The 237565-nt window shown below is 33.4% G+C and overlaps 2 protein-coding genes across 8 annotated transcripts; one reads left to right on the top strand and one right to left on the bottom strand.

Annotated features, from left to right (window-relative positions):
* Nucleotides 1–1616: 1616 nt before the first annotated feature.
* LOC118199135 (natural resistance-associated macrophage protein 2-like) lies at nucleotides 1617–109637 on the top strand. Of its 2 annotated transcripts, none has more exons than XM_085811324.1 (15): nucleotides 1617–1723; nucleotides 40698–40781; nucleotides 46440–46582; nucleotides 52404–52753; nucleotides 57473–57611; nucleotides 60030–60185; nucleotides 68496–68654; nucleotides 72689–72736; nucleotides 76536–76574; nucleotides 80545–80664; nucleotides 83542–83765; nucleotides 84481–84640; nucleotides 92202–92252; nucleotides 100118–100271; nucleotides 109249–109637. In XM_085811324.1, the coding sequence occupies exons 2-15, from the start codon at nucleotides 40745–40747 to the stop codon at nucleotides 109266–109268; spliced, it is 1800 nt and encodes a 599-aa protein (XP_085667450.1). In that variant the 5' UTR covers nucleotides 1617–1723; nucleotides 40698–40744; the 3' UTR covers nucleotides 109269–109637. The 2 variants fall into 2 exon arrangements, with proteins under 2 accessions (XP_085667450.1, XP_085667451.1); XM_085811325.1 differs by lacking the exon at nucleotides 1617–1723 and adding an exon at nucleotides 10722–10823.
* Nucleotides 84295–236145, bottom strand: Mvl (solute carrier family member malvolio). Of its 6 annotated transcripts, XM_085811318.1 has the most exons (15): nucleotides 200082–200140; nucleotides 194369–194487; nucleotides 192840–193189; nucleotides 184602–184740; nucleotides 182341–182496; nucleotides 180982–181140; nucleotides 173416–173463; nucleotides 164293–164331; nucleotides 163991–164110; nucleotides 135399–135622; nucleotides 132278–132437; nucleotides 129818–129868; nucleotides 117729–117799; nucleotides 87102–87168; nucleotides 84295–84637 (listed from the first exon to the last, which is right to left on the bottom strand). In XM_085811318.1, the coding sequence occupies exons 1-14, from the start codon at nucleotides 200122–200124 to the stop codon at nucleotides 87123–87125; spliced, it is 1725 nt and encodes a 574-aa protein (XP_085667444.1). In that variant the 5' UTR covers nucleotides 200125–200140; the 3' UTR covers nucleotides 84295–84637; nucleotides 87102–87122. The 6 variants fall into 6 exon arrangements, with proteins under 6 accessions (XP_085667444.1, XP_085667445.1, XP_085667447.1 ...); XM_085811319.1 differs by lacking the exons at nucleotides 84295–84637; nucleotides 87102–87168 and adding an exon at nucleotides 235895–236145 and having other exon boundaries at nucleotides 116171–117799; XM_085811321.1 differs by lacking the exons at nucleotides 84295–84637; nucleotides 87102–87168 and adding an exon at nucleotides 210006–210165 and having other exon boundaries at nucleotides 116171–117799.
* Between the last annotated feature and the right edge of the window lie 1420 nt (nucleotides 236146–237565).

The following is a 237565-nucleotide window of genomic DNA, read 5'->3' as shown; positions in this document are numbered from 1 at the left end:
CACCTGACTGCCACTGGTTCCGACATAGCAATGAATACTCTACATCTAAAATTTTAAACACCATTCCAGAATTTTGAAAATGTATTTAATAGAATTCTAATCATATAGTTGCAAATTATATACCATAAACACAGTAACAAAAATTGAACTGAATCTGCACAACGAGAATAAGCCCAGCATAACTTTCTGAACTCGAGACAACTTTAGGAGGTTAAATACCGCAAACTCAAACATAAGGCTTTTATCCTTTCAAACGCAGCTAATTTTCTAAATATACTTTACTAATATTCGCAGCGGGCAGTGGATTCCATTTCATTCACCCAAACTCAATTTTATAACGCAATCGTCTCCCCGAGATGAAATTGGCTCCATTGCAAACACATCTCGGCAATGTTATTCGCTGTTGCCATTCAAGCGCTGCAAAATTTTCCACCTGCAGTTGCTTCCAGACTTATTCTCGCTGTATGTGAGAGGTACGACAATTAGGTCACATATATTTAAAATAATAATTTAATAAGTGAATAAAGCAATAATTTTAAATATATGTGAAAATGCATATATTTAAAATTACTGCGCATAAAATAATAAAAATTTTCGATACGTAGAAATCCTTGAAATATAATTCAGATATTCATCATTATCAGTTTCGAAGATAACTAGAGAATGATAACGAGGAAAGCAACAGCGCCATATATTCAGATTATTCCAGTGAATGATTAAGTATGATAAGTTCACTGAAAGGTGAAACGGAAATGTTTCATTTGCTTTTCGAATTACTTCCTTTCTTTTAAATCTCAGAAATATTACCCGACAACATAATTATAAAGTACAGCAAAACCAATAGTTTTTTAGAATATTAGACGATTTAAAATGAAATTCTGTGAACTTGATCCCAAATTAAAATATCGATAGAAGAATTCGAGTTCACTTTTAACCACGCATAAAAGTTATAGTGCGATTATTTTGACGATGATTAATAATTCACTAACTGACAGATGTCAAAATTAAGGAATCTAATATATAAGAAGTTTCAGCACATAACATTTCATGGTTTACAAATAAGAAGTGCCTTTCGTTTTATTAGCAAGAAAATGTATAGAAAATAACTTCAGTTAGGCTTACTGAACTTTTCGCGTTAGATCTTTAACTTATTGAGAAAAGATAAAATTTATTTTGAAAACATTTTACGTGTGTAAAATATTCGATTCGATTTAACGAAAATTTCGGATTAAAATGTTCGAATCATCGAATTCATATGTAAATAAACAAATTCAAAGCAAAATTAAATGCGATAAAGTTCATATTATTTCTTATAATTTCAAAATATTGCTTATTCTAAAAATTGGGGAAAACTTTTAATGTCATTTTATCTAAAGAGTTGCAATTTGTTCCAGTTTTTATCTACAAAGATAAAGTTACGGGTAACTCCGTTTTTATTTCATCCGACGTCTTTATTGCACGATATTATTATCAATTCTACCTTGATAACATAGAATTTTAAAAATGTTTTATGATAGACAAATCTAAAATCTAACCTCTATTGTCTCATTCTAAGATTGCTCTGTTTTTTGGTTTGCTGATAGTAGATAAATCTCTAATACCTTTGAGCATGTACCAGGTTTCACTTTCGTGTTTGAGATATATGGAATATATTTAAAGCAAAATGGCTAAATGAAAGAAGAGATAGCTTGCGTGAAGTTTTATATCCAGATGGTAGAAAACGGTATGTGTAAATTACTTTTGGAGAAATAATTCCAGCAATCATTTTAAATTGAAAGAAATGATGATTTGACCTATAAGTTGCAACTTTAGACTAAAAATTAATTGTTAAATTCAATTTCTAATAATCTAAATTTAACTGAGCAATACGTTGTAAATAATGTATTTAATTTTAAGAACTGATACGTTTGAATTTTCAAAGTACTGAATTATTTAGGTTTAGGTAAATAATAAAGGAGCTAATATTTAACTCGCCTTTAATACTTTTGATAAAAATTTCCTATTAGTTTATAATTTTACTAAAGAAATTAAGGTTATTTAACATTAGTATTTTTGATACTTTTTGTGTAATGTATCACTTCTAATTATTTAGGAAAGAATAATCCTTAAAATTATTCTGTAATCTATCAAATCATAAATTATTATATACATTATAAATCTGAAAAACGCAGGCGTTTCTTTTAAACCTAATAAAAATGTTTACATATTATTATACTGTAACAAAAATAATTAACATATGAAAGTTAAGATAATTTATTTCTCATTTTTTTAGTATTTATTTTTGTTTTATTTTTCAATAAGAACATCCCATGGCTTCATTCATATTCAAAAGATCTAATTTAGAATTTCCCAACCATATTCACAGCTTAGAAATTCAGTAGGTCATGATTTAAGGAAAGCTACTTCATAATTTTGGATATTCAGACTCTGTGTTATTATGAATTAATTTGTAAAGTTCTGCTTCACCTAAATTTATTTAACTAAAACAGTTAACAAATATGAGTGAATCCATAAGCTCTAAAAGCAATTATTTTGGAGTTAATTTATTTGAATTTTATTTTAATTCCTGGTTGTTTAAAATTATACATACGGCTTACGAATTTAAGAAACGGTTGACACATACAAAAGTAATAAACTCTGAAATCTTTATCATCGTTAGTGTGTGAAATCAATCCCAATACTTAGTGAAAGATTTCACTGAGAAAGAGTTAAACTACAGAGGAGAAACGAATCTAAAATTCTTCCGAATCCGAGTCCTAAAACATCTATCGAATCCTTCTTACAAAAATAGAAAGAAAAAGAAACTGAAAGGGTTCAGATTTTAATGGTTTTCCAAAAGGTTCTTTAAAAGTTAAGAGAGATTATAAATAAAACCAGATGGAATAGCGAAACATTTTGAGAATGTTAGATAATTATATATTTAGACGAACATGAGAATGTTACATATCTTTTATGTATCTGAGAAGTGAAAAAATATAACGCAATTCTATAAAATATTTATCATTTTTAAGTAGTTAGATCATGAATTAAATGATTTTTTAATTTGAATCAATCAAATTACAGAATAAAAATTTCTGATGTGGCCAGCAAATGATCTCCCGCCCGTACGTAAGGACAGATATATATATATAGCCCTCTTTTACTCTGTCACTTCTTTTATTCTTGTATGTTGGTAAATTGCACATTTTTTTGCTTTAAAAATGATTGAATTATGCTATTCTTATCTTTCGGTTACGTTTTGTATGCCTTTAATTAATCTGTATGCAATAATTGTAGAATTATCAATAATTTAAATGTTGTTTAAGTGCGAATAAGCCTAATTTTCTTCCGTAGCAGGCATATTTGCTTAAATTTGAAACTTAGTAAAATAGTGCATTAAGTCTTTCTGCCGAGTGATCCTTTTGGTCCTGCCTTCTTGCCCGCTGGCCAAACTCCTTGTTTTTGCGTAGAAACTCTAATTTTAATTGAAATTTTTTTTAAATTGTTTTAACTGTATTTGGTGTTTTATGTTTTTCTATATCTTTCAATTCTTATAGAAGATATTTTGAGTTCTTATGTATTTTTGCCTTGCCGCGATGTGAGAACTGAATTAACTGAATGAGAAATATATCTCTAGTGAAATTCGAGGAAATAAGTTTAAATGAAATGCAGGGACAATTGCGTATAATTTAATATTACGCACAAGAAAGTTATGGGGTGTGCACACCAGATTTTTATTATTTTGTTTCTCCATATAAGGGACAATTATAATTATACGTATTCATGTGCACACATACCATTTCAGCTGTGATTTGAATATATCGAATTGGTCCTAGCACGTCCTTTGGTCATAACAGGGTTTCTCTTTTACAAATCAATCTCAACAATCACAGAATTTCTAAATGCAGAGTATATTTAGAATTTCTGATAGAGTGTTAAATGTTTCCACATATTTCTTTTTTTATTCGGTTTATTATTTATATTTGCTATATTATTTATATTTGGTATTATTTATTTTAAAATAAGATGTAGCGATTACATTTGGTAGATCCATCCTTTTATTTGAACAGTGTTTCCACGCGAACATGTGAAACGAACACAAAATTTTGGATTGAGGCTAATACATTTAATTGTTTTATAACGAGAGCTTTTCTTTATAATGAACTTATTCTAGTTGCATTCAGCATAATTTCAAGAATGCATTGAATGTTTATAAATGTACATTGCTCGACATTGAAAATGCAACACCAAGAAGGAGTGGTTAGAAAATGATGAAATTTGAAAAAAAAAAAAAAAAAAAAAAAAACAGAGACAGCAAACAGCAATAAGTGAGCTTTATTTCAAAATGATAGTCAGAATACAGAGCGAGAACGGCGTCGGCTCAGTATGATGTAGGACCACCGCGGACAGCGATGCACGAAGAAACACGTCTAGGCATAGAGTCAATAAGAGTGCGGATGGTGTCCTGAGGAATGGCTCTCCATTTCCTTTCAACCATTTGCCACAGTTTGTCTTTAGAACGAGGCAGGGGCAGAGTCTGCAAACGGCGTCCAGTCACATCCCACACATGTTCGATTGGTGACAGGTCAGGAGAGTACGGTGGCCAGGTAAGTATCTGTATGCCTTGCAGAGAATGTTGGCAGATGCGAGCACTGTGTGGTCGGGTGTTATCCTGCTGAAAAATTATATTATACATCCCCTGAAGGTGGGCGATTGCCACCGGCCGCAGTACATTATCCAAGTATCGTTGTGCCGTCTTAGTGCCCTGAATATGAACTAGAGGTGACCTGGAATCGTAGGCAATAGCGCCCCAAACCATTATGCCATGTTGTCGCGCGGTGGGGCGTTCCACAGTTACTGCCGGATTAGATCTGTCTCCACGTCGACGCCACACACGTATGCGGCGATTGTCACTGGATAAACAGAAGCGTGAGTCATCTGAGAACACAACGTTTCGCCATTCTGTCATCCACATCGCTCCAGTCCGGCACCATTCTAAACGTTGGCATCTATGCTATGGGGTCAATGGCAGTCTTCTTAACGGATGCCGTGATTGCAAGCGACGTTCAACCAATCGACGGGAAATAGTTCTCGTCAACACGGGAACATCCAGGGTATCTTGCACATGCTGCAGAATCGCGGTACAAATGACTTGCGGGACCGCCACAGCTTGTCGGCAGATGCGTCGATCCACGCGTGCTGACGTCACTCTGGCTGCACTTGCACCCCTCCTTCTTCCCACATTTCCTTGTTCCAACCATGTTCGCCATAGCGATGCACCGTGCTCGCATCCATGTGGATATGAGCTGCGATTTGACGTAAGGACCAACCCGCCCTTCTCAGTCCGATCCTGCTCGTAAAATCGTCTATCTGCTGGAAGTGCCTTTGTCGACGGCGGCCTGGCATTCTCTCCTATTACACGTATCGTATCCTCCGGGACAAAAACCAACTTTCTTCGATAATTCGTCTGGCAGAAATAACGACACGAATATTGCCCATTCTGCACGTTCCTTCCCTTATATCTTACTTCACGTGCGCTGGAAAGCTGCGCATTTCACATCATTCGCATAACTCAGTGACGTGCGTCTACTCTAAAATTTGTATAAATTTCTGACCGCTCCTTCTTGGAGTTTCATTTTCAATGTCGAGCAGTGTATATTTTGTCTCAATCGTATATATTTTAAACATCATATCTGAGAAATTTTGGATTACCTTATAACATAATTTTTATGCCCAGAGCTTCAAGTAATATATAATACAGTTTATAATTTAGCCAAAATCTAATATGTGCTTCCCATTGATACAGAAGTCTTAAATAATAAAATTAAAAAGTTTTGGTTTATATTTTAATGTAGGTTTTCAATAAAAACAGTTACGGGCTTCAGGTAAACTACCGCTTCTGGTTGTCCATTAAAGACTGTTATAAGGTTACTGTAAAATACCACTTCGAGTTGGCCAAATTTTCCAAAATCCAATAAACGTTTTATATAAATTTAGAAAGGTTAAGTACCGAAAATAGGAATAGTTTCATATAACAGTTATCGTGGACCGAAAAGAACGTCACGTATGCACAGAGACACAAATAGGCAGACCTCTTCATTTTTTATTAGTCAAAAGGGGCAATTTGCCCAGAAGGAATATTAATTTCGTTTTGGCATTTTGCGTTGATTCAATACAAGCGTTGTATCACTTTTCAAATTGTTGCCAGAAAATATTATCGCCCTATATTATATTTAAAGAAATTAAATAATGAATAATCTGCATAAATGTATATGTATGTTTCTCGCGTTGTTATAAAACAACAGTACCTAGAGCCATCGAATTTTGAATAACGTATTCTTTCACCGAATATGGGCATCTGGTATCCCTAATTTGGAATTTGGATTTTTTTTATTATCAATTTCATATTTTGTAAAACTTTAACGAATTTTTCATTAACAAACTCAAGGATTTCAAAACAAGCCATGGCAACGCTGTACAGAAAAAAACATTTTAATCTCCAGCGCGCGAGACTGTGTATCCGAAAGATATGCTCCTTTTAAAATTATTTTGTGATATTGCCGCTGAACTGAATTTTATGGTTTAAGTGCGACGAACACGATATTTAATAAAGAAAGGTAACACGCAAAATGTTAAAAAAATACCCCTTTGGGCGTAATTTAAAATCTGAAAGGTTTCAGATTTTTTTATTTTTATTATTTTTTTATTTGCATTGCAAAGGCAAATACAAAAGTACAAACAATCAATGAAATGTGTACATAAAAGTAACTGAAGCCCTTGGTCTCAAAAGTTCTCTAGCACGCCAGTAAAGAGTCGTTTCAGAGTCACCAAGAAGTGAAGCAGACATCCATTGTAAAAAGTAGTAAGAAGATGTTGGGGATTTCTTAATTCATGCTTACTCACCATAAACTCACTACCGAATTTTTAGACCGAAAACATTAATTCCCTTACATAGGTATATAGGTTGGGGGGAGGTGAAAATGGTGATTGCTCTTCTTACTTTTTTGCATGACGTGAAGAAAGTTCTGTAATCGGAGAAAAATTCCGGTATCATAATTAATATAATAAGAAAATATATATTTTTTGACGGTTCTTGAATCCATTTGAACGATGTTTTTGCGTGACATCTGTACGTACGGATAGAATTAAGGACTCTTTTTTTCAAAATGGATTTAAAATGCATCCAGAGGAGATTTCTTCATGACTTATATATGCATCTCGTATAACTCAAAAACAAGTTACCAAAGCACGTTGAAATTCTGTACGAGAGGACTGCTATAACAGCTAGTTGTTCATCTTCCTTTTTCATTGCAATCGGTGACACCAAACATGTATAAAGATATATATATATATGTATTTTATATTCCCATTCCGTTATGCGGCTCGGTACGCTCAATTTTTTGCACTCTTATATGTTAGTAAGTTGTGCATTTTTTGCTTGAAAAGTGTTTGAATTATGTTATTCTTATGTTACGGTTAAGGTTTTTATGCCTCATGCAACATTTGTAGATGTATCAACAATTTACACGTTTAACTTGCGCTAGGCCTAAAGAGGCCACCACTTGTTTACATTTGAAAGTTTTAGTAAAATAGCGTATTAAGTCAGTTGGTGCACGAACTTCAGTGTCGTTTTGGACAGTGGGACCAAAAGGTAACTTCAATTTTGTGCACCGAAAATTTTGTCTTCCTACCGGCTGGCTCATCGTTTGTTTTGGCACAGATGACGCAGAAACTGTAATTTTAATTGTAAAATTTTTTAACTGTTTTTAATTTTATTTGGTGTTTTATGTTTTTCTGTATTTAAAAATTTTTAATGAAGATGTTTTCAGTTTTTATACATTTTTGCCTTGCCGCAAAGTGACAGCTGAATTAATTGAATGAGAATTATATCTCTAGTGAAATTTGAGAAAATAAGTTTAAATGAAATGCAGCAAAAAATGTATATAATTTAATAGGCCGTACAAGGAAGTCATGTGGTGTCCATATCAGATTTTTTTCTTTCACTAAACTAAAAATTTTAATTTTGACCCTTTAAAAGAGCATTTTTCTAGTTTTCTGTTGTCGGTTGTTTATTGCCCTCTTTAAGTAATTAAATTTTTTAGAAGTGGTGTTAGTTTAATTTAGTATCTCAGAAATGTTTTTTTTTGACAGTTATGTATCGTTTTTGACAAGGATAGATTATCAGCAGTGATATGACGGTTTTGCATCGTACTATGATTTGCATGTAACTCAGACAACGTTTCATTATTCAGGGAGTTATTTTTCTGCGACTAAAATTAATATTCATAGTTATGATCGTTTCTTATAGCTACTATTATAATGACAAATGTATTAAGTCCCACTGATGAAAGTACATTAAAGCCATGATATATAAACTTCTCGTTATACCTTTTTTTTTTTTTTTTTTTGGAATAAAGCCGTTACAAGAAAAATCAGCTGAAAATAAAAATATAATATTTTCATTCCTAATTCAAGTGTAATTCAAGAACGAGTCATTCCGATTCGCAATTATCAGCACTAATTGGTGTGGCGATGGAATGACAGGTTTTGCTTCCGACAACTAAACTGCAGTTTTCCTTTTTCTATTTGAGTTTAATGTAAATGCGAGTAATTTATTTGGATATAAAGTGCAAATTTCCTTAAAACGATCATTCACAATTTCGGATAATTCGGACCTTCTCGTTTTAAAGTTTATCAAATATTTCTATGACGTATAGAAACGTCACGTATTTTTGAAATATTTTATTGCAACCAAAGAATTATTAAGGATATAAATATTATTTATTTAAATTCTCGCTTCGGTAACTGCGGTTCCAGCGGTTCGGTAACCAGCGGTTCTTAAACTTTTGACTAACACCTACCATGTAAACAAAAATTGAAAAACTCTAGAACTACCACTGAATTTTACAATGATTATTTTTTAATTTCTCAATAGAAACATTAAAAAATATATATTTTGCCATTTGCACAATTTTGAACATTTGCATTAAATACGCACAAATGAAAAAATATTAGATTAAAAATTGGTTAACGTTTTAATTATCAATATTTAAGTTATAATATTTTAATTCTGAAATTTAGCGTGAAATTTGAGCGTGCTAAAGAGAAATTATTTTCTTTTTTTTATGCCTGGTCTTATTTCACTTGGTTTTAACCGTATATTAGGATCGACTTACAATTTTTTTCTGAATTTATTTCTCGAATGCAACAAGGATCAAAAATCCTTGTTCAGAGAAATAGGTTGCGCAAAAAGGTAATAAAAATTTAATAGCTTTGTTTGAAATGCCTTTAAATTTTTTTTGCGATTCAGCCAAAAGTTCACAAGTGCATTATTTTTGAAATCATCAGTTAGAGTTCGCTCACAGGAAATTTTTATCGATTGTTCTTTTTTTTCACGAGATAAAATTTCAGATACCTTTCCTTTCAACAAAATATATTTCTAATCCAATTTTTTCCCATAATCCTCGGGGAAATATATGTTGAAAGTATTTATGAATGGAAAACAATGACTTTTAAAGTCAGATGCTCATTCTTCTTTTATTTTAAAATTATTTTCGGTAAAAAAACTTTCTGAAAGCGTAAAAAGCTTAAAATATTATTATCTAATTCTTTGATTATTAATTTGAGCTTTTTTTTATCATTGCATTTATTTTATCTGTAATGGTAAACAAATTAACATTTTGCCCTTGTAATCCTAAATTTAATTCATTTAACTTTTCAAAATTATCAGCTAAATATGTTAAACGTGCCAACATAATTCACTAAACGAATATTTTTGCAATTCCAATTTTGAATCAAAGCGAAAAATGTGAATTTCTGTTCGAAGTATAAAAAGACGATTTAAAACTTACCCTCTGGATAACCATCTTATTTCAGAATGTAACGAAAGCGTTTCATGTTCACTGCCCATTTCTTGAATTTAGAGCTCGGCCTTTCATAAAATTGACAGTTTTCGCAGCTTGATTCAAAACGATTTTCAGGTTTTCGGGGATTGATTTGGCTATTAAACTTTACTATAAATGGAGCAGTGAGTAAATTTAGTTTTAGGTGCGAATTTTTTTTATTTTAGAAATAACGTAGAAGAAAGAAACTATTTAGAAATAACTGTTTTCCGTAGCCTGTCAATGGCCTATGGTACGATTATAATATAATCGATTATAATTAATAGTAAAAGGGTGTACACCTAAATGAAATCTTTTAACCGAATTTCATTGCCAAAAGTATGTCATTATCTTTAAAAAGCTATCACGGGAGCCCACGCTTTTATTATTCGCGATATAAAATTGTAGATGAATCAAATGAATTTGAAATTTTCAAAGAGAATTAGCTAATCTTTTGTTCCCCATTAAACTATATAATACTTTTTTATTTCAGTTCATTAATTATTTTATGAGTTTTAAATAAAAACTTATTTTGTGAAAACGTTTTTCTTTTTTTACTTAAAATTCGTAATGATTTTTAGGATACATACAAAATTGTTCGATTTTCAATCTTAAAAATCTAAATACGCTGTGATAATCAATGTGTACTGATTATTTTTGTTTAAATTCTTGATTTCTGATCAGGTGCTGGTGCTAATATAAAAAACATACAACCGCAAATGCGAATCACGCGCCTGTGACGAGTGGGGACAGCAGCTTCCGGTGAATACACAACGCGCTGTTAAAGTGAAACTACGTTTCTGAGCATTTCCTCTTCAATTGTACGCGCGAGGTGAAAATTTTTATGGAATAGAAAGAATAACATTTATATTCTCATGACTCGTTAATGCTCGTGAAACGCACCAAGTTTAGAAGCGAATTATGGAAACGCACACTTTTCCTATGGAAATTATTTTAAATCAGGTAATTTTTTTTAAAACTGAATGTTGCTTTTTGTGTTCTAAAGACGTTTACGCCATCTTATAAAAACACTAAATTTATTTGTAAGAACTCGTATAACTTTTCAATTTTTTTCTTTGTTGAAAACGTTAAAAATGAATAGATCAAGACGATTTCAGGCGTTTTCTATATTTCCTCTAATTACAAATTAATTCTTATAAAATTTTTAACTATTTAAATGTGAAATAGTTAATGTAACAACGTCAAAATCAACCATTATTACTTGCAAGCTATATCTCTTTAACCGTAATTTTAATCGTACTCCGTATCATTACAAATCGTGTATAGATGTTATAAGTAATACAAATGCATCTTTTTAACAATATAGTATTTATTGCAAATTTTTCCGAATATATCATTTCAAGATAATGATCGTGGTATTTTGAAGTCACATAATAAAACCATTCTCAAATTTATGAATTTTTAATTAATATTAACGAAAGTCTTACTTGCGATTTTTTCTGCTTTAATGAAATATGATTTGAATTTTTTTAATTTAAATATTATTCTATTGTTCTCTATTACGTTTCTTAAGCTAGTAAAGAATAAGGGAAATTTGTACTGTTATTTATTTTAATTTAGCATATAATTTTGCAGTTTTAAAATATGAGAAATTTTACAAGAATAGATTTATTTGTAGGCAAGTATTTTGAAAATTATTTCATTTCGTTAAACCTAAAAACAAGATCTACGAAAAACGCTACCTGCAGGATTTATCCCCTTTAAATCAGGGGTAACACTGTGACCGCGAAGAAATTTTAAAATGTCCGCTGTTCGAATATCAAAATTCTAAATTTTATACAGTTTGTAGAGACATTTGTTCTCTATTACGTTTTTTTTTTGGAACAAGAGAGATTGAAAAATTAGGAACCGCCTTCGCCGGGAATCGAACCATGGACCCCTAGAATACCGGCCCAGCGTGCAGAACTATTACACCACGAAGGCACGCTAGGAAAGCGGGAGAAATACCTTATACGTTCCCCCTTTTAAAGGACGACTGAGGTTTTTTGGGGGACCCAATAGCCAAATTTTAGGTGGTGAGAATCCTCATCCAACACTCTTTTAGTTCGGACGCCACTATCGAAACATTAGGACTTTCTGGAACAAGAGAGATTGAAAAATTAAAAACCGCCTTCGCCGGGAATCGAACCATGGACCTCTGGAATACCGGCCCAGCGTGCAGAACCATTACACAACGAAGGCATGCTAGGAAGGCAAGAGAAATACCTTATAAGTTAGACAAAAAAAAAAAAAAAAAAAAAAAAAAAAAAAAAAAAAAACACTCGCAATTGTAATAAATAATTTCAGTAAAACATTTTCTTTTATATTCGTTATTATAACAATAGTATGGATTGTACAATTAAACATTTGCCAAAAACTGAATCTTAGCAATATCTAGACAGCATTATTTAATTAACAAAATAAATTTTCGATTGCTAGAATCATCTGATTCTTCTAGTGAACTGTTTTCTGCTCCCGTAATCTTCGTATAGTGTGTCCAAACATGGTGTCCTTTGTTTTGCATTTGTAAAATCCTAGGCTCCTACGTTCGTACAGAATTCCAAAATTCGTTCGTAAAAAATTTATCATTTCATGAATTTTTATTTCTATTTATATACAAGGAACGCATTCTTCTCTATAAATAAAAAAATAACGAAAAGATGCAGACAATAATAGTCTGGAAATACTTGGTAATAACAACAACAAAAAAAAAAGTCCGACAGATTTCAGATTTTGACGGTCTCCCAAAAAGGTTTGTTCAGGTTTTTTACGCTCTCCATGAGTTACCAATCTAACATTCTGCTGTTACACTCACTCGCACTAACTTTTTTTTTTTTTTTTTTTGTCTTTTTAATTTTATTATCAAGCATTCTTTTCTTCGCACTTACGCCATATACAATTCAACAGCAAAATTACAAAAATTTTAAAAGCAGCGCAGCAGTATAAGTTTAGAATTCTCCATGCAGCGATAAGTGCTGGTATGCTTTCTTTTGTTCTTTTAGTCTTTTTTCAGTTTATCATATCACAGTTTTCTTACTAAGACAGCTTTGCAAAACTTTATTTTGTTTTTATTATTATTAACTTTTGTGTGTTTATTTTATTTATTAAATATCGCGTTCTTAGTACTTACTCCACATAAAACTCGATTCAAAAACAAAATCACAAAGTATTTAAAAACAGCATAACTTTAGAATTTTAAACAGACAGTCTCAAGCGCTGGAGATAAAAATATTTTTCCCGTACAGTGTTGTCACTGTTCTCTCTGAAATCGTTGATCAAAAATTCATTAAAGTTTTAAAAATATGGAATTGATAATAAAACAATTTCGAAATTCAAAATTCGGGTTTCCATTTGTTATGGAGGACTACGTTATTTAGAATTTGATGGTTGTATTACCGTCGCTTATTCACAACGCGAGAAACATACATACATTCATGCAGATTCTTCATTATTTAATTTTTTTAATGTAATACCAGGGCAATAATATTTGGTGGTAACAATTGGGAAAGTGTTGTTCTGTTTATAGTGATTTAACGCAAAATACCATTTGAAAATGACAAGCCTAATACTCCATTCAGGACTGACATCCCTTTTGGGCTAAAACATTCATTTCAGGCCATTGTCTTTTAGCAATTTATATTAGCTGCACAACAAAAACAATTCGCAGTTTTCTTGTTTAGCTGCGAAGACTTATAAACAAATTTCTGCAGCATTATCTTTTCATAAACATTTCCGCAATAACAAAATAAATTGTTAGGACATTACAACTTTCATAATTCACTTAAATAATACTTATTTTGATACAAATATGCATTATTTTGCTTTTATTATACATTTATTTTCGTTATCCCAAACTATTAAAGCGTTAGCGCTGAAGGACTATTAATTTCATTTGCGTCGATTCACTGTAAATGTCCGTATCACTTTTCAAACTGTTGCCACCAAATATTAGAGCCCTGCATTATAGTTAAAGAAACTGAATAATGAAGAACCTGCATGAATGTATGTATGTTTCTCGAACTGTGAAAAAACGGCGGTACCTATAAAGATATAAAATTTTGAATAACCTAGTCCTTCACTCTAATACGGACATCTGGAAGTCCAGATTTCGAATTTGGATTTTGTTTCATTATCTATTTCATATTTTGTAAAACTTTGAGGATTTGAGGAATTTTGGATTAATGAATTCAGTAATTTCAAATCGAGAATGACAACACTGTACAGAAAAAAAAAAAAAAAAAAAAAAAAAAAAAAAACACTTTTATCTCCAACGCGCCAGGGTGTGTATCGGAAATTCTAAAGATATGCTCTTTTTAATTATTTTGCGATATTGCTGTTGAATTTAATTTTTATGGTTTAAATGCGAAGAACGTGATATTTAGTAAATAAAGGTAACACACAAAATGCTAAAAAAACGCTCCCTCTTGGGCGTAATATAAAATCTGAAAGATTTCATATTTTAATTTTTTATATTTATTTTTATTGTTGTTATGGCTGTCCCATGGTGGTTGCCGCATTCCTGCATTTCTGAAATACGCCCTCCTACTAAAAAGGTTTGCCAACCCTGCCTTAAGTATTTTTGTTAGAGGTACATGTGTAGTTGCGTTCTCAAAAGAAAGTTGCGAAAATTTTGAAACTTTTATCAAAATATATTCAGTATCAGGGAGGTATAAGCGTTCACAAATTATTTCTCTCGCCTTCTTAGCATGTCTTCGTAGTGCGGTGGTCTGCAAGCTGGGTATTCCAGAGGTCCGTGGTTCGATTTCCGGCGAAGGCGTTGCTCATTTTTAATCTTTCCTGCTTCGAAAAAATTCTAATGTCTCTACAATGTTTCATAAATTAAATGTAAAACATACCATGCCTTTACATACGAAATCTTCAGAAATATTAGCAATAGTTTCTCGAAGGGAAATACAAAATTAATAACCGTTGCTATGTTTTACTCAGCAGGTAATCTTTAACATATTAACTACCATAGCAAAATAAGGGTAAAATAATGTGGGGGTGGGTGTTTCTTTTTTTTTTTTTTTTTTTAATTTCAATTTTTTTTTATCCCATTTATCTCAAAATTCAGTTCCGTTTCTACTTTACTTAACATAAATAATAATTATTTGAAAGTTACTGCAGCAAAATACAGTGGATGGACAAAAATATGGAAACACCTTGTGAAATGCATGTTTGAAAAGAAAGATTGATTTTAATGAAATATGTAGGTGGCGCTGGCGTTTTTGACTACTGACGCCACCTACACAACTTCGTAAATGTGCTAAACAGTTCAGTTGATGTCGGAGTACTGTTATGTGAGGTTGTCATTGCATTATGTCAGAGTTAACAGACTTCGAACGTGGGCAAATTGTTGGAGCACGTATGGTAGGTGCTTCCGTAAGCAAGGTAGCCGAGGTGTTTAGTGTTTCAAGAGGTACTGTATCGAAGATTTATTCCGCGTATTTGAAAAGCGTAAAAACATCATCTGCTAAATCACAGCGCGGACGAAAGTGTGTCCTGAGTGAACGTGACAGACGATCATTAAGGGCGATTGTGACGAAAAATAAGAAGACCACAGCTGCAAAAGTTACTGCTGAAATGAATGTTGTGTTATCGAACCCTGTGAGTACCAAAACAATTAGATGGGAGCTTCATAAACAGAGAATTGCTGGCCCTGCTGCAATTGAGAAGCCACTCATCAGTGATGCTAATGCCCGTAACAGGAAAAGGTGGTGTTTAAGTCATAAAGCCTGGACTATAGAACAGTGGAAGCGAGTAATATGGTCTGACGAGTCTTCTTTCACATTGTTTCCCACTTCTGGCCGAGTTTACGTCTGGAGAACGCCATCTCAAGCCTATAATACATACTGCTTGTTGCCAAGAGTGAAACATGGCCGGGGGTTCTGTTATGGTTTGGGCAGCTATATCGTGGTTCTCTGCTAGCCCCATGATAACTGTGTCAGGGCACATGACTGCCAAGACTTATGTGAACATTTTGGCCGATCAAGTTCATCCCATGGTACAAACTTTGTTCCCCGATGGTGATGGTGTCTTCCAAGACGACAAAGCCCCTGTTCACACAGCTCCCATTGTCCAGGACTGGTTTTCTGAGCACGAGGATGAGTTGCCCCATCTCCCCTGGCCACCACAGTCACCAGACCTGAATATTATCGAACCTTTGTGGTCTACATTGGAACGGAAATTGCGTTCTCGTTATCCACCGCCAACATCGTTATCTGAACTTTCCACTGTTTTGCAGGAAGAATGGTATAATATTCCCTTGGCAAACATACAGGAACTGTATTTATCCATTTCGAGAAGACTGCAAGCTGTTTTGGATGCCAACGGGTTTCCTACACCATATTAAGCAAAGAAACATGTTTTTTTAAAGGTGTTTCCATATTTTTGTCCAACCCCTGTATATATTATAATAATAGAACAGTTTATGGAAAAAAAAGCTTTCGAAAGTCGAAAACCAAGAATACAAAGTAAATTTCTGAGGCTATAGAAATAATTTTAATCGTATAATTATGTGTGTTTGTGAAGCACCCGGTGATTCACACGGCTTAAGACAATGCAAAACCTGTGAATTACGTTCAAAAGCGCACGGCTCCGAAAATTCAGTCCGCTGTGAATCATCGGCGATGCACATGGCAGTCAAGGTGTTAACTGCCGAAAGGGGTAAAATTCCGTTTTTAGTTTCTCCCTAAATCTGATGAAATAAGTTTGAGAAATTTTAACAATAAGCACTAACTTTTTATCGGTAAACTCGTTTTTGAATATCTGCGCGAATTTTTCACGTTGAATGTAAGGAATATTTTTGTTTAGTTCATTAAAGTATTGCGGTTGTTTTATAAATCGACCTCTGGAGCTGAACGGACCACATAAATTTTGTATTTTGTATCGCAAAAAGTTCAATACATTATTTTGAGAAACCCTGTTATTAAGGGTACTCGTCCAGGTTTAATATTTGTAGATACAAAGCCTACTGCCAGTTTTCCGAACACAAAGTATGGAAATAATTATTTCTAGAAGAAAAAATTTCAATTCCAAAAGATTACGAAATTTAAGCTTAAAAGAATTTAATCAAATTTAACAATTCTTTTTTAAATTATCAACCATTTTGCACCAAGAAACCAATATGTAGAAAAGAAATTAGTTATGAAATCCAGATTTAAAAAAAAAAATAGCAAAATTTCAGCTACTTTGTATAACTGTACAACGAAATCATTTTCTTGATTCCCATTGTAGCATAATTATTCATTTGTCACCTCAAAATACTCTGTTATCTGAATAGCAAGAGAAATTCTTAGCATTAGATTTACGGGACCCGTCATGTTGACGGATTTCATGAGCAAAATTTCAAAAACTATTATTTTATAGTTTTCTAATTTATACTGACAATTATCTATGCAATAAGACTAACACATACCCAAATTTATTTCCCCTTGACGAGAAATTCGTTCAAAATCAAAACAAAATTTCAATCAAAGAGTATCCATAGTATGGAGGATTTTATATCCTTTAATTAAATATTAAATAAATATATATATGTAAGATAAAAAATATGCAAATCAATTTCATAATTTAATTTAGTAATAGCCTCTTCATTTTTCATTTTTAATTTGGGTATTTCCTCTCTGTATTCTGAAAGCAGTAATGACTTTTCCGAACTGTTCTTTTCCCAGGTTGACCTATGTCACATGGCTTGCGTCATACTGATGACGTAACTCGGAACTTGAATTGAGAATTTTGAGATTTGGATCCTTTCTAACCTAAACCAAAACCTTTTCTTGGTAAACATCCGTATTTGATATTTGCACTTTTTACCTTCTGCGATCTTTTGGCAACATCAATAAATATTTCTCAACACCCTTTAGCTGTTTAATTTCAGAATTATGTTTACCTAACTCTATGAAAACCCATCAAAAGGACGGGTAAGCTGGTTTCATAATTAATCATAATAAACCTTTTTTTACGAAATAATTTTTCTAGTGACAAATCTAAAGATAGTTAGAATGTAGATTCTAAAGAAAACCATAAGTCAAAGGAAATATCTTTCGGTAATTTCGAACCCAATATCAACGCACTGCGGTTCACCGACGTAAAGGATATATCAAGTGTGACTGTATGCCAATCGCATGTGCCTAAAGCGTAAACATTAGGCTCAAGACTAAGGCACGATCTGCCGCCGTTGAGTTCCAGTCATTGTATCAAGATGTTTTAGAAAAGCTTCAGTTAGAGCGAGTAAAGACGGTAGAGAAGAAAGTATAAGATTTTTATGAGTACTAGCAATATGGTTACAGAATTATAGGAAAGTATAAGTTTTACTTTTATCCTGGCAAAATACCTTTCTCTAGTCATCATGAATGGTTGAAGAAGAGATAAAGAATTTCTACAGAGAATAGTTAGCGTAGATTTCTCCGGGAAGTCTGTTAACACTAAATCTACTGTAACTTTCTTTACAGCGATAAAAAACAGCTACAAATTCGTCGAATCGGCCGTTATTGGTAGTTCTAGTGCTAAGTTGTAAGTGTTTTTTTTAAATTAACTTAATCATGGGTTCGTATTCCAGTCAATCTGACAGAAATACTCGTAGTAAAAAATCTGATGTCTACACCACATGACTTCCTTGTACGGAATACTAAATTATACGCTTTTTTTTTTTTTTTTTTTCATTTCATTTAAACTTACTGGATTGAATTAAATCTACTTCGCCGACAGCGCATAAACCACAACAGAATAAATGCATTTTTTAAAATTCACTCTAGTATTTGTTTACCATAGCGACACTCTGGTGCTAGATTCACTTAACAGTATTATATTTCGTTCATATTATAACTCATAATACACAAAATTTACTATATCATTTAAAGAATAGAATTATCTAATCGTTGCCACATGTTCTATTCAAATACTATAATAAATCTAGAATGATGTATAAAAGAAATTAAGCAAACAAAACAAAAAAGAAACGGTTTTTCACAGACGATTGAGTATTTCTCATTCAATTAATTCAGTTCTCACTTCGCGAGAAGGCAAAAATACATAAAAACTCAAAATATCTTATTAAAAATTACGAAGTAAATCTTAAACACTTATTTCCTCGAAAAAATTCCAGAAAGGATTAAGCATGATTTAATTGGCAATAATAAATGAAGGCGTTATCTTTGTTGTTGCGAAGCTAAGTTTCTTTAGATTCGCAACAAATCCACTAGTCTCCTGTTTCAAATGTAAACAATCAATGGCCGCCATAATAAAAAAGGCTTAGCAGCACTCAATCAACTTTAAAATTGTTGATAATTCTAAAAATATTGCATACAGATTTACTAAAGGCATAAAAACCTTAACCGGAAGATAAAAACAACATAATTCAATCATTTTTAAAGCAAAAAATGTACAATTTACAAACATATACGAGTAAAGAAACTGAGATCACTGAGCCGGGTAACAGAGTAGATATATTTATATACGTTTGGTGCGGCCGATTGCAACCAAAATACGAGGTGCACATCTACATGTTATAGCAGTCCTATATACAAAATTTCAACGTTTTGAGGCTACTCGTTTTTCAGTTATGCGAGGTACGTACATACGTTCGTACAGACGCCACGAAAAATTCTCTTCAGAATTAATTTTAAAGCAGTTTTATAATTTTTTGGGAGAAACAAGTCTTTTATTCTGTCCTTACGTACAGATATCACGCAAAAACATCGTTAAATTGCATTCGATAGCGGTCAAAATGGATATTTTCGTTGAAATATGCTGCCTGAAACTTTTCGCGATTACAATACTTCCTTTTTACTTCGTACAAGGAAATAAAAAGGTCGTGATAAAAGACTTATGTAAAATATGTTCATTTCTTAAAAATAGAAGCGTTATTCTGAAAAATAATGATAGATTGCTATTAAAAATCTTTTGCTCAAAATGCCTAAAACAATTACTGACATGATATTGGAACACTGTAACAAACTTGTTTTCTCTGCTTGGATGACCTGGAACAATAACATCTACCAGACAAAGGGCATTCAGAAAAAAAAAAAAAATCATAGATTTCAAAACAATGGCCTTTTTAATACGTTTTTGCCTTTTCTTGGCAGGGCTCAGAAAGGTGGATGTATAGTTCAATATCATTGCTTGTAACGTTTCTGTATTTAATTGAAATTTCGTTCAATATTCTATCACCTTTCTCTGTGTCCAATAGCCAAATGAGTTGAAAAAGTACGCGAAGTAACTCAGTGTCTGTGACGTAATACTGTATGGTACTGACACCTTCTTTAGCAGGATAAATTAGCTTAATTTTATTTTCTACAAACATCAGATTATTGGAATTTAGCAACCGTAGTGTTCGTAAACATAGTAAGATACTCATCTATTATCGGAGCCAGATTAACAAATGTATGTTTGTATGCACATGTTTATGAATCTATGTGCATATATATGTGCGCGTGTGTATACACACATACAAACATACTTATATACATTCATACACGAATCCACACTACATACATACATACATACATTTCTGACTCCGGTCCCGATAACAGAACAGTACCTATAGTAATGTTCGTAAACCTAGTGTTAAGGTCAATATAATGTGTGTATATTAAGAAAACTCTATACATTCCTCTCAGTTCATGTCTCTGACAAACCCCGTTCCAGCAATTGTCAACCCATCGTGGAAAAGAGACAAGTTATAAAGTACTAACGTAAGCTTTCGTCAATTAGAGGACTCGTCTTAGTTATTTTTAAACAAAAATTATAAGATTAAAATTTTTTACTCGATCAAATTCTTTTGTATGTTATACACACATAGACTGGGAGATGGTACACACATATACCGGTGGATGGTAGATATACACCTAAGGTGGATGGTAGATATACCCATATTAGGTTCTTTTAGATTATCTATTAAAAAACACTGTGGGGATTATACGTTGAGCGTCTGATCGCAAGATACGTTGAGCGTCGCAAGATACGTTGGATAAACAGCAGTAACAGTTTGCATGAACAGTTTTTTTTTCCTTCGATAAGAACATAAAAATACCGTTACCGAGAGCTAATACGTATGTTACTATCAAAAATAACATATAAACCGTTACCGCTGTTTACCATAAATGGGATTTCTGAAGCGCACAAACAAACAAACAAAGAAGAAAGATTACTTTTCTAAACAGACATCGTTGCTTTGCCCGACAAGTACGAGTTATGAAACAGCTGTAAACTTCTTACACTAGAAGCAGACTGCTAGACATTGAGGTATAATACAATGTTTTAAAAGATGGAACACCACCGAAAAATGAATATCATAACTCAGATGGTATGAAAGATTTAAAGTTCAAAAGTCTTACTTATATAACTAATTTGAAGACAATGTTACTTTTTTTTTAACAAGAGAGTCTTTAATATTGCTCTGCTCGAATACACGTTTTTAAAGCAATATTGACTCATGAACAACAGTGAATTCGTTGATTACCATCTTGCCCGCATCAAACACCAGCAAAAAAAGTAAGCTTTTCTTTTCTTTTTTTTTTTTTACATTTTAGAATGATTTTTTTATCAGAAATGATTTTCATTTTTGTGCTATTGGCATGCAGAAAACTGGCCGACAATGTATGAAACGATTAAATATTTCATTAGCTGTTAAATATTTCATTGATTAAATGTTCATTGTCTAGACTTTCTATAGAAAGGCAAATGGCAAACCCTTAAGATATGAAAAAATACACATGCGATTCTTTTCGAATACCATAAACTACTTACCAGAAAATAATAAATGTAAAAAGATCCAAAATGACTACTAAAAGGAACTACAAGACAATTGGTTGCTAAATCGCTATGATGTGATGTTTCTGGAAAACAAAATTAAATTCATTTATCCTGTTAGAAAAGGCATCAGTATTTTATAGTATTACGTCACGGACACTGAGTTATTTCACATACTTCATGAAACTCATTTGGCTGTTGGATGCGGAGGACGGGATAAAATATTAAAATAACTTTTCAACCAAATACAAAACGTTACACACAATGATATTGAATTGTACATCCACTTTGTGGACCCTGCCAGAAAAACAAAAAGGTATTAAAAAGGGCATTATTTTAAAATCTATTCCTTTTTTTCCTGAATGCCCGTTGTCATATAGATGTTATTGTTCCAATCTCAGCCAGGCTGAGAAAACATGTTTATTAAGGTGTGTTAAGATCATTTGAGTAATGTTTTTACGCATTTTGAACAAAGTTTTTTAATGGTAATCTTTCGTTATTTTTTAAGAATAACGCTCGTATTTTTAAGAAAGGAACATCTTTTAAATTACACCCTTATCATGACTTCGCCTAAAGAGCATTTGTCATTCTATAAAATGCTTAGGTAAAGTACATAATAATTTTCCTATTTCATACTTGGCCTAGTAATGCTATGCATTCCATACAATGCCTGGGTATTCTATTGCCGATAACATTTGTATTGCTTATTTCTGTCTTCGCTTTCCAAATCTGCTAGCTTATCTGATTACATTTAAAGTATACATAATACTTTAAAAAGTAAAGTGCATCATAATTCTCATATTTGATACTTTGCCTAATAATGCCGTGCATTCCGTACAGTGCCTAGGTATTCTATTGCAGATAACATTTGTATTGCTTAATTCTGTCTTCGCTTTCCAAATCTGATAGCTTGATCTGATTATATTTAAAACACGTAATACTTAAAAAAGTAAAGTATATAATAATTTTCATATTTCATACTTTGCCTAATTCGGCCTGTAATAATAATAATAATAATAATATAATGCCTATAATAATAATAATAATTTCGAGAAGCAGAAAGTACTAGAAATATCTCGGTGGCCGGTTGGAAACTATATAAGGCCAGAGAGAGCATCTGCTCTCAGTTGTTGTTTATTGTTGTGAGTTGTTATCTCTGCGTGAACTGAGATATCCCCGGGTTAGCTTTCTCTTTAGATGCACTTTACATTGCGTTTTGTTTAACGTTGTTAGTAGCTTGAAGTGTGACCACTTATTGTACTCTGTAATACTGTGAACACCTGTGCGAGTATTTCTATGAGGAAAATTCCAGAACTTTGAAGTGTTTCTTTTCATAAAATAAATTTTATTAACCTATCCTCGAACCTCTGTGCATTCAATCTATTACGAACCCGTACACATTCAACAGTATAAAATCAGGGTCGTAAGGTAAATTTTAAAGGTCCTAAGGTAAATTTTAAAGGTCCTAAGGTAAATTTCAAAGGTCCTAAGGTAAATGCAAAAACTCCTAAAATAAACTCAATTAAAGTGTAAATCCATACGGCAAAGTCGTAACGTAAACTTAAGTTATTAAAGTATAAATTTACCCAGCAAAGTCCTGAGGTAAACATAAGAAATTAAAGGGCGAAATCACACGGCAAAGTCCTAAGGTAAGCTTAAGCAATTAAAGCATAAATTCACGTGGCAAAGTCTTACTACTAGTTTTTTCCTGGGAACCTCAAATCAAGTAAGCAAACGCTGCTAACAAAGGCTAAAGCCCATTCAAGTAAAGCTAAAACAAGTAAAAGGAATGAATTTGGAGACGATCATAGGTCGTTGCCAAGCTCTCTTTTAATTTCAAGAAATGTTTTCTTATATATGTTAACCAATGTTCATTCCGGTAGGAGCTAGAGATATTTAATTGCGAAAAATTTTGGGTGTCATATTTCAATGAAAATATCACCTTTGACCGTTCTTGCCTCGATTTGAACGATTTTTTTGGCATGATATTTGTACATAAGAGCAGAAAAAGACTCTTTTTTTCTCGAAACGGATTGTAAAATAAATTCAGAAGGGAATGTTTCATGGTATCTGTAAGTGCGTAGGTACGTATGTATCATATATAACTCAAAAACGATTAGCCATAGTACGTGGGACTATAATAACATCTAGTTGTGCACCTCCCTTCTTTAAAGCAATCTGCCTCACTATAGGTATACATATATATGAAAAGGGTGGATGTATATATATATATATATATATATATATATACACACCCACTCACTCCCAGCTCGGTGAGATCTGTTTTTTTATTTTTATATATTGGTAAATTGTGCATTTTTTGTTTTAAAAATGATTAGGTTGTTCTTATGTTCCTGTTCAGTTTTTATACCTTTAGTTAATCTGCACTCAATGACTGTAGAATTATCAACAATTAAAAGTATAAATGGTGGATAGGCTTAACGTGGCAGCTATTTGTTTACATTTGAAACTCTGATTAGTATAGTGAATTAATTCACTTTCTGCACCACCAACTTGAATGTCTTTTTTCACAGTGGAACCATAAGTTAACTTTGTGCAACTTTGTTAACTACATTTTTGTGCACAGAAAATTTTGTCTTCCAGCCCGTTACCAAATTGCTTGTTCTTGCTTAGAAACCCTAATTGCAAAAATTGTTTTTTAAACTTTTTTAAACTGTAGTTGGTGCTTTAAGTTTTTCTCTATTTTACTATTTTTAATGAAGATGTTTTAAGTTTTTGTATATTTTTGCCTTGCTGTGAAGTGAAAACTGAATTGATTGAATGCAAAATATATCTCTAATGAAATTCCAAGAAATAAGTTTAAATAAAGCGCAACAAAAAGGCCGTTCAAAGAATTTATTTGTGTACACATCAGATTTTTTTGAATAGTGTTGCCACTGCTCGATTTCAAATCGTTGAATTTACTAATAAAAAATTCATTAGAATGTTACAAAATATGAAATAAATTGTAGTGTTCCTCTATCTTATTCTACTAAACTAAGTGTTGAGGAACTTAGTGAACTACTAAGCGAATAATCGCTTTAGTCCAAGAACAGAAACGTTAACTCAGGAAGCGTTAATTACCGTTTATTGCTCAAAATAAAGATTCACACGGATGACCCCTTTCTCAGGGCGTACAACAAAGCCTCCACTTGGGCTTAAACACAAAAATGTAAGAAATAAGAACTAACTGATGACTAACTAAGGAGATTTAGCCGAAGCTAACACAAATTCTAAACTAGTTGGCCCGTAATATTAAATTAGTTAGCGAAGCTATCCAAAGGCACGTAATACGGCCGAGCGTAGTAACAGTTAGAGAAACGTAGCCAAGAGGCAAACGCGCGCTATTCAGGAATCCTAATTCGCTCTCTTGAAGTCAGTGGAACTTCGACTTAAATACTACTCTACTTCTAATTTGCATTTAACGCGATTCTAAACACTCATTCTGATAAGGAATTCTAAGCTGAAGCTAGATGAGACAGGAAAGGTGTATAAACTAAAAATAACTCTTATAAAATTAGGATATACCTTACAAAATAATAAAATAAATCGGAAATTCAAAATTCAGGCTTCTAGGCGCACATGTACGTTATTTTTATTTGTGACCACTTATATAAAATTTGAATAGTTTTCGTGTCAGTAAATTTTGAGATGCTCCCTTCATAAAATTTTGATAGTTTTCGTGTCAATAAATTTGGAGATATTCCCTTTATACAATACTTTTAAACTGGCAATGCAAGTTTCAGTTTCTGAGAATGCAACACACAATTCAAAGAAAAGAGAAATGAAACAGAAAATAGTGATCACAATTGCTTCGTATTATTTATTATGTGTTGATGAAATCACTTGAAAGCAGAAAGAGAATCTTTAAAATCATTTGTCGGCACGAAATAAATTTGTTTTATTTCTGAAGCTGCATTGTTTTTTCTGTCAAAATCTCGAAACAGCTTTCGACAAAGTGAAATTCATGGCCGCTTTTTTGTTTGCGTTTCACTCAACAGATGTTCTTGAGAGGTTCATTCTTAACAGTCGTTTTAAGTTGAGGGAGAGGCAAATGAAAGACCATTACACGCTTTGCAAATGTTATCTTCATGGTAAGTTTGATTATCTCGAATTCAGATAGTAATGTAACTGAACGGAGAATTAAACTTTTCAACAATCTGAAAGAAAATATTAATAAACTAGTTCTATTAAAAACTAATCGCTTCTAATATTACAAATGGGAAAGAAATATGTGTAAATAGTTTCGAATTTGTTTAACTTGAAAACAGAGTGGTTAAAATAAAAGAATTAAAAGAAGAGATACGTATTTTTCAGTTCAATCGAAAGACACGCATTTTGCAATTAAACTGAAACGCAAGTATTTTTGGATTATAATATTTTATTTTACTACAACTTCCCAACAGTTTTAATATAATATCATAGGGAAAATATTCTCTGAGTAAAAAATTCAAAGCAGTAGTTTTATTTTAAGAAGTAGTTTTAGAAGAAGAAGTTTTATTTTAAGTAGTTTTATTTTGAGCTCCTCCAAAATCAGTTATTTATGAGAGCAAAAATGGTAGCTTGCGAAGCGAAGTTTGTCATCTAACTGAGGCGATTTTATTTTATTTCCTAAGATTAAAATTCCAATCAAAACTGTTTATTTTGTTCAAAGAAGTTTGTATATTATTCGAAAGTTAAAGTAAACGAAGAATGTATAATATTTCATAGTTACTATGTAACAGAAAATAGCAATTTAAGTTCTGATTTTCGGTTCAAATATTTAACAGTTTAAAAATTCTTCTTCCCCCCAAAAAAGTAAAAATCTTATAAACAAGTAATATAATTTTTTTTAAAAGTCAATTCCTATTTAGGTCAAGAAAGAAAAGTTTTATTTTAGTTACGTTTTATTAAAATTATTAACATTTTTTTTGTTCCTAATTTATGAAGCTGATGGTGGTCTATAATTTCTCATTCTATCCATCTCATGTAATGCTTCATTATAGCAAGGAAGCTTTCCAGTGAGTTTTGAGCAGTCTAATTCTTCAATTAATATTCCAGCTAATAATTTCACACGGTTCAAGGCGACATATGCTTGCCTCTGCTGCTGTTTTTCTTTCTCTAGTCGTCGCTTGCGTTGTGTTGTAGTTTCTTTTCGCATTCTCCGTTTGTGAAGTAAGGGACATTTGAAAAGGTTATATTTTAAACATATGTTATTATAACGTTTAGGAATATGGGTAGAATTTTCGCCACATAATGGGACATTACATACGCTTCACCCAACTCGATAAAACTACAATTCTTTAAATCCATACACTTTAAAATTCTTTAGAACGCGGTCTTGCTGTCGCCACTTATTTTTGTTAAATATTACAATCTCATTTATCACAGTCATGTCCTATTATTTATAAGTTGTCATAGAATTAATTTTTACAGCACGTGAGTCATTATTAGTCCTAATAAACCTAATAATCATCCTAATAAACGGTCATTATTTGTAAGTCTTATAATATATTTAATAAAAACAGCATACCTTTAGTTCCGATAAACATGAATAAATAAATAAGAATCGACTTTAAAATGTGAAAAAAACCGTATTAACATCAAGTGTCATTCACTACAAGTTAAAAAAATGTATTTGAACTTGATGAATAAAAAGTATTTTATTAACGACTCAAAAATTGAACAAGATACAGGGAGATTGTGAGTTAATAGTAGGACTTTAGAAACAGTGGCAAAAATCGTCTCACTTTTATTCCCTTTTATTAATTAAGAAATACCGTATTGTCAACAAAATAGAAAATTATAAATTATTTTCTTTCCTCTTATCAGAATGTTTCAGTCACTAGAGCCTCTATTTTAGATTTCACTTCTCAGGTTTTAACAATCTTTGTTATGTGAATCTTATGTCATAAAAGAAGATAAATTGTTAAATCTTAAACATTAGTCTAATCACTGAAGATCTCTTTACCAATCTTTCACTAAAATTTGTAAAAAATGGTGATGAATTGGATTTGCTTGAAATCTTTCACGTACCGAAAACTATCAATGAAATTATTTCTTGAAATCAAAATGTTTAACAGATTCATTAATTTGTCCAGACTTTCGGTTTTATTTATTTATTTTTTTTTGGATAGGTAACACTATAATAATTGTCGGTTTATTTATTTTAAATCATCTGTTTAACTGTCGTACTTACTTTAGAATGGCTCTGAATATATATTCTCTCTTCCCCCCCCAAAAAAAAGTGTATTTTAATTTAACATTCTGTAAAGTCATTAGGTTCATTTGAAGCAAGAGATATGAAAAATGAGCAATGCCATCGCCTCTCTCGAATACACGCCGAGTGTGCTACCATTACACCACGATGGCATGCAGAAAAGAGGGGGGGAAATACCTTATAACTTCATTGCTTTCAAAGTGTCTGAGATGCGTGCCTTATTCGTTGTTTTCTTGTTTGTCTTTTGTTTTGAAAATTCAATGTTTCTTCTTTTCTTTTCAAGTAAATTTTAAAATGCATATATTTTATTAAATGCAAACGGTACTTTTTCCCTCTCTCAGATTACTGTGATAGTATTAAAGTTCGGGAGAAGCTCGAGGTGAATTCAACCATCCAGTAGTCCCCCTTGCGGTCTACTAAACCTTGCCACTTCATTTAGATGAAATATAGAATTTTAGCAAATGGCACAGTAACACGTATTAAGCATTAAGTTATCACCTGAAGAAAGTGTGTCGATTTCTTGCCTATAAAATAAGACTCTTCCGTTATCTCCATAATGTAAATCATTAGACTATCTGTCTTCTATAAATGATGTTTTTGGAGCCCATCTAACTCTCTGGATGCATTTATATGTTTGCCATTCTTTCAGTTGACCTCCATTTTGCACAATCGCTTTTCTCTTAAGTATTCACAGTATCCAAAATTTACTGTCATAAATTCAGAATATATGTACGACAGTGGCTATAAATATACTGCTGTGTAGATGTACTATGCACTCGACTAACGCACTTCTAACTATACATATCTAAAGTATAATATAATCTGTACAAGTATAATCCCTTGTGCAGATCATTTCAAATGAAGCATTTTAGTAAAGTTTACTTTTTTTTCTTGTTCTTTATTTTAGGTTTTAGCCCAAATGAGCGTTAGCCTAGAAGGCCTATGTATCTCGAAACGGGACTTTGCGTCGAATCGCTATGAACGGCTGTATCACTTTGTAGAAATTATTTTTTTATTTTAAAAGTGGCAGCTAAGCCTAACGTGGCAGCTATTTGTTTACGTGAGAAACTCTTAGTAGGATGGTGAATTAAGTCAGTTGGTGCACCACCTTCAGTTTTTTTTTGCTTCAGTGTTCCAATAGTTATTTTGAAGTGTGTGTTTTAAGTGGTATCTTCAGTGTTCCAATAGTTACCTTAAATGTTCTAATACTTATTTTTAATTTTTAAACTCTTTGCTTTAAATTCTTGTTTTCCACTATTACTCCCTGCCAGAATGAGATTTCAGTATCGCGTTTTATCTAAACGAAGTAGAACCAGTATGTAATGGGAAGTTCAGTCACTTTCGCGGAAGAGCTCAGAATTCCCAATAAAACGTGTTCTGCCTTCAAGCCACGTTGAAGTCTATCTTATAAGTCTATCTTAATACGTTCAGCTGTAGTCCTATAGGCCTCTTAGTATTCGCTGGTGAGGTTTAATTACGGGCCAACTCGGTTAGTTATTTTTGTACAGCTTTAGCTAAAATTTCGCTAGTTAGAATTAGTTTAGCTCCTTATTTTCTACTTAAGTTAAATCCCAAATAAAAGCTTTCCTGTAAGTCCGAGAGGGGCCGTCTGTAGTATTTCCTTCAGAGAGAAAAAGGGTATTTTAAACCATCTTTGGACTTATATTTTATAGTTGCAAGAAGCCCAGCGAATAGTCGCTAGACACGACACTTCATAAAATTCTAGTAACCAAAAACACACGTAAATTAAGTAGAACTTTATAATTTTTCAAATTGTTGCCACCGAATATGATCGCCCTGTATTATATTCAAGGAAACTAAATAATAAAGAATCTACATGAATGTATGTATTTTTCTCGTATTGTGAAAAAACAGGGGTATCTAGAGCCATCGAAATTTGAATAACATAGTCCTGCACTCGAACATGGGCACCTGGAAACCCGAATTTAGAATTTTTAATTTGTTATATTGTCTATTTCATATTTTGTAAAACTTTAACTAATGTTTAGTTAAAAAACTCAGCAATTTCAAAGCTAGAAATGGCAGCACTGTAAGGGAATAAAACATGTTATCTCAAGCGAGCGAGAATATCTGTCAGAAATTATAAAGATGTGTTTTTTTTTAAATATTTTTTAGCCTTAAGTGGTGTTAGCCCAAATGCTGTCGGAACGTGTCTGTGTCTGTAAATGAAAAAAAAAAAAAAAAAATGCCTGTTTGGGCGTAATATAAAATTTGAAAACTCTCAGTTTTTTCCTTTCCTTTTTGCTTTTTTTTTTTTTTTTTTTTTTTTTTTTTTTTTTTTTTTTAATTATCTTTCAATTTCTCATTCTCGCATGTTTTTGTTTCATTAAGGGGGTGTTCCAGTTATCAGAAATTTTGTTTTATACCTTATAAGTTTTGTTATTCAAAAAGGCATAAAGGTTGTACATAGCATTTTTATCAAGTTTTAAAGGCATTCGTTTAAACTAGTTATACATTAAAGAAGAGTGAAATAAACATAAAGTAACTGTTTTTAAAGTTTTCAATGTCTGCTTTTATTTTCCTTTCTGGCCAGTATAAATTTATGTGATGAGATGAATTTTAGTGTTTTCTTTTATATACGAAACGTTTGAATCCGCTCATTCTTATAATATATATTAGCTTAAACTTGGAAAAGCCTTCCGAATATTTTAATGAACGAACAATAATAAAGGACTTGCCATCAGCTTGAATGTGACTTTTATTTAAGTGGCAAAATCTTTCGCTTTGTTAACGTGTTGCCTCTATATAACTAACTTTGCATGAAATTTCTGCTTCAGATGGAAAACGAAACACATTAGAATCAAGTCAAAAATAATATAACGTGATGAGAACTTCTCATCTTACGAACCTAATAAAAAATATGCATGTGCTCGCTTTTTTCATTAGCGAGTCTGGCTGAAAAGCATTCAAAACAAAAAGCATCACGAAATTATTGTGAATTGAACTGATCATTAGGAACATTATAATTTTCATTTGAAATTTTTTTTAATGTTTATATCGATTTTATTGTTGCAGTTTGAATTATCATTAACGTAATTGTAGAAACTTTCAAGTTATTTATTCACTGTAGCTTTCCAATTTGTTGTCTGATTGTTGATGGCCCGGAGGCTAGAAACAAGTATTTTTGAAACGGCATTTTTTGTCAGATGTTCGAAAGTACATCGTTGTTGTGCTTAACCCTTTGAAGGGTAGGAAAAGGCAATTAACTTTTTCAGCAAAACTCTTGTTTTATTTATTGTATCAGGTGTTACAGTGGAATTATTTGCAGCAATTACACATATTTTGTCCACGACGCGTGAAAAGAATGACCACTTCTGGCGGTTAGTGTCAGTGACCACCGCCCACAGATCATATCCCTACAAATCAGTCTCTATAGTACTCATGGAAACAGCTTTCCTTTTTCAAGCAGAGTGCAACTTTGCATGTGCTGCATTCTCACACTGTTCTTACAGGCTCTTTCTTGGTGCTGCAAAGTGCACATCGTCATGATGTTGTCTTCGATGGCTGATGCTTATTTTCTTGAAAACGAATTGCTGCATCAACTACTGGCTTATGTTTCTTGATTGCTATCTAGTGAGCTACAAGGGAACTTAAGAAACGATCAGTCTTGAAAACCACTCGTACGAGTGAGTAAGACGTTCAATAGAAAAGGTGGTTACTGTAGGTAAACACCGACATTTAAAGAGTTAAGGTTGAAGAAGGACTATGAAAACGGTGATAGGTATTGAGGCATTCGACGTGTATGCTTATCAAAAATATTAGAAGTTGGTCACTTTTGGTGAATTCGACTTATATACTTATCAACAATTGTAGAAGTTGAAGATTGTCACTTTTGGTGAAGTGGCTCATCGGGCAGCTGATTATAAATGAATGACAAGTGTATTCGAGCCCGCACATGTACTTCGGAATTTGTTTTTGATATGAAACATTACAGAAGTCACCCTTCTCATGTGCTGCTCATCAACATTGCCATTAACATGCTCAACATGCTCATCAACAACATGACTGGACTTGTCAACATCATGACTGGACCAACCAAAAATGGACAGATTTCACATCACGTGAATGGCCATGCCAGAGTTCGCCGTCTTTTAGGCAACTAGTCGATCAAAATGTGTACCGAAGGACGTAAGCAAATTGTTGGTGGAAATACTACGGAGAAACATACTCATTATTGATTCCTATTCACAGTGGATTTTGTAGAACATAGCAGGACAGCTGCAGACTTTCTGAACATCAATGCTGGTCAGTTTCACCATTTCTTGGTTTTTATCTTCCCCAAAAGAAACAGACTCTGTTTCCATGGGATAATTCTTTTTGTCATTAAAGCCAGAATTACGCTTCAGAGGTCTGAAAAACATGCTTTTGTAGTCCAATTGAGTTACTGATCTTTTACATCAACAAATTTTTTAAGCCTATTAAGTATATTTGGAATGTTATGGAGCTTAAGCTCAGTGTTTACCAACCACCTTCTCATAATCTACGGAAATTCACTTTCCGTCTCCAAATCATCTAATACAATCTTCCACCGACAGTTACCTAGATTCTAAGAATAAATGCCCCTAGGGGTTGCAGTTATTTTGCATCGAACGATGAAGCAACGTATTATTAGAATACTGGTCGTGATGTTTTGGCTGATCAGTGTAATTTTCCTGAAGTCGTATTGTCTAATCTGCAGAAGATAACGTGGTATTTAGAAAATTTTATTTATGCATTGAGAAAGTGAAATAAAGTGAAACACTTCTTGAATTTAGGATAATTGATTCATTGCTTTTAAATGTATTTGGAAACTGTTCAGGAGACAGAAAATAATAAAAGAGCATAAATATTGGCTGGCGTATATTTTATATCTTGTTTTGATTCTTACTTTCTTATAAATCTTAAACTTGCATAAAGTTTTACTGTTGTTTAAAGTAAATTTTATTTAACGTTTCCAACAGAAAATTTCTCGTATCAAATTTTCGAATAACAATAGACTGATCTAAAACAGTAGCTTTAATTTAGGGTAGATTTTGAATAAACTCTATCGATCTCAAGGGCGAACAGACACTCTTCTCTTCTGAATGAGAGGAAAAAATGTATTTTAATGAAAATTTTCTCTATTAAACGTGAGCATATTTTACTCTCAACGCTTTCTGCAAGAGTCAATGGTGGTGGAATAAATGCGGCGTACATTCTGTAATGCACTCCGATTCCTTTAACATTATTTCTTGGCGGACATGATCAGTAATAATGATGAATGAAACAAAATCAATATTGATTACGAGAGAACAAAGGCATACTCTAGCGTAATTATTTCCCAGAATAATTGATCGTTACTCTTTCTGGCATTCTTGAAGTCATTCTTTAAGATTCATATGTTTGGTCATTGTTTCCTCTGCCTAATTTTTCATTTGAAATTTTTGTAAAATGTTTGTATCGATTTTATTGTTACAGTTTGCATCATCATTAAAATAATTGTAGAAACTTTCAAATTACTTATTCACTGCGGCTTTTCAATTTATTCAAGCTCAATTTCAGGCATTTCTAAATTTTTAACATTGGAAATATTAAAATAATGGAAGAGAAATTATGTACTCCCTTGTTGCAATGTCCCCCCCCCCAAACATTCGGAACAAATTAGAAACTTACCTTAGAAGCTTATAGAAACTTATTAGAAAACTTATTATAGCTTAACTTATATAACTTATAGAAGCTTATTGTAGAAACTTATCCAAATATTAGAAGAAGTTAGAAAATTCGTCTATCAGATTACTCCCTGATCCATAGAAAATGATGACACAAGGTTTCATTCATGCATATTTCAAAATTTTCCTTTGTCACACCTCGAAATTTTTTATGGTATTCAGATTCAAAGTGTTAGTTTAAAGATCCAAAACACAGCTACTACTGAAAGGTTTTCAAAGAAGTTATGTGCAGTAAATCTTCCATAAATCCCTCTAAAAACAATCACTATTTCAGAGAACTTGGATAAAAAAAAAAAAAAAAGACACTTAATGTCATTTCTTTAAGTGACCACCTCGACGGGAGGCCAAAATCATGAAGAACAGAGGGTTATTGTCTTAGAGAGGAGGATCCTCTGTATTTAAAATGTTTTGACGAGAGCTAGAAGAAATTTCTTTGAACCACAAAATTTTTCTTATCTTATCATTTTAATCGAACTTTTTTTTAATCTTTTACATGCCTTCTTATTAAGGATTATAAGGATTGAGGTTTAGAATCCTTAAAGGTACCTACCTATATTCCCCAATCGGTATAGTGGTTAACGTCGCTAACTGCCTTGTCGAAGGGCCCGGGTTCGAATCCTGGAGACGGCATAGATGTTTGTAAGCGTATAGTGTCCGTACGGCATGGCGGCACTCTAAATATGCGGCGAGCCGAAAGTCCTCTCATGTGGTTTGGTGGAAGGGGAGAGAGGGAGACCCTCGGACCCACCCACTCCCCTCGGGGTGAAACTGAGCTAAATCGGAGTGTCACCTAAATAGCGATTAAGAATGTTGTCAACTGCAGGCGTAATCTAGCCCTCCTTGCCACGTGGAATTTCGTGGGCTTGGGCTGATGACGTCAGGCAAGTGAGCATAAGCAGCAACAGCAACAAAGGTACCTAGAGTTACTATATTTTCGCTAAAATATTTATTCTTTTTATTATTATTCTGGCATGTTAAAACGATGAAATATTTTTATACGATTCTTTAGTTTATAAGGTATATCTTCCACTTTCCTAGTGTGCCTTCGTAGTGTTGTGGTTCTGCACCTTGGGCCGGTATTCCAGAGGTCCGTGGTTCGATTCCCGGCAAAGATGATTGCATATTTTTCATCTCTCTTGCTTTCAAAAACATCTTATCTGCAGTGGCGCCCGAACTAAAAGGATGTCGGATGAGCATTCTCCACACTCAGGATTTGGCGACTGGGTCCCCTAAAAACCCAGTCGCCCTTTAAAAAGGGGAGTATATAAGGTATATCTCCCGCTTTCTTAGCGTTCCTTCGTGGTATAGTGGTTCTGCACCCTGGGCCGTTATTCCAGAGGTCCGTGGTTCGATTTCTGGCAAAGGCGATTGCATATTTTTCATCTCTCTTGCTTTCAAAAAAATCCTAATGTCTCTATACGCTGATAAGAACGAAAGAGTTTATATGAACGTTTTATAAAAATCCATATCGAAGATGACGTAGTAGTACATATTTATATCTCCAGAATTAAAATTATTGTATGCAAATTTAATTTTCTGAAATTATACCTATAAATTTTTAAATGTGACATCCTTTTCACATGAAATATTAACAGTTTTCTCTGTCAGCTCTTTGAAATGCGATACCGTACGTCTTTTTTAAAAGAGATTTTAACTCGAAAGACCGGTTAGAGAGAATTACAACGCATATAATATAGTTCACGGGGTACTTCTTGTTTTTATTCATAACCTTGTTAATTGAACGTCTCTGAATACGCAATAGGGGAAAAATGGAGAAAACAACAATAACCTGAAATATCTCATTTCTGGAAAGCAAATTTATTATCTTATCTTGAGTGTGAGGCGTCAGAGAAAGTATGGGTAAAATTTATTATCTTTACTTTTAATGTGAAATAGACTGTTGCCAAAAGTAGAAGAGAAAAAAGTTTTAAATAAAGCTTTTTTTCATTGTTTCTATTTTCGGTAAGCAGATATGCTACGATTATAATATTAAAAATGACACTGCATACATTCATTATTAGCATTCCCATTAACACTGGAAATTGAATCTTTGCCTTATTACTCGAAATAATGTTAGTAGGTTTTCGACTCGAGTAAAGCGATTTAATATTTTCCCTGGAAATGAGAGCATTCTTTCACTTTCTGCAAACTTGCTTTTAATGTTAGCTATTCTACGGTAAAATTTTATATTTCTTCGAAGCACTGAAAATTCTAATTTGTTGATTTGTTTCTGATTTGTGACTCTTGTTTTGTGATTTCTTAAATTTACCAATTAACTGTACTGTCTTAAGTAAGAGAATATAATTACAACTGTGTTGTTAAATTATAATAAACAATATTACTTTTTTAAAAGCTGAAATTCGCTTATTAAAATACATCCTTAAAAACCTATTTAACATTTCAACTTATTAATCGGGATAGAAGATAGTATAAAAGTTGTCAGTAAAGTCACAGTAATAAGAATGTTTCCATTTATATTATCGAAATCAACAGATTTAAATGATAAGAGGATTTTTTAAACTATTAGACGTTTATCACGAGGTACTAGTGAAATTAATCAATGAGATTAGATGTCTCTAGTATTTGAAGGAACAATCGAAATTATGTGGTATCATACGAATTAATAATATTCACTATTGTTTAGAGATGATTAAAATAACTTGATTAGTAGGTAGAAGATATTAATGGGACATGATGTTGTCAATAAATTTTAAGGTTTAATTTTTGTAAATGTATAATTAGTAAATAGTTAAAATTGCTTTGCATTATGAGGATAAAGTACTTCACAGTTTGCTACTGAACTGGCAAACTTTTAATTAAACTGCAACTGAAGCTCGATCTTATGTTATTATCAAATGTCTAAGATATTTTATTAGTGAAAAACAGAATTTTAAAGTCTTTAAGTATTTTACTTTTAGTGTATCATGAGCATGTTATAGATACTGTAGCTTCTTAAGCAATATTCTCAACCCTGTATTCGTGTTTCGCTAGATAAATATTATAAAGAAATATTCCCGTGCGCCTGTGCGTGTTCTGACGATATAACTGGTAGCACGTGTGGCTAGCGCTCGGTAGATCCGTGGTTCGAATCCCTGACAGTGTTTAGCTGGTTATTCATGTTTTTAGTTTCGAGACCCCTTGGTAAATTCTACAGTGACACTAGAGCTAAAATGACGTGGACAACAATTCGTCGGACATCGGGGTAGCAATCGAAGTTCAGTGGTTAGAACCCTAGCAAGTGCATAGCTCATTCTTAAGTCTTCTCATTTAAATTATCTCTCACCCTAATCGTTGTAGTGGCTAGCGCTGCTTAATAAGTTTAAGAAACTCGCCGTTTTAGAAGCTCGAAGAAAGCCTTATTGTTGATAAATTTACCGTGTCTGTATGACATGAGGTCACTTAAAACACTGTCCATCCGAAAGTCCTCTCGAGGGGTTTGGGGGTAAGGAAATAGGAATGGGAGTTCTCCAAATCCATCCCTATAGAATATTCTCCAAAAAAATTGTATGTAACTTCTGGCCGGTGTAAAATCTGTAACCCCTCGTGGTGCACCTTGAGGAACGTCTTCGGTAATGAGACAGCTAAATGACCCATACACATTGGCCTTTTCTTTGAATGCATTTATTTGAAGATATCCAGCCATTTGAAACATTAGCTCCGAGTGATCTAATAGCTCTACAAGATTATTTTTAGTTTTCACTTACTTCGCGGATTTTGTATATTGACAAATATTCCCACTCGAGGAAAATAGTTTTGCAAGTCTCGTGAAGTGATCCAGTGAAAGGAAAAGGACATAGCCACGTTTTGAATAATTAAATGTTATCAGTATTAAATGAACAGAGAAGTCTCCACGTAGCGTCAATTGACAATGAAAATAAGATCATTGTAGGTTTTTGCCTACCATTTGGCTTTGGAGTTTCTAAATCGAACAGTTTAAGATAATTTGCGATTTGAAGTGCCAATTTGAAAGAAATATTTGATTGAAAAAATTTCAATTTGCTTACGGGGAAAAAGGGGGTTATAGCTATTTTAAATAAAAGATGTTATGTTCATTATTTATAATCAGTAAAAAATAACTGTTGAATTAATCGTCGTAATTGCTTAGCTTAAAGTCGTTTCAAGAATTGGACTGAAATTTGTGTACCATCATTTAATTGCGGTTTCTTTTAAATCTTATTGTTTTTATACTTTTAATTTTTGTTTAGTTTTTTAAATTATAATGCAAAGGGAAATTTGATGTTTTCAGACCCTCCCCCACCTCCAGTTTCTTAAAAGACCTAACAGACGTTTTATAAATTTTTTATGCTAAGAAACATAAAAATTCTGCAATTTCCTTGCCGAGGTTCAAAGTTTAAAACTTTCCTGTACTTGCCGGATTTGCTTCCAAGCACATCACGAAGGCACATGGTGACGAAAGAGAAAATCTCTTATATTCTCCTCTTTTTAAAGGGCAGCTAGGGAAAGGGGTATCCAGTCGCCAAATTAAGGTAATGATGACACATCATCCGCCACATTTTAGATGGATGCCACTGTAGAAGTATTTGGAAAAAATAATGAAGAAAGACGTTTCCTCAAAATAATGAAAAATTAAGCAAACGTGAGTACTAATTAGATGAAGAAATCATATTACGCGAACGCGTAATATGATTCTTGTTCTTCTTCTTATTATTATTACTGCAGGGTTTGATTGATGAGCCGAATATTAAACTGATGAAACCATTCGGATTAACGAAGAAAACAAAAATAATAAATAATCTGAATAAAAATCCCAAAATTCAGAATAAAATATTTCGTTTATTGTGCCAGGAAGCATTAAAATAAAAAAATTAGAGTCGCACAATCGAAGACTTTGTAATTGTAGAATGCAATAGAGAACTACTCTTGCGACAAACATAATCATCTAAGCCAGGGTTTCTTAAACTGTGGGTCGCGACGCCCAAGGAAGTCGCGGGACCTGCAGCAGGGGGTCGCCAAAAATTTTTTAACAGTTTTGATATTTCTTTCACCTTATTATAGTAATTCTACAATTACCAAATATTTTTACACAATGTATCTGAAAATAGATAAAGATAAGACAATACAGATAAAGAGAAAAACGAAAATGTGTCAACGCATTCTTTTTATAATGTAAACGTTCATTTTCCTTGCTTTGCACGCGACGCTGTCAATTCGTCTGTTACTTATTTAAAATTTTCACATTGTTCTATGTCTTAAAATTAGAAATTAAAGTTAAGACCTAAAACTGCAATAGTATCTTACAGTACACGTGAAAAAATTGACAGTGTATGTCGGATTTGCGCAATACTTATGGGATCCCACAAAATTTTTGTAAATATTATGGGGTCCTGGGGGTTCGCGAAAAATTCTCAGGGATAAACGGGTTCGCGACTGAAAAACGTTTAAGAAACTCTGATCTAAGGTAAGAAATGACGCCATTTACATTGATGGCATGTGATAATATTGGTTCAGATTACCATGCGTTTGGAATGACTGAGAGTAATTCGAAACGCATGGTACGCATTCCAATTACCATTCGAAACGCATGGTAATTGGAATTACTGAGGATTCTAGTTATATCGCAGTGTACAGAGGCTTATTCGCACATTTTTCAGACGACTTTGCTTTGCTATAAAAAAACTCGTTTTCTTGGAAAGAATCTTTTTCACTACAACTATGGTTTTGAAAGTGTAAACTATCGTCTGCTACTTAACAATTTTCTTTTCATTCAAAATGCCGCTTTTAAAGAAACACTGGACGAAGGGCTATCTTTGTGCTCTTTCCGAAGAAAATTATTCGCATTTCGTTATTAACAAATGCTGTGAAAGCCATGATTTTTGCTGTATCTAAAGCAACGATAGATAGTATTCTCAATAAGAGAGGGGGAAAAAGTTTGCTTCAAGGAGAAAAATTGTTCAAAATACATATTCAGGGAAAAAAACGGAATGTTTCGAATGTTGCAAAGGTAAGAACTTTAATGTTAAAAGAAAATATTCGAATTCAAAGGACAGTTGTATAATAATTAAAATGCTCACTGTTATCTGTACGCAAAGTGATTAATGTTGATCTGAATTTTAAGGCGAAAAAACGTAATGTGCATCGTCTTTCTCCACGACATATCGCCGAAAGCAGAACGCGGCGCAGAATTATCTTAAACAATTAATCGGACAAAAATGGAAATATGTTCTCACAATAGATGACTCTTGGGTATATTTACATGGCCTCAATAAAATGAAATCCATTTATTATTATGAAAGAGAAGAAAAAAAATCTTAGAACATGGTTCAAAGAATTTAAAGAACGTTTTTCAAAGGGATTTAGAATTGTTGCTTTTTTTTTAATTTTTTTTTTTATGAAACGGTAAATAAAAATTAAAGAGAGTGCGGAAAATGTCTAGATCAATTCCGTATATTATCAGGAACATATTTTGTACACAATCTTTAAATCTGAAATACCTTCTCTTTACCCATAGTGCTATTAATCCGTAGAACTACTTCAAGACAAAGCAAGCAGCCTCAAGTCAAAATCTACTGTTAATTTCCTGTAAAAAATGGTACAAGAAAAGTGTATCAAGGCCGTAACCTTCACTCATATCCCTAGTCCTGATGTATCATCCACAGATTTTTGCGCGTTCGGGACTTATAAAAAGCGGATTGTCCAGGCATCGAATAACAACCTCCTTGGACTTGGAGAGCTGTTCAAAAGGAATGGGATAAAATACCTCTTCCGCTACTAAAAAAAAAAAAAAAAAAAAAAAAAAAAAAAAAATTATTGTCTTGGAAGTTAAGGTGTCGAAAGATGGTGAAAAATGAGAGTTATCAAATTTAAATAATTTTCGATCAAAAATTACTAAATTTAATCATTTAAAACACAACACTTTTAGGTAAAATATTTCTGTAAATGCAATAAAAATCGTCTAAAAAATTGCGAACAGCCTCTTTATTACAATTATTATCTTGAAACTTGAACAAAATGTCGTAGTTTGTCATTTGAAATAAAAAGCATCGGAAAAACATTTTAGTGAGAACTGTTGCAGAAGATTCTGTTGTAAATATTAAATGATCAGAAATTTTATACTGATTACTACAATTTGGTGATTATGTTGAACATGTGAAATGATTGACTGATGGCAGAGTATATCTAAATTTCAATTTGTAAATATTACTTCCTGTTACAACATAGAGATTCTCCTGAGCTTCTTGTAAAAGGATACCAGAAGTGGCATCAGAATGGCATCAAACCAAGGACACGATAAAAGAAACTCAGGTAAGAACTCATTCTGCAAAGTTAATTTTGTATTGAAATTCTTAGAAACACACTAGAGTCAATTATATATAAAATGCGATATATCATAATTTTGTAAGGTGTTAATTTTAACCAATCAGTTTTGTTTTATATACTTCCATTCTCTTTTATTCCTAGGTCAGAGTGATGCCATATATCTAGCAGAAAATTAGTTTATTAGTGTCAGTATCAAAATAGTGATAACCTTAGCTTACGTAGCTAAATTTTCGAATATGTTAGTGAAATATTCCGAATATGTTAGTGAAAAGTGATATATTGAATTCTTGTTGTGGAACTTACATCGAGGTCACAAGCTTTTTATTAAGTGATTTGAGCTGAAATTCTTTCAAGTAATAACGAACGTCTAAAATTGTATATTATTCTACAAACTGTATAATTTCATAAACTCTTTAATTTGATCTCCATTATTTTTGAAATCATCAATGTGTGAAATAAACTGCTAACAATGATAAAGTCCCGCTTCTTGCTCTTTGAGAATTACGAAAGATTAGAAGCTGCTCAGATTTTGTAAAATTATTAGCGGGCAAGACCTCCAGATGAGCGGGCTTCTGCCAAAGCAATATTTCGAAATTCTATGTGCTGAAAAGCTGAAAATAAAATGAATTACTAATTTAATGTAATGTCAACAAAGTTCCTACCTGCGACCAAAGCAAAATTTATGAGTTCTATGTACACTTGACAAGAAAGTGCATAAAAACATTTCATTGCGAATGAAATCCGATCATTCTTTCCAAGCAACAACCCATTCGTAAATACGTTTTTGTTGCCAAACCAGGAAACAAAAACTTTGGACACTTCAAGTTAATACGTATACGTATGATGTCATGATTTAAATTTAATGAAACATAACAACTTTTCCTCAATACCAATAAAATAATCAATGTGGCAATAACAAACCGTGCCAATTATCTTAATCTAAAACAAAAAAGTTCCCAACAGCAACTATTTACTTAAAATGCCGATATCAACGAAAACTTTTCTACATACAATGACGAACATAACCTTATATAATAATAATATATTTAATATTTTGTGAAACTTACAATTTTTTTTATTAGCAGACTCTACGATTTTAAAGGGAGCAGTGGTAACACTTTTCGAAATAAAGCATATTTTCGTTTCCAGCGTGGTAGACTGTTGCCACTCGAAAACATGAGTGCAAAACGGTTTTCAGAGTTTTTAATTAATATCTCGGCTGACGAAAGTCGTACGAATATGAGAATGGTCGAAATGGCTTCCCCCGAATTTTTGGGATCCGGGGCGGATACCTTTCTCGAAACTTAACTAACCGCCATTCCGGAGATGATGCCACAAACAAACAGACAGAATCGCATAGATTTTAATAGGATAGAAGACTGCATAAATAGAAGCCGTAACGCAGTTGAAGCTTCTAGAATATGATTGTCTGTAAAACTGCAAATAACCTTCTCCAAACTTATATCAAAATTAAACGTCCGGAGTTATAAATTTATAATAGATGAAATCAAAGTTTGCAGACGCCTGAAACAATCAATAAGAATCCAGAAAACGTACCAGAGCGAATCTCTCATATATTACATAATAGGTTTAAATCTTCGGATAATAATGCTTATAATATTGCCTAATTTTGGAAAATAAAATAATGGCAGTGTAAGAAGCTAGGAAAAAGACCTTAAACATAAAAAGCAAAAGAGAAGTTAGTAAACAACAACGTTGTGGCAACATCTTCCTCGGAATTCTTTTCTTCCTACACAAAGCTAATATTATGCAATTTGGAACTTAATCAGATTTCGTAAGTTATGTAAACATCTTTGACAACCCATATATCAAATGATATGCTATACTATTAATTTAATTGTCAAACAACTCTAGGAACAATAGGTTCATTGTTGTATTCTTAAATATTCAAGAACATTGAGAAGGTCACAGAGATTTGGAAAATCCGTCTTTTGAAAAAAGACTTTTGAAATACTTCTACACGACTCATAAATCATCTGGTGATTTTGATGGATTCCTTTCATCCTGGGATACAAAAGGGCACTGTTTATTAATTGAAATAGATTATTTGAATATAGTAAAGCACACTAGGACTATCTGTTTAAAGGGTGTCTTTGTGTATGACTTGATAACGGGAAACTGACTAGTAATCACGATACACAAGGCAAAAGTACCAAACTTCCCCATACTACTATCCCCTCCGCCAATAAATTAAATTTAGTATCAATTAGATACTTTCTTAAAAAGTAAAACTAAGACTTAATGTGGTACGAAATGCGTTCATTACATTTGAATCGCTAGGTTTATTAAGAAATTAAAAAATGTTAAGTTTGAAAATTATATTAATGTTATGTTCTCAGAGTGCTGCCATTCAGTTTAGGTTTCACGAAGTGGTAGCACTTTAAAAACAGGCTGCGGAGAGTTAGTAAAAGATAAATTAAAGACACGACATCCCGCGTCCTGGCAGCAGTTCTCACGATAACATTGTAGAGTCCTTACATTTTTTGAAGCAGGAGATGTGAAAATGTGCAATGCCTTCGCCGGGACACGAATTTAGATCCCTCGAATATGTGCTGAGTGTGCTACCGTTACACCACGAAGGCATGCGGGAAGGAGGGTGAAAATCCATTTTTGGTACTTATATACTCCACCTTTTTTAAGAGAAACTGTGGATTAGGGGTCCCAATCGCCAGCTCCTGGTGGTGACAAATTATCGACCACCATATTTTTAGTTCGGGTGCCACTGTAGAGTCATTAGGTGATTTGAAGCAGGAGACGTGAAAAATGGGCAATGCAATCGCCGGGACTTGAACCTGGATCTCTCGAATACGCGCCGAGCTTGCTACAGTTACACCACGAAGGCGTGCGGAAAAGATGAGAAGAATACTTTAACGTAACGTAACGTAAGGAAAGGATTAAACATTTTTGGAAAAATTTTACTCAAGTCGTTTCTAACGTCACTGAGCAAAAAGAATGCTATTTTATAAAGCTCATGCTAGCGTTATTCTAAATAGCCCTCTTATGTAGAGATGCCAGTAATACAAAATTTTGTATAGTAGTACTATCACCGCCATATACATTTCATCTCCTGCTGAATAAATTAACAAGGAAAGCAAACACAATTTCCCTTTACTTGCACATAAAAAGTTTGACATTTTAATGTAGATTGTTTAGTTCAAATTAAAAACTTGTCAGGACTTGTGTTTCTTTTGATTTGCTTTGGAAACATGAAATGCCCTGAATAAGAACAGGGAGCTTACTCAAGCTATGCCCAAGATTTGTGTATAACAGACGACACAAGCAGGAAGGGTATACGAAACCCTTTATTTTCAATACTTTACAGACACTTCCGAACTTCGGAATGCAGAGACCAACCACTTGTTGTCTGAACGTAAGAATATAAAACTACTAACTAAAACTCTAACTAAAAGCTAACTTTGAATTAGTATACAAATGCCTAGCACTAAGACTGGCCTTTATTTAAAAAGGGTACGTATGTAGTACGCCGAGCTGCTGAAACTACACTACGTTTGCAAATATCAAGAGGGCTAAACCTCTGGCCTTAAAGGCAACCAGCAACCGAGTGAAAACTCGTAAAACTGCAGTGGCAAGCGGCTTGCTTCCTAAAACTCCTTCTCTCTCCCGCTTGGCAAAAAGCCACAACTTAAGTACTTGGGCGTTAGCAAGACAATTTGCACAAACAAGTTAAAGCATTTAATTCTAAGTAGTAAAGAAGTAGAAAATAAGAAGTGATAGTACAGTTTTAAAATAAAACAAACGTTAGTAAAACTTAGGATCCTTACAAACTGACTTATGTAAAAGTAGCACATAAGTCAGGCCACCGATATCATGGTTTTCCTCCGCGGTACAAGATGATTTATTATTTTAGGGGGCTCAATGACCCCCATTATTATTTTTAGCAAATGGAAGATACTTGGTTAAGATAAACTCGGCTGAATTTTGTCCCGAAAACCTAACGTCTGCATACTTAAAAGTGCTATGTCCAGTATGATATGCAATATTAAATCTTTTTTAATGCTTAATCCATTCAGATAATTACGATCTAAAAATATCCGTTTCACTGCATATCACGACATACCAGCACTATTTGATATTCCGAGAATATTCATAATTCTGATAAACTCTGACATATGAGTTCAGTTTCATGGAAAACATTCTTTAAAATTGTAACTTTCTAATAAATTATTCACAGGAAGGGCGAAAGTATTTGTTTTGTTTTCGTCATTAAAATTAATTGATGCTTTTATATAGAGATAAATTTTTCTCACAAACGCTATAGAATTAATTTAAAGGATATAGAGGCTGATCTCGCATTTTTAGACGATTTTACATGCAAAATGGCGGTTTTAAAGAAGCAAATGTTGGAAGGCTATGTATGTGTTTCTTTCCGAAGAAAATTATTGTTATCTGATTATAATAAAACACCGTGAAAGCCATCGTTTTTCGATATCTAAAGTACCGTAGGTAGGTAATATTGTCAACGAGAAAGGGAAAAAACGTCAAAATTTGGCTTCAAGTGGAAACGTTGTTCCAATATATATCCAAGGAAAAAACGGAATGTTTCGAATTTGGCAAAGGTAAGATCTTTAATGTTAAAAGAAATTCCGCCAACTCAAAGAACAGTAGCAAAACCATTAAAATGCTCACTGTCAATTGTAAACAAAATGATTAATGCTAACTTGAATCTTAAAAGGCGAAAAAACATAATGCATGTCGTCTTTCTGTAAGATATACCGCCGAACGCAGAACGCCCTGCTGAATTCTTTATGAGAAACATTTATCCAGACAAAAAACGGAAAATTGCTGTCGCACTAGATGAGTATTAGGTGTATTTAAATGACTGCAATAAAAAGAGATTCATTATTTTCATCAAAGCGGAGAAGAAAATTTTAAAAGATGGTTTAAAAAATCTAAAGGAAGAGTTTGAAATGGATTTAGGACTGTTTCTGGTTTTTCTTAGTAAGGCAAATTAAAAATAAAGAGAGTAGAAAAAAATGTTAAGATCAGTTCCGCATATTATCAGGAACATATTTGATATCCAATTTTCAAATATGATATACTTCTGTTTAGCCACAATGCCATTAATCAGTAAAACTGCATCAAGACAAAGCAAGCAACCCCACGTCAAAATCCACTGTTAATTTCCTGGAAAAAAACGGAACAACAAACGTGTACCAAGCCCTACCCTTAATTAATATCCCTACTATATTTTTGAGATATTCTGATGTATCACCTACTGCGCTTCTGGACTCTTAAAAAGCGGATTGTCCAAACTTCGGCCAACAAACCGTCTTAGACTTTGGAAAGCTGTTCAAGAAAAATGGGATAACATATCTCTTCCAATACTTCAAAAGGCTTTATTGTGCTTGAAATAACAATCTAGAAAGATAAAGAAGAATAAGGGTTATCAAGCAGAACATTTAAACACAAAAAGGTTAGGTAAATACAAGGAAGTTCATCTAAAAAATGGGCGAACAGTCATTGTATACGCAGGTCTGCTTCTGCAGTTCTTGTCATCTTACGAACTCCATATTCTAACAATAATTTCATTAAACAGGCAACAGTTTAAGAAATTTATGAACTTTTAATTTTGTTTTTATATTTGAATATTGTTTCACACAGGAACTGGAGATGGTAATCGTCTTCCCAACGCTGAAACGGGCGTTTCTCTGTTTTCAAATTTAGTTTTGGAAGCTGAAAAAGGAGCTTCCAATATCCGCGAAAATTGTTTAGATGACAGAATTGCAGTTCCTGAAGCCGAAAATGTAAGTTCTAAAATCTTTTTACGTATTTGTAATAACTGATAAACTTCAAATTTTTTTCTTGTTTAATTTTAAATTAAAAAGGCTTAATGTTAATATTCGATCCTCAAAAACGGCATGGCTTTAATAATAAATATTATTTTCCTGAAGCATTGCACCCACTTGCAAAAATTAACATATAAAAGCAATGAACATTTAAATCATAAAGACCGTTACGCTATCTACCTTTTTATTTTCAATAAATAATACGAACTATAAATTGGTACTGAAGCAGTGGATGCTGCCGCAAGATGGCTGACTGAAGATACATTGAACACACACCACAACCTCCAGATTCGCTTCTGCACATGATTTCCTGATACAATTTTCGGATTCGCAAGACATAGTGAATTAAAGTAGATATCTGATAGAAAATCAAGAACATGCTATACTTCTATGTTATATTAATGAATTCATAGAATATGTTGTAATATTGTGTTGAATGTACACTGCGAAAGAAAGGGGGAACAGTTTTATATCTTCCGTTCTACTGGGTTGACGAAATTTCCATGCGAAATTCAGGGGGGGGGGATAGTTATATATCCTCAGTTCTACTGGGCCAATTGACGAAATTCAACCTGCGTTTTTTATGTCTCGAAAGCGCGACTTAGGATATATATATGTATTATATATATAGCATTGTTCTAATTTAGGTATTTTGGCACAAAATCCGACTTTTTCTGAAATGAAATGCCAATTCTTTTTTTTTTTTTTTTCATATTTCGATTCTACGACTCCAAATTATGTCAAACTGCCAAGTTTTGTAAAAAATCACAAGAGTAGTTTTGAAAAAATTAGCTCTCAAAATTTTAGCTCCTCAGTGTTAATTCAATTGGGTATGTATATTTATTAATATCTCCTTCTTTCTTTCACAGTTCGAAATTAAGGTTCATTCCAAAGAAAATCCGCCCATTTTTTATGATTTATTTTTAAAATTTGTATTTTAAAAAAATTTTTATAAATTTTTCGAAAATGATTTTGAAATATAACCTATAAAATGTTTACCATCATCTTAAAGTATATGTATTTCTAGCGCACTTACAAAAATTAGAGCTTTTTACTCAAAATTTCTGAAGATAGACGTGAATTTATATGTTGGCACGTTTTGAAATTTGGTATATTTGTTGAAAGCGATAATGATGTCTAATGTGATTTACGCACCGTGTTAAAATTATTTGAAGGTAATAACCATGTGACTTTTTTTCCTCTCATGCACAATGTAAAAAGAAAAGGAAAATAGGCTGCCATACGTTAAGAAGTTCGTCAAGTGAATTATTCTTGGCGCAAACTGTAAAAAATTACCCCAAGATAATTTTTTGAATTTCTCCTTAAATTTCGCACGAAATTTTACAAAGTTTAATATTTAGGCAAAATTTGAGTCGTACAATGGAAATATGAAAAAATATTGCCATGTTATCTCATAAAAAGTCGGATTTCATCAATCGGCTCAGTAGAACGGAAGATATAGTGCTGTCTCATTTTTGTTTTTTGCGCAGTGTACACTGCGAGACATAAAATTGCTATCCCAGGAAGAAAAACAAATAATAAATCTTTAGTAAATATATAATACAATAGGAAGATGATATGAATAAATTGGCAAGTTTTGAAATCTACGTTTTGAAATACACAAAGTGCAGAATTCAGCACACAGAGCTGTCACCTCTGCAACAGCTGTAATCAGGCTCAGTAACGAGTAGAACTGAGCTTCGATGACAAATACGGGTACTTCATTCCATGCGGCTTCAGCTCTGTTATTCATTAATCGTAGTTGCTGGCGAGTGGGGACTTATCAGTCACTTGGCGATCAATGGGTGAAAAATCTGAAGAACATGCTGGCCAAAGCAACTGTCAAACACCTTCTATATCGAGGATCTTTAGGACTGCACGGGCAACATACGAGCATGAAAGCTAGGGCAGCGCCACAGGTCCTAATACAATTGACGTGAGACGGAGACACCATCATTCTAACGAGAGCTTAGGTGGTATTGTCTTGCGCCTCCATATCTAGCATTAGATGATACGTGAAATAACACTGTAAGCTATTGTAGCCGTTGTGTGTCAGTACATTCGATAATTTATATATTTATTACACTATTTAAGCTAGTCAAATTACTTTAAGCAGAACAAACAACAGTGCACATTACAAATGCACTTTACAAAGATAAGACTTTACAGACATTACAGAAATTTACAAACACGTATTGAGTGACATCTAAATACAGGAATAGTGTAGAGAGTAAAACTTCTGGAAACAATGTAAGTGAATATTAAATTCTTTCTCTAGGCTCTTTCCTGTCTCCCCCAAAGGGTTAAATAAATGTTTTTTTTTTAATTATATAAAGAGGCATAGGTCAGCTCCGAGTTTTGCAAGCTTGTCGATAATCTGGGCGATCCTTGCCACCAGATGGTATTGCTTTACAATAAGCTTACAGAAGACTTGCATATTAAAGACTTGCATATAAGGTGGTGTTACTCTGGTAAGTAGGTAGATGATACAATAATCGTCTGGCGTACCAATTTCTCCAAAGATAGATTGGTATTTCTGCGACGTGTCCATTAAAATATACGGAAAAAGGACAATGTCCTGTATTAAATCTTGTTAATTGGAGGAAAGTGATGTTGCGTTTGTCGTCTTGTGTGATGCAGTGTTATGTGTGGCGGCTTTGTTCGTATTTACCCAACTCTGTTTGCCATTTGATTTTTGCTTTGCATTTCAGTTGCTTCTTCAAGTATACGTGTGGCCGAAATGCTGGTGGGGAATAATGAATACTTTCTGATGCTGCTTCCTTCGCTAATCTGTTAGCAGTTTTGTTTTCACTCACTTCAGTAGGCGCTTTCACCCAGGAGATCGTAAGGTTATAATGTTATGCCATCTTAAGTCTTTATGGGTTTGCGAATCTGTAGGAGATGTATGGGGTGATAGTTAAGTGTTGACAGAAGTACTGACATTCTGTATGTATGGATGGAGATATCCTGTATGTTTCGTTGAGGGACGTACTGGGTAAAATGTACTGGTAGCTACTGCTTCTGCCTGAAACACGATATTATTATCTCTTAGTCTCTACTTCCATAGATGTAAAGTTCCTACTCCATGCTAAAGAACTAGTGCGCTGTCAGGTTCATTTTCCAAACGTGAGCCATTCGTGTATACAGCTGGAGTGTTATTGTTGGGGATGTTATGACGATGCTGTTGTATGTTTACACCTTGCCCTTTAATTGCTGGATGAACATGTAGCGTCGTAGCTGGCATTTCATAATTGTAGGGATAATGCTACTCATCGAACAAGCTTGTGGTAGGGCAAAGATGAAATACTGATTGAATTACTGCTTCTTGCTCAACAAGAATATGTAGTAGTGTTAGATCTGTGATGAGTTGCTGTTGGGCGAAAAGTCCTTGTGTTGTTTAGGACAAATGAACGCTGGACATTGAGAGGATGTTTTACTTTCCTCCTTTGCATCTGCCAGGCTCAGACTGCAGTAGCCTATGTAACAATTTTTTCTACGACGGTTGAGTAGAGAGGTTTTTGAATGTTCTAATTTAGTCCCCAATTGTTTCCTTGGAATTGAGTAAAAAAGCAATTTAATGCGGGTATATTTGTATAGAACACAATGGAGATCGAAGCTATACACATTTCGCAACAGAACAACGCATGTTCTGCATTCATACAGCGTGCGTGTATGCGGCATGCTACACGTGCGTGTAGGCGGCGCCAGAAGAAAAAGAGGCTTTATAGGCGCGTGGAGGGTAAGACGAATTGCATTCGTTAGGACACCTCGGCGAATTTCTTGGTGTTATCTTGCAGTAATCAGTTAAATTCGCATCGGAACAGTAAAAGTGAGTAACGACCAATGTTTAAATGATGGAATGAGGTGTCGAATTGTGGGGAGGCTAGAGGCAGGCCAATCGCAAGTCCAGATATGCAGAGAGTTTCTTTTAACGCCAGGCGTCGTGTGTAACCTATGGAAACAGTTGCAGGATACTGGATCCATCGAGAGAAAGCTTGGGCAAGGTCATCCAAGAGCCACGACGGCCAGAAGAGATCGCTATTTGTCCATTTTAGCGCAGCGTAACAGAGGAGCTATAGCTTCTCAGCTCTCTCGGGACCTGTATGCAGCCACAGGAACACTAACAAGGGTGACTGTTTCCAAAAGACTGAATGAGAAATGAGAGAGGGATGTTTGCCAGAAGACCGGCTGTTTGCGTCTCGTTCACGTCTACGGGCAGGATAGTCCGATTAGCATGGTGCAGGCAGCATAGTGATTGAAGTACAAAGCAATAGGCGACTGTTCTGTTCACCGATGAGTCCCGTTTTAGCCTAAACCCCGATTCTCGCCGTACTTTCATATGGAGAGAGCCAGGAACCCGCTACCTACCCTCCAATGTCCACGAATTTCAATAATTATGGCGGTGGCAGTGTAATGGTCTCGGCAGGCATCATGTTGGATGGCCGCACACCTCTCCTCGTCTTTGACAGAGGCTCTGTGGCTGGTGTGAGGCATAGAGATGAGGTCTTGGAGCCCTATATTCGCCTTTTCCGGGGTGCAGTGGGCTCTGAGCTCATCTTACAGGATGATGACGCGAGGTAGCATAGAGCTCTTCTGGTCGATGAATTTTTCGAGAGTGAGGATATTCGCCCTATGGATTGGCCAGCCAGGTCTCCAGACCTCAACCCTATAGAGCATGTCTGGGACACTCTGGGGAGGGCAATTGCAACTCACAACCCGCCTCTGAGAACCATCCAGGAACTGAAAACAGCGTTGCTGAATGAGTGGGACCATTTGTCACAGGTACTGATAAACTACTTTATTTTGAGTATGACATCACGCTGCAAGGCCTGTATGGGTGTAAAAGGCGACCATATCCCCTATTAACCCATTTCTTTTGTGTCTTCTGCAACAGCCGTTTTAGATCTTCAGACTCCCATGAGTGTTACACACGAACATGTGTGTCTATTATAACTGCTGAATATTTATTTTGTTTGTATTATATCAACCTATGCTCACACCAAATTTTATTAAAATCTGTCCAGTAGTTCTGGAGATCGTAGATCAGATATTAAATTCTCTTAATTTATTTCACCAGTGTAGAAATATAGTTTTTAGCTTTTTTATGTTCACTGAACGAGGAATCTTTCCTTGCAGAATTTAAGCGGTATTGAGGCTTTAAGCTGTATATTCTTCGCTACCTAAGATAATAGATATTAGAAACTTAAAAGTGATATATCGTTGCACGAAGTAAAAATAAATTTTAAAGTAGGAATAATTTTAAATTAACTACTATTTTGTTTTTTAAAAAAAAAGCATTAGAAAGTCAATGAAAGCAATGGATTTTATTTAACTTTATGGGTTTTTTGCAAAAAGGAATGTACAAAAGAATTTAAAATTAATAATAAACATTATAATAAAGATCTTGAATTCTACTATTTTAAATTCATTAAAACATTAGCAACCTCCCCCAAAAAATATTTGGAATAATGAGTGATGTTTTCTTAAATTTATCACGCAGTGCAAATTCAGTTTCAAGGAAATACGGGTAAACGTAATAACAAATATCTTGAATTCAACTTTTTGGAAATTTATTAGAGCAACTAAAAAAATATTTTGAATTTATGAGCAATACTTTCTTATATTTATCTTGCAGTACAAATTTGGTTTCAAGAAAATATGGATAAAAGATATAATAAATATCTTGAATTCTACTATTTTTTAAATTCATTAAAATATTAACTACCCCCAAAAAATACTTTAAATTGATGAGTAATATTTTCTTACATTTATTTTATAGTACAACTTCAGTTTCAAGAAATTATGGATGTTCAGTGGTCCTGGATTTCTCATGAGTATCGCCTATTTGGATCCAGGCAATATCGAAGCTGATCTCAAGGGAGGTACATTGGCCAAATACGCTCTATTATGGATTTTCATGTGGGCAACTATTGTTGGGCTTTTCATTCAGCGTTTGGCGGCAAGGCTGGGAGCCGTTACTGGACAGGACATGGCCGAAACATGTAGGAGAAGGTTTGCACCCCTTCCTCGTTATATCTTATGGATTATGCTAGAGATTACAATCATCGGAGCTGACATGCAAGAAGTCATCGGAACAGCTATAGCTTTCTACCTACTCTCTGACAGACGGTAAGTAATTCCTGAGAAAAGAATGATCTTCGCTGTAATATCAATAATTATAAACGTATTGTAGAGACATTAGGTTATTTTGAAGCAAGAAACACGAAAAGTGAGCAATGACCTCGCCGTAACTCGAATGCGCACTGAGTGTGGTAATCGTTATACCACGAAGACATGCCGGAATGAGGAAGAAAATACCTTATATACTTCCCCATTTAAAGGGAGACTGAGGATTAGGGGACCCAATCGCCAAATCCTGGTGGTGAAGAATTGTCATCCATCACCTTTTAGTTCGGGTTCCACTGTAGAAAAATTAGGTTATTTATTTTCGATGTCAGGAAGCTGAAAAAATATGCTGCGCCTTCACCGGGACTCGAACCTGCACCTCTCGAATACGGGCCAAGTGTGCTACCGTTACACCACGCAGGCATGTAGAAAGGTGGGAAAAAGTACACTGCGAAAAAAAAAGAGGCAGTTCTAATATCTCCCGTTCTACTGGGCCGATTGACGAAATTCAACTTGCGTTTTTCATGTCTCTAAAGCGCGACTTAGGATATGTATTAGATTTATATATATTATCGTTCTAATATAGGTATTTTGACACAAAATCGGACTTTTTCTGAAATAGCATGCCAATTTTTGGTACTTACGTATTAACGCAACCAGGCAAAAATTCGCATAAATCGCCAAATTTGGCGACCCTACTTACGGCAACCTTACGTTAATTTATTAAAGCGAGGTGTGCGTAGTTCGTAGATTCGTTCGTTGCCTACATTGTGCCATTCGTAGATGTTTTTTTTAAGTTAAAACATGTCGCTGTGTACATGGATTCTTGTCTATATTTCAAACTTTAAGCCTAAAATGTCTCCAAAAACGCGGTTTTCGCACATGCAAAAACTACGTTTTGAACACACGATTTAAGCTAAAAATCCGAAACAAAAACAAAAAATTTAGATAGCAAAAACGTAAAGTTTCTAACCAAAAATATTTGACAAGAATCAATGTACACAGCGACATGTTTTAACTAAAAAACATCTACGAATGGCACAATGTAGGCAACGAAAGAATCTACGAACTACGCACACGTCGCTTTAATAAATTAACATAAGGTTGCCGTAAGTAGGGTAAACAAAATAATATAAAAAACTGTATTAAAAATTATCTGTAATTAATAAATGTACATTTTCTTTCTATTCATACTTTTTTACTCAAACTTACAAATAGCGCCAACCTGGTTGCGATAATACGTAAGTACCCAATTTTTTTCCATATTTCAATTCTACGACTCAAATTACTAAGTTTTGTAAAACTACTAAAACTACTAAGTTTTGTAAAAATCACACGAGTAGTTTTTAAAATTTAAAATTTAGCTCTCAAAATTTTAGCTTCTCAATGTTAATTAAGTTTGGTATATTTTTATTAATCTCTCTGTTTTTATTAAACTAATTTAATTCTTCCTTTCACATTTCGAAATTTAGGTTCATTCCAAATAAAATTCATCCATTTTTATGATTTATTTTTAAAATTTGTATTTTTAAATAATTTTCATAAATTTTTCAAAAAAATTTTTGAATTATAATCTATAAAAAGTTTACCACCATCTTAAAGCAGACGTATTTGTAAGCATACATGCAAAACATTTCAGTTTTTTATTCAAAATTTCCGAAGATATACAGGAATTTATATATTGGCCCGCTTTGACCTATGCAGTACCGCTATCTGTTTTGTCTTCATTTGGTGAATTTATCTTTTATTTAGCAACAATTTACCTTCGGTTTAAAAACTGCATTCTATGTGAAATTTGAAATGTTTCTTCTAATAAAATAAATTTTATTAACCTGTCATCGGACTTGTGTGCATTCAGTCTATTACGAACCCGTACCGCACGCAACAATATTTTTTGCAGTGTTTAGATTTCAGGCAGTAATAAATCAAGAATATTTGATGAAGGCTGATTTATTTCTGTACCGTTTTGGTTATAGAAAAGGTGATTTTTCAGCAAATATTTTTCCTTTCACATTTCTGCCTGTAAAAATTTAAGTTACGTATATTGTTTTTATACTATGGTATGGTCAAAATTACTGTAATTCAGTTCTTAAACTGGAATCCTTTCCCTGTTTATTTAATTCCTTCTTTTTAATTGGAAAGATGGATTAACGGCTATACATTCAAGAGATATATATAGCAAAATAACGTGTGTACTAACTTAAAGTATTTTAACACTAGAATTATCAGGTTTTCTTTATGCCTAGAATTGCTAATTACCATGCTTAGACTTAATCATGCCTAGATTTGGCTCACTGGCTTCGGTAGCCTTATTTTCACGTGTGTAGGATACAAACCTGTAATCAAAGTTATTCTGAAGAAGGAAATTGATTTTATGGAATATCGTGCGTTACGAAGTAAAGGGTATTTGATATCATTTTCTATTGATAATTAATCAAATTTTAGATTATTTGCTAAAGCTCAAGCAAAATTAAACGTGTATTACGTTCAAATTTGCTATAAAAAATATGCATTAAGGAATTATCATTTTAAATTTAGTTATGACATATAAATCAGAAATAGCTTAGTTATAGAATATTTAAACACAGAGGCGAGGCTGTTCGCACATTTTTAGGCGATCTTCATTCTATTTTTAGAAATATTTCGGGATACAGAGACCAGCACTTATGGTCTAAAACGTAGAAAATAAGAAATAAACTAACATAACTATATAAGAATTAAACTTAGATGCTTTACAGAGACTTATAATGCAAAGATTGGCCATTTGGCACTACGTATGTACTGAGCGAAATGCAAAAACTACTATACGTCTTCAAATATCAGCGGGAACTAAGTTTTGACCTCAAGGCAGACAGAAACTGACTGAAAAACACGCGCGTGGTAAGGCAGCAAGAAGTCTCTCTCTTCTCTTGGCTAAAAGACACATCTTAAATACCTATGCAGTTTGTAACCTCATTAGCATAAACAATTTTACTCGCACTTTTTTCTGGCCGGAAACAGAAAATAAGAAAGGATAGCAAAGTTTTAAAATAAAATAAACGTTCATAAAACTTAAAATTCTTACAAGCATTTATAGCTCCAAAATGTAAATTACTGAAAGAAAGAAAAAATTTGCATTGAACAATGCTGTGATATAAAATTCCTGCAGTATTTTCATATCCATTTAGTCCATAGCGTAAATGCAAAAGCTAAATTTAGTGAAACTATAAAAATGTACTACTTCAGGTATATCCTTACTAATATGATAAATTTATACTGAAGAATTCAATGTGCTAATGAGAAATATTTTCTTTTCTTCTACTGACATTGACACAATGGAAGAGCAGCTAAGATAATTAATATTTTTATCATTTTATATTTATTTGGATGGCGTTTCTGTGCTTTTTAAAAATTTATAAAATTCCTAATATCTCCTGGTGAATTCTGATCACAAGATTCATTTTCTAAAAGTTTATTTAGAAGTTTCGCAACCTTCTCATGTGAGAAACGATTTCTTTACATTTGTCAAAATGAAATGACATTTATCAATCCTACTTCACAGTTTTCTATTAACTATTGACACAAATGCACTTTATAGCGTTCCGTTTCTATCTATAACATTCTAGAACTTTCGAAATAAAAGCTCGATTAATAGTGTTGTAGCCAAATGCCCAGCTGCCGCGATATAGCTTCACCGCAAAGCGGGGTTAGGATTGCCAGAAAGTATCAAAAAAAGGTAGGACTGCCAAATTTGGGGCGAAGTCGCTTTTTGGAGATATTTGGCGACAAGATTGGCGATGTGCCATAGACAGAACGAGAACATTCTAGAACGCATTCTTAGCAGTTTTCCTTGGGAATTTTCTCACAGACAGGTTAAAGGCTATATATACCCTGCCTGTACGGAGCGAAAGAAGTAGTGTCTTGAGTTCAGAGATTAGCTTGAGAAGGTCGACCGAGTCGGAAGCTGTACTTTAGTGCTTTTCTGTGAAGCTGTCCTCATCGTTATAGCCTGAAGGCTGTGTTGTTGATTGTTTCAGTGTGTTTGTCGTAGTTTTTCGAGGAGTGTAAACTTGTCTTTGGAACTGTGTTGTGTAATAATGCTTACTGGCGAATAAATTGTGTTTTGATTCTTCATCAAATGTTTTCATCAATTACTCTAAATCCAAGAACCCGCAGAACCACGAATTCGAACAATAATATCATAATAAATAATTAATTTAATGTACAATGGCTTGATGCTGCAGAATAAAATTTGAAATGCATATCTTTCAAATCCTTTTGAAACCATCTTCTTTTCTCTTCTTGCAAAATACCCGCAATAACGTACATTTCGTAACATTATGCCCGAAATTCTCAACAATGAGGGGTTGAGAGCAACATGAAAAATAAGATAATGGTCCTTTTCAGCTTAAGGTAAGAGAGGACCCGCACAGTTAATTCTAGGTATAACATTTCTTGGAAAATAAAGTTATAATTCAATTTTACTAAAAGGATTTTAAGTTTTAATTACCGTTTGAGTAATGATTCTGAATGCGCACGAAAGTCAAAAATTACAGAATTTTATTTTGAAAAGTCAAGAAAATACAAGAATTGAAACTTATTTTGGGCCATGAATGTCACACCTTCGTATTTCTGGTGTTAAACAAATAAAATATACTTGTGTGCAGATAGTTTATTGTCATCTGTAAAATATGTCTTAATAGATTTATTGGATCTCTTTTTTTCATTCATTTTTTTATCTAGGATTCCTTTATATGGTGGAGCCCTATTAACTATATTCGACACATTCACATTTTTATTCTTGGATAAATACGGACTTCGAAAACTGGAAGCATTCTTTGCTTTTCTGATTGCTGTTATGGCAATTACTTTCGGTTATGAGGTAAGTTTTCGAAATCTCATAATCAAACGTGTATTTAGTGTGCAAACTTATGACGTATTTTATGCTCTTCTAGTCTCCAATCAACTTGACAGATAGAGATATCCGATAATTTCTTGAAAGAAAGTTTATCCAAGTACCTCATATGTTATCATCGTGCTAACATTTGGAGCGCAAATAGTTTGAGCCAGCAGAATCAGTCGAATATCCGAACGCGCATGTCTGACAGATCGAAAGCATAATCCTAAGACACTGGTGTCTTAGAAGTAGTAACCTGTTTACAAAACAGATTAATTAATAAAATCAAAAGTACAGAGAAAACGGTAGTCTGAAAACAGTGTAACCTAGAAGCATCTCAAATGTTATAATTGTATTCGGTATAAATTTTTATGCCACCAACGCATCAGAAGAAGACTTCAAATGATTTACGGATACCACATTATGAGCATCATTGCACAGATGTCTAACAAATCCCTCCATTTCTCAAGCTGACACTACAATCACTATTGGAAGTGATTCCGAAGACTCTGCCCAGTATATGCCTTTGCTGTTATGTCCCTGAACACGGAGGCAATGAGAGAAATGTATGTGTTAACAATGCAACAAATACTGAAGATTTTGAGAAAACGTTTTGTTCATCAGATACGATAGTTATAATAATTTTATTGTCTTTAACTTCATAAACTTGTAATATCCTACCTAAACTAGAGTTCGTTGGAAGCAAGAATACTGAAGTACTGTATAGCGACTATTCGCTGAATTCTTGTATGGCAAGTAACAACTCCGGAGAAGGATTAAATTATCCTTTATTCCAACTCAAAATCAATTAATCGATGGCTCCTCTAGGGCGTATAATAAGCCTCCACTTAGGCTTTCATAAAAAACTAAACTAATGCTAAATAAAACTAATAAGCCGAAGCTGCACAGAATCATTTCGCGGAGTTGGCCCTTATTTAAATATGCCCGGCGTATACTAGCAGGCACGCATAAATACGGCCGTAGAATAGTAAGCTTGAACTAATAAGGTGTCCTAAAGGCAGAACACGCTCTCTTACTGAAGTGACCCAGACTGCAGCTTAAATACCCATTTCTACCTCATTTGCATAAATCGTAACCCTGAAAACTCATTATGGCGGGGAAGCGTATATGGGAAATTAGAATGTATAAGGAGAGGTTTGTTCCAAAATAAAAATAACTATTAGAAATTTAAAGTAAAACACTGCAAAGATATATATATATGTCTTTTATAACGGAAAACCATCTATAACCATGATTACGCCAAAGAGATGCATTACAGAACTAGTATACATCTAATGATCTACTGACGTATAATAAAGAACCACTTAGCATTAGTGTTAGCATTGCACTATCACTGAGCATTAGTGCCCTATGAGTTTAGTATTAGTGCATTCTTACTAGTATCAGCTTAGTACATTATCACTAATGTTAGCATTAGTGCATTATCACTGAGCATTAGTGCTCTATGTGTTTACTAATTTGAATTAGAAATAGTCTAGATACAGATCAGTAAACATATAGTGCTGAACTACTTTATAACTGATCATTCTTTTTAAAAGTCTCGCATTAACCTCTTGCGCTATGACTAAACTTCACAGTTGCGGTGCCGTGCGCTACAATATAACAAGCGGTAAAGTGTCTCATTTACGCCGCTCCGCGTCTGCGAGTGCAATCCAGAGCTGTAGCTCGAGAAATAAACAATCTCGTTGTTAGGCGTCGTGTGCACCACATTATTTTCATTTTTGCGATAAATGCCTATCGACGTGGTGTTCACGTCGCTCGCGGTTTGAGACAAAAGCATCTCGACGTGCGTGGCACGTCCTTTTAGCGCAAGTGGTTAAAAAATTTTTGGCTCGTAAAATCTTCAATTTTTTTTAGATAATGAAGCTGTATGTAAGCTGACCTTCGCTGTCTTTTAAAATAAGACTAACCAAAATCAATTAATCAGACGATTTTCTACAATTTTTTTAATGTAATTTGACAGTTTCAAACGTTGTCGATAAAAGTTTTTTCCTGCATCAAGGGACATTTTGCTTGGAAGCAATGCGGAGTCACCTATTTCCTTACTTGGTAACGGGTGATTTTTCTTCCTCTTTCACTAACGATTTTCTTATTCCCCCTCCCTTCTATTTTGATCTTCCCATTACTTTATGTACTTTCTGGGAATAGTTTTATTTTCGTCTTTGTGAAGATTACATTGCTAGTTCATAAATTAAATGATTACTTGCGTACTTTCTTTTGGACTCTGTATACAGACAGTGGCATAACAGCCAATATTTTTCTACTGATTATTGAATTACACAGACTTACCGTAAATGAAGGGATATGAAAGTTGATGAAATAATAGTTCAATGCAATTTAGTTACAAACGACAACATATTTATGTACTCTATTTCGTTTCAGTATGGGGTTGCTAAACCTGATCAGATCGAAGTCGTCAAAGGCCTTTTCATACCCGGATGTGCGGACTGCACCAGCCAAATTTTGTTACAAGCTGTCGGTATTGTGGGAGCCATGATCACACCCCACAATCTTTATTTACATTCCTCTTTAGTTAAGGTAAGTACTTAATCATTCAAATTATTGTTATTATACTTTTAAATTTTGGGAAACTTAAATTAGATAATTTCTTTAATCTAAGCAACATACATAGCAAAAAAGAAGAAAATTCAATATCGTTATACAGTTGTTTTGATTTTTGAAGGTTCTTGAGATTGAAAAGCAGTAATTTAAAACATGGTCCCCTACCAAAGGACCATTGCACAATTGCTGTAAGCTGGAAACGTAAGTTTTATTGGGTGCTTTCCTAGAGTTTAAGAAAACAGATGAATCATATCATGTCAGACTATGATACGTTAGTAAAACCATATGGTGAATAACAGATGAATGTACCTGACTGGTACAGCATGAGTTGAGTCTACTTAAGAGTTCATTTATTCAGGTACTTGGCGGAGTAGTAAATTATCTGGGATAACTATACTAGATTCCTGTTTCAATCTTGTCTTCCATAGCTGTATTCCAATGCGGGTTTCCATGCCATGCCTTGAAATCACCACACTACAGAATAATTCACGGCTGTTGACCACGTCGATAAAGCATATCTGGAGGGCACACAGACAAAGCATATCTGGAGGACCACATGGGGAAGAAACACAGTTTTCACCTACACTTGGAAAGACTTCACATACTTCTTGAGGGCACACAATCTTCACCACCATCGCTTGTGGATTCTGCTGTTGGATTAAATATTTTACCTTTTTCTGCTCGGCGCAGCCGCAGAGGTGGAATGCAAATTTCCCAACATATACACTTTCAAGGAATTTAATAACTGATTGTTGTGTAATTTGACCTGTATGTAATGAATAGAATCATATGAACTGTTCAGTATGTAAATGGGAAAATAGTAACGCACAGAAATGCTGGGGGTATAAATATGTAAATCGTGGGGTTAGTTTGTACGCCAGAAATGTGCAGACAGTCAAAGTACACATGGGGTACCGTCTGCACCATTGGGTACTTTCAACTCAATGTAGAACGGATTTTTTAAGTATGCATTTTCCCAAGGTGGGTAAATGACCTGAGCAGTGAAAGGGAAAAAAGGGATAAATCCAAGACTATCGCCTTATACTTTGCATGCAGCAGTAGGTTCGGAAGGAGAAGCTCATGACGATTATGCAGGATTTAAATTTTTAGCGCAAAGGGCATTAGCTGTTGATTTCGTTTTGGCATTTTGCGTCGCTTCACTATAAATGGAGTTTTCACTTTTCAAACTGTTGCCACCAAATATTATCGCCCTGTATTATGTTTAAAGAAATTAAATAATGAAGAATCTGGATAAATGTATGTATGTTTCTCGCATTGTGATAAAACAACGGTACCTAGAACCATCACATTCTGAATAACGTACGTCTCCACCCGAATATGGGCAACTGGAAGCCCAAATTTGGAATTTATTTTATTATATATTTCATATTTTGCAAAGCATTTATGAGCTTTTGATTAACAAACTCAGCGATTTCAAATGACAAAACTGTACGGGAAAAAAAAGTAACATTTTTATTTTCAGCGCGCGAGGACTGTATCGGAAATTCTAAAAATACGCTCTTTTTAAATTATTTTGCGATATTGTTGTTCAATTGGATTTTATGGTATAAGTGCGAAGAACATGATATATAATAAATAAAGGTAACACACAAAACGTTATAAAAAAAAAAAAAAAAAAAAGGCTATTTGGTCACAGCATATAGCGGAAGAACAGAAAAGAATTTTCAAATTAAATTTCTCGAGAATATTTTAATAGAGTGAAAGAAAAAAAATTCCTTAAATATTTACTAAAATATCATTCTGAGTAACAAAACATAAAAAAATTTTGCATATATATATAAGTTAATATAATTTTGAGGTAACTTTAAGTATTTGTTAGAACTAAAATTACTATATTTACTTCTCAAACTAAATCACACCTGAATTTTTTGGGTATAATATTTTTGCTTTAAGCAATAGCGCAATGAAAGATGATATAAAAATCGCATAACTAAAAAGATATACATTACATCAATGTCGTTTCTTAAAAAATGCCTCAAAATATTTATATTATAAACGAGAAAAAAAAGTGAAAATATAGTGTAAGAACTATTACTAGAAATAAAATCGAAACACTTTACATAAAAAATTTCTTTTTACAATAAAATAAACAATCACAAAATACGATTTCAAAATTATATGACAAATTATTGATTAAATTACATAGCTGTATTCTCCCTAAATCAATTTTTTTTTATTGTGGCAATCACATTAACTCTGGTAAAGAGATGTGAACTTTCCAAAACATCATATTTAGATTAATATATTATGACAAAGCAACTACAGTTGTTTGCCTGAGAGAAGGGTTATCTTAGTGGAAAGCTTTCGAAGAGGAATGGGCTCCTATTCACGTTTGTTCACGAAAACGTTTATACGGCCAGCCCTTTCGCCGGAATTCAAACTTAATTCGAATTACCAGCTATTAGCATAGATTCCGTCAATATGGTCTCCAGAATATCATGAATAATTATGATATATTTTGATGCAGACTAAATTACTTAAAGCAGATGAATGATTAGTAAACCATATGTCAATAAAGCACCGAATGAAGACAATATGAAACTGCGATTGAGTTGGAACAAACTGAGACCTGTAAACATCAGACGATCATCCCAAAGAAACGACTTTAGAAGAGCAGTCGTTTGTGATTTTGGATTGTTGAATATTTCTTCCTCATATACTAATTTCAAAGTCTTTCTCATTTGTATAGTCTTTTCAGACACCGAAGAAGCACTCAAAGTTATGAACAAAATTCCGAGGACGCAGTTTGGTGTAAGAATTAAAAGGCGTGCATAGAAAGTTTCTTTATAAACTTTTGATAATATGAGACTCGCGAGAGTACCGAACATTGTACCGAAGTAGAAAGTAACTGACAGAAACAGGATGGCTGAAAAGCACTGAATCATGAATTCGTGGCACTTTCGAATACGTTTATACAAGTGGCACTTAATGATAAGTTCAGAGTTCGAATGCTTATTCGTGAGTGTTGCATTAAAATGAGTTATTACCTTCCCCAGGCATCGACAAAATATGCAAAAGATTAAGGTCTGAATACCAGTTAAAGATACCGAAGAAAAATAAAAATATGTGTCCAAGAAAAAAAGGAGGAAAGAATGTGCGACTTCATTTAATTCAAAGTTTGATATCGCATACGAATAGGTTCGATTTGTGTTTTTGTTGTAACTGAGAAGTAAACCATTTACCAAAGCTAAGGCAATTATTAAAACGCAACAACTTACGTAAATGTACAAGCGTTTATATCCAGCACAATGCATGATAACCATAAGTTCTTGGATATCCTTGCTTAGAATTTTCAGTTCTTTGACTTTCGATTTCAACAAATATAAACTTATTAACGGCAGGATTAGTGACAAACATACAGACGCTGCTGTTAGAGGTTTGAAAGGGGTTCGGAAGAACATGCATGTGATTAGAATCCACAACACAGTTACGTGATGGAATAAGCAAAAAAACAAATTCAGCAACTCCTTGCTACAGATTATTCCTTTTGGCTTTGTACATACACATTTAAGGATTTGAGTAACTAAGCTTAGTTCGGTATTCTGGGCAAAAGGATTTTCTTCTGCCGGTCTATCCTCCAAAGATACAATTGTCGTAACAGGCATAGTTCTCTGCTTTCTGTTTTTAAATATGGGATTAATTTTTAGAATATAAAATTAGGAGTTCTAACTTCCTACTTACACTGTAGAAGAAAACGCTTATTTCTGAACGAGATACGACACAGAAATTCTGAGTTATTGCCACCGACTGTTAATAAATTTTCACGATTGTAGTTGGCGATAGAAACATTTTCTCAATCTCTTCTGGGATGAATAAATACGGAATAATACGGAATAGTGTGGTTTATCAATGACTTTTAAGGTACTTCATCCAAATTTTACCTGCAAACGTTCGAAGAAGTATAACGCAATTTTCTTCGTTTTTCAGTACCACTTATACGATCGAATATGCTCCTCATATCATCATAAAAAGATATGGTAGGTTTAATAGATTCATCAAGGAAATTTCAGATGTTTTATACACATGATTACTTAAAACAATATTATTTAATTTCATTAACTTTAACAGTCATTCTCATTAAAAATAAGATAAAGGTTCGAATTTGCTATTTGCGAAGCAAATGGTATCGAAGTTATGATCACTTCACTTCAAAACCCATATGTTTCTGTTTGGAATACGTTGTCATAGAAATCTTCCGGCAAATAAACAATGCATACACTATTTCGATTTGTACATTTACAAAATGACATTTAATTATTTAAGATTGAATTATTACTGTAAATTATTTTTATTCTGTTTTCCCCCCTTTAAAGATATAGAATATTTTAGAAGCATTAGCGAAATTAAAAAAAAATCAATGCTTTTCTCTTAGAAGCTTCTCAAACTCAAGTCTATACGGTTAAAAAAAAAAGACATTCGCTTTTCATATGAAAAGGAAAGGAATTTTTTTTTTTTTCTTTAGAGAGAATCATGGAAGAACTTAATTTCGAAATCGATGCAGAATTTGTCGATATTGGGTAAAATTGAATAGATGTTGTTGAACTTCTGTATTCCTAAAATCTTATGTTCCAGAGCTACGATTTTAGAATCAGAGCTTTCTAAAGTAATTGAGGAATCTGAATTTTATTTTATAAAAAAAAACAATAATAAAACCCCTTTCTCAACATTAAGCGGAAATTTAAATCTCACGAAAATTGGAATGAATTCATTATTTGAATTAGCAGCGCGTATAAAAATCAAAAAAATAATTTCAAAAACAAATGTTCTCGTCTGTTGCGAGGAGACATCAATACAAAATAAAATTTCATCGCTCGACTTTTCGCCACTCTAATCGTAATAAGAGTCCATCAGCAGCCGAGCGGTAAAATTCCTGAACGCTGGTAGTTCGGTCCGAGGTTCGAATCCCACGAATGGGCTGGCAGCATAGGCGCTTTCGTTGTTTTCCACGTGTGTAACGTGTTAGTACGAGCCAGTTTGCCTTCGCGAAGACACCCTTCCCTTCCGTATAGTGCCTTAGGGCGGAATACGTAAATAATAATAAGATGACTTGATCTTTATCATTATGATAAAACCTGTGCCCATTTGTCAGCATTAGTCATCTTGAGATCACATACATTTCTCATTAATTTTTATTCACGTTAAGGGGTATCAGAAACCCCTATACCGACAATGTTAAATTGGCCATTTTCGATGTACCTTTTCTCAAAATCTGCTGTAGATACAAGCTTGAAATTTTTTCTGTAATTAAAGTATGTACCTATCTGATTATACTGAAATGAGCTTTTGAAACATTTTGAATCTTAGAGTAAATTACAGGATATTTTGTTAGACATAGTAAAATTTAGCACTTTTCTCACACAAAAAATTTTTAAATTTTTTTTTCTAAGTTTATTACAAAAAGCTCATTTCAGTAAATATTAGGGAACCTAATAAATAAGCCATAGAAAGTTTATATAACTGTGAGCAGTAGTTCCTGAGAAAAGGTACATCGAGTATAAAAAAATCACGTTTGGAGAAAAACGCGTTTTTATGTAAAAATCCTCTTTGATCAAAGCAGTAGATGACAAATTAAAACTAGATTTTTTTACAGTCATTTTCATACAGATTAAAGAATGGTATTTTTAGAAAGATAAAAGTGTAGAGAATTTGAAAATGCAAAAATCTGAAATCACAATTTTTTGAAGATTTTGGAGTTCCAACTCCCCTTAAGCTTTTTTTTAATTGCATGAATATTGTTAAGCTACTATTTCATTTAATTTTTTGCCTAAAGGAGCGTTAATCCAGAAGGGCTATTACTCTCGAAACGGCATTTTACATCGAATCACTATAAACGGCTGTATCACTTTTCAAATTGTTGCCACCCAGTATTATCGCCCTATATCATATTTGAAGAAACTAAATAATGAAGAATCTGCGTAAATATATGTATGTTTATCGCATTGTGAAAAAATGAAGACACCTAAAGTCATCAAATTTTGAATAACGTACGTAGTTTTCTACCCGAAAATGAGCATTTTGAATTTCGAATTTGTTTTATAATCTATTTCATATTTTGTAAACCTTTAACGAATTTTTGAATAAAAAACTCAACGATTTCAAAGGAAACAATGGCAACACTGTACAGAATAAAACATTTTTATCTCCTTCGCGCGAGACTGTCCGTTGGAAATTCTAAAGAAATGAAGTTTTTAAATATTTATAGCCCAAAAGGGCATTTGCTCTAATGCTCTCGAAACGTGTATGTGTATGTTAATGAAAAAAACGCCCTTTTGGGCGCAATCTAAAATCTAAAAGCTTTCAGATATTTTAAGCCCGAAAGGTACGTAGCTCCAATGGGATATTAGTCTCGAAACGGCATTTTGCAAGGAAACAATGAAATGTGTTGTTTTACTTTTCGAACTATATTTTATTAGATTATTAATTTTCAGTCAAAAACGTTTTATCTGCACCTTCGGTGGCAGATAGGTCTATTACTGAAACATCATAATTTTTATAACATAATTGCTAGAATTATTTAGGATTATCTATGCCTGATCTAAATAATCAACTCCTTTTATTTTTTTATATTTATTAGCCCAAAAGTGCGTTAAAAGCATTTCGAGGGCTATTGGTCTCGAAATGAAATTTTGTTTCGTCCCCTAAAACGGCGAATCTCTTTTCAAATCGCTGCCACCAAATGTTATCACCTCATACTATTTTTAAAGAAATTAAATGATGGAGAAACTGTATATATATATATACGTTCCTCGCATTTTTAAAAAAACGACGGCAATTAGGGCCATCAGATTTTGAATAACGCAGTCCTTCACCTGAGCATGTGCACGAATTTAAATTCCGAGTCCTATATTTCATATTTTGTGAAATTTTAAAGATTTTTTTTATTAAGGGACTCAACGATGTGAAAGCGAGCAGTGACAATACTGTAAGGGAAAAAAAAAACATTTTTTTATATCCGGTGCGAGAGATCGTATATCGGAAATTCCACTAAAGATATGCTGTTTTTAAATATTTTGTGATTTTGCTGTAGAATTGAATTTTACGTGACGTAAGTGCGGAGAACATCATATTCAATATATAATGCTATCTCACAAAAGGTTAATAATAAAAAGAGAGAAAAATGCTTTATAAGCCATCATACTAAGAAAATTGAGCATGGACATGATGAACTCAGAAAAGACTTAAATAGAAAAATGTTATGCCAACACTCATCACTGCATTGGAAATTCTAAACATATGCTGCTTTTAAAATTTTTGTAATTTTGCTGTTGAATTATGTATGGCGTAAGTGCGAAGAAAAGTATGCTTAATAATAAAACTAAAAAGAAAAAAGAAATGGGTTAGCAGGAGTGAGTGCAAATGCAGACTGGTACACTGCGAGCTCAGCGAGAGCGTAGAAAACCTCAACAAACCCTTTTGGGGGACCATTAAAATCTAAACTCTTTCAAATATTTCTTTCTTTTTTTTTTTTTTTTTTAATTTCCACATTTATTAGCCCAAAGGGGCGGTAGCCCAAAAGGACTATTAGTCTCAAAACGGCATTTTGTGGCGTTTTACCATAAATAGCGAATCACTTTTTAAATTGTTGCCACCAAATATTATCAATATTATCACTGTATTATATTTAAAGAAAGTAAATAATGAAGAATCTGCATGAATGTATGCATCTTTCTTTCATTGTTAAGAAAACAACAGTACTGAATGTCATCAAATTCTGAGTGACGTAGTCCTCCTCCCGAACATGGGCACCTAGAGGCCCGAATTAGGAAATTGAGATTTGTTTTATTGTCTATTTCATATTTTGTCAAGCTTTAACGAATTTTTCGTTAACAAATTCAACGTTTTCAAAGCAAGCAGTGGCCACACTTTAGGGAAAAACATTTTTATCTCCAGCGTGCATGACTGTCTATTGGAAATTCTAAAGATGTGCTATTTTTAAAAATTTTTTAGCCCAAGGTAGCGTTACCCCAAATGCTCTCGAAATATGTATATGTCTGTAAATTTTTTAAATATATGTCTGTAAATTTTTTTAAATGTCCGTTTCGGCGTAATATAAAATCTGAAAGCTTTCAGATTTTCTTTTTATTATTATTATTATTATTATTATTATTTTTTAATTTTCATTGTTAAGAGTAAAAAATCAAACACCCAATGCTCTGCTTAACATTGGTTACTTGGTAAAATTTGCTTTGACCACAATCGGGTGGTCTAAATCACAATTTAATTTATTGTATTACTGTATTTAATTTAATGAATATTTCTTTTCAGAGCAGAAATATCAACAGGAAGAACAAAGAGGAAGTAAAGGATGCTAACCGATATTATTTCATCGAATCTGCCATCGCACTTTTTGTGTCACTCATCATCAATATATTCGTAGTGTCAGTTTTCGCACGAGGATTGAGTGGAAAAACCAATAGTGAAGTGGTAAATTATTTTCTTTTCTCTCTCTTCTTGTTGTTATTATTACTCCTCTTCATTTCTCTTGTTGCTGTTATTATCTATTATTAGTACTGACGATTAAATTGCTACTGCTGTTGCTTATACTCTGTTGGAAACATAATTATTCTATTATTAATGGCTTTAGGTAATCATGTTATGCTATTTCTCTTAACCCATTTTTTTCCTGTTTATACGCTTTTTAAAAACAAAAATAATATAATCATATCTCTTACTAGAGATGAACAAAACCCCTCCTTTAAGGAATCATATCGGAACCATTCGCTCACTGAAGTGAATCAGCTCTTTTTAACGGTTCACTGCTTACTAACAATGACTTGATGAATGAATGCGCTTGGAATAGGCGTGGATCAGAAGCGGTGTGCAAAGATCGAGGAAAAAGCAGAAAGAATCGAACAACTCAGCCAAACAACTCAGGATTGCTGGAATCAACTCGCCAAACCGCGCACTCCCTGGGCTGATTTCTTTCGAATGTACTTTTGAGATTCCATAAAAAAAAAAAAAAAAAAAAAAAAAAACTTTCTACATAGAACAACAATAAAATTCTGGAATAAAAAATGCTAAAAGTTAAAAAATAATGAAATCTAAACTCACTTTTGTTAAAGATTATTTTATTTCATTACTATAATTGATATTTTGTTGCTACTACAAAGCACATTGTAAAAATTAATTTTTAAGTTGGAGGCAGGCTCCAAAGAACAGGAAATTGTCTGCTGACAATGCTGGCATTTTCCTTTTCTTTAAATCTAATTTGACAAAATAATACCAAATATCGATCGACGTTCTTTTATGCGGTAAGTCCGCATTTGATCTGCAACCTTGAAAAAATACATTCGATGGAAAAATTTAAGTTTATAAATATATGCTAATTCTAAAGAAGATTAAAGAGAAATTCACAACTCTTGATTACAAGACGTTAGAAAAATAAGTAAATAAATAAAAATATAATTTATATTTTAGATAAATATTACAGTAATATTGCATAAAGAAAACGTAATACCCAGGAACAGCTCCGAGGAAGCGAAAAGAACAAATAATCAAGATTCTTCAGGAGCCAGATTTGCAGCTAGAGCAGGAGCGATGAAAGAGAAAATAATCACTACCTCCGAAGGACACAGATCTGCGACTAGCGACGGAGCGCTGACAACTGGAATCCGAGGAACTAGTTCCATAACCTACGTACTTTAAAGAGATTCCTCGCTGTGCCAGATGGGAAAAAAGACTCCATCCATTTGCAAACATGGGGTGGTCGGTTTTGCTGAGATGCGTCGGTTTATTTATTGTTTTGTTTTTTTCAATACTAGATGGAACAGAATCAAACCAAAAGCGCGCATATTTATATACATAACACACATACATATAGCGCGCAATATCGCCTTCTCTGTCGGTAGTGGTGATAGTAATTCTCGCGGTTTTGAAATTCGAGGATCATGCGTGGTATTTCTGTTTGTTGCATTAGTGTGCAAAGTTTCTTTTTTCCCGAATCGTAATGCCGCGTATGCATTTTTTCATAAATATCATTGCATTTTTTCCGAAATATGGCATTTTCTTACTTGTGCAGAATGTAGGAATGCTCATTCGATGAAGTTAATTTATGCCATTCTCTAAATTTTTTTAAGTTCAGACAGGTAGATGTTGTGTCAAGACTTGTGTTTCTCTTTATTTGCTTTGGAAACATGAATGGTCCTGAATCGGAACAGGGAGCTTACTCAAGCTATGTTCAAGAAGGTGTGAAGTAGACAACACAAGCAGGAAGGGTATACGAAACCCTTTATTTTCAATCTTTTACAGGATCTTCCGAGCTTCGGAATACAAAGACCAACCACTTGTGGTCTGAACGTAAGAATATAAAAACTACTAACTAAAACTCTAACTAAAAACTAACTTTGAATTAGTATACAAATGCCTAGCACTAAGATTGGCCTTTATTTAAAAAAGGTACGTATGTAGTACGCCGAGGTGCTAAAACTACGATACGTCTGCAATTATCAAGTGGGCTAAACCTCTGGCCTTAAAGGCAACCAGCAACAGAGTGAAAATTCGTAAAACTACAGTGGCAAGCGGCTTGCTTTCTATAACTCCTTCCTCTTTTCTCTCTTGGCAAAAAGCCACAACTTAAGTACTTCGCGTTAGCAAGACAATTTGCATAAACAAGTTAAATCACTTAGTTCTGGCCGGAAGTAGAAAATAAGAAGTGATAGTACAGTTTTAAAATAAAATAAACGTTAGTAAAACTTAGGATCCTTACAGTTGTACATGGAGAGCAATGTCAGTTTGCTCTACAATGCCGAAAATTGTACAGTTCTCTGATTTTTTTAAGTTAAAACAGATCGCTGTTTTGTCTTGTTAGGGCGTAGCCCGGTCCACCTTGCAAAACAAAGTTTGCCCTATGACCCTATACGGGCTACGCCAGTACAAAAGTCACCACACAACTATACAAACACACGAATCACACAATGACAATGGCTCCTTTATTGTTGTTAATAATCTTCATAATCTTATACGCTATTCCTCTTGCCTTAAGTAAACCATTTTTCATAAAATCTATGTTCGCTCCATCAATGCATCTGGTTAACTTACATTCTGTAATAAAGTGGACATTGTATCCTACTTTTGTACATACTTTACATAAATCATTATCTTGAACATAGAATCTTTTCAGATAAAAGGGAAATCTCCCATGAACTGTAATTAACTGATTCAAGCCAATGCCATTGTTAATATTCATATTTTCCTTAGGAATAAAAATCTTCATGAAAATATTATTTTTAGCAGAGTTTTTCCATTGAGTCCGCCATTTCTCTACAATGTCACACTTCATAATGCTAATGCATCTTCTCCTGGAGACTTGTACATCGACAGTTTCAATATCATTACTCATTGTTGCCTCCTCTGCAAATGAAAAATACGCCCATTTGGACGTAATATAAAATTTGTATGCTTTCAGATTTTTTTTTTCACTTGTTAGGTTGGTGGAAAAGTAGTTATCAACAACTGACGACTTTGCAGGAGGGTTGGGTGGATAACGTGAAAGTATCAACGTAAATTCTAACTCAAAAATCAGTAAATTTCCAACAGCCATTAATATATGAGACGAATGATGTTGTTTTACGTTTTTCGCCATTTTTCAAATTTCAGTTGTTAATTTTATAGTGAGGATTCTTACAATTTCTTGTAAATAATCATCGGAGATCATTGATCGTAAAATGCTTTTATTGAAATTCATGATCCAAATGTTTGTTCACATATGTACGTTGATTAAAAAAAGCGAATATTTCTTGAAAATATTGTCGAACTTGTCCGAATTAATAATCTAATATTTGCAGATTTATTTGAGACACTGATTTCAAAGGAATTTCCCTTAAGATGCTCTTCTCTTAGTATCACATCGTATAATCTCAAGTTGTGGGTCACTTTTCTTTTCTTTCGGTGCACTGTCGTTTCTAATTGGCAACGATTCACGAACTATCATCGAGATTGTTTCAGCTTTTCCAAAATCGCCAGATCTTGGTAATTAAATATTTTCTATGAAGAAAAATTTACGATCTATAAAATTGTTTTGATTTAACAAAACTAGAAGTTACAGATTAAATCTCAAGCTGACAAATTAAAAGTGTATTATAAATTCAAACTTATTTTTGTTAAACTCGCATCAAAAGACATGAAAAAAAAAAAGAAGTAAATTAGTCTAAGAAATATGTTTACTCTCGGTTCATAGAAAAATGCGCTGAGCGCCGAAGTTTATTTTTCCGAGCTTTATTTTAAATAATTAGATTAATATACATTGCTAGAAAACATCTTTCTTAATACTTAGAAAACATCTTTCTTAATTCCAAATTAGCATTTGGCATGATACTATATTAATTTTGTAATTTATAAATGCAAACAATTTCCAGATTTTGTAATTTATCAATGCAAAATTGTTTAAACTCTCATTTTGACAGTTACTTATACGAGCTCTATTTTCTAAAGTAAGTTCTTTAATTCTTTTTCCCTTTCAGCTGGATTTGTGTATAAATGAAGGTTTGAATGTAACAGACGTCTTCCAAGTAAGATATGTTTCTACTTTGACAGACTTACCTTATTAATAAAAAAACATATTTAATTCAAACTTAGTTTATAACTCGCTTCAACTGAAGATTACAATCGCCTGTTGCCTAAAATTGATAGATTCTTTGGTTATGTGGATTGATTAAAATCGACGGCATAGAATAATTAATTTTTTCCCTTTGTTTTGCTTTCAACGATAACCATGTTTTTTGTTTTAGTTATTGTTCATTTTGCAATACTCTTCGGCTTCATAATGCATATTTTCTGATTTTATTATTAATGCGTTTTTTTTAAATATGAGCAATTTAAGCCATTATGATTCTGTTATTTTTCTTCTGCATACTTTTATCTTTCTTTAAATGTTTTTAATATTTGTATTAAGCTCCTAGATGATGGCTAATCTTAATGTTTAATATTATATGTACATAATTCATTACGAGCAAACAATCCATATTTTTTGTATAATATTAGAACAAACAGAAGAAGACAGAAAGAAATATAATCACACGTACGAAAGCGCCCTATCGAAATTTCAGAGTAAAAATTAAATTATCAAAAATTAAAGGATAATTATTAAAATTAAACTAAACTTTTATCCCAAGCCGAAAGAACACATAGATATTAATATATAGACAAATATAAAGACGCATCCTCTTATTTGAAGTTAAATAAATCCGAAACTGCTTGCATCTAAAACTGCAAAAATATTTTAAAACAGGAAATTGCCTTTACTATTTGCTTGTAACTGTAATTATTTAGTAGTATAGTATGCCATCTCATCCGCCCAGCGATTCCCCAACTTAAAGCATCTTATTTTAGCGTGTTCAAAAGAATTTATGTCAAGTGAGTTGGTGGCTAATACCTTCGAAAAATATTTTCCAGACTGAAGATATTCGGCCACTATCAGAGCTCAATGAGTATTACCATCCATGGACAAAGAAATTAGGGTAAAACAAGTCGTACCACCGGCTTAAGTCGTATTTTTCAAAAATTAGGCATAATATCACGCCAACTGCGCTTTTCCAGGCAAAACGAGTCACCCCTTAGTAAACTATATTGTTTCACATCGTGTTCGTCTCCCTCTAATATTTGTAAGGAAGACCGCGAAGATTCGGTGCCTAAAATGCAAGAGATAAGTACACGACTTATGGGCTGGAGTTGTCAGGAAAATGAAACTATACCTTTAGGATCACTGTTGTAATTAAGTGTATAAATAAATTACTGGTGGAAAAGAAAGATTTATTATAACTGTTCAATTTTAAACGTAGTACGACTTAAGCTATAGGTGGTACGACTTAGAATACTGGTTGTTTAAGTCGTACTGGGTTTGTGTTCATAAATTTTATTAACTTTATCCAAGAGTGTAGGGAATTTTATTATGTTAAATATCAGCGACGACAGCACAAAATATTATTACCACACATTAACTTTGTTTTTTTTCATAGATCCTACGATTTATATTTTTTTTCTATATGATCTGGTACTATCTTCATTAATTTTCATTCCCTCAAAATGGCGGGTTCTCAGTCTAGTAATGGTCTTTGTTATTTCTTTGTTTGCATCAATCTCACATATCTGATGGTCTTTCTTAATAGATTTCTCTTTGAATCTATATCTGACAATGACATTAGCATCTGCAAGAGTGACAGGGAAGCCTGGAACTCCTAGAGAGTCCAAATCCCCAAGCTGGCGGATATGGGAATGCCTCCTTCGGTGGTAGAAGAGAAATGAAGTATTTTCCGCGGACCAACAGGCAGAAGTCCAACCTCTTGAGGCAATGGCAACAATTTTTCCATGCGAGATCATTTTATGGAGGTCAACCTCTACGCTGTTGCAGAGCCTCTGTCTTGATATAGGATACCATGTGGCCAATATTCATGATCCCTCGCCACAAGTAAACCGCCATCAGTGATAGATTGGCTTATAACATATACTATGAAAGTTTACATAGTCTGTACTTTCGTTGAAGGCACGGCCGGAATCTGTATTTAAACTGGAATCCTCCGTTAAAAATACTTGGTTGCACTTATGATGCAGACGATACCATCTTAACCTTCTGCCTTATTCGGCCGAGGTAGCTTGAGAAAGCCACCACGCAGTGATTCGCCCGAGTATACTCGGCGTATTAAAATGCTTAATATATAAATACCCCGAGGGCTAGTAGTAAATATCTCCAGTTTTCCTGCAAAGTATATTTTCCTTACCTTCATCAAAGCGACTTTTAGCAGCGCTACAAAAGAAGTTCTTCAGTAGAACTTCAGAGAGTTCTACTGAAGAACAAAACTGCCCCTCTCTTCGGATATTTGAGATGCTTTAGAAATTATTTGAGTGTCGACAACGCAGAGTGGCGTTTTAACACAATAGACTCTCTACTTCAAAGATAGGAGAATGTAGTTCCAGGTAGGGAAACGGACTATATTTAATGCAGAGGACAAAATTTTTCAGACCGGTTTTTTACTGTGATTGCTTACCACTGCAATGCGAATTTCATTTCGTTGAGCTACCATTTAAAGGGTTAAATGCTCTCTTCTGAATGATGCTAAAAGCGAAATACAACTAAGTAGTTTTCTTGCATAAAGACCATGTTCATGAAGCTTTCGATAAACAATATGCTTATGCGAGTACCAGTAGCGGCTGAGAAGTTGCAAGTAAGTTGACTAGTGATTGAAAAATGGTTTCTTCTTGCCAGCAATAACAAATAGCATATTTTAAAGCTGCAGTTACTCTCGAATGGTTTGGACCAAAAAGACAACTGTTTCCATGCTTAAACGGTTCCGGATCATAAGATTATACTTTGGATAATATTCAGCTTTCTGGAAATGTCCACTAAAGGATGTCTTGAAACATATGATTAATATTTGGCTACAGTTAGATTTACAGATTTACATCCTTACATTCAGTTCAGATATCTGCAAGATATCGATTATGATTCGTTCCATGATTTTCTCGCATTCACCTTATTTGCATGTTTGGTACTCAAATACCTACTCATCAGCAGGATTTTGTGTTCATTAGCTTAAAACTACCATAAATAATCATTATAAGGGTATTTTAATGTTTTTGTATAGCATTAAAATCACTTTTAAATTTAATTTCCAGCATAGAAATTTTACTTAAAACCTCAAACACCTTTCTGTAATGTAATCTACCTCCTACTAAATGATTCTCTTGAGTATGGCATGCATTTTCCGCATCTGCAAAAATCAGACGACAGTCAGTGCTGTAAAACGAATTGATTTTGCCAAGAACTATTCTTTTTATCGTAATTTTATGCAATTAATGCTACACTTTAAAATCTGTATAACATTTTGACTTCTTCATGAGATCCTTTTTGAAACAATGACTATTTTTGAAGTTTGAAATTAGCTTCATTTACAAAAATAGGTTTAAAGCTAAATTTACATCAAATGCTGAAAAATTTTTATTCTGCCCTGTATATTTTACTGCGCAGTAAATGTCGAGTGTTGTCATAAAAACATTAAAAAAACTGTGTTTTTAATTTTTTAATTAAGTATTCTGCATAATGTTTCCTATTTAACTACTTAAATGCAAATTACACGCATAATTTTTTAAATACATAACGCACAGTTTCCTTGATAACCGAATCCTGAGCTATAAAGAATACTACAGTATGCCATATATCGCATTTAGACAAAGACGTGCCCAGTGAATTCGAACAGTTTGATATTCGTAATTTCAATAACTATTCATTTTGAAAAGTTGTTTAAAAATGTCACTTCATGGCGGCTGAAAAGTGAAGCACTTTGTAAGATTTGCTTTTCTATCTTTTCATTTCAGAACAACAACGAGACCGTCGAAGGCGATATTTACAAAGGAGTAAGTAACAGCTTTCTATCCTTAACAACAAATTTTATGACATAGAATAAAGTATTTCTCTAGATCAGCGGGTCTCAGCCTTTTGACTAACACGTAACCATCTAAACAAAAATCGAAAAACTTTAGTACCTCCATTTTACAATGATTTTTTTATTTTTCAATAGAAATATTATAAGGTATTAGTTCCGCCCTCCTATCGTGACTTCGTGGTGTAGGGTTCAGCACACTTTCAGAGGTCTGTGGTTCGATTCCCGGCGATGGGGTTGTAAATTTTTCATCTTTCCTGTTTCCAGAAAATACCTAATGTCTCTACAATATTAAAAAAATATATATTCTACCATTTTAGCAACCTATTGGCTATTTGTATTAAATATGCATGCACAAAAATACTAGATTAAAAATTAGTTATCATTTTAATTATCAAAATTTAAGTTATAATACTTTAATTCTAAAATTTAGTATAAATCGTGGGCTTGTTTAAGAGAGATCAGTTTCTTTATGTCGGGTATTATTTCACTTAGCTTTAAATTAGAATCTGCTTTTAATTTTGTTCTGTATTTATTTCTCTAATGTAACATGGATGAAAAATCCTTGTTCACGCAAATAGGTTGCGCAAAAAGGCAATAAAAATTTAATAGCTTTATTTGAAATGCCTTTAAATTCTTTTTACCTTTTTCAGTTCAGCCAAAAATTAACAAGTGTGTTGTTTTTGAAATCTTCAGTTAATTGTTGGATCACAGGAAATTTCTATCAAATGTTCATTTTCTTCACGAGATTTTTTAATTTAATAGTTAAAAATACTTCGTTTTCTTTGCATATCACCTACTTTTCTCGTGAATATCACCAGTGGTACGCGTACCACCGGTAGAGAATCGCTGCTCTAGATGAAATGATGTTTATATAACTATTTTTGAAATGTTCATGCGTTGTTAGACATAAAAATTTGCATTATGCCTGCGCTTTTACACGTTATCCCTGCACGAATTCAGGAATTATTTGAAATTTCTAATGAAACTGAACCTGTAACATTTAAATTAGTTTTTTTTTTTTTTTTTTTTTTTTTTTTTTTTTTTTCCTATTTCTTTCGAAAATACCATCCTAAAAACATATTAAAACTCAATGAGATAAGTATTTATTTCTCTTGATAAGTAGTTTTATATTAAAATATTGAGCAACATGAATGTGTTTCAAATGAATGAGTGACAAGCGTATTCTGTATAGACTCATCACTATTATTATGATATAAGTTATGATATAAGTTCTCTAAATATGGAACTAAAGAGTGGCAGCCAATAGTCAATTATCAGCATAGTAAGGGTTTAATAACCACTGAAAGACTTAACAGTTTTTTTTTTTTTTTTCTTTTGACAAAAGATTTTGTTGCTACTAAGAATAGCTTTGTTAACAAAAATTATACAATTAAAAAAACCAAAGTATTTTAATTTTCGTTGCGTAAACTCCAAAACATATTCATTTCAACTAAACGGAATGATGAAATTATTTTGTAACACCAAATCAAAACCAATTTCTAGTTAAATAAATTTAAGCAATCCAACTAATTTTCATTTATGTGAGCTCTAGCACTAAATTTAAACAGAAAAATGAGTTTGTGTGAAGCATAACCTACTCATATTCAAGTAAAATTTATCCAAAATACGGTTTTATTGATGTGAAATTCCACAAAAGAACCTCATCATAAAATTACTATTAAGATGAAATTAATAATATAATGTTTCTTTTTAAAAATATGAGTACTTCTTACGGCTATGAAATGATTCACGCTATGAAAAAGAAAAGTAAGCTTACATGCAATAATAATGCAATTATTTTCCTACTAATAAGCTACATGTTTGCCATCTGATACGAGGTGACATGTTTTTGATTTAAATGACACGAATATGTACAAAATACAATAATGTACAATAAATTATTTTGTCTTATACGCCCATACATATTCATTTAAAAATTTAATAGCTTCTTTAAAATGATAAAATGTACTACTTTATCTTTACCTCTTATTAAAATAAACGAAAAAAATAAAAGCACGAAAATAAATTGATAAAAATCTTAATTTCCAATGACTTCAGATGAATAACAGCAGATCTTAGAGATAACTAGAGTTATTAATTATCAAATAATTCCTTAGATCTTTAGAAAAGAAATACTTTAAATTATTAAGAGGCGCGCTTATTTCTTGTAAATCATTCAGCTACAGACCGATTAAATTTGTAATATAAATTAAGATATTACGTCTTGCTGAATGGCGGGTATGAGAGAACTTTCGTGCAACGTAACATAACTGTGTCTGCCGAAAACATCGCGGCAAATTCATTGCGAACGAAAATGTCGCGGAGAAAGCATCGCAAGGGGAAAACGCCGTCGTACGAAACATCGTGAGAGAAATCAAAGCTAGGAGAAAACATAGTAGTATAAAGTATCATCATCAAAAATAAAGCGGTTAAAAAACTTCGCCATTTAAAAATATCGTCGTCGAAAATATCGTGGTAAGAAATAAAGCACCTTCAAATCATCGCATGACGATAATAATGGCATGTGTCTTTTTTTCAGGCTTTCAAAGTTGTAAATGCATATTCGCATAATGATTTGTGAGCGCAAGAAAGAATGAGGAATATTTGTACTTTTATATTTCATATAATTGAATTAACTAATAAATTTTTGTTCATAAATTAAGAAGGAAATTCAAAAACTGAAAATGAGTAGAAAAATAATGCCAGGTACGGCAAGTAATAGAATTTTAAACTTATAAAGATAACTAATAAATGTCATTAATTAATTAATCTCTTTCATAAAGTTTTAGAGGTAAGTTTTCAAGTAAAATATAGTCTAAAAAGGAATTAGAAAAAGTAACATGAGTAATTACGCGTGGTCACCTCTATTAAAATTATTTAATTAATCATCAAATTATAAAATTCTGTTAATTGATATAAGTAGCATTGGTTTTCTACTCATTTCCAATTTCTGAAGGCTTAAGTTTCCTTCTTAATATCTCAGAAAAAATTTATTAGTTTATTCAAAAAATATAAAAATAAAACTATTTCTCATTTCTTCTTGCACTCACAAATGTTTATGAGAATATGCATTTACAACATTGAAAGCCTGTGTTCACTTCTACGTCTATCGAATTAATTTCCACTTTTCGTTGCCCTGCGTTGGCAACACGCTTTTGAGATTTGTCGTTCATAAAATTCGGTCGCTAAAAGCGTAGCTGACCTGTAATTGTTGTAATTCTTATTTTAAAGCTTATCTGTATTGCTGAATTATTACTAAATGTTTACGTGTGAATGTTTTATTATTAAATGTATGCAGTTTGGTTTAAGTAGACCGAGAGTGGTTGAATTGGGATTATTAAGGATATTTAAAATCAAAATTACATCATCTATTTTCGTGCCATTCTAATAATACGAGGAATTTAAACAGCCTGAAAAAAAAATACATATGGGATGTTAACGTCATGCGATGATTTATAGGTGCTTTATTTTTTACCATGATATTTTCGACGACGATGATTTTACACTGCGAAGTTTTTTAATAGCTTTATTTTCGGTGGCATTGTTTTGTACTACGTTTTAGAACTGCGATGTTTTCTCCTTGCTTTATTTTCTTCCACGATGTTCTGTATGACGACGTTTTCGACTTGCGTTGTTTTCTCCCCGATGTTTTCGTCCGAGATGTTTTGGCCTGCGACCCATAACACAGCAATCCAAATTTTATAAAAGTCCGAAAATATATTTTTATTTCATAAAATTATGGTGAGAAGAAAAGCTCAAAAATTCGTAAACGAAAAAAACCTTCTGCGTAATTTTTAAAAATCATATACGACGTTAAACCATAATACTTCTAATTTAGAATTTAACTGTATGAACAATTAAAAGTGTGTTAGCTAATATTTTTAAGTATGGGGACTTTCTGATATATATTTTTCGATTCTTTTCAATTGCTTTTTACGCAGGGAGTCTTCCTTGGTTGTCGGTATGGACTGCCATGCATGTACATATGGGCTGTTGGTCTTCTGGCAGCTGGTCAAAGCTCTACTATGACTGGAACATACACAGGACAGTTCGTTATGGAGGTAAGATAATCATTTCTTGACTCACTTCTGACTTTTCTTGACATCATAAACTCGAAATATATCATCTATCTATATAAGGTTTCAGCAACCTATGATTTGCGGGTCACCAAATTACCCATTTCATAGTTTCAAGTGACCCATTTGACTTTCGAAAATAAAGCATAATATATAAAAATAAATTATAAAAGATAATTCTTACTATCCCCAAAATCAGTGATATATATGTAACTGACAGGCTGTTACACTTTGCAGCTAAAGTACAAAAATTTTAAACCAAAAACTTTATTGTTGAATGCTTCAGTTGCTAAAATATTGGGCATGCATCTGATAACTGTAGACTGCAACTTTGCTGCGTGAAATGTGCCAAATCTCGTATCCCAAATCAATGTGAGCGAAAACATACTGAAGCATCAATCTGCTGTAACTGCTCTGGAAATCACCCAAGTTCCTATCGTGGATGTGAACATTTCAGAAAATTTAGTAAAAACACGAATATCCGAACTAGTTTATGTCCCGGTGGTTAAATCTGCACATGTTACTTCAGACTCCAAACAAAATGGTAATATCTGAAAAAACATACAAATGCCCCCAATTAAAGTAAAACTGAAACAAAAAACTTATCACTAAAGATGTTAAAATTAATTCAGGTCTTCTAAATGGTTTTCAAAATATTCGAGAAATTTTTAGCGACAAAAGTATTCAAAATTTATTAAATCAGAAAAAATGCTGATCTTAACACTGGAAAATGTATGATCGATCATATTTAGCTTGCTTGAACAGACTCATAACTAAAATTTCGAATAATTAAATCGATTCCGGACAAAACTGTTTTTGCATCTGCTTTATGACTCTGAAAACGACCCCTTTTTGCTATATAAGAAGATGTGAAACTTTCAGTACTTTAGTCTCCTGCTCCAAGCTTGATCTAAATCTGAGATCATTATTTCATGAACTATGTTATTTAACACTATGTTAGCACTTTGTCAATCTGGGATAAGGCCCAGGAACCCAGTTCTCACGGCCTGAGGCCACCTAAGTATTCATTAAATTTCTGCGTCTATAATTACAATCTGAGCTATCATTTTGTAGAGACATTAGGATATTTTTTTGGAAGCAGGAAAGATGAAAAATTAACAGCGCCTTCGCCGGGAATCGAACCACGGACCTCTGGAATCGGCCCAGCGTGCAGAACCACTACACCACGAAGGATGTTTGGAAAGCGGGAGAAATACCTTATAATTCTACCTCATTAATCATTTGAAAATCGTATTCTCGGTGCATGGACCGTCTGGAGAAAAATTTAAGTAAAACACATGTATAATATTTGCTTTATTTTCCCTTTAAACTATAAAACTTGCAACACAGTAAGACAGAATTGCTTCGTAAGTGGCTATCAAATAGTTAGCTCTCCGTCCGTGTTATCAGCATCACTTTTTAATGTTTTATGGTCGCAAATTGCAATAACTTTATATCTATTAATTTTCAAGATTTTCAAGGTTAGCTTTTAGTTCGAGTCGAATGTGGAGAAAGAAGATGAAGAACGCACAAATCAAGAAAAAAGATTAAAGCGGTTTTCTACGCGCTTAAATGGAATTAACGCAGATCATGAAAACACCCAAAGTCTCGAAGAAATTATGAATAACTTTCTATTCAGGCAAAATTTGGCTGAGAAAGGGGGAGAAAATAGTGTACTCTTTTTTGTTAGAAAGCAGTTTTTTCATGGAATTGAAAGCAATAAATATTATTTATTAAAAAATGTTACTTATTTATAATATGAAATACTTCTCGGATTAATTGCTGTAAGATCTTATCTTCTTTGCTATTATACAAAGTGTCTAGATCTCAAAATCATTCCAGGCGACTTCTCGCACAGGCATGAAGAATAACAGCACAGAAAGAAGGGTGTAGAAGGGTATCCCTTTTATTCTCAAACTCTTTAACAAAAACGTACACGTACTTCGTGCTCGCAATAACAGACTACTTGCAGTGAGAAGGATAATTTAACAATAAATCTAAAAAGGTAAATAAATAGTAGTGCTAGACTATACAATTTACTTAAAGCTGACAGGCTGACTTAGCAACTTACATCGGCAATAGACTATAACTAAACAGCCGGAATGCGTTGGCGCTACTAAGTTAACAGCTGGAAGATAAAACAGCAAACGTGCGCTACACCAGGGAAATCACGCTCTGTCTAACCTTCTCCTTTCGTCTGTTTAAATCACTTAACTTAATTTGCATCCTGGCAAGGAAATGTAAGGCGAAATAAGAAGTTCAGAAAAGATAGCAAGATTAAAATAATTGGTGATTAAAACTAAGGGAAACCCTACATTGTTTCCCCGCATTCGTTGTTTTTTCCTTTTACTCTATTGAAAAACAACAGACCGAAGTTTCACTGTATTAATTTAATAAAAGATGAAGTGAAATTAAATCAGTAATAAAAAACGTAATATGTTAAATTCCCAATTAATTTAAATGCTAATTTAAAGAATACATAAATTTCTTATCTAACATAATTTATCTATTTTGGATAAAAACCGCGAATTCTAATTCTAACGAATTCGGCAACAGTAAAATATACATTAAAGCAAAAAGACTAAATGCAGTTAATATTGTCTCATTTAGTCTTCAGTCCGTTAAACATGTTCTTTTTTTTTTTTTTTTTTTAATTCACTCTTGTGCTTGAAGAGTGTATAAATTCTGGCATGGTGTTTGAGAAAATTCTATAAAACATATCGCAGACGTATGCATTTCATTATTACTATTTGGCATTAGTCATTTACACTTTGTCAGCCGTCTAATTCGATTCAATTAAACTGATGTAATTAAAAATTGATAGCTAATTGAAATACAATTAAATTAATTTTATTCCTTTAGGGTTTTCTTACACTGAAGTGGACTCGATGGAAGCGAGTGTTGTTAACCAGATCAATAGCTATTTTTCCAACTATTTTGGTGGCCGTGTACAAGGATGTCAATCACGTGAGTGGTATGAATGACTTCCTTAACGCCCTAATGTCGATGCAACTGCCTTACGCGCTCATGACAACTTACATCTTCACGTCTTCAAAGATAGTGATGGGGGACTTCGTCAATGATATGTAAGTTATGAAAAGCAAAATTGAGTTTCTTTATAAATTATTGCCCATTCTATTCATTTAGTTTTTAGAACAGGCGGAGAAATTACTTCTCCGCCTGTTGGTAGTCTGTGGTAGTCAAATGAAATCGTTAGAGATTTCCACAATTAGAAGTTTAATGAGAGGAAGCTGCGTTAGATATAATTAAAAAGGTGATGCGTTGTTTTAAATATCCCTTACTTTGTATGGGCATTAGGTATTTTTGGAAGCAGGCAAGATGAAAAATGAGCAACGCCTTCGCCGGGAATAGAACCGCGGACCTCTGGAATACGCACCCAGCGTACAGGCACCACACCACGAAGGCATGCCAAGAAGGCGGGAGACATACCTTATATACTCCCCCTTTTAAAGGGCTACTGGGGTTTTTTAGGGAACCCAATCGCAATGAACGATATTTTTCAGAATTATATTCTTTAGTCCTACTTAAGAAAAAAGAATGAAAAATCGGATTGAAAAATTGCCATAAAAAGAAATATATGGATAAATAAAAATCTCCGAAATAAATCTAAAAATTTATTACTACTTAATAAAAATTTATTTTGATAAATAACTGTTCTAAAGTAACATATAAAACTCGAAAAATTAGCTAATACATAAAAAAATTCAACAAATTATTTGTTTTCGTATAAAACGAGTGAGTATTTGATTAAAATTCATCACTAATCCTTTTATCTCTCAGGAAGAACAAAATCTTCATGGGCGTGTCTACGGCATTCCTTATTGGACTCAATCTTTACTTCGTGAATGACTTTGTCTCGTCCAACTTCGCTCATAACTGGATCGTTCGCTTGAGTTTAAGTATTTTCCTCATCTTTTATCTATTATTACTGGTGTATCTGGTGAGTATAATAAATATATTATTTTTTTTACTTATTTTTATGCCTTTCATCTAATAATCAAAAAATAATTAAAATGACATATTATATAGTACATATATTATCGTTTCGTGATGTTTATCATAACATTAAATTTCAAAAATGACTACTTACAGTTTTTAGGCAAAGTATGAAATATGAGAATTCTTATATACTTTATCACGGCATTGTATATAACGACTAGGCATTCTATAGAATGAAAAATGCTCTTTAGACAAAGTATTGTTGCGTGCGTACGGCCTCGTAAAGATTGAATACACACAGCTCCGATGATAGGTTGATAAAATTTATTTTATCAGATGAAAGAGTTCAGAGTTCTGCAACTTTTCACAAAAGTATTTGTCCAGCTCTTCACAATATCGCAGAATACAATCGGCAGTTACACTTAAAACTACCAAGAACGTTAAACACACGCAATGCAAAGCTCATCTAAAGAGGGAAGCTAACTCGGAGATATCTCAGTAGTCAGTCTCACACTGAGCTAACAACTCTCAACAACAACAGCTAAGAGCAGATGATCTCTCCGACTTTTTATATAGTTTTCACCCACCCTCCACATATTTCTAGTACTTTCTGCTTCTCGAAATTACTGGAAGGCAATATGAATGTCGAATTACGGTTGCAGCTAACATAATGACCAATTAACATTTTATTCAATTGTAATACCTATTACGGAGATACAGAGATCGAATCAAAATGGTCGCCAAGTTTGGCAAGTTTTGGCTATTCCTCGCCAAATTTGCGAGACAGCCATATACTCAAGGTTAAATAGACTTGCCCTGTATTCTTACTTTTCCGAAAACCTTCGCTTCTTCAGATTTTCATATTACATTATGCAAAAGAAATACAACAATTTTATATATAATTTCACTAAAATTCTCCGTACAAGTACAAAATTTGTAACAGTACTAATAAAAGATCACGATTGCGCTATTATATAAAAGGCTTTCATTCCTCATCATTACATATGTTATTTTGAAAAAGTAATGAAAGAATGCCACTAACAAATTTAAAAGGAAAGTTGTACGAAAGACAGCAAACTTTTTATATAAAAGATTATAAATTAAAATTAACGTATTCCCTGCAATAAGGTAGGCTAAAATGACACTTTGAATTTACTTCATTAGACGTTTCATATTTTGACACTTTGTTTTACATGTACACTTGTCGAATCCTTGGCCTCTTCCACTGGACTGAGCAATTACAACTGACCAGAGAGGAATTTCGTGGTCAGGAATATCTACAATTCTAATCGTTTTCTTGTTATTAATTTTAATCATTTTGTCTTCTAAGTAAATTCTTAGAACACAAAATGAAACGTGATCTCGCATATAGTTGTTTTAAAATTCTTTTAGAAGTTCCGGTAGAAACTATCCTCTATCACATTCTTTACACCTGCCAGTATATTATTATACATGAATTATTACATACTTTCCATAGGCATTGTATATAATATGGATATGTGTTTCACTTGCCGGTTTGTCATTTGGCATTCTACAAAATGTCTAGGCAATGTGAAAAATTTTTAATCGTTTCATACACTGCCCGCCAGTTTTCGGCCTAGGTATTCTATAGCACGCCGGGGTTTCATACTTTGCCGGTAACATATACAGGGAGTTTCAGCAAATCGGCTACAAACTTTCAGGAGAGATAGAGTACACCTAGAGGATGGAAAAACACACAGCAATGCATGATCCAAACGGCTTTCCAGGCGTAGTAGTGACAACACAAAACACAAAAAAGGAAGAACATGAATTGGGTGAGGAAACACGTTCATTGTGCTTATTACAACAGAAAATCAAGAAATAAGAGCAAAGACAGTAATGATCGTCATCAAAGGTATTCGAAATTACGACCCCGAACCCTGATGCAGGCCACATATCTCCGAGACACGGAAGATACGTTCTGAAAAATACCGGGCATCTCCCGGACTTCCCCAGCAGCCGCCACGATGTTCACGATGTGCCGCCGCCATCAAGTTCCACAGCACTTCTAACGGTGGTTTCGTACCTAGTGACTTGACGTACTGCCAGAGGAAGTGGTCACTGCAAATGAGGTCTAGCGATCGTGTTGGCCAGTGCACCGGACCACACCTGGATCCCATGTGGAGGATACATTTCGAATGTAATTTCGAACACTTTCTTTGATGACGATCGTCTGTTTTTGTTTTTGTTTTTATTTCTTGGCCTCCGCTGCACTAAGCATAATATACGCATATTCTAACTCTGTTCATTTCCTTCCTTTCTTGTGTTTTGTGTCGTCACTACCGCGCCAGGAAAGAGTTTCCTTCCATGCATTAATATGTATTTTTCCATCGTCTTGGTTTGCTCTATCTCTCCCGAAAGTTTGTAAGCGATTTGCTCAAACATTTTGTATATTTCTTAAATGTGCAAACTAAGATTTCTTCAAGAGATGTTCAACTTACCTTTCAGTAGTAAACCATCTTTTACGAAGCTGCCTGATCGTCACTGTCTGTTATAAGGGATTCAGTTCTAAAGCAGCCAAAAAAGAAGAAAGAAAAGAATATAAGTTTCACAACATTACAAAACAGAAGCTTACTTTTCAACAACATTTATGTAGTATATTTAAGAAAATTTTGAACAGAAAACAAGAGATATAAAGCTAAATAATTCATTATAATGTTAATTGTTATGTGTATACCATATAATTTACAATAATATTACGCAATGATTGCCACACACAATACGCTAACATCAGCAACTAAGTAACTGATAGCCAAAAGATTAATACATATTTAAAAAGTAAAAACCCTCGAAGAAGCAGCCAAAAGTTAAATTGCTTTTATTCGCATCAGAAATATAGTAAACATGTATATAACAAAAGATAATAAAAAGAAAAATCAAATTATGTTAGTAGAAATTCATAAACAGCAGAATAAAATTCAAAACAACTAAACAAACTGAATGCTTAAGTTAAGCCATTTTATGTTTTGCATACATTCCATATTTATATCTATTGTTTTAGTTTTCAGATAATTCAAGAAAATAAATATATGTTACATAAAATTAGCAAAGCGACAGCCTTGTGTTTGGCGTAGATTTAGTCAAGAATTCAATTCGTTTCGAGGGCAGACAGGTAGAGGTCCTCCTTCATCAGAAGCAAAGAAATTTGCAAGACTGTTTGCCCTCGAAATCATTTGATTTCTTGACTAAATTTATGCCAGACACAAGGTTGTTGCTCTGCTCCTTTTCTGTTTCACTTTGGTGTGTTTCTCTTCTGTTTGGAAATAATGTCATTTTTTCGTCATTTATTCCCCCAGTTCATTCCTTCTTTATTTCTTCTCCCCCTTTTTATTCGTAACTTTTTATTTTCGCATAGAACACTGTAAAAAGAGATGAACTTTCCATAAGTAAATTTCAAGAAAAAAGCCTTAAGTGATATCACGAATAGGTGAATCTTTACATTATGGTAACTTAACGATTTTTTGGCGAAAATCTGGCGACCAACCCTGCTACAGCAACTTGCTAGTTTTGTTTTGGACGCCATTTTGTTTTCACGAAGTAAAGGCATGTTTCTTTCTTTCTTTCCTTTTTTTCCTTTTTTTTTTTTTACTCAACATTTTCCCCAACAATCTGCTAGCCGAATTACGCTTATACAAGAACTTTTATGGAACAAAAATGCTTAACCATGACGAAGATTAGGTGCGAAATTGGGAGAAAGTGCAGAATCGCAAACTGCTTGCCGCGTTTTTAAGAATTGCACATACACAGTATCAATGTACACGTCGACCTATTTTCACTTAAAAAAACATGTCAGAATTGCACAAAAATGGCATTGCGCACACTCTTGATTTTATCTATGTACACATCGACCTATTTTCAATTAAAAATCCAATTCTTCTTACTGTTGTAAAAAGCGCCAAACAAATAAGTGGGCGATTCGGCACTTTAGCAGCGAAATTGTTTCTAAGTGCAGCTAAAATCACGATCGGAATTTTCCGGAAAATGTCACATTACATGTCTCATGATCGCTCATTTCTCTGAGACAAAATAATCTGTGATTCAAACTGTGTATTTCTCAGATTATTGCTAAAGTCCTAGCTAGTAACGTTTATCGCCTTACCAAAATGTCGCCAAACTACTTGTTACCATATTCTAAAGATTAGCCCACAATTCTAATCAGCAATAAATTTGACTGATTCTCGGTAGCGAACAGTATCCTTAAAAAATTCAGAAAATTATCGGCACTGATATATTTGTTTTCATTTAAATACCTGAAAGAGTACGAAAGTTATTTTTCATTTGAATAATTTCCTATCAAATAGCGTTTTATTGTTTTCTGTTGAAAAAGCATGATTAACAGATAAAATAAATTAACAAATAAATGTAGTAATAAAATCTAACAATTGTTCTGTACCAAAGAAGTTAATATATATGTCATACGAAACATCTTTTATTGATTGAAATAATATTGCAAATGTTATTAAAATTTATCAGTTAACTTCATTATAAATTGAATCAATTAAATGTATTATAAGTTATATCAATTTGATATAATCTCTATTATTAAAAAATGAAGATCGCGAATTAGTCGTCTTGTGGAAAGACGGTGGTATCTAAAGCCCCCAAATTTTGAACACACGTAATCTTGTACCCAAATATATGCATCTGGAAGTACACGAAAAAAGTATTAGCCTTCTAACTATTAAATTTATGCATTATCTGCTTATAAGAATGTATGGATTTTAGCTTAAAACAATAGCATTTCACCCAGCATTACAAATATCAGCACACACTATGGAGATTAGTATAGATGGAATAAGCATGACGTCACTAAAGTGAAGAAAAGAAACGTTATCAAAGTGACGTCACGACTTATCATGGCCACCGTACAACGTACGAATAATATTACGAAACATATTGTTAAATAAAACTAGACTGTCTTCAGGCTCAGCAAAATGTCCTTAAACATAATTTGCATAAAATACCATTGAAACTTTCAGTGGTTTTCTAGGTTTTACCATCTATACATTTGTCTTATAATTACGGTTCACACATTTTCATGTATCTAGATTTTATTAAATTTGAAAGTTATTTCCAATCCTTGTGATTTTTCTATGCGCTATGTAGAAAATTATTTGTGTTAAGAATTACTATTAGAACAGGAAACGTTCAATAACGAATAGCTGACATATAAACAGCACTGATTAGAATGTAAACAAAACCAACCAGAAGTCCGCCTAGTCGGAGATGATAAGTCGTTACGTCATACCGTGACGTTTGGTTTGGTAATGGATTTCCTGCCGCAAAACCTTTACGGTTATATGCGCCGAAAACATGTCAGAATTACCCCAATTAAAAGGCCATAAGTACAACATACAATCAAGAACAAGTGTAAAACAAGAGCACACTTATAAAATCGAATGAAAAGAAAAAAATAGTGACTTCTGAAATAAACTAATGCATAAAATTGACATGCTTTTCCAATATGAAGCATGATTAAAAATCAAAAAGTATGACATATACCTCTGTCTTTCAGGCATTCAAACAGATTCAGGCATTCAAACATTCAAACAGACAACTATTACAGCTTGAACGCACGGACAGAACAATATTACATTTTGAACAAATATGTTCACTCTCGGCCTTTAAAAGGTAACTATGTGTAACTCCAGAGTGACCATTCCTTAAAACATCTTAATAAGACTTCCTCCCGTTCCTGGTGGTCTTCCAGTCCACTATTTTATGTTTGACCCTTCTCAATTTATTTAGTAAAATTTGACTATACCAAAAGTGACTGCCATTTATTTAACATTCTTTGTCTGCTTGATGACTGTTTTAATATCAGTGTAGCTGGTTTGATAAAAAAAAAGTAGTAGATTTAGCTGTTATATCTGCCACCTCGTTTCCTTTTACACCAACATGGCCAGACACCCAGCAGTAATGAATCTCATACCTATGGCTTCTTAATTTTTGATGTAATCCTAAAATGTCCGCTAGCAAAGAATTCCGGTAGTCAGAGAAACTAGCTAACGCTTTTAGAGCACTTAATGAGTCAGAGCATATTATAAATTTTTTCTGCAGTTGCTTCGAGATGAATGTTAAATCAGAATACAGAGCAGTCAATTCAGCGCTAAATACAGAACAGGCATCGTGCAATCGTTTACCCGTCAGTATGGTCTCTTATTACGAACGACGCACCTATATAATCAGCTGATTTTGACTCGCCTGTTATCGGAATAAAAGCACTGTACTCATCTCTATGTTCGAAAAAAAGTTGTCTGTATATTATCTCAAAAGTGTATATTATCTCAAAAGTATTATATCACTTATCCAGATGCTAAAACATATCCAGAAGCTCAATTTGTGGGAAACCCCATGTCCCAGAAATGCTCAATTTGTGGGACATTTCTAGCTGCTTTACAGGTTGGACCTTCGCATCAGGTAAGCAGTAATTTTACAATGATTCACATCTTTCGAAAAACGAGAGAATGTTAAGAAGCCGCGCAGGAAATAGAAGTTTGTAACAGTTATTAAGCTTAGAGATTGGGAAAAATCCGCCTAACCAGTATAGTGATTAGTGTCGCTGACTGCCGTGCCGAAGGGCCTGTGTTTGAATCTCGGAGAAAGCATGGATGTTTGTAAATGTATAGTGGCGGCACTTTAAATATGCGGCGAGCCGAAAGTCCTCTCGTGTGATTTAGTGGAAGGGGAGAAGGGTGGAAGACCCTCGGACTCCTTCCCCTCGGGGTGCTCTCCATTAAAATTGGGTGCGGAACTGAGCAAAACTGCATTATCACCTGAGGTGCTCAAGGCTGTTGCCAACGAAAGTCATAAAACTAGCGCTCTTTGCCACGAGGTATTTCGTGGGCTTCGGCTAATGTTACGGTCAGACAAGTGAGCAGAAGAAACAACAACAGAGATTTGAAGAGCATGGCTTGGTTGTGAATTAATAATGGAATACTGATGAAGAGACAATAGTTCACGCCTTAACTGAAGTGATGGTTCATAACAAAACACGTACAGGCTCTGTATAAGAGATGTTCTAAATGCACCAGAAGAAATTCTCAGAACCTGATGATGAGTAGGATGTAGTTTTAGTAAAACAGGAGGCCGGGCTAATATGTAAAATGCTGAGCCATAATCTATTCTTAAGCGAACTAGCGCTCTGTAAACGTGAAGCAATGAGATACGCTCTGCCGCCCCAGGAGGTGTTCGCCAGGACTCTTAAAAAAGATTAAGCATTTTGAAACATTTTTCCCTCAAGTACATAACATGTAGAAAGAAGGTTAGTTTGGGATCGAATAATCACTCTTAGAAATTTTACTTCCCCTACAACTGGAATCAAAACCGTGACGTTTCATGGCTTCGTTTTCATTGCATGATTTCATTTATTCTAACCTTCTTGAAAACAAACCACTAGTTTATACTTTACGCTTTACGCAAGTATGTTGTTTACATATTTTTCACCATATAAGTATTTCCAACATGTGTATCAAATTGTGGTTGAATTACTCCCGCTTTCCTTTACAGTATTTGTTACATGTCATTTTTCTACTTTACAGGCTCTTTGTCTTTTCGTAGTACTGGGAATAGGACGGCTAACAAGATTACCAGTAAGTGTTTTAAAATGTGCCTAATAAATATTTTTTGTCTTGAGACTGAATTAAACATTAATTACAAAATTTAACTCTCACCACTGTGATATCGAAAGGGCAATACAACAGACAAAATGCTGTTTCGTCACTAAACCTACTAACCTAAAGGGGCGTTAGCCCAGAAGAGCTATTAGTCTCGGAACGGCATTTTGGTCGTTTCACAGTAAATGTCCATTACATTTTTTTAAATTGTTGCCACCAAATATTACCACCCTGTATTATATTTAAAGAAATTAAATAATGAAGAATCTCAGGGTTCGTACACATTTCTGCACACGGAAATTAAGTACTTTTAAGGACTTTTAAGAACCATTAATGAAAAAAATTAAGGACCTATGAGCAAATGGGAACTGAATAAATTCAATTAAAATATTATTCTATGCTTGAATTTCACTTTTGTAATACCATCCTAAAAATAAAATAGATTTCTAAGTAGTATGCATTATTACTAAATATGAATTTATTAACATAATTATTAAAAAGTTTGGAAATAAAATAAACTTAACGCAGTTTATCAAGTAGCAATAAATATTTTACACGTATAATAGGTTGGACATATTTGAAAGAAGATAAGTGACATTTACGTTTTACTAATAGTTGGCTTTATGTTGATTTTTTTATGTCTCATTTTGTCACATACTTGGTCAGTCTAGATCAGAGTTTCTCAACCGGTGGTACGCAAGAAAAAAATAAGTGGTACACAAAGAAGCAAAATATTTTTAACTGTTTGTTTCAAAAATTAAAACACCAACATCCTGATTGAGTTTTTTCTCTCTAACACTAATAAATTTATGCGATCTGAGCTTTGTTCAAGAGTGGTGGTGGAACTAAAGGTTTTCAATTTTTGTTTAGATGGTATACGTTAGTCAAAAGGTTGAGAACCGCTGGTCTAGAAGTTTAGTAAATATCAGGTAGATTTTATGTCAAACGGCATAGGTTAAAATGAGAAGTAAGATCATAATTAGCACGATTCATAACAAAAGACTGAATGTTATCACCGCTGCTACTTGTCTAGAGAGAGACCTGCTGATTAGAACAAACCTGGAAGGCCTGGAACGCAACCTTAGGCACGGTTGGCAAGTGTTGAAAGTTAGTCAGGCTCTGTTTGATGCAGTTAGTGTCTTAGCTTTGTGTAGAGCTCCAGAGGTTGTAACTCAGTTAATATACTTTCAGGTTCCAATAAGCTATTAAAGTATCAGAGGTGATAAGTTGTTTTGTACTATTTTAAGTCTCACTAGATGCATAGAATAAGTTTTACTTGAATTTCTACATTTTTGTGTGTTGACTTGTGACCATAGTGAGTATTAATGAAAGGCAATAACTCGCTTTAATATGTAGGGATAATTTTTAAGGGTAAGCAGTTAGTTACAAATAATTAAATTAGGTGAACAAGTAACCTTAGTCATCATGGACTTGCATGGCCACTATTAAATTCTATTTTTTAACAATATTTGTTAAAAAAGCCCTATTACATTCAAAATCTAATAAAATTTCACAGTTTAAAATACATGCAATTTATGACATAGATTCTTAAACGATATTAGAATAATTGCACATTAAAAGCTACAAAACATTTATGTTTTGTAACAACACTCAAAATATTTATCCGTCATTTTAATTTCAAGCTTTCCCAAACATTTTGGCTAGTGTATATCGATTTCCTTCTGTTTAAGCATCTTTTCTAACAATAATTAGATATTTTCCTCAATATGCAAACCAATGTTCTCGCTAGTTTCTGCGTGCTTTATCTCCTAACTTGTCAACCTCTCCACAATGTACCTATAAAGGTTTACTTGATCTGGTAAAAGTTAAATAGTCCAAAACCCCCGACAGACGTGAAACAAATTACCACTGTCTGAAAGTAACTACAGTATCAGACAAAGGTTTAAATAAGCCTCTTATTTAAAAAGAATTTACAACTAGCATAAAGGCATGTCCTGATGCTAACAAAGTCAATTACATCTCATGGTGACGTAATTAAACAAGAACAGTCAAATTCGAAATAAAAAAATGTGCACTAGTGGTAAAAAATTATACAATTTAATTTTAATTTAATCTGGCTCAGTAACTCTATCATATGAGGAAACAGAAATGGAAATAGAAAAGGCTGAAATCATAAACAATTGGGTAATTTACATAAAAATACCTGCACATATCTTTGAAGAATAATTTTCTTTATGTATTCAATTTCTTTTTCCAGCACATTTCCTTTTAATTTTAGAATTTTTGAATTTAATCAAGGATTTCTGTTTTCCTAAGAAAACACTAAATGCATTTAGAATGTATAGAAAAAGTGACTAATTTAATTTCTTTACTAATATGAAATTCAGAAGAAATATGAAATATATATGATAAAGCCCGGTTACAGAGCTGGTGTGGCAGAATTTTTAGAATTTAGTAACACACTAAACAACAAAATCTAGAAATGGCAAAACTTTTAGAATTTAGAGCAGGCATAGGAAGCAGAATTTAGAAAGGCACTATAAAGTCGAATTCAAGATTCACAGAGATTGCATCAGATGGGAAAATGCCTAGTGCCAGCTCTGTGTATGATGCATTAAGACATATTAGATGGATCTTTTAAATTGTAAGTTTTCAATTTCTTTATTAATAAAAAAATCCCTTTCTATAATGCCTGCCCAAGTGATAATATTAGAAGTATTTTTGATATTTTCCATGCTTGGGTCTGGTGAAGAGCAGAGAAAATAAAGGGAAGACAAACATGTTAAGAAAAATATTCTAGTATCAGGAGTAAAACATTCAAATATTATGCCTTCATTGTTCTTCCAGACGTTCTCCAAAAAGTAAGAAATTTCTCAAATCTTCTAGAATCGTACGTCTATAAATCTTGTCTTCAAATCCTTCTAAATTTTCCAAGCTGCAATGTCAAAAGTAATAAAGAAAAATTATCCCAACCAATTCTGTAACAGCAAAAGGCTAGAAATATTTTGGGAAAAAAAAAGGGAGGCAAAAAATGTAAAATTAATTTTATAGAGAAAACTGATGCATATTCTGAGACAATTACATGGGAAAAACGCTTACTATGAAAAAATTAAAAAGAAGACATTTTTAATTAATTACATAGCTAATTTTGCTTTTGCTAAGAGCTGTTTCGTAAATTATGCTTTATAGCATAATACCTTGTTTATTTTTCAGATTCAAAATATTGTATAATAAGTTGCCAAAATGAATTACTTTAATGTTATTTTTTAAGTAAAATTCCAATATATTACCATTATTTTAATTAAATTTATCAATGTTATAATGTTTTAAAAAAATCGTCGAAAAATTCTCAGATTTCGGAATTAAAAATTTTCTATATAAAGTGATCTCAAAATCGCCAAAATATTGACAAGTCGCCAAATTTAGAACAATTTAATAAAAGAATTCACATCCCCAAAAGCGAAAATTGTTTAAGAGCTCTTTACTACAAAAAATTAATTTTTAAATGCTTATGTTTCACTTCTTGCTTAGAAACTCGAGTATCCCATCATTTATATTAGAAATAGAAACAAATTTTAACCCATGAACCCATTCAAAAGATAACCATATACGTCAATGAATCGCCAAAAATATTTCTCCAAAATGCTAATTCACACTCAAAATGGCAGTCGTAAAAACAGACAGAAATTTCAGATGATTAAAATTAAGGACCTTCTACTGATTTTGGTTAAAATTAAGGACTTTTAAGGACCAAAAATCGATTCCAAAAAATTTAAGGACTTTTAAGGACTCTTGAGGACCCGTACGAACCCTGGAATCTCCATGAATGTATGTGTCTCGTACTGTGAAAAAACAATCCTACCTAGAGCCATACAATTTTGAATAACGTAGTCCTCCATACGAATACGGGCACTGGAAGCCAAGCGAGAATTTGGAATTTGTTTTATTGTATATTTCACATTTTGTAAAACTTTAAACAAATTTTGAATTAAAAGAACTCAACGATTTTAAAGCCAGCAGTGGCAACACAGTACGGGATAAAACACTTTTTATCTCCAACGCACGAGACTGTCTATCGGAAATTCTAAAGGTAGGCTGTTTTTAAATATTTTAGCCCAAATTTTATATGTTGGTCCAAATGATCTCGAAACGTGCATGTGTAAATGAAAAAACGCCCATTTTGAAGTAATATAAAATCTCAAAACTTTCAGATTTTTTTAATATTAATATAATTAATTAGTGAATGTTTTACATTCACACCACTTGTTTACGTTCCTGTGTTACAATGGCGCCAAAATGGATGACCTAGTTTCGATTTTAAATATCCTTAATAAATTCAACGACTCTCGGTCTATTTGAACCAAACTGAATACATTTAATAATAAAACATTCATACGTAAACATTTAGTAATAATTCATTAATACAGCTAAGCTATAAAATAAGAATTACAACCGTTACAGGCCAGCTACGCTTTTAGCGACCGAATTCTAGGAACGCCAAATCTCAAAAGCGTGTTGCCAACGCAGGGCAATGAAAAGGTGGAAATTAATTTGATAGGCGTGGAAGCGAACACCACTAATTGAAAATTATGTTACATAATTATCATACAGCTTGGCTCAAGTCCCTTATTTTTAACCGCTTGCTTAGTTTACAAAGATCTGTTTTCCGTATTTAAAAATATTATTCACCCTATAATATTTCAGAAAATAAATAACTAATTCAAACTTTTATATTTTTGCTACATTATTTGTCACTTATCTTTATAAAGTCAAACGTCGTTAATCCGGACTCGTCGGGACTTCGGCGATTCCGGATTATCGATTTTTCCGGATTATAAATCATCAATTTAAATCTGGTAAGATGGCATGCAGAAATTATAAAATTAAAAATATGAAACCGTAATTTATGAAATAAAGAACAATTATGATCTAAAGGGTATCAAAATTTACAAAAAAAGAAGCTTAATATTTATTTGTTTACTTTATTAAACATTTCTTTCAATGTAAGTTAAGTTGCTTCGTTTTTTATGTGATAATACATTCTCTTTAATTCTATAAACAGACATTTCTTGTTCAGTTACTTGATCAGTTAAGTTCTGCTGTTCAAGTCCTATAATTGCTGCGTCTACCGACTAATTTGTCAATCGAAATTTTTTCGTTTTCAATAACCTCTGTCACTTTCTTCGCTATCGGAAACGAATTATAATGACAAGGAATTTGATTTAAATCATATCAAAGACGGAGTACATCGAGATGAAATACTACATTTAGTAAGGAATTATAAGCCAAATAAAATAAAAACATCTGCCCTGAAGATAAGGATAGTGCTGACAGATCAACTTCCAATTGATTGCGCGCCGCGGCGTTAAAGATAAACAAAGTTTAGATAAACAAACGCTAAAGTTTAGATAAACAAAGTATATGCCTTTATCCATTTTTTGCAGCAATTGCACTTTTTGTTTAATGAACTTTGAAACATACTTTCGCTTTCTAGATCCTTTACATATTAATAAATATATATCAGAAATTCTATTTGACATAATCGAAAGTTCAAGCTTACTTTTATAAAATTGCTCTAACAGTCTGCAGAAAATAATAAGCCGGATCCAATTCGAAGATTAAGGAACAACGCAATCTGCAACATTAACTGAAATAGATAATTAGATAATTTTAGCTTAGCTTATGCCGTCCGTTATACATTAAACGCGCACTTGTAAACGTATTTTGCGCACGCGGACAAGCATATTCGCAGCCGTAAAGGTCTTACGCGCATGCGTCAACGCGACGCATGCGCAGAAAGTTTGTAGCTTTGCAGTCCGGATTATAGCTCATTCCGGATTATGGGTGTCCGAATTAACGACTTTTGACTGTAATTAATTCATAATTTTATTAACGTAACCGTATTAATGAACAAACGCACATCAATCGTATTTCACTATTTTTATTTAACAGACCTTAACAGCTTTGAATAGGGCAGCAGTTTGAATCCATTACAGAAAGTGAAACAAATACTTTTCTCAAGTCGCACTTCATTTTAATTTTGCCTGGACACAAAATCGGTGAGCTGGAAACAATGAAATGTTTAAAAAGTAAAACTCTTTGGTGAAACGTTACAAAAATTAACAGGAAAACGTACCTTACGGCCAGAAATGCTTACGACAAATTTTAACATCAATGCATCTGCTTGAAAAGGCATAGTACAATACTTAAACAGTTCAGCATGGATATAGATCATAATTAGGCATATAAAAATTTGCATTGGTAATGTTGTTCCAGTCAAATGTAATTTTTTTCAAATGTTCGAATGTTTAAAACTATTTCAAATGGATTTGATTTTAGAATTATCAAACACAGAATGACGAATAATGCAATAAATGAAAAGCAGTAAACTTTATTAAATTAATTAAAAGTTTATTTTAAAGTACTTTCTATGGCTTTCTTTTCATAGCGTCAACTGCATTCAGACAATATTCAGTTTCTTGCTCAACCTGCGCCAACATATCTTTTGTTAGTACCTCCACGGCAGTAACAATAGTGACTTTAAGATCAGGTAACTTTGAGGGCACATGTGCCACGAACACAGTATCTTAAAAGAAAGTCACATAACGTAAAATCCGACAATCTAGGAAACTATAGAACACTACGACACTCGGCTTTTAATCAAGCAACGAGCTCGATGGTATAGCTTATTTTCAACTAACAAAAGTTCTTCGCAAAGCAGGGATAATTCCATAATATCAAAGGTATTATGTGAATCAGATTACCGACTAAAATGTGGAAAAAAACAAAGAGCACAAAAAACTTTGTTGTGCAACTGTCTTTTTTTTTTTTTTTTTTTTTTTTCAATACTTAGATGTCATTCTGAAGGACAGGAAAATCTTTTTCAGTTTCATTTATGCCAAAATCACACACGAATAATATCTGTGGAATTAAGTTTACCTGAAAAAGGATCAATGTCTCTGAATAATTCCATATTTAAATTAGATTTAAAAAAAAGACAGAGAGAACGTCGTAAAACTTTGAAAAATCTATAAATTTCAATCAAAATCCATATGATTTGGTAATTTGTTACAGGATCAAGAAATTCTTTTCCGATTTGTCTTTTTAATTAATTGAGTCTTATTAATAAAGTATCATGAATTTATTCCAAACAAACATTTCACATTTCTGCAATTCCCTTAAAGTTTTCCTATCTTGTCCCCCATTTCTAGTTTTAAAATGTAAGCTCTATATAAATATTAGGTGTACTTCTATTAACGGGGTTTTTAAAAATAAGACTTTGGCTCATTTACTCGTAAAGTAATTGAATATAACGATAAAGTCCTTGGAATGATTAAGAATACGCTTATAATCTATTTCGACAAAATAAATAAATCTATTTCGACAAAATAAATAAACTCCTTTTCAGATTAAAATTAAAAGTTATGGAAATGTGACATATGTTTTGGTTAAAAGAAAGATTAAAAGTTATGGAAATGTAACATGTGTTTTGGTTAAAAGATTAGAAGGTGGAAGGAGCTGCAAGTGAACGACATTTTGGATGAAAGGATGACTGATAAAATTGCACATTTTAACAAGAGTAAGATGCTTGATAATCGTTTAATTCTTGATGGTTAAGAATGATTATCTGCATATGATAAGAATGATTATCTTCTTCCGAAAACGAAAATAATTTTCTTAACGGACGCGTTTTGGAAGGAGAGATTTATTCTTTAAATCCTTTCATCCTAAGCAGCTGAACAGCTTTCCTCCACCCTTCTCAAACCTGTCAAAGTTTCGATAATTTAACGTTTCAAAATATACTTCAGCTTTAGTAATTATTTTGCACAAATTGTAATCTTAAATTTGCATTTTTTTTTTTTTTTTTTTTTCATCATTAGTTTATTGGACGTTTCCTGGAGGAGAAATACGAATTTGATGAACTCTTATTAGACTCATCTAATGAAAAAATTGACTCATCGAATGATAATCGCATTGAACAAGGAGAGAAGAAATCCAAAGCGGTTTGGATCTGTGCCAATTATGAAAAAGAAGGTAAGAACATGAAATCTCGTTCTACGCGACGCAAACACAGCTGCGCTTACGTAACGCTGCATCTACAAAGCTTAGTAAAGCCACGTTATACTTTCCGTATGTATTACCGGAAGAAAGAGAAAAGAATGAAACGAATTTTTATAAGAAAAAAATCCTGAATAATGTTTTTGATTTTTATGTAGCAATTTATATTTAATATTTTAAAATATAGAATGCTACATAAATAAGAACATAGAAAAAATATTGAAATAATGGTAGCTGATCAAACATACGAGGGCTATCCAGAAAGTAGATTACATTTTGGAATAAAAAAATAAACAAAGTATAGGAAACAAATTTTATTATATACAGATGAAAGCCACACTCAAATACTACTTTTCTACATAGTCACCATACAAATTAAGGCATTTATCGTAGCGATGTACGAGCTTGGAAATTCCTTCGTCGAAAAATTCGGCCGCCTGCGCCTTCAACCACTTCGTTACCTCTTCTTGCAGCTGTGCGTCGTCATCAAAACGCTGCATAGCCAGCCACTTCTTCATTGCTGGGAATAGGTGGAAGTCGCTCGGTGCCAGGTCGGGACTGTACGGCGGATGAGGAAACAACTCCCACTTAAAAGATTCAAGAACTTTACGAGTGACATTTGCCGTGTGGGGCCGGGCGTTGTCGTGAATCAACAAGATCTTAGAGCTCAACATTCCTCTGCGCTTGTTTTGAATTGCTCTTCTGAGTTTTTGGAGAGTTTGGCAATACCTTTGAGAGTTTATTGTAGTGCCTCTTTCCAGGAAGTCCACCAAAATTACACCTTTTCTGTCCCAAAAAACAGTCGCCATCATCTTCCTTGCCGACATTGTTTGCATGCATTTCTTGGGTTTTTGGGCAGAACTTGTGTGCCCCCACTGCATTGATTGCAATTTCGTTTCACAGTTCACATGTTTCACCCATGTTTCGTCACCAGTAACGATGCGATCGAGTAAAGAGTCACCATCCTTATGGTAAGCGTCCAAAAAGTTCAACGCTGCAGCCATTCGCTGATTTTTGTGGTCCTCTGTCAAGATTTTTGGAATCCATCTTGCACAAAACTTGTGGTAACCAAGCTTTTCGCTGATGATTTCGTGCAACAAACTTCGCGAAATTTGTGGAAAACTCAAAGAAAGTTCCGTTATTGTGAAATTTCGATTTTCACGGACTTTAGCATCGACTTTTTCGAGAAGTTCGGCGGTCACTATGCTGGGTCTCCCACTTCGATCTTCGTCGTGAACATTGGTTCGGCCATTTTGAAATCTTATGACCCACTGACGCACTCCACCTTCAGTGATAATGTTGTCCCCATACACTTCACGAAGCTGCCGATAGATTTCTATCGGTTTACAGTTTTTTGCAGTCAGAAACCTTATTACTGAGCGCACCTCGCAGCTCGCGGGATTTTCAATTAACGCAGACATTTCAAACCGTCACAGTATCTGAACGGAGCACAGCACGAACCTCTCACTAGCACGGCTAGATGCAGACTGAGCTGCGCAACGCTCTGACCCCAAGATGGCCACGCTAGCCCCGCCCCTAGCGGACACAGACGGAAACGTAATCTACTTCCTGGATGGCCCTCGTATATTATAAGAATTTCGATTTAGATGCGTTTTTCTGTCATTTCTATAAGTTAAATACCTTATAAATTTCATTGGAGTTGCGTTTCTAGCAATTCCAGTGAATATTTAAAATGTATGCAATACACAGTTCAAAGTGAGGAGAATCCAATTATAATTTCAACCCTTTCGTTCCAATAGGCTGGCAAAATTTAAAAATTAACTTTAACTATATTTAATAGAGAAAATATCTCTTAAACTTTAATCTCTTTAAAGAATCGAAAATATCTCTTTTAATAGGCCGAAAGCACAGCAGTTCATTATGGTACCACAACTTCAGACTTCGTTGGAATATTTCAAAAACGTTTACGTTTTACACCAGCCTACCATTTTAGTTTTTGAAGATATTTGGTCATAGATGTTGACTGTGACTCGTATTACGACGCTTAATGAAATTCAACTTCTATTACAAGGGTAGGTAAAGAGGCGGGAGTTCTTTTTTCCAATAGGAAACCAAATTATTTTTTAATAATAAGTATGCTAGTTTTCCTATTTCTTTCACTCTTCCAAACTTTAGATTCCCTTCCATCAGCAAGTTTTCAAAGCTTTCTCTCCTCTTAACAACAGTAAATTAATACCTGTGACTTGTATGACTTATTATCTCATTTGTCTGACAGTAACAGCAAAACAAGGCCACGAAATTCATCGCAGCATGGGGTGCAAGATTGCGCCTGTCGTTGGCAAGAGCCTTTGTTACAATCCTTGTTACAATCATTCAAATACAGATATGATTCATCTACAGTCACAAAAGAGCTCCATTTTTCATGTGAAAAATTATTTTTGTAACGAATCTACAGCTGGTCTTATGCTCTGCCACGTGTCTCAGAAGATGACGATGAATAATGAATTTTTTGCATCTTTAAACTTTAAATCATTGTTTATTATTGTACCCTTATAAGAGGCAAGGAATTTTAGAAGCTGATGATAAATTCATCCCCCTTTTAGGAACAATGATGTAATTTGACTTGGTCTTTGAAGTACACACTTTTCTTTGGATGAATGTTCGACGTTCTGTTTCGTGTAGTATACAGCGATTTCCGTTTTCTTCTTTCGCGAAAAACCAATTTCTTCCTTCGCCAAGAACGATATTCTTAATTGTTCCTTTACGTAACTTGATTCTAAGCTAGGGAAGAAGCTATTTCTAAACTGAATATTTTGAGAGAAAGCGTGGTAAAATTCTCAACGCGCAGCAGTAATGTTACAATACTGGAACAAATATGTACCAAATTCTATGATCAAATTAAAAAGGTACAGCAGTGTAAAAGTTTTTAAGGTTGGTTTGGTTTATCTATCGCAAAGCACTTGACGGCTATCTGCTTAAGGAGAGGGGTGCCTTTGTGGAGATCTTTCTAAGAGAAACTGGTTCGTATACGTGTTTTACATGGGGAAAATTAAGAAAACGCCTATGCAGCCAGCTCTTTCACCGGGATTCAAAAACCCCGGACCGAACTACCAGTGTTTATCGAATTGACCGATCGGCCGCTTGTTGGCCCAAAAAAGTTGTAGGATTACAAACATATCTTTTTTTTTTTTTTTTTTCGGGGGGTATATGTACCACATTGACACCCGATTTCGAAGAATGCTAATGGCTCCATTCTTCGAAATCAAAAGACAGGCTATTTCGTTTTTTTTTTTTTTTTAAACCCAACAGACTCTACTAAAACCAATCTAAATAACAACATTACAGATAAATATTCTTAAAATTAAAATTAAAAATATGTACGTAATAATTGTATATTACGCAGGACACATTTTCAGTAATACGGAAAGGAGAGGGAGGGAAAGAGTGAAGAAAAAAATGTGTACTTTTGGGAAGAGAGAAAGGGAAAAGATGCGTATATCCTGTCAATATAAAATATTCTTACGTTAGTAATAAACAAAACTGCAATAAATTGTGTGACTTGCAAGAAAAAATTGTTGAAGAATGATTTAAAAAGTAAAAAAATATATTTTACTTTTAAGACAAAGAAAGTAAAAAATATTTTTAATTATAGCAAATAATAAATAATTTTCCCTAAATATTTTAGATGCAAGTACTTCACTCAGTTTTAGTATACACTGCTGGGCATTAATATAACTTCCGCATGAAGACTTGGTTTATTAGATTATGTCACATCTGAGGAGAGGAATGCCTTTGTTAAGAACTTTTTAAGGGACTTTGGCTCATATCCACACTCAGAGCTGGATTTAGACATGATAAAGCCCTAAGCTATTTGAGATATGGAGCCCTTTATAAGTCTGTCATATTATATTTTAATTTTTTGGCCAAAAGTAGATGCTTAACAGTTTTGTTACCAGGGTTGTTGTGCCACATAAAATTATTTGCTCTTAAAAAATAATTTCTCTCGAATACATCTGAATGTTGTTTTTTCGTGACATCTGTACATATATATTTTATTCTTGTATGTTGGTTGTGCATTTTTTGATTAAAAGTGATTGAATTATGTTGTTCTTATGTTCTGGTTAAGTTTTTTATGTCTTTAGTTAATCTACATACAATAGTTGTAGAATAATCAACAATTCAAAGTTTTAAGTGCTACTTAGCCTAACAAAGTCGTCATTTGTTTACATTTAAAATTCTTAGTAGAATAACGAATTAAGTCAGTTTCTGCACCAATGTTAGCGTCTTCTTGCCGAGTGGACACAAAGCAAACTTTTATGTTTTGCGCATCGAAAAATCCATTTTCCTGCCTGCTGACAGAGTTGCTTGTTTTTGTGTAGAAACTCTAATTGTAAAAATTGTTTTTTAACTGTTTTTATTTAATGAAGATGCTTTGAGTTCTTATGTATTTTTGCCTCACTTCAATGTGAGAATTGAATTGATTGAATTAGAAATATATCTCTAATGAAATTCAAGGAAGTAAATTTAAATGAAATGCAGCAAAAAATTTGTAATTTAATAGACCGTAAAAGGAAGTCCCATGGTGTACACACATCAGATTTTTTTTTCTTAAATTATTATTTGACGGTAGCTATTATTTAAAACTGCTACTTGCTAGTATTTCTTTTCCATCGCCTGTTGTTTAGATTCAATAAATCAGAGTTATTTCTGCTATTTTAATTGTAATTTGAATCTGTAACCCCACGGCTCAATGAGCGCCACCTAGCAGCTGCCAGAATAAACACCAGCCAAAAAAAAAGACTCTAGCCTTCAGTCGATGTACGAGAGTCATGAACTAAGCATGCTGTTTCCCCGCGATGTTGTTCCCCCGACATTTACTTTGTAATTTAAATGTGTAATTATCACGCCCTTAATTGTAATGCTTTATTTTAATTGTGCTTTGTTAATTAAAACTATTTATAAAAAGGTCAAGTGAGTCTTCTGTTTATGACACATTTTATAGTTTAGTTTTAGTTATAGTTGGCTATCCAAAGCATGGCTCAAATGATTTATCCAGTTGAGAAAAAACCATGTTTTAGTTTACGACTCCAGGACATCGACTCATAGTCTTTTCCAGGTTTTTGGTACTACTCCCACCAGCGAAGTCCTCACCCTAAGATTATTTTGGAAATTGTATAAAGCAGCAGTTTTATCTTCACCTGATGGTATTTTGTACATTGCATAGTTTTATCTTCACCCGAAGATAACAGATAAGCATTTAACTTAATAAGAAAGAGATTTGCACTTAATAAGCATTTAACTTAATAAAGAGATAACAGTTTCACTTGAAACAATATAAAATTCTAACTATAACATCGTTAATACTTTAATAATATAGAATAAAATGTGTGGTTGAAAACAAAACATAATCTTAATAATGTATATATAAGCTCTAGGTGTTTCCTTTTAGCTGTGTTGCACTTTAAGAATTTATATTGTTTTACATTGTTTAAATAATTGATTTTTATTTGAATTTCCTGTGTTTTAATTCTACATTCTAAATGAAGATTAATTTTGTTTTCATTAGTACACAAGTCAACACGAGTAAAATTTCGTTTCGGTTCTGAACGGAAAGTGTTTACGTAACAAAATATTATTTTTATTCTGATTGATAAATGTTTCCGGTTTGCATAATTCTGTTATTATTTTATAACTGTATTCTATCAATGAATTAGTTGTATGTTTTGTTTAATTTATGAATAATATTAACGGCTATTTTCTTATCCTCTTTGAGAATAGAAATGATTTAAAAGTGAAAAGGATTTTATCTAGTATGTTATTTAAACTGTGCCACTAAAGTTTTGTTTTTATGCAATAAGAATACTTCTTTTGAATTACTGTTTTATTTACCGTTATTCTGAAAAGGCATTCTAATATTTGCTACATTTTCGAATTGTGAATTTATAAAAATTTTAAATTATTATTTTGTAATATTTGAGAAGAACTTATATATCTAATTGTGTTTTCCAAAGAGAACTACAATTGAAAATTAATTTTGTAGAGCATTTAGAATTTTGTAGACATCACAGGCATTACTAATAGAAGATTTATCAAAATTAAATTCTACATTTGGAATTTTTATGTTTACTAAATTTATGCATTTTATTGTCTATTGGCAAGTGTACCAATCTTTGTAAAATGTTAGTTTCGTTTTCGAAGTTATCTCAAATTAATAATTTTATTCAGTGTTGTTTTTTAAATATTATGTAATTGTTAGAGGTAATTAAAGAAACTCATAAAATTTCTTAACATATAATTTTTCTTTGGAAGCACTTCCGCAGAGAACACGGTAAATGTAAACATCGCCAACTTTGGCGATAATAGTTCTAACTTGGTAACCCTTCAGATTTATCCCATTCGCTTGTTCGAAGTTTGCAACCATTCCTCTTGCGTTTATTTTGTTGAATTAAGACTGTCGTTGTTCGCATTTGCAGATTTATATTCTTCTTCTCTTATTTATTATTATTTTTTTTCTGAATTTTTTAACAACGAATAGATAGAAATATTTTCGTAGATAGATACCGGTTCTCGGTTCGGGATGAAAGGAAGAAAATACGGCGGGAGGGGTGAATGCCAATTTGTAACACGGCTGTTCACGTTGTGCTCTTAATTATTAACAGCTCTAAGAACCATGAGGTTTCCAACCTCTAAAATACTTTGTTTCCGTAGGCCGCAAAAATGTGCATGTGTATTTTAAATAATTAAGTAATGCTTTTATTTTTATTTATTATTGTCATATAAAATTATGAGAATAAATCAATTTTTATGGCGTAAAATTTTAACAAGATAATATATTGTTAATGCTTTTCTAACAATAACCTTTTAAAGGATGGTAGGTGTGACATAAATAGATGATTAAATTGAAATAAAAAATATTATTCATTATCTAAGATAACAGAATAGTTTGATGCATCACCATGGCCATTAAAATTAGCAAACCATTGCTGGTGTAAGGAATATATTGTTTTCTGTGTTAACTGGAATTTAAGACAAATTTTTTTCGTATATCACGTTTAACCGGTTAATTTCAGTATATTAATACTAATTTATATTTTTTAAATGAATTTTTATTTCCTTTATAAATGCTTATATATTGTCTTATGCTTAATAATATATTCTTTTCTGTGCTAACTTGAATTTAATACAAATTTATTTTCGTATATCACGTTTAACCCTTTAGTTTTACATCTACATGCATATTATCTGTGAAATTTACTACCATATGCTTAATATATTGTTTTATCTGCTAACTTGAATTTACATGCACTAAAAATCACGTTTACAAAATATCACGTTTACGGCTCGGCTCATCGTCGATGAACCGCGAGCTTGGCGAGTAAGAATGCAACGGCGCCAACGGGTTCTTTCCCGAAGCGCCAACGGGTTCTCTGCGGATGAAAACCCTCTTCTTTAAACAAACATTGAACTTTTCAACAGACATTTCAAGTACGATAACATGCATTTTCGGGACTAAACAGAAAAAAGATCTGCAAGTGTTAGCCACAGAACTGGGTTTGCCAATCTCAGATAATTCGAAAGTTATTCAATTCAAAGAGCTAATTACGCATGTAGACAAAAAATTCCATAAATTTCCAATTACGCTAAACTTTTGAAACATCCACTTTAGTGAATCTTCGAAGTGACGAAGGTAAACACCTACATACAAAACGCCGTACTCAACTAAATCGCTTATTGAAAAAATTCAAGAAAACTGCTTCAAACCAGGGGGAGATCCAACCTCATGTAGTGAATTTTTCTAGAATCATCCTGATTCTATACTGTTGAATGAATCATCTTGATTCAGTAAATTTGAAGAGAATCATCCTGATTCTGTGCTGTTGAATGAATCATCCTGATTCTGTATTGTTGAATGAATTATCCCGATTCAGTGAAGGTTTGAAGAGAATCATCCTGATTCTGTGCTGTTGAATGAATCATCCCGATTCAACGAAGTTTAAAAAGAGTCATCCTGATTCAGTGAAGTTTAGAGTGAATCATCCTGATTCAATGAAGATTAAAGAGAATCATCCTGATTCTACGGAGTTTATGAGTGAATCATCCCAATTCCATGAAGTATGAAGAGAAACATCCTGATTCTATGCTGTGTGATAAATCATCCCGATTCAATGAAAGTATGAAGAGAATCGTCCTGATTCTGTGTTGCGAGATGAATCATCCCGATTCAATAAAGTTTGAAACAGTGAGTCATTCTGATTCAAGAAGTTTAGAGTGAATCATCCCGATTCAATGAAATAGGAAGAGAATCATCCTGATTCAATGACATATGAAAAGAATCATCCTGACTCAATGAAGTATGGAGGGCATCATCTTGATTCTATGAAGTTCTGAATGAATCATCCAGATTCAGTGACGTTTGAAGAGTATGGAAAGCACAAAAATATATTATGGTAATCGACGTCTTACGAACCAGGTGATAGAGTATAGGAGATGAGGCAGACCAAACCAACATATTTCTGGCTCTTCACCGTGTGAGCCAGCGGAGGAGGAGTCTAACACCACGGCTCAACGAGCGCCACCTAGCGGCCGCTGGAATAAACACCAGCCAAATAAAAAGACTCTAGGCTTCAGTCGATCTACGGGAGTCACGAACTAAACGTGCAGATTCCCAGAGATTTACTTTGTAACTTAAATGTGTAATTATAACGCCCTTAATTTTAATGTTTTATCTTAATTGTGTTTTGTTAATTAAAAATATTTAAAAAGGCCAAGTGAGTCTTTTGTTTATGGTAGTTTTGGTTATAAATCAAAAATTATGGATGAAAATTTTCAAGTGCAAGAAACTGTTCCTTTGAACAAATTTAAACACGTATAAAGAAAATTACTAAATATTTTACATTACATTTGAATATAAATGAAATTTTTGGATGAATTTTCCTTCACATACACTGAATTGTTTTAAAATCTAAATCTAATTATTCTTTCTTATTTTTAGGTGAACAGAAAATTTACTAGGAAAGAAAAAGAATCTTATGAACGTAAAGAGATTTTTGTTATGGAGACCAAAGGTTGAATCTACAATAATATTATCAGAAGTTTTGCAAAGCATACTTAGCATAAATGAAACTTTTTTTTTTAGATTGAAAGATTTCTATTAATATGATGATTAAGAACCTTTTCAGCAAATAAGAAAACTGACATCTTTAACGAATTATAAAAGGAAAAAATGCATAAAAGATTTTTAAAAAATATTGGGGTAGGGGAACTTGTGTCTACAATTTATGCAATCTGTACTACATCAGAAACAAATACCCATGTTCAGCCTGTAAATAAGCAATATTTAGAAAACTGTTTGTCATTAATAAAATTAGTTTTTGGCTTTTCGTTTCAGTGTTGTTCAATTATACCTCAACATGAACACATATTCTAAAATTAACATATTTTATGACTACACAGAAACTTTAAAACGCAAGTTAAAGGACTTCTTTTTAATGAAGTATGATATCATAAAAACGTGCATACTTAAACTGCACAATGGTTATTATGGTATCTGAATTATTACTATAATTTAAGGTGCTAAAAATTACACTATTAAGAAGTTTTTTAAATAGTATAATTCACTAAGATATTTTACATCTCAGCTGATACAAAATGAAAATTTTAGACATATTTCTATCTCAGTTTGTCTTTTTTTATCCCAACAGTGTATAAGAAATGCAGGCTTAAATATGATATAAAGAAATGTACAGGGTTTTAAGAAAGTGTATTTTTGCTTCTACCCATAAACAAACTTTATTTACAATTTTGTTAAATTTCCCACCTTTTTTTGGGGGGGAGGGACAAATAATCTATGAAAGTTGCTAAAAATAATCCAAGTGTTACAGGCACCAATAAACAATGTAGCACTTTTCCCAGCCTATCTCATTGTAGAAGGTTTGGTTTTACTCAGATGAAAGCTCTTCAGTCATAAGGCTTTGTGGTTTAAAGCATAAAAGTCATTAAGTCCATCATTGACGCCCACTTAACACGGTTAAGCTGTGGCCACTCGGGAAAGTAAAATTGGCTTGTAATTCTTATGACCAAAAAACCATCATATGAACTAAGCCTACATTTTCTTTATACCAAGCTTGTCCAATATAAGGCTTGAAAGTCACAATCCAGCCCATGCAGTACATTAGGAATTTAAAAAAAATTTTAAAATTTAAAAATAAGGGAAGAGAATAGTTGAAAACTCACATGAAAAACTACCAACCAAAAATATAATTTCCCCATACAGCTATATGAACTTCCTATGCATTGTTTTCTCAACTAAAGAGGCGGAACTATAGATAGAGATTTGAGTTTTATCTCATTAAGCATTTAATTTTGAAATTCTGATTTGTATAGTAAGATATAATTTTGAAAGTTGAATTTAGCACAGTTGTTGTAGCTTAAATGGCTGCGAATAGCTGTTTTCAGGTGAATAGTGTTAACATTTAATTAGTTCCTTTATTAAAAACACATTCCGTCAAACATTAATTGTTAAATACTTGCTTTATTCTGAAACATTACCGTCAACATTACTGCTCAAAAACATTATAGTTCAAAATATTATCGTTCTGAAAAAAAACTGTTGTTGCCAATCGGGAAAATACATTTTAAAATAAAATTAATACGTTGCATTTACATTCGGGCATCCTGACTTAGTTACGACCTCGGAACATTAAGAACTTATATTTAAAAAAATTAAATCTGTAGTATTAATGTTATAGTTCGAAAGTCTTTAGCTGTCATATAGATTCACCGTCATTTTCTATTATTTTTCCGTGTCCTAGGTTTAGTAATATGTGGCGTGTTGTTATCGTTATCCCCAGTAACAGTAATGTCATCACCATCACCATCGTCTTCTTCTGATTCAGCTTGACACTGCCATGACTTTAATTGGCTCACATGAGCTGTTGTACTAAAGAAATGTCCTTTCACCTTCTCTTCTAATTGAGTCACTCTATAGGTATCACTTGGTAACTATTCTCTTCTTTAACTTCTTCCTTTTTAGATGCTCTCTTTTACCAGTAATTACTTTCTTAGGAGATCTGTCTATTCCCTCATTTATCTTAGATTGCTTTGCAGATGGATTTACATCTTCCCGAGGTTTATTTCCTTTTGCAATATCTTTCTCCGGTTGTCTTTTGTTTTGTTTCTCAACAAACATATTTCCTTTTAATTTTGTTTCTTCAACAGCAAAATTATCTATTACAGTTTCTTTTTGTAAACTTTTTTCTTTCCCTGTATTAAACTCTTTCTCAAGTGCTGTAATTTTACACTTATTACTATATTTCTTAAGCTTTTGATTATAATGCTTTTCTTGAATAGGCTTACATTCTTTAATATCATTGATGCCATCACTTCTAGCTTCTTCTTTAGGATACTTATTTTCTTCACTTGTATTCTGTTTAATGATTTTCTTTGAAGTCCCTTTCCTTTTCAGCGATTTTCTACCTTTGGAATTAGTGACTTTTACAGTATTTGTATTTTCAAACTTTCCATCATTGTCCAGAGTTGCTGCCTTTTCATCGTTGTAGTTAGTGACTGGTATCACTGTTTCTCCCTGTATTACTTTCAATAATGAGCCCAACTTATCTTCCGATCCACTTATTAAAACATAACCGTTATTTATTTCATCAGTTTTAACTTTCACGAAATTAATCGTATTACTTTCGATTTGAGTTTCTTGGGAAGCCTTCAGTTTAATTCGCGGAGTGTTGCTATCATTTTGCAACTGTGAAAATGGGCAGTCATTAGCATAGCGTATGTGTAAGGTATTACCTATCTTGGCGTATGCAATATGCGGTAAATCAATCCATGTTCGACCAACTACTAAGTCGCATGGTTGCGTTTCATCTCCTACAATTAGAACTGTAATGTCCTTTCCTTCCACATTATCAATCTCTAAGTCAACAGTTACTTTTCCCAATGTTCTAGCGGCTGGTTTATTCTGGTTCCCAAAGCCAAACAATTCCTCCACATCAGGTTTTATAATAAGATTCAGTCTCTTAGCCGCAGACTGTTTCAATAAACATGAACTAGAACCCGTATCTATGATTGCAGTAATTTCTTCTCCATTATTGATGCGAGCATACTTTAAATATACAGCTGGTGAAACACCTGAATTCTGGTCCACTGATAAATAATTTTTAACATTTGTCAAGTCTGGATTCTTAGACGTACACTTTTTAAAAGTATGACCCTTTTCATTACATTTCCTGCAAATAATTTCTTTTTAAGGCTGTGGACAATCCGTCGCTATATGTCCATAATCATTACAATTAAAGCATTTCGGCTCACCCTTTTCATTGCGGATGCCAGAATTATATTCCCTTTTCCTTTCGTCTGTTTTATAAAATTTATCTCTCAGATTGTATTTATTATCAAAACTGTTTTTAAAACCCACTTTGAAATTACCATCTGTTTGCATGGAATCTTTAACATTTCTTTGTCTTGAATACTGATTATAGGATCCTTCATAAAATTTAGAACCAGATTTGGGCTTAGAATTATGCCTAAAAGTTTTATTTTCTACTTGAAGTACTTTTATTCCTGCCCGAATATTTTCATATTCATCTAGTTTTTCAGCCAACTCTTCAGGATTAATGAATTTAGACCAATCATCAATGAAATGGTCTCGGATAGCAGCGGGGACCCTCTTCTTTAATTGATCAGTAATAATAAGTTGTTTTAAAGAGTCAAAATCTGTTACATTTAATCCAGCAAGTCACTCTTCAAAATAATTTTTTAATTCAAACGTGAAGTCCTTCCACATATTACGCAACGTTTTAATATGATCAACGAACTTTTGCCGAAACTGTTCAGGGCTTAACTTAAATTTTCTCAGTAGCAGTTGTTTAACGTGCTTATAGTCGTTAGCTTTCTCTTCTGATTCACGGGCAATTAATTGAGTTATTTCATAAGGCAATAGACCCAACAGCTAAGAAATCCAGTTTTGTTCTTCTAACCCAATACGTCGTGCCTGTCTCTCAAATAAAACTAAATAAAAACTTATATCACCTTCATTCAAATCATACTTATGCATGAATTTACTCATATCACAAATATTACTTCTACTAACATTAGAAGAAACAGAATCATTTACATTACTACTTCTGATTTCCGCTTCCATTTTTAATTTTTCAAGTTCAAAAGTTCTTTGCTTATCTCTTTCTATAATTTCCATTTCAAATGCTCTTTGCTTATCTTTTTCTATAATTTCCATTTCAAATGCTCTTTGCTTATCTTTTTCTAAAATTTCTAACTTTTCCCTGTCTAAATGATCATTTATAATTCTATCTAGCATTTGTTTAGTAAAGTCTTCGTTATAATTCTTACCATTCAAAATCATATCTCTTAAGCCTACAATTTTAATATCAGAAGGGACATCTATCTACATCCAAGTTCCAAAGCAAGTTCTTTTAAATCACATTTTTTGCCTCTTGCCAAATAAGCCATCTTAGACTTCAATTTTCAAATACTAATACAATAATTATACTTAAGTTCTTTCCGTTTAATACTTAGACATAACATAAACAGTTTATAAATTCACGTACCTTTCTACTTTCAGTTTTGGCAAGTTTCCACATTCAGTTTAGGCTTAGCGTACGTTAAGGCAATACGTTGTTAAATCTAGATAATAATTCTAGTTTATCCACTTCTGAAATGTTAACATTTAATTAGTTCCTTTATTAAAAACACATTCCGTCAAACATTAATTGTTAAATACTTGCTTTATTCAGAAACATTACCGTCAACATTACTGCTCAAAAACATTACAGTTCAAAATATTATCGTCCTGAAAAAAACTGTTGTTGCCAATCGGGAAAATACATTTTAAAATAAAATTAATACGTTGCGTTTACAATAGTTTTGACAGATGAACATTTTACTGTAACTTTGCACGTATATCCAGTTTACGGACAGACATTGACTAATTAAGTAAGCAAAACCAATCCCTGTCAATCAGACAGTATAGTGGTTAGGGAAGCCTACTGTGGTATCGAAGGCCCCAGGTTTGAATCCCAGGAGAAAACATGGATATTTGTAAATGTATAGTGTCTGTGTGGCATAGGGGCACTCTAACTATATGGAAAGCTGAAAGTCCTCTCTTGTGGTTTGGTGGAAGTGCAGAGAGGGGAAAGACCCCCTGGGATGCTCTCCCTTAAAATTGGGATGCAGAATATTAGTCCAACCTCTCTTTGGAGAAGGCTCTGGCAACCATTCCTCCATGTTATATGGGCAAAACAACAACAAAAGCAATCCTATTGTATGTGCACATATTCTCAAAGAAAATATCACAATTTGGTGCTTTTCCATTATGCATCCACCACGCATTTTGGCGCTTGTGAAAGAGAAGCCAAACACACAGCGAGACCCAATCATAATGCCATTTGGGGGCCACATCATTTGTGTATAACTGTGCGCTTAATTTAACACATTTAATTGTGTTTAAAATAATTTTTAGAGTATCAAATTGCAAACATTAAATTCATAAGTGAATCAACTTGGCCTCGTAAATTAGAAATAAAGCCAACTCTAAGATTTTCAGGATTAAATCTGTCCCTGCCCTTCAGATCCAGATAATTTTTTTATATTAAATTACTTTATATTTTACTTATTCCAAAACACGATACATTCAAAGGGGGGGATGCTTGTTTAACCCTTTCGCGCCGACTGTCACATATACGTGCCAGCAACGAACACACTTATCTACCAGCCGACACGCAGGCGTGCCAGAGCATTGTTGCATTCTCTACCGACTGTCACGTATTTGTGCCAGTACCTTGGAATGTTTTTCAAACTATAATTTCTGCCACAAGATGGCACTGTATGTCCATATGGTTTCAGATACATGTGCATTAGACCTTCTACTTGAAATGAGAGAAGCATGACTCGCATACACGTGTTTTTGATTATATAAACCAACGGGGAACTAAATGTTTCCGAATGGCGTGATTTACGACGTCTCTTTAAACCGCACTTTATTCGCACGTGGTAGTTGTTTATTGTAAGTAGAAGTTTTATATGTGCTAAAGCGTTGAGTATTTCCGTTTACAGTTCAGTTTTTAGAAAATAATTAGATCTTGTTAGACATGAATTCTTTCTGTTTTTACCGTTTCAATGTCGAAGCGTCGAAAATGTTTAACAGAGCACGAAATAGCAGAAATGATGCAAAATATTTCAGATGTTGATTCTGAAATTCTGATATTCTGATATTGATTCTGAAAGATTAACTGAAAGACATTTTCCAAAACTTTGTTCAGAAGAGACTGATAAGAAAATGAGACGACGATGCTTCGTTTGTTAACATTCCCGGAAAAATCCTCGAAAACGGCAAATGAGTTATTACGAATTCAAGGAATGTAATGTAGGACTGTGTGTAGATCCCTGTTTTAAAATTTTTCATACGAAAGAGAATTTTAAGTAATATATTTAGTTTTCAGATTATAATGTTAAAAAGTCATAAAATGGTGAGTAATTAAAATAAAATGTGTAAAATATGCATTTAAACAAGAAATAAGGTAATTAAAGTATATATATAAAAATATCTATAAAGCATAAGCCGTTTAAATACTCTATAGAGCATTATTAAACAATGCGTTGATACTTCGGAAATTTCATAGATTAGGCTTAGTAGCAAAAAAGCCCCCAGCCCTGGAGAGACGCTCGCGGAAGATACTGCCGGCCTCTGCGATAAGCGCGCATTTTCGCTACCCGGCTCGAAGGGGTTAATATTTTTCTGAATAAAATATAATTGACAATGATACACAAAAATAAAATGAATCTGAACTAATTTTTAAGTAATTTGTTGTATCATTCAAGAGTCTTATATGAATTATCCCAATTACAAAACTTCAAGATAAATAAAAAATAAATAGCTATTTTCTACATAAAATAAGAAAACTAAATTTATTGAATATTGAATAAAATCTTTAGGCAATGAAAAATTACATTTAAATAAAATTTTGAACATGATTTAAAATTATAAATTATAAGCATTAGTTATGTACATATATTACAATACAGAACACATTTGTTCGATTTATCAATCTCAGATCACAGCAAGAATTGATGAATACAGCATGAAGACTAAGGAAGACTTTAGAAGTAAATAATAACCAAAGAAATAATATTACACTACATTAATTAAAACAAAGTTTTCACTACCTGAATGTGAAGAATAATATAAAAGATATTTGGAGAACTAATATGCAATAGCATTAAATGTACCAAAGATTTAATCACTTAGTATTGTCATTTATACTCATCAATATAAACCCTTCCCTTTCATTTTTTTATCATTTAAAAATTTTTTACATATAAATTATAAATAAACTATTAAACAAATAAGATATGCTCCATAAACATATTTTAAGAATAAATCTATACATAATCATTCATGTTAAGAGAATAAAATACAAAATTTAAAGAAAACGATTTGTATTATCAATTAAATCCTGATCATTGACATAGCAACTTTATATTTACCTATCCTATATAGCAAGAATGCTTCCCGTGTTATAATTCTATGAACGTTAAGTTACATTTTAATTTCTTATTAATTCTCATGACATAAAATAAGAGCTTTATTATTATTTTTTTTAATATTTACATTATTTTTGGAGATAAATGATATTAGATAAATATATCTGTACTATATCTCTTTTGATAAATTGTAATAAAAATCAATACATTATTCAAAATTATTTAACATTAAAGTAATTTCATATTTTAAAGGCAGTGACTTCAAACATTGAAAACTGATACGACAAAAACAATGACAAATGGAAAATTTGCTTTCAACTTGAAATGTAAAAGTAGTTGGAAACTTTTAGTTTACTTTACAGTATCTCAGTCTTTGTCCCCACACACAAAAATATAAAGACAGTAAAAAAATAATTTTAAATACTTCAAATGTGTTTAACTACATATATTTATAATACTCATTGATAAAAATTAAATACTGATTTTGATTTATTAAAAAATTTTTAAGTTTAAAACATACAGTTATGCTTCCATAAATTAACTGGTAAAGATGCTTATTTAACATATGGTGAAAATTTAATAGCACTAAAATATCTTAAAACACCAAAAAATAACAAAGCAATGAATTTTCATTTCCATGCAAGAAAGGAAGAACTATGATAACAAGTTTCTAATCTTATACACATGCAAAAATGACACAGAACAATATAATTCTATTTAAGAAGGAAGGAAACATCACTGGAGAATTTCTTTTGCATTTTTAAAATTGTTTTAGAATTATATGTTCACAAGACAAAAAGCGCAACAGACTCATAAAAAAACTGTAAATATAGAGCTAAAATATAGCTTCATGCAGAGTCATGCAATGCTTATACAATCAAATTTTGTCATGCAAGTCACTGAACATCATGACGATAATGCATATTTATGGAAGATATTTCATTATTATCAGTTGATTTATACATTTCAGGGCCTGGGCTATCCAATGAAGTCAAGTGTAAATCATATGGTTCAATTACATATCGTCCAATCACCTTTAAAAAAAAAGAGAAAAATTTAATACTGATGGATAATACATTAAAATTAAGATACTTTACACTACAGCAGATTAATAACAAGCAATTAATTGTTTTTATAGCACTTAATAGTTTAAAATCATATTCACAGCTGACTATGCATTAAAAAAGAACAGTCACCTAAAATAATACTTTTAAAGAGTCCAATTAGCAATTAACAAATGTCGGTAAAGAACTACAGTTATTGCTTTTTAGTTGCTTGTTTCATCAGTTAGTTTGGCATATTTCTTTAAAATCACTGAGCTTTCTGATTAAAGTTGAAATAAATATATAATATTTTGCCAAGTAGCAATGTGTTGCATTTTAACCAATTAACATGCAAATAAAATAAGTGTCCGAAGAATACCATTTAATTTGGACACTCATGTACAAGCTTAAAACCAGAATATTTTATTTTGAAATTTGTTATATAACAATAATATACTGCATACTGCGCGGCGTCCATAGAAGACAGTTTTTGACGTCTCGGAGACATCAAAGTCTACAATGGCACATGAAATCAATGACATCCCATGGATGTCATTGTATGTCAAAGGGTTAATCATTACGTTTGTTAATCAAAATGTCATTAAATTTGTAGAAAATATGAAATAAATTTAAAAAAAATTAAATTCAAAATTCTGGTTTTGAAGTGCACATGTTGAGTCAACAACTATCGGTGCTTGAAATTTGATGGCTCTACGAGCTACCGTTTTTTTAAACAGCGTGAGGAAAATATGTACATACATATAAATTCTTCTAGAGATAATTGCTAAATTTTTATCTTAAAATTATGTTTTAAGTTCAGTTTAGGAATATGACGAAAAGTATATAATGCACTTATGCATCCATATTAGATCTGTGTAGGTCAGTGGTTCTTAACCTTTTTTTGCCCTATGCCCCCTTTTCTCTACTGCAAGATGATCATCCCCCCTCATTTCAAAACTTAAAAAAAAAAAAAAAAAAAAAAAAAATGCACATATATATATGTATTTAAATTATTTTTATAAAATAAACAAGTATAGAAAATGCTGATAAATACTAAAACTTGCATAAAAGTAGTTTTTTTTACATTCATAAACTAAAACTAAATATTTAACAGATAAGTAAAAGGCTAACCACATTCCCCTCTGAAACTCTAAAATCCTCCCTATGGCAGAATTCACTGCTAGTTAAGAACCCCTGTCTATGTGAATGATAGAATTATACTTCACCATAACCACTGCTTTACACAAAAAGTACTCAGGATTTCCAATGCATAATGAAAAGGTTTGGAATCAAGTGAGAATCCATTTACCATCTCTGTTATTTGAAATTCCGTGGAATCTACTAAACACAATTTAGCAAGCATTTTTTAAACTCTGGACTTCAGTTTTCTAAGTGCAGGGATAGTTAGCAAGATGACACCCACAAACTAGTGTAGGATTCCTCTTACCACGTAGCCACAAATCTGGTAATGTACTGTTATATATGGTAATGCAGTGATTCCCAAACTTTTCCGAGTCATGGTGTCATTTTCAATTAAAATATTTCCATGGCGCCCTTCCCTGAGTAAAAACGTGACTAATCATATGTAAGATATAAAAAATAAAGAAATAAACAAAACTCTTGTATCTTCATTATTTATTTTTTTTCACTTTACTAATATTAAATTAATAATCAGTGTGATAGGTGAGCCTGCAAATCACTGCACATTTTTTCAAATCGTGGAGATAAACTGGAGACATCCACCCACATTTCCATTTCCATGTTAATTTTTTATCTATACTTGCTTTTTATTATAGCAACTGTTGAAAACCAAGCTTTGCACAAATACGACGTTGAAAATGGGATTAAAATTTGCTGACCCTTATCACTTAGAAGGGGATATTCATCTGTTATAGAAATCCAAAATTCTGTCAATTTCATACTGCCAAATTTTGCTTTCAAACTGTTGTCATGAGATAACTTGATAAGATTCTCCTCCGCAAAAGTAAATTCAGATGGAGCACTAATGTTAACAGGATTCGTACACATTTCTGCACACGGAAATTAAAGACTTTTAAGGACCATTAATGAAAAAAATTGAGGACCTATAAGCAAATGGGAACTGAATAAATTCAATTAAAAATATTATCTATGCTGAAGTTCACTTTTTTAACACCATCCTAAAAATAAAATAGATCCATAAGTAGGATGCGTTATTATTAAACATAATTAACATAATTATTTGAGAATAAAATCAACTTTATGACATTTATCAAGTAGCATTAAATATTTTACACTCATAATAATTGGACATATTTGAAAGAAGATAAGTGACATTTTATTTAGGTTTGAAAGAAGATAAGTGACATTTTATTTAGGTTTTACTAATAGTTAGTTTTATGTTGATTTTTTTAATGTCTCATTTTGTCACATACTTGCTCAGTCTACGGGTTTAGTAGATAGTCAGTAGATTTTATGTCAAGGTTACAATGAGAAGTAAAACCACAATCAGCATGATTCAAAACAAAAGACTGGCAGTTGTCGCCACTCCTGCTTGCCTAGAGAGAGACCTGCTGATCAGAACAAACCTGGAAGGCCTGATATAAGCACGGTTCACAAGTTTTGAAAGTTAGCTGGGCTCTGTCTGATGCATTTAGTGTCATAGCTTCTTGTAGAGTTCCAGGGGTTGTACTCAGTTAACATACTTTATGGTTCTAATTATCCACTAAAGCACTAGAGGTAATAAGTTGTTTTGCATTTTAAGTCTCATTAGATGCGAAGAATAGGTTTTACATGAATTTTTACATTTTTGACCACAATAAGGATTAATGAAAGTCAATAACTTGCTTTAAAACGTAGAGATAATTTTTAACGGTAACCAGTTAGTTATAAGTAATTACATTAGATATCAGATAACCCTAGTCATTAGAATTACATGGGCACTATTAAATTTTATTTATTTTTTAACAATATTTGTTAAAAAAGCCCTATTAAAATCACAATCTAATAATATTTCACAGTTTAAAATACATGTAATTTATGACATAAATTTTTAAACGATATTAGGATAATTGCACATTAAAAGTTACAAAATATTTATGTTTTGTAAGCAACAACACTCAACAAAATATTTATGCATCTTTTTAATTTGAAGCCTTCCCAGACATTTTGGCAAATTTATATCAATTTCCTTCTCTTTAAGCAACTTTTCTAACAATTAGTTTTAAATCCTAACCTGTCAACCTCTCCAAAATGTACCTATGAGGGTTTACTTGATCAGGTAAAAGTTAAAACAGTCCAAACCCCCTCCGGACAGATGTGAAGCAAATTATCGCTATGTCTGAAAGTAACTACAAAGTCAGACAAAGGTTTAACTAAACTTCTTATTTAAAAAGAACTTAGAACATAAAGGCATGTTCTTATGCTAACAAAATCAGTTACAGTTCGTGGTGATGTAATTAAACAAGAAGAATCAAATTGAAACTAAAAATACGGACTATGGATTCAAACTAAAAATATGGAACAAAGACTATACAATTTAATTTCATCATAATTGTCAGAACAAATTCAAATGTCAGCAGCGGTAATGTAAAGATGAATAATTATAAATTATCAGAGCTGGCAGGAACTAATTCAAATAGCAAGTGGAAGTTGGAAACACACTCTTGTCTTACACTCCAAAAACCTCAGGTTAAAAACTGTGTAAGTGACTTGCATTCTGGTCAGAAAATAGAAATGGGAAATTATAGTACAGGCTGAAATTGTAAACAACTGGGTAGTTAACATAATAATATTTCTATCTATCTTTGAAGAACAATTTTCCTTTCTCTTAATGTATTCAGTTTCTTTCTTCCACGTTTCCTTTTCGTTTCAGAATTTTTAGATTTACTTAAAGATTTCTGTTATTCTAATAACACTAAATGTATTTAGAATGTATAGAGAAAGCTGCTAATTTTATTTTTTAGACTTTAGTGATACACTGAGAACAAAATCTAGAAATGTCAAAAACTTTTAGAATTAAGAACAGGCGTTGGAAGCAAAATTTAGAAAGGCACCAGGCAACAGAATTTAGGATCCACAGAGATTGCATCAGGTGGGAAAATGCCTAGCGCCATCCCTGTGTATGATGCATTAAGACATATTAGATGGACTGATTAAATTGCCAGTTTTCAATTTCTTTATTAATTAAAAAATTATTTTCTATACTGCCATGTCCATATGATAAGATAAGAAGCATTTTTGATATTTTCCATGCTTGCGTTTAATGAAAAGTAGAGAAAATAAAGGGAAGATAAAAATGTTAAGAAAAAGATTCTAGTATCAGAAGTAAAACATTCAACTATTATGTTTTCATTGTTCTTCCAGACGTTCTCTAAAAAGTAAGAAATTATGTATTTATACCATGGAGACATTTTTCATTTCGGCACATTTTTCTGGAATCTTCCAGAACCATGGGTCTATAAAGCTTGCCTTCAAATCTTTCTGAACTTTTCTAGCTGCAATGTCTAAAATCATACACAAAAATTACCCTTACCAATTCGGTAACAGCAAAAAGCCAGAAATATTTTGAAAAAAAATCGGAGGAAAAAAATGTAAAAATAATTTTATAGAGAAAACTGATACATATTCTGAGAATTCTGAATATTCTGAGACAATTACAGGAAAAACTCTTACCATGAAAAAACTAAAAACATTTTTAATTAATTACATAGCTATTTTGCTAAGAACTGTTTCGTAAATTATGCTTTAAGTGGCCAAAATGGAACTATAATATGACAGCAAAAAATAAAAATGCTTTACTTTAATGTTATTTTTTTAATATAATTACATTACCAATATTTTAATGAAATTTATCAATGTTACAATGTTCTAAAAAAATCGTCGAAAATTTCTCAGATCTCGGAATTAAAAATTTTCCATAAAAACTGATCTTAAAATCCTCAAAATGTTGATAAGTCGCCAAATTTAGAGCAATTTAATAAAAGAATTCACATCCCAAATGCGAAAAGTTGTTTAAAAGCTCTTCACTAGAAAAAATTAAATAATTTAAAAATGCTTATGTTTCTCTTCTTGCTCAGAAACTCTATCCGACCATTTATATTAGAAGTAGGAACAAATTATAACCCATATACGCATTCACCCATTCAAAAGATAATGAAATTTTGTCATCGAATTGCCAAAAGTATTCCTCCAAAATGCTAATTCATACTCAGAATTGCAGTCGTAAAAACAGCCAGAAATTTCAGATGATTAAAATTAAGGACCTTCTGCTGATTTTGGCTGAAATTAAGGACTTTTAAGGACAAAATATCCATTCCAAAAAACTTAAGGACTTTTAAGGACTCTTAAGGACCATACGAACCATGGTTAAATGGATTTTGAATCCATGCAAACCTATCAAAATTTTCATTTTGAAAGTATTTCTCAAACCAGATATTTAACTGCAGTAAGTGCCCTTCAAACATGGGTTTTAAATCTTAAGAAAGTTCAAGTTCATTTGAGCTCAAGATTTGCTCACTGTTAGAAAAAATCTTTCCCTGCATTTTCATTCAGTTTTGTTTTCCCATATAGTTTGAGTTTTTTCTTTTTTTCTTTTCTTTTCTTTTTTTTTTTCTTTTAATAAACGCCGATATTTTTCCAATTGACATAAAAAGCTGCCCGTTTTTCCCCTGCAATAAGAGAGTTTAAGAGAATTCAACATTTAAAAAATGTCACATAAATATGGCACTTTTATTAAAACATTGGCATCAGCAAAATCTTCTGCATCTTTGTATCCATACTCTTTTAAGAAAATTAAAAAAATTCTTGTTGCAATTTAAAGGTACATGATAAAACATTGCCATGGGAGAGCCATCATGCACTGCTATAATACAACAAAGATGAGTACTTGACTCCCAAATTCTCATACAGTTTTTTTAAAAACTTTACTTTCAATGGATGAGATTTTATAAAATTTACCACATTCACTTCACATTCTAATACCTGATTCAGTGCAGGACTCAGATGCCTTTTGATGAAAGTGCACCTCTGTGAATAATAAATACAATGGATTCACAAGTTGATAAATACAATGGATTCATAATGGGTACGTGTTGTTGTCTTGTCCATGTAATTAATGGAAGAATGGTTTCCAGAGCCTCAAGGAGGTTGGACTTCTACTTCCAACCCAGTTTTGAGGGAAAGCATCCTAGGGGGGGTCTGAGGGGTCTATGTATCCATGTCTTCTCCGGGATTCGAACCTGGGCCCTTCGATACTGCAGTCGGCTACCCTAACCACTATAGCGCCTGGACAGTAGTCCACAATGCCTCTGTTCGAATATTTTTCTATAATCATTCATAGCAGCCAAACATAAAGTGAGCTTCCATGAGTACAAATACCTATGCACTTCGGCCAATTCAAATTATTTTCAGATATGAATGTATCAAGAATCTCAAACAGATCCTGAGCCTTTGCTCCTGCAGTAACATTTTTACAGAATAGAAGGTCTTTAATATTATTACTATTATAAATTGTATGTAGCTTATTAAATGAACATCCATCATTATCTGTAGCCTCATCTAACTGTAATTCAAATTCCACTCCTTTAATTTTCCAAGTTGATTGTTCATTCATAGCCTCCATTATATGTTGTATTCTCCAACTAATTTTGTTATTGGACAAAGGCAGTTTTAAAACCAGCTTTCCAGCAGACTCATTAGACATCGTGCAGCAACACTGCTCTCAGTATTCCATGCTTCATTGAAGTCATGTTGGGTTGCTTCAGATTGAACTAAATGCTGTTTCACTGATCCTTATGAGCACCTTTTGCGTGCAACATCTACTTATTTTACAGGATCATGAACAGCCTCTTACCATAACCTGCATGTAACATATACCAATAAACACAAGAGGAATTTTTGAAATTGTACACGAAGTTGCTGATTTGGTCTTTTCATACAAGCATAAAAAATATTTGCTTCTTCTCTGTATGTTAATCATGAGTTTTAATAGATATTAATGATTTTGTAGTTACATTAATCATGTCATATGAGGCAGGGAAAGAAAATGATGCCTACAGTTATAATTTTATTAATGAATGAGATGAGAAATAATTTTTCATTAATTTCAAGAATAAATGCATTTCTTTTATTTATAGTTCAAAAAGTTCTGTTTGGGGAAAAAAAAAAAAAAAAAAAAAAAAAAACATAGAACAAACAACATTTTAAAACAATTCATAAAAAAATATTATAGTAACAGCACGCTAGGAAAATGTAAAGTGAAAGAATTGAAAAGCACATTTATTGTCCATGAATCAATGCTTGCCAAACCTGCAAATAAAATGAAAGTTGCTAGCTTTGCATCGCTCAAGGTTGCAGATATACTTGCAATTGGCAAAAAAAAAAAAAAAAAAAAAAAAAAAAAAAAAAAATTGAGGATGACAACATTAATTAAGACGCAATGCTTGGTGCATCAGAAATTTTATTTCAAGAAGCTACAAATAAGAATGAAATTATGTTAGCTATCCAAGATGGCCAACTTTCCACAAATTTTGTCACTCACAGAATAGAAGCCATGTCTAAAAATGTCAGAGGACATGTAAAAGATGGTTTACAAAAATGTGTTTTCTTTAGCTTACAGTGTGATGAATCAGCAGATATCTGCAATGAATTTCAAGTAAATAGTTTTATAAAGATGGTCTTTTTAACGATTGCCTAATGAAAAAAGATATATTGCCAGTTCTGCCATTAAAACACAACAATACAGGTGGAGCAGATATATACCAAGCTCTTAAAAACCATATAACTATAATTAATCTTCTGCTTCAAAAACCTGGGACCATAAGGGCATACCTGCCATGATTGATATTTGCTGTTGGTTTTAATCACATTATGTAAGAATGACTACTGCCTTTCTAAAGCATTTTAACCACTACTGCACCATCAGCAGTAGACATTATGGACAAAAGTTTTACATTACATGAAAGAAGTTGTTAGAAAATTTGTAAATTCTATTTGTGCCAGATTACTTTGGAATAAATTGTTCAGAGTACTCTACGATGAACTTGATGCTGAATATGGAACTTTAACGTTACATCCTGAAATTAGATGGCTTAGTAACACAAAAAAAAGCACAACAATTTTTAGAGGTTTTTCCACAAATAAAACAGAAACAAAACTTCTAAAGAACTTAGTAATCATAACTGGTTATTGGATTCAGGCTTTCTTACAGACATAACAAACAAAAATAAAATAAATCTTAAACTTCAGGGCAAGGAAAAGACTATTATTGAATTAACAGGAAGTATAAATGCATGCAAATCAAAATTAAATACCGTAAATATAATTCCCAAATGAAAGAAATGTAACTTGTACAGTTACAATTAATCTGGAAACTGAATTTAAGTCCTACAACCCTACTAGAATTATCACTATGTCCGAAACAATATGACAAAGACTTGTGAAGGTTTTAAATAATCTTTTTTATTTAATCTTTAACTTGTAACATAAAAGGCTTCTGAAACCTGCTTTAAAATAATTTTGAAATTAAAATTTCTGATTGTCACAAAATTCAGTCCATTGCTTCATACACTTTAAGTCCATTTGTACTAATACATCTGAATATCCGTACTAATATTTCTGAAATATCGCAACAGATAACAAATATGTTAAATAAAAATTCTGGAAAATGGAAGCACTTGATTTTTCAGTCTAATTTACAATTAAAAACAAGAATATTATAAACAGATATTTGGATGCTCATAGATGAAAAAAATATTAACTCTTAAAAAAAGTTTCAAGGACTTAAGTTCCTATTTTGGATCAACTTACCACTGCCAAAATGGTTTGATCAACTTACCACTGCAAAAAACTTGTTATGATCAAAGTTCAGATCTAGGATGACAAATGAATATCTGAATGACTGCATGAATTCAGCCATAACATCATATGCAACAAAGTACAGATAGTGTCAGGTTTCACATTAAAATATGCTTTTAATATATTTAATTTGTATCTTACTGAATTTTCAATATATGGCAACATGTTGTATTTTTTATAGTTTTATTCAGAAATCATCCATTTATATCAGGCCACTCGCCAAAAAAGAAAACATTAAATGCAAAATTACCTCACGAAAGTGTTGAAAACACTTCAATATTACAGCACTAAAATCTTCACAAAACCAAAAAATTAAGACATAAATTAAAGTCTTAAAAAATCCTCATTGGCAAAACTATTATGTGCTCAGGACATAAAAGCCTTGGCCATCCAGTACAGCTGGAGAAATCACCACTATGTTGCAACTTAGAATCTAGGTCTGGACAGACGAGCAAGTGCTGCTTATTCATAGCATCTGTTTTATAAATAGGGCATTGGCTTTCAGTGAATAAGCCTATTCTACTGAGATGTTCAGCTAAAGCAGTCGTGCCCGGTGCGCGGTGTGAAATTAGCCAATTGGAGGGTGTAAGATTACTGTGTCTGTGACAGTCTTAAATTCACACGTGCCCCCTGGATGGTGCTAAATAAGTAACAGTTAGAGGCTATGGCTGCTTGCTTTCAAAAGTTGCTTCGGCGACATAAATCATATAGTAAATATAAAGAGTACATAATTACACTTTTTCTTTAATAACATGTTATGCCACACATTTTTATAATTTATGTATTATACATATTTAAAATTGAAATATTAAAAGTGCTATATATAATTGTGGCTGGCCAAAATTTTCAAATTGGCATTCACCAAGTTAAAGGTTGGGCACCACTGTCTTAAATCTTTCCAGAGGTTATGTAAAATTAACCTGCAGTTCATGAAAGACGTCTATTGGTAATATTTTCCAGCTTATAAAAAAATCCAAAGTAAAAAAATTATTAGCAATTATTTTATGCAGGGAATGCAGTTATTTACTATTATTAATTTACATGCAGTTATTTACTATTACAGTCAAAAGTCTTTAATCCGGACGTCCATAATCCGGAATGATCTATAATCCGGATTTCAAAGCTACAAACTTTTTGCGCATGCGTAAATGCATAATGCGTTTATGCATGGGTATAATACCTTTAGGCTTGCACATATGCGTTTACGCATGCGCGTAATATGTTTATGTATGTGCGTTTAATGTATAACGGACGGTATAAGCTAAGCTAAAATTATCTAATTATCTATTTCAGTTAATGTTGCAGATTGTGTTCTTTTTTAATCTTCTAATTGGATCTGGCTTATTATTTTTTGCAGACTGTTAGAGCAATTTTATAAAAGCAAGCTTGAACTTTGGATTATGTCAAAAAGAATTTCCGATTCTAGAACTGCCAAAGGATCTACAAAGCAAAAGCATGTTTCGATGTCCATCAAACAAAAAGTGGAATTGCTGCAAAAAATGGATAAAGGCATATCCTTCGTTTCTCTAACCATTCCGAAATCTGTTTATCAATTTCATGCTACTCTGCGGGGGGAGGGGGGGCATCGCACAATGAACTGGAAGTTGATCTGTCAGCACTATCCTCATCTTCAGGGCAGATGTTTTTATTTTATTCAGCTTATAATTCCTTACTAAATGTAGTATTTCATCTCAATGTACTCCATCTTTGATATGATTTAAATCAAATTCCTCGTCATTATAAATATCACGAATACACATCAAATAGTTTTCTGGTCGCAATTTTCTAATTTCGACTATGTGTAATGTATGCTTTACGCATGCGCACATTGAAAGAAATGCTTAATAAAGTAAACAAATACATATTAAGCTTTTTTTTTGTGTGTATATTTTGATATCCTTTAGATTATAATTGCTCTTTATTTCATAAATTATGGTTTCATATTTTTAATTTTATAATTTCTGCATGTCATCTTACCAGATTTAAATTGATCATCTATAATCCAGAAAAAACAAATAATACGGAATCGCCGAAGTCCTGACGAGTCCAGATTAAAGACTTTTGACTGTATTAATTTTGAAAATTCATACAGATTTAGGGTAGCACGTGAAATATTTTTCATTACAAACAAAGAACTGTTTCCAGCTGGATAGAAAAAGATGACAATCTAAGTTAATCAAATAAATATATTATCATATTTCACATCAGCTAAATAATAAATCTCAAATTTTTTTAACAGCAGGGAAAAACTACACAAGGGAATTGCAGATATGACCCTGCTGGATTCTAGTCTCTGAAATGTGAACTTAACTGTACTATGCACCACCTCCAATCTTTCAGCTATGCTCATTTTCTTCTCAATTAATTATGAGTAACAAATATGTATATTATTACTATAGATTTGAATTTTGTATGTATCATGTCATTCTTATTTTCAGCAACTTTTTTAACACAGGACAGCTTACAAAAATAGCATTATGCAAATTAATATTAATTACTTGACATCATTTCAATGTATGAAAAGTTACACAGAAATTGTCTACTTGCATTAAATGGTCAAAATCTGCACTATATTGCTAATAAGAAAAACATTTTTAAAAAGGAAAAGAATTTTTCTATTAATGGGATGCCAGTTTCTAAATACGCACATACATGTTAGTATGGTAGTTTGTTTATATCATGTCATGAATAGCTGTGCAATGTAATAACTACATGCATGCTTTCAAAATGTTACAGGAATACAGTTGGAGAAAGAAAAAGAAACACAAGACTACATGTTAGAAAGGACAAAGCAGAAGAATATGTATGCATATTAGATGCTAGATTCAATATAGTGACGTTATGGTTTATTTCCATTTTTGGATTAAGAGCTTTACTTTCTATTGCTTTATCATTTTGATTGCATATATGACATTAGTTTCATTTTTTCCATTATATAAATCATAAATGCTATATAAAAAGCATATGAGCGGCATTAATTTTGAAATGTTGCAGTTCAGAAAGAATTATAAGAATATTACTATTTATAGGATAAAAAAATTAATTAAAAAGATTTAAGGAGTGTTACACAAACTAGACTCAGAATTTTATCTTACATAAATTTGTAACAAAAATAAGAAATATAGTGGAAATACAATTTGAAAATAATTATAATAAAATACTTTAATTACTTACAGGTACATGCGCAACTTGAGAAAGACCCAAAACATACATAAGACACATTGCCTAAAACAAAAATATTAAATATTTACACAACAGAAATAAATTACCTATATGGAAGTACATACTTAAACACTTATTAAATGGACATACATTATTAAAATAAAGAATGTACATGCAGTTATTTCTTACTTTTAGACAACTTTGATGTTTCTAAAAATATCTCAGCACATTATATAAATTTATGTTCAAAATTGAAAAAAAAAATGGATTTGCAGTATATATTTAATTTTTAAATTGCCTAAAAAGGAAACTGCATTTTTTGGTAAAATATATTTATATTCTTAATAATTAGGCCACCTACTCTGAGTTAGTTAGGAATTAATCTCTAAACTGAGGTGCTGTTGAATGCTCAGCAGTTTTGTAATGCAATATTCACGTTGTAGTCAAAGAGAATTGCAGTGCTATCTTTTGTTCTTCTTCAGCTATTTTTAACTGATATCATTCATTTGTAAAAATTATAATTTAAAGCTGGAATAAAAATTGAAGTTTTCCCTTCATCTAGCTTGCTTATTCTGGAGATTTCTTATAAACTGTTAAACACAAAAGAATTTTATTGTTCATACTTCATTTTGCTTTCAGTGATACAGAATGTTGATTTTTAGTACTAGAGTTTTTCACCAACTATACCATAAAATGCTTGGAATACAAAAGAAAGTTAACAATTAGAAATACAGTGAAAATTGTTTAACATGAAACTGAGGGGACTGAAATATTTTTTCGTGTTAAAGTATATTTAAAAAAAAAAAAGGTATTCAACAAAATTAAGTTTATTAAAGTACATTTTATTTACATAGATATGCATATATGCATATATTTAATAAAAATCAATGAAACAAAAAAACATCCACAAGACCTAAATTAAATTTAACGCAAATTTTTAAGGGTTTTTTTTTTTTTTTTTTTTTTTTTTTTTTTGAAAAACAAAACATGTATTGAGTTTTTGGAAAATAATCTGATATTTTTCTTTGCATTGTCTTTTTTAGCAACAAATTGTTAGCAAATTGTTCAATGTCGTCCATTTTGTTATTCATTTCCCCATTGGAATGTGCGTCTAAATAACAGCGCATACTTTTTATGATGTTCCTCACTTTCGATGACTTGGGAACAGGAGCTGCATTATTCATTTCAATGTCATCATCAGAATCTGCATTAATGATATTTTTTTAGCTTTGAACACAAGCTCCAAAATGTCTTTGTCTGCCATAAATTGGCTCTGTACATACATTATCATCAACTACTGCAGCAAATTCTTCCGATAATACAGTAGGACAGTCCATTAATACAGAATGCCTAAGCTCTTTTCCTTCTTTTTACAAGAAGGAAGCGCCACTAATGTTATGTTATGTTATTAATCCAGAAACTTTCTCAAACATTCCATTGTGTTGGCTCAGTTTCAGTATTGCTCTGTTTCTTTCGGGGCCAAAGAATCTGATATTTCTGAGAATTGTACATGACAAAAACAATTTTCATTCATTCTTGGAGTCACTGAATGCCATGCAGAGTGCAACATACGAACCAAACTCACTAATTTTTACTCACACTACGATGTACTCGTCACCGAATTCCAAAGCCAATTGATGAGAGATGAAATGTTTGTGTGGCATTTGCAGGAGTGAAAGGTGAAAGTAGCTTAGATAAGCAAAACTGGCTCGTGTCGCAGGCTATTCCAAGGGTATTTCAAAGACAAGTTAGTCTTTCTACAAAACATGTAAAATCGCCTCTCCTTCATTTCACACCCTGCTTAAATTTCGCCTGCGATGCTGGTGTTTTCCATATTTTGTCCATTCCCAGAAAGGATATATTTTCGTGTTAAGCGATTTTTATTTTGTTGTTAGGAGAAACAAAATGCATGAAAATACAATAGTGGTTTGTTGGAACCATTGTATTATTTCGTGTTAATTGATATTTTGTCTTGAGTGTTTTCGCGTTAAAACGTATTTCACAGTATAAAATAATCATGTAAATAAGAATTATATGCTTATTACAATCTAATTGCTTCCGAAAGATAATTAAAGCATAATAGTCAAAGAAGCTTGCTAATCTATCAATAAAAATATCCATCAGCTCGCTAATCTATCAATTAAAAATATCCATCAGGGTGCTAATGTCGACAGCATAAAACATTTTCATATTTTCTAATCATGAAATGAACATTATTCAGTAATTGTTAACACTGAATTATTGCATTCACTTTCACTATTATTTCAGTTCACTTAAAACTTTCCTTTAATACCAGTTAAAGTTAATTCCTTTAAAAATAGTGTAGTAGAATGCATTTAAGAAAAATCAAATTAAATACAGAGTTAATTTTTTTCTCTTACATGTGTCTATTAATAATAACAATATAATTTACACTTTTTCTACTTAAAAAAGTGTTGATACTAATTTTTAATTAGAAATAAATATACTTACCAAATATAATACAAAACATACGTAAAATAGTATATATAGAGCCAAGCCGAAGTACACAGCCCAGTGATCTGGCAGATTGTCACGAGCAAATGTATCAACAAAGTAAAGGTTAATCCCTATTACAAGTACTCCCAACAGACTGATAACAATTTTGCTCAAACTAAAGATAAAAAAGATACATTATGTTATTAATAATTAGAAAAACTTTTAACACACACACTAACCAACAAACCAGAAAAAAAAAAAAAAAAAAAAAAAGCTCTTGATACTGAAAGCATAACATAATTTAAATCTTAATCTCCTTTTGAAAGTAAATCCAAAAGCAAAGAACACATTCTAATATTTAAAACATGAATGCACTTTTTTTCTTTTCTTTTATTTTTTCCCTAATTGAAATTCTTGGCCGAAAAAGCATTTAAAAATTGTATAACATCTCCAAAAAATGAAATACATATACATTTTACATTTTTTCAGGTATACAATCAGAATTTACTAGCGAGATTTTAGACATAGCTTTGTTCCCATGTACAGGGTGTTTAAAAAAGAATCATCCGATTTAAAAAAATTATAACTATTCAGCTTTTAATCCATTTTAATCGAATAATGGTTAGGTAGAAAGAGGAAATTTCAAAATTCATGCATTTGGCAAAAGATAGCACTAACACTCTTCCTTGGACCCCACTTCAGTAACTGTCTAGAAGGCAAATGTGCAAGAGAAATAATTTTGCAAAATGAGAGGCTGGCAACAACTATTCAATGGGATTTTCGCCAACAGTCTCATAGTGTTGAACAACCAAACGCTCAAAGCATTATGTGATGGTATAAACAATTCCAAGACACCAGTTGTCTGTGTAAAAGGAAATCACCTGGCTGTCCCCACATTAGACAAAAATGTGGAGTGCATATGACAGAATTTTGCCTATAGTCCAAAGAAACCTTTAATTGAACATCTTCAATTTGATTTGTAAAAACAAATTATGATTAGTCATATAACATAAAATTAATCTTAAGTTTCTAGGTTAAATATTTTTCATAAAATGTACACTGAGCCAAAAAAAAGGGGGGGACAGTTCTATATCTCCCATTCTACTGGGCCGATTGACGAAATTCAACTTGCGTTTTTCATGTCTCAAAAGCGCGACTTAAGATATGTATTAGATTTATTTATAACATTGTTCTAATATAGATATTTTGACACAAAATCGGACTTTTCCTGAAATAACGTACCAATTTTTTTTCCATATTTCGATTCTACGACTCAAATTAAGCCAAATTATTAAGTTCTGTAAAAATTGTAGGAGTAGTTTTTAAAAAATTAGCTCTCAAAATTTTAGCTCCTCAATGTTAATTGAGTTTGGTATATATTTAGATGCACTAACTAACTAGTTTATTAAAAAAATATCTCTTTTTTTTATTAAACTTATTTGATTCTTCCTTTCACATTTTGAAATTCAGGTTCATTTCAAATAAAATTCACCCATTTTTTTTACGATTTATTTTTGAAATTTTTATTTTTAGATAATTTTTATAATTTTTTTAAACAAAATTTTGAATTATAATGTATAAAAATTTTACCATCATCTTAAAGACATATTTCTAAGCATACCTGCAATAAATTACAATTTTTCATTCAAAATTTCTGAAGATATATGTAAATTTACATATTGGCCCATTTTGAAATTTGGCATATTTGTTGAAAGCGATAAAACATCAAATGTGGTTTAGACACTTTACTTGGTTTATTAGATTATAGCAAAGCACTCGAGGGCTATCTGCCTTACGGGAGAGATGCCTTTGTGGAGGACTTTTTAAGGGAAACTGGCTCATATACACGTTACACATGGGGAAAAGCGCGAAAACACCCATGCAGCCAGCCCGTTTGTGGAATTCGAACCTCAGACCGAACTACTGGTGTTCAGCAACGTTGCCGCTCGGACACTGGTGGGCCCTAGACACTTTACTAAAATTATTTGGAAGTAGAAATGAAGTGACTTTTTTTTCCACTTATGCACAATGTAAAAAGGTAGGAATGAGGTGCCTTTTTTTCTCCTCCGGCATAATGGAAGGGAAAGGAAAATTGGTTGCCACATGAAAAGAAGTTCGCTAAGTGAATTATTCTTGTCGCAAACTGAAGAAATCCTGGAAGATAAATTTTCGAATTTCTCCATACATTTCGCTACAAAATTTAATATCTAGGCATAATTTGAGTCGTAGAATCGAAATATGGAAAAACATTCGTATGTTATTTCAGAAAAAGTCCAATTTTGTGTCAAAATACCTATGTTAGAACGATGCTATATATAAATCTAATACATATCCTAAGTCACGCTTTCGAGACATGAAAAATGCAAGTTGAATTTTGTCAATTGGCAAAGTAGAATGGGATATAGAACTGCCCTCCATTTTTTAACCCCCTATACTTTTTACAATTAGATATTAAACACATCTTAGGATTTATGGGATCTAGTAACTAAATATAAAGACGACTGTGATCATTTTACAATATTAATACTTGACATTAAATTTTTATTTTTGATGTAATTTGACAAAAATGGTTTAACTATATTCTTCAAAATTTAAATTAATAAAAATTGATTTAAAATCACAAACATATAAGTAAACTAAACTTGGTAGTGCAACAACCCTATTGGGCCATAGCCTGCCAGTGGCCCGAAATCTGCGCTTTCTTGACCTTGGGCCCCGGGGTGTGCCAGCATATTATGCCCTGGATAAGTGGTCAGCTTGTTGCAGGCCCCCCGGTGTTTAGTCCTTAAATGAACTTGGTACTCATTTTATCGACTCACTCAAGGGATGAAAGGCTGAGTCAACCTTGCCCGGCCAGCGGATCAAACCCTGGATCTGTGGTGCAGCTGTGCGATGCGTTAGCCACTGCGCCATTGGGCTTCACAAATATAAGCAGCTATACCTTTTACTTTGTCAAATATCTTTAAAACCTTGTTTTTCTATTATTTAGAAATCACTACAAAATTACAGTACGTGTACAGAAAACTATAGAATATAAAACATAAAAGATCAAATTATATTCACTAGGAAATATTATTGCTCTTAAAATTAATGACATATTAATAACTATATGGATAACAAATATAATGGAACATACATTCCATTTTGAAAGTCCCCCATCACACTTCTAGAAGATGTGAAAATTAAAGTAGGCAAAAGAGCAAATGGAAGTTGCATTGACATGAGGGCATTTAACAGATCATTCATCCCACTCAGATCTTGAATGTCTTTGTACACTGCAATGAAGAGGGTGGGGAAAATTGCAATTATCCGGGTCAACAAAACTCTCTTCCAACGAGACCATTTGAGATTCAGAAAACCCTAGGTGATATCAATAGAGAATTAGTAATTTCGTGTTATTAAAACTACAGTATCCTAAATACAAACTACTCTTCATTACATAACAGATGCTTAAGAAAATTAGGAAATTAATTTTGATTTATGACACACAACACTTAAATTTTAGTCACTGCATGAATTTTGTTTACATATTATATTTTGAAGTTAAATAAAATATAGATTCACTTAGCATTGAAACATAGCAGAGATCAAACTAAACACTCTGACTGCTGATAAACTTTATACCTGCTAAAGAATTTTAGCTTTAGATATGAAACAGCAAAATGCATGAGTATGCAGCAAATAAAATTTCAAATTAAATAATGCTTCAGGACATTTTTTACAGATGTCCGTATCTAGAACAGTGACAGCTATCAGTTCATTCAATCATTGTATCAGTACAGTACTGAAATATCAGAAATAATTTTCTAAAATATGTAACATTTGTAATAATGAAATAAAAATGCATATTAATTAGCATCTCTCCAAACAGTTGAAAACCCAAAGCCCATTTTCCATTAAGAATCAATAACTTCATGATCCTTAATGGAAAATTCAGTGCATGAGAGAATATTTATATTGACAAATTGATTTCCTAATTTCATTTATCAGCACAAGAAGGTATGAGAACGACTCCAAATTTATGAATCTAGAGGGGAAGAAAGAAAGGGGGAAAACAAGAGCTTTCCATACTTAAAAAAACGAAGAATTCTATATGAAGAAATAAAAACTTTTATAGAAAATGTCTTCATAAAGCTTTCATTTCCCTTTTTCACAAGAAATATTCCAGAGATAGTTTTGTTGCTTTCCTTACCAGTTCTACAATATTCTAAATTTAAAGAAATTAATTAAAGCAATGGATTGTTCTCCTGAATAGGAGTTTCATCTTTAGCAAGCTTCTGAACTGCAATTCAAGCTACAAATGACACAACACATATTCTGTGAAGATTCAAATTAGTCATTATATCAAAAATGATAACACATTGTTAGATCATGGATGACTTCCAGAAACAATGTAATAAAATGAAATGAAAGAAAATCTTCGATAGCAGCTACTTCTAGATGGCTACTCCATTGCCACACCATTTCTTCTATGGCCACTCCATATCTATCTTCTTCTATACTATTAAAATCTGTGCGCGTCTGTCTGTGTGTTTGTAACATCATCTCCTCGGGAACGGCCGGGTGCAGAACTTAGCGGAAGGTACCGTTGGATTCGGAATTCCCGTGGCTCGCCATATTGACCATCGGCATCTTCGTGCGACCTTAATTAGCCGAGATATTAATTAAAAACTGCTTTTTCCCTACGTTTCCCTACGTTTTGCACTTTCTTTCACGGGTTTTCCCTATTTTAGGGATTTGGCTGAGTGCCAAATTCGTTTTTCTGGAATATCTCGGGAACGGAGAGGAATTGGAATTCGAAACGCATATCACCGTATTCGAAAAAAATCAACAAATCCATCGATACCGGTCCCATCTTCGTACGACAAAAATTGGCAGAGTTATTAATTAAAAACTGCGAAAACTTTAATTCATTTTCCGGAGTGGCAACAGTCTCGGAATTAGCTGAGATAAAATTGCTTTTTCGGAAGCGATGGGGGGGGGAGAAACAGCTGGCATCCGCTCAAGCGTTGCGTTGCCGGAAAGGTCAAAGTTCACGGATTACCACGTGGAGAATTATTTAAAAATTAATATCTTTGCTTCTAATTAACTTATGGACTTGAAACAAGTATCAACATTTAAATTGTTGCGATATGTTTAATGATTTGCTTCCTATTTTTTTTAAGATCTATTCATTCGTGTTGTATGTTTCTGTTAATGTTCCTTTAAATATTACATTCACGGTTTATACAATTTCAATTTTGTGTGTGATAAAATAAAACAATAAATAGAAACTGTCTCTTCATTTAGTTGTTGCGAATTGATTGCAGGTTGGTTTATCCCATTGATAAGTGGATTAATCTGCAATAAATAAAAATAGCTATTCTTTTTCCAATATTTAAAATTTATTTTTGATTTTTTTTAGATTAAAAATTTTCTATGCAGATATTTAAACAAGAAGTTGAAATTACTATTTAGAATACTAGATTAAATTTTCACTAAAAATTTCTTTTCGTTCAGGGATTTAAATTGAATATGTTTTTCTTGGAGATGGTATATGAAAACTTTTCTTATTATAATTAATTATGAATTATTTATTGCATTAATGTATATATTGATACAGTTTTGTGTGTGATCATATTGAAGTTTATAAAATAAAAAGAATTTTAATAACGAATCTACTGTTTGAATAATAAATGCGAAAATTTACGCGGTTACACTTTCTACAACAGCCCATTTAGCGGCTGAACGGTAAAGTCACTGAACACTGGTAGTTAGGTCAAGTTTCAAATCCCGGCGAACGGCCTGGCTGCATGGGTGTTTTCGTGAATTTCCGGTTGTGTATATTGTATGCAGTATCTTCTGGATGCATACGTGAATAAAGCGGGCGCAGCCTGATCAAAACAGGTGAACACTGGTAGTTTGGTCCAACTTTGGAATACCGGCGAACACGGGCTGGGTGCATGAGTATTGTGATTTTCTGCATGTGTAACGTGTATGCAGTATCTTATGCATGCATATGTTAATAAAGCGGGCGCATCCCAGGTAAAATCGATGTACACTGGTAGGTCGGTCCAACTTTGGAATCCCGCTGAACGGCATACCTCCATAGATTTTTTCATGATTTTACTCATGTGTATTTTGTATGCGGTATCTCCTGTATGCATAAGCGAATAAAGCGGGCGCAGCCCGCCTAAAACCGCTGAACACTGGCAGTTCAGTCCAATTTTCGAATCCAGACGAACAGGCCGGCACCATAGGTGTTCACGTGATTTTACGCATGTGTAATGTGTATGCAGTACCTCATGGAAGCATTCATGAATAAGACAGACGCAGCCGCACAAAACCGTTGAACACTGGTAGTATGGTCAAACTTTCGAATACCAGCGAATGGGCTGCCTGTATGAATGTTTTCGTGATTTTCCGGATGTGTAACGTTTATGAAGTATCTTGTGGATGCATATGTGAATAAAGTGGGTGGAGAACACTGGTAGTTCGGATCAAATTTCTAATCCAATCGTATGGGCTGGCTCCATGGGTTTTTTCGTGATTTTGCGCATGTGTATCGAGTAAACAGTATCTTCTGAATGCATATGTAACCAAAGCGGGCGCAGCCCGAAAAAAACCGCTGAACACTGGTAGTTCGGTCCGACTTTCGAATTCCGGCGAGCGGGCTGGCTGCATGAGAGTTTTCGTGATTTTCCGCATGTGTATCGTCTATGCAGTGTCTTCAGGATGCATATGTGAATAAAGCGCGCGCAAGAAGCGCAAAACCGCTGAACACTGGTAGTTCGCTCCAAGTTTCGATCCTGGCGAACGGGTTGCCTCCATGTATGTTTTCATGATTTTCCGCATCTCTGGACAGAATGCTGGATCAAGAGTTTTCATTCCACGTGTTGAACTTTCACCTTCAGATTCAAACCTCCCCTTTCAGCTCAAGCGAAGACAGTTTCCTATCAGGCTTGCATTTTGTATGACTATTAATAAGTCACAGGGACAGACGCTTAAGAAAGTTGGAATTTATTTACCGCAACCGGTTTTCAGTCATGGAATGCTTTACGTAGCTTTTTCAAGATGTTCATCTATGAGGAATGTTTCTGTTTTAGTGAAAGACACCAAGAAGCAAGGCCGTTTGATACCTGGATGTTCTAAAGTATTCACAAGAAATATTGTTTACAGAGAGGTTCTGCAGTAAAAAAAAAAAAAAAAAAAAAAAAAATCCTCAACACTGTGAAGATGAAACATTGAGATTTTTGCACACAAATTGAAGTGAATCAAGCCAACGTAAAACAGAAAAAGTTTGAGATTTTTGGATGATTAGGATAAACTGAAGCAAGTCAAGATGAAGCTGAAACAGTTTGAGAATTATGCATTAGTCGGTTTTAGGTCTGTCATTACAAAGTAGAATTTGGAGTTGTATTATTTTTTCAATGTTGTAAATATTTTTTATAAATTTTCCTTTTCAGGTCTACATGCAACTGCGGTCATTAATTTTAAAAAGTTTTATGTATTTTCTTTTTTAGGTACTTATGAAACTGATTTCAATCACATAAAAATATTTTTTTCAGGTGTATATAGAAATGATTTGATTTAAATTAAAATGTTTTTATACGTTTCTTTTCAGATGTTCATAGGTATTTATGGAACTGATTTCAATCACATAAACATCCACACCAACTTGTAAATACTTCTTTTTCAGGTGTATATAGAAATGATTTCATTCAAATTAAAGTGTTTTTATACATTTCTTTTCAGGTGTACATAGAACATGTAAATTTTTCTTTTCAGATTACAAATTTCAAATGCTTTTTCTGATTCATTTCATGCATTTTTTTTAAAAACGCACACACGAATATATATCTATCCTAATCGTGTACGTGTGCGTATATATATAATTGCATGAATATATATATTTATATATATTGATGCAATTTTGTCTGTCATTGATGCGGATTGTAACGACAAAAAGGAAATGAATAATGTAGTTCTTGTGGATGTTTTAGTTTCATTGATTTTTTTTATTAATTACATGCCCATATGCATATCTATGTAAATAAAATGTACTCTAATAAACTTAATTTTGTTGAAAATATGTTTTTTTCTTTCAATATCCTTCAACACGAAAAAATATTTCAGTCCTTTCAGTTTCATGTTAAACAATTTTCATTGTACAGTACAAAGTCTTTAATCCATGCGTCCATAACGGCACAGCAATTACAGAACTTGAACAGCGGAACTTTGTAACTGAACAAGAAATTATGTATGTTTATAGAATTAAAGAGAAAGTATTAGCACATAAAACAAAGCAAATTAAACAACTTATATTGAAAGAAATATTTAATAAAGTAAAAAAATGAATATTAAGCATTTTTTTTTAAATTTTGATACCCTTTACATCATAATTTCTCTTTATTTCATATAAATTATGGTTTCATATTTTTAATTTCACAATTTCTGCATGCCATCTTACCAGATTTAAATTGATGATCTGTAATTCACAACAAACCCCTAAATCCGGAATCGCCAAAGTCCCGACAAGTCCGGATTACAGACTTTGTACTGTATGTATATTTTAAATAATCATAGATTTAAAATGATTCTTTTTTCCATTTAAATATAAAATATTTCACACAAACTATTTTAAACACCAGCAATGAATTGAGTGGGTGCAGCTCGCCCATTCGTAATACTTACTCGGTAGATTTTAAAAATGATTTTCTCTTATTTATTTTAAATGCAATATAAACAGGCGAAATTTGTTTCGCATGATATTTAATATACTCAAGGCATAGGCCTGTAATGAGTGTAATACGTCTTTCACAAAGTTCTGTCTCATAAACATAAGTAGATCATAGATTTAAAAATTATTTTTTGTTTTTCTTTTAAATACAAAATATTTTCGCAAATTTCACATACAAACTACTTTAGACACCACCAATGAATTGAGTGGTCGCAGCTCGCCCATCTGGCATACTTAAGTCTGTAGATTTAAAAAATTATTATCTGATTCACATAGAATTATTTTTTCAGGTGTACATGGAACCTATAATTTTTTCTTTTCAGATGCAAATACATTTTTCACTCATTGCAATCATTTTTGCACACACAAATATATATATCAAACTGCATTAATAATTTTGTGTACTGCAACTTTTCAATACTTTAATACTGCAACACCGCTTAACACTAACAGTGTGATTCTTTTGAAGTTTACCAAAAGGAATTTCAATAACAAATCTACTGTTGGAATATCGTACCCGAAAAATTTTGCGATTAGCGGCTGAGCTGTAAAATTGCCGAACACTGGTAGTTCGACTCAACTTTCGAAGATTTTAAAAATGATTTTCTCTTATTTATTTTAAATGCAATATAAACAGGCAAAATTTGTTTCGCACGATATTTAATATACTCAAGGCATAGGCCTGTAATGAGTGTAATACGTCTTTCACAAAGTTCTGTCTCATAAACATAAGTAGATCATAGATTTAAAAATTATTTTTTGTTTTTCTTTTAAATACAAAATATTTTCGCAAATTTCACATACAAACTACTTTAGACACCACCAATGAATTGAGTGGTCGCAGCTCGCCCATCTGGCATACTTAAGTCTGTAGATTTAAAAAATTATTATCTGATTCACATAGAATTATTTTTTCAGGTGTACATGGAACCTATAATTTTTTCTTTTCAGATGCAAATACATTTTTCACTCATTGCAATCATTTTTGCACACACAAATATATATATCAAACTGCATTAATAATTTTGTGTACTGCAACTTTTCAATACTTTAATACTGCAACACCGCTTAACACTAACAGTGTGATTCTTTTGAAGTTTACCAAAAGGAATTTCAATAACAAATCTACTGTTGGAATATCGTACCCGAAAAATTTTGCGATTAGCGGCTGAGCTGTAAAATTGCCGAACACTGGTAGTTCGACTCAACTTTCGAAGATTTTAAAAATGATTTTCTCTTATTTATTTTAAATGCAATATAAACAGGCGAAATTTGTTTCGCACGATATTTAATATACTCAAGGCATAGGCCTGTAATGAGTGTAATACGTCTTTCACAAAGTTCTGTCTCATAAACATAAGTAGATCATAGATTTAAAAATTATTTTTTGTTTTTCTTTTAAATACAAAATATTTTCGCAAATTTCACATACAAACTACTTTAGACACCACCAATGAATTGAGTGGTCGCAGCTCGCCCATCTGGCATACTTAAGTCTGTAGATTTAAAAAATTATTATCTGATTCACATAGAATTATTTTTTCAGGTGTACATGGAACCTATAATTTTTTCTTTTCAGATGCAAATACATTTTTCACTCATTGCAATCATTTTTGCACACACAAATATATATATCAAACTGCATTAATAATTTTGTGTACTGCAACTTTTCAATACTTTAATACTGCAACACCGCTTAACACTAACAGTGTGATTCTTTTGAAGTTTACCAAAAGGAATTTCAATAACAAATCTACTGTTGGAATATCGTACCCGAAAAATTTTGCGATTAGCGGCTGAGCTGTAAAATTGCCGAACACTGGTAGTTCGACTCAACTTTCGAAGATTTTAAAAATGATTTTCTCTTATTTATTTTAAATGCAATATAAACAGGCGAAATTTGTTTCGCACGATATTTAATATACTCAAGGCATAGGCCTGTAATGAGTGTAATACGTCTTTCACAAAGTTCTGTCTCATAAACATAAGTAGATCATAGATTTAAAAATTATTTTTTGTTTTTCTTTTAAATACAAAATATTTTCGCAAATTTCACATACAAACTACTTTAGACACCACCAATGAATTGAGTGGTCGCAGCTCGCCCATCTGGCATACTTAAGTCTGTAGATTTAAAAAATTATTATCTGATTCACATAGAATTATTTTTTCAGGTGTACATGGAACCTATAATTTTTTCTTTTCAGATGCAAATACATTTTTCACTCATTGCAATCATTTTTGCACACACAAATATATATATCAAACTGCATTAATAATTTTGTGTACTGCAACTTTTCAATACTTTAATACTGCAACACCGCTTAACACTAACAGTGTGATTCTTTTGAAGTTTACCAAAAGGAATTTCAATAACAAATCTACTGTTGGAATATCGTACCCGAAAAATTTTGCGATTAGCGGCTGAGCTGTAAAATTGCCGAACACTGGTAGTTCGACTCAACTTTCGAAGATTTTAAAAATGATTTTCTCTTATTTATTTTAAATGCAATATAAACAGGCGAAATTTGTTTCGCACGATATTTAATATACTCAAGGCATAGGCCTGTAATGAGTGTAATACGTCTTTCACAAAGTTCTGTCTCATAAACATAAGTAGATCATAGATTTAAAAATTATTTTTTGTTTTTCTTTTAAATACAAAATATTTTCGCAAATTTCACATACAAACTACTTTAGACACCACCAATGAATTGAGTGGTCGCAGCTCGCCCATCTGGCATACTTAAGTCTGTAGATTTAAAAAATTATTATCTGATTCACATAGAATTATTTTTTCAGGTGTACATGGAACCTATAATTTTTTCTTTTCAGATGCAAATACATTTTTCACTCATTGCAATCATTTTTGCACACACAAATATATATATCAAACTGCATTAATAATTTTGTGTACTGCAACTTTTCAATACTTTAATACTGCAACACCGCTTAACACTAACAGTGTGATTCTTTTGAAGTTTACCAAAAGGAATTTCAATAACAAATCTACTGTTGGAATATCGTACCCGAAAAATTTTGCGATTAGCGGCTGAGCTGTAAAATTGCCAACACTGGTAGTTCGACTCAACTTTCGAATCTTGGCGAACGGGCTAGCTGCATGGGTGTTAATTTTCACATTCAAACGCATGGTTTTCAAACCAAACATTAAATTCAGCACTAACTGCGCAAAGACACCTTTTAGTACTAACATCGGCACAATATTCTAATCATATTTCAAAACTGATTACAAGTCCTGTCTAACATTTACAACTACTGGAATATCGTTCAGTGACGTATGACCGTGTTTGTGCCATGTCCCATCGTATGAAACAGTGATGTCGATAACTGATTTATTTAAAAGCTCGACATTTCATTCTTCATGCTTCTTTCGCACTATGTTTCGAGCAATTTGAAGGATGTCATCTTGATTTTTTTTTTTCCTCTTCGTATTGAATGAATAACAACAGCCATAGAAAATATTTTCAGCAGCGTGACCTTTCCCAATTTTTAGAAATGCATTTACACGTTTTTTATTTGTATCAAAACATTTAGATTCTTTTGCACGTGGGCTAGGAAATGTTGAACGGAACACCTGTTCACACAATTTGCAAATGAGTTCGATCTTGGTTCAATAGCCAAACATTCCTTTGAAATTACATCTTGGGAATTGTAGCATTCATTACATTTAACATTTTGCAACAAAGATTACCATATTTTGCTGTTCATTAAAATATAGGAACACTTCTCACTCACATTTTGAGTAGAATTTGACGAAGATTGAACGGTTGTTTTCAACTTAAACAAAAAAAAAAAAAAGTTGGCAAAACAAGCTATTCATTTAAATTGGTGACATAAACAAAAAAAATTTTGACTACACAATGAAGCCACATGCAGATGCATACTTCCTTCAACATCAGAATACTATGATCTGATATAATAATAATATTACGTTTAACGTTTGGCAATGCTATTTTTATTGCACATTTTGTACAAAATTACCATTTGTTTATTAATTAACTTTATGATTTGAAAGCGAGCAGTGGGATCACTTCGGTATAAGGCATTTTTATCTCCATCTACTACCGAAACTGGATAACCTCAGAACCCACACTTAAAAAATGTAAACAAACATGCAGAAAACAGTTACAGTTAAGATAAAAAGGTTTGCTCGCAGTAAGAAGTATTAGTTGCGAGAATGAAAAAATCATAAAATGATACTGAGCTAATCATTTACTGCTTTTGTTAGTATCGTTGTTTAAGCAATTATTTACTCTGTTATTACACAATTAATTACTGCGTTGTCACTATTATAGTGCTGACTATTATAAGATACATAATGCTATTTAAATGCATCAATTAGTATCAAACTGGATTATCCATTAAGCAATTGCTGTTATTCAATGAGTAAGTCAAATAGTATCATTCATTAAGCACTTATTTACTTTGTTAATTAGTATTGTGCTGACTTTAATTTACTTCTCAGTGCGGTTTCAATGTCTGAATTAGTATCAATTTGCATTATTCAAATTCGTTTATAAGTGCGCCATGTCTAGCAGCATGGGTCTTTTCGTGTTTTTACGCATGTACATCGTGTATACAGTATCTTGTGGCTGCATACGTGAACCTCTGAACACTGGTAGTCCTGTCCAACTTTCGAATGCCGGCGAAATTTAATATGGGAACTCTTTTAGAAACGAACAATGGTAGTTCAAACAATGGTCCAACTTTCGAATAAAGGGCCAACGAAAGCGGCATGGGTGTTTTCGTGATTTTCCGCATGTGTTACGTGCATGCAGTATTTTCTAGATGCATAAGTGAATAAAGCGGGCTCAGCCCGCGCGAAACCGCTTAACACGGGTAGTTCATCCCAACTTTCGATTCCCGGGATACGGGCCGACTCCATGGGTGTTTGCGTGATTATACGCATGTGTATCGTGCATACGGTATGTTCTGGATGCATGCGTTAATAAAACGGGCGAAGCCCGCGCAAATCCGATGAACATTGGTAGTTCGGTCAAATTTCGAATCCCGGGGAACAGGGTGGCTGAATGGGTGTCTTCGTGATTTTCCGCATGTGTAAGGTGTGTGCAGTACCTTATGGATGCATACTGGAATATAAACCAGTTAAAATCGCTGGACACTGGTAGATCGGTTCAACTTTCGAAAACTGCGAATTTTAATATGCGAACTCTTTCAAAAAAGAACAATGAAAAGCGGGCTTCGGCCCGCTAAGCTGGCGGGCTTGCCCGCTAGTCTATACTATTAAAATCTGTGTGCCTCTGTCTGTTTGTGTGTTTGTAACATCATCTCCTCGGGAACGGCTGGGTGTAGAGCTTAGCGGAAGGTACCGTTGGATTCGGAATTCCCGTGGCTCGCCGGATTGACCATCGGCATCTTCGTGCGACTTTAATTAGCCGAGATATTAATTAAAAACTGATTTTCTCCCTACATTTCCCTACGTTTTGCACTTTCTTTCACCCGTTTTCCCTGTTTTAGGGATTTGGCCGAGTGCCAAATTCGTTTTTCTCGAATATCTGCGGAACGGCTCCGAGTTGCGATTGGAAACGCATATCCCCGTATTCGAAAAAAATCAACGAATCCATCGATACCGGTCCCATCTTCGTACGACAATAATCGGCGGAGTTATTAATTAAAAACTGCGAAAACGTTATTTCATTTTTCGAAGTGGCAACCGTGTCGGAATTAGCTGAGATAAAATTGCTTTTTCGAAAGCGCCGGGGGGATGACAATTGCTTCCGCTCGAGATTTGTGCTGGCGAAAGGTCACGTGTCAATTTCTTTTTTCTTAAATATCTATGGAACGGCGCTGAGTTGGAATTCGAGGCAGGTGTCTGCGGATTCCAAAAAATTCTACGAATCCAATGATACCATTCTCATCTTCGTAGGACGTTAATCAGCTGAGATATTAATTAAAAACTGTGAAAACGCTAATTTTCGGGCTCATTTTTCCGATTGCAACAGTTTCTTGAATCGCCGCAGATACAAATCAAGGTTATATTCTAAAGTTGAATAAAGCACGCGATTGCATGTTACCTAACTGTATTTTAAAAATATTTCGTTAATGTAGGCATTTTAAATAAACAGCTGCTTTTCACAATTTTTTTTTAATTTCAGGTTAGGATGATTGTCACGTTAATTCTTTTATTGATATTGAATAAAAGTTATTATATTACATTAAATTTAAATGATGACGTTCTTGAAGTTGTACAACTTTAATCAGCTGGGATATTAATTAAAAAATCTGAAAAAGCTATTTTTTAAAAATATGTTGTTATTTTTTTAATAATAAATTTGATTTTTTGGAATAATATACTTTTTTATGTTATTAGATACGTGCACTTAATTTAGATATTATCTTTTAATGCAAATGATATTTTAAATAAGTTCGCACCAATAAAAATTAAATTCACACTTTTTTTTTTTTTTTTTTTTTAGATTAAAGATTTTTCTTTGCTCCTTTGAGATGGTATACGGTAACTTTCGAATCCCGGTGAGCAGGCAGGCTACACTCATGTTTTTTGTGATTTTACGCATATCTGTTGTGTATGCAGTGTCTTCTGGATGCATAAATGAATAAAGCTGAACTCTGGTAGTTCGGTCCTAATTTCGAATCCCGGCGAACGGGCTGGGTCCATGGGTGTTTGCGTGATTTTACGCATGTGCCTCGTGTACGCAGCATCTTCTGGATGCATAAGTGAATAAAGCGGCCGAAATTCGCTCAAAACCTCTGATTACTGGTAGTTCGGTCCAACTTTCGAATCCAAGCGACCGTGTTGGCTCAATGTGTGTTTTCGGGATTTTTCGCATGTGTAACGTGTATGCGGTATCTTCTGCATGCATACTTGAATAAAGCGGGAGCAGCCCGCGCAAAACTCTGGTAGTTCGGTCCAACTTTCGAATTCCGGGGTACTGTACATAAAATTTGGTCGCATACGTGAATACAGCGCGCGGATACCGGGTAAAACCGCTGAACACTGGTAGTTCGGTCAAACATTCGAATCTCTGCGAGCGGGCTGGCTGCATGGGTGTTTTCCTGATTTTCCGCATGTGTATAGTGTATAAAGTGATTTCTGGATGCATATGTGATAAAAGTGGGCGCAGCCTGCTCAAAACCTCTTAACGCTGGTAGTTCGATCCAACTTTCGGTGTCGGCGAACGAGCTGGCTCCCCGGGTGTTTTCTTGCTTTAACTCATGTGTATCGTTTATGCAGTATCCTCTCCATGCTTATGTGTATAAAGCGGGCGCAGCCCGGTCCACAAAATCGCTGAACACAGGTATTTCGGTCCTACTTTCGAATTCCGGGGTACTGTATATAAAATTTGGATGCATACGTGAGTACAGCGCGCGGATACCGGGTAAAACCGCTGAACGCTGGTAGTTCGCTCAAACTTTCGAATCTCGGCGAGCGGGCTGGCTGCATGGGTGTTTTCGTGATTGTTTGCATGTGTATCGTTTATAAAGTATCTCATGGATGCATACGTGAATAAAGCGGGCACAGAATACTGGTAATGCGGTTCTGGTAATGCGGTAATTTCGAATCCCGACGAACTGGCTGGCTCCATGGGTGTTTTCGTGATTTTACGCATGTGTATAGTGTATGGAGTATCTTCTGGGTGTATATGTGAATAAAGCGGGAAGAGCCCGCGCAAAGCCACATAACACTGGTAATTCGGTCCAACTTTCGAATACCGGCGAACAGGCAGGCTCCATGTTTGTTTTCGTGATTTTACGCATGTGTATCGTTTATGCACCATCTTCAGCATGCATACGTGAATAAAGCGGGCACAGCACGCGCAAAATCGCTGAAAAATTGTATTTCGGTCCAACTTTCGAATCGGCAGCGGGCTGGCTGGAGGGGTGTTTTCGTGATTTTACGCATGTGTACGGTGTACGCAGTATCTTTTGCATGCACACGTGAACACGTTTTTGGGCGGGCTCCCGCCCAAAAGCGCTGAACACTGGTATTTCGGTCCAAATTTCGAATACCCGCGAAAGGGCTGGAAGCATGGGTGTTTTCGTGATTTTCCGCATATGTATAGTGTATGCGGTAACTTCTGGATGCATAGGTGAAAAAAGCGGGGGAAGCCCGTGGAATGCCGCTAAAAAATGGTAGTTCGGTTCAACTTTTCAATACCGGCCAAATTTTACATAGGATATCTTTTAAAAACGAACAATGATAAGCGGGCTTCAGCCCGCTCAGCTGGCGGGCTTGCCCGCTAGTCTATACTATTAAAATCTGTGCGCGTCTGTCTGTGTGTTTGTGTGTTTGTAACATCATCTTCTCCGGAACGGCTGGATGCAGAGCTTAGCGGAAGGTACCGTTGGATTCAGAATTCCCGTGGCTCGCCATATTGACCATCGGCATCTTCGTGCGACTTTAATTAGCCGAGATATTAATTAAAAACTTCTTTTTCCCTACATTTCCCTACGTTTTGTACTTTCTTTCACGGGTTTCCCCTGTTTTAGGGATTTGGCTGAGTGCCAAATTCGTTTTTCTCGAATAACTTGGGAACGGCGCCGAGTTCGAATTGGAAACGCATATCACCGGATGCCAAAAAAATCAGCGAATCCGTCGATACCGGTCTCATCTTCGTACGACAATAATCGGCGGAGTTATTAATTAAAAAGAGCGAAAACGCTATTTCATTTTTCGGAGTGGCAACAGTCTCGGAATTAGATGAGATAAAATTGCTTTTTCGAAAGCGAAGGGGGGGGGAGAAACAGCTTGCATCCGCTTAGGCAATGTGTTGGCGGAAAGGTCAAAGTTCACGGATTACCACGTGGAGAATTATTTAAAAATTAATATCTTTGCTTCTAATTAACTTACCGACTTGAAACAAGTATCAACATTTAGATTTTTGCGATTTATTTAATGTTTTGCTTCTTATTGTTTTTTTAAGATCTATTCATTCGTGTTGTATTTTTCTGTTAATGTTCCTTTAAAAATTGCATTCACATTTTACACATTTTCAATTTTGTGAGTGATAAAATATAAACACTCTCTTCATTTAGTTGTTGTTAATTGATTGTAGATTGGTTTATCCCATTGATAAGTGGTTTAAACTGCTGTCAATGACAATGGCTACTATTTTTTTTTCAATATTTAAATTTACTTTTGATTTTTTTTTTTTTAGATTAAAAATTTTTTATGCAGATATTTAAACAAGAAGTTGAAATTACTATTTAAAATACTTATTTTAATTTTGACTAAACATTTTTTTTCGTTCAGGGTTTTAAATTGAATATGTGTTTCTTGGAGATGGTATATGGAAACTTTTCTTATTATAAATAATTATGAAGTATTAATTGCATTGATATATATATTGATACAATTTTGCGTCTGATTATGTCGAAGTTTATCAAAATTTCAGTCAGGGATTTTAATATCGAATCTAATGTTTGAATAATGACCGCGAATAGTGTCTCGATTACGCTTTCTACAACGGCCCATTAACGGCTGAGCGGTAAAGTCACTGAACACTGGTCGTTCGGTCAAACTTTGGAATCCCGAAAAACAAGCTGCCTGCATGGGCGTTTTCTTTATTTTCTGTTGTATAACGCGTATGCAGTATCTTCTGCATGGATACGTGAATAAAGCGGGTGCATCCCGAGCAAAACCGCTGAACACTGGTAGTTCGGTCCAACTTTCGAATACCGGCGAGCAGGCAGGATCCATGGGTGTTTTCGTGATTTTACGTATGTGTATACTGTATGGAGTATCTTCTGGATACATATGTGAATAAAGCGGGCGCAGCCCGCGCAAAGCCGCATAACACTGATAGTTTGGTCGAACTTTCGAATACTGGCAAACGGGCTGGCTGCATGGGTGTTTTCTTTATTTTCTGCATGTCAAATGCGTATGCAGTATCTTCTGCATGCAGACGTGAATAAAGCGGACGCAGACCGCGCAAAACCGCTGAAACCTGGTAGTTCGGTCCAACATTCGAATCCCGGCAACCTGGATGACTGCATGCGTGTTTTCGTGATTTTCCGCATGTGTAACGTGTTGGCAGTATCTTGTGGATTCATACGTGAATGAAGCGGGCGCAACCCGGGTAAAATCGCTGAATACGGTAGTTCGGTCCAACCTTCGAATCCCGGCGTACTGTCTAGAAATTGCGAATGCATACGTGAACAAAGCGGGCGCAGCCAGCGCAAAACCCCTGAACAGTGGTAGTTCGGTCCAATTTTCGAATAACGACGAACGGGCTGGCTGCATGGGTACTATCGTGATTTTACGCATGTGTATTGTGTATGCAGTATCTTTTGGATGCATACGCGAATAAAGAGGGTAAAATCGCTGGACACTGGCAGTCCGGACCAACTTTCGAATTAAGGCCAACGGGCTGTCTCTATGGGTGTTTTCGTTATTTTCTGCATTTCGTGTATACAGTATATTCTGGATGCACACTTTAATAAAGCGGGCGCAGCCCGCGCAAAAGCGCTGGACACTGGTAGTTCTTTTCAACTTTCAAATCCCGGCCAGCAGGCTGGGTGCATGTGCGTTTTCGTGATTTTCGTTCTGGGTGCAGACCGCGCAATGTATCCATACGTGAATAAAGCGTGCGCAGCTCGCGCAAACCGTTTAACGCTGGTAGTTCGGTCCAACATTCGAATCCCGGCAAGCGCACTGGCTGCATGGGTGTTTTCGTGATTTTCTGCATGTGTATCGTGTATGCATTGTCTTCTGGAAGAATACGTGAATAAAGCGGGCGTAGGCATCGGAAAACAGTTAAACGCTGGTAGTTCGGCCCATCTTTCGAATACCACAAAGGCATCCAGCCCCAGAGTTAGCGGGCTTCAGCCCGCTCAGCTGGCGGGCTTGCCCGCTAGTCTATACTATTAAAATCTGTGTGCCTCTGTCTGTTTGTGTGTTTGTAACATCATCTTCTCAAGAACGGCTGGGTGTAGAGCTTAGCGGAAGGTACCGTTGAATTCAGAATGCCCGTGGCTCGCCATATTGACCATCGGCATCTTCGTGCGACTTTAATTAGCCGAGATATTAATTAAAAACTGCTTTTTCCCCTACGTTTTGCACTTTCTTTCACGGGTTTCCCCTATTTTAGGGATTTGGCCGAGTGCCAAATTCGTTTTTCTCGAATATCTGCGGAACGGCGCCGAGTTGGAATTCGAAACGCATATCTCCGGATTCGAAAAAAATCAACAAATCCATCGATACCGGTCCCATCTTCGTACGACAATAATCGGCGGAGTTATTAATTAAAAACTGCAAAACGTTATTTCATTTTTCGGAGTGGCAACCGTCTCGGAATTAGCGGAGATAAAATTGCTTTTTCGAAAGCGCCGGGGGGATGACAATTGCTTCCGCTCGAGATTTGTGCTGGCAAAAGGTCACGTGTCAATTTCTTTTTTCTTAAATTTCTATGGAACGGCGCTGAGTTGGAATTCGAGGCAGGTGTCTGCGGATTCCAAAAAATTCTACGAATCCAATGATACCATTCTCATCTTCGTAGGACGTTAATCAGCTGAGATATTAATTAAAAACTGTGAAAACGCTAATTTTCGGGCTCATTTTTCCGATTGCAACAGTTTCTTGAATCGCCGCAGATACAAATCAAGGTTATATTCTAAAGTTGAATAAAGCACGCGATTGCATGTTACCTAACTGTATTTTAAAAATATTTCGTTAATGTAGGCATTTTAAATAAACAGCTGCTTTTCACAATTTTTTTTTAATTTCAGGTTAGGATGATTGTCACGTTAATTCTTTTATTGATATTGAATAAAAGTTATTATATTACATTAAATTTAAATGATGACGTTCTTGAAGTTGTACAACTTTAATCAGCTGGGATATTAATTAAAAAATCTGAAAAAGCTATTTTTTAAAAATATGTTGTTATTTTTTTAATAATAAATTTGATTTTTTGGAATAATATACTTTTTTATGTTATTAGATACGTGCACTTAATTTAGATATTATCTTTTAATGCAAATGATATTTTAAATAAGTTCGCACCAATAAAAATTAAATTCACACTTTTTTTTTTTTTTTTTTTTAGATTAAAGATTTTTCTTTGCTCCTTTGAGATGGTATACGGTAACTTTCGAATCCCGGTGAGCAGGCAGGCTACACTCATGTTTTTTGTGATTTTACGCATATCTGTTGTGTATGCAGTGTCTTCTGGATGCATAAATGAATAAAGCTGAACTCTGGTAGTTCGGTCCTAATTTCGAATCCCGGCGAACGGGCTGGGTCCATGGGTGTTTGCGTGATTTTACGCATGTGCCTCGTGTACGCAGCATCTTCTGGATGCATAAGTGAATAAAGCGGCCGAAATTCGCTCAAAACCTCTGATTACTGGTAGTTCGGTCCAACTTTCGAATCCAAGCGACCGTGTTGGCTCAATGTGTGTTTTCGGGATTTTTCGCATGTGTAACGTGTATGCGGTATCTTCTGCATGCATACTTGAATAAAGCGGGAGCAGCCCGCGCAAAACTCTGGTAGTTCGGTCCAACTTTCGAATTCCGGGGTACTGTACATAAAATTTGGTCGCATACGTGAATACAGCGCGCGGATACCGGGTAAAACCGCTGAACACTGGTAGTTCGGTCAAACATTCGAATCTCTGCGAGCGGGCTGGCTGCATGGGTGTTTTCCTGATTTTCCGCATGTGTATAGTGTATAAAGTGATTTCTGGATGCATATGTGATAAAAGTGGGCGCAGCCTGCTCAAAACCTCTTAACGCTGGTAGTTCGATCCAACTTTCGGTGTCGGCGAACGAGCTGGCTCCCCGGGTGTTTTCTTGCTTTAACTCATGTGTATCGTTTATGCAGTATCCTCTCCATGCTTATGTGTATAAAGCGGGCGCAGCCCGGTCCACAAAATCGCTGAACACAGGTATTTCGGTCCTACTTTCGAATTCCGGGGTACTGTATATAAAATTTGGATGCATACGTGAGTACAGCGCGCGGATACCGGGTAAAACCGCTGAACGCTGGTAGTTCGCTCAAACTTTCGAATCTCGGCGAGCGGGCTGGCTGCATGGGTGTTTTCGTGATTGTTTGCATGTGTATCGTTTATAAAGTATCTCATGGATGCATACGTGAATAAAGCGGGCACAGAATACTGGTAATGCGGTTCTGGTAATGCGGTAATTTCGAATCCCGACGAACTGGCTGGCTCCATGGGTGTTTTCGTGATTTTACGCATGTGTATAGTGTATGGAGTATCTTCTGGGTGTATATGTGAATAAAGCGGGAAGAGCCCGCGCAAAGCCACATAACACTGGTAATTCGGTCCAACTTTCGAATACCGGCGAACAGGCAGGCTCCATGTTTGTTTTCGTGATTTTACGCATGTGTATCGTTTATGCACCATCTTCAGCATGCATACGTGAATAAAGCGGGCACAGCACGCGCAAAATCGCTGAAAAATTGTATTTCGGTCCAACTTTCGAATCGGCAGCGGGCTGGCTGGAGGGGTGTTTTCGTGATTTTACGCATGTGTACGGTGTACGCAGTATCTTTTGCATGCACACGTGAACACGTTTTTGGGCGGGCTCCCGCCCAAAAGCGCTGAACACTGGTATTTCGGTCCAAATTTCGAATACCCGCGAAAGGGCTGGAAGCATGGGTGTTTTCGTGATTTTCCGCATATGTATAGTGTATGCGGTAACTTCTGGATGCATAGGTGAAAAAAGCGGGGGAAGCCCGTGGAATGCCGCTAAAAAATGGTAGTTCGGTTCAACTTTTCAATACCGGCCAAATTTTACATAGGATATCTTTTAAAAACGAACAATGATAAGCGGGCTTCAGCCCGCTCAGCTGGCGGGCTTGCCCGCTAGTCTATACTATTAAAATCTGTGCGCGTCTGTCTGTGTGTTTGTGTGTTTGTAACATCATCTTCTCCGGAACGGCTGGATGCAGAGCTTAGCGGAAGGTACCGTTGGATTCAGAATTCCCGTGGCTCGCCATATTGACCATCGGCATCTTCGTGCGACTTTAATTAGCCGAGATATTAATTAAAAACTTCTTTTTCCCTACATTTCCCTACGTTTTGTACTTTCTTTCACGGGTTTCCCCTGTTTTAGGGATTTGGCTGAGTGCCAAATTCGTTTTTCTCGAATAACTTGGGAACGGCGCCGAGTTCGAATTGGAAACGCATATCACCGGATGCCAAAAAAATCAGCGAATCCGTCGATACCGGTCTCATCTTCGTACGACAATAATCGGCGGAGTTATTAATTAAAAAGAGCGAAAACGCTATTTCATTTTTCGGAGTGGCAACAGTCTCGGAATTAGATGAGATAAAATTGCTTTTTCGAAAGCGAAGGGGGGGGAGAAACAGCTTGCATCCGCTTAGGCAATGTGTTGGCGGAAAGGTCAAAGTTCACGGATTACCACGTGGAGAATTATTTAAAAATTAATATCTTTGCTTCTAATTAACTTACCGACTTGAAACAAGTATCAACATTTAGATTTTTGCGATTTATTTAATGTTTTGCTTCTTATTGTTTTTTTAAGATCTATTCATTCGTGTTGTATTTTTCTGTTAATGTTCCTTTAAAAATTGCATTCACATTTTACACATTTTCAATTTTGTGAGTGATAAAATATAAACACTCTCTTCATTTAGTTGTTGTTAATTGATTGTAGATTGGTTTATCCCATTGATAAGTGGTTTAAACTGCTGTCAATGACAATGGCTACTATTTTTTTTTCAATATTTAAATTTACTTTTGATTTTTTTTTTTTAGATTAAAAATTTTTTATGCAGATATTTAAACAAGAAGTTGAAATTACTATTTAAAATACTTATTTTAATTTTGACTAAACATTTTTTTTCGTTCAGGGTTTTAAATTGAATATGTGTTTCTTGGAGATGGTATATGGAAACTTTTCTTATTATAAATAATTATGAAGTATTAATTGCATTGATATATATATTGATACAATTTTGCGTCTGATTATGTCGAAGTTTATCAAAATTTCAGTCAGGGATTTTAATATCGAATCTAATGTTTGAATAATGACCGCGAATAGTGTCTCGATTACGCTTTCTACAACGGCCCATTAACGGCTGAGCGGTAAAGTCACTGAACACTGGTCGTTCGGTCAAACTTTGGAATCCCGAAAAACAAGCTGCCTGCATGGGCGTTTTCTTTATTTTCTGTTGTATAACGCGTATGCAGTATCTTCTGCATGGATACGTGAATAAAGCGGGTGCATCCCGAGCAAAACCGCTGAACACTGGTAGTTCGGTCCAACTTTCGAATACCGGCGAGCAGGCAGGATCCATGGGTGTTTTCGTGATTTTACGTATGTGTATACTGTATGGAGTATCTTCTGGATACATATGTGAATAAAGCGGGCGCAGCCCGCGCAAAGCCGCATAACACTGATAGTTTGGTCGAACTTTCGAATACTGGCAAACGGGCTGGCTGCATGGGTGTTTTCTTTATTTTCTGCATGTCAAATGCGTATGCAGTATCTTCTGCATGCAGACGTGAATAAAGCGGACGCAGACCGCGCAAAACCGCTGAAACCTGGTAGTTCGGTCCAACATTCGAATCCCGGCAACCTGGATGACTGCATGCGTGTTTTCGTGATTTTCCGCATGTGTAACGTGTTGGCAGTATCTTGTGGATTCATACGTGAATGAAGCGGGCGCAACCCGGGTAAAATCGCTGAATACGGTAGTTCGGTCCAACCTTCGAATCCCGGCGTACTGTCTAGAAATTGCGAATGCATACGTGAACAAAGCGGGCGCAGCCAGCGCAAAACCCCTGAACAGTGGTAGTTCGGTCCAATTTTCGAATAACGACGAACGGGCTGGCTGCATGGGTACTATCGTGATTTTACGCATGTGTATTGTGTATGCAGTATCTTTTGGATGCATACGCGAATAAAGAGGGTAAAATCGCTGGACACTGGCAGTCCGGACCAACTTTCGAATTAAGGCCAACGGGCTGTCTCTATGGGTGTTTTCGTTATTTTCTGCATTTCGTGTATACAGTATATTCTGGATGCACACTTTAATAAAGCGGGCGCAGCCCGCGCAAAAGCGCTGGACACTGGTAGTTCTTTTCAACTTTCAAATCCCGGCCAGCAGGCTGGGTGCATGTGCGTTTTCGTGATTTTCGTTCTGGGTGCAGACCGCGCAATGTATCCATACGTGAATAAAGCGTGCGCAGCTCGCGCAAACCGTTTAACGCTGGTAGTTCGGTCCAACATTCGAATCCCGGCAAGCGCACTGGCTGCATGGGTGTTTTCGTGATTTTCTGCATGTGTATCGTGTATGCATTGTCTTCTGGAAGAATACGTGAATAAAGCGGGCGTAGGCATCGGAAAACAGTTAAACGCTGGTAGTTCGGCCCATCTTTCGAATACCACAAAGGCATCCAGCCCCAGAGTTAGCGGGCTTCAGCCCGCTCAGCTGGCGGGCTTGCCCGCTAGTCTATACTATTAAAATCTGTGTGCCTCTGTCTGTTTGTGTGTTTGTAACATCATCTTCTCAAGAACGGCTGGGTGTAGAGCTTAGCGGAAGGTACCGTTGAATTCAGAATGCCCGTGGCTCGCCATATTGACCATCGGCATCTTCGTGCGACTTTAATTAGCCGAGATATTAATTAAAAACTGCTTTTTCCCCTACGTTTTGCACTTTCTTTCACGGGTTTCCCCTATTTTAGGGATTTGGCCGAGTGCCAAATTCGTTTTTCTCGAATATCTGCGGAACGGCGCCGAGTTGGAATTCGAAACGCATATCTCCGGATTCGAAAAAAATCAACAAATCCATCGATACCGGTCCCATCTTCGTACGACAATAATCGGCGGAGTTATTAATTAAAAACTGCAAAACGTTATTTCATTTTTCGGAGTGGCAACCGTCTCGGAATTAGCGGAGATAAAATTGCTTTTTCGAAAGCGCCGGGGGGATGACAATTGCTTCCGCTCGAGATTTGTGCTGGCAAAAGGTCACGTGTCAATTTCTTTTTTCTTAAATTTCTATGGAACGGCGCTGAGTTGGAATTCGAGGCAGGTGTCTGCGGATTCCAAAAAATTCTACGAATCCAATGATACCATTCTCATCTTCGTAGGACGTTAATCAGCTGAGATATTAATTAAAAACTGTGAAAACGCTAATTTTCGGGCTCATTTTTCCGATTGCAACAGTTTCTTGAATCGCCGCAGATACAAATCAAGGTTATATTCTAAAGTTGAATAAAGCACGCGATTGCATGTTACCTAACTGTATTTTAAAAATATTTCGTTAATGTAGGCATTTTAAATAAACAGCTGCTTTTCACAATTTTTTTTTAATTTCAGGTTAGGATGATTGTCACGTTAATTCTTTTATTGATATTGAATAAAAGTTATTATATTACATTAAATTTAAATGATGACGTTCTTGAAGTTGTACAACTTTAATCAGCTGGGATATTAATTAAAAAATCTGAAAAAGCTATTTTTTAAAAATATGTTGTTATTTTTTTAATAATAAATTTGATTTTTTGGAATAATATATTTTTTTATGTTATTAGATACGTGCACTTAATTTAGATATTATTATCTTTTAATGCAAATGATATTTTAAATAAGTTCGCACCAATAAAAATTAAATTCACACTTTTTTTTTTTTTTTAGATTAAAGATTTTTCTTTGCTCCTTTGAGATGGTATACGGTAACTTTCGAATCCCGGGGAGCAGGCAGGCTACACTCATGTTTTTTGTGATTTTACGCATATCTGTTGTGTATGCAGTGTCTTCTGGATGCATAAATGAATAAAGCTGAACTCTGGTAGTTCGGTCCTAATTTCGAATCCCGGCGAACGGGCTGGGTCCATGGGTGTTTGCGTGATTTTACGCATGTGCCTCGTGTACGCAGCATCTTCTGGATGCATAAGTGAATAAAGCGGCCGAAATTCGCTCAAAACCTCTGATTACTGGTAGTTCGGTCCAACTTTCGAATCCAAGCGACCGTGTTGGCTCAATGTGTGTTTTCGGGATTTTTCGCATGTGTAACGTGTATGCGGTATCTTCTGCATGCATACTTGAATAAAGCGGGAGCAGCCCGCGCAAAACTACAGAACACTGGTAGTTCGGTCCAACTTTCGAATTCCGGGGTACTGTACATAAAATTTGGTCGCATACGTGAATACAGCGCGCGGATACCGGGTAAAACCGCTGAACACTGGTAGTTCGGTCAAACATTCGAATCTCTGCGAGCGGGCTGGCTGCATGGGTGTTTTCCTGAATTTCCGCATGTGTATAGTGTATAAAGTGATTTCTGGATGCATATGTGATAAAAGTGGGCGCAGCCTGCTCAAAACCTCTTAACGCTGGTAGTTCGATCCAACTTTCGGTGTCGGCGAACGAGCTGGCTCCCCGGGTGTTTTCTTGCTTTAACTCATGTGTATCGTTTATGCAGTATCCTCTCCATGCTTATGTGTATAAAGCGGGCGCAGCCCGGTCCACAAAATCGCTGAACACTGGTATTTCGGTCCTACTTTCGAATTCCGGGGTACTGTATATAAAATTTGGATGCATACGTGAATACAGCGCGCGGATACCGGGTAAAACCGCTGAACGCTGGTAGTTCGCTCAAACTTTCGAATCTCGGCGAGCGGGCTGGCTGCATGGGTGTTTTCGTGATTGTTCGCATGTGTATCGTTTATAAAGTATCTCATGGATGCATACGTGAATAAAGCGGGCACAGAATACTGGTAATGCGGTTCTGGTAATGCGGTAATTTCGAATCCCGACGAACTGGCTGGCTCCATGGGTGTTTTCGTGATTTTACGCATGTGTATAGTGTATGGAGTATCTTCTGGGTGTATATGTGAATAAAGCGGGCAGAGCCCGCGCAAAGCCACATAACACTGGTAATTCGGTCCAACTTTCGAATACCGGCGAACAGGAAGGCTCCATGTTTGTTTTCGTGATTTTACGCATGTGTATCGTTTATGCACCATCTTCAGCATGCATACGTGAATAAAGCGCGCACAGCACGCGCAAAATCGCTGAAAAATTGTATTTCGGTCCAACTTTCGAATCGGCAGCGGGCTGGCTGGAGGGGTGTTTTCGTGATTTTACGCATGTGTACGGTGTACGCAGTATCTTTTGCATGCACACCTGAACACTGTTTTGGGCGGGCTCCCGCCCAAAAGCGCTGAACACTGGTATTTCGGTCCAAATTTCGAATACCCGCGAAAGGGCTGGAAGCATGGGTGTTTTCGTGATTTTCCGCATATGTATAGTGTATGCGGTAACTTCTGGATGCATAGGTGAAAAAAGCGGGGGAAGCCCGCGGAATGCCGCTAAAAAATGGTAGTTCGGTTCAACTTTTCAATACCGGCCAAATTTAACATAGGATATCTTTTAAAAACGAACAATGATAAGCGGGCTTCAGCCCGCTCAGCTGGCGGGCTTGCCCGCTAGTCTATACTATTAAAATTTGTGCGCGTCTGTCTGTTTGTAACCTCATCTTCTCTTGAACGGCTTGGTGTAGAGCTTAGCGGAAGGTACCGTTGGATTCAGAATTCCCGTATCTCGCCATATTGACCATTCGCGTCTTCGTGCGACTTTAATTAGCCGAGATATTAATTAAAAACTAACTTTCCCCTACGTTTTGAGCTTTCTTTGTCGTGTTTTTCCCTATTATAGGAAGTTAATGGGACTCAGTAGCCACTTTAGGGATTTTCACTTGCGTTTTCCCGCATGGCTTCCTGTTTCGAAGGACGTAGGGATTTTTCACGTTCCCAAGTGTGTTAAAACAATTTTGTTCTAGCTTAGCAAATTATTTGTTATTTGATTTTTAGTCAGTAAGTATTCTTAGTCAGTATGGGTTCATTATTAAAGCATTATTTCGAAGTCTGATTAAAAGATATTCAAATAATGACGTCATACATATTATGTAGGGAATCAAAAGTTTCCTTTTCTCGGTTTGGCAATAAAAGTTTATTTACGAATTTGTGAATGGGAAGGGAAGCGTGCCGAAATTTTCTCTGATTCCATATTTCGTAAATATACTTATTATTACTTATTGCACTTAATCTTGATTTCTTTTTCTAGGAAATTTTATATCTTTTTGCATTTATATTTGAATTTTTACTCATTTACAGTAGTATTTAGGCTTTTATACTTGTGGTCAAATTTAGAGCTTGAGGGAAATCGCCATTTTCTTAAGCACATTTAACTTTTCGACTTTTGTGATATATTTAATGTTTTGTTTCGTATTTTTTTAAAGAGCAATTTACTCCTGTTATATATTTCTGTTATTGTTGCTCGAAAGATTGCATTTACATTTTATATTTTTGACATTTTACTGTGTGTGATAACAACTATCGTTTTGTCATTTTAAGGCGCTCGAATGTTCTTTATTATTTTGGATGTATTAGTTTATTTTTGCTTTTAAATTTCAATTTTTATTGATTTATCTTTGTATTTATACTTTTCTTTTGTGTTTATAATTTTCATTTTCTTTTTATGTGCATTTTTTCAGCTTAACCTAATTATTAAAAATATTTTCATGATCGTAATCTGTGTTTTAGAATTTTGATATTATTACCCATATTATTTGAAATTTTGTTATTTATCAGCAATTTTATAATTGGAAAGTTTAGGTTTTACGATTTTTTTTTCAAATTAAAATCGCCATTTTCTTAGGCACATTTTACTTTTCGGATATATTTAATGTTTTGTTTCGTATTTTTTTGAAGATCTATTCAGATTCCGATTTCAGAACTTCTTAATTTATCTTTGTATTTATACTTTTATTTTGTGTTTATAATTTTCATTTTCTTTTTATGTGCATTGTTTTCAGGTTAACCTTATTATTAAAAATATTTTCATAATATAACCCATATTATTTGACATTTTGTTATTTATCAGCAATTTTAGTATTGGAAAGTTTTGATTTTACGTTTTTGATTTTTTTAAAGAAATTAATTAGCTCTTGAGTAGATAATTTTTCATTTAGTCCATATTATTTTAATTATCTATTGTTATTTAGTCTATTATTATTTGTGTTATATACATTTAGAACTGCGTAGTTCCTTTTTTAGTCCAGTTATTATTTTAGTAGAGTAGTATTTTTTTAATGTACTAAAATGCCAAAACGGAAAAGAGGCATTACGGGCGATGCATCAAGAAGAAGAAGAGCTGAAGCGCAAAGGTAACGGCAAGCTGCAGAAAATGAAGAAGAAACTGCTAGGAGACTGAGCTTGCAATCAGAGCGCCAAGCAAACCTACGTGCTCGAGAAACGGAAGAAGAAACCAGTACGAGGCACAGACTGGACTCTCATCGTCATCGTCAAATTCGAATGGGAGAGTCGGAACAGGATGCTACTACACGAAGAATGCGAGACGCTGCATGTCACAGACAAGTCCGATCAGAAGAAACAGTGCCTGTACGAGAAGACAGGCTACGCATGAATGCAGCACAACGTTCACATAGCACTCTAAACACTGGTAGTTCTGTCCAGCTTTCGAATAAAGGCGATCGGGCTGGCTGCATGGGTATTTTCGTGATTTTAGGTATGTTTATCGTGTATGCAGTATTTTCTGGACTTATACGCGAATAAAGCGGGCGCAGTCCGCGCTGAACCCTGGTAGTTAGGTTCATCTTTCGAATTTCAACGAGCGGGCTGGCTGCATGTGTACTTTCGTGATTTTACGCATGTGTATCGTGTACGCAGTATCTTCTGGATGCATATGTGAATAAAGCGGGCGCGGCCCGCGCAAAACCGCTGAACACTGATAGTTCAGTCCAACTTTCGAATACCCGTGGAAGGGCTGTCTGCATGGGTATTTTCCTGATTTTACGCATGTGTATCGTGTACGCAGTATCTTCTGGATGCATATATGAATAAAGCGGGCGCAGCCCGCACAAAACCACTGAACACTGGTAGTTCGGTCCAGTTTTTGAATAACGGCGAACGGGCTGGCTGCATGGGTACTTTCGTGATTTTACGCATGTGTGTCGTATATGCAGTATATTCTCAGGATGCATACTTTAATAAAGCGGGCGCAGCCCGCGCAAAACCGCTGAACACTGGTAGTTCGGTCCAACTTTCGAATCCCGGCCAGCCGGCTGGGTGCATGGGTGTTTTCGTGATTTTCCGCATGTGTAACGTGTATGCAGTATCTTCTCGATGCATACGCGTATAAAGCGGGAGAAGTCCACGCAAAACCGCTGAACACTAGTAGTTCGGTCCAACTTTCTAATACCGGCTAAATTACAATGGGAAATTATGAAGATTAAGCAATGAAAAGCGGGCTTCAGCCCGCTCAGCTGGCGGGCTTGCCCGCTAGTATTCTATAATTTTAGTATTCCAGAAATTTGAAGGAAAAAAAAAAAAAGCATTGAATAAAAGGTTCTGCTTGTGGTATTTGAGCAGACAGGACATTCTCAATAATACACATTGAATAAGTTAGCTAATTTTTCATAGATACTCTACATTTCAGATATATTAAACTGTTATTAGCATTCTCCTTTCCAAACAAACATATAACTACAATCATTCTATATTATTACACCATTATATTGTATTAGTATCATCATGCATGAGCCATTATATGATTATTATTATTACCACTTTATTACTTACTTAAAAATTAATTTAAATAATAATTTCTTATGTATAATGTCTACCTATATTTTTCACCTTCAGAGAATCAAAACTTTTTAAACCATTTTCTTTTTCTTTCGTTTTCCTCCCTGTCCTTTTCAACAGCATAATCTTTCTCCAAGTACAATAGGGTAAATCACTTATCTAGATACCTATATGGCTATGATTCCACTTACTTCCCATAACTGGAGTTCAACCATACTTAAATAAATCACCCACTAATTATTGGCAAGGTTCAATAGTATTAATACCATTCATATAAACAAATATTACCATCAAAAGCACTCTCTTTCAAATAAAAACTTCTTTATTGGAAGTTCTACATATTAAAAGAAGATTCATTCATAAATTGTACTATAAATTATATATCCCATAAAAAATAAGATACTTACTTCCATTACAAATTGACCAGAATATGTACCTGTCATAGTAGAACTTTGACCAGCAGCAAGTATTCCTATAGCCCATATGTACATAGGGGCATTCCCATACTGACAACCCAGAAAGACACCCTTGAAAATGTTTGAAAAATACACAATAGTTTGTTGAGTACATAATATATTTTAATATTGAAATGTAGTTAATATTAATTATAATTACAATATGACAAAACTGTTAACATTAAAACTAAGTACCATTTAAAATGCAAAGTATGCAACAACAGTTAGGAAAAAAATTTAACTCTTAAACTTACTCCCTTATAAATATCCACTTCAATGGTGGCATTATTATTCTGAAATTCAAAAATTCTTATTAAAAAGTGATATAAAAATAATAGCTTACATGTATAAATTATTAGATTAAGATACAGAATTAAAAATTCAGCACAAAAATCTCTTAAAAATTCTTCACAGAAACCTCCCTTCTTCATAACAGTCTAATTTCCATTGCAGCTTATCAAAACAAGGCCCAGAAACAAGTTCCAATAAATTTGCAAAAAACTGAGAATATTAATTACATCATAAGCAGCATAAAAAATAATATAGCATTTCTCCTCAATGATTAATTTTTAATCTCAAGAAACTTTCATAACAAGTGTTTACTGATACAAAATTGCTTATTTAATCCATCTACCTACATTTTAATTATTAATTCACACAAAAAATTCAAACTTTTAATATAGACAAAATACAAAGGTACGTTACTCATTTTAAAACAAATTTTCTGCATTGTAATGAATATTTATCCTCTTCCTTCTCACTCGCGTCAAAATTACAGGGTGAGGTTTTGCTCTTTATTTCTTGATATATCCAGGCTGGAGTGTTCAAAAGAAACAGCATAGAAAGATTAAAAAGAATACTGATTATTATTATTTTATTTATTTATTTTTGATAAAGTATATTTTCTTAACTTCAAGCTAGAAAAAAGTCCAAAAAATTAAAGATGAATACATATTTTGTTTATATACTTCTTTTTAAACAATTTTCTTCAATAAAAAATAGGCACTTTTTTTTACTGTTTTTTTTTGAAAATTATGCAATCATTAAGGGGTTAAAATAAATTCAACCAACCATCATCACAAGCTCACCTAATCACCTTGCTCATAGTATCATTTTTAATACTGAATATGTATAATTTTAATATTTAAGTTTATTGCATATACATGGTGTTTCAGCACAGCGAATACAAACTTGCAGGAGTGATAGAGTACGCCTAGGTGATGGAAAATCATATAGCAATATATGAACACTTTCCTGGTGTGGTAATGAAAACACAAAACACAAGAAAAGAAGAACATGAAGAGGATGAGAAAATATGTTTATTATGCTTAGTACTGCAGTTACAAAGAAATAAGAACAATAGCAGACAACAATCATCATCCAAGAAAGTGTTCAAAATTAGGATCTTAGACTGTGATGCAGGCCTCACATCTCTGCTGCATGGAAGATCTGATGGTCTGGGAAATACAGGCATGTCCAAACTTCCCCAGTAGCTGCTATGATGTGTACAACAAGTTCCTCAGCACTGCTAGGAAGGGGTTTGCACACTAGTGTCTTGACATAGCCCCAGAGGAAGCAGTCAGTGCCAGTGAGGTACGATAATCTTGCTGGTTAATGCACCAGCCCCTGGCGATCCAATGTTAAGGATAAGTAGCATGCAGGTGGAGACGCACACCAAGACTGTAATGAGAGGAGGTCCCCATCATGCTGAAAACATATGGCAGAATGCATATCACTGCGGATACGTGTACATCATCCAATACCTGCAGCAATACATACTGCGGAAATATACAATGGGTTGCCCCTGTCAGATGTTGGGGCAACAAGTACTGACCGATGATGCCAGCCCATACATTAACTGAAAATGTCTCTGGGCTACATCGGCTCCTGTTGCGTGTGGACCCTTCATTTTTGGTTTTGTGTCATCACTACCGCATCAAGAAAGTATTCCCAACAATGGACTGATATATGATTTTCCATTATCCAGATGCACTGTATCTCTTCTGAAAGTTTGTAACTACTGTGCTGAAACACCCCATAGTGCCACATTTGTAATATCAATACTATTTACACACTCAAGCCAGTTTACAAGGTCAGTGGATTCCTCTACTGATATTTTTCGGTGAATTTTCTTTTATTGAAACTAGCATTATAATTGCATATTTCTCAGACTGTTGCTCCCTTTATCTGAACCATCCACTTTGTCTGTTTGCTCATGGATGAGGAATGATGATAGTATGGGTCATAAATAAGGTTATCATACACTGGTGTGCAAAAATTAAGGATGAAGTCGAAAAATTAGCATATCAGCTGAACGAAGAGGCAGAGCAGACAGAAAGACCAATCAGGAGATTAAGTAAGGTGATGTACGGTAGCACATGCGCAGATATGCAGGTAGACGTAATGGGGGGAGTGTCTGAGTAGTATAAAGTATGTTGTCGGTGTAAGATCAGTATTTCTGGCAAAGAAATTGCATGCCGTATAGCAGTTAAAATCACACCGAGTTGCTGCCTCAGCGAGAAATGGCGAATAATCAATCCGTTAGACAACATCTGGATGCTTTTACCCGAGGTCGAATCGTTGGGAAGTTGGAGGAAGGCAGCAGTGTGACAAGTGCGGCTGCAGAGTTTGGAATTGCTCACAGCATCGTTTCATGACTTTGGAGACAATTTCAAACTACAGGAACAGCTATCCGAGGGTTTAGTAGTGGTCGTCCACGAGGAACCACACCCGCAGACGACCAGTATATTGCCTTACAGGCCAGAAGAAACAGGCGGCAGACAGCAGGAGAAATCGCTAGACACACGACACAGGCGACTGGACAACCGATATCGCGTTTTACCATGGCCAGAAGACTGCACGGTGGTGGTCTGTTTGCACGACGCCCTGTACGGTGTGTACCTCTAAAGCCTGCCCATCGGAGAAGGCTTTCTCTGTGGTGCCGGGAACACCGGAATTGGAGAGACAATGAATGGGGACGAGTACTCTTTACAGATGAGAGCAGATTCAGTCTGAGTAGGGATTTTCATCGCATACTCATCTGGAGAGAGCGGGGAAGCCGCAATCATCCCTCGAACATCATCGAAAGGGACAGGTATGGAGGTGTCGGTGTTCTCGTTTGGGAAGGCATCATGCTTGGTAGTCGTACAGACCTTCACATCTTCAACGCAGGTTCAGTCAATGGGAGCCGTTATTGTAACGAGATTCTTCTTCCATATGTGCGTCTTTTTAGAGGAGCTATGGGTCCGCAATTCCTTTTCATGGACGACAATGCACCATGTCATCGCACAGTAGCTGCCGAACAGCTCTTAGAGAGTGAGGATATTGAACGTATGGATTGGCCGGCACGATCTCCGGATCTCAATCCCATCGAGCATGTATGGGATTTTCTAGGCAGACGTTTGGCAGCTCGTACTTTACCACCAGTAACAATTCCGAAGCTTCGATAAGCACTGCAAGAGGAAAGGGCAGCAATGCCTCAACAACTCATTGACACCCTCATTCTCAGCATGGGCAGACACTGTGAAACCTGCCTAGCAGTCAGGGGAGATCATATCCCCTATTAAAGACTGGATGTTTCTTGCTGGACACCCATCACAGGGATGTTTCGGCCTTCAGTTGCATTGCGCTCCATGCTATTTTTTCAATAAAGCTTCTTTTTATCCCTCTGATTTCTCTTTTAGTAAGTGTTGCTTCATTACTCATGTCCTTATGTATTGGGGATCTTATGGTATTAAATGTGTTGATTTGGAAAGCTTTTGTACAAAGTTATATTGAAAAAATTGTCTCATCCTTAATTTTTGCACACCAGTGTAGTTTAAGAAAGGATAATCCAAGACATTTTATGAAAAGTGTTAAAAATGCCTATAACTTTTACATTACACAACCTTGTTATCTATATACAAACAAAACTTTGGTATGGAGAAAAGAAATTTAATAAAATTTCATGTAATTTTATTAAATTACATGAATCTTTAACAACAAAATATTCAAAACAAGATTGCATATACAGGTTCCTATACCTGTATTCATCAGTATGTATCTCAGATGTAGATAAAGAGAAGGTTGTTAACAAAATTACTCAACAAAAAAATTGAAAACATCCTGACTTTATTTGAAAATACCTGCATTCTGCTCAAAGCATTAAAAAGTTTTCATAGAATCCTCCCTTCTTTATATAAATTAATATCTTCAACTTTTAAAACTTCTCACTTAAAAATCACAGACTATTTTCAATCCAATGATAGCATTGAATTAAGAAACACAGACTGTCCAGACTAGTCCTGGAGATTTCATAACCCAAGTCATAAAGGATCATTTTGAAAACATGTTAAGAATCTAGATTGTATAAATTATTTTGAGATGAATTTTAATGACATGAACTAAACGAATATAGACTTTAGAATGAGTTTTATTAAATCCTGGCACAATGGCTTTACTTTTGGGAGGAGGGAATACTTTGACTTTGTAGACTAAAAAAAAATCAACAAAGTGAAAAAAAAAAAAAAAATTAACAAAGCACAAGTCCACAAAACTGGATGAACTTTCTTGATCACAATTTCAAGTGCAATGTCTTTGATTGTAGATGCTAGCACTAAAAAAATAATGTTTTTCACTATTTGTGAATATAGAAAAAATACTTGAAATAAGAATAAAATATGGCAGAATGTCCTAATATTGAATTTTACCATGTAGAGGAAAAGCACTGAAAACTTTTACACAGTTAGACAAAAAGGATTTCACTTCATTGTTTAATTGTTTAGCAATGACTGAATTCAGAGACTTTGATCATGACATCCATTACCACTGAAAAGAATTTTAAGAAACTGTCAATGCTGACAATAAGCAGAATCCTTTTATGGTGAGTGCATTATGAAAGCTATTAATTAAATATAATTAAGTTATATGGAATATTCAACACTGATGGATATAGTTCATTTTACTTTGTTATAACAATATTTAAATTTATAACAAAGGGGAAAATCCTTCTTCCAAAAAGTAGAAATGTATGGATATAAAGAAACAAACAGTTGATTAATAATGAATATGATGGATTTCATGATCAATTTATTACTGATTAGAAAATTCAAGAAGTGTTGCATTTTTAAGAACATCAAATCATTGTTTACTCAAGATGAAGTTAATCAAAAGGCTTGAATAACTGCAAAAATAACAAAAAGAATAATCAAGAATTGCAATAAAAAATTTTTAAGTGTTAATAGAAGAATGTTGTTTGTTGCACATAACTGTGCAACCAATTATGATGTAACACTCATAACCAATATAAAGTTCAGTTGATTTATTCTTTCTACTAAATGCCATAACGTTGTATATTACAGCCTATGGGGAAAGTGCTTTAAATCAAAAGGGAATTACCAAAAGTTGCTTCTGAAACACTGACTGCAATGATAAGAAAAAGAAATGTAAACATCACGACTTCTTTGTGCAACCTATTAAATTATACACACTTTTTTGTTGCACTTCATTTAAACTTATTTCCTCAAATTATTCTAACTTAATTAACTGATCCTTCAAGTTAAGTTGAAAATGACATAAAAAATTGCAAATTTTAAAATTAAATATCCTGTCAATATTTGTCGAACAAAAGTCAAACTTTTTATAATTTTAATTTTTAATAGTAAAAAAACTATTTTTTTAATTTTTTATAATTTTAATTTTTAATAGTAAAAAAACTATCCAAAATATTACGAAACAGAAGACTGCATTAAAAGTTAGATTTTGCTATTTGTTGAAAATTATTTATTTATTTTAATTTGGCATTGCTTAAACATGAATACTTTTATCATTCTGTAATTGGAAGTACATGACTATGACTAATGATTTTGGAAATAAAACCAGATAAGGGAGTGGATATCTACGAAAATATGTTTGATACTGCTAATTACAATAAAAAAGGGAGGTGAAAACTAGATGTTATATAACAGTCCCATATATAAAATTTCAATGTTCTGTGGCTAATTTTTTTTTAGCTATGTGAGATGTGTACATATGTAGAGACGTCACGGAAAAAAAAGTCCCTTTTGATTTAATTTTAAGTCAATTTTACAATCCGTTTTGGCATAAAGAGTACTTTATTCTGTCTGTCTGTACAGATATCACTCAAAAAACTAATCCAAATGGATTCAGGAATGGTCAAAACGGATATTTCGGTTGAAACATGATACTCAAAATTGTTCACAATTACAATACTTCCTTTACTCCACTTTTTTTTATTAAAAATCCTGAAAAGCATATATTTTTAATATATATCCATTAAATTAGCAAAATTACTTGACATTTTAAGGAACATTTTTCTACCCACTTAATGACAACATTCTGTTAAGGTTCTGTAAAAACTAAGAGCAAACACTGCCATATTAAGCAGCAACTATCTTTATTAATTTTTTCACACACAAGAAATATTAACCACATAACTTCGTCACCATTTTTTAACCAAAGAACAGGATCATTTCTCATAGCAAAGGGGGAATATAACACTCTATCGTAAACTTATTACCAAGCACCTTCTTTAATGCAGATAAAAAGAGTATTATTTAGAATAGTTTATATCACAGGGTTCATACACATTTCATTAACCCATTAACCGGCAAAACTACAAGGAATGTTTCTTTTCTCATGAAAATAATAACACATATTAAATAAAGCATTTATAACATAAATTTACATTGAAAATAAAAAAAATGCTCTTACCTGTAGAAAAAGCGAGTGTTGCGTTCACGCAACGTCAGCGAAATAAGACTACGGATGTTTAGTGAGTAGGATTGTACTCGTGTAATGTTTCTTTTGAGTGGAGCACAGGATTACTTTTTAGCTTTTATAAATCTACAAATCACTTTAATTAATTTAATATTAAAATATACATTGTATTTCTTTTACAAATACAGATTATTTCATTTGAAAGATTCAAGCATGTAAAGCTTGATTACAATCATGATGTAAACCTACATTACATACTTTGCATCTATAAACAGTCTGGCTATGGTACTCTTTACAACAAAGTCTTTTGTTATCAACGGACTTTACGATAAAATGTCTACCATCTCCATTCAATGGTTTTTGAATGCTGAATTTACTAGGTCTTCCTGTTGCTGATCTATTTCTGGCTAATTCTACACTCTCAATAGGAGTTAGCAAAAGGACTAATGCATTCTCACGTCTGAAATCTAAAAGAGACTTTATATTTCCAGTAGTAAAAAGTGGTGATATTTAGTAAGTTTAGATATGGTCTCACCTCATATAATTTATCAGTATTGTCAAATGCAAATTCTGCTTCATATTCCTGCACTGCAAACGTGATATCCATTCTCGTACAACAGGAACAGAAATGTCCTTATCAAAAGACCAATACATTTTTTTTTTTTGGAGGTAAAGAATGATATCCTGTAAGCAATAATATTCCAACAAATCTTCTGCTTTTTTTTTTTTTTTTTTTCCTGAGCGTATATATTTGTCTGTCAATGAGAAGAGAGTAAATGTCTAAACCAAAAAGAAAATCAAAAATCTGTGCACTAGTTTTACCTTGTGTTTTGTCTTTTATAATTTCTTTTTTATCTCTTTCTTCATGTTCTTCCTGAGACATAACTAACAGTTCCTTTTTTATCCACTTCAAGATTTCAGTCTTCTGCTTTTTAAACTTTTTAGTATGACTGTAACTGTTTTTAGAAGGCTGAAATTTACTTCTTACGTGAATTTCAACTTCCCCAGCAGTATCATTTGGTAAAATATCATTATCATTATTAAAAACATTGATATTCCTTTCTTCTTCGTCATTAGCCTCTGCAATTTCTGGGGGAACAACAACAATATCAGTTTCATTCTGGTCATTTTTAACATTATCATCATCTGTTTCTTCATCAAAAAATCTTTGAAGAGCTTCTTCTAATGTAAGATACCTCGTTCTAGGCATTTTTAAACTACCAGAACATGAACCAGAACATTGAATGGAATGAGTGAAAAAGGAGATTGTCTACCCGTTTCCTGCTGACGTTGCGTCAATGCAACACCTGTTTTCCCTTGCTTCCCAACACAAATATAAACATCTGACTGATGTAATGTTCTGATAAACGGTGACCTTGACTAAAAATAGATTACTCATAAAGACGGCAATTCTTTCGTTAAATATTTTCAGCAAAAATACCCGATCGAAAATTTTGCTTAAAGTATGAGATTAATTATTATAAACAAAATGATTGTTGAAGGCAAATATTTTTTACAGAAATAATCTTCATAATATTCCCTACACAAAATCATCTGCTGGTATAAAATATCTTAGGTAGTTATATTTATATACGCATTTATTTTGACCGTTGCATCAACGCAACACCAGCGGCTAATGGGTTAAATAGGCCTTTTAAGGGCCATCAGCTAAAAAAATTAAGGCCCTATCATTAAACAAAACTGAATCAATCAAAGCAACTATCTATATAACTGACATCACTTTTGCAATATTGCTCTAAGAATAAAACAAATTTCGGTAACATGCATTAATATTAAACAATCTAATGTTTATTATAAAATATTGTAGCATGTATTATTATTAAATACTATTTTACATAAAATAAGTTTAGAACAAAACGAACTATAAAAGCTTTTAAATAGTTAACAGTAATATAAACACTGGCCACTATTAAAAAGTCTTATTTTTAATACTCCATAAAAAGTACTACTAAAATATCATAATCAAAGGAAATTTTCACTTTTAAAATGGCAGAGAATTAACTTTGTTGCTTTAAAAACGATATTAGAACGACAAATAAAAGATACAAAACAATGGCTGAATCATGACATTACAAAATATTTGTGTGTTCTTAATTCCCCCCTTTTTTAATGTTTTAGTTTATTCAAATAATCAATTTTATCAAGTACCGGACGAAGGTCACAGTTAATTCTTCAATTTGGAGATAATATTTATTTTGGAAAACAAAGTGTGTTGGACTTAAAGAAACTAGAGAGAGAAGTTAATTTCTAAATTTCAATATGCTAGAAATGAAATTTTCAGTTTTAACACATTTTAGGCTCCTTCAACTGGCACATTTGTAGACAATGATTTAACATCAAAAGAAACCACAACTAAGTTCTGAGGATAAATATCAAAGTTTTTTACACTGTAAACATATTTAAAAAGTAAAGGGGAAAATCTAGAAGCTAAACATGCAAACCATGTTTTACATTGCATGTTATATAGGTTAATTTTCATACAAAGAAATAGAGACTATACAATTATTTTTCAGACAAACAACAAACTACAATAAAAAAAGAGACCTATGAAACTTTAAAATGTAATTTTAAGAGACAAATTTTCTCATATTTCGAAATGAAACACAAAAAGTTAAGACTGAAAATATCTTCGGACTTACATCAAATACACCTGAATGAGTGTTGTTCTTTTGAAGACATAATTCACGCTAAAAAGGAAACAAAACAAAAAAAAAAAAAAAAAAAAAAAATTAAAGTATTAATAAAAGAAGCAAAATAAGAAAGCTGAATTTTTCCAAACATGTGCGTATGAAGTTAAGGAACAAAAATAAACTATTTTTAACTCAACCCACTTTTATAAGTATGTGGTTATGACGCAAAAATATATTTCACAAATAATTTTCGCTATTTTAATTATTACAAGACTTCATTTTTGTCTCCTCTCATATAAACATATTACCACTAAAGAAGAGATACATACTTAGAAATTTACATTAATTAGCTACAAGTGAGCTCACACATAATGATGCATATGACCAACAATAAAAAAACAAAAGTAAAAACATTTTAAAACTACCAAAATAATTTTGATTCACTGCCTATAAATTTTTCCCCACAGAGATAATGAATACTTTTTCTTTCAATGTCAATATAAAAAAGCTAAAAATTAAAGTCACAGATATGAAATAAGCATATCTAATTTTATCAATTAGCATAAAGCTAATTATCATTAAAATATCACAGACTTAAAGTTCTAATTTTAGAAATCAACTGAATAAAACTTTCAAACCATGATAATTTTGTCTGTATCTTAATAAATGTAATAAAAAATTGAAAAGTAAAATTTTCATGAACTCCTAATATAGAGAAAATTTTAATTCATATTTTTATTGCTTTAAAGATTATTAAAAGTTCTGTAATAAGCAAATTGTACTGTAAAAACTGTCAAAATTATATAACTTAAATCATACAGATCTAATGAAAAAATTTAATTTGTAAAGTTATATAAAATTAAGTTTTTCAACCAAAACACTTTCAACATTTTCAAGACAAGCATTTTGCATTTCATTTCTCACAAAAGAGAAATTTTGGCCATTTTTCTATTTTTTAATTAAATTTAAATATTATAATTTTTTGATCTGAAAAGTTTGTTTTCATCTTTACAAACATCAAACAATTGAATAATACTTACATTAGAATTTTAACACAACACACAAGTTGTAGTGAATAGTTTATCCAACAGATGGCAGTATCTGCCAAGCTCCTTTGGTAATTGTCAATACGCATGCGCAACCGGAGTGTGGAAGAAAGTATGTTATTAAGAGAACGCACTTTCGTTAAGAATGTTGCTGTGCGTTTTCACTGTGTAAATAAAAGTATATTTTTGTAACATGGATGTTCTCTAATGCGAAGCACTAGGTTAATGCACGAATCTGGACTGATTCAGAATTCATTTTCAGACCGTGGATCACCACAATAAAAAGTCACGTTGTCTAACAGGACGCATTAGTTAGGTAAAGGACACTTTTGATGATTTAACAGCATAAATGGAAGCCTTGAAATTAAGAAGAGTATTACTGCGTGCAGCCTTCACAAAAGCATATAATAGCTTACATGGACATTCGAATGAGTCAGAATTAAATAGTGATGTTCTGTTATCGTCCCTGGAAATTCTGGAAGATAAAGGAATTTGACTACAACAGTTGGATGAAGAAATATTGGATCTCCTATCGAAATCGAAAGAAGTCTCGCAGGAAGAATATACTAAAGAATTTGAGACTTACAAGGAGAAATTAATAGCAGCCGGGATAAAAGCGGAGCAAGTCACTGTGAAAATAGAGAAAAATTAGCTGACTCACGCATCTGTAAACGAAACCTGAACTATTAATTCAAGAACAATGGCAACGAATTTGAAGCTTCCGAAGATAAATTTGATTGAATACAGGTGATCCATGATAATGGTTGAATTCCTGGAACACTTTTAGTAAGATACACAAAGATCCAGTTCTAGATGATCATTTGAAATTCGTATATCTGATCCAGGCTACTGCTGCCAAATCGAAAGCATGGGAAATAGTGCACAGCTTCCCGACAACTAAAGAAAATTATCCAAAAGTCATCGAACATTTAAAGAATCATTTTGGACGTGAAGATATTCTTATACAAGTGTACATTCGGGATTTATTGAATCTGGTGATGATAAATAATAATGCAACCAAAAAGAACTTTACACTATCATCGTTGTACAACAGTTTAGAAACAAAACTGTGTGCTCTGGAATCTCTCGGTGAGACTGAAGATAAATATGCTAGTGTTATTTTTCCGTTAGTTGAATCTTGCCTGCCACCCGACATCTTACGGGAGAGGGGAGAGGGAATGGGAGAGCTTGTCACAACAAGTTAAGAGCGATCTTGAATCTATTCTTCAGTTTTTGAAAAATGAAGTGATAACTGAAGAGAGAATTAAATTAGCACGTTTTTCTTTTGATAAAAGTAGAAAATCTAAAAGTTGCATTAATGATGAGTCTAATATTCCTACTTGTAATGATTTGTATACAGGAGACAAATTTCAAGAAAATGCTCCTATGATGAGAAGATGAGGAATCGTGTTTATTTTGTGATAAGCCACATTTAACAGAAAAATGTTTTAAAACTAGTACTCTTACATATCAGGATAAAAAAGATTTAATATTTAAGAAGGGTGCATGTCTATTTTGCTTGAAGAAAAAACACATTTCTCGTAACTTAAGTCAAAGGTTAAGTGTTTAATCTGCCAGAAAAGGCATTTGGCAGTAATTTCAGACAATGAGAAAGCCTTCTTGCAAATTGGTATATGAGAGAAGGATAGAGATTATTTAAGTTTCTTTTGGAATACAAAAATTTATAGACATTGTCGGGTGATTTTTGGGCTTAATTGTAGTCCGTTTTTTTACCCGCTACGTTGAACTATCATTTAAATCGTGCCCCACATTAGTTTGCAGCTACAGCCAATATTTTGAAGGAGTCCTTCTATGTTGATAATTGCCTGACTAGTTTTAAGAATGTTGAAGAATTGAATAGATTTGTACTAGAATTGAGAATGTTAATTCCACTGGGAAAGTTTAATCTTAGAGGATGGTAGCCGAATTGTGAAACCAAAATAATTCCCAACTCTAAATTAGATACACCAGTTCGCATTTCAGGGTTAAACTGGGATTTGAAGGATTATACTCATTCCTGTAAAATTGAGTCACTAAAGAAAGAGGAGATTGTTGCGAGTAAACGAACACTCCTTTCTTGCGCGCATAAGTTATTTGACCCAGTAGGCTTCCTTTCTCCCGTTACACTGTTCCCAAAGTTGATATTCCAAGAGTGCTGGAAATAACGATTAAATTAGGATAAAAAATTGCCTTAACATTTAGAAGAGAAGTCCATGAAATGGGTAAAAGAACTGAAACAGCTGTCTGATGTCAAAATTCCTAGATGGCTTAATATTGACAGATCGGTTAACGAAGATGTGAGTCTTCATATTTTCAGCGATGCCAGCAAAGCATGCCTATGCTACCTGTATTTAAGAGTAAAGACCGAAAATAAAGTTTACCTAAATTTTGTGCAAGCACGCACTAGAGTTGCGCCTCTAAAAAATACATCCATTCCTCGTTTGGAATTATTATCCTGCTTAATCGGAGCACGCTTGAGCCATGTGGTCTTGTCAGACTTGAACATGTCAAATTTAAGAACATTCTTCTGGACTGACTCAACAACCGCTTTGTGCTGGATCCAGCGAGACGTATGATGGGGAACTTTCGTTAGGAATCGTGTTCAAGAAATCAGAACACTTTCAAAGATAGAAGATTGGCATTACATCCCTTTGGAGTTGAATTCAGCTGATGTCTCATATAGAGGCTGTTCTGTTAAACAGTTTTTGCAGTCGAAATGGTGGAAAGGCCCATCATGGCTGTTAGAACCAGAATCGTCACGGTCAAGAGGCACCAATTTGCCGGACGAAGAGATCATAAATTCAGAAAGGCGTAAATCAGTATTGACAACTCTTAACAAAGATCTAAACCTTACAATTGGTATCACAGGTACTTTTCATCTATAAAGAAAATTGTATGCATGTTAGGTTGGATTCTTAGGTTTTACTTTAAATTACGAAGAATTACAAGTGAAACCTCCAAAAATTTGTCAGTTTCGGAAATTGAAAGAGCTGAGATAACTCTTATGTTATTGATTCAAAGAGAATCATTTAAGGGTGTGAACGATGATAAAATTAAAGACCTCAGACCTATAGTTGATCGTGATGGTTTGATCAGAGCTAAAACCAATATTTCTTATCGCGACGATACTGATGGTTTTAAGTTTCCCGTGATTTTGCCCTCTGATCATGCAGTAGTAAAATTACTAATAATGAATGCACATAATGAGCTGCTGCATGCTGGTACTTCTATGGTGATGTCTCATTTGCGAGAAACGTATTGGATCCTCAAGACTCGTACGACAGTACGAAATTGCATTAGAAAACATGTGAAATGTCAAAAATTTAAATCCAAACGTTGTGACATAACTCCAGGAATTTTGCCAAAAGATAGAGCACGTGATGCAAATATTTTTGAGATAGTGGGTGTCAATCTGGCAGGACCCCTCTACCTTAAAGATGGTCAGAAAGCTTATATTGTTCTTTACACATGTGCAGTCTATAGGGCCATTTATCTGGAGTCAGTAACATCCTTGACAACCGAAGCTTTTTTTTCAGTCATTGAGACATTTCATTTCTCATCGCGGAAGACCATCTACAATATACTCAGACAATGGCAGTAATTTTAAAGGAGCAGAGAGCCTTCTGCATACACTTGATTGGGAAAGTCTGCGATCAAAGGCCGTTGAGCAATGAGTTCAGTGGAAATTTATTCTTCCCGCCGCACCTCTTGGTGGGGCGGCTGGTGGGAACGTTTAGTTCAAATGGTGAAACAGATTCTGAGAAAAGTTGTAGGTCGTGCTGCCCTTGATTACGAGGAATTGCTTACAGTACTATGCGACTGTGAGAAAGTAATCAATACTAGGCCACTTACCTACGTGTCGGAAGATGTTGAAGATTCATCCCCATTAACTCCAGAAATGTTCCTGCGGGAGATTTCCAAATCAGGAGTACCTGATATCGATACAGTGGATAAGGAAAAACTGAGTAAACGAACTAAGTATCTACAAAAGGTGAGAGAACAACTTAGAGCAAGATTCCATGTGGAATATCTAGGACAGTTACGTCAGCAGTCCATTAAAAACTCTATAGCTAAACCTCTCCTGGTGGCTGAAATTGTTGTACTTGAAGATAACAACAAGAAACATGCTTTTTGGAACCTGGCGCGTGTCATAAAACTGATACCTGGTCGTGATGGACAAATAAGACTTGCTCTTATAAAAACAGAGACTTCTGAGTTTCTAAGACCGCTACGTACTGTACTATTATGCATATTATACTTAACAGATGTGTGAATTTAAATCCCAGTAAATTCAGGTGGGAGGAATACGATGGATATCCAACAGATGGCAGTATCTGCCAAGCTTCTTTGGTAATTGTCAATGTGCATGCGCAACCGGAGTGTAGAAGAAAGTATGTTATTAAGAGAATGAGCTTTCGTTAAGAATGTTGCTGCGCGTTTTCGCTGTGTAAATAAAAGTATATTTTTGTAACATGGATGTTCTTTACTCTCTTATGCGAAACACTAGGTTAGTGCATGAATCTGGACTGATTCAGAATCCATTTTCAAACAGTGGATCACCACACAAGTTGTTCAACAAATCCATGGAGAATTTTTCTTTAATTAGGGAGGTGGGTTATATGTTTTTTCATAATCACACTTAAGCTTGATACACTTAATTCAGATTACTTTCAAGCTTCCCTCCATTCAGTATAGTTTTTCCCACTTTGCAAAATAGGGCACTCTCGATTATTCGGGTGTAGATTATTCCGTTTTGTGGATTATCCATGCATGGCAGTGCCCACACATGCATACTCTATACTATGCAGAAGAGTGTGCAAAAAACAATGGATGTTCTAATGTTAATTTAATTCTGACTGTCAAATATTACCAATTTAATTCAGCCGATGGGATAAGGTGTAATATCATCAATGATTTAATGAAGCACTGGAAAAAATGAACTATTGGATCTATATATGGAGTAGCCAAAACTTGGTCAAAAATAAAACCAATAGCACTACTTCAATCACAGAGAAAAACTCTTCCTAATGTACAAATCAGAGATTTATCTAACTGTGAAGAAATTGAGGAAGTGGTATGCAAAAAAAAAAAAAAAAAAAAAAAAATTGAAAATGTAAAATTCTTAAAAATGTTGATTTGGAAAATATCGAGAAATGGTTTGATGATGATTCAACTGAGCTGGGCTTTGAATGCTTGAGTGATGCAGATATTGTTCCAAATGTCACAAGCATAAAAAAGTCAGACAGTGGTACTGAAAATACAAGCAAAAAAGATACTAACAATTACATTAGTCCTTAGATGGTAATGAGTTCTGCTGAAACTCTATTGGACTTTGCCGACCAAAAGGGATTAGAATACATTGATAAAATAGCATTTCGAAAAATATATAGTGAAATTCAACAAACATTTAAACATTCTCAAAAACAAAGGAAAATTACCTATTTCTTTAAGAAATACACACATGGAATATGCACGAGAATTGGTACTTTAAATTATCCACGTTTTTCAATTATGTGTGACCTATTTCTCCGGCATTAGCTCTCAACGAAAACACACTGTACTATCTTAGGTACTGAACATACATTACTGGGGCTTTTGTTTCACTAATTAAACAAAGAAAATATTTTTATTGAGCAAAGTGTTCTCTATAGTCCCCATAACCAATTTTAAATTTTGTATATTTTCATTAAAAGGTATATGTCAACCAACATAGCTAACATAGAAAGTCTGACTACCTCAATATGCTTCTTGAATTATACATCTGTGATCAATTGCACAAAAAATATTTAATCACATACTCTTTTTAACATTTTGCATACAACAAGAAAATCTTCTATCTAGTATATAATTAAAAAATATTTTTGATCATGACAAATTTGGAAGTAATTAAAGTTTTCAGGTCTAATTTACATGGTATTTAAATTCAAAGCAAAAATTAATAACTCTATTAAAAATTTCATTTACTTCACATTTTTATTCCATTAAAACTTTAAACAACAACCAAAGAAGCAAATCTCTTGCCTGCTTAAAATTTGGAATAGTACAATATTTGAGAAAATATGAAACAAATTCACTATTACATTTTTTAAAGCTCTCCAAAAGAAAGGCTGAATTAAAGTCTTAAACTCTCACAAATTTTTTTAAATAATATGACATTCTAAGCACAATTAAAGATGTTTACATAAGACCCTAAATGAGTTTTCAATGCATTATATTTTTTAATAAAAAATACATGTATACAATGTAAGTATATAATTATCCATACTAAAAGTAATACACACTGAATATATTTTAGTTAATTTAATACAAAATAAATCCAAATAATAAAAATGAAATAAATCTCGAAAACTAAATTATACACATTTGGTGAAAAATATATTTACATGGTTAAAATAGAACATATTCAAGCGTGCACAGCCATTAAAACTCAGTAAGGTATTTTAATCTGAGGTAACTCATATTAAAAATTTAAAATTAAGTTTTATTCATTGGAACATAGCTCTGAAAAAGTGTTAACAGAAATACTCACAACATCTGCATTGGTCTGCCCAAAAAGTCCTTCTGCAAACACAGCAACAACAAAAATATTTATAATGAGAGAAACAAACAAAGCTACTGCAGATTCAATGAAGAAATACATATTAGCTTCTCTGACTTTTTCTTTGCACTTTCTGTCAACATCTCTAGACTAAAGAAAGAGACAACAGATATTAAAAATGTGCATAATTATAATCTGTTTAAATTAACACCAAACTCATTCAAATGCAATGTATATAAAGTACAGATTCAATAAATTTTCTTGATCAATCATAATACCCAATTAAGAAATTAAGTTAATATAGTACAGAAAAACACCGACATATTTTTTTTAAACATTTAAACAGAATATTATAAATGAACAATATTGCATTAATAAATAAGCCAAGTAAAGGAAGAAATCTAAATAGTAATTAAACAACAGATGTTATACTGTATAACAAAAGTTACAATTATTTAATTAAAAGGTTACATTACAGTCATATCCCTTGTATCAACAGTTCACAATAGAGGACAAAAGTCATCTGAAGTTTTAAAATGTACGTCAAGTGATAAACAATACATAGCTAACTACACTAAAACAAGTTAAACTGAAAACACAGTCACTAAAACAAGCAAAGCACAATATGCCTACAGTAATCATAACTGTGTGCATACATTTTCTAACAGACGTAACTTAATTTTTAAGGGTTGAAAATGGTCATTTCAGAAATTCTTGTATATTCTCATGGCTACAGGTCACTCCTTAAAACTGCACATTTTTTAACAAAGTCCCTCCCCCCATGATGGCTATATATGTTTGAGCAGGGGACCACAGTTATCAGTGGTCAGATCTCTGCCTTCATGTTCACATTTTCCTGTTAAATTTTTCTTAAATGGCTTTTAACAATCTTCCTGTTTTCATCAGCAGTAACTCTGAAACATTTTATTTACAATAGTATGGCTTCCAAGCATAAAAGTAATGAGAGTATCAGATCTTAACTTGATGAGAAACCGCGTCTTATCTACCAGTTAGAAAACAAAAATTTTAGAGAGAAAATTTTGCATTACTGTACAATATATGAAGTGAGGTAACGTACACATATATTTTATTATTATTACATTTATGAATATTACATAGATATTCTCTTATACATTCAACTGTTTTCTGCGTTATGTCCTGGATTACCCATGGATACAGATGCACTACTGTATTTCACTTTAAAATCTCATTAATACTGACAGTTGACTGATAAGCTGAAGGCTAATGTTTCTATTGTTCACGAGTTTGAAGGTAATGTAAATCAGGAAAACTAAAATAATTACATTCACATGTTTAAAATAAAATTGAAAATAAAAAGAATTACATTACTTTTACAAGAGCAGAATGAAGGTATAAATTGTGTGGCATAATAACTGCTCCTATAATACCAACTGCTTGCAAAAGAGCTTTATTATCACAATGTGAACACCATGGCACAAAAAGACCTTTTACAACTTCTCCTTGGTCTGGCATAGCCGTAAAATACTACATTAAAAAAATAAACATATTACATATATATAAATATATGTTAATCAAACAGACATATTAGAGATATGACACTTTAAATTCCATTCATTAATACTAAAAATTACATTTTCATTTTGCATTATTAAAGAGGCAGGCTATGCTGGCTGAAGACTTCTCACATAGAAATTTATGAAAGCTTTAAAAATTGATGATATATGTATATCCTACAAAGAAAACTAGAATTTTATAACAACTAAAAATTCAAACCCATATATTAATATGTTTTCATTTTAGATTTATAAAATGTACATAATTTAAAATTATGTTTTAGAAAATTGAGATAACTCTCTTTTATAACCACAACAAGGAAAAAAATATACAAATTAATAAAATAATTACATCAAAATGATATAATTTTTTGAGATGAGGGGAATAACATAAGGAGGGATGAAAGGAAAATTCTTCAGCTTTTTCCTAGAAAATCCATTTATTACAGTTGAAGCACAAGTATTAGTTTACCTTTCTAAAACAGAGAAAGATATGTTTCTCTAACAAAAAGAAAACTCAAATACTGAATGAGGTCTCTTAATAATACAGGCAAAACACTGAATTCAAAAATCAGAAAAAGAAAAGGGAGAGGAAATTACATTTCATTATTTCTTTCAAAGAAAAATACAATTATTTAGTATTAATTATACAGTTCTTAGTTTATCATCTCTAAGCAAAACAAACTGATAGATCATAAAACTGCTTCTCAATTTTTCTCATTCAGATAAACAATTTGAATACCTTCCTTTAACTGCAGAAAGTTGCACAGTTTTTGATCAGTAGTACCTTAAAGTTGTTTTTTCTTCTTTCAAGGTCTATCTTCCCCAACAAAGTTTCTGATGGACTTAGTAGTGCATTACCATTTTGCAGAAAGACACTTAACAGTTACAAACAGTAAAAAACTGTCTGTCCCTTCATAGGAGGTAATGGTTGCCGCCTATTAGTCGTCTCCACAATAAAATGGTCCACCACTTTATTGTGATGGGCCTTAGGAGTGGCCAATGTCGTTATAGGCAAGTGCCCGCTATTGGGGAGAACAAAAAAAAGTTACAAACTTCCATGTCTTCTGGATTTGAACTCGGGCTTAAGACTATGGCAGCCGGCTTTCCTATAACCATGCTAACAGGACATCTACACCTAATATAATGAACTAAAGTCTCAATTATAACATAAATCAAGATGAATTATCACAGGTAATTGGGAATGTTGGATAAAATGAATATTTCGCTGAATAGAAAGTGATCACATATCTTATACAGAGATGAACTTGATGCTTTGCAGAAATTACTATCTAATTAGCATCTTGGCCAGAACAGCCAGTCAGTTATTCTTAGAACTCACATTTACACCCCATAAAATTCATTCAACAGAAAAATTACAAAATATTTAAAAACAGCAAATCTTTAGAATTTCTGACATGGCATGCTATAGATAAAAATATACAGTGCTCTTTTCAAATCGCTGAGTTACTTAATAAAAAATGCATTCAAGTTTCACACAATATGAAACATAAAATTCAGGCTTCCAGGTTCCCATGTTCAGGTGAAGGCCTATGTTATTCAAAATCTGATGGCTCTAGGTACCATTGTTTTCTCAGAGTGCAAGGAACATACATGCAGATTCTTCATCGTTTATTTAAAAATGATAAAGGACAATAATATTTGGTGGCAATAATTAAGTGATACAACCATTTATTCAATGCAAAATTTTGTTTTGAGACTAATAGCCCATTTGGATTAATGTTCTTTTGGAGTAAAAATATTAATGTAATAATAACTGTATTAATTTTAACAGTAGTAGTAAAATCAAAATAATAATGATTTTTGGTATGAATTAATTTTCATGGTATAACAGCAGATAAACAAAATATTGGATAACAGATTTAATAATCAGGACTTCAGAGTATTTAAATATTTGAATTAAATTTGAAATAATAATTATTAGATACAAGTCTAAAAAATGTAAAATTCTAAAATATTAGATTTTTTAAAAACAAATAATTTAAGAATCTGACTGCTTTTAAAAACAATAAAATTGATTTAAAAAATTAAATATTTTTTAAATATAAAACATACCTCATAACCAAATGTAATAGCCATTATTGATATGAGGAAACCAAAAAATGTTTCTAGTTTTCTTAAGCCATATTTATCCAGAAATAGAAATGTAAATGTATCAGCAATAGTTATTAAAACACCAGCATAGAGTGGTATCCTAAAAAGTAAAATATATAACTATAAATAATTTTCCAAATAAAAAACTCTTTATAGCATGCTAAAATATATCAGAAGTCACAGAAGGTTTTTAAGGACATAAATTCCATTTAGAATTCCTCACGTTATTAATGGGAAATAGTGATTAAAATTAAGTAATTTCATAAAAGTTGCTGAACTACCGATACCTGAATTTTAAATAAGTATACAATGTATTACTACCACGCATTAATACACTTGGAGTTTTAAAATATACAAAAAGAGAGAGCTGCCTTTTAAAAGTACTGTTGCATTCTATGGGTTTGGGGATTTGGATTGATTGATGACAACACTTGACGAAGAATCAAAACACAATTTATTCGTCAGTATTATACAGGACTGTTTCAAGGACACATTATAGTTTTCAAAAAACTATAACAAATTGCTGAAACAATCAGCAACACAGCCATCAGGCTATAATGGTGAAGACCGCTTCACAGAAAAGCACTAAAGTGCAGCTCCTAACTTGATCATTCTCAAGCTTATCTCTGAACTCAAAGCACAACTAGTGAACTCAATACACTCAAGATACTTTTTACAATAAACTCAATACACTGCTACTTTGTGTACAGGCAGGGTTTATATAGCTTTTGACTTGGCTTTGAGAACATTCTGGGGAAAACTGGTAAGAATTCGTTCTAGAATGTTCTTGCTCCATCTATGGCATATCCACAATTTTGTTGCCAAATGGGCAATTCTGCACCAATTCTGGTAACCCTGTGTTTCCCTGCCATTTTATGGACCCCTTAAACCCGCTTACCGCAGCTGGGCATTTCGCAATCATACATAGATGCCTCAGTTTTAAGAAATCAGTCCCAGGGATGACAAGTACATTAACAATTCTTTTTCAAATACAAGGTACGACAATTCAATTCCTGAGGTACACCTTTAAAATATACAGGTTAGACTCTTCACTAATGGATACTATCATTTCAAACCTTTATGCCTCTTTTGGAATGACAATCTCAATTATAAAAGCAGGCTTAGAACTCATTTTCCCAAATACCATTAACAGTAATATAGATTGTTTGCTACTATTTATATCAGAAAACTTGACACTTATAACCAACCACGTTAATAAAAGTCATCAAATGTTTAGAATTTGCCAAAATCTAGAAACCATGCACATAACAATTCTTCAGGTTTAGCAAGCAATGTCATCATTTTCATATACAGTCAAATGCCTTAAATCTTTCTTAAAAGTAGTGCCATGAAGCTTCCACCAAAAGAAAAGAAACAAAAATTTACTTAGTTTTCAAAAGTCTATCGACTGATCTTTTTAAGATATATATGTAGCAAGTATATAACAAATTTTTTGCAATTATAAATCATCAGTTTTGCACCAAAGTGTTGTGTTAATGTTTCAATACCAAAACATTTTACCCACTTAGTATACGTTTTAATTCTGAAAACAGCCCGAAATATGATGAAGAGGCAGGTTGATCTAATTATGTAATAAATTATTTTGATCAGAAAGTCTTAAACTTTGCAGAAATACACCTTATGCCAATTCACCAGTATAAGCAATTTCTCCTGAAAATATTACACCACACTTAACCATAGTGTACCAATGCAATATAACTATAACAGAACATTAAATAATGCTGCAGACAAAAATTAAGTTCCAATCCCCCTACATCATTTGTAACAGAATGCTGGCCACCTCAATCTGGCAGTGGAAGTGGGAAGAAGTTATCTTTGACCAAATTAGAAACAAACCTTACAGATCTGGAGGCATACATCAATAACATCCAACTGAAATTGACTTGTTTCTTGAATAATCTACATTCTTCAGTTATTAGCCTTACCTACAAATTGGGCTTCCCCCCCCCTCCCGCACTCTTTTTTAGCTGCATATTTATTAAGCACACTATTAAAACTTTTAATATTTCAGTAGCTTGTTTCTCAACATGGCTTTCCGAGAGTAACCAATGGATAAAGGTATACATCACAATATTAACGTTACGGCCGGAAAATTCTGTATAGAAGACTGCCTTCTATATTCAATACAAATGAAAATTTCTGCTAGCTTTCAATGTATTTGATTTCAGTTTGGATGTATATTGGAAGAAAAGGAATCAAGGTACAAAATGAGAGATTCATTTTTTAATTAAAATCAAGAAAATACCACTTATTCATGACATTTTGAGGAACTTTGAAATTTCAGGGCTAAACTCTTAACGCTCGGAGGGTTAAATATTTCTATCATCAACAGGCAATTATGGAAATCTTGTTAAACACAGATTGAAATACATAAATGAAAAATGACTTCCTTCATGGAGCTTGAATGTAGAACAAACCTTGAAAATACATCATTAGTCATCATGAAGCTATGAAAGATATAAAACAGATATCATGAAAGACATAAAAATGAAGCTATGAAAGAGACTAAACATAAAAATAATCAAGGGAAAAACACTCTGAATCAGAGCTATCTTCAATAGATCGAATTTCAGAACACTGAAAGAACATAATAGATGGCATCCAATTTTATTTAAATATATGGAACTATTCCATTTTGAGGACCATAAAAAAAATTGCAGCAAAAATGTATGTGCAAAAGAACCAAATCTAGCAAACGCGCCCATTTAACAACGCGCCAAAATCTTGCGTAAGTTTACATAGTTCTATATTTCTTAAGACTCCATTGAAATATTAGTTTAATTTTTAAATCCTTTTTAATTTTTAAATCCTTTTTTGATTTTAAATCCTTTTTTGATATCCTATGGATTTAAAAATTTGGGAATTGCCCATGATGAAAAGTTTGCTATAGAATTTTGGGTAAAGTGCAGAACCACCCACTGCTTGATGTGTTTTTAAGAATTGCACATACTCGGTATCCATGTACAATTCGACCTATTTTCACTTCAAAAAAAAATCCCGGAATTGCACAAAAATGGCACTGTGCACACCCTTGACTATCTATAAATCCCAGAACTGCACAAAAATGGCACCCTTTATCTATGTACACATCGACTTATTTTCACTTAAAAAGTAAAAGAAAATTGCCGAAAATCTAATTGTTTTTACCCTTGTAAAAAGCGGCAAACAAATAAGTGGGCGATTCTGCACTTTACCGAGAATTTTTTCAAAGAAAAGGCATCATTCATTATAGGAAATTATGTTTGAACAACCAACGAGATGAAATTATGCTTTAGCGATAACTCAGTAGCGAAATAGCGATGCAGGCATCCATTCAGTTATGTTTAGCAATTTTTATATAAATTATAATAATGATATAAAATAGTTATTTACTCTTATGCTTCCATTCAGTCATGTTTAGCCTTTTTTATATAAATTATAATACTCAAAAAGTATTACATGAAATTAACCTTTCATCTAAATTAAAACATCAATCTTACATAGTTATTAACTATTATACTTCCTTTCTTGCGTTAGGGTTGCCGCAATTATTTTTGGCAGCACTGGCATCAACAATAGTTTGGCAATTTTACGGCCCTCAAAACCGAATAGTACCAAATATATTAATTAAAAATTGAAGTCAAGCAAGTAAATTAATAAGGCATGACATGTTAGCTACAATTAGCAGAATCCAAGAGAACAATGAAACTGGTGTACAGATTAATTAAAGTAAACCACTGATTACACCGAGTGTAATCGGTGTAAGTACAGATTAATTAAAGTGTTTTAACCAATTTAAATATATTGTCTTCAGTGGCAATAATTAAATTAAAGGCCAGCACCAAAAGAGATTACAGAATCTACAAGAACGTTCTGCTAGCTACAAAGACAGTTTCTGCAATAAAAGGAAATATACAGAAATGAGACTAAAAATCGAGAGCTGTTCTGTTCAAATGGAAGGAAATAAATGATAAACTTCACACTGTTGAATTAAAATAGAGAACCTTTCAAAGATATGAACAGTCTCAAATTAAATTCATCAAATAAGGAATATTTTAGACAACTCTGACAAAAAAAATTTTTTTTGTTTACCAACTTGCAATGTTATGCAACAAATGATTTGTTTTCTTTTCCCAAACATATGAAGGCTGAATGAAAAATTTTAAAGATGCCTCTGTTGCCTCTCTCTCTCTCTCTCTCTATATATATATATATATATAATATTAGATATAGAAATCGTGCATATTAGGTTTTGGAATGGAAATACATTTATGTGTCTGAATCCGCAGTTAGACAGTCGTGACTTTCAGTATTTCATCAGTGAAAATTCCATTGCTCAGCCTTTCCACAACTTTGCCAACAATGAACAATGAAAAATGAAGATATCTCTGTGAAAATATAGCAAAAGTTTGAATTTTGTGTTAACTGAAGCAGTAATGAAATACATGAAATGTTAAAAACATGCATATGGTAGGGAAATATTTTGCCATGTTTCAGTATTTCAGTGGCAGAAGAGGGACATCAAAGACAGTAACATGAGTGATTGATGAAGCAAATTCTATAAGACTATCTACTGTCATAATGGTTGCACCAGTTCATGGGCAAAGAATGGGGGCTATTATGTAACCATATCTTCAAAACCAGTTGCTTGGTCCCAAGAGGAAGAAAAGGTCAGATTTGCTTAAAAAATAACACTTTTTCTTTAGGAGAATGCCCAGCCATCTGTTGTTATTATAAAATTAACAGCACACTCAGAAACTGATGGGGTAGCATTAGAATATCCTTCATACAACCCAGACATCTGGATTTAAAGCTCAGAAATAATAAAACTTTCAATAATAAAAAGACAACTACTCTGAATAATGCTTCAAAGGTGAGAAACAACACCATGCAGCACTGCTAAAATAGATGCCACAAAACAGAATATTTTATGCTTTTAATCATTCATAAAATGCTGTGAAAAAAATTCGTAATGTACTCTACTGAACTATATTCTGTGAAAAAATTTGTAAAAGATTCTATTTAAAAAATAATTAAATAAAAGTTCTATAGAATCATCTGATTCTGAATAAGAGAGTTAGTCTGAAAATGTTTCAATCAGCCTTAGTGAAATTATCCATTTCATGTAGAATTTGAAATCGATGTATGACAAACCTGTGCTAGTAAGTAATGTTATAAATTTTTTGAGAATTCCTTCTTAAAATAAGATCTTTAAGAACTGAATTATATACTAATACAGGATAGTAGAATAATATAAAAGTTAAATTTACTTAATTGTACATGTAATTTGTATCAAATGGAGGGATATATAAGAACAATGACTAAAATCTTACAAATATTTTTAGAAAAAGATTTCTCTCCATTAGACTTCAAGCTTTCTTAACTGCTTAGACAATAATATTGTTATGAATTTTGTATTTAGATAGTTAACTAATTTTTATTTTATAGAATTTTGTATTTAGTATTTAGTAGAACCATAATTAAAACTGCTGTATTTCCCCACTGGAAAGCAGCATGAGACAAATCTTAAGAGAAAGCTATGGCAGAAAAGTAAGAATACAGGAGCACAAGCCTATGGTTACCTTAGTAATTTGAATTAAATTGAATAAATTTAATTGACCGCCGTGTTAGCTGTAACCATAACTGAATTCTCTTATTGCTTTCCAGAAATCTTGAGAAGCAGAAATTACTAGAAATTTCTCGCAACTGGTTGAAAACTATAAAATGCCAGAGAGAGAGCATCTGAGCTCAGTTGCTTAGTGACTGTTGTTGCGAGTTCTTATTTCCATGTGAAATGAGAAATCTGGGTTAGCTTTCTCTTTAGATGTATTTTGTATTGCCTTGCGTTTAACGTTTTTAGTAGTTTCAAGTATAACTACTGATTAGATTGTGTGATATTGTGAACATTTGTATGACTACCTCTGAGGAAAATTCCAGAGTTCTGATATACTTCTGTTGATAAAAATAAATTTTATTAACCTATTATTGGATTTGTGCATTCAATCTATTACAAACCCATATGCACACAATAATATTAAATAAGAAGCCTTTGTCGAGTACAATATCTCCCAAAAAGTTGAGTTCCTGATCAAAAAGTAACTTAAACCAGAGCGCACAACTCAAAATGCATAAGGGGTGATTACAATAGCTCTAAGAAGTTAAGTTCCTGATCAAAAAGCATTTTAGATCAGTGGTCTCAAACTCAAATTGCATACAGGGCAAGCGCATAATCTAAAAGCAGCCCACACGACGAATTTTGTATTTACTTTTTTTAATCAGAATGAATATATCTATGTATCTATATAAAAAATTTAATTCCATGATTCAGAATTCCTCCCTAGATGAAGGTTACTATTTCATTATTACTTCCATAATCTTACCCATTTGGAGACTTTTGGTGCCTTATTTACAAGCATTTTCAGCCTGCATAAATTTGCTCCAAAGGTCAAAAGTGATTCACTAGCCACCAGTATGAGACCACTGAAATTAACAACCCATGAAAGCACAAAAGTAAAATGATGCCATACTTTGTTTGGTAGAACAACGTTCTGAACTGTCTGATGTTGAAGGGATAAAAAGACATAAAATATCACGAAGAAGATGGAAGCTAGACATTTTGAATTGAAAAGTAAGCTGAATAGCAAGATTAAACTCATAACTGATACATCCCCAGATCAATTATCTTTACTGGCATTAAAAAAAAAAAAAAAAAAAAAAAAATTAAATTTCGTGGAAATATGAATCCAGAATAAAAAATTTAGTTTAAATGATTTTGATTAAAAACAGTGCACATTAATATCCCTCACAATAAAATTTAAAGGACTCATGGCTTTGCCTTCAGTAAGGCAACAATAACTGTTTTCAGAAAACTTAAGAGTACCTTTCACAGGCACATTAACCACTTAACAGTTTTGCCCAAGTACCAGATGTGTGCTGGGAAAAGGAGACTTCTCTGCTTTGGCCATATACCTTTCAGGCAGTATTTTTTTCTACACCAATTTGCTGATTTGCTTGGCTTTTTCACTTTTCATACTTTGCAATGTTTCTGATAAATGTCTCCAGTAGCCCAGGTGACTGAATTGAAAAACCAGTTCAAAGATTTTCTGATAAATGTCTCTAGTAGCCAGGAGACTGGATTGTAAAACCAGTTCAAAGATAGGTTTTATTGCTTTTATTTAGGCTATGTCTAGGCTCGAAAAAGAATGACAGCGGAAAACGTGTCAGAAAAAAAGCCAAATATTTTTGTCCCGATTGTGATATCAGACTCTGATTACCTCCATGTTTGAAAACATATTTTTGTCCCGATTGTGATATCAGACTCTGATTACCTCCATGTTTGAAAACATATCATACCAAAGGTGAATTTTGAAAAGAAATAAAGTAAGTATTTAAAAAAATATTTGTTTTTCTGTCTCCTGTAAAGTGTTCTTTCTAGTTCTGCACCTATGTCAGAAAAAAGCCAAGTTTAAGTAAAAATGTCTTATTTCGCCATAATTAAAAATTATCTTAAATTAATAAATGCAATACTTTAAAAAATTTTGACAGCTGATTTGAATTCGTGTAATCAATTTGAATTCAAAACTGTTAATAAAAAATATGCTTATTTTTGGTTACAATATGGCAGGAAAATAAAACTGGTAAGTGAACACAACAAAGACTTAGCATCAAATGAAAACATGGGGAAATAATTCAAAAATGATATCTTTTATTTTATAACTGAAGGTTATGTTACATAAATGAAAAATAATAAAAAAATTTAAATGAGATAATTGCTTCTTTATTTTTTATTACTTTTTTATATATGGATAAAAAGACATTCTCATCAGAAATGAAATAAAAATGTGATAATTCGGCAAAGTATTAGCATACTAACTAATTTTCAATGAAACTGGATAATTCAAACTTCTTTGTCTTCCACTCAATTAAAATTTATGAAGTTTAAATCAACAAACATTTAAATAATACAACTACAAACAAACAAAAATATTTAAAATATCAAAATGTTTCTTTTTGCAACAGCATACCTTTATAATTCTTGACAGTGTTGTGCTGCCATATAATTTTATATTAACTAATAATAAAACTTTTTTTACTTTTTATAAAATCAAAAATAGTATTTAAGATTTTGTAGCAAAACATTCCAACTTCAATAAAAAAAGTGCCATGCATACGTTGAGTAAAAAAACTATGAATAAATACCTTCCATTTGAAAGCAAGAAGAAGGCAATAGCAGTTCCAATAACTTCTTGCATATCAGAGCCAATAATAGCAATTTCAACCATAATCCATAATAAATAACGTGGGACGGCAGGAAACCTTCGATGGCAAACTTCTGCAAGATGTAAACCAGTCACAACACCAAGTCTAGCTGCCAGGCGCTGCATTAAAAGACCCAAGAATGTTGCCCACATAAGAATCCACAATAATTTAAAACCTGCAACTGCACCAGACTGCAGATCTGATTCTATATTTCCTGGGTCTAAATATGCAATGCTCATCAAAAATCCAGGTCCTGTGAAAGCCCATAATTTCCTAAAGCTGAATCTATACTAAAAGAAAAATGAAAAACCAAGATTATAAATATATATATTTATACACACACACACACATATATTATTAATTACGAAAAAGAAACTTTTTATTTATCAAGAGAGAAAACAAGCAAAATGAAAGAAGAGCAAACAAAAAAGGAGAAGTTTCCCAACTGAGAATATTAATTTCTTAATAGTATGACTGGTGATATGAGAGCAAGGCAAACTTCAGAAGCATACTCATTTTAATAAAATTTATCTGTTTTAAGATGCACAATGAGTAATACAGCAAAACTTACAGAATAATACAAAAGTTGCTCTGACATAAATTTACAAAAATATTTTAATAAATAAAACTATGGACATCATCAGAATTTTTTTATTATGAGACTGTTTCAGTATTGGGTATATTCAAATAATCCACACAATGCTAATTAAATACAAAAAACATTCTGGAAATTGCTGCTATTCCAGAGATGCTGCTGTTACAAGTTTTTGCCCATATATGCTGTCACATTTATTTATGCAAACATGGTAGTGGCCTGTAAATCACAACATTCATAAGCAATTTCTATGAAAAGAGAATTATTGAAGTATGCTCAATTTTATTTGTGCAATTTCATTTGTTCAAAAAATTTTTGTAAATATGTATATGTTAAAGTTTTTGGATTATTCTATATTTATGTATTTCATACGATTTGAGAGTCATATTTGATTGACTGTCTTAATTAAACCATTCAACACCACACCAACGTTCACTACCTGCCATTTTTCTTCTTTCAGTCATAGAAATACAAATATATCATCACAAATTATCCTCCAAAATGTTTAAAATGTTTCATATCAGCATTTAAATAAACCTTCTCAACATTGTGATTGGCTGTGATATATGATATTTGCATACTGCCATCTGCATGCAGAATAATTTCAGGTATGCTTCTGAAAATTGCTAATTTACATCACATGCTCAATTTCTGGAAGATTGTGTATTACCTACTTATAAGAAACATTATTTTAAAATTACAAGCTGTAACTTTCAAGAATCAATAAACAAGTTCTTTGCATTTTACAATCAACTTATCAATTATTAAAGATACTAGGTAAAAAAATTTTCATCAACAAATTATTGCAAAAATTAATTTTCAAATTTAAATGATTTGCACAGATATATTTATATATATATTTATATAAACATACATTATCACTTTCAGGGATGGCAATTCTTTCTTGAAAATAGGTATCAATTACTTTTTCCTTTAAATTTGTTTCTTCACTCACAGAGGATGATGGTTTTTGTTCATCCATACTGTATTTGCCTATAAAATAGCATTGAATAAAGAAAAAATATCATATAATATTAAAAATGAAATTTAAAACATTAAAGTGTTTCTTTTAAGCATATGGTTAAAAAAATGGTTCCCTTCCTATTTTATTTAAATCAGGCAGAAAATTAAATAATCTGCTTAAATACTGAAAAGTTAATGTTAATAATTGATTAATTAAGCAGAATATTTACTTTTAATATAAAAAAAGATTGCTTATAAATTACTTTTAATATGAAATGCAAAAAGAATAAGATATTTAATTTCTCACAGTATGCCTATCAGTACTGGAAAATGAAATTTCTCAAACCAAATTCTCTAAAATCTAAATGAATAAAACAAAATGCAGAATACCTGCTTAAAAAATAAAACTATTCTGAAAAATAATTTCTGCAACCCCTTTGCAATAAGTAACAAAAATAAAATATAAAACATATAAAAGCTTGTAAGAAGGCACCTAAATAAAAGTTGTAAGTAAAATGAAAGAATATACAACATCATCTTAGTTAAAATGCACTGGTTATCATAAATTAAGGAAAAATCACAAAAATAGCGATAACTCCCTCAAAAATAAGTCAAACCGTGTAAAATTTGAATATGTTGCCAAGTAAGAACAGCTGAGTAAAACTGCGATATGCAATTTAGTGGTGCTGCTTTCAGAATATATCATCTGCAAGGAGCATAAAAGTCCATGTTTAAGAGCAGGCCCACATATTTCACTGTGACAGTGACATCAGAAATCTGAGATAGCCAATTCGTAACAATGACCTCCAGGCATCATTTGCCTGCAGAACTACGATGGAGAGCCATTGGGAGATTAGAGGCAAGATAAAGTCAAACAGAAGTGGCCAGATAGCTAAATGTGACTCCTTCTGTGGTTCATAGACTTTGCAGGCGATTTCAAACTACAGATTCGGCACCTAAGAGGTTCAGCCAAGCACGGCTAACTGCTACGAGCGCCGATGACCGATATTTGACTATTGTGCAAGCAGGAATAGAATCGCTACTCCGACTCTTCTTAGATCCTAATTTGTTGCAGCCTCTAGAGGACTGGTGTCAACGTCAACTGTGCGTAGAAGGCTTCACGAAGGTGGTCTGTATGTAACGCGATCAGCCATTGAGCCACTTATGTCACGCCATAGGAGGGACCGTTTTCAGGGAGCACGACAACATGTCCACTGGATGCCTGATCAATGAAGGGCAGTTCTCTTTACGGAGGAGTCTAGAAAGCGATAGCAGGCGTTACTTGATATGGATGTCAACTGTGTGTAAAAGGCTTCACGAAGGTGGTCTGTATGCGAGGCAACCAGTCATTTGTGTGCCGCTCACATCACGCCATAGGAGGGACAGTTTTCAGTGGGCACGACAACATGTCCACTGGACGTCTGTTCAATGGAGGGCGGTTCTCTTTACAGAGGAGTCCAGGTTTAGTCTAGAAAGTGATAGTAGGCATTATTTAATATGGAGATAACTTAGAACCTGCTATCATCCCTCAAACATCCGTGAAAGAGATGCATACGGAAGGGGCAGTGTCTGTGTTTGGGGTGGCATCTTTTTGGGTGGACGCACAGACCTCCATTTCTTTCCAAGTGTAACCATGAATGCTCAGATTTAAAGAGATGACACCCTTGATGTTTATGTGCGCCCATATGCCGGGACAATAAATGATGCTTTCCTGTTACAGGACGACAACGCAAGAGCACACAGGGCTCACATCGTATATGATTATCTTCAACAGGAAACAATTATGCGCATGGAGTGGCCAGCTCGATCCCCAGAATCCTATCGAGCATGTTTGGGATGTTTTAGGGAGATGTCCAGCTGCTCTCAATCTGCCCCCTCAAACCCTTGTCACGCTTGCAACTGCTTTTCAAGAGCAATGGCTCTCGCTTCCTATGGAACTGATAGACCGCATAATTGAAAGCATCACACATCGCTGTATGTGCTGTATTGCTTCTAGAGGCAATCATATTTCATATTCAAGGTACTTTTCCTATAGCAAACTGACACCTTCGATTTGTGCATTTTATACATGTGCTAATTTCTATACTACCATATTTGTCTGGTAATTTCTTTTTATGTTATTTGATACCTTACTATGTGTTGTATATTGTGGGTAAGTTTCATTAAATTCTACACGTAACTTTTTCAGTAATCGTGATTTTTGCGATTTTTCCTTATTTGTGATAACCAGTGCACATGATGATATTAAATTTCTACTGATATTTATACAATATACTGGCCAATTCAAACAAAAAGCAGCTATAGAATAAAAACACATACAAAAAGAATCTGAATAAAGACTTCAATTCAAAGTACAAAAAACTTATAAAAAATTTTCCATTCATTCAACATAAGTTTTTCACTTTAATTATATATTTTTATTCAATAATTAATAATAAAGAAAAGAATCAGTACTCAGTATCAGCAGTTAAAAAGAAAAAATACAATTATTATAAATGTTTATTGCATGTTTATTACTCAACAATACATCAAATTCAGGGCTCTATCAGTGGCTGAGTGGTCAAACCGCTAAATGCTGATAGGTTCCAAACCCAGGCAAACAAACAGCTGCATGTTCTAAAAGGACGGTTAGTACTGTTTTCACAGTTAACAAGGGACGGGTTGATGTCATTTTCATAGCTGATTGCATAAAGCTACTCAAGGATATTCTGCATAAAAGAAGGGACACCTTCAGAAAGGATCTTTAAAGGAAAATTGATTTATCTTCACATTACCCATAAGATAGATAATGAAAATCCACATGCAGCCAGCCTGTTCACTGAAATTTGAATCCCAGTAAGACTTCCAATGTTCATTATTAACCATATGGTCACTGGTGGAAACGAGAAATTAAAAAAAATGTATCTTGACATTTTGCTTCAAGGATTAAAATTAAGTTAAAAAAATTCAGTACTTTCTGACTACCCACACCCCCTTAAAAAATCACCAATGAGGCAACTTCCTGAGTTGTTGAGGGTAGGGGGTACTATTAATAAATAATATTAAAAACAAGCATTTTATACAAAAAAAAAAAAAAAAAAAAAAACAAGAAATTTTATGAGAAATCATAAAATTCTATATAGGGAATATTATTTACTATGGTTACTGTTTAGGGAAATGGTTAAATATAAAGCTTGTAAATCCACATGTACTCAAACATGAGTGTGTTATGTGCATGCACAGTTCAGTGTTGTCACGTGTATACTAAAAGATGCACCAAAAACAAGAAAATTTTACAGAATGTTGAAACTGAGAGTACCAGAAAGTACCCACATATCTAATGACATGCAAAAAAAAAAAAAAAAGTATTGTATTTCTAAACTATATTAATAATACTACACAGTATTTTAGTTCCTAACAGGCCAAAGGATTAGTTATCAAATGAATTCTACCCTATAAATTTCCACATCAGAAAGAAGCACATGTCACTTAACTGCAGTAAAAAGGACAGAGATCAAACGCTAATATTTCAACTCATATTTTATAGCAGTTCATTGTACCATCTATCTATCCTTTTATCTAATATCTTCAAGATAATACCTTTTACCTATATTCCCATTATTTATCTACTAAATTTATTTAGTTACAGTCAACATGGCCAACCACAATACCGGTTGAGTGGCAGTAATAATTGTACACAATACCATTGCATAAAAGCAATCCTTACACATTTTAGGCCTTACATAAATAAAAAACAATAATAATAAGCACCTATTTTAGTCAGCCAGCATTCCCAAGAGCTGTTTTATATCTATTCTACCTTACACAAATTCTCTTCTTTGAATTAAATAGTAAATCTATTTAATTTAAAGAAGTCTGCTTTCTTAACTTTTTTTAGAGTTTTTAAGAATAGTTTAAAGTTTCCAAAAGAGGATAAGTCACAACTAGTTTATAAGAATTTCTAATATTTTCTGATTATCCGTACCTCCATGAAAAGTTGACACATCATTGGTACCTTTGTAAATTGATGAAAAAAGGTTTATCCGGCCAACTTTATATTTTAGAGGTTCGGTTGTGTTCATAAATACACAACCGAACCTCTAAACTGGTTCTTGCATTTTTTGATTAAAAGAAGGATTTGCTAAGAAACAAGAAATTTCAAGGGGGGGGGAATAGGAATCTATGTCACTGACATTTATATTTTTACACCCAATGAATATGATTCAGCAAAATGATGACTAATTACAAAGCTATAAAATCTACATCAACTTAAACATGTGTGTGTAGTATGCACATACATGAGTTGGTCATTGTGGCATAAATATTTACAAATATGCCAAAAACAAAGCAATTTTATCCCAGTTACAACCAGTAGTGTGAAATGAGAAAGTATGCAAATTTCTTCTGCACGAAAATCTAAAGCTTTAAGGAAACAGACTGACAGTAATTTCTTGCACCTACATCAGTTCAACAATTTTCAAGTCAGTCTCTTATCTAAACTAATGAACTAAGTGGAAGAAAAATTAAACTATTAAAATGAATGAACTATGAAAACTGAATGACTAATGCAGTACTTTCCAGTCTTTTTTATGTCATGGCATATCTCACAAGTATAATTTCTTGCTGTATCTCATAAGTATACATACTAATACCAGAACACATCATAAAGGAACATTTTTCTATTAACATGATTAATTTCTTGAATTTCATACCAGGGATTAAGATCTTCCTTCCAAATGTTTTTGCTTACATTACCAAATAAATACACTTTCATTAAATTCTAGGTTTCCTACTTTCGTGACACAGCATTCTGCCTAGTGATTCTTATCAGGGCTGGGCAGAGATTATCAGACAGTATTCCATTTTTTATCATCTTTCTAAAGTTGAGTTTTCTTTTTGAATAAATTAATTTTGTCAATACAAGTTAATATATTCTCAAGTGGTTCTTGCATTTTTCGATTAAGATTATTTAGGTAGTCATTTATATCATCAAAGTAGGCTATTTTTGCAATCAGTAATTGTGTTCTGGCTCAGCTGCATATAAACAGCTATCCTCAGAAATACTTTTAGTTCTTTAAACTCATGAAAACTGAACAGAACTATACTTCTCGACATCCAGCAAACTTCAGTATAAGAACAAGAACAACTGATGCTCTGATTCCCTTTTTATCACATAAAATTGAAAAAGATATGATAAAAATGGCTATCTTTGACTCCATTCACCCTTTCTATAATATCATTAAATGCTATCTTTAATTCTAGAGGTAGACTATTTGATATGAGAGCTTCTCTATAAATAAAGCAAAATATTAGAATATCAGGATTTTCAGACTATGCCTCGGATGCCAAGCCTCTGACCCTTCCATCACTGCAGCCACATCAATACATAAATCTCTGCAATTTTCTCTGCAAAGTTTTGCTTGTATCAATATTTTCATTGATCACATCCTAGTCTTGCTGTACTTTTACCCAGTTGTACTGATGTACTGTTTTTCCAGTTTTGTTGCCCAGGAATTAACAGTTAAATGTTGTTAGACCCATTTTCATGGCGCATTAGTTGGGACCTAATGAACTAAGAGAAAACATACACACACACATACACAAGACATACTACTTTATCTTTCAGCTAAATTATTGCACCTTACCTGTTCTTTTGAGAGCAGGTGATGGTGGATCAGGATTATCCATGCATAACAGGAGGGGTCTGAAAACAATAAATAAAGGTTTTTTGAAAGAATTAATATATTAATTACATCCCAAATAATGCATTTAAAATTTTAAAACTGTAAAAGTAAATGCAAGTAAAAGAGCAGGGCTTAATGTCCAAAATTAGAAGTGCCGAAGCCCTATGAGAAACTATGAGGAACAAAAGAAAAAATAAACAAAATAGCTAAAATAATTAAATTTAAATTAAGAGAAATGTAAAGTGATAAAGAGAAATCTTTTAAATTATTAATTTTAAATAGTTAAATAGAAAAACAAATATTGGACCTTGCAGTGGCGTAGCTAGAATTCCAGCAACCGGGAACAACAGATGAATTTGCGCCCCTTTTCTGTGTGCAAAGAATAGAAAACATTTCATTAAAAAATTTCGTAGCATCAATTTGGCGCCGCTTAGATGCTGCGCACAGGGACAGGTGTCCCATCTTGCCCCACCCTAGCTATGCCACTGGGACCTTGTCTTATTTCAGGCATTGGCTGGAATTACCATTCCACTTAGAAGTAAGAAGCACCTTAACCGCTTGCTTGATTATCCAGAGTTATCTCAGGTTCGTATATATTGCAGTTAATTATTATCCCGAGAAAACTCGGGCGAAGCAGAATTTGTTAGTACGATTTCTTTTATCACGATTTTACTCGGTCTGGAGGAAATGAAAGGAAATATTCAGCTTTGATTGGCAGTTTGCCAAATTTTGTTGGTTGTGCAGTTCTTTTGGAGGGACTGGTCGCGTGTTTCCCTATTGTATAGTATACGTTGGCTTGTGGATTAGTAATGTATAAAGGATGCATGCGTTGGGAAAAAAATAAAATAATGTCGATGATGCAAGATAGCGAAAGCGATGATTTTTCAGATAGTGATTATGAAGAGGTGGGGGGAAAAAAACCAAATCCAATGAGACAGTGAGCTGTGCTCCCGTGAAAGAAATTCCAGCGGTAAGCCAGTAAAAGAGACCAGATACCAGTGTATAATGTCAGGTATCACTCTGTGTTGTCCCTTGTTTCAAAAACAATCATACAAAGATTAATATTTAACTATTTTCATTTGCCCGAGATAACTCTGGATAGTAAACTAATATTAAAAATAAATGCTTTTACACCTTCAAAAAAATTAAAAATTCAATTTAAAACCTACATATTTTGATTTGTTTTGTTTTGTTGTATTTAATAATAAAATTTAAAAAATTGATGATTTTTTGCAATTTTTTTCAAAAAAATTTATAAGGGAAGCAGTTAACCGATCTCCATTTAAGCCTTGATTGCATGCATAATGTACTATTTCAAGGGATGACAAGTACCACTCTTTTTTTGCAGCACACCAAGGAAAAAAGATAAAACCATTAAAGCTTCACTAAGGAGAATAGTGAGAATTCTAGAAACAGTATGAGGATATGGGAGGAAATTTAAATGGAAAAGTGTAGCTTTGAAAATAAAAGGGGAAAAGTTCAAGACTTTCTAACCACAATGCTTTGTCGATATAATTCTAACCATCAAGCTGAAATTTTCCCTGAATACGACTTGGTAAGAACATGAGAATAAATACAAGATTTCTCAGTACAAGTGGCAGCAGTGGTCCCCCCATTTGGTTACATCATTCAGAAAGTCTATTAGGATGCTTCTACCATGGAACGTGCACAACCACGGCATCACTCTTAGTATAGTTCAACCCTTTGAAGCTCAAGCCTGGTTGGTGTTCTGCCAAAACACAGAGACTTGTCCTCTGTGCAAGGCTTGAGTGCAAAGTAAAAATAAGCCTGCATTTTTAAGTTAGAATTGATTTTTAAAAAATATTTACCATTAAAACATTTATCTTTTAAAATTGTGGTTCACTTACATAAAAGAAATACTGGAGTCTCCTATGCGCTCTGACTGAAATTATAATTTATCTTGAAAACTGAGACGTACCGGAACCGAGTTTCAGCGCAATTTAAGCTCTCTAAAAGAGTATACAGCAACGATGAAAAATAATTTTAATTACAAGTACATTCCAACTTACTTATATCAGTAAGCCTCCCTCAGTATCCAAAGATACAAATAATATACTTAGTTCTGCGATATGTGAAGCCTGAAAAATCGCAACTTCGAGCTGTACTATTTCGAATTATGCTTTACCAAAAGTGAGAAATTTATAAATTGTTAGGTAAAAATAGGTACAACGTTAGGTAAATTGTTAGATAAAATTAGGTACAACAAAAAGTTTCTAGAAGAATACAGAATGTGCCCTATTCTGATAATGATGATTCATCAAGCATATTCAGTCATTTTGCTGTACAGTGGTACCTCGATATACGAGTTTAATTCGTTTCGTAACCTTGCTCGTATGTCAAATTGCTCGTATCTCAAAGCAACTTTCCCCATTGAAATTAATTGAAATGCCATTAATCCATTCCTGCTCCCAAACACCACCTCGGTTGTTTTTCTTAAGTGTTTTTGAATAAGAAAATGTATTTACAAGAAGAAACATTTATTTATAAATAACAAATACATATTCTATAAAAACATAATTAAAAGAAAAAGCGCTTATGGAAGTGCTTAATTTTTGTCACTGGTCTTCGCTTTTTTCGTCACGCTTTGCTCATTTTCACCTGCAGATCATTTAAAATAACTGTCCAAGGAGGTTTGTTTCTTCCTCCCTGTCAAAGCATTGCGGAAATGTTGTTGAACAACTCCGATGCACAACCAGTTGCAACTTTTTCGTGGTGATTTTTATCCATGAACATTACAACTTTCTCTCACATTCTCGAGATCTGTTTTATACCTCTTGTAGGGATAACCTCCTCCATCTCTGGCTCCTCTTCAAAACAAATTTTTCGTTGAACCACCGTATGCTGCTGCGAATGTAGATTGTGTAACTCCTCGGTTGTCAGCTCCAGAGACCGTTCCTCGAAGAATTCGTTTACATCTCTCTCATCCACCTCCAGACTCATGGATTTCCCAGAGAAACAATCTCCTCTACCACTGACATTTCGGGTTCCAATCCTTTGAAGGCCTTTTCAGCTACAGCCTCAGGCCACAGCTTCTTCCATGCAGAGGTTAAGGTGCTCGTTGTAACACCCAACCAAGCCTGACCAATAATTCTTAGGCATATCCCAATATTAAAGTGGTGCTTCCAGAACTCTCGAAGGGTAAGGTTTGTGTTCTCCGTCACCTCAAAGCAGCGCCAAAAAATGTGCTTAACTTCTTAAAATTAGAAATCACCTGCTGATCCATGGGCTGCAGGATAGGAATGGTGTTGGGTGGTAGGTAGAGAACTTTTATAAACTTGAATTCTTCGAGTAAATCATCTTCGAGATTTGGTCGGTGAGCAAGGACATTATCGAGGACGAGAAGGGCTTGCATGGGTAGGTTGTTTTTCTGTAGATATTTTTTAACAGAAGGGCCAAACACCAGGTTTATCCAATCTACAAAAAATTTCCTGGTGACCCACGCCTTCGGATTTGCCCTCCATATAACTGGCAGTTTTTCTTTTAAAATCTTATATGACTTAAAGGCTCTGGGATTTTCCGAATGGTATACTAGCAGAGGCTTGATTTTGCAGTCGCCACTCGCATTGGCGCAAATTGCTAGAGTTAATCTATCCTTCATGGGTTTGTGACCTGGCATCGTTTTCTCCTCTGCCGTTATGCAAGTTCTATTCGGTATCCTTTTCCAGAAAAGCCCTGTCTCATCACAGTTGAAGACTTAATGGGGGGATGTACCCTTTGGCTTCTATCAGTTCAGAAAACACTTTGATGTAAACCTCAGCTGCCTTCACATCCGAACTTGCTGCCTCACCATGCCTGACAATGGAGTGAATGCCAGTCCTTTTCCTAAAGTTGTCAAACCAGCCCCGACTGGCTTTAAACGAGTCTTCTGATTCTTCGTTTGTGGAAGTGTGTGATGTCTGCTTCAGCAAATCACCGTAAATTGCTTCTGCCTTCTCACATATGATGCTTTGTGTTAAGGTTCCTCCTTGAAGCTGCTTCTCTGTCCCCCACACCATCAGTAGTTTCTCCATCTTTTCATGGAGAGAGGTCCAGAGCTTAGAAATTATTGTAACGCCCTTAGCTGACATTATACTCTTTATCAACTCCTTCTGTTTAAGCATAGTACATATTATAGATGTGCTATGCCCGTACATCCTCGCTAAGTCAATTACTCGCACACCTTGCTCATGGTTTTCTAAGATTTCATGCTTTAATTCAATAGCACTCAAGATTTCATGCTTAATTCAATACTTCTTCTTTGGACCCATGGTTATAAATATAAATGTGATAAAGTTTTGTAAATGTACAAAAAGTAAAAAACGTGAACCCAACTTATCAAAAATGCTTTGAAAACAAGGGAAACAAGCACGCAGACTGAGGTCTAGTCTGAGGTGGGAGAAACTGTTAGAAGCTGCACATAACACCAACATGCGCACGCATGTTGCAGTCGTGTGCAGCGGTGTAGTGTGTGATTCCTTGTATCTCAAATCTTGCTCTCATCTCAAAGCAAAACATCGCTCACTCGTATCTCAAAACACTCATATGTTAGGGCACTCATATGTATATCGAGGTACCACTGCATATGTATTTATTCAATATATTATCCAATGCATACATGAAAGCACTATCAGCACTTATGAATTCTATTTTCTCTTTTATTAATTTCTTTTGTAATTTTCCTCATTGTATTTGAAATTCCATTTGAAAAGCATGTATCAATAATATTAACTGAATTAAATATTCACAGTGCAAACAAAGAAAGGAAATATCTGTGTAAAACATTAGAAAAATAGTCTTCAATTCGCTTCTTGTTCAACACTGCTTAAATCAAGGGCATTTGAGGCAGACAGCTTTCATAAGCTCTACCAAAATTGAAGAAGAAAGGATATACAGTCAAAAGTCTTTAATCCGGATGTCCATAATCCAGATTGATCTATAATCTGGACCTCGAAGCTACAAACTTTCTGCGCATGCATAAACGCATAATGTGTTTACACATGCCCATAATACCTTTACGCATGTGCATTTAATGTATAACAGACGTATAAGCTAAGCTAAAATTATCTAATTATCTATTTCAGTTAATGTTGCAGATTGCGTTGTTCCTTAATCTTCTAATTGGATCCAGCTTATTATTTTTTGCAGACTGTAAGAGCAATTTCATAAAAGTAAGCTTGAACTTTCGATTATGTCAAAAAGAATTTGATTCTAGAGCTGCCAACGGATCCACAAAGTGAAAGCATGTTTTGATGTCCATCAAACAAAAAGTGGAATTGCTGCGAAAAATTTATATATCCTTTGTTTCTCTAATTATTCCGAAATCTGTTTATCAATTTCACGCTGCTCTGCCAGGGGGGGGACGTTGTGGTACGCAATGAACTGGAAGTTGATCTGTCAGCACTATCCTTATCTTCAGGGCAGATGTTTTTATTTTATTCAGCTTATAATTCCATACTAAATGTAGTATTTCATCTCGATGTACTCTGATATGATTGAAATCAAATTCCTTGTCATTATAAATATCCCGAATACACATCAAATAGTTTTCTGGTTGCAATTTTCTAATTTCGATTATGCGTAATGTATGATTTACGCATGCGCGCATTGAAAGGAATGTTTAATAAAGTAAACAAATAAATATTACGCTTTTCTGTGTAAATTTTGATACCCTTTAGATCATAATTACTCTTTATTTCATAAATTATGGTTTCATATTTTTAACTTTATAATTTCTGCATGCCATCTTAGATTTAAATTTATGATCTATAATCTGGAAAAACACATAATTCAGAATCACCGAAATCCCGATTAAAGACTTTTGACTGTATTTATATCCTGGAATAAAGTTTTACAACAATGCATATGAACAAAAACTAGTCACCTTTCCCTTGCATATTAGAAAACTTCAAAAATACATATCAAATATTTGAACGCAAGTCACTTTTGGATTATTATTTCTTTTCCTTATTTTTGACTAATTTGTCAAGATTTATTTTTTAAATAAGTTTTACAAGATGAGCACATTCTGCTTTCGTCATGTTATTTCAAGTACTCTATAAATCATTTTTCCCCTCTTTTTTTTTTTTTTTTCATTTTTTCTGTGTCCTACTGTGTCCATAAGACAAATAGACACTGAAAGATTAACTCAGATTGCATTCTGTTCACAATTTCCCCAATAAGCAATATTGCAATAAGCAATTTTCCCAATATTTCACAACATTTCACAATTTTCCCAATAAGCAATTCGAAACTGAGTCAGTTGCCTTTAAAAAGTCTTTCATGTATGCATCCCTTTAAGCATCTGCTGTTGTATGCTATATCAATTAAACAAACATCTGTTTCACACTGTTTTCAGATCACCATACCATCTTTAATGAATTTCCCCAAAAAGTATTCTCTAGTTTCTTTCATTATTTTTTTTTCCTTTTATATAATTGTCTAATTCTATAGCAAAATATCATTCATATTTTTATACGTAGCGTACTCGGAAATTAAGTACCGTTTCATTCTAGCGCCATCGCAGCGCTGTGGTAGGCGTCCCGCGCATGCGCACTAGTCTTTCTTGTTCACTGACTTTCAATTGTCGCCATTTTGGTTGCTCTATGTTGTGTTTTCAGTTTGCTGTGCACATTAAAAAAGTTTAAGACAATTAGTTCTCCCGCTGACTGTGAGATTCGTGCCGTGATTAAATTTTTAAACGCGAGGAATGTTAAACCGGCCGAAATTTATCGTCAAGTGACAGAAGTTTACGATGAATACGCGATAAGTGATGGAATGGTGAGAAAGTGGGTAAGAATGTTTAATGCAGGTCGAACAAATGTCCACACCGAGGCTCGGAGTGGTCGGCCTTCTGTTGTCACCGATGATTTGGTAAGGAAAGTTGATGAAGCAATTCATGAGAACAGACGCTTCACAATGACAACTCTTTCAGAGGCATTTCCACAAGTTTCACGTACTGTTTTGTTCGAAATTGTGTCTGACCGCTTGAATTATCGCAAACTGTGTTCCCGATGGGTTCCAAACATGCTCACTGATGTTCACAAAACAAAGCGCCTTGGTAGTGCCCTGACATTTCTCACGCGATACAGTGATGAGGGAGAAAACTTTTTAAACCAAATTGTGACAGGTGATGAAACTTGGGTGTGACATTTCACACCAGAATCGAAACAACAATCGATGGAGTGGAGACACACTCATTCTCCGAAAAAACAAAAGTTCAAAGTGACAATGTCATCACAAAAAATTATGTGCACTGTCTTCTGGGATAGGAAAGGTGTTTTGCTTACTGAATTTCTTCCCAGAGGTGAAACCATTAATGCGGCACGATATTGTGAGACTTTAACAAAACTAAGACGTGCCATTCAAAACAAATGAAGAGGAATGCTCAGTAAAGGAATTGTGTTGCTCCATGACAATGCTCGGCCCCATACTGCTGGTGTCACTCTATCGTTAATTCGACAGTTTCATTGGGAGCAGTTCGATCACCTGCCGTACAGCCCGGACTTTGCGCCGTCCGACTATCACTTGTTCTTGCACATGAAGCGCGAGCTTGGTGGCAAGCACTTTGGATCTGACAATGACACGAAAAATGCTATGGTGTCGTGGTTATCGAAACTGGCGAGAAGTTTCTTTGACGATGGTATACAAAAACTGGTCACCTGCTATGATAAGTGTTTGATCATTGGCGGAAACTATGTTGAAAAATAGTTGTTTAAGACATGTATTTTCATGTAAAAATAAAATTGGATTCGAAAAAATTGTTTTACTATTTTTTTTTTTTTTTTTTTTTTTCAAAACGGTACTACGCCTCGTAAAAGATAATTTTCATGTGTCTGTCTGAGATTTTTTATCTTCATCCCAAGCAATATATTCCATATATTATGGTTCACTGCCCTATTTACAGACAAATTAATTAAATCAAAGGAAAATTTCTTTAAATTTTTAAAGGAATATTTTAATACTACCCTACAGTTATGTTTAATATATTAATATATAAAAACATAGATATGCTTCGTGTCTTATAGAATATAAGTAAGTATGTTCCATACTGCAAATTAAAAACCTTCAGAACAGATTACAGAAGAATTAATACAAAATAACATGTTTTTACTCTAACATATAAAAGAATTACAGAGTAGTTTGAAATGCATAACAAATGATACAAAATATACAATAAATTATATAATAAACAATACTGCAAATAGTATTATGATAACTTTTATATTGAAATTAACTGTATATTGCTTTTTATAATATGGCAGTTTATGAGGTAATATTCTTAAAACTTTTCCCAATGTGCATACATTTTTATAATGTAATTCTCAATCAACTCTCAGACTGGCACAACATTTTGAAATTGCTCATGAAAATCTGCATTTAAATAGCATTCACTAGCTAAATTTATATAATTACTTTAGTCTGTTTTCATAAACTTATATTCATTAAGATGATTAACCCTCTGAGCGTTATGACCGGCTTTATCCGGTCATCAGAAGTTTTGCTACTTGGCGTATATTAGCTTATAATTTAAGATATTTTGCTTTCTTACTTTCTTTAATAATGCAAATATTATGTTAAGGAATGTAAGTTTATGAAAATACTGACTAAAATAAGTAATTATACAAACCCAATTAATAAATGCTGTTTAAATACCGTTTTTCATCACTGATCTAAAATCCTGTGCTTCTCATAAGGTTGAGACAGCAAAATATTGTAAATTATAAGTCAATATATGCCAAGTGATAAAAAAAAAATCTTATGACTGAATAAAAACAGCCATGCCAGTAAAGGGTTAAAGAGAATTTTTATTTGTTATAATAAATAGCTGCAAAAATCTTATGTTCTTAGTACTAACTAATGTAATGTAATTATTAACATAAATTATATAATTTTAATAAAGACAAATTACTTATACCTAGAGTTTAAAAATAAACTTTTTATGTCAGCATTTGTTTACAGTTAATGTTTCATGTACAGCATAGTGATTTACTTTTTATCTACATTGGTAATAGTTACAGACTACTACAGTAATGCTGTTGAAAGCTGATATTAACAATATTTATCACATTAACTCATAAATTTCACTCACAGTTCTACACACATTATTAGTGTTCATATGCAGCACTAAATGAAGATTTGTTTTCGGTGATAAAAATAACAAGAAATCATTTGATCTTTTTAATTTTAAGCAATCTAATCACCTGAAATCATTGGCATTAAATTGGCATGAAATTTTCTAAACAAAGTTTGAGAAAAGTTATATTTACAGGAAGAAAAAGTGAGAAACTCTAATAAGTTAATAAGAAGTTAATTGTAAAGACAGACTTATTTCTGTAGTTTGAAAGAGTTACTCACAGCACACCAAATTCCTCCAGTCTTAAAATCTACATACACTCTAACTGCATCAATGAATTGACAAGGAACAGAATTAACTTTTCCTAAAATCCCAAGCATCTAACCAGCTCTTTTCAATATGCATAAATTACCAACTTAAATTGACAGAAAATATAGGCAAAGAAATATAATACTAAAAATAGAAAGTAATTATTATAAATCTGCATAGCAATACACATTTGAACGCAAATTAAATTTTAAAACGCTAATAAACTGATTTGATGGTAAGTGTGAAATGATCTAATGTATTATTAACCCACAATGCATGAAAAGTTGTAAATGCATTAACACAAAAAATACCATGCACATAAATTGCAAAAAAAGAAAATGCATAGGTATATGGAACGGGTAAAATTAAGCTGCTAACAAATTAGTTTTCCCACCTTATTTTATATGATTGAAATATCGCGAGATCACAAGTAAAAATTGCTTTAGATCTGTTGAAAAATTATGATCCTCTTTTATACTGTGAACATGATATAACATACTTACAATGTTAACAGAAAACGAGTAGAAAATATTTCAAAATACAGCAGCGAATTCTGTTCATTGCCCTATTCACCATGCTTCCTCTAAAGTGACAATTCCACGATTACACCGAAATCTCTTCAAGCTTGCAGTAGACATGCCCACTGAGTGTTGTCTTGAGATGTGATGCAATACTAACAATCTCGATTCTGTTATCTTTTTCATTGTTAAAGTGCTTGCGTGTATTATGTGCTCTTTAATAAAAGAAGAATTAAAAAAAAAAAAAAAAAATTTCTTCGGTGACACCTAAGATTATCACAAAATAATCCAAAGTGTAACTATCACTGAAAATTAAATTATTACTATGGACATTTAAATATATTATTACAATATATTTATTGCTTAACTATATTGTTTAAAATTATTGGACACTTGAATATATTGTGTTTAAATTTATTGTTAATAATAGTTAAATATATTGTTTATTATAATATAATTTTTAAGTAATTAAAACTGGAAGAAGCCGATATTATACAAATGCGCAAAACTGGGTTCGGAATAAATGTGCCAGAAAAAAAACATAGATGACAGAACTATATATTAAATATAAAAATGAACAAATACGGAACTTTGTTAAAGACATTGAATGAAAGTTGCATTCATTTTTTGTTAACAGTAAAATTTCTGTTCAAATATAGACAGTTTTTTGTTTGACACTTTTCCTGAGCGAGAAACGGGACACTGTCGAAAAATATACAAGTATTAGTGATAAAGTAAATCCCTCTTTAATCTCAAAACATAGTTTTAATAAAATATCCAAAACATGACAATATTTTATAGAGTTTATAAAAAAGGGGAAATGATTCCTCTATTAGCAACTTTTATACTTTTGCCTTACAGAGCTCGGAATATCCCAGGATTATTTCATTTTCATTTCTTATCATCACTCAGCATTTCTAGGACATTCATAAGTCGTCTGGAATATTTTAGACAAAACCGTAGGTTTATGATTTTCGAGGATTATTCCTACAATTTTTCTAACATATCCCAGTTTGAAATATTCTTCTGATCTATGGGAAGGAATAAGCCTGAAACAACCCAGGCAACTTACATAATTTCATATATTATGCTTATTCTTCTACATTGTAAAGTAATTTTTTGTACATAATTACAAAGCGTACAAGCTTTGAAAAGAGAAGCTTACGAAATTTTTTTATATATAAGCCCAAAGAAAATCTTTAGATAAAGAAAGGTAGCAGATATTGCTTTTTGTATTTAACTTAAATTTTTGGAACATTCCTAAAACATGTAGAGACTAACCCTTGGATATTTCTAGGAATATTCCTTGCACATAAAAATAGAGAACATTGGAATATCCACGTTATTATAGTATTTGAATGGAAGATTATGAATTTCCCTGGAATATTCTCAGATACGCCTGAAATATGTAATGCATATTCTTGGAGAGTATCTACCGGTTAGGTTGATACTTCATTACATCTAAACTTCGAATGTCCCATTTAGAACTGATGCACATATATTCAAGAACTGCCAGATGATAATAAGAGAATCCACCACGCACGCAAATTCCTGTGCAGTAGTAAAAATCGACAAATTGAACAAAGTTGTAGCAAAATTATCAGCAGACGAACGTCTATGAAATACCAGCTTGACCAGATCATCATCTGTGCTCAAGGAAGGCAGCATTCTCGCAGAAGACAGACATAGATATGGCAGTGGCGTAGCAAGCATGACTGGCGCCCGGGGCAAAATACCTTTTTGGCGCCCCCCCCCCACAATAAAAAATTTCAGTAATATAATGTATAGAATATATTCGTAATAAGAAAATAATGCAAATAATAATAAAATGCTGAATCTGCCATAAAATACTCAAAAATATATTAAGAATAGTCACTACCTAACTACACTATCCATGGATTCGGAAATGCATCTGTGTCGGCGGAAAAATCAGATATACGATGATCTAGAATTAGTTCAAAAGGTGTTATAAGTGTTTTTAAAAAGTGCAGGTTTTAAACAATTAAAAGTTTAATATACATTATAGATAAATAGATATGTAGCAACTTGCCTACTACAACTCAACTCTGCCAGTGTGGTAACCCATAGCAACAAAGAACAAAATAATATTTATTCTATTCAATTGCTATAAGTATTTAATGATCTGTCTCAAAAAATTGTACTATCATAATTGGTGACACGTACTTATTACGAATAGCAACCTTCAATGTTGCACGAATATGGAGTTCATATGTCAAAATTCTGAGCAGCAGTAAGTTATCCAGTGTGATGAGATGCAAGTAAGACATTTCACCTGTCATTTAAAGCGTTGTGCCGCATTCCGGTGAGTCAACATATTTCTGTCATAATTTCAGTGGATATATGTATCGTCTACAGCATTTGAGCCGCCAATTTCTCTGATTTTACCAAGAAACTGTGTCACTATAAACATGTTGATTATTTTTCTATACATATTATTATTGTGCGTATTTGATTGATATAAAGTGGTTGACAACGATTCACAATTGGCGCGAGTGGCAGTTAAGCCATCACCTTTTTGTCGCCGAGACCCATCGTTATGGTTCATTCAATTGGATGCGCAGTTAAGTCACATTACTGCCGACGAAACTCAATTTTATACAGCGATCTCCGTGTTAGAATCAGAGGTGCTGCAATCAGCTCGTGAAATAATTTTGAATTCACCGGCAACGGACAAATACAAATCTTTAAAAAATATTAATTTTTGTTTGTGAAGAATCATAGACAGAATCAAGCAGTTGTTGCACGATTTACGATTGGGTGATAGGAGGCCTTCTCAATTGCTGTCTAAAATGTCAGACTTAGCCACCGGTAACCTAACGGATAACATTCTTAAAACATTATGGATACATAGACTCCCATCTAACATGCAAACCATTTTAGCGGCCAGTAGAGAGCCACTTAAAAATCTTCCCGAAATCGCTGATGAAATTCACAAGTTGGCCATTCCAGCGCAAATACCCGCAGTGCAGGCTCCTGGTCCAGGTACTGTGGCGTTACAGGCTCAAATTGATGATTTGTCCAAACAGGTTGCTCAGTTAGTAGCCATCCAAGCTGAACCTTTTCAGCGCAACCGCTCCACATCCCGTGGTCGAAATACACGTCGTAGCCCACTGAGGAAACGTTATGAAAGCCGAGTATTCGTAACACGGCTATTTGTTTTTACCACCACAAATTTGGAAACAAGGCAAACAAATGCCACCCACTGTGTAGTTATAACGACCAGGGAAACGAGAAGGGCCGTTGCTCGAAGTTGTGAACGACAGCGGCCAGAATTTTGCACGCCTTTTCGTCATCGAAAAGAATTCGGGCTTAAGGTTTCTTGTAGACACCGAGACTGATGTTTCTGTCGTTCCACCACATTTTCACGAACAAAAGAACCTTACCAAGCTATAACTTTATGTAGAAAATGGAACTCCTATTCAAATTTTTGGTGAACGCCTGATATCTGTTGATTTAGGATTGCGTCGCAACACCCAATGGCCATTCATTTCAAGTCCTATTAGTGGCGCTGACGTTTTTCAAAAATTTTCTTTGCTTGTCGATCTTAAGAATCGCCGTTTGATATTCCACAACCAACTTAACTTATCCGGGAGTAATTCACAATAGTCAAGATTTGAGCATTAAATTGATTTCGGGTAACTCCCCATGGCGTCAACTTCTCAGAGAATTCTCTACAAACACGCGCCCAGTTATGGGTAGTTCCGAATCCAAACACGATGTACTACATTATATTGAAACTACCGAACCTCCAATTGCAGCTGAACCAAGACGCTTACCGCGGACAAGCTAAAAGCCGCCAAAGAGGAATTTCAATACATGATGGAACAGGGAATTTGCTGTCCTTCAGAAAGTTAATGGGCCAGTCCGCTCCATCTAGTTCGGAAACGAAATGATAACTGGCGCCCGTGTGGCCATTATCGTCGGTTAAATGCAGCTACAATTCCTGATCGTTACCCAGTCTAGCACATTCAAGACTGTATGCAAGTTTCAAACGGAAAAGCTATTTTTACAACCCTTGATCTTGAGCGGGCGTATCACCAAGTGCCCGTTAACCCAGCTGATATTCCAAAAACTGCTGCAATGCTGCTCAAACGTTTCAACGCTTCATGAATCAGGTGTTAATCTGCCTCGACTTTTGTGTACCTTATTTTGATAACGTCTTAATCACCTCCTCTTCAGAGCAAGAACACCTATCACATTTGAGAACAGTTTTTGAACGTTTTCAAAGGTACGATGTCAGTCTTAATCCTTCCAAATGCGTTTTTGGCCAACCAAGAGTATCCTTTCTTGGTCATGAAATTTCCGCTGATGGCGTTCGACCCCTTCCAGATAGAGTCACCGCTATCCACGATATACCCGAACCATCTTCAGTGAAGGACTTAAGAATCTTGCCATGCTCAATTTTTATCGACGTTTCTTACCTCATGCAGCGACCATACAAGCACCTCTAAGTTCTTTTTCGGTTGGAAGCAAGAAAAACGATAAACGTGTTATATAACCTGGACCACAGAATCTCGCGAAGCGTTCCAAAAATGCAAAAATGATTTAATTTCGGCACCAAATTTGCAGTATCCTTCCGCATCTAAACAATTATCACTCTACGTTTATAAGGTATTCCTCCCGCTTTCCTAGCGTGCCTTTGTGGTGTAGTGGTTCTGCACGCTGGGCCGGTACTCCAGAGGTCCGCGGTTCGATTCTCGGCGAAGGCCGTTGCATATTTTTCATATCTTCTGCTTCCAAAAAATAACCTAATGTCTATACACGATGATGCATCAACAACAGGTATAGGAGCAGTTTTACAACAGAAAGATCAAGAATTATGGAGACCATTTTCATATTTTTCTAAAAAACTCTTACCAGCACAAACCAGATACAGCACCCACGATCGCGAATTATTAGGAATTTATGAAGCTGTCAAATATTTTCGACATATGCTACGAGCAATATATATCAAAAGATATCCGTTATATTGAGGGTTCGCAGAATATTGTTGCAGACACCTTGTCTCGTATTGAACAACTAGCCGTTCCTTCGCCAATAAACTTTGCTGCCCTTGCGGATGAACAACACCGGGATTCAGAACTACAAACCCTCTTGAAAAGCAAATCTTCCACCAATCTCAACTTGCAGACTATGCAGCTGTCACCTGGAAAATCACTTTATTGTGATGTTCAGGATTCAAGATTTCGACTTTATGTTCCCTCCAGGTTTCGCCATTTTTAGTCAGTTACATCGTCTGTCACATCCTGGCATCAAGACTTCGAGGAAACTGATACAGCAACGTTTCGTATGGCCTAGCACGCAAAAGGACATAGCCAACCGGACACGTTTGTGCTTGGAGTGCCAAAGATCTAAAATTGTCAGACACACCACCAGCCAACTTAAAAATTTGAATTTGCTCTCATCTCGCTTCAATCACGTACACCTCGACATGGTCGGGCACTTATATTTATTAATAATAATATAATACATGAATACAATTAATTACTATGTATACATTTTTCTTACCTTGGATGAAGCAAATTTATCATTTACTTCATCAAAGTCGATCCTTTCAAATTTTTCTCTTTCCACACTTAAAAATGCTAGATGACTTAGGGGATCTTGGCCCATCGTTGATTGTAAATATGTGAAAATTTATTTTAATTTGCTGAACGAACGTTCATAGCTAGCATTTGATAACGAAATAGTAAGTAGTATTTAAAGTGCGACTCTTAGGATTGGAAAAACATTTTCTCTATAGATCTGTAGTGGGATTTTAGGTTCCGTTTCTTTTCTACTGCGGAGTAACGTCATGAAGTAACATTCACTGCTCAAAGCAATTAGGGGATATTGTGGGTTCCGTATGAAAAGCATATAATCGATAACATATTTGAACAAAAGGAAATAGAAGAGATTATAAAGGGAAATTATAACGTTTAAAAAATTGGGAATATGCAAATTTAGTCTGTGACGTCGAAAACTATGAGTTTAAGATAAGGAGTGAAAAGCGACCTGCAGCATTCCTTTTGTAGTAGGAGATTAAAAACACTTGATAAGAGTTGACTGTTTGCAGCAGTCAGTCCGATGTCTCAGCAAGATGACTTAGTAGAATCAGTAGACTAGAAGGCCATCGGTCGTTTACAGGAGAGTCAAATGCAATCCATTGTAGCGGAAGCGTTAGGATTTTCCCAAAATGTCATTTCCAGATTATGGAATCGGATTTTGGAAACTAGATATGTTTGAGAAATTCGGGAGAAGGTCGTGTTATCGTTTTAAAATAAAAAGCGAGAGATATGCGTGCATTTCGTTTAAAAAAATAAAAATATATCTCTACTTTGGAGAAATAAAATGGTCAGAAAGAACGTTTTGGTTGATGTACTGCAAACATTTTATTAAACATTTTATCATACAAATCAAGAAAATAAATAATTAATTATATTACAATAGTTATTAATTTTAAATATATTTTCCAGAAATCGAACAAAATAAAAAATGAAATTTTCCGGAAAATCTTGTTTGGAGACCATTTGGCGCCCCTCTACGAGCGGCGCCCGGGGCATCATGCACCCCTTTGCCCCCCTGTCGCTACGCCACTGAGATATGGAGAAAGTAGTAGTTCGCAAGTAAGTAAGTAAAATTCAGAAAACAGTAGCATTTAGTACCATAAAGTTTAAAGCATTTCACAACTTTTCATTTGAGATAGGATATTGGGGTTAAGTGACTTCCCCAAAACAGTATTTTAGAGCAGTCAATATGTTCCTTAGAAATCAGGACTGTCTGAAAATCTGTACATACGTAAAATCTGGACGAGAAAAAAAAACCTGGACATAACGTAGGGCTTTTCTTATAAGCCTTTTTATATTGTACGAAACATTTTTCAATAGTCCTGCGGAAAAGAGCTCAGGAAATGGACTGCATTACATGTTTTGTTTGTCGATCGCTACAAAGTGGCAAAAGCTTAAATTGAATTAAGGAAATTTATTGTTTGTCTCCATATATATAGATAGGTAAAGAAAGAGAGAGGGAGAGAGATAAACATACTACAGTATTACCCACCACATGGAAAAAATATGTTGAAATGTGATCAATTTAAACTAGTAGGTTTAACGTGCATAACTAAGACAAAAATTTTAAATGATTCTAGAACATTAGGATTATTCTTCTGGATAAAACAGCTACATGATTTGAAGTATTAATAACTCCTTACGAGTTAGAGATGATACTACAAAGTATTCTACTACATTATACTCTCATATCTCACTGTTATGTAACTGGCTGCAATATGTGGCACAGACTCAGATAATGCGTATATGTTGTCCTGACATACAAAATGAACCAAACATATAGCTTAAATGGGAGTACAGAAGCCAAGGTAGAATCATCCCAGAAAAGCCGGTCAAGCAAGTGTGATAATCGCTCGCCAATTTTACCTTTTAGGAAAAAAGCACTCTATGCAGACAGCCGGAGCAGTCACGGAACTGTGGCTTTGTAGACGGACTGCATGACCATAGACAAAATAACTTCAACTAATGCTATTGCTACTCCTTAAGAAATACTATTACCTCTTGAATTGCTGGATTCTGATATGGTTTTAGTTTTTTTATTCATAGCATTTTACAATTCACTAGTTAAGCTCAATTCAGGCTCCAGTTATGAGTTGGGAATCCAGTGAAAGAAAGGACACCGTTGAAAGCAGTCTTTAGTGGGACATGGATTTTCCATACAAGGTTATTTGTTAGAAAGACAACTGTAGGCCTAACTGCCAACCTCCAAAACGTTAAGAGACGAGCAAGGAAATCCTAACTGAGAATGAGGTTAGACAGCTCTCTCAGCTGTGCGTTATTAGAGACGTACTGAACAAAAAGGTAGACCCACTAATGACCTAATAAATTTGGATGTAGCTATCGGATAACAAAGTGCCACTTGCAATGCCGAAGCCTGTGCTCAAAGCTAATATAACGCAATTTGGAGCCAAGATGTCACATATGTAACTATAAATGTACATAATGCATTACAACCATAACTGCAGTATATAACAATAGTTAGCAATGTAGAATAAATGATGTTTAGCTGATCTCGTAGTCATCAGTTATGCTTACCTATAACATTATATTAGTTTCACTTATTTAACCAAATGTTATACGACGCAGCCGTTAAAAATTTTTTGAAGTACCACGCAGCATCGCTTGTTAATATCCTTAAAGATATTCTAAATGTTTGTACATAACGGAAGTTGTTTACAACGGAATCAAAACTTTTCGTCGTTGGTATGTGCATTGTTCATTTGAAATGTATAAAAAATATATATAGAGAGAGAGAGAGACTATTTGAAGTTTTAAATGAAATATGGATGGATTAAAGCCACTAAGCAATCTAACGAAGGTAATACAAGTGAAAACTGGAAGAAGTGGAAACAAAAATTCCAGATTTACATGTTAGCATGCAGTGGGAACACTAAATCACCTGAAACTGAAGTAGCTATTTCATTACATGTTATTGGCGAAAAAGCGCTTGAAAAGCTTAATATTTTTTAAATTTAAGTGAAGAAGATAAGAAAGATGTAGACAAAGCAATTAAAGCTTTCAAAAATTGCTGTTTACCGAAAGCAAACGAAAGTGTTGACGGGCATATATTTTCCTCTTGAATGCAACACGTAGGTGAATCGTTTGATTAATTTTAATAGAGTGAAAAAAATTGGGTAGTAACTGTGAATTTGCAGAATAAAAAGATAGTTTAATCAGAGATAGAATACTAAGTGGAATTTTAAATAGGTCTTAAAGAAGGGCTATTAAAGGAAGATCAATTAACACTGGAAAACTGGATTAAAATGTGTAAAGCTGCTGAATTAGCAGAACTTGAGATGAAAACTTTAACTGAAGAAAATAAAATAGAAGTAATGAAGCGGAATAAAATTTCATCTTAAGGAAAATACAGTCGTGTAAGCGAAAATACTCTGTAATACAAAAACAATAAAATACTCAATCATTTTCAGGCTATACAGGAAATAAGTTCAATAATCTAAAACCATGTTGAAAATGTGGAACGTTTTACATGCTATACAGTTGTGCCAGTTTATATTAAGATTTGCTTACATACTGCAAAATTTGCAGTATACTTGCTTATACTGCAAAAAGCAAAATCATTTTTCTAAAATGTGAGCTAACGAAATAGTTAATATTGCACAGAATACGAACATGAATTGCATTAAAATGATAATGAATGTATTTTAGGATCGCTAGAAGATAAAAATTTCATTTCCTAAAAACAGAGCAGAATAGCTTGAGAAATTAAAAGTAAATACATCTGAATACTTATTTGTTAAGCTGGATGCTGGTGCTCAGGGTAATGGGTTACCATTGCCTAATTTAGCTCTTTCGCATCCATAGAGGGCAAAATCTCTTTTCCCCAAACATCGAAAACGCCCGTGTCTACGAATTTCTCCTGGAATGCTTTTCCTTCCCCCATGACAAATTGAATACTACATCGCTAACAATAACCTACTTAAGTAAAGCGAGAACTTCTTTCTCTTCTTTCTTGAACGTTTTCACCCTGTGTAAAATCCCCCCTTGGGACGGTATTGCAACTTCGGGCATCAAAAGCTAAACATTGACAGTAAACAAAGGAAGAAGAATGTGCATTAAAATAACAGAACTACTTTTAGCCGCTTCAAAAAAATGATTCACATGACATTTAACAAACCTGAAAGCAATGAGCAATGCAGTAAAGTGATGGGGGAAAGCACTGGGTATGAAATTATTCAGGCGTTTGGGGCGTCCAGCCGATGTCTGAATACTCGGGTGTTTGGGGTGACTTCGATGCGAAAGAGTTAAATAATCAAATTTAAGAGATAAGTGTTTGATTGAATAAAACATTACTTTAAATAATTACAATGTTTTTTAAAATTGTTAAAGGAATCGGGAATTTAACTAGTTATATCTACCGCATTACATTAAAATCAGAAGCTGTTGATTAAAATGGAACCCTATAGGAAAATTTCGTTTAGTTTATTAAATCCATTAAAAAAGGAAATGGCAAGAACAGAAAAAAAAAAAAAAAAAGAAGAAGAAGAAGGCTATTATAAAGAAAGTTGGTAAGATTCTAACCTGTGTACTTTTAAGTTACAGTTGAAGTTGAAGAATCTTAAGAACTGGTAAGCGAATAATCGCTTGAGTTCAGAGAGATAGAAACGTAAACGTACGAAAGGTTAATTACCTTTTATTAGTCACAATAAAGTTAACAGCCGACTCCTTCTCTGAGTTACAATAAAGCCTCCACTCGGGCTTGAACGTAAGAAACTAAGAACTAAACTAATCTTAATTAAAAAGATATAGCCGAAGTTATCAAAATTCTAACAAAGTTGGCCCCTCAACTCTAAATAATGGCGAAGCTATTAAGAGCCTAAAGTACAGTCGAGCGTAATAATAGCTTAAGAGAGAGTAGTCTAAAAAGGCGGTGGCGCGCTAGTCAGAATCACTGGTTCTCTCTAAGGAAGTCAGTAGAATTCTCAGTTAAATACTTCTCCTCATTTGCATTGAAACGCGATTCTAAAAAGTTGTAAGAAGGAAGTTGTAAGCTTGAAATTAAGAAAAGATAGGACAGTAACTTTAACTCAAAATAACTGTTAGATGAATTAACATAATCCTTACAAGTTTATCAACCTACAGTATCTGTGAGTTCATTAGTTTCAGTAAGGAAAGAGGGTGTTAATTTAAGAGTATATTAAGATCCTCAGTACCTTAACCAAAACATACTGAGAAAACATTATCACATACCAGCTTTTGAAGAAATTTTATCTCTAGTGGCAAACGCTGAAATGCTTAGTATTTTAGATGCAAACAAAGCAGACCCGCAGAATGCTAAAAAGAGAGTAATGTTGATGTTGTGTGTTCGTGCTTTAAATGGGAAAAAATTTCTGTTAATTATAAACAATTTATTACTACCAAAATGTTAAAAAAAAGTTCCCAGTATGTCTCAGCTGGAACATGCAGATCGAAAATCTTTAATGATAATTTTTAGAAAAGCTAACTAAAAAGCTAAAGCAATTAAGTTTTTATTTAGCAAATGTTCAGACGATTGATTTAATGGGAGCTCTAAATGCTTAATAAATTTTTGAAACATGTTCTTGAAATGATTAACAAAATTTTATAATGCAAGGTTTTTAAGATTTATCTTTCGTATTTTCAAATATTATTTACTTAGAGTATCTAAGAACATGAAGAATAAAACTTCTCATTGCCTAAGGTTTTTGCCTTCTTGAATTATTCAGATATTGTATTTCTTGTATTTGATAATTAAACTTTAACCGAATTTTCAAAAAATAAATTTTACTTATGTAACGTTATTAATAAACCGTTATACCACAATTTTGTTCCGTAATTTTCTTTCGCAAACTTCAAAAACTTTAAATATATAAATCCATTACGAGAGACCAATAACTTTCATCATCGATAGTCAGCTTCTCTAAGATAATCACCTAAACAGAAGATAAAAATTGTTTAGAACCGTGGACGGTTCTATCGGAAATTTTGTGATGTACTTTCTGCGATTTTTTTCAATTTGGAGGTTTAATTGGCTTCCTAATTAAATGTTGAATATAAAAATTTAATTAATAATGATACAGTTTCAAAACATTAAGTATTCGTGAGAATGAAAGATGGGAAAAGAATATCGTGTCATGAAGGACTGTTTACTACTCAGGCTCTTATACCTCTGTCTCTAGACCCAGGCCACCTGAGGTCTCAGATTTTAGATGGCCCTCCCAATTCATTCTATAATTATACATAAACCTGTTTTTTCCCTCGTAAAACAGAAAATTGAGTGTAAAATTGTTTGAAAGAATGTCGCATCCATGGCCCATGCTGTATATAACTAAGCCTCGCATGTAGTAATAAAAAAATGGTCGGGACCTATTAACCGGCATGGAATTCTTTAAATACTCTTTTCTTATTACGCAAAAATTGGTACACACGTAACAGACATGCAGGATGTACCAAAATTATAACACAAAAGCAAGCACAGAAGCTTCTCTTTGGGAAATAAACCTATATATGTTTGAAAATAAACCTTTACTAGTTAATTTAAAAGACTTAGTAGGAAAATATATAATTTTGCATAATACAAGCATTGAGCCTATTTTTTGTAATACTATTGTTTCTCGTATTTTGTCTGAGAGATGATATAGCGGCAATGAAGAAGTTTATCTGATAGGGTAGTTCTATGTTTATACTTTGTATGTTTCAGAAAGGGACAAAAAATTCCTCGCAAACATATATGCTTTTAAAAAGAGATATCATGAGCAGGTAATATTCTAGAAGCACTGCAAAATTTTTCTTTGTAAATGTACACTAATAAATATTCTTTACACTGAAAACCCGATAGCAAATTTTCAGTTGATACATTTCATTTGCAAGTTTTCAGGTGGGGCAGTCAACTGAGAATATAGCGAATATACTGAAATGGCAGCTCTTTCCGGAGGCCTTAAAATTTATTCTTAAAGACTTCCAATAAGTTACCGCAGTACATTTTCAGATATTCGTAGGACTTTATTTCGAGGGAACTTAAAGAAAAACCGAGTAACTGCAATTGATGGGAAATTGACTAGTGATAAATTTCAGTTAAATTTCAAATACTGTCATTCTTTGACATATATTCATTATCTCCTTTTACCCTTTGAGAAACATGTTCCTTTCATTTAAATAAAAATGTCCGTCTAGTCAAAAAAAGCATTCAAATAATACTAATTTTGAAATTCAATGCTACATGCACTAATCCTTTAATTCATGCTTTGGTTACACAATGCAGACTCAGAGGGCTGCATGTGGTCCTCATATTAAGAGTTTGGCATCAATATAATTTATTAAAAGGAAAAACATATGCAGGCAAATAAACTATTTGAAAAATTATCTTAAATTCTGATATGCTGCGAATTATTTTATCAGTCTGCTTGCTCTAAAGGAACTCAAATACTCATACGCTTTTCTTTTTAGAATATCAATTTTTCACATCTGCAGTTTCTCACAAAAGCGACATTAGAAAGTCAAAAACATATACAAAAGCACTGCCTAAAATTTCGAATGCTGCACATTGGCTAACAGACTGCCAGGTGAAATTTGAAGTGATAATATATTTACGAACTTACGTCAGAGGACTTTTATCAAAATGAGATATAAAAAATATATTTTTAACCTATTCAAACAGTGCAAAAGATCTAGTTCCTCTAAATGAAATGGGAAACATACGAAAGAAACGAAAAATACAGTTATTGGGTTGTCTGGGAAAGTTCGTGCCGGTTTTTGGTAGGTGGTGTAAGGACAGGTCTGAATATATCAGAACGACTGAAAAGAATATGTCATGCGTACATATTGTAATATATGGTACATCAGGCATATTTTGGAAAACAAAATTGTTTACTATACATTAAGTTTTGCCAGTTTTATATGCCTTTGAATATGGAAGAAAACAAGTGCATTTTAGGCATTTAATGCCTTTTTTTTTTTTTTTTCAATTTCAAAGCCAAAAATGCTGCACAAGCGGAAAACAAGATACGCGCTGTTTATTGCGAAAGCGCTACAGCTGAAAGAAATATACAGAAGTGATTTACTAGCGACAGAGTCGTAGCTAGGGTTTTCAGCGCCCAGGGACAACTGAAGATTTCGCGCCCCCTACTGCTTGCCAAGGATGGAAAACATTTAATTCTAAAATATTGTAACATCAGTTTGGCGCCCCTTGGATTCTGCGCCCGGGAACAGATGCCCCCTTGCCCCCCTCTAGCTACGCCCCTGGCTGGCGATTTCAACCTTAAAGATCAAGAATGCCCGGGTAAGCCCTGCGCTACAGATGAAACACCATATCAAAATCCACAATCCACGAGTATTTTGTGAAGCTTAACGCATAAACCATTTTGATGCATGGATTCCCTACAATTTAACGAAGCTGTAGTCTGACGGATCGCATTTCCATTTGCGACTCGCTCTAAAAACGCAACAAGCAGATACCCTTTTTGAAGCAAGTAGTGACGGGGAATGAAAAATGTATCATTTGTAATAATGTTCTAAATTAAATACGACGTATTAAAATAGTATTTGCACAGATATGATAGATCTACAACGCGAAACGATGACCCTTATTAAAATTCTCAAAAATAATCTAATGCCTAATCCATTTATTAACCATTGTCTTAAAAGAGCAGGCGTTGAATACTTTCTCTAAATCATTAACCTGATACGGATATGGAAAATTTTTTCCTAAACCTGAAAAGGCGGTGTAAGTTTAATGACTATCAGTTGGAGGATTTGTACATAGTGTAATTACATAATTGTATGTAACGTAAAAATTCATTGTTTTATGGCTTTTTCTTATACTGTTACTAAAAAAATGAGCCTATTTCATACTCTGAGTCTGCTAAATAACTCATTAGCAGTAAAAATTACTTTTTTCTTCTTTTCTTCCTCGCTACGCCACGGCAATTAGTCAGAAATTAATTAATTTCCATTCACAAATTAGTATAATCAAAATTTTAACAGACGCATTTTCACTCGCATAAGAACTCCACAACAACCTACCTCACACATACCACGTCCCGCCCACATACCAAAAATAGCTTCTCAAAGGTTCACCGTCTGTAATAATTCAAAGGATCCCCACTGCTGATCCCGAAATCGGATAGTATAGCCTACAACACTCCTTCTGAGTAAGAAACGGACGCGAACACTTTACCGACATTCCGTTTGAAAGAACGTAAGTTAATTAATTCATATTCTGCCCTTTTTGCATATTATGTACATTTTACATTGTACGTTTCATTGTATCTTTTATATATTTCAATTTTTCAACTTATATTTCATTAATTTTGCAAAGATAGCATAGCTTATTATGTTTCTTAGGTTTTCTCATCTTTATTACAATTAATTTGAGTTCTACTTCATAAATAAAAATTAGCTACTGTTTATTATATTTATAAAAATAGTTTTAAATTAAAATGAATGAGAGCGAGAGTATCGGGGTACACTTTACTCAAGTTTAATAAAATGAATGAGAGCGAGAGTATCGGGGAACACTTTACTCAAGTTTAATATAATTTTTACTACTTAATTTGGTTATTAACTCAAGATTTCTAAAAAATCCATTGACTTAACTGAAATGCTACATTCAAAATGAATTATTTAAGTACTCTATTTAATTTCTCGAGTTTTCTAAAATACAAACGAAACTACAATTTTGGCCTTTACTAAATTTGCCAGTTTGGCATTATCATTCTTACTTGAGTAACAGACGAAACACCTTCGCATTTGTTAATTATATTGTTCATTGAACGGGGGTTGGTTTGCTATCCTTGAAAAGTCAAATAATTTCCGATCAATGACGATTACTTGGTTTATAATTTTTTTTTCAAAGTTTGAATTTCTTTTTTTTTTTTTTTTCATGATTTAAATTCAAGTACCTTTAAAAAAATTTCGGAATTAAATTTCTTATTTATGAGTTACTTCATTTTGATACATTCTACTAAATTTATATTAGGAGATAATATAATTAATATTTCTTTAGTAAATAAATTACTTTTATCTTACTTACAGTTACTGCGCAGTTACTGCGCAAGTATTAGAAAATGTTTTTTCGATTTCAATGAATTTGAGTTCATTCAATGCTTGATATATATATATATGTATATAAAATTCAAAAAACTAATTTAATTAGTTAATTTTGTACTTAGAAAGCCTAATATACGCGCTAAACCTGCTGCGTAAGGAAATGAGAATTTATTTATAAGAACAGTTTTGGGGTTATCTCCTAGCAAAATGATATTTAGGAAATTTAAGAAAGTGAATTTCATTGCTAATGTAGTAAAAAATTCAAGTATTGTTTTTATTAAAAGTAAATTTATGAAAAGCGAGCGATATGAAAAATTATTGCTATTGAATGGAAATTAATGGACTTTTCAAGAGGGTGTATTGGTGTTGGTGTATTTAATTATGGCAAAGCACACTAGGGTTATCTGCCTGAGGGGAGGGATGCCTTCGTGGAGGATTTTCTGAGGGAAACTGGCTCGTATACACATTACACATGGGGAAAACCCCGAAAACACCCATGCAGCCAGCCCGTTCGCGGGATTCGAACCTCGGACCGAACTACGAGTATTCAGCGGCTTTACCGCTCGGCCGCTTGTGATCTGACTTTTCAAGAGGAAACCAATTTCCGATCAATTAATAATAGTAAATAGAAGCGCATGTGCTTCGTCGTTTTAGTAGGCAAAAACCAGTTGTAAAACTCCAAGCCAGGAAGATATTGATCCAAAACTGTGTCAAAGTACAGGACAATTATAAATTTTAATAGGATAACAAAGTAACTATTTAGGAGTTTATCAAATTAATTCAAAGTCAACTAAATAAAATATTCAAGTAAAGATTTAGATATTCTTGTATAAAAGACTATTCCCCGACACATTTAAATTTATTTATAAGAATTTATATGATAGAGTATTAAAAACTACAGAATATAAAAATATAGGTCCAGTGCAAAGATAAGTTGTAAAATTTCTTTTGAAATATTAGACCGGAATCCAAAGAAGTAGTGCGAAACTTTTATTTTTCATATCTAGAGATTATTTTAAAAATTTTCTTAAAATACTTCAAATTGTTCCTCAAAATGTCATGTTATGTGAATGAAATTTGGGGTATTTAAACTTGGCTGTCAGAAAGCGTTAGTCTGCTTTTCCATTGCCAAGTAATGTAAGAAGTAATATAATATGAGGCAGTAGAAATTCGGGCTTAGTGCAGAGAGTGAATGCATGTTCCGATCATTCAGCACGATGTCGCGTTTTAAGCAGATGTTATTTGAGTTTCTTTCATTAGAAACAGATATTTGTGAGCGATTATCACTTTATTTGCAGAATTCTTTCCTTCTGACTCTTATCAAGATATTTCTACGGATTCAGCATTTTACAAGGCGACGTAGTCAAGTTATCCTCCCCCCCCTCGAAAACAAAAGGTAATCGGCAGTCTATGTCAAACAGAGAAAAAGACGTTCTTGTGTTTTGTTAATATTTTCAATTTCGAAGGATTTCAAACATTTCGAAGGTGACGATAATTTCTTATATGTATATATATAAAGAAGTTTTACAACGGAATAAAAAATAGCATTGCCAAACAAATACATTATTCTCAATTCCAAAAATTCGTGGGAAGCCATTTCGACTATTACCATCTTCGTACGACTTTAATCAGCCGAGATATTAATTGAAAACTCAGAAAACGCTGATTTCTGAACTCATTTTTCCGAGTGGCAACAGTCTCGTGCGTTGGAGATAAAAGAAAACTTTATTTCGAAAAGTGTTGCTTACTGCTCGCTTCGAAATCATAGAGTCTGTTTATAAAAAAAATTGTAAGTTTTACGAATTCTATATATATAAAGAAGAATGTGTGTTCGTTCGCGTTATTGATTTCTGATTAATTATGATAATTTTTTTTCCACATTTAATCGACTAAAATTGAATATAAGGGAAATATTGGATGGACCTTGAGCCTTTTTACGAACATTTGATTAGAAAGACGAAAATCGTTAAAAACTGCGTGCCATGGTTGCTGATATAATGATAGAGAAATAGCTTATTTTTCTATCGAAATTTTTTATTTGGTTCCATTTAGACTGAAAAATACTAGACTGAAAAATGTATGACTCTGAATCGTATTTATTGCATCGTTATTAGAGAAGGATTATAGCGGTATCGTTTTCTCTGATGTTAGATACATTAATCTCAATCTAACTTAACTGGCATCGGGTAATTCCGCTAGTTTCAGATAAAATTGCTTTGCAAGAAATTTTTGCGAACTTATTGAGCACTGCGAGTATGTTCGCAAATTAAACAAAATAAAGTGGGGGGGGGATGAGGCATTGAAACAATTTGGTTATTTCTTGGAACTTCTGAATCATATTACCTCTTTGCATTCGAGAGGTGCATTCTTTGCATTCGAGAGATAGTACATTTTTTTAATAAAACATGCTAAAATAGTAACTCTGCGACTGTTACAGATTAATCTTGTTAAACATTAGAATATATAACTTAAGATGTTTCCGAGTGGCTTGCGAATAGTATTAATAAACTAATAATAAAGAGAATTAGAACGGTAGAAGCGCCATGCACAAACAAATTATTACCTACAGTGAATTTACAAATTAACATGAGCTATAGAGCTATTAGGTAGAATGTGAAACAAAGGAATGCATGCACGTGAAATAATTCATGCAAAATCATTGTGAAATGCATTAATCTCCAGCAAATTTTAAAAGTGCAAAATATTTTCATTCTAAGTGAATGCTAGAAGGAAAACTGGAGCACACACACACACACACACACACACACACACACAAAAAAAAAAAAAAAAAAAAAAAAAAAAAAAAAAAGAATAATCATTATAAATGAGTGCAAATCCCTATTTAACTGTTTGATTGAAAGAAGTTAACGTAGATGATTAATTCAGACATCATGATATAAAGCAAGTTTTGTTTCAGGTGAAGAAATTTAGGATACTATTAAAATCTGTGTGTATCCGGTTTGTTTGCTGTAACATCATCTCCTCCGGAACGGCGGAAGTTGAGTTTCCAAAGAGGTACCCCTGGATTCCAGAAGTTCGTGGAAAGTCATTTCGACCATTCTCATCTTCGTACGACTTTGATCACCCGAGATATTAATCAAAAACTCTGAAAACGCTAATTTTCGCATTCATTTTCCCGAGTGGCAATGGTCGCGCGCTAGAACTAAAAATCGGTTACGTGGTCAGAGTGGACACGTGAGGGTAGCTGGGTGGGCAGAACGAACATTCTTGCATTATTGTGTTGTTTATGTTGTTTACCTAATTAGTCACATGTCACCTATTATGTAGTTTCGAGCTTTGCACCTGCTGTAGAGATAAGCTGATATTTTTAAGAGTAAATGTTTTTCACGTTTTCTCAGTGGATGTTTTATCCTTATGAAGTGTGTATGTCGTTTTATAGCCTCGAAAAAATCTGTGATGGAACTCATAGCCATTTCAACAAAATTACTCTGTACAAATAAAGGAAAAGAATGTTTAGTTGTAGAAGATTACCCATGCCGTTTACACCGAAAAAATAAATTAGAAATGAGCTGGGTATGTAACACAGTTCATTGTAAAGGAAATGTAAAGACAAATTCTCAGTACGAAGTACTGAAGAAAACTGAACATTCCTGCGTGCCCAACATTGCTGAGATGGAAGTTAAAAGGAAGTTAGAGACTTGCAGAAAAAGAGTCCGAGAAGAAACGTCAGCTCCCGTTCCCCAGATATTTATTAAGAACTTTCAGAATTATATCAGAAAGATTATGATTTCGTCACTAAAATACCGACATACTCCAGTGCCTTGTAATTCGATAATCGAGTGCAAAACAGAAAACTTCGTTTAAAAAAAAAAAAAAAATATCCCACTTGAAAGAGATTTGCCACTTAAGACACTGTTTTAATTGTGATTGTGATTTTTAAAAGTATTTATATACTTATTTATCTGCACCCTTTATCTGTTCTAAGATGGGGGGAAAATGTGTCCGCTCTAACGACGATGAGTTTCGAAGTGTCTGTTTTAATCGTATTAATTTTTATTGATCTATAATTAAGTCATTGCAACACGTTCACATAGCACATTGTTTATTCCACACTAACATTCACTGACTATTACTTCACTTCAGTTTGACCAGCAACTAGTGTGTTGCCACATATATGTAACATCTCCCCTCTTTTGGGAAACTCATAGGAATCAATGCATTACATAATTATCATATTTGGATGGTCGATATACATTACGACCACTTCTTGTTTTATATACACAATCAGGATTAATATTATTGCTATTATTTTGATGGTGAGGATCATTATGTATTTTTGGATGTTCACTACTTATATTTTCCTCATTTTCATTACATAGATCATAATAGTCTAATGTCACTAAATTCTAATTTTTAGTTTTTCTTAAATGGAATGTGTTCCGTCTAATTACCCTATTATCTTTTGTTCTAATCCAATATGATCTCGGAGTTGAATGCTTTTTTAAAACTATAGCAGGCTCCCATTTATTTTCCCATCTCAACATTACCTTTTCCCCAGGAATAAATTCAGGTCTTTCCCTTGCATGCTTATCATAATAGATTTTAGCCTGTTTCTGCTTACTCCTCACCTTTTCTCTATATTGATCTTTTACAGTTGGTTTCAATTCTGTTTGCGTAATTGGTAATCGTGTTCTTAAATTCCTACTTAATAGCATTTGACTTAATGATAAATTTATACCTGAAATTGGAGTATTTCTATATTCCAGTAAAGCCTCATTTAATTTCTCTAATCCTGTTCTAAATAAACTCTTGGCTATACCTACCAACCTTTCTGCAAATCCATTGGATTTAGGATATCGAGGACTGCTAGTGATTATTTCAAATCCCCAATCCCTTGCAAAACTCTTCATTTTCCAACTATTAAATGGTACGTTATCACAAATTAAAGTTTTGGGTATTCCATGTGTTGCAAATATCGATTTCAATTTACTAGTAACTTCCACTACACTTTTATTTTTTAGAGGAATTATGTCTACCCATTTAGTTAAGTAACAGCCTATTACTAGATAACTTTTCCCTGCATACTCACAGATATCAGCACCAACCTTTTCATAAGGTTTATATTTATTTTAACTAACATTTATTTTAAGTTTAAACTACCTTTCCTGTCAAGCCTTACTTTCCCCTGGAACTGCCAATGCCAGAGTATGTAAATTTTAGTAGAACGCGCAAGGATTCAAATTATCAGCGGAAGTATTCTGAGTTAAATAGAAAGGAAACGAGTTCGAGGTGTGCTGTTCTTACTTCACGAGCGCGGAGGTAGTTGGCCAGAAATTGAAGAACCCCGCGTTTCGGCCTGTGTGCTTGCCTGGAAGTATTGCTAATCGTTCAACGTGATCTTCAAGTTTGCTGAAATTAGCAGCGGTATTGTAAAACGCGGTGAGGTTAGTTACTTTTAGAGAGCCTCGTAGTTAGAGTCTTGTCTTTAGTTTCTTTTCAGGTTATTATTTTTATTTGACCGCCGAGTTGGCGCAGTTTGTGAGCGTCAAGAGCACGCACTTGTAATTTATTACGTTGAATAAAAAGGGACTTAAACCCTTAACAAGACTCTGTCTTTTATCCAGTTTCCGCAGTCACCTCTTGGTTGCGTGCAAGTTGGAGGCGCGCAACGCTATAAGGTAAACTGGGAATTTCATGAGAAACAAGAGGTTCTTTTACTGTTTGAGGCCTGAACCTATCACAAATTAGGCATTTAGAAATCATATTCTCAATGTCACTGTTGATTTCTGGCCAAAATAGTACTTGTCGAGCCCTAGCTTTTGATTTTTCAATCCCACAGTGAGCTTCATGCAATAATGTTAACATATACTTTGTTAATGCAACAGGTACTACAATTCGATTATTAAAAAAAACTAAATCTTGTTCAACACTCAACTCATTTTTAAATTTAAAATAAGATCTTGCTTCTTTAAGAACTTTATCAACACTCAAAGGCCATCCATTTTGCCAATATTCTTTCACTAGCATTAACCCTTCATCTTCTAATGTAGCTTTCTGAAATTCCCTTTTCTTACTCTCAGACATTTGCAGTTGTTTTGTTAGTGTATGAACAATCTTTGTCATATCCATGTTTTCATTCGTGTCTGTATATTTAAAGGAAAGTGACAGTAAATCTGCAATATACATATATTTCCCAGGCAAATATTTAAGTTTTAAGTTATATTTTAAGAGCTTAATTTTTATCCTCTGCAATCTATTTGACAACACGTTAGCAATATTTTTGTTTATAATTAAAACTAATGGTTTATGATCAGTAAGCACTTCTACCTCTCTACCATAAATGTAATAGTGAAATTTATTAGCAGCAAATAAAATACTAAGAAATTCTTTCTCAATCTGAGCATAGTTTTTTTCTGCATTATTTAAACTCCGAGACGAAAAAGCAATCGGTTGCCCATTCTGCAATAAGCAGCAGCCTAACCCATCTTTAGAACTATCTGCCTGTATAGTTATAGGTTTACTGCTATCAAATATTCCTAACACAGGTGCATTGGAAATTAATTTTTTTTAATTCCCTGAATGCTTTAGAATGTAGCTGTAACCACTGCCATTCTACTTTGTTTTTCAAAAGTTCCCTTAATATGGCTGTTTTCTCTGAAAAATGTGGTACAAATTTCCTCAAATAATTACACATTCCCAAAACACGCTGAAATTCATGCTTATTCTGAGGTTCCTGTAATTCAGTAATGGCTTTAATTCGATCAGGATCAGGTCGCATGCCTGACGCATTAAATAAATGACCTAAATATTTAACCTCACTAACCCTATATTGAAGTTTTTGCTTGTTGAATTTAATATTGAGCTTTTTAGCTCTGTTGATGACCTCTGTTAAAATTTTATCATGTTCTTGGATAGTGCTAGCAGCAATGAGGATGTCATCAAAATAGACCAATACTTCTGGTATATCACCAAAGTTTTCAAGATTGCGTTTCTGAGAAATTTCAGGTGCACAGGAAATGCCCATTGGAAGCCTTAAGAATTTATAGCATCCAAATGGTGTGCTAAAAATACAAAGATCACTACTATTTCCATCTAACGCTATTTGAAAAAACCCATCCTTTAAGTCTAAAACAGAGTAAATTGATTTATTACATAGCTTTGGTAAAATCTCCTCAATTGTTGGAATCAACACATGTTCTCTTTTTATAGCTTTGTTAAGATCTTGAGGATCAAGGCATATTCTTAAGGATCCATTAGCTTTTTTCAATTATTACTAGATTGCTAACCCAGTTCAAAGGTTGATCAACTTTTGCAATAATGCCCTGTCTCTCTAATTCGCTTAATTTTAATTCAAGTTTAGGTTTTAAACTAAGTGGTACTCTACGTGGTGGTCTCACTACAGGAGCTATCTGATCATCAACCATGATTTTAACACAATCCACTAAATTTCCCCACACCTTCAAACACTTCTGAATTATTAATAATAAATTGATCTTTAGATGGAGGTAAAACAATTGTATACTGATCTAACTTACCTTTAATTGATATTCCAACCTTATTTATAAACTGAATTAAATTAAGTTTAACACATGCATCGATTCCTAATAATGGACGTATATGCTTGCTAGAAACAATTAAAAACTCTAGAGTATGATCCATACCATCTGAGGAACATTGTAACATTAATGACCCATCAGGTTTAACCTTGGACCCCCCAAATGCTTCTAATACAACATTACACTTGTTTAAAATAAGATTAGAGTTCTTAGCACTCAGTGTTTCGTAAGTTTTCACAGGCAAAACATTCACTTCAGACCCTGTGTCCAACTTAAAAGTCACAGTTGTCCCTTCAACAATTAAAGTTTTAGTCCACTCTTTTGTAGATGATGTTGAGCACACACTTTTAGTTCTTTGAACATTTATGGAATTCACGAAGAATTCATTATCAGATTCCCTATATACATCTGCGTTATCATGCTGAGAAACATTTTGGATGTGCTTCAGTCTGCACATAGTCTAAAAGTGATTTAGTTTGCCACAATTAAAGCATTTTTTTCCATATGCCGGACACTGTCCCTTAACGTGATGTCTGTTGCATTTTTTACATAAAGATGTCTCAATATCTGAAGTGTCATCACTCCATCCTCTGTGCTTCCTCACTGCTAAGGCTGCATTGGTTCCTCCTGTCCGATGTTGCTTCACTTTTTCTCTAGTTACGCTGTCAACATTGTGTTTTCTCTTAACGTTTGAGCACGAGCTTTGCTCAATTCAGCTGCTTTCCCTAATTCAATTGCTTTTTCCAAACTCAGATTATTTTCTCGCAGCATCCTCTCCTGTAAACTGGCGTTGCCACATATATGTAACAGTGTCCGCTCTGACCACGAAATCGTTTGTGTCCGATCTCACCACGTCCGCTGCAGACACACCACCCAAAAAAATCTGTTTTATTTTGTAAAATGTTCCCACTACTCGATTACTATTAAATCACAAGCTATTATATTGCCAATTATTACTCAAATCATAGTTAATAATCATTGTTAATAAAATAATTTTAAGTTTTATAAAGTATGAAATAAAAAATAAATAAATATATGAAAATCTGAAAGCTTTGAGATTTTATATTTCGCCCAAAGGGGCTTTTGGTTTTAATGTTTTGTATGTTACCTTCATTTATTAAATACCATATTCGTCACACTTAAACCATAAAATTTAGTTCAACAGAAATATTACAAAATATTTAAAAAGAGCATATCTTAACAAAAGATGTAAGATTTGCATTCACATTATCTTAACGCACTAGTTTTCTTATTTAGAATTTCAGTAAGAGCTGTAAATCAGTTACCTGAACGTATGATCAGATGATACTTTTAATAATGTGTAAAAGATCGAAATCTTTGCATATACCACAAATAAAGCTTTTTTTTTTATTCATGTTATTATTATTATTATTATTTTTTGCTATTGTAAATCAGAAACTATTTTATCAGCTCTAAAGAGTAATTTTAGAATTTATGAGGAATTACAAAGAATTACAGTTTAGCTTTTGTAATAACAAAAATAATCGAAAGAGATCGGATTGCATGAACATTCCGATCTCCTTCGATTATTTTTTGTAGAAATATAGCAAGTGCTTACTCGACTGATATCAGAATTAGGAGAGCAGACTTCCACGTTGATGATTTCGTGTTCGAAGGCCAAATACGAGACACGTGTATTTGTAAGATTGTATATATACATACAGTCATACATAATATCATACAGTCTTCTATAGTTTTAATCTTCGACAGCTTTCTAGATTTAGGACGCCGAAGTATCCAGTGTATCCAGTCAAACATTACAGAATGCCTAATCAGCAAGTCGTTGGTTTCATATTTAAATAAAACAAATAATCCTCTTGTTTGTTTTGCTATAAGTCTGTTGTTTTCAGATTTCATTCTATCAGAATATTGCCTGGAAAACTATGTATCAAACTACGACTGAAATTTGGCTCACAAATTCCTGCCTTCCCAAACTTCAGTTACTTCTTCACGGGTTCGTTGACCTTAAATTAGAGGCTCTGATACAAGAGTAGGTACTACAAATTTTATGCATATATTGAGACAAACAAGTTACGATACAACAAAGAAAGTAGTGGGCAAAGCTAGTGTTTACCTAAGTTTGGATTTTAATCTTACATTCCTCAATTAAATTAATAATTCATAAAAGTAACTTATTTATAAAAAAATCTATTAATCAAGCACTAGATATAGTGGAGCTTCTTGAGAAAAACCACCCAAGGTTCCAGAAAAATTTTAGTTCGGAGCGGTGTTTGTTCTAGACAGATGATGCTCAGTACCAAAGTTCTAGTAAATAAATAATAATTATTATTAAAAGTCAATGTCTTAAAATGTAGTCACCACACCACCACACATTTTATTATATATTTTTTACATACATACCCACATTATACATTTTTCAACAAGCTTGCATGATATAGACGATGTAGTTAACAATAAATTTTCAAAAATATTTTAATGCTTTTATTGCTTACAAAATGATACGTGAAAGACGCGTCATATCTTTATAGTAAGTCTTTTATAGAAGGCAACAAGGAAACTTAAGCAGTTTCCTCTTAAGCAGTTTTTATATTTACATATTAGAATAAATAGGCTGTTAGATGTTATTATTTGATACATTGCAATATATAACTGCATTAAAACTGGCGTTGCGGTATTCTAAATAATGTAATCACAAACCTGAGCACCGATATCAGTAAATGTTTTGAATTTTCAACTATAAAGTTTGTTAGAAATTACTAAACAGTTTCCAGGATCAGAAACTTACCTTTGCACAAAATCATCGTTTTCGTTGAACACTTTGTAGCGACGAGCTTTTCCAGGCATGAAGAAATTTGAAATTTGAATCAGTGAGAACAAGGGTTAATTCCATATAATTATCACCATTTTGCAGATTCACAGCATTAATTGAAAACTAAAAAAATTTGCATTTAGGAATTAATGCACAAACATTTACTCAGCAAATATTGCTCTTGTATGTCTCACATTTTCAGCCACTGACTTCTTCGGGAGTGTTGCAACCATATGTGCCCTACATATTGTCAATATTAAGTCAGGTGTTCCATTACATCTACCATTACCTTATTTATTAGTTGCCTGTTGCACTGATATCAGAAGTTGGATAAAGTCTTAGAAGGGGTGTGCAAACAAAACGGATACTCAGAAGATATTATTAAGAGATATGCTCCTTTAAGCAGCTGTCACTCTTGGAATATCTTTCCTTGGCTAAGGTGCATAGACATTGTTTTAGACTGGTAGCTGCAGTGCTTTTTCCACATAAAGAGTCTAATAAAACGTTCTCATTTATAAAATACGGTTACCTAATATAACGACGACCTTAGGAAATTTTACATAACGCTTTTCGGGGCTTATAACATTGGAATAACAACTGTGATATTACTTAAATATATATATATATAATATTGAATATATTAAAATATAAAAATATAATTTATTAAAAAAACTAAAATATAAATTATTAAAACAATTCTGAAAGCTTTCAAATTTTATATTACGCCCAAAGGGGTGTTTTTTAAGGTTTTAAATATTACCTTTATTTATTAAATATCATGTTCTTCTCATTTAAACCATAAAATTTAACAACAGCAATATCACAAAATAATTTTAGAATGAGCCTATCTTTAGAATTTCCGATACACAGTCTCGAGCGTTGGAGATAATTTTTTTTCCCGTGGCTCGCTTTGAAATCGTTGAGTTTGTTAATAAAAAATTCAATTAAGTGTTACAAAATATGAAATAGATAATAAAGCAAGTTTCAAATTCCAAATTAGGCCTTCCAGATACCCATACTGGGTCGAAGATTACTTTATTCAAAACTGAATGGCTCTAGGTACCGTTGTTGTCTCACAATGCAAGAAACATGCATACATTTATGCCGCTTCTTCATTATTTAATTTCTTTAAATATAATACAAGACAGATGATAATATTTAGTGGCAACAATTTGAAAAGGGAATCGAACATTTATAGTGAATTAAAGCAAAATGCCAAAACGAAAGTAACAGTCCTTCAGGGAAAATTGCCTCTTTGGGCTACAAAGTATAACAATTATGCTGACCATGTTCTTTCTTTAAGAAAACTTCATTATTTCAGGAAGTAAGTTAAATTTCATATTTTGTAGCCATTGGATTGAATAATTTTTACTCTCAAGAACAGTTTGTAAAAATGCATATTAGTGTGGATACATAAAATTATGTATTTCTTGCTCTAAAAGCAAACATTTTAACCGATAAACTCTCGAAATAGTTATTTCAGTGAGCTGTTCCTTTATATTTACTATAGAATGGACGATTGTCCTGTTTGATTATTACTGATGATATGACTAAAGCTTATTACTATAATATATACACTTCAATATATTTAATCTCATCGATTACCTCTGTCAAAGAAGTTCAGGTCAAATAATTGCACAAACTTAC

This window comes from Stegodyphus dumicola, chromosome 2 (assembly GCF_044657685.1).
Source record: "Stegodyphus dumicola isolate Sdum_Otavi_A_Nest chromosome 2, ASM4465768v1".
NCBI lineage: Eukaryota > Metazoa > Arthropoda > Arachnida > Araneae > Eresidae > Stegodyphus > Stegodyphus dumicola.
This window is presented reverse-complemented; position numbering and strand designations above follow the sequence as displayed.

What these genes read in the sequence shown, in the direction of transcription:
- LOC118199135 (XM_085811324.1), top strand. Translation starts at nt 40,745, where the DNA reads ATGGCATCAAACCAAGGACACGATAAAAGAAACTCAG. An exon ending in CAATTACTTTCGGTTATGAG is followed by an intron (nt 57,612 to 60,029) that starts GTAAGTTTTCGA and finishes ATTTCGTTTCAG; the next exon opens with TATGGGGTTGCTAAACCTGA. An exon ending in TATTATTACTGGTGTATCTG is followed by an intron (nt 84,641 to 92,201) that starts GTGAGTATAATA and finishes TCTACTTTACAG; the next exon opens with GCTCTTTGTCTTTTCGTAGT.
- Mvl (XM_085811319.1), bottom strand. Translation starts at nt 235,953, where the DNA reads ATGCCTGGAAAAGCTCGTCGCTACAAAGTGTTCAACGAAAACGATGAT. An exon ending in TTCTTGCTTTCAAATGGAAG is followed by an intron (nt 184,741 to 192,839) that starts GTATTTATTCAT and finishes TTTACTTTTTAG; the next exon opens with GATACCACTCTATGCTGGTG. An exon ending in CTCATTCAGGTGTATTTGAT is followed by an intron (nt 164,332 to 173,415) that starts GTAAGTCCGAAG and finishes TTTGAATTTCAG; the next exon opens with AATAATAATGCCACCATTGA.